Source organism: Lynx rufus, unplaced genomic scaffold (genome assembly GCF_022079265.1).
Source record: "Lynx rufus isolate CCGP_SWC_20201006 ecotype Redwood Valley unplaced genomic scaffold, mLynRuf1.p SCAF_14, whole genome shotgun sequence".
NCBI classification, from domain to species: Eukaryota; Metazoa; Chordata; class Mammalia; order Carnivora; family Felidae; genus Lynx; species Lynx rufus.
Window position 1 is genome coordinate 38,617,691 of NW_025814828.1, and position 288,358 is coordinate 38,906,048.

The 288,358-nt window shown below is 44.2% G+C and overlaps 1 protein-coding gene across 1 annotated transcript; it reads right to left on the reverse strand.

Moving 5' to 3' along the window:
• Positions 1-11,796: 11,796 nt before the first annotated feature.
• On the reverse strand, positions 11,797-216,064 carry EFHC2 (EF-hand domain containing 2). Its single transcript, XM_047076103.1, has 15 exons — positions 215,947-216,064; positions 191,723-191,911; positions 139,888-140,038; positions 127,561-127,784; positions 123,872-124,123; positions 120,474-120,587; positions 119,960-120,098; positions 112,303-112,468; positions 103,152-103,294; positions 99,428-99,624; positions 96,164-96,294; positions 44,480-44,677; positions 42,697-42,789; positions 30,000-30,105; positions 11,797-12,925 (listed from the first exon to the last, which is right to left on the reverse strand). Exons 1-15 carry the CDS (start codon positions 215,986-215,988, stop codon positions 12,824-12,826), a joined length of 2,247 nt encoding a protein of 748 aa, XP_046932059.1. The 5' UTR covers positions 215,989-216,064; the 3' UTR covers positions 11,797-12,823.
• Positions 216,065-288,358: the final 72,294 nt, after the last annotated feature.

A 288,358-nucleotide genomic window follows, 5' to 3' on the forward strand; every position in this document is an offset into this window, starting at 1 on the left:
CTTTCAAAAATGAAGGCAAAAAGGGAGATATTTTAAGACTTATTTTTTTAAAAAGCAAAATAATTCATCACCAGTGGACCTGACTACAAGAACTGTTAAAGGAAGTCTTTCTCGCAGAAGAAAAATGATACCAGATGGAAATAATCATCTACCCAAAGGAATGAAAAGCACAGGAAATGGCAACTGTGAGTATAAATCTATGGTTTCTTTCTTGTTAGTTAAATCTCTTTAAAAGATAATTGACTGTTAAAAATAGCAATATAGTGTGGAGTTTATAACATTTGTAAAAGTAAAGTATATAACAGCACAGGGCTTAATTGGGGTGAAATAAAAGTATATATACATACATATATATATAAATTATATATATATATAAATTATATATATATATAAATTATATATATATATATATATATATATATATATATATATATATATATATATTTGTTGTTGTTTTTAAGATTCTTGGGATACCTGGATAGCTCAGTCAGTTAAGTATCCAACTTGGGCTCAGGTCATGATCTCATGGTTCGTGAGTTTGAGCCCTGCTGACCGCACAGAGCCTGGAGCCCACTTCGAGTTCTGTATTTCCCTCTCTCTCTCTGCCCCTCCCCCACTCACACTGTCTCTCAAAAATAAATAAGCATTAAAAAAAAAAGATTCTCATACTATCCGATATGATACGATATGTATTATACTGTTACTGGAAGGTACATTGTGCCAAGTGAAAAATATATACTATAAACACTGAAACAACCAATTAAATAACAAACTGAAGAGTTATAGTGAAGAGGTCCAGAATAAGCCACCGTGGCATAAAAAATTCATTGGAACTGAGGGCATTTGAGTTCCTGAAATCCCTTATTTGCCTAAAAACAAAACCTTCCAAAGAAGTCAATTGTCATAAATCCCCTTCCAGGGAACAACTCTAATCTTCTCTTTCTGGAACGAAGTTAGCACCACACCCAAACAGACATTGTAACCAAACTATCATATCTCCTATCTATTCTCCTAAGGGCCTATTTATCTTTCCAAAAAGTCATTTGTTTTTCTACAAGGGCTCTTTCTCCCTGCCCCCCGCTTCTAAGAAAGTCATTTGTTCTCTCCGAAGTGTCCTTGTGTCCCTCCCCGTCCACTATTAAATGGTAAATAAGCCCCAAATTCTAACCACCAACTTGGGTCACGTTTCTTTGTGTGAGTCTATCATTAAATCTGTTTTTTCTCTTACTAATCTGTCTTTCCCATTTTTATTTGAAGGCCTCCAAGTCTTAAACACAAGAGAGGAAAAGAAAAGTTTTTCCTCCCTGACAATGAGATAAAATGGAATCAAACATTTTTGATTAATCCAAAATAAGGGGGGGGAGGGAACAAAAACATAGACAAATAGCAAGACAATACGTTTAAATTTGACCTTATCAATAACTACATTAAATGCAAGGAATCTAAATACATCAATTAAAAGGCAGTAACTGCCAAATTGGATAAAAAAAAACAAGACCCAACTGGGGCGCCTGGGTGGCTCAGTCAGTTAAGCTTTTTAGTCTTGGTTTCAGCTCAGGTCATGATCTCGGGTTTCATGAGTTCGAGTTTCATGAGTTTCATGGGTGAACTTCAAAAACATGCTAAGTGAAAGAACTTCAAAAACATTATGCTAAGTGAAAGAAGTCAGACTCAAAGGGTCACATATTGTATGATCGCATTTATATGAAATATTTAGAATAGGTAAAGTGAGACAGAAAGCAGATTGGTAGTTCCCAGGGGCCGGAATCAGAAGTGACTGCTTTATGGGTATGGTGTTTCCTCTGGGGGTGAGGAAATGTTTGGGAACCAAACGGAAGTGGTGGTTGTACAATATGGCGAATGTACTGTCACGGAGTTTTACATTTTAAGATGGTTAATTTCCTGTTATGTGAATTTAATCTTAAAAGACATTAATTGTCATTTAGGGGCACCTGGGTGGCTCAGTCAGTTAAGCCTCCGAGTCTTGATTTCAGCTCAGGTCGTGATCTTACGGTTTGTGGGATTGAGCCCCACATCGGGCTCTGTGCTGACATCGCGGAGCTTGCTTGGGATTCTCTCTCTCCCTCTCTCTCTCTCTCTGCTCCTTCCCCGCTCATGCTCTTTCTCACTCAAAAATAAATAAATATTTTTTAAAAAAATTAATTGTCATTTACTATATCGACAAAATTTTGAAAGAAAAATCATATACTCATCTCAATAGATGTAGTGAAAGCATGTGACCAAATCCAATATCCATTCCTGATAAAATCTCTCAGCAAAGTCGAAATAGAAGGGAGCTTCCTATACCCGATGAAGGGTGTCTACCGAAACCCTACAGCTAACATCATACTTAATGGTGAAAGGCTGTATTCTTTCCCCTTAAATTCAGTAACACTTCCTGTTCAACACTGTACCAGTCTGTAGAATAAGATAAGAAAAGGGAAATAAAAGAATCCAGATTTCAAATGAAGAGGTAAAACTTTATTCATAGACTAAGACCTGTGTGAAAAATCTAATTATCTGTGTGCATGTCTATGTAAAAAAATCTGATGATACCTATACAAAAAGCCACAAGACAGATACATGTGTTTATTAAGTTTGACAGATACAAGGATCGATGTACAAAAAACAGTTATATTTCTATCTTTTAGCAACCGATGATCAGAAAATAAAATTTAAAAAAAATTACCATTTACATTAGCATTAACAAACATGAAATATAGGGAGAAATCTGTCAAATCCGTGTAATACCCATACACCAAAACTATAAAATGTTGCTGAGATAAACTGAAGCCTTAAATAAATGGGATGATATACTGTGTTCATGGGTCAGAAGTCTCAATATATTAAGATGCCAAATTGATCTGTAGGTTCAGTACAAGCCCAGTCAAAAACCTAGCAGGATTTTAGGATTGACAAGCTTATTCTAAAATTCATATGGAAATGCAAAAGATCTAGAATACCCAAAACTACCATGCAAGAAGGACTTATTAGAAAGCTACAGGGGCGCCTGGGTGGGTCAGCCGGTTAAGCGTCCGACTTCGGCTCAGGTCATGATCTCACGGTCTGTGAGTTCGAGCCCCGCGTCAGGCTCTGTGCTGACAGCTCGGAGCCTGGAGCCTGTTTCAGATTCTGTGTCTCCCTCTCTCTCTGCCCCTCCCCTGTTCACGCTCTGTCTCTCTCTGTCTCAAAAATAAATAAACGTTGGGGCGCCTGGGTGGCGCAGTTGGTTAAGCGTCCGACTTCAGCCAGGTCACGATCTCGCGGTCCGGGAGTTCGAGCCCCGCGTGGGGCTCTGGGCTGATGGCTCAGAGCCTGGAGCCTGCTTCCGATTCTGTGTCTCCCTCTCTCTCTGCCCCTCCCCCGTTCATGCTCTGTCTCTCTCTGTCCCAAAAATAAATAAACGTTGAAAAAAAATAAATAAATAAATAAATAAATGTTAAAAAAAATTAAAAAAAAAAAAAAAGAAAGCTACAGTGATCGGGGCACCCACGTGGTTCAGTTGGCTGAGCATCCAACTTTGGCTCTGGTCATGATCTCACGGTGCATGAGTTCGAGCCCCATGTCAGGCTCTGTGCTGACAGCTCGGGGCCTGGAGCCTGTTTCAGATTCTGTGTCTCCCTGTCTGTCTCTGCCCCTCCCCTGCTCAAGCTCTCTCTCTCTCTCTCTCTCTCTCTCTCTCTCTCTCAAGAATAAAGAAACATTAAAAAAAGAATCTTTAAAAAAATAAAAATAAAACTCCTAGAAGGCAACAGGAAAATACCTTTATGACCTTGGTTTAAGCAAACATTTGTTAGATATAACACCAGCAGAAGAATCCATAAAAGAATAAATTGATAAAACAGACTTAATCAGAATTTAAAATTTTGTCCAAAGACCTTGTTAAGAGAATGAAAGACCATCACATTTTGGAAGAAAATATTTGGAAATCATATATCTGGTAAAGGACTTGTATCTGGAACAGATAAAGAACTCTCAAACCTTGGGGCGCCTGGGTGGCTCAGTCAGTTAAGTATCTGATTCTCAATTTCAGCTCAGGTTATGATTTCATGGTTTGTGGGTTCCAGCCCCACATTGGGCTCTGTGCTCACAGTGTGGAGCCTGCTTGGGATGCTCTCTCTGACTCTCCCCTGCTTGTTCTCTCTGTCTCTCAAAATAAATAAACTTAAAAAAAAAAAGAACTCTTGAACCTCAAAAATAAGAAAATAAACAACTATAATGAGAAACTCCTACACATCTATTAGAAGGGCTAAAATTGCAAAGACTGACCACACCAAGTATTGGCAAAAATGTGGAGGAACAAGGACTTTATGCAATATTGGAAGAGCAGGAAAATGGCATAGTAACTTTGGAAAACAGCTTGGCAATGAAGGAAAGCAGAATTTGTCACCCGCAATTATGCCTCTTTGGCACACTGATTATTTTAAGCTGCTTATTTTTTATTTTTATTTTTTTGTTGAGAGAGAGAGAGAGAGAATGAGAGAGCTGGGGAGGGGCAGAGAGAGAGGGAGAGAAAAGAATCCGAAGCAGACTTTGTGCTGTCAGCGTGGAGCCTGACGTGAGGCTCGATCCCACAAACCATGAGATCATGACCTGAGCCGAAACCAAGAGCTGGACGCTTAACCAACTGAGCCACCCAGATGCCCCTTAAGCTGTTTATCTTTAAGAAACAGCAGACACAGGGGAAACCCTGAAAACTGAGTAGAAGTGACGCTTCTGTATGAAACATTTACATGTACAAGGGAAATGTCCATTTGTAAGGGTGCCCTCCTCTCTGTACCAGGGAGAATGACTCCAAATGTCTAGAAACTCCTACCAACGTGGAAGGCAACGACTTAAATCTGCAGAAACCTTACCCTTGTTTACTATGCTTTTCCTGGTAACCTCCCCAAACTGCTCCCCCCCCCCCACCCCACCAATATCATTTGTCTTTACCTAGAGATGGATATTTAAGGTAGGGGCTTGGGTCATTTCAGAGGGTAACTCAGTTGTCCTGGGTCTCTCCCATGTCTACAGGAGGTACACAGACGTTACTGAATTTGCGTTTGTCCTATTAATCTGTCTTTTTATGGGGCTGTGGGGAACGGGGGAGTCTTAGCCAAGAATCTAGAAGGGTAGAGGGAAAATTACTTTTCCTGTCCACAGCGATTATTCAAAAAGTTAAACATCAACCATAGGATCCAGCCACTCCACTCCTAGACATTTACCTAAGGGAAATGAAGGCATATGTTCATAAGGAGACTTGTACACGAATGTTCATAGCAGCTTTACTTGAGAATGGACTAAAATATGACATATCCATACAATGGAATACTACCTGGCAATAAAACATAATAAAATATCGGTACATGCAACAACATGGATGAATCTCAAAATAATTATGCTGAGTGAAAGAAACGAGGCCAAAAAAAGTACGCGTTGTAGAATTCCACTTACGTCAAATTCGAGAGAATGCTAACTTTTTGATGGTGACAGAAAGGAGCTCGGTGGTTGCCTTGGGTATGGGGGATGGTGAAGATGGGCAAATTATGCCCCTGTGATATTAAGAATTATTTTGAGCTGATAATTTTGAGAAACAGCAGACACAGGGGAAGCTCTGAAAACAGTGTAGGAGTCACCCTTTTGTAAGGAACGTTTATATTCATAAGGGAAATCTCCATTTGGGAGGATGCCTCCCTCTCCGTACGAGAAAGAGGATCATTCCACGTCCAGAAACTTATCAATGGGGAAGGTGCTGATTTAAAGCCACATTAAACCACCTTGCTCTGGTTTATGGTGCTTTTTCCTGGTCACCGCTCCCTCCCACACACACATCCTTCCTATATCTTTAGCTAAAGATGGTACTTGAGGTCGTGATTTAGGTCACCTTGGAGAATCACTCAGTTTTCCTGGGTATCTCTCATGTATACCCAAGGCACTCATACGAGTCAACCTCCGTTTTTCTCTTGTTAACCTTGTGTTACGGCGGGGGGGGGGGGGGAGGTCTCTACCAAGAACTCAGAAGGGTAGAGGGAAAAGTACTTTCCCTCCCCTACAACGGGGAAGTGTGGAAGGGAGGGATCGCCAAGGACCTTGAGGAAATTTGGGGAAAATACATGATCTTGACTGGGGTGATATTTCACAGGTGTGCGCACACGTCAACTTATCGAACTGTGCACTTTAGCACGTGCAGGTCATTGCACGTCAGGGAACGCTGTGCTATGAAAATTGCAGTTAGTCACGTGCCAGGCGCTACGGTTCTCAGACATCATGCTCCCTCTGGGCAATTTTGTCTGAGCGCACATTTACCGTCCATACTCTGATAACTCTCAAGTACGCATCTCCAGCCCAGACCATTCTGCTGAGATTCAGACCAGCTAATCCAGTTTGCCTTATCAACCTCTCCACTTATCCCATTTCCCAGACCCTCTAATTTAGCATGCCCGAGGCAGAGCTGTCGATATTCCCCCCCTCAAATTGGATTTTTCTCTGGTGTGTCCTGGCACAATGAGCGACAACACCGTGTACCCCGCCATCACAATGACCCAGTCCTGATTCGGATTTCCTCTTCTCCTTCATCCCCGACGTCGTTAACGTGTCACGACTCCATCCACTGTTCACCAACCTCACCACCTCACTGACATTACATTAAGCCAAACCATCAATCGCTTCTCTGGCAAAAGCCTCCCAGTCAGCTTCCTGGCTGCCAAAGTCACTCTTGTAGTACACACACACACACACACACACACACACACAGCAGGCAAAGATTTTTACTTATAATTTTTTTTAATATTTTTGAGAGAGAGACAGAGAGAGCGTGAACAGGGAGGGGCAGAGAGAGGGAGACACAGAATGTGAAGCAGGCTCCAGGCTCTGAGCCGTCAGCCCAGAGCCCGATGCGGGGCTCGAACTCACGGACCGCGAGATCGTGACCTGAGCCAAAGTCGGACGCTCAACCGACTGAGCCACTCCGGTGCCCCAGCAGTCAGAGATTTTTAAATACAGACATGATTTTTTCATTCTCCTGATTAAAATCTGTCAGTAACTGGGGCGCCTGGGTGGCTCAGTCGGTTAAGCGTCCGACTTAGGCTCAGGTCACGATCTCACAGTCGGTGAGTTCGAGCCCTGCGTCCGGCTCTGGGCTGACGGCTCAGAGCCTGGAGCCTGTTTCCGATTCTGTGTCTCCCTCTCTCTCTGTCCCTCCCCCGTTCATGCTGTCTCAAAAATAAATAAATGTTAAAAAAAAAAAATCTGTCAGTAACGTCTGGGGCACCTGGGTGGCTCAGTCTGCTAAACGCCTGACCCTTGATCTCAGCTCAGGTCATGAACTTGAGGTTCCTAAGATCAAGCCCTGGCTCTGTGCTGACAACATGGAGCCTGCCTGGGATTCTCTCTCTCCCTCTTCTCTCTGTCCCTCCCCACTCATGCTCTCTCTCTCTCTCTCTCTCAAAATAAATAAACTTAAAAAAAAAACGTTAAAAAAATCTTTCAGTAGCTTCTCATGTCCTTAAGATGAAGTTCAAACTCTTTATAACATGCATTACAAATGTAAGGCGGTCCCTACTCTTGTCCTGATGTCCCCCCTCTGCAATTGTCATTTCTTGCCACTTCCCTTGTCACTCTCCGTGCTCCGGTCACAGTTAAAAAAACGGGGATATCTGCAGCAGCCTGAAATGGCTTTTCAGCTCCTGTTCTGTATTCAATGAGTGGCTTCACAGCAATAATGAAGAGCGGTGGTAGCCGGGGGCGGGGGGGGAGCCCCCCAAAAGCAGGCAAAAGTAATTTTACCAAGTTCCTATTTCAGTCAGATGCTCTCGTAGAGACAGAGTGCAAAAAGGAACCAAAGATGATTTTGGTGGCACTTTTCTAAAGGAGACGGCATTTTGTGTTTTTTCACCAAGCTCTCCGCCCCTCTGGATTTTTAATATTATAGCGGGGTCCCTGCAAGCATTTCCTCTATTGTTAGCTTTACACAGACGCAAAGCGGTGCTCAGGAAGCCGGGAGATGAATGAGTCGGTTGGATGTATTTCAACCATTCACCACTTGGAGTTAAATGTGCATATTCTGTTCAGAATAGACAATGGGGCGGGGCTGCCCCCTTTTTCCTGTCTGACTTGCATAACATCAGGCCTCACTGCTTAAACTAATGAGTATTTAGAAGTAAAGGCTCCCACTGATTCCAGCCAGTCATTAATTCTCCGCTTGGTGAGCCACCACGGAGTTTTTCACTGGCCACATTTTTCAGCCGTGACCAGTCGCTTTTGGGCAGCGGCGCTGACCCCGGAGTTCCTGTGCCCCGCACCAGACCCGTAACGGGCTCGGAAGTCCCCTTGGAAAAAAAATCTCACTGGGCACCAGGAACAAATGCAAAGATGGCACATTCTAGTCTCGGAACGCTTAGTTGTGAGGAACTGTAATTGACCTTGAATGGAGACTTGTAGTTTATAGAACCTGGTAGAAACAGGTGAGTGGGGGGTCAGGGGTGGGGGGAGACTTCCAATTTCTCTTCATTATACAGTCAGCGCTAGCTTATTTGCTAAATGGCTTCATTGATCCGGCCGCCGTGGGTTTTCTGCTTTTACACGTTAACGTTCTCTTGGGAACTGAAAAGCGCTGGGTGGGTCTCTGAAGATGCTCGGTCAACTTGAAAACTCTCGTTCTTGAAAAGGGTTTAACCTGCCTTCGACTTGAAGCAATTCAGACTTTGCCCAAACAAGTATTAGGACGGAGACTCCTCGCTTGACTAATAGGTTTTATAGCCTTTGGAAGGGGTCTGTCTGAAAGGTCCCTCACAGACCCATTCTGAAGGATATCCAAAATTCAGGAAATACTTCTAAAGTTTTTTTAATGTTTATTCATTTTTGAGAGAGAGAGACAGAGCGTGGGGGGGGGGGGGTAGGGGTGGCAGAGAGAGAGGGAGACACAGAATCTGAAACAGGCTCCAGGCTCTGAGCTGTCAGCACAGGGCCCGACGCGGGGCTCGAACTCACAGACCGTGAGATCGTGACCTGAGCTGAAGTCGGACGCTTAACGGACTGAGCCATCCAGGTGCCCCCAGGAAATGATATTCTTAACTAAAAAGAATATACATATAATTGAGAACAGGACGATTCATTATTCAATGGACTCTGCGTTATTAAACATCATAAGTAGTTGGTGGAAAACCCACTATTTCATCAAGCTGTTACTGAAGACTCCAACTGCCGAACTTCTAGCAAAATCATGCATGAGGCAGAAGGGGTCAGGGAAATGAAGAACGAGTGGCAAAGACAATAAAACAGTGCTCACTCAAATCAAAATAAATAAATCCCAGTTGGAAAGGCAAAAAAAAAAAAATTTTTTTTTTGAGAAATCTCATTTTGTTCATCAGTAACTCCCTGCTATTTGAAAGAAAGGGCAGGGGCGCCTGGGTGGCTCAGTCAGTTAAGCGTCAGACCCCAGCATCAGGCTGGGGTCGCGATCTCATGGTTTGTGAGTTTGAGCCCCGCATCAGGCTCTGTGCTGTCAGCTCAGACCTGGCTTCGGATCCTCTGTCTCCCTCGCTCTCCGCCCCTCCCACATCCACACAAGCTTTCTCTCTCTCTCTCTCTCAAAAATAAACATTAAAAAAATATATCAGAAAAGAAGGGCAATTTAAATATCCTGAACTCAGGACTGAGGCCTCCACAAAGCCTGGAGGCTCTAAAACCCCCCCAAAACAAACTTCAAATAGCACCGCATAAAAAAACAAAGGGCAAGAATGGTTGGTTCGTCATTAATTAAATCGGAGGCAATCCATAGCGTAAAGCAGGCAACATGCTGAAACTATCCTCATACTTGAAAGTTACAGTGTTCTCTATCTTCTCTCTACGGCTCTACAATTTTAACTCTAATTTAGTAAGCACCGGGTCTACAATTTTAACTCTAATTCAGTAAGCACCAAAGTCAATCAGGAGACGTACCCACATCTATACTTCATAACGATGACTCGGCAAACCATTTCATGTCAAGTTCAACAGCTTTCAATCAGTTTCTTCTGAAAAGACATGATGTGATCTGGGCTTTCAAACGACTCTATCACTCATTCCCACGGTTGCAGGAATACGAGGGAACAGTTCGCTCCTAGTACAAAAGGTTTGTCTGTATTAACCTTCAACGCACCCACACATCCACAGGCGGCCCTTGCGTTTTCCACCAAAAGGAGTAAATGTTGGCAGCTAAAAATAGAAGTATATGCAAAGGTTGTGAGACTTCTTTAGAAATTGGTACCCTGGAACAATGACAATAGTTAGGATTTGTCTTTGTGAGAGGAAAGAGAAGAAGCAGCTAAAAATCCGAGTGTCCCACAAAGACCGTGGGGCTTGGAAAGCTTCTTCCTCCGGAATAATGGTAAGAGCTGGGAGAGCTCTTTTTCAGAGAAAAGCGAAGGGGCAGAAATTCCAGCCAGTCTTCCTCACCTCCCCCAAAGATTCAGGTCACAGGGTTCATTTGTGCTGAAAACCAGAGTTATCTGAAGCCCCAAACTTAAGCAGAATGCATCAGCATTTGGGGACCACCTGGGACTGAGGTGGGGGGGCCCCCCCCACCCCCCGACGGGAGATTTCCAGATGGATTGTAAGACAATTCATTGATATTTACATAACGAGAATAAATGTTTTCCCTAAGATAGCATTTCCCTTCAGTGCCTTGAGACCACCAGCAAAAGAGGGAGGTACAGAAATTCTATTACATTAATAGGCTTTGTTTTTATGGCTTTGGCATTTATTAACTAGTGGGAGCTGTTTATTGGGTCATAAACTTTACTAATGGGGATATTATCTCTAAATTATAAATCTCCTTCAGTATATGGCTTAGTTATAAAAAGAATAATTATTTAAAGTGTCTGTATGGCTGCAATGTATCATGTTTATCGGCATGATTCCTATAATGGCCATTTAATTGCTAACTGTGGGCTTGAACTGCAAATACCCAGGGCAAGTGACACACATGGATGCAAGGGAACAAGTGCTTGTCATCCTACAAAGTCAGCAACGTGTCACCGGTTTACTGCTTTTCCCCTCCTGTTCCCACTTCTCAAGTGAACTGCATCACAAGCCTGTACAAGGGCGAAATTATCTACATATTTAAAATCTTGCAGGAAAAGACAACTGACTGAAGAGTTGAACAGGTAAGTGACAAATGTGTCAGCCTGGAAAGTTCCAGGAAAGTGTCATGCTTCTAAAAGCTTGCTCTCTGGGGAAGGAAAAATCTTAAAGTGACTGTCGGTTGCCTTGAAAAAAAAAAAAACTGGAATAAAAATCAAGGAGTCAAAATTAGATTTTATGGGTAAGTGCTCCTAGTATAGACATTGAGTATTCTAGTTTATTGGAAAGTCCTATGGGGTCTAACAATGGCACAGGTAGAATGACCCTAGGTTTATATATAGCAATAGTTGATTAACTTCAATTTAAAAAAAAGAAAAGAAAGAGCCATTGTTGTCGACCAAATGGGTATATCTGCGTGCCAAGAAGCCAGCTTATTTCTAGGCAAGACGCCGCAACAGTCCCTGAAAGGTAGATGTTGAAGCCCCTTTTCCATAGGCTTCCACGGTCTCTGAGGACACAGGCAACTCACTTATGCTATACACCCAACACCAAAGAATGGAGTGAACTGGGGCAAACTTCTCATGAGGAATTCCCAGAGGTCCATGGTTATGAGGGTTTTTTTAATGTTTTATTTATTTGAGAGAGTGCATGCAGGGGAAGGGCAGAGAGAGAGAGAGAGAGAGAGAGAGAGAGAGAGAATCCCAAGCAGGCTTCATGCTGTCAGTGCAGAGCCCAACGTGGGGCTCGAACCCATGAACTGTGAGATCCCGACCTGACCCGAGATCAAGAGTCAGACACCTAACTGACCGAGCCACCTGGGCGCCCATGGTGATGAGTTTTAATCAAATATCTGCTACATGACAGAAGTTCAGCTGAGACTCATAACGTTTGGGCCTGGATGAAAAATCAAAATAGAACCAGAGAAAAGCAGGAAGGAAACATGTTATCAGAATATTTAAATCTCTGGGGTGGGTGGTATGGGTGTGTGGAGAATGAACCAAAAAAGATCTCTCAAAACCCTCCGCATTCACATCCCTAAATACTTTAAACAGAATACATTTTTGGTCATACTTCTTCCTAAGTTAACAGCTAACTTTAGATATAAAAAGGGCATTAAAATATAAACACCACATATGTTTTGATTTCTCTCCCAAATTTTTACGTGTGTTGCGTTGTGATGCGTTGTGTGTGTGTGTGTGTGTGTGTGTGTGTGTGTGTGTGTATTGTGGGGCGAGGGCAGGAGTCCTTCTCGTAGCTTTGCTGATTTCAGAAAATCAATACATTCACTCTAGAGAGGTTTAAGGATTATTTTGGTAAGGTGGGTTGCTACAAAGCTTAATTATAGAAGTAATAAACACGTGTCAAAAAGATTTCAAAAAATGTTTACCAGAATCACAACGTATTGCTCAGATATAATTTGATTTTATATTGTCATCTATAGCTGTCAAAAATAATTTTCTTTTTGTGTCGTAGCGAATCAAATTATGTCGGATAGAAAACTGCCGTAAGATTCTTTGGTATTAATAAATCATACATGTAGCAAAAATGTTTGACGTTTCCTTAAACGGCATTTTTAATCATGCTGGCACATCAGCCGTGCAATATGATGTTCTGAAGTGCGAAAACGACAAAAGGAAATCAATTGTGATCTATGGATTTCAATTCAGTATGAACCTTGTTTTTTTTTTTTTTTTTTTTTAATGAAATTGTATCTGGTGAAATAAACTTAGTCAAACGAGAGCAGGAGATCAAAGGGAGCTGACCAAAAATTGGCATACGGTTACTCTTCCACCAGGCCAAATACATCCTTTAAAAGTCTAAAATAGTCAACGTATTTCACAGGAATAGGTGATGGCATCCCGAGCCAGACATCTTCACATCTCTAGAAAAAAACCAAAGATGGACAGAATTATAACCATGTTTCAAAGCGCAGGTTTGTATATGCAACACCCAATTGTTTCTTACGGTTTATATAAGCTCTTGATAAACAGCGCTTTTTTTTTTTTTTTTTTAACATTTACTTTATGTATTTTGAGAGAGAGAGACAGAAGGAAAGAAAGCGTTGGGGGAGGGGCAGGGAGAGAAGGAGGAGAGAATCCTTAGCAGGCTCCGCGCTGCCAGCGCAGAGCCGGACGTGGGGCTCGAACCCACAAGGAGTGAGACCGTGACCTGAGCTGAAACAGAGTCGGATGCGTCACTGACTGAGCCACCCGGGGCGCCCCTGATAAATAGCTTATTTTCAAATGAGACATTTCTGTCCACTTTCGAATCATGAGGACTCGGTGGTAGACTGAATGCTTATGCTCACTCCATCCCTTTCTGTGTTAGAATTATACACCCGTGCTTTTTGCCATGTGGCTTTGCAGACCCTCCTATACATGGAGTCTATTTTCCTGTCCCTTTGATATGGGCTTGGCCACACAGCTGGCTTCGGCCTGCATTATGTTAGCAGGTGCACCACAAACAGGGTCTCTAACGAGCCCGTGCGGTTTGACTCAGCCTTCCGTGCGTGTACCATTGCCATGAGAAGAACACGGCCCAAGCTGCTGCTGGTCCCCAAATGACACAGGTGGGGTCCGCCCACCTGACCCACACAGGTGCACGGACAAGAAAACAAAATGCCTGTTGTTGAGAACCACTGAAATTTGGGGGGGGGCCTGTTATGCACCATCATTGCAGTGATAACTCCCCCATGCTTTATGAAGAGCTCAATCACTGGGGCGCCCGGGTGGCCCAGTCGGTTAAGCGTCGGACTTTGGCTCAGGTCACGATCTCGTGGTTTGTGGGTTCGAGCCCTGCGTCGGGCTCTGTGCTGACAGCTCGGAGCCTGCTTCGATTCTGTGTCTCCCTCTCTCTGTCTGCCCCTCTCCCTGCTCATGCTCCTTCTCTCTCAAAAATACATAATGAACGTGAAAAAAAGTTAAAAAAGAGAACTCAATTATTAAAATCTGAACTAGCTACACTGACCTGTTGGTTACGGTTTCTTTAACAACGAAAAGAGCCATGAATCATTCACAGTATGCTCTTGGGGAGAAGCTACTTTATATATACTTTATATGGATGGATAAATATATATATATACACATATGCTTTATATACAACAGATACGGCATGTGTATATTTGCGTATATGTGTTTTCTTTATTTGAGAGAGAGAGAGAGAGAGAGACAGACAGCAGGGGAGGGGCACCTAGGCGCCCCTGTATATAGGTTTTCTAATTTCAGAAAATAAATACCTTTACTCTAGAGAGGTTTACGAATATTTTGATGAGCTGGGTGGCAACAAAACTTAATTATCTAAGTAGTAAACATGTGTCAGATTTCAAAAAATCTTGTATACATAAATCTATGCACACAGATATGCACACATACACTTTATTTATGTTACAATGGTTGATATTAATATCAACGGGGGGGGGGTGAGGAAGTCCATATCCTGTGGCTGTCTACATTTCTACTGTCAAGGTTAATTGTTTTATATAAGAGGTGCTGTATCTTTCCAGTGTTACATCAGTATCCAGAGTCGTAAGGCGTCAGAAGCACGGGTAAGGGCCCAATAACTCTGTGATGGAATCGTGGAGGCAAACCTGTACTGTTTCAGCCAGGCCTTATAGGATGAAGACCAGTTCGGCAGGGGGGCTGAAATGAGGAAGGGTTTTCTGGGCATATGGAACAGCATAAGCAAAGGCCTGCAGACCTAAAGATCGATTTTCAAGAAAGAATGAACAACCCAGTTGTGGTTTGGGATACATAGTACCAAGGGCGAGAGAGGTGGGTGGGAGGAAAATATGGGGCCAAAACTTTGGGTTCTCTGTGCTAGTTGATACTTCCTGCCATGGTTAGGCCAAGTCGCCGGTGGGTCTCCATCAGAGAAATCTGATCAGCAATTAGTCAGATTCACTCATTGGGTGAAATGAAGGAGGAAAATCACTTTGGAGGTTACTGCAATGATCCCGGAGATAGAGATAGAGAGAGAGAGAGAGAGAGAGAGAGAGGGAGATGAGAGAGATGAGAGATGAGAGAGAGATGAGAGAGAGATGAGAGAGAGATGAGAGAGAGAGAGAGATGAGAGAGAGAGATGAGAGAGAGAGAGAGACGGTTCTGCCACAACCAGGGGAGCTGAGGATGGGATAAATGAGAGCTACGAACGAAAAGGTTTTACAGCAGTAGAACACAGGATGCCTGGAAAGTGATCGATTCGGAGCGGGGATGAAAGAAAGGGTAGTGTTAAGGGGTGAACTGTGTCCTCTGAAAAAAGACATGTTGAAATCTTAACCCGCAGTACCTTCACTAGGTGACCTTATTTGGAAATAGGGTCACTGCAGATGTAAACAGGTAAGAGGAGGTCATGCTGGAGTAGGGTGGGTCCCTACTCCGACAGGACTGGTGTCCTTATAAACGAAGGGTACAGGTAAACAAATACAGGTAAGGAGAGTTCTAAGACACCAATTACGGGATGCAGAGTCCACCGGAATCCAGTATGACCTCATTTTTAACTCTTAATTACATCAGCAAAGACCCGTTTCCAAATAAGTTCATATTCTGAGATTCTGGGTAGATATGAACTTGGGGGGCTGGGGGGTGGATGTGGGGGCACTCAACACTCAACCCTGGGTGATGTTATAAGCAAAATAAGGAAAGCAGGGAGAGAAGTTGTAAACTTTTAATTGTTTTTTTTAATGTTTGTTTATTTTTGAGAGAGACAGAGCGTGAGTGGGGGAGGGGCAGGGAGAGAGAGGGAGACACAGAATCCGAAGCAGGTTCCAGGCTCCGAGCTCTCAGCACAGAGCCCCACGCGGGCCTCAAACTCACGAACCACGAGATCATGACGTGAGCCGAAGTCGGACGCTTAACCGACGGAGCCATGCAGGCGCCCCATAAACATCTTTTTTTTTTTTTTAAGTGGGGAAGTAAGGATCAGAGGGGGAAAACAAAGTTCAATTTGGGACATTTTTGAACATTTGAGGTGCCCGTTAGGACATTAAGGTTAAGATTCTGGTAAACAGCGTTCTACGGAGCATGGACCTAGAGTCCAGAACCGTGCAAAGACGTGGAGGTGACTGAAATAGGGGTGATACGTAAAACTGTGGTGATTAATAACGCTAACAGAGAATCAGAATCAGAACACCCAGCACTGGCATCTCTGAGGCATTTATACATTTACTGGATATTTACTATGTGACAGGTACTCTTGTAAGTGTTTTACATGTATTAAGTTATTTAACCATCACAGAAACCCTTAAGAGGCAGGTGTTATTTGGATGCCTATTTACAGAAAGGGAAACTGAGGGACAGAAGGGTTAAGCAGCTTGTCCAGAAAACGGCCCGTTAAGAGGAGGAGCCTGGCCTGTAACCCCAGCAGGCAGGCTCCAGAGCTCTGCTTAGCTGCTGAGCTGCCCTCCGAAGCCCACGAGAGGAGTGGGCCTATATCTACAAGCAGCTGGCTCTCAGCCTGCCTGGCTACATCTGATCCTAACGTTTTCAACAAGAGGAGTTGAGTCGAAAACAATGGGATTCTTTTTCTTTTTAAGTTTATTTGTTTGTTTATTTACAGACAGAGACAGCGTGAGTGGGGGAGCGGTAGGGAGAGAGGGGGAGAGGGGGAGAGAGAGAGAGAGAGAGAGAGAGAGAGAATCCCAAGCAGGCTCCGCGCTGTCCGTGCGGAGCCCAATGTGGGGCTGGAACCCACAAAGCCATGAGCTCGCGGCCTGAGCCGAAAACCAAGAGTTGGACGCTTAACCGACTGAGCCACCCAGTTGCCCCAACAATGTGATTCTGGAAGGGACGTTCCTGTTCTTTCTCAAGAATGCCTCCTGTCAGACACTGGAGGTTGAGCCTAAACCACCAACTGGCTGTGTGAAGAAGGAAATGGCCATTCGGATGGATGATGGCTAAACTAAGCCCTAGGGCGTATTTTGTACAATCCGTGCCACGTGGAACCTGGTGAAATGTCCTTCCTACACCAAAAAGCAGTAAATCATTGTGTGTGTATGTGATATGCAGATATATATATACACATACAAACTGATATATTTTAGTCAATAGTCATTCAACTGTTCAATATGTCCTCAGACATCTCATTAAAACAAGAATTTGGAGATGAGAGTTATACTTATTAGCCATAAGCCAGACTTGGGCAAAATGAAGCTCAAGTAAATACCCTGAGGTTTGAAATGAAGGATAATTTAAGATGAAAAGACACAAGAGTCCATTTCTTTACTCCATGGCTATGCTCTCTCTCTAGAATCAAAACCACTTCCCTCCATTTGGTTTCCCTTTGTCACTATTTTCTAGGATCCAAGTGGGAGTGACTTTTTCTGCCCAAATACCTGGCAAGTGCCACAGGCAATATTTGCAGTGGTTGAGGAACCCAGGATCCATTCACTGCCAATATGATATTGTGATCCATAATAAGATAATGTATATTTGGTCTTTGTCCCTGTTTCTAGCACACGGCTCCTAAAACCCTTGAAACTTCCTAAGTGATGAGAGTGATAAGGTGTCTTATGTTAATGAGACATTTTGGAAAAGCACCTAAGGATGGGGGGGGGGGCTGGTTGCTAGGCTAACAGACCTTGGAATTAGAGGGTTGGAACTGTCATTTCTATTCTCCCCCTGACCTCCAGGGACAGAGCTGGAGGTCGAGTTCAATCACCAATGGCCAATGATTTAATAATCAATCACACCTTTGTAATGAGCCTCTGTAAGAACCCAAGAGGATGGGGATCGGAGAGCTTCTGGGTTGGTGAGCACGTGGAGATTTGAGGAGGGTGGCCAGAGGGGGCGTGGAAGCTCCCTGCCTGTCCCCCCTACCTGGCCCTATGCATCTCTGCCCCCTGGCTGTTTGGGGTTATATCCTTTTTTTTTTTTTTTTTTTAAATTTTTTTTTTTTCTTCAATGTTTTTATTTATTTTTGGGACAGAGAGAGACAGAGCATGAACGGGGGAGGTGCAGAGAGAGAGGGAGACACAGAATCGGAAACAGGCTCCAGGCTCCGAGCCATCAGCCCCGAGCCTGACGCGGGGCTCGAACTCACGGACCGCGAGATCGTGACCTGGCTGAAGTCGGACGCTTAACCGACTGCGCCACCCAGGCGCCCCTATCCTTTTTTTTTTTTAATGTTTATTTATTTTTGAGAGGGGGAGGGAGAGAGAGAGAGAGAAAGCAAGTGCGAGGGGCAGAGAAGAGAGGAAGACAGAGAATCCTAAGCAGGTCCCATGCCATTAAGTGCAGAGCCTGACGCGGGGCTCAAACCCACAAACCGTGAGATCATGACCTGAGCTGAAATCGAGAGTCGGAGGTTAACCAACTGACCCACCCAGGCCGCCCCTATATCCTTTTATAAGAAATGAGTGATCAAGTAAGTAAAATGTTTCTCTGAGTTCTGTGAGCTGCTCTAGCAAATTAATCGAACCCAAGGAGGGGGTTGTGGGAACCTCCCGTCTATAGCCAGTTGACCAGAAGCACAGGTGATACACCCACTGGGATCTGATGCTTTCTCCAAGTAAATCACGACAGAATGGAGTCGAATTGTAGGACCCCCAGCTGATGTCAAGAGTTGCTCGGTGTAGGGCAAAACCCCCACACATTGGAATTGGTGCCAGAATTGTAGCCCACCCCCAATCCTAGGGAGATTTTCACAGGTACTAGTTTAAATGGACCGACAGAAATTAAATCGAGATCCAGAGGAGGGTGGGAAGCGGGACCTAAGACTGAAGAAACTCAGGGGGAGGAGAGGCATCAATAGAGTAGAGGGAAAAGGAATCTTCTTCATAGTTTTGCCTGTAATTGGGGTCCATCTAAAGGAGTCCCCTGGGCCATCTCTTCGCAAAATAAAGAGGTCTTGGGAGACACGAGAAACCCCACACTCCCGCCACCTAACTGCTCTAATAAATCCACAAATGTTCTACGTTACATAATACGACAATCTGGGCAGTGAGTAAAAATATTCTTCATGTTCACTGACCTTTTATTCACGCTATACTACAAGATGAGAAGAAAACTCCAGATTATCGTATTCCCAGCAGTGCACGTAAGTTTTTAAGTGGAAATACGAGCATGGGAAGTCTCCAGCAGGAGAGCTCATCCACAGCAGCCGACGCTTCCCATTCCAGATCTGAAATATCCGTACGTAGCAGGGTCTGCCAGCACCCTTCCGGATCCCCTCACCCCTTCCACTTTGGCACGTCCCTGCCTGACTTCCGACCACCAGCACCTGCGTTCTTTTGCGCGAAAACTTTTCTTTTGGCCTCGGAGGCCCACTTTAGCCGCCCCTGTGACATGCCACAAGGGCCTGTGAATTCGTTCTTTTCCCCCCACTTCAGAAGTAGCCTTCATCCATGACTGATGGGAGCTGATGGATGAATACCGCAACTCCCTTGCACTTTGGGGAGTGGGGGCAAACACTAAGGAACATCTAGGCCACGGGATCCCTCAGTTTCCCAGAGGCATTAAGTTCCAGTCACCAAAATGTGTCACTAGTTTGAGAAATGCCCTGCCCTTCATTCCCCACCCCCTTGATAGTGTCCCTTTTGCTTCCTGCCCCTGCCCCCCAAATCTATCTACACTCAAATCCTTGTCTCCAAGTCGGGTTCTAGAGGAAGTCACACAAAGACGCTCTGCACTTTGGTATTTACCAAAATTAATAGTGTCTATGAAAGTCACAGCACAGCTTGGAACCGAGCAACTTCCTGACAAACTTCCAGATAATCCCAGAGACTGCGCCCAAATCTCGAAACAGAATTCAGTTCCACCTGGAGCATAAACAGTATTTGCTGGAAGAAGGAACAGCCATGATATGCAGAGCGAAACTCAACAATGACGCAAAATCGTGACGCTGAAATTTTAGGCTGGGAACCGCCTCCAAGTTTGCTTGCAAGTTGGCTTGCAAGTCAGACAAGTTGGCAATAAATTACTTGTTCATCAATGGCGAAAAAAAGGAGCTGCCGATCTGTAAAAATCATACGCCCTTGAAGCAAAGATGGCACTGGCTAGAAACCCAGTAAGCGGCAGCTGCCCAGTGAGAATAGCAGAGCTGTGTGTGAGCTCCTGGGCTCTGGATTTATTTGCTTTGACATTTTTAAAAGGAAATTTAATTGGATTATGTCTCCTTCTAGTTTAAAATTTTCTACTGTAGTACCGGCCACCAGATGCATGAGGGGAAAAGATCGGGAGCCAATTAAATTCCACGCTTCACTGAAACAAGGTTATTTTTATTCCTCCCAAATGTAAGGCTGATGGAGTCATGTTAGTGATTTCACTCTGTTATTCCCCTCCGCTTACTCAAAAAAAAAAAAGACGTTTCTGTGGGAAATAGCTATGAATTCGTAGACCAGTCCAGTAGCACGTATGGGATTGAAATGGTGCTTTTCCTAAATTTACTGCCTTCTAATAGGTTGACATGACCTCAGAACTAATTGAGTTAAGTTGAGAAAATTGCAAAGACAATTAAAGTTCAGTAAATCAAACTGAAATCTGGGGAGGAAATTTTGCAAATACTTGGTGAGATGGTCCAGAGCATTCTGATAACACAGGGAAAAGCTCACCTAGAAAACCTGGAGGTTTGCTTCTATTCCCGCCCGTTTCTGTGTTCGCCACCATGCCAATATTTCCCAATTGCTTCCACTGCCCTACACAAATCTTTGCAAGAATGGCCATCTGAGTGTAGCTAAAACATAGGTGTGGCCTTTAAACAAGAGACCTTTCCTTAAAACCGCATTGCAGGGTAAAAAGAGTTTTCGAGAAGACTTGAAAGCTCTTGCCTGCAGAGCTGTAGGCTTCTGCAGGCAATTCAAGTAGACATCACCCAACGCTTCAAACCAAAGCGGATTCTGGCAGGATCCTTCCCCACCAGGTTACCGTTTTGCGTTAGGCGATCGGCATGTGTCCGTCAGCTACTTTTAAACTCCAGTGAGCATGACTAATAGTCTTTCATTTCAACTGTTAAATTCAACCTCAGATTCTAGAAATAACTGCTTATTTAAAAGGTTGGCACCAGGCCCCTAACTTCAGTTAGTTTAGTCTTTACCTTTCGGGATGCCTTTGAGTCTCAGCTTCCCATCTATAAATTGGGAGTGATACTTAGTTTCGCTCAAGAGCGGGACAATAAAACGTCACAGGATACCCCACCCTCCAAACACCCGAAGAAGATTCTCAACAACCAGGGTGTCCAAAGATGTATCCCAAGGTGCCCCCGACTGGTCCCCACTCCCCACCGCCAAGGCTAGAAGATCATCCTGTTGCGGCAAGCGAGGGCTTTAGGGTCGATTGCTAATGCTTCGGCAGTTACAGTGCTCGTAAAATGAAGCCACATACAATGTTTCTCACAAATGTCAAAAGATAAGACGCCAGTCACACGGGGCAAAAGTTATAAAGCTTATATGAGGACCGATGTAGCACAACAGAACGGAAATGGGGTCTCCAGGCCTTGACCACGCCAGGGCAACGTGCTGAGACCGCAGACAGTCACATAATGGAGCGAGCGTTAAGTTACAGCCTCATGGGCTCACCGTGGGCTGCCGTGGGAGCCAGGCAGAGGCCTCGCCAAGGAACTCCTGAGAATGCAGGCCACAGGCCACCGTCACGGTCACGGGGAGTAACACCCATCCACGTAGGAAGGTCTCTCACCAAAGGGCAGCGGGACTGATCACAGCTAGCCTAGCCCCAGACCACAGTCCTCTTTGTCAATTTTGCTTGTTTGTTATCGGACCCCAGCCCTATGGGCGGAGACCAGCTAACTGACCATCACATGCAGGGGAGCCCCACCCGAGTCTGGGGGACCAGTCCTGCCATCCAGCAGACCAAGCCCCAGGAGCTGCTGTCTGGACCTAGCCTTATCCCCTGGCTGGGAGGATGGTTCGCCTGAGCCCAAGTCTGTATTCTGGCAACGGACTGTGCAGGCTCCTTCTCTCTTTGCCCCCAGAAGATCCATTTTCTGCCCTTTTCACCCAGCTCACTGCCCTGGGAGGCCAACCTCTGTGGACTGCATCACACCCCGAGCTTCCTCGTTCTGTGGCTGCTGGTGGGTGGGTCCAGCCAATGGGCAGCACCAAGAGATCAGGGTATTGATTCCACTTCCCCTCCCCCCACCTTCTGCCGGCTCCTCCCCTGGGCTCCAAGAATCAGACCGAGGGAAAGTAAAGGTTTCCCTCCGTTGCTGGTCCCTGAGTGCTCCGCTGCCCTGACTGGGTCCTGTAACCCTATCCGCTCCTCTGTCCATAGTCCCTTTGCTAAATCCGTGTCCGTGACTCCTCTGAGTGTGCGGTGTCTGGTCCCTGCTGGAACCTCACCGGTGTGGGGACGTAGCCAGCTCTGGCCCCCCGGGAGGGGCTCAAGGCTTGTCAGTTCAAGCCTGCCGACTGCCGGCTTCCCCCTGATGGCTGGACAGTGCTCACTTCAGGACGCCCCATCACTGTGCTCTCTGCTTTGGAGAGAGGCCCCGCCTCTCCCATCCCCTGTCCCAGACCACCCTCCTACTCAGCCCCCCGCTGGCTGAAGCCACTGGTCCTGTTCCCCTTTTCTGGCCCCTCCCCCACACGGCAGTTTAATCAGGGTAGACTGGGAAGGTGCCCCAAACCCGTACGTACCCTGACCATCCATCCCGTCCATCAACATGGACACAGACAGGATTTTGGTTGTGGAATCAGTAGTACTGAGGCCTGCTCGGCTTTCGTCAGCCAGGAAGTCCCTTTGCGTTTCTCGGTAAGGCCCCCCCAGTTAAGGGAAGGGATCGTGTCGCGGATAACATTCAGCACAGGAGTAAAGATATGCAGGTTCCCCCGGTGGGGGAAAGGGAGAGAGGGGGACGGGGGGGGGTGGAGAGAGAGAGAATCCCAAGCGGGCTCCACACTCAGCATGGAGCCCGATGTGGGGCTCGAACCCATGACCCTGAGATCATGACCTGAGCCGATATCAAGAGGTGCACACTCAACCAACCGTGTCACCCAGGCGCCGCCCCCACAACCTGGTGGATCTTGTCCTGAAGTCCCGCCCGGGACTTCCCGGCTATGGCAGATCCCCCAAATATGCTGGCTGTCCTCAAAGCTCTAAGGGAGAGGCCTTCTCTGCCCAACTGGGTCCCCACAGATCTACACAACTGATCTGACTCCTCCTGGCTTCTTCCAGCGTTAACTGCTCTCCTGTTAATTCCCCGCCACGGGTAAAAGATGAGGCAATGACAGGGAAGCAGGGCCGGGGAGGGGGCTGTGCCACACTGCCAGGCCCCCAGTTGATACCAAGAACGGTCACCAAAGGCTTCAAGGACAATAAAAGCAAACATAAACAAGTGGGATGACATCAAACTAAAAAAACTTTTACACGGCAGAGGAAACCAACAACAAAACGAAAAGGCAATCTACTGAATGGGAGCACACATTTGCAAATGATGCGTCTGATAAGGGGTTAATATCCAAAATATAGAAAGCACTCACAAAACCCAATATCAAAAGCCGGGCAGAGGAGGGGCACCTGGGTAGCTCAATCGACTGAGTCACCAACTCTCGATTTCGGCTCAGGTCACGATCTCACGGTTTTGTGGGTTCCGGCCCCGTGTTGGGCTCTGCGAGGAGCCTGCTTCAGATTCTCCCTCTCTTCCTGCCTCTCCCCCACTCGAACTTTCTCTGTCTCTCTCAAAAATAAACTTTAAAAGGGGCGCCTGGGTGGCTCCGTCGGTTGGGCATCCGACTTCAGCTCAGGTCAGGATCTCGCAGTTTGTGGGTTCGAGCCCCGTGTCGGGCCCTGTGCTGACAGCTCAGAGCCCGGAGCCTGCTTCCGATTCTGTGTTTCCCTCTCTCTCTGCCCCTCCCTTGCTCTCTCTCTCTCTCTCTCTCTCTGTATTTCAAAAAATAAAATAAAATGTTAAAAAAATTTTTTTAAAAAGACAGGTGGGGTAGGGTGCCTGGGTGGCTCAGTCTTAGGTTAAGTGTCTGACTCTTGATTTCGGCTCAGGTCACGATCCCAGGGTTGTGAGATCAAGCCCCACGTTGGGCTCTGCCTGTAAGTGCAGAGCCTGATGGGAGATTCTCTCTCTCTCTCCCACTGCCCCTCTCCCCTGCTCACACACTCTCTCTCTAAAATGAATAAATCAATTAAACAGGTAAGAAATAACAGCACTGGCAAGAACATGGAGGAAATACACTGCGGGGAAGAATGCAAACTGGTGCAGCCGCCCTGGAAAACAGTGTGGAGGTTCCTCAAAAAATTAAAAATAGAACTACCTTATGATCCAGCAATTCCACTTCTAGGTATTTGTTGGAAGAAAATGAAAACCCTAATTTGAAAAGACATATGCACCCCTATGTTTCATTGCAGCAGTATTTAAAATCGCCAAGGCGTGGAAACAGACAAGGCATCCATCGATGAATGAACACATAAAGAAACTGTGGTCTGTACGTACAATATGATTCAGCCATCAAAAAAAGAGAAGGAAACCTTGCCATTTGTGACAACACAGATGGACCTCGAGGGCACTACGCTAAGTGAAATAAGTCAGAGAAAGAGGAATACCGTCATGACTCCACTCATATGTGGAATCTAAAGACTAACCAAACGAACAAAACAGAAACAGACTCATAGCTACAGAGAACAAACTGATGGTTGCCGAAGCGGGTAGGAAATGGGGGACGGATGAAGTAGGTGAAGGGAATTAAGAGGTGCAATCTTCCAGTTATAAAGTAACTACGGCAGGGACGTAATGTACAGCAGAGGGCATACAGTCAATAACACCGGATGGTGACAGAGAGATGGTAACTAGGTGACCATTTTGCAATGTGTATGAGTGTCGAATCACTATATTATATGCCTGAAACGAATACAATATTGTATGTCAATTATTTTTAATAAAAACAAAAAACAAGAGCTTCAAGAATAGCTCGTCGCCAAGCTTTGAGGTACCATCCAGGACCTCCTTGAGGAAGGACTTGGTGGCCCAGCTGCTGAGAGTCCCCTGCAGGGATGGCCTCAGCTTAAGCGCTATCTTGGCTGCAAGGAGTCACGTTATCCAAGGTCATACCCCTTCCTAAAGCAACCCACAGGGATAAAGGATAAAGGCCAAGCCACTGTGGCCCAACTCGGGACAGCTCGGAAAGGCCATTCCAGTTCCAGAGCTCCCCGTGGGTTGCCTCAACTGATCCGTCTGCCCGCTCCTGTATCCTTCCTCTCCCTTTCGTACGTATCGAGCCCAAGAACACTCCTAAATAAACACCCTGCGCATTCAACTCCACCTGCTTCTTGGAGAACCCAACCTGTGACAGGCTCTGACCTGAGCATCTCAGGGCATTACTGGATATTAACATGTCAGCACACTTACAGGGTTCAGGAGATCCTGGACTTCTCACTACTGATGGTGCTGTATCAACCCTGCAATATTATGCTCAACCCATTCGCGCTAAATATTTTCACATGAGATTATAGACTCACTGGTAACATTCCCAAGCTATCTTATATCCTCTTTACGCAACAATAACAAGCTTAGGAATACCAGAGCACTGTGGGCTCTGGGATCTAGTTACGTTCTCATGATGAAGTCAAACTGGTACCATTTCATACCTAGGTTCTTTTCTTTTTAAAACTGGTGAAAAAGGAATGGCCCCTCGCAAATGCCTCCCACAAACAGAACCCGCTCCCAGGCTTGGTCAGCAGAGTTGGTAAGAGACCCAAAGAGTAAAGTCTCACGGCACATAAGTAACAACTGGACGAGCCCACTGCTGGAGCACAGGCCCTTTTTCTGATGCCACCTTCCTGTTGTGGTTCTCCTACCTTTAAGGGTGGAATCACTGACCATAGCCTTAGAAGCTGAGTGCTCAAGGCCCGGCCCCTTCACCTGAGAAAGTTAAGACCTCTCCACTTTGTTTTCTTTTTTAATGTTTATTTATTTTTGAGAGAGACAGAGAGAGACCGAGAATGAGCAGGGGAGGGGCAGAAAGAGCAGGAGACACAGAATCCGAAATAGGCTCCAGGCTCTGAGCCATCAGCACAGAGCCCGACGCGGGGCTTGAACTCACGAACCGTGAGATCATGACCTGAGCCGAAGTCGGACGCTCAACCGACTGAGCCACCCAGGCGCCCCAAGACCTCTCCATTTTATAAACAATAATAATAGCTAACATTTAAGCCCTTACTATGGGACAGGTGTGGCGACATGGGCCTCATGTGTACCACCCTCAACCCTCACAACCACGCCTATGGAAGGGCTATTGTCATCTTCATTTCTGAGGGGAGGAAACCTAAAAGGTTCAGTAACTTGCACAAAGTCAGTAACTTAGCACAAAGAGCTAAGGATGTGAACTCGGGTTCATGTGGTTTCAGACCCTCTGCTCCACACTTCTGATGCACCTGACGTCCACAGCTCAGTAACTGTCCCAGCAACAGAGTGGGTAAGGGATGAAATGGGGGAGGGGTGGCTAAGGGGAGAGCGAATCTTTGGCCTTCCCGCCTGGTGGCTTCTCTTCCAGTGTGGGCGGTGATCCTTTTCTGGGCCCTTAAATCAACTTAACGGGTCACAAACTGCACTCAAAAGAGAGAAAGAGGGAGGGTGGGGGGAGAGAGGCAAGAAAAGGAAACCAGGGAAGAAGGAAAAGAGAAAGAAAGTAACACATTGCGCGACACGTAGTTAGAATAGTACTGATTCGTGAAACTTTTGTTCCACTGTATATGCGCATGCTGGGTTGCTATGAAAAAAGTCTTTCTTAATTGTCGTACCCAAAGATCATTAGCCCGGTCATCAGGAAAATAAAAATTAAAGTGATAAGCTACCATGATGTCAGAGGCAAACACGCAAAAATGACCTGAACGCCTATCAACAGAAAAATGGATGAATAAATTATTCTGTATCCATACTACAGCTATTAAAGAATGGCTCAGGTCTATACATATTAAACTAGCGTGACTGCCCATGATGAACCGTTACGTAAGAAAAACACACCACAGATAAATGCATGTGGTAGAATTATATATTAAAAACATTTTTTAAGTTTATTTATTTTGAGAGAGAGCGAGAGAGACACAGAGAGAGAGAGAGAACGCACAAGGAGGGAGGGGCAGAGAGAAGGAGAGACAGAATCCCAAGCAGGGTCTACGCCATCAGCGCACAGCCCGATGTGGGGCTCGAACTCCCGAACCGTGAGATCATGACCTGAGCCGAGATCAAGAATTGGACGCTCAACTGACTGCACCACCCAGGCACCCCTAGAATTATATTTTTGTGCAATCAGTGACGAAGCCCCCAACGTACAGGTGAACGTTTGGGTGGTGGAGTGGGTGCAACAGAAAAGGAGACAGGTAGGAAGTAAGGAAAAGAACGACAAAGGCAGTCGCCAACTAGCACGAAAAAGCACGCGCGTCATTCAGGATGCCACAGGAAACAGAGGACATGGGCAAATCGCGGAAGTTGCGGGGAATTTAAAATAAAGTGACCGTTTACCAAGTTGCAGGCAGCGGTCAGGAAAGGCCACAGGGGATCCTCCAGCCCCTCGAGGAGTGTAGCAAGGGGCGGAGGGGGGCCGTTACCACCGCCTGGGGCCAAAGGGGTGGTAATGGTTACTGGAGGGTTCCTGAGGGTGGGCACTCGAGTCTGGAGTGGTGGGCAGCTATGGAGGACGTGGTTAGTCCACGGGAACTGGCAGGGAGGGACAGGATTTCTCTCTCCTTCCACCCTCCATTCTCTTGCTGGTGCATGCCACCGGCCAACCCAAGGGAGGTGGGGGGCAGAGGGCTAGCGGACCCGTTGATGCAACCCATAAAGGTCAGCTGCCTGGGACTCAGAGCAGGGGAGGGGGGCCGGGGAAAAGTCCTAATGGGACAAATGGATGCTATCCAACCAGCCCAGGATACTATAACATGGAGCGGAAAGGTAGAACGTAAATGCCATCTCTCATTTTTAAGTACCTGCATGGATAAGAATGAAAAGGTTACCAAAGGATAGTACTGATCTGTTTTTGTGATGGCATCTTGGGTTTTAGTTAATTAAATGCAATATGTTCGATCATGAGGATATTAAAAAAGATTTTTTTTTCTTTCTATGCTTCATAGTGAAACGGGCGTGAGTTACAATTCTCACTTTACCACACACTTGCTGCTTTTCTAACTTCCCGATCTCTAAAATGGGGATCACAAGAGTATCCACCTGCTAGGGTTCCGAGGAGGATTAAATGAGTCAGTAGATCTTTCCAGTCTTAGTGTTCGGCACATAGGATGTGCTTTACGTGTTTGCAGTTGTCATGGTGACAACGGGACATCAAGAGCCTCCTAATGGGTCTACCTGTTCCCAAGTCCCCTCTCCAAACTGCCCACCATCCAGCCCAGAGCAAAGCTCCCTCTACAGGGAACATGTGATCATGTCGCTCTCTTCCTTGACCCCGTCCCCGGCCTCCAGAGCTTGCAGGACAATATTCAAACCTCAGCCTTGCGGGTATCTCGAGCCTCCTCCTCCTCCACTCCTCCCTTCATGCCTTCATGCCAGGATGTGTCCCCTTCCCCCTTGCTAACTCGTACTATTCAGCATTCAAATTTCAAGCGTCACCTCCCCTGAGAAGACTTGCTGCCCACCCCACCCCCCGCCCCAATGCCACTCTGATTTAAGCATTTTTTTTAAACTTTATTTATTTTGAGGGAAGGGGGGAGAGAGAGAGAGAGAGAGAGAGCGCGTGCCCACGTGTGCACACGAGCAGGGGATGGGCAGAGAGGGGGAGACAGAAAGAATCCCAAGCGGGTTCTGTGCTATCGGTGCACAGCCCAACACGGGGCTTGAACTCACGAACCGTGAGATCATGACCTGAGCCGAGATCAAGAGTCGAATGCTTAACCAACTGAGCCACCCAGGCACCCCCACCCCCACCCCAGTATAATTTCTTGGAGGCTTCCTCCTCAACCCATTCCATCCCATGCAGGCTGTATCATGCCATACTCCAAAGCACGAGTGAGTGTATTGATGCCCCCATGGGCAGTGCCCCCCCCCCCGCAAAAGGCAGCAATAATGACCTTCACTCTGGACCCCAGCGCTGAGCATAGAACCTGCTGAGAGTGGATTACCGACTCACGATTTGTCTGAGAATTAGATTTATAAGCGAATGGGTTAAGTCCCCCAAAGCCGCTCGGCTAAGCAAGTGGCAGAGACAGAATTCAACACTAGCTCTGTGCGACTCCAAAGGCCACCACTCTCTCCCAACCATCTGGAAGTTCTAAGGCTGCCTGACTGCTCCAGAATAGCAGCATGCCTGAGGGAACTCTCCAGGGGCAGTAGACCAGTTCAGGCCAGAATGAGCTGGTTAGCAGCGACAGGCAGGAATAAATGCCTCCTTTCTGGGAGCAACCACATGACATTTGCTTTATCAAGGGACGTTCCCAAGAAAATCAATTTCTGGAGCATGTTAAAAATATAAACAAACCTCCATCCACCCCCCACCCCCCCCACTCCTTGAAGACAACTGGTCCAAAGAGATCTTAGGGAATTCAGACAATGCCACAATGTTGAGAGCACCATCAGATCACATGAACTTTGCTTTCCCTAACCAAGCATTTTCCTGCTGAATTTTTATGGTAAATTTGGCTGCACTGTGACATGCGCGTCCCCATACTATCCTCTGTCACCCAAGGCCAACCTGTATGCACAGCCACAGATACACTGGGGATTCTTGAAACACGCACCATCGGAGATTTGCTCTTGTGGCTCACGATGATGTTGGCAGAATCCCTTGATAACAGTGTTTACATCTATTTATAACTGTAACCTATTATCCTATTTTCCATATAATGGGATGCGACTGGAGTTAACAAAAATTCAGCTGCACAAGAGAAGTCATGCTCTTATAGAGCAGATGTTCACTCAGCACGGAAAGCGATTTGCCTTTACCGCAAACACCCAGGAAGACGGAAGCGCTTTTTCCAAAAGCGCGGCTGTTAATGTTTCATGTTGAAAACTAGTTTTTCAGATAAAGGATATTAAAAATGCAAGGTTGATTTTACCTCTTTAGTAAACGATATCGCTTGCAATTCGGGCATCGGATTCATTCTCCAGTTCAGGGCAGAGAAAAATAACTCGTAATTTATTTGTTCTTCACTGTCTTGAAACCTGAAAATATAATCATGGAATATAATTTGACTCAATCTGCAGAATTCAGGACCGAAATGTCACCTTAAATGCTACCATGAAAACATAATGTCAGGTACGTTTCAATATCTGCTATTTTTCCTGTTTCTTACTCGTTTATTTTCTGATTCTAACTCTTGAGAATGTGAACTCTTTGTGAGCAAAGATCCCATACAGCTACTTTACCAACGTGTCCCCAACACCTAGATTAATGCTGGCACTTAGTAGGTGCTCAATAAATAGTTGTTGCAGTTGCCACAGAAAGAAATGAGCTTATTCAGTAACCGAGACCGTTTTGTTCAGAGTATTTGAAGGTCCCCTTTAATTTCATATCGTTGATCCAATAGGTCAGTAAAATAAAATCTCCTTGTATTTTTAGACTGCATGCCTTTTAAATTTTAAAGGGGAGCCTAGATTCATTTTGTCTACTAAGATATTTTTAGGGAAGATAAAAGGTATCTTTATCATTTATTATCGAGCCATTAGAAAGGGTTTATTTAGATCCACATGTACTGTCCCGGAAATATGTTCATGATGTATTGTTGAGCAGAAAGGCGGTTATGAAACAGTATTTAGAGTTATGATCTTACTTGAGGTTTATATTTATATAAAAAGGCATAGAAAAAGTCTAGCAACAACACACTGAAATATTAAAAACAGCTATTTCTGGGAAGAGAGACTGAGTTTTGCTGTTTTCTTCAGACTTTTCTGTATCATCTGAATTGTTTTAAATTCATAAGAAAAAACATTAAGTAAGCCCATTTTCACTTAAAAGAAAACATTGGCATAAATGTAACCTTTAACCATAATAGACTTTTGGCTATTAAGACCTAGGAATTTCAACACAATTGCTAGAATGACCTAAATACAAGCAAAGTACTTCTCAGTGTAATACCTCAATACCACCTACTCTGAATTTGACCACATTCTGCCAATCTTGTTTTCTTTTACAGAGAGAGAGAGACAGAGACAGAGACAGAGACAGAGACGGAGAGAGGGAGAGAGAGAACCTCAAGCAGGCTTAGAGTCAGCACAGAGCCCGACGTGGGACTTGATCACATGACCCTGGGATCAGGACCTGAGCCAAAATCAAGAGTCGGACGCTTAACCAACTGAGCCACCCAGGTGCCCCACTTTCTGCCCATTTTTAAGGCTCAAAAACATACACTGGTCACGTCCGACCATTGTTTGAAGGAAAAGACAAAGGTATTATTTCAAGCACCTTCAGGACCTCCAACTCAACATACCCCTCCCACCAGCAAGTGAGGTGCACAAGACTCTGTTGCAAGAATGAACAGGGGATAATTAATTATAAGAAAGCCGGGTTGGGGCGCCTGGGTGGCTCAGTGGGTTGAGCATCCGACTTCAGCTTAGGTCACGATCTCACGGTTCATGAGTTTGAGCCCCGCATCAGGCTCTGTGCTGACAGCTCGGAGCCTGGAGCCTGCTTCGGATTCTGTGTCTCCCTCTCTCTCTGTCCCTCTCCCCCTCACTCTCTGTCTCTTTCTGTCAAAAATAAATAAACGTTAAAAAAAAATTAAAAAAAATAAAAGAAAGCTGGGTGATGATAAATGCAGGAAAATAGCATACTCATAACCAAAGGACTTTTTTTCCCCCCTTATTTTCAGGATTAAAGAAAATAATGGCTCGTAGTTATAAACTAATAAAAATTAGCAGTAATAAGTTAAATGTTACAAGATGAAGTCACACAGGCTCATCAATCTAAACAAAGTAGAATCAACAGCGATCAGAAGAGGGGAAAGGGAATTTGGTTATTTTTTTGTGTACATTTTCTTTGGCCAAGGGTTCTGGGATGCAACTCCAATATGCCGCCCCCTACCACTGTTTATCGTCTGGGTTTTGGCTCACTTGTCATCTTGAACTCCTTGAAAGGACATGCTCTGTTTATGGAAATATTTGTAGCCAAAATGCTGGACCATGATGTCTTTTATTTGTGTGTGTTTTGGGAGAGGAACTGAAGCTCAATCAATTAAAGATGTTTTGTAGGAAACTTGCATTTAGCATGGAGCCTTGAAGAAAAGTATTCCCTAATACTCCGAGTAGGAGCTGAGGTCAGAGAATGAGATCATGTAGAGCCTTTAACTTTCCTACTGAAGGGAACTAAGAGCCACAGGAGCAGACTGTACAGAGAGCTATTATGGGACCCAAGTTGTATTTTCTAAAGATTGCTCTGACTGATACATTGAGAAGAGAATGCAGGGGCAGGGCCAAAGTGGTGAGGGCAGTTAGCAGTCTTTTTCCGTAACCCAGAGGAGGCATAAATGGCGGCGGTGGCGGTGGAGATCAGTGAGGAGTGGTCAATTCTTAATACTTTGAGTGTAGGATTCCAGAAGGATTGTATACAGTGACAGGGAGAGACACAGACAGAGACAGAGAGAATGAATGGACTCAGGACAACTCTAAGGGTTTTGCTTGACCAATTGGAATAATATAGCTGTCCTGAGACTGGAAGGATTGCCGGGGCTACAGGTTGGCAGAAAACAACCGGGAGTTCTGTTTGCATATGTTATATTTTGATGGGAAGTGAGCAGTTGGATCTATGAGCTTGAAATTCAGGGAAGAGGTTCGAGGTGAAGACAAAAATGTGGCAGCCATTAGCATACAGATGGTGTTAAAAGCCACCAGATTGTGGGGGGTGCCTGGGTGGCTCAGCTGGTTAAGTGTCTGACCTTGGCTCAGATCATGATCTTACAGTTCCTGATTTCGAGCCCCGCGTCGGGCTCTGTGCTGACAGCTCAGAGCCTGGAGCCTGCTTCGGATTCTGTGTCTCCCTCTCTCTCTGCCCCTCCCCTGCTCCTGCTCTGTCTCCCTCTCTCTCAAAAAAATGAATAAACATTAAAAAAAAAATTTTTTTTTTAAAGCCACCAGATTGAGCGATTGGATGACATCACCAATGAACTAAGTTTCTCTGTTTCTAGAGTACAGAATGTAATTGTCGGTAAATTACCGTTACGTCAATTACAGGAGACACTTATTTAATCCTAGAGGTTTCAGAAGTGTGACATCCCAGTAATTTGGGAACCAGTCAAAAGATTACCAAACAAATGTAGGACCACATCAGACTTCACCCGCACATACAATCCACTAACGAGTCCTGAGGGTTCTACCACCATAGCAGATCATAAATCCTTTCCTCCACCTCCTCTCCCATTCACTAACTCCAAGCCACCATCAACTCCTACCTGGGTTATAACCATAGCTTTGTAGCTTGGTCTTACTGCTTCGACTCTGACCATGCTGCAGACACATCCTCCATCAGAATGAGCTTTTTAAAACACAGACCAGATCAATAGCTTTCTTCCTTGAACGCTCCAGTGGCTTTCCAATCCACTTGGGACAGAAGCTGAACTCCCCATCAGGGATTATAACACTGTATGTAATCCGCCCATTGCTGACCTCCCTGATCTCACCTGAAAACTCCATCTCTGTTCAAAACATTGCAGGTGCACTAGCCTTCTTCCTGTTCTCTGAGCATGCTGAGATTTCTTCCAGAAATGCGAGGCATTTGCCCCTCTGGTCCCTTTGTCTGAAAGTCTCAATTCAAATGTTGCTTCTTCAGAAAGGCCTTCCTGAAGTTCCTCTTACCTGAGTCCCTCTACCGGAATCTGCATTTGCCCTGAATGATGGCAATGGAAACTTCTAGAAAGATTTCCGAAATCACCACTGGAATTCCTATTATCATACTTTGTTACCAAGAAGTCTTCTCTTTACTCATCCCTACCTGTTACCCCTAGGTGCCCAGCCTTCTTCCCTGCCCGACATACGATATGTCAGACTCAACACATCTAACCACTTACCCATTTCAAAGGCTATTTGGAAAGGATATTTGTGAATCAAATGATATTCAGGAAGGATCAAAAGCTGGAAATGGAAGAGTACACAGTTTAGAAATGATGTATGAATGTTTTCTGAGGAAAAACGTTTGAGAGATTTAGTCTTTTCAAAGACCCAGAGCCAGGCTCCAGAGAAGAGTTGAGCTAATGTGGTATAACACTCCAAGTTTTTCTTTTCAGTTCTTAGAGGATCTCAATGGATATGGAACTCTCAGCAAAAGGAGCAAGGGACAAGAGAACAAAGCATCTTTCAATGAAAGTGGATAAAATGAGCCAATGCTTCTTGGAAGAATTCTTTGCTGTTGGAAGTGGACAGAGTTGTAGTTAATCCTGATGGATTGGTCACAAATATTTATCTCCCTTTCTCACCAAAAGCCCACCAAAACGACAATAAAGGAATAGGTGGTAACCCACAATGTTCATGACAGCTGGAAAAAAAGACAACGGTGGGCAGGAATCTTCAAAATCTTTTGCAAGATGGAAAGCAGACCAAGGACTGGTAACCAGCTTGGCAGAGCTGAGGAAGGGAAGCTAAACTGTAAATGTCTGGAGGCAGGGGGCCACTTAGAGATTAGCCAATGTGGCCCACAGAACTCCTGAGGTGCTCAGCGAAAGCAGGCTCCAGATGCCATCAGAGGCGGGAACATGGTGTGAGACTGAAAACAAGGGCTGTTTCAAAGCCTGAACAAAGCCAGGGCAGCCAATCCCGAGTATCTTTTTCTATACAGTTCTCTTTCAGAGCAATTCAACTTAAGAAGCTTCAGTCTGGGGGAGCTGAAGCATAATCGAGGGCAGAGGAGAGCATTACACACTGAACTTGGGCCTCTCGGCCCCCTTCCTTCCCCTTTCCCATTTCTAGAATACCTGTAGCCATGCTTTGGTGACCCTTTCCCCCATTCCACCCTCCCTCCTATTCCAGCAGGAGATAGAATTCCTTTCCTGATTCTCTGAATGGTCTCAGAAAGATCTCCAGATTCCAGCTTCTGGGGTTCACCTAACGAAAATGAGGGGTAGGAGATGGATTTGTGCAGTGAAACCCACCAATCAACAAGATCCTCCCCCCCAAAAGCTTCAAGCATTAAGGACAGAAGCCAAAACAGCAACAGTAAAAAAAAAAAAAAAAAAAAAAAAAAGGAATCAGAAAAACAAAGACAATTAGGTTGCAGAGGCAAAGAGGGAAGATAAGAGGATACAGTATACCCGTGAAAAAAGGACAGAAAACTAAAAAAGGGAACATTCAGACAAACTGTGCTCCTGGAATAAAAAATCTGATAGTAGTAAATACACACAGTAGAAGAGGCGGAATATCGTGTCAAGAAAATCATGATGACAAAGAGAAAATCCGGGAAAGGAGAGATCCAAATCCAGGACATCCAAAATCTTTTTTTTTTTTTTTAATGTTTATCTTTATTTTTGAGATGGAGAGAGACAGAGCATGAGCAGGGCAGAGGCAGAGAGAGAGGGAGACACAGAATCAGAAGCAGGCTCCAGGCTCCGAGCTGTCAGCACAGAGCTCGACACGGGGCTCGAACTCGTCAACTGCAAGATCATGACCTGAGCCGAAGTCGGACACTCAACTGACTGAGCCACCCAGGTGCCCCTAGGACATCCAAAATCTTTTTTTTTTTAATTTTTTTTTCAATGTTTTTATTTATTTTTGGGACAGAGAGAGACAGAGCATGAACGGGGGAGGGGCAGAGAGAGAGGGAGACACAGAATCGGAAACAGGCTCCAGGCTCTGAGCCATCAGCCCAGAGCCCGACGCGGGGCTCGAACTCACGGACCGCGAGATCGTGACCTGGCTGAAGTCGGACGCTTAACCGACTGCGCCACCCAGGCGCCCCTAGGACATCCAAAATCTTAATGACAGGAGTTCTCAAAAGAGAAAAATGAAAATGAAAGAGAGGAAATTACTAAAAATTGATGGAAAGTTTCCCAGAACCAAAGGACAGGGTCTCCAGACCAGAAGGGCCCATATTAAGCACAGGGAATCTGTATACAGCCACACACACATACACACAAGGCCCCAAAGAGAAGATCCTAAGAGCATCCAGAAAGACCAATAGTGGGAATTAATATTATGTTAAATCCTCAAGCACCCTAACAGGAAGTTAGCAGTGGTATCTAAAAATGAGAAACACAGAAACAGTAGTATGTGCGTGTTATTTAAATGTCGATGGAATATTACCCAGCCATCAAAAAGAATGTAATCTCGTCTTTCGCAATGGCGTGGATGGAGCTAGAGAGTATTTTGCTAAGTCAAATAAGTCAATCAGAGAAAGACAAATACCAGATGCTTTTACTCCTATATGGAATTGAAGAAACAAAACAGATGAACATACGGTAAGATGGGGGAGAAGAGAGAGAAACAAACCACAAGAGACTCTTAACGATAGACAACAAACTGAGGGGTGATGGAGGGAGGTGGGTGGGGGATGGGCTAGGTGGGTGATAGGTATCGAGGAGGTCACTGGTTGCGATGAGCACTGGGGGTGGTACGTGAGTGACGAGTCGCGGAATTCTACTTTTGAAACCCATATCCCACAGTATGTCACCTAACAAAAATTTTAAATAAACAAACAGACAAACGTCTATAGAAATGGCTAGAACAACTGAAAGAGGCTGCTTCCTGTGCATGGATGGGTCTGGGAGGTGGGGAAGGGTGTGGCTGGAAGCTGCTGCTATTGGAATAAGCTTTTTAGAATTATTTGAGTTTTGTGTTTGTTTTTGTTTTACCATGAGAATGTACCAGTGTGATGTAAGTACAAAATGTACAAAGAGAGAGAGAGAGAGAGAATATGGATATATAAGAGAGCTCGGGTTCTAAAAATAGTCCAAATAGGAGGCAGAGGAGCCAAGAGGAAGCAGTTCAGAGACGGAGGAAGGCTTGACTCTTCGGGTACTGGGAACAAGTCAGTCATTGCCTGCATTTACCTCTGAATACCGTCTCCCCTGTCACCCATAAATGGCGCCCTCCCTGTCATCCTTTGCCAGATCCTATCCATCCTTTCAAAACATTTTGGAAAGACCTGTGAATCGTATAGAAAATACGTCTCCTGGGGCGCCTGGGTGGCGCAGTCGGTTAAGCGTCCGACTTCAGCCAGGTCACGATCTCGCGGTCCGTGAGTTCGAGCCCCGCGTCGGGCTCTGGGCTGACGGCTCAGAGCCTGGAGCCTGTCTCCGATTCTGTGTCTCCCTCTCTCTCTGCCCCTCCCCCGTTCATGCTCTGTCTCTCTCTGTCCCAAAAATAAATAAACGTTGAAAAAAAAAAATTTAAAAAAAAAAAAAAAAGAAAATACGTCTCCTTACTTCGGGGTCATGCTGTGCCCCCGATCAAAAATGTCAGCCTCCTGATTGCCCACCAGGACCCCCTACTTTGCTCCTCGCCGAATGACTTTTGGCTCTTGCTAAGACTCTGATCCGTGGTCAAAGGACGAAGATTGGCCACTCTGGAGGCAAGTCTCTCAAAAAGGCCGTGAAGGCAATTCCAAAGAAGAACTTTCTATGGCAACATTGTTGGAACCCGTGCACGGTCTTCCAGGGTGACTGCCCTAAAGGGCAACACTAATTCTGGCTTTTAAGTGTTTCTCCGCTTGTTAAAAAGTCAGCCTCCTTACTTTAAAGTCCCAGCTCACAGTGCTAAAGTGTTTTCCTAAAGCCTCCATAAATTCCTCTTTCCCTTTGATACTTGGGCAAGCCACCATTTCCTTCCCTACACAAACTCAGGGACATGTTTGTGGAGGAAGAGGGAGGGAAGGCAATTTTCCCTCGTTCCTCCTTAGATAATCATGACCCCCCCTCCCTCCCAAGCATTCTCCTCAATGCCTAGCTAGGTGGGAGTTCTTAGAAATGTGTCATTTGACGGGTGCTTTGGGTCCCCCCCTCCCTAAAAGGATGAATGGCTTGAAAACTACAGAAGCCATCTATCTCCTTGCCACAACGAATAAAGCTCCATCTGTGGAGGTAAAAGGCAGAGCAGCAGCTGTGTTTTGCTGAAAAGGAACATGGCTTCCCCCTCTGCTGCAAAGGCCATCTTGCAACACAGGTGAATGGGCTGGGCTGCATGACTAGAGCTGCAAGGGAGGGAGGGCAGTGAAGACACATTTTTGATTCACTTGGTTGTGTTTGGTTTCAGTTCATTACCCGGCAAACCCAGGGGTGCCCACCTGAGCACCTTCTGCGATTTTTTTATTTAATTTATTTACTTGAGGCAGGGGAGGGGCAGAGAGAGAGGGAGGGGGAGAGAATCCCAAGCAGGCTCCGCGCTGTCAGTGTGGAGCCCTACGTGGGGCTCGATCTCACGAACTGTGAGATCATGTCAGACACTTAACCAGCTGAGCCACCCAGGTGCCCCTTGAACACCTTCTGAGATACTTAGTGATTGGACACTTGAGAAAAACGTAGAGCTCTGGGCCACTGCGTCCGTGGGTCATTAAAAACTCAGAGTTGGCATGGTGGCATGGCCCCAGGTTGTCAGTGAGTAGTTCTGGGAATCTCTGGACGGCCAGGTCTCTAAATTAATTTCCAGTTATTCCAAGTGGCGATTCATAAGGCCACCATTAGGGAAGGAGGCCACCTCTTTACTTCCCAGTCCCACACGGAGCACAGAACGGAATGACCTCAGAATACTTCTCCACTTCTGAACGGTTTGAGAACCAGAATTTCTTGCTTATGAACAACTGAAGGAGCATCAAAAACCCAAGTGAGGGCTAAGAGAAGTCGGGTCCATTTACAAGGCTCACATCCCAAAGGTTTAGGGTATCTTAGGGAGTCGTCGTCCTAATTCCATCGGAGACTCAACTCGGTCTGCACCGCGCTCTCTCAGCGAGAGAGCCTCTTGGTGCCTCAGTTCCTGCACTTAACAAAATGAGGAATCGTGCCTATCATCAACGGTCACGTGCCTTTTGACAGGCTCAGGGGTTTATGGAATATTCTAGGGCCCTTGGCACTGTGTCAATACAGAGCGTCAGTCCCATCATTCACGTATCACCCATTGCTACTACTACACAGAACACGTAAGCCCGATGCTCTATGCGTTGGTGAGATGAACCCGTCTGGTAACTAAGGTGACTTCATGCCACGGACTGGTGGGGCCTCAGGTGACCGGATGTGAACACGATTTTGAAGTCCCGATCCCAGCTTGAGCTGGGCTAATTCAGGAAAAGCCCTAACTGAATCACAAGAAAGAAAGAAAAAAGAAAAATGAAAGAGCAGCAGAGGGAACTCTCGATACTAAAACAACGGGGTTAGGAAAAATACGCGAGTAACCATCACTGGGGTGAGAGACAATCAGTCAAATCTGCAACCATGTTGTTTTCCGGCGCCTGAACTGAGCGCACACAGCCGCAGGTAAAACCGCCCTCGGACGGAGCGCGCATTGAACCAGAACAACACGCTCCAGGCCTGCCTCCCACAGGACGTGGCAGACGTCAGAGGGGCTCTGGCGTGGCATGCCACAGGAGGGCTGTGCAGAGAGAGAGTCTGGTCAAGGCTCTGGAAAGCCCTGTGCAGTCTGTGGGGAACAATAAGAATGCAGAATAGAAATGTAAGCTGCAGGCTGATGGGTCCGTTAGGAATTAGGGCCGTCTTTGAAAGGAATCTGCGGAGATGATGCAAAACCCCAAGCATGCGACCCAGATCGTGGCGGGGCATATGGGAGGGAGAGGGGACTGGGAATGAGACATTTTCTAATCTGACTGGTCTGAAGTTTCCCCCGAGTGAAGAGAAGGGTCACCGCACAATCAGAGGCAGAGCTGGACTGAACACAGTCCGCTTAGCAACCCGGAGGGATGACCTCCACAAAGCCGAGCTGGGCTCGGAGGCAGATGTGTGCCGTGCCCGGGACATCTTCGAAGGAAGTGGGGGAACGGTCTTTCTGCCTTTAATGTCAAATCATAAAGGCAGAGACAAAACAGGCTGCAGAGGATGATGATTCGGTGGCCTCCGTGTTAGAGAAGGAACGTCTAGGTCCTCCAGAGGCCAGGCTCCCACATCACCGGACTTTCCAGGACAACTCATCCCCGGGGCCATAAGAGATAATCTAATAAATATCCGCAGCTTCCTGACGGGAAGACAGCTTCATGTGCGAAACGCCTTCAGATCCAACTGTTTGAAAACAAGGCTTCCTCTGTGTAGAGGGACACAAGTTTCCTCCAGTTCACTTCGAAGTCAGAGTGTGTGGTCTGTGGTCCCTGACTTCAACTTCTCGCCTAGTCCCCGATCAATACTCGGTACCAGGTGCTGCGCTGGGTACTTCGTGTATGTTATCTCAAGTCACCCTCAGAACTGCCAGGAAGTGGGTATTATCTCATTGTATTTTTGGTTTTGTTTTATTTTTTTAGTCTAGAGAGAGAGCAAGCACACAAGCAGGGGAGAAGGGGGGAGGGAGAGAGAGAGAATCCCAAGCAGGCTCCACACTGAGCGGAGGGGCTCGATCCCACGGCCCTGGGATCATGGCCTGAGCCCATATCAAGAGCCAGATGCTTAACCAACTTAGTCGCCCGGGCGCCCCGGTATTATCTCATTTTAGAGGTGAGGAATCTGAGGTTCAGGCAGGTCAAAAATCTTGCACAAGATCACATAGCTAGCAAATGCATTCAAAGACTACAAGAGACCAGGCAGGGTGAAACTGTTAAGATCTGACGAACCCGCTGGTTGTTCATAGGTGGCAAATCAAACAGGCTGAAAGCAGGTCTCTGTATCCGAACGGACCGAACGTCAAGTCGCAAATCTTCATTACAAGGTAAGAGACAAAAAGAGAAACACGGTGTTGTGAGAATCTTCTGGAAGAGTCAGTCACAGCCAGCCAAGTGAATCTAAGATGGCTTCGTGGGTGGGGTGTTACCCGAAGTGAGTCTTAGAGAAAGAGCAGGATTTCAACAGGTGAAGAAAACTGGAAGCTATTTTCTACTTAAGAAACAGCAAGAGAAAAGGCAAACTAACTAACTAACTAACTAACTAACTAACTAACTAACTAACAGTGGGAAGCAGGAGGTAGACATGTGAAATGCTAAGTAGCCCATGTGGTCTTGGGAATGTGATGACGGAAGAAAGCAGACTCCTAGGCCTATCTCATCTCAGGTCCTTTCCATCAGGATGACCTGCCTTCTCCCTCACACTGATGCTAGCAAATAAAAGCACCCTGGGGCTGATATTCCAGAAAAAAAAAACCCAGGTCAATGTAACACACAGGTACATCCAACTGGATTGGCCCTATTCAGTCCCCTTCTGATGCTTCAGACCCTAGTTCTTCCACGTGGGATTTAGTTTTATCTGTTCCTTTTGTCTCAGATGAGGACTCCCCACTCCAGCCCCCGCCTGAAAACAATGCTCCCACTGACAACCCTAAGCCTCCCAATGCAGAAGGGGGAGAAGGAGTGAAAAGCCAGCGATTTCGGTCTTTCCTTGAAAAGGAAAGAGGGGTTACGGAGAGTTCGTGAGTAGAAAAGCAGTGCTATGACATTTTGGCTCTTAGAAGGTATTAAGCTGCCGCGTGTGAAGACAGATTTAAACATTCAGAGACTGGTGGAAGAAAGACCAATGTGGAGGCGCTGTAATAGCCAGGAAGAAACGTGGGTCAGAACAAGAGTGAAGACGGTAGGAATGGAGAGGAAAGAGCGGCTGCAAGGAGTAGGCAGGATGTAGAACCGTCAAGCTCTTCTTCTAGATTATGGGACTTTGGGCAAACCACCTCATCTCCCTAAACTTCAGCATCCTCATGTAAGGTAGGAAGAGAATAGTTCTGACTCATGAAGCTGTGCTCACAAAGCAAATGAAGTAATGTCTTCAGAGCAAGGACAACGATGGCTAGAACACAGTCCAAAATGTCAGAATTACCGAGATGAGCAAGTCGGAGGAGGGGCTGGGATAATGCCAGAGTCTGCGTAGCTGGGAGGGCGGGTGCCAGGAAGTCAAAAGTAGACGTTGAGCAGGAGAGTGAGGTGTTTCAGAAAGCAGTTCATGGTGCTTTCCTTTTGCAACGTCATAATCGCCACGGTTTACATCTGGGGCTCTAGTAGGGCAGAGCCCTATGCTAGTAACACTAGGCCCTCTTACCACATGTCTTTAGCCAGTAGGAACTACTGCTTTGAAAAATCTGCCCCGAATTTGAGATCTAATACCCTCAAAACCAATGAAGTAGGACGTTTTCATTTTGTCCCGGGAACCTGTGTGTATCTGTATGTGTGTCTTAAATATTATTTTATTTTTGTAAATGCTTTTTATTTATTTTGAGAGAGAGAGAGAGACAGAGAGAGAGACAGAGTACTAGCAGGAGAGGGACAGAGAGAGAGAGACAGACACACACACACACACACACACACACACACACACACACACACAGAATCTGAAGAAGGCTCCAGGCTCCGAGCTGTCAGCACAGAGCTCAGAGCCCGACGCGGGGCTCGAACCCGCGAACCGCGAGGTCGTGACCTGAGCCAAAGTCCGCGCTCAGCCGACCGGGCCACCCAGGCGCCCCTACGTGTGTCTGTCTTAATGTTAAAAAGATAGACTAGCAATTCAGAACAGGCTGTCCAACGTTCAAAACCATGACCAACTTTTCCTTTCGTAACACTTAAATGGAAATGCGTCGTCAATAACATAACCGGAACGGTCAAGGGGCAATCAAGGATAATGAAAGGTAAATGTACAACCAGGAGGAGCCCCCCGCCCCACAAAAGTGTGCAGGACAAACCCCACGGAGGGAGGAGCTCTCGCTTACCCGGACAGTATGGATCCCAGGAGGTCATCAGTCAGAGGTAACCTGAAGGATTTGCACAGCCTTCTGATGTCTTTGGTGGGTAGCACTTTTTTCCTGCATTAAAACAGAGTAGGCAGGTGTTTATAGATTTTGTCTCTCTTGAGTAAACAGTTACATGCTATAGGAAAGAAAACACAGATGCCTCCCAAGAATCTGCACACGGAAATGAGTATCAGCGGTGGTAGGGGGATTCACAGTAAGGAAAAACAGTCCTATGGCATTTCACCAACTTTTTCCAGTTCATAAGCCATCAGATTCTGTCCTTACAAAGGCCTGCCCATCACGATTCAGACTCTTGGTTGGTGACAGCACAGCGTATTAGGGCTGCGGCCACGAGTGTTGCTCTAAGTAATTGGTCTGCCTTCTTGACCACTGGTCAAAAGATGGCTCTGATATTTGAAAACATCTCTTAATTTGACAGGCATCTAGAGCCTCCAACACAAGTATTCAATGACTTGAGGGTGTCTTTCTAGTCTTTTCTTGGACCCAAACCTTGCAATTTGGAAGCCCCAGCTGGGGCCTTAACATTCACCTCAGTTTTGTCAGAGGGTTTCTCCAGAGCAGCCCAAGAGTCATTTTCCTCAGCCCGCTGTGGGGGGGGGGGGGGCACAGAAGTGCTCGTCCAGTGTTCTCACTCGGCCAATATTCTTCTAGGCACCAAGCAAAATGAGAACCAATAGGAAGGAAAGCGGGCGGCTTTATTCACAGAGAGGTTATAAAATGATGAGAGAGCGTTTATGTCTAGAACGGAAGCTTGTCAGATCTGGAAGAGGTCTGGAATGCCCAGGAGGCATTCCTTTAGTGAAGGAGGGTCACACTTCTCACCCCGGGGGAGGGGTCCCACCAGGGTGGAAGGCAGGGCCAGGGTCATGCAAAGCTCAGGCCACACATCCTCCAGAAGGCTCGGCAAAGTGTGAAGGTTCAAGGAAAAATATCATCTTTACAAAAACTCAACGAGGCTGTATTATTCTGGATTAGGAAAAAATACTCGTGTTCATCACTAAGATGAACCATTGGACCTTTAAAGATATTTAGGGTACACAGCAGGCCACTTGGATGTAAACTTCAGGTCTGGGGATGGCGGAAGGGGTCGCGGGAGCAAAGAAACGGCAGTGGTGGGGCCTAACAAAATTAGAGGCTAGGGTTAAAACTAAGATTTTCTAACTCCACGTGAGTATTTCCCCCCATGATATCAGGTCTGTGGGTAAGATGGGGCTCTACTTTATAAAAATGACTCGATAAAGCTCAATATAAACATGGCAAATGTATTAGAGATAGACTACGCTGAACTTCATTATTTTCAAGAAGAAATCATTTCAAAGCAACTCTGTAGAACGTTTCCTTGTAAATTCCCTGTTCTCTGTATTATAAAGGTCATTTGTAAGTCCCAGTCATCACTAAAATAATGTAAGAAAAAGACCTCTCTGAATGAAACCTTCTAACATTTGGCTTTACTACGTTTCGGCTGAAAGCTTCCAGAAACCAATTAAAAGGAAATGCAAAGAGGCATCCTGTTTTTTTGAAGATACACGGGCCTTCCGTATTCCATCAGCAAACAGAGGTCACCATCACTATGAAATATGTGTATCAGATGCTCACCAAAAATGATTTACAGGACCTCTGCTATATAGTGGGAGTATAATGGAACATCTCAAAGTTCTTTTTGCCCTTTGGGATAAAACGTGAATCTGCTCACTACTCGGGCCTACAGAAATTTATTAAAATCGAGAAAAGAAAGACTTACTTTTCTCGATCTTCATAGACACAAGTAGCAATGAGTCTTTCAAAATTCTCAAAAGTATTTTTCTTGAGTTGTTCGTGGGCCTGCGCCATTAGGATGTTCATATCGGGACACGTGTCCTCGGGCACCCCGTAGTGACGTGCAAGGGTTATAAATTCATGTTCTAGGAGTCTCCCAACGGTTAGAGTCATCATTATGTCTCTGTAAAGAAAATGAGAAAACGCTCATGAAGTTGCATCTAAGAACAATATTTTGCTTTCTCTCAAGAATATCCAAACTCCACCGTATAAAATTTTTATCAACCGCACAGAGGACAGGTGACTATTTTTCTTTAATTTAATTTCCATTTCAATTCTGAGCAGCAGGAAGGCACCAGTGCTGGGATGGACGCACTACAGCTTCTAAATGAAATGGCATTTTCCCCAAACTCAAACTCCTACCAGAGAAGTGCCTGCAACCAGAAAGTGAATCTCTCAAAGTCCTTGGTTAAAGAATAAAGAATAAAAAATAAAAAACAAACAAAAAACACCTGCCACTAGATACAGGATTTTGTTCAATGCCTATTAACCTTACTTTACACAAAATAGTAACAGACTTGGGGTTCTGGTTTCCCAGGCATAAAATGTATAAATCAGTACATTAGAAAGGTCTTTTCGAGTTGGAGAAAGCAATTATAAACATCTCCGCAGAAAAACTCAGACCGACACGCCCTGCCAGTGAGAAAAAAGCGAGAGGAAAAGAGTAAAAAATGAAGAACGATGTAAAGGTACAGCTGTCTTAGGCTTTTGAAGACAATGGCATTGAGATTTTGTGGCAGAGCTAAAAAACAACAACGACAACAACAAATGACAGCAACAACAACATATTAACGATGAGGACTCAGAGCCTAACAAACTGGCAGGGTTGTCCTCAGTATATTCTCTATATCACAGCTATAAACCACGCAGCACGTGTAAGAAAGAAGTACATCAAAATAGTTAAAATGCCAACCGTTACAGTGGTTACATGAATAAGCTTCCATTATCTAGAAAATCTACTTACCGCGAATAATTCAGTTCCCAAGAATCCCAAATAAGCAAGGGAATACAAGATTGTATTTGCTCTGCGGCTCACAGACTGGTCTTTCAGAATAACGGCTTTTAGTTCTCTTACGCATTTCTTGGCATTCTCAAGATCATCGAAGATCTCTGGGCCTCTCCTAGTCTCTCAACACCACAGACTGGGAGGGCCGCTTGAACGAACTGAGTAATAATATAACCCTTGCCATCCATCGAGTACTAGCTATGGGCCAGGTCCTGCGTTGCCAGAAACTTCTGGCATGGATCATTTCATCTGGCTCAGAAGATAGGGGCTATTACTATCCCCATTTTACAGAGGAGAACACTGAGGCACCGAATACGTCCCATGTCACGCAAGCCAGAATGAGAACAGTTGCAGTCTGGCTCCAAAGCCCACGCCCTTGCATGTTGTTCTATCCCTCTTCTGTTGGGACACAGAAGACAGAATGACTGGATGGAGTTGGGGCTCAGCCAGGGAAAGTTTCCTAAAGGCTGTGGGTATTAAGCTGACCGTTTACAGACCTCTACTCCCTTTACCGTCCATGACCTCTGCTTCGAGGGCTATCACTTGATCAGCATAAATAAGTCAGAGAAAGTGATTTCAGAAACCCGGAGTCACCAACCGTCTCTGACAAAGGGCTAAGTGACCATGGAGAAATCTCTCCGAGGAAAGCCCACAGCTCATTTAGAACACCGGTCACGGAATACTCAGTCATGACACGGGCGGAAAATGGAATGCTATGCAGCCATAAAAAGCAGGTTGTTGGGGTGCCTGGGTGGCTCAGTCGGTTAAGTGTCCGACTCTTGATTTCCCTCAGGTCATCATCTCACGGTTCATGAGTTCGAGCCCTGCCATCGGGCTGCACGCCGATAGCGCGGAGCCTGCTTCGGATTCTTTCTCCCGCTCTCTCTGCCCCTCCCCCACTTGCTCTGTCTCCCTCTCTCAAAAATAAACTTGAAAAAAATTTTTTACAGTAGGTTGCTGATTGGCATCTGCTTGTACGAAAGATGTCCATGCTGCATTGATAAATGCACGATCCCAGTGAAAGTGAAGATTCCAGTACCTATAGATTCGCAGGGGAAACAGGCGATGGGGATCAAGGAGTGCACTTGTCGTGACGAACACGGAGTATCGCATCGAAGTGCCAAATCGCTGAACCTGACATGACACTGTATGTTAACTGGAATTTCAATTAAAACTTTAAAAAATGAAGGGTACAGGCCAAAGCATCTATAATGTTGTCCCTGATCGCTGAGATTTCTTTATATACATTACATATATGTATCTATATATATGTATTTATACATATAATCTATATCTTTATATATATAACTTATGTATATATATATATATAACATACCTTTATATATAATTTCTGCTTTCTCTGAACTTTTGTAAGTATCAAATATTGCTTTCATCATCATAAAAAAAAAAAAAACCCAAAAAAACAAAAAACACCTGAAAGGTTTTTTTTTCCTTTTGGAGGCGGAAACAGCGTGAAGGAGGACAAGTGGCAAACTCCCCAGGACGAGGGAAAAGAACGGGTGCGGCGGTAACCAGAAACTTGCCGCGCACCTTTAACTAAACTTGTTCTAGCACCACCAGGTCATAAAAGTTTATTTTCCTTTTCGTTGGATAAACTGCAGTTGTCCTGGCCTCAACGCGGTTAAAATTTATATCTGCTGGACTTCCGCGTGCTCGGGTTTTAAACAGCTTGGTACCCCGCCGCTCCCCGTGCCTTTAGGTGAGGGTTTCAGACGAGCTGCCCCAGACTTGAAACCGCCCCCAGGCATGGGGGGACACAGCGGGGTCCCCGGAGTGGAGGCCGGTGTGGCCGGTGTGCCCGTGGGGCAGGTCCCAGGACTGCTGCCCCTTTGCCCCCATTTGCCATGTGCCCCTTTTCTTTTGGGCTCCCCCCCAACCCGGTCAAACTTGACTTGGCTCCACCAAGAACGAAGGATCTTCTCAAGAGTGGCACCCTCCGTCTTTGTATCGTGGTAAAGCACACGGAACAGAAAACGTACCAGGGGTGCGCATCCCCAACGTTGGGCTGCCGCCGCTTCTGTCTGTCCCCAGACCTTTTCATCACCTTGAAGAAGCACTCCCTCTGCTCCCCCCTTCCTTCCTCCCCGCCCTCTTCTGCACCGGGGCAGCCACAAATCTCTTTTCCACCTCTGTAGATTTGCCGATGCTGGATATTTCATATGAGTGGAATCCCAGAGTCTCGTCCTTTGTGTCTGGCTTTTCCTGCCCAGCGTGATGTTTTCATGTTCACACCTTTTTAGGCCTGAGTAATAGTCCATTGTGTGAACTACCACGTTTTGTTTATCCATTCACGCATCGACAGACATCTGGGTCGTTTCCACCTTTGGGCTACTGTGAATAGTGCTGCTGTGAACATTGGTGTGCCAGTTTTTGTTTGAATGCCTGTCTTGAATTTGGGGGGGGTACAAATGCAGGAGTAAAACCGCTGGGTCGCTTAGGAATTCTATATTTAACCGACTGAGGGAGAGGACCAAACTGTTTTCTGCATATTCTATTTTTTGCTGGCAGGAGCCATGAAAACAGAGGTCCGACTCCCATGAAACACAGCCCTTCCTCACTTAAACCTTCCGAGTGAACCTGAAATGTGATTTGAGAGCAAAGTCTGAACTTGGTGCTTCCTGCACCTTCATTTAAGGGAAATAAAAGTGCATTCTCAAAAGAAGCTTTCGTTGTTTTCATCTGGTGTTCTGTGATGACCATTGCTAATCTTAAAAACTCAAAAACGGCGGGGCATGTGGGGGGCTCAGTTGGTTAAGCGTTCAACTTCAGCTCAGGTCATGACCTCACGGTTCATGAGTTCGAGCCCCAGGTCCAGCTGGCTGCTTTCAGCTCGGAGCCTGGAGCCTGCTTCAGATACTGTGTCTTTGTCTCTCTGCCCATCCCCTGCTCCCATTCCTGTTCTCTCTCTCTCTCTATCCCTGAAACATAAACATTAAAAAAAAAAACACTCAAAATGTCAACCACCTTTGCCTTTACTCAACATTGTACTGTGTTCCTGGCGTTAATATCGTATACGGATCATCTCAGTATTAGTTAATCTTATAAGGGATGCTGCCATGATTCTCTCTCAGTTTTTGTAATTAAAGTCATAAGAGTCAAAAAAAATGATGCCAAACTGCTCTAGGGCACTGAAGTAACTATGCGCAATCCTGAAACATGAAATGCTAAGCAGTTTTACAAGACATAATTCCATGAAAGGCGCCCACTCAAGCAACAATGAATCAAAACTCCACTTTAAAGCTCTGAATCTCAGGGCATTTTCTTACACGTTGAATCGGTGAAGCGTAAGCAATAATTTCCAGGCCAACTAAAAAAATCAGTTTCAACATAAACAAGGGCTCAGGAGTCCAAGCTTTGGGCCCGAAGGCCTAGAAGAAAAGCAGGTTGAGCCTAAATTAAACACAGCAGCAATTCTGATGACAATTGGTTGGCACTCTTGATCATTTCCTTCAATTTGATATTCAACAAATAAAATGTTCCACTTTCTCTAATCAGAAGCCAGGCACACCTGCTCACATCCTACACTCCCTCAGGCCTTCTCTTCTACTTGTGGGCCTAAGCTGCCCACGTGGAGCAGAAAACCCTGCCTTCCCATCACTGACACCCCAGTCTGCCATACTGTTGAACTTGTGTGTTTCCAGACAGTGAGTGCAGGGCGGTAGAGACAGCTGGTAGAGTATATGTCAGAGGAAGGAGAGACGGAAAGATGCATCAAAGTGGGGCCAGTACAAACGTGTGACCAAAAAGGATTTTGCTGCCGGCTTAACCATAGCAACCATAGCTCAAGACCATTCATGAAACTCTTCAATGTCACTGGAGGACAAGGTCATTACACGTGGCTACGTCGTCTGGGCACCGCCTACCTCCCGGGAGTACATTTACAGACTCCTGGTATAAATGGTGTCCCCTGGAGTTGTACGACATGGTAGTCTTGCCAGAAGCCAAAGAACTCCAGAGAAAAGGGAAACACAAGGTCAACTCCAGAGTAAGAATATCATCCACCCCGGCCTGGGTCACAAGCCTCCCTGCAATCGGGAGACGGGTGTGGTTTAGTGGGAAAAATATGAGCTTTTGGATTACACAGACCTGGATTAAAATTCCAGCCCCGCCAATTCACTGACAACTGGGAACTTTGGTAAGTTACTTCTCCGAAGCTCTGTTCCTTATCTGGGAAGCCGGGACGAGCCCGTTTGCTTTGTTGGTCATGTCATGCCTCTGTTCAAAACCCCCTGAGGGCTTGCCATCCCTCCTGAGGTAGAACCCAAAAGGCTCATGATGTGATATCTGACGTGATGTCCCCCTTTGCATCTCTTGGGCCTTGTCCCCTCTTTCCTCTGCACCTGCCATACTACACTCCTTGCTTTTCCTCAAACGAGGCAGTTACATACCAGCTTTAGAATCTCTGCACTGGCTGCTACCCTTACCCTAGAATGCTCCTCCCCAAGACAGTTACACAGTTTGGTCCTTCACCTCCCGTAGGGCATCTTCTGGAGTATCATCTTTGTGAGGCCTTCTCTGACCATTCTTTTTAAAAGTGTGACCCCTCTGGGGCACCTGGGTGGCTGAGTCAGTTAAGCATCCCACTCTTGATCTCAGCTCAGGTCACGATCTTGTGGTTTTGTGAGATCGAGCCCTTGTGTTGGGCTCTGGGCTAACAGCATGGAACCTGCTTGGGATTCTGTCTCCCCCTCTCTCTGCCCCTCCCTCTCTCCTTGTTACTTTCTCTCTCTCTCTGTCAAAATAAATAAGTAAACTTAAAAAAAAAGTGTAACCCCTACTCTAAAAGACTGGCATTCCCTGACTCCTCCTCTGATTTCTTCTCCTCAGTGGCATTCATCATACACCAGCCTGGTAGATCATTTGCTTTCTTATTCTGTATATCGTCTTTAGCCCCCCACTGGAACGTGAGTTCCACAAAGGACAGGGCTATTTGTCTATTTTGTTCACTGCTGAATCCCCAACACTTTAAGTAGATCCTGGCACACAGTAAGTAAGCACTGTATAATAAATAGTTGGCTGAATAAATGAAAACTGAGGGTTACATTAGCAAGGTATAAAAAGCATTTAGCATAGTGCCGGGAACTATAAATGCTCAATAAATGCTAACGGTTTGTATTACTCTCATCATCCCACAATAGAGATCTCTTCATGTTGTATCAAACTGAAAGAGGGGTGCCTGGATGGCATAGTTGGTCAAGTGCCCGACTCTTGATCTCAGCTCAGGTCTTGATCTCAGGGTCACGAGTTCAAGCCCCATGCCAGGCTGAAGCCTACTTACAAATTTGTTTTAAATAATGAAAAAAAAATGATTAAACTGAAAGAGTTACTTCTCATAAGCAAGCTTATCTTGGAAAAATGTGAAACGTTTCCGACGATCGAAATCACATAATTTACCTGCGGAATGTAAAAGGAACATGGCACATTTGTTTTAAGTAGTCATATTCAGGATTAAGTCTGAAGTGGTGAAGTAATAAACTCCAGGTGCACCTTTCTTTATATAACAGATATATCTGAGAAGCTGCACAAATGCTTAATCCTCAGAAATCAAATTAGGTGCCCCTTTCCATTCTCTGTTGCATATACGTCTGCTTTATCCTCCTTTTGGTCATTTTTCATTGGCAGTGGCACCTAATACCTCAAGCTTTAAATTCCCACGGGGCGCCTGGGTGGCGCAGTCGGTTAAGCGTCCGACTTCAGCCAGGTCACGATCTCGTGGTCCGTGAGTTCGAGCCCCGCGTCAGGCTCTGGGCTGATGGCTCAGAGCCTGGAGCCTGTTTCCGATTCTGTGTCTCCCTCTCTCTCTGCCCCTCCCCCGTTCATGCTCTGTCTCTCTCTGTCCCAAAAATAAAATAAACGTTGAAAAAAAAAATTTTAAATTCCCCTGATTCGTGTGAGGTTCTTCATGACAAGCAAGCACGCTAGACTCGGAAATAAGTCCTCTGGAAGCTAAAGAATCTCTTGACAGTGTCATAATTACTGCCAAATAGATCTGTGCTATAAACTGATTTTTTTGAAATGTTTTCTCCAAGAGAAGGACATCTGCACTGAAAATCACTGACCCTGTTTTCTTATTCCAAATGTAAGCAGGCTTCTAGTTTTCTCTCCATTGCGGCTCTAATCTTCGTTTCACATCACATACTATGGCTTTTCCTGTTTTGACAGGTAGTGGAATGTACATGGTAATTTTGATTTATTTAGTTTGAAATCCAGGATGTCTTGGTGCACTCGACTCTGGGGCTGCTTAAGTGTAGCAAAAAAAAAAAAAAAAAACCCAAAACACACACACACACACACACACACACACACACGAGATATTCTCATGTAGTTAAGAGCAATTGCTGTATATTATTAACACTATTCCTCAGAGAGGTACGATTTTAGAAACCCTTTAAAACCACTCCTCTATAATTCTTCTACGATTTGGTACAATTCCATTTAATTAACATTCAAGGGGGCTAGGACAACAGTGTTTTTGCTTTCTTGTTTTTTAAATTATGTCAAGATTTTTTGGTAGCAGCAAATGAAAGTGTAGATGATGGCGTTTCACTTGCAATGGTGGGCAGGGAAGGAAGGAATATTCATTTCATTTACAAGCATACTTGTATGAGCACACTCATTTTCTAGCACCTTCCTTTTGGGTAACACCCATCCTGTGTTCGAGGTTTGTGTCCAAGCAAACTTTGCTTGTTTGGCTTTTTGTTTTTAACTCTCCCTGGCTGCCAGACGGTTTAGAGGCCATGCTGGGCCCTGTGACAGTCAGGGGACCTTACGTGGAGGGACACCCCATAAAAGCCCACAGGTATATACTGAACAAACCATCGGCTAAACAAGACTAGGTCTGTGCCCTCCAGGTGTTTACAATCAATTTAGCAAGTCAAGTCTTACTAATATCAAAACGCATCAAGTAAGATATAATCAGTCCTAATTCTTCCTCAACACACACTCTAAAATATAGACTTACTGGCTTCACTCCATTATAAAAGGAACACGTTTCTAAATATAGAGAATTTGGTTAATAATAAAAGCAAGGAAAAAGAAGCCATACACATTCCCACTGCCCAAATATAACCAAGTAATTAAATATTTTAGTATCCTTCTTTGTAGTCTTTTTCTATGCATGGGTATTTAACAGTCTTTTCTTTTTCTTAATAGCTGCGAACGTTATTTTACGGCCTTTTTTTTTTTTTTTCATTTAACTAATACGGGTCATGTTACCACATATTCTTCTGGAACCAAAATGCTAAACCATGCTTCTATCACGGGGTATTTTGTGCGCTTTTCTCAAACTTTTACGCAAGTGATGTCCTGATGAACATCTTCAGGCATAAGCTATTTAAAATTATTTCCTTTGACTACAGAGAAAGGAAGAGACGGGCAGACTTAACAGTGTAGGGTGGAAAATGGGCCCAAGAGCAATACTGAAAGAAAGAAAGGAGCAGTGATCTTGTTTTGTGTTTGTTGGGTTTTTTTTGCTTGCTTACTCACAAAATAACTTTGAAAACCTATGTACTCTCCTCACACATTTCTGAGTCAACATCTAAAATGCTGTTTTTTTAAAAAAATTTAAATAAAATTAAATAATTTCCTCTGGATAGCGTCTCAGAAGGGCAATCAGGTGGGCAAAAGAAAAGGACTTTTTTGGGGCGCCTGGGTGGCTCAGTCGGTTAAGCGTCCGACTTCAGCTCAGGTCATGATCTCGCGGTCCGTGAGTTCGAGCCCCGCGTCGGGCTCTGGGCTGATGGCTCAGAGCCTGGAGCCTGCTTCCGATTCTGTGTCTCCTCTCTCTCTGCCCCTCCCCCGTTCATGCTCTGTCTCTCTCTGTCTCAAAAATAAATAAACGTTAAAAATTTAAAAAAAAAAAAAAAGGACTTTTTTTTTTTTTTTTAAGTAGCCTCCGTGCCCAACACAGAGCAGCCCTGACTTGAGCTCGTGACTGTGAGATGAGATCAAGAGTTCAGGGGCACCTGGGTGGCTCAGTCGGTTGAACGTCTGACTCTCGGTTTCGGCTGAGGTCATGATCTCGCAGTCTGTGGGTTCGAGCCCCGCAACAGGGGTCTGGGCTGGCGGCATGGAGCCCGGTTGGGATTGTCTCCCCCCCCCCCCCTCTCTCTCTCTGCCCCTCCCCTGCTTGCTCTCTCTCTCAAAAATAAATAAATCAGCATTAAAAAAATAAAAGTTGGTGAATAGATATTGTCATTTTTAAAAATGTCTCCTAATTCCATAGGTAAAAACAAGTTCTCATTTTAATCAATAATGATTTGATTGCTAATAAAGTTGAACACCTCTTATTTGCTAGGAAACTGTATTTCTTCTATTGCGTGCTGTCTGAATATGTCCTTACTATGGATTCATTCATTCATTTGACAAACACTAATTGAGCACGTACTTACTCCATGTCGGACAACATCAATTGATGGAGAGCAGGAGAGGAATGGACTAGATTTGATCCCCAGCCCTCAGTGACTGCACCCTTGAGTTCATCACAGACCAGAAGGAAAACCGGGTCAGCAAAGTTAAAAAAAAAAAAAGGGGGGGGGCGCAATAAATCTATGTCCAGAAGCTCAGAGAGAGTACCCCTCATCCAGTCTGGCATGTATATACGTGGAGGGGGAAATCCAGGAAGGCTTCATAGCAGAGGTGGTAACGGAGCAGGCCCTGAAGAGGAAAGACAACTTGCCAGTCACGGAAGTAGGCTGGAGGAAGGGGAGGCTGGAAGAATGGGAGAAGGAACCGTATCCTGAAACATCCGAGGAGAACAAGAGGGTGGTACATCTAAGGAGCTGTACGAAGTATTAACAGAGCTCACATTTACCAAGTGCTTAGTGCTAGTGTTCAGATATGTCCTGCTGAATTGTGTTGTCAGACTGGGTAAGGTGGGAAAGTATATATTCATGTTTACGCACAAAGGTGTTCATCAAGCCAACTGCTTCATAAGCAGGAACTCCTCTCTCCCACAGCAGCCCTGGAGGCAGGAGTTTTGATTATCCCCATTTTACAGACGAGGAACTGAGGCCCAGAGAGGGTCAGCAAAATGCCCAAGGGCACACAGCTAGTTAAAGTGGTGAAGCCAAGACCTGAACCCAGATGGCCAAGATTCTTCGGAGAGCTAGGACATACGGAAGCGAAACAAGAAGTTAAGAGAGGGGGCAGGTGGGGTCCAATCATGAGAGGCACACGAGGGGCCATGTTAGGGCCTCTGGGTTTTCTTCTGCAGGTGAAGGGAGTCTCCTGAGCGTTGAGCAAGAGGGAGGTACAAGAACAGATGTCAGAGCACTCAGAAAGCAACAGGAGGGCAGATACACCAGCGAGGGCTGCTGGGGCAGAGGGAACGCGGCAAGAGGGTAGAACCAAGGATGGGCCCCAGGTCTCTTGTTGAGTGTCTGGGAGACAAGGCCATCACAGAAGCTAGCTTTGGACAGCATGGGGCGGGGGACACCGTTTCCACCGAGATGGGAAAGGAAGAGTGCCGAGTTGTGCGTGCAGGGGCATGGGAAGGGTTTGTATCTCAAAAGAGGGACCTCTACGTTCTCTGTTAACCCGGGGACGAGGTTTTCTACTGTGAGTGGGAGGAAAGTGGTGAAGTTAAGAGCTTAAGAGTGAGAAAGCCTGACACGTCCATTGGGCGGAATGGAAAAGGGCATAACTAGGTCGTGACCTATCCTTAACGGCTCGTTGTACAGCTTGTCACCTGTGCCTTCGCTTTCTTGGTCCCTGTTGGTCCTTCCCCTTCGGCTTCGTGGACATGATCCTGTCTCTCCTAACTTAAAAGAGTAGCAACACTGAACCTTCGACTATTTGCCTAAGTGGCATCCATCAGCCTGGCAGAACAGTCTCCCACGCCAGTCTTGAGGCAACAAGGAGCCACAGCAGTGGCATTTGAGAGCGGTCTGGCCCTCCTTGGACAAAGTTCCCCTCCTGGGGTTCCTGGACAACTAAGTGGGAGGAGGGAGAGGAGAGGTCCCGGGAGGAATATAAACGGGAAAGAGGGAGGTGATCATATGCCCACCTTGGGCAGGTGGGACGTGTCATAATGGCTCCAAAGGCGATCAGGGAGTTTACAGCGATGGACAAGACTTCTCCTAGGACATTCCCCCCCCCCCCACCCTGGTCATCTTGTTTTGGGTTTTCAGTTGTTCATGTCTTGGTGCCATTAGCTTCTGCTGCTACTTGCCTTTTGCAATAAAGGCTATATTAGCTCTGCTCTTCAGTTCTGCAAATTTTTTTTTTGCTAAAAAGGAACACCAGGCAATATAGTTCTCTGGATTTTTTTTTTTCAATAATCGGTTTTAACATGATTAAAGGAACCCATCACGGTACAAATTCAAGAAGCTATACAATGAATTTCCACACTGCTCCAATCTCTGGGCCCACTCCCCAAAATTCCTTTCCCCCCTGCAGCTTTAATGATGATTTAATATACATACACACTGTGAAATGACTATTAGATTCTACTATCCTATCTTGATGAAGTCGAAATTGCTCTGAAATTAAAATCTACCTAAGTCTCAAAGTTAAGGATAAAATATATGATTTTCCTTTCGAGAGAGAACGTGAGGAATTCAGCCATTAGTTTCCCCCTCACTCATGCAGAGGAGTTTGGCTATTTTGTCTGGTATAAAAGGGATGTCATCATCCCTTTAAATTAAAATTTTTTTTCTAAGGTTATGTATGTTGAGAGAGAGAGAGAGGGAGGGGCAGAGAGGGAGAGGGAATCCCAATCAGGCTCCGTGCTGCAGGGCTCGAACTCACGAACCGGCAGATCATGACCTGAGCTGAGACCAAGAGTCGGACGCTTAACTGACCGAGCCACCCGGGCGCCCAATCCTTTAAAATTTTTGTAACAACATCATTCACAACATCGTTCAACCTCTTGAAATAATGTTTTACCTTGAAAGTGAGATGTATAATTGTGTGTGTTTGTGTGTATGTAACTTGTTTTCTAATTTTTTTTTTAAGTTTATTTATTTGAGAGAGAGAGAGAGAGAGAGAGAGAGAGAAAGGGGGGAGAGAATCTCAAGCAGTCTCTGCAGGTCAGTGCAGAGCCCAATGTGGGGCTCGAACTCACGAATTGTGAGATCATGACCTCAGCCAAAATCAAAAGCTGGGCACTTAACCAACTGAGCCACCCAGGTGCCCCCCCCACCCCGTTCCAACTTTTAAAGATCAGATGTCCTGTTTGAGTTCTGTGTTTTGATTTTGTCTTGATGTTCTAGAGTGATTTACTAAAGTAACATATTACTTGGAGTAACTTATCAAAGAAACAATACTTTGCTTTCTTGAAGATTTGAAAACATTTCCATGGTCTCCATGTACATCAAGCAACTTGTGCTCAATTTGTTTACTCTCAAAGCACTGAAGATTTATTCCAGGGTCTGTTCATTGTGTTACCTGAGGCCTGTATCTTTTTGGTTTTGAGGTCATTGGTTCTGCTGTTTGGATTTGCTTTGATGTCCCTTAGGAGATTCTTTCCTTATATATGACCTTTAAATTTTTGTCAAGGTGTATCCAGTGATCTCTTTTCATGTATTTTGCTTGAAACAGGATGAATTCTATTTACAGACACTTTTTTTTTTTTAGCTTAGAAAAGGATTTTTCTTAAACACTTATCTTCATGACTTTAGTTCCCTTTGCTTCGTGCCCTCTCTCCCTCCAATCCTGATCTCTTTTTCCATCTTTTTAATCCCTTTCTTACCTTGCACTGTTTGTGGGTGCTTCTAAAGACAATTCTCTGGTAGTTTACTATGGGGTTTTCTGCAATGTCCAGTCTCCTAGGAGTGCCTCCCGTTTAATTTTAATTCAGAAAAAAGATGGGTGGGGGCACCTGGGTGGGTCAGTCGGTTAGGCGTCCGGCTCTTGATCTCGGCTCAGGTCACGATCTCACGGTTCGTGAGTTCCAGTCCCACGTCAGGCTCTGTGCTGACAGTGCGGAGCCTGCTTGGGATTCTCTCCCCGTCTCTTTCTCCCCTCCCCCAGCTCATGAGCCCACGCACTCACTCGCTCTCTCTCTCAAAAATAAGGCTTAAAAAAATGTGTTTTGTACATTTTAATGCAACTCTTGCCCCATTTTGGTGTGTTTGCTTCCCAAAATGGCCTGTTCTTTTTTTTTTTTTTTTAACGTTTATTTATTTTTGAGACAGAGAGAGACAGAGCATGAATGGGGGAGGGTCAGAGAGAGGGAGACACAGAATCTGAAACAGGCTCCGGGCTCTGAGCTGTCGGCACAGAGCCCGATGCGGGGCTCGAACTCACGGACCGCGAGATCGTGACCTGAGCCGAAGTCGGCCGCTTAACCGACGGAGCCACCCAGGCGCCCCTAAAATGGCCTGTTCTCGCTGAGACCATCATACGTCTGGTTGTGACTATAACTATCTCTTAAAACAATGAAACAAAACCCAATTTCCTACAATAAAGCACTTTTGGAATCTGCATGGCTTCTCCTCCACTGCACAGCTCGGCTCCCCTCCGTTGAGGCAACCTTACAAACAGGTCTCTAGAGCGGTCTGGGTATTGCTGTGTGGTCGTGCTTCACCACGTTCTGTAGGCTCTGGCACGGACGGGGCGTGGGCAGATCTGGGGGCTGGAAGGAGTGAAGGAGAGGAGGGACCCAATCATGTCCGCCCTCCATAAATGGTGCCCAAGCGAACATAAAATGGAGGGAGGAGGGAGGGAAGGGGGGAGGGGAGATGGGGAGAGGCAGATAAGCTTCTGATGTGGAGACCAAGAAGCCAAATTTGGGTGGGGGGTTGGTCGGGGAAGAAGAGGCTAGGTGGCAGAATAAACGCTGGGAGTCTCGTGCCCATACCCCAACCACTGACAGAGGGACTCTAAAAACAGGCTCACCATGCTTGGTGTCCCCAGAGCTGTCCAGGTCACAGCTCTTACAGCGGCCCTTCTGTAGGACCACTCACTCACAGAGGAGCCTTGGGGAAGACTCTCTGGCTTATGCCCATTTGACAGACTGTCATTAAGGCAACTGGATCTCTTAGGCCAGGAAATAAATCCGACAAGAAAGAGTAAAACGATTTTCTTCCTGACCAGGATGGGAAGTTGGAAGATTTCTCACAGATTTCGGGGGCCTGTTTTTGGATTCGTTTCGGTCTTCTATGAAGAACTCTGAGCTTGGGAGAGGCGGCCCCGGCATGGCAAGGAAGTCACTTATCCGAATCAGAAGTCATGGACACAACCTACGCGACTGGTCTACCTACACTATGACAGTGGCTAGCACTTGTTTTTTTTTTTAATTTTAATGCTTTTATTTATTTCTGAGAGAGAGAAAGAGACAGAGCGCCAGGAGGGGAGGGGCAGAGACACAGGGAGACACAGAATCCAGAATCCGAAGCAGGCTCCAGGCTCTGAGCTGTCAGCACAGAGCCCGATGCGGGGCTTGAACCCACGAACCGTGAGATCGTGACCTGAGCCGAAGTCGGATGCTTAACTGACTGAGCCACTCAGGCGCCCCTAGAACTTTTAAACTGCAAAGTGTCAGTGGGAAATCATTTTTTTAAAGTTTATTTATTATTTATTTTCGGAGAGACACAGAGGCAGCATGAGCAGAAGAAGGGGGGGGGGGGGGAGAGAGGGAGACGGAGAATCCCAAGCAGGCTCCGCGCTGACAGGGCAGAGCCCGATGCGGGGCTCAAACTCATGAGCCCCAAGATCACGACCTGAGCCAAAATGAAGAGTCGGATGCTTAACCGACTGAGCCACCTAGGCGCCCCGGGAAATCATTTTTAATCTAGGTAATATAATGAGGACGTGTTCGTGGATTCTTGTTTTCAACACCCTTTGCTTCAATCGTGTAACGAGTCCTAGCGTGTAAATATACGTGATGTAAACATACATCAGGCCTAAATATAGCAGCCTTAAAAGTAATGCAAGAAATCCATATGCTGGTAAAGCGTGCGTGGCTCTAAATAAAAAGTAAAACAGATATGCTAATCTATTAGGAGTCGGACACTTCTGCTTATAAAAAAAAAAACAAAAGGACAACTGAGCAGGCCATCAGTTAAGATCCAACAAAACAGGGAAGCTGGTTGTCAGTCACGATCCCAACTACCCTGCTGCTTCAGGGGCCGTGGTCCCCTCTGGGCAGGAGGGAGCTGTCACTGTCAGGGTCTGCTGTGCCCTGGGCTGGTGTGCAGTGGGTACATCCTGAGCCAGGAGGAAGACAGGCCTCCGTGTCCCAGGGGGTGCCCACAGCGGTTCCCACCCCCTCTGCGGGATGCTGGATCACTACAATTCCTCACCCCCTCGTCCCATGTGAATTCCTGCACCTCGTCCCATGTGAATCTGTGGTTCCACCTTCCAGAGGGGCATGCCTTCCACACCCAGGACTTTGGGTTGCAAAATTTACTTGAATGATAAATGGCCAGGCAGGGCATATGGCATATGGGGACCCAAGTGTCATTCCCTTCCTGCTCTGTAGTATTCTCTCAATCTATAGCACAATTTTTACATCGTGATTCTCCACCCCCCCCCCCCCCCGCCAGGGGGACTAGAATTGAGCATTTCGTTACCGCTCTCATTTTTTCAACCAAAATTTGGACTCTAACTGAAGAAGAGAGCTTGGGTGGCACTAACATCGTCATTTGTTACCAACTAGATGGCCCCATAGCTGCCTTGCTTTTATTCATAGAACCTTCATTTAGAAAAGAGACCATTAGAACATTGAATTTTGGATGAAACAGGCGTTTCACTGTTAATGATTTACCCACTCCCACAAGAATATAATCATGGAAAAAGAAATAAAAGAAACGCAGTATAAATATATATGTATATATAAAACCTCAGAAACAGAGTTGGTCCTATCTGTTTTGGCACAACACTAGATGGTTTATTTATTCTAAAATGCCAAGAATTTTTTCTAGCATCCCATAAAACGCGAGGCTATAAGAATGGACATGCTTCCAAAATAGAAAGAGAAAAGCCTGAGAGTTATTAAGATTTTTAAATAGTGGAGCTGAGTTAATTTTAGAGAGTCCATATGGCATGGCAGAGAGTTTGTGTGTGGCAAAATGGTAGACAAGGCAGCAATTAAAACTCAAAGTCCTGGCTGAGCTTCTGAAAAAGGAGAGTGAATGTACCAGCTATGAAGGCAAAGAGGCAGCCGACAGCCAGAGGGGAAGGCGGGGTACAGGCTAATAGGGCGGCGCACAGGGGAGGTGGGAAATCAAATACTATTAACAGGTTAAGAGCCCAGATTTTACTGCTCATTTGGGCACAAGAGACAAGACCTCTGGCCAAGGAGGAGAACAATTTGGAACTCCTACACACAAGACCTATGCACAAAGCTAGACCCGCAAAGTGCTTCGATTGAAGTTGAAGGCTGAAGGGGCGCCTGGGTGGCGCAGTCGGTTAAGCGTCCGACTTCAGCCAGGTCACGATCTCGCGGTCCGTGAGTTCGAGCCCCGCGTCGGGCTCTGGGCTGATGGCTCGGAGCCTGGAGCCTGTTTCCGATTCTGTGTCTCCCTCTCTCTCTGCCCCTCCCTCGTTCATGCTCTGTCTCTCTCTGTCCCAAAAATAAATAAAAAACGTTGAAAAAAAAAAATTGAAGTTGAAGGCTGAAGAAACTCGACCCGTTGGCCAAAAGAGATCACAATGGACCTTTTCTCAGCTGCGTCTCCAAGCACCAAAAAAACAAAAGTTATCTTCCAGAACTCAAAGCCAATATTCCGCCAAATAAAAATTTGAAGTATAAATCTATTTTACCCACTTACTGTGGAAAGCTCCAAGGCAATAAATTGACATCGAAATTAAGATGAAATTAAGTCCAACTATATAGGCCAGCCCAGGGAGGCAAAATCAAAACTCTGAAAGTTCTAGTACTGGATGCTGAGATGAGTGGGTGAAAGTTTGAGGAACAGCAGGATCTGCATAAGCTCAGAGCGTCTCTCTCAAGGTATTTGCTCACTATATAAGGAAAGATAAGTAACTTTACAACAGAGAAATCTGGGGCGCCTGGGTGGCCAGTCTCAGTCGGTTGAGCATCCAACTTCGGCTCAGGTCACAATCTCGTGGTTTGTGAGTGCGAGCCCTGCGTCGGGCTCTGTGCTGATGGCTCAGAGCCTGGAGCCTGCTTCAGAATCTGTATCTCCCTCTCTCTATGCCCCTCCCCTGCTCACGCTATGTCGTTCTTTCTCTCAAAAATAAACATCAAAAAAAGTTTAAAAAAGACAGTTTTTAGGTCTGCTTTGTCTCTCTCTCTCAAAAAAAAAAAAAAACAAAAAACAATGGAGAAATTTGACTCTTAGAATTTCCATCTCTTTGCTTCCTTTATCCATCAGTCCTTACATATTGCCTGTTTTCGCCATTAGATAGTTAAAATATCATTTTAAATTCACAGTGTGAAAATTGCACATTACTGCCATACCTGAGTCTGGTTCTGATTCTTGCTCTGTCTCTTCAAACTGTGGTGTTTTTGTTGTTGTTGTTGTTGTTGTTGTTTTGCCTTTTAGGATGCCTGGTAATTTTCTGTTCAAAGCTGGACATGGTGGACTGTGTAAAAGGCACTCTGGTAAATAAGCCTTTAGCGAATGGTAAAGTGTGGGCAAAAGCGAGCGTTCTCTACCGCTGTGATTAGGTCTCAGCCTTTTAGTGTGCCCGTGTCCCTTGGCTGTGAACTTCACAAGCACCTTTCATTTTCTCCCCTTTTCTCCCTTTACGTGGGGCAGGATGGCCGAAGGGGGCTAGATTTGGGTATTTTCCTTCCCCGTGTGGAACACTCAGAGGGGCTGGAGTTGAGTCATTCCCTTGCCCCAGGTCAGTTAGGCTCTAATGAAACCCCAATAGGTTAGGCTCTGGTAAAAAATAGTTTCCCCTGAGGGAAGACCTTGTTAAGAAGAACAGAACATTCTAGCAGATTTAAAAATGGTTACTTTTCTGGGACACCTGGGTGGCTTAGTGGGTTGAGCACCTGACTTCGGCTTGGGTCATGATCTCACAATTCATGAGTTCCAGCTCCACATTGGGCTTGCTGCTGTGAGTGCAGGGCCCGCTAAGGATCCTCTGCCCCTCCCCCACTTGCACTCTCTTAAAAATAAATATTTTTTATTTTAAGTTTATTTTGAGAGAGAGAGAGCGCGAACGCGCAGCTGGGGAAGAGGCAGAGAAAGAGAGAATCCCAAGTAGGTTCCGCACCACCAATGCAGAGCCCGATGCGAGGTTCAAACTCACCAACTGTGAGATCATGACCTGAGCAGAAATAGGATGCTTAACTGATTGAGCCACCCAGGAGCCCCCCCCCCGCCCGAAATAAACATTTAAAAAGTAATAAAATACAAAATAATAGTGGTTACTTTTCCTCTCTTCCTGATACAAGCCAGAGGGGATTTTTCTTTGATATTCACTGTGAGAACCTGGTTGATATCCTGGAGCTAAAACTCACAAACGTTTGGGGCCCCGTTGATCACCAGCTTCCCTTGAAGTTTTCATCTCAGATTTGTCCACACTGAGCCTCCAGAGATTTGTCAATTGTAGATCGTATTTTTCAACCCTGCTACTAGTTACCCTGGACCTGTCTACTCTGGTAAGCCGTAATCCTCTCTATTTGCCTGTTTGTCTGTCTTTCCAATTTGGGGGGATGTGGTTTGCCCTGACACCTCTCTCTGGCGGATCTAAGAAGCGTTGCTGATTTTTCAGTGTGTTCAGCTTTTTACTTCCCAAATTGTTACTTATTTATTTACAAGTTTATTTATCTTGAGAGAGAGAGCAGGGAAGGGGCAGAGAGAGAGAGGGAGAGAGAAAATCCCAAGCAAGCCCCACGCTGTCAGCACAGAGCCCGACACAGGGCTCGAACTCACGAACCGTGAGATCATGACCTAAGCTGAGACCAAGAGTTGGATGCTTAACTGACTGAGCCACCCAGGCGCCCCCCCCCCCAAATTGTTTTTTTGAAAGTGGTTGTTTCACTTTCTGTTTTTACCAAGAGTCTTTGAGAGTTCCAGTTCCTCCACATGCTTACCACACTTGCTATGTTTAATTTACCACGTGCTTACCACACTTGCTTGCCTGTTTAATTTCAGCCATTCTAACAGATGTGTATTAGGATCTTCTCGTAGTTTTGATTTGAATTTTCCTAATGATTACTGACGTTAAACTTATTTTCATGAGCTTCGTTGCCATCCGTATATCTTCTTTGATAAGCTGTTCAAGGCTTTTCCCCATTTTTTGAGGTTGTTTATTTGTTTCTGGGTTTTGAGAGTTCTTTATATATTCTGGATACAAGTCTCTTATGAGATATATGATTACCACATATTTTCTCTTTGTCTCTGGCTTGTGATTCTATTCCTTTAAAGATGTCTTTTTTTTTAATGTTTATTTACTTTTGAGAGAGCAGAGAGAGAGAGAGAGAGAGAGAGAAACCACAACTGGGAGAGGGACAGAGAGAAGGGAGGAGACACAGGCTCCAGGCTCTGAGCTGTCAGTGCACAATCTGATGCAGGGCTGGAACCCACGAACCATGAGATCATGACCTGAGCCAAAGTCAGATGCTTAACCGACTGAGCCACCCAGGTGCCTGTAAAGGTGTCTTTTAAAGAGCAAAAGTTTTGGGGCACCTGGGTGGCTCAGTCGGTTGAGAGTCTGACTCTTGATTGCGGCTCAGGTCATGATCCCAGGGTAGTAGGATCAAGCCCTGTGTCAGGCTATGCATTGAGAGTGGAGCCGGCTTGAGATTCTCATTCTCTCTCTCTCTCTCTCTCTCTCTCTCCCCCTCTCCCCCTCTCCCCCCCCTCTCCCTCTCCCTCTGCCCCTCTCCTTCACTTGCTCTTTGTCAAAAAAAAAGAAGTTTTAAATTCTGATTAAGGCAAATGTATCGATTTTTGCTTTTATGGATCATGCTTTTGGTATTATATCTAAGAAACCTTTACCTAATCCAAGGTCACAAAGATTGTCTGTGTTTTCTTCCAGAAGCCTTATTGCTTTAGGTTTTACATTCAGGTCTGTAATCCACTTTGAGTCAATTTTTTGTTTGTGATATGAGGTATAGACTGAAGTTGTATTTGTTTATTTGCATGTAGATATGTAATTTTTCAGCACCATTTGTTGAAAAAAAACTATCCTTTTTCCACCGAATTGCCTTTGAACTGTTGTTGAAAGTCAGTTGTCGATATATAAATGGGCCCATTTCTGGACCTTATTCTGATTCTTATTCATCTGTCCTGTCGCTGATACCACACTTTCTTTTTTTTATTATTATGTTTTATTTGCTTTTCATAGCAAAGCCGTTTTGGTATCTTCCATCGTTCTACTAAGACATTTGAATATTGGTTCCTATACTTGAGTCCTGTTATACTTAAAAGTTGCCCCTTTCATAATGGGTCAAATGGAAGTGTTAGCCAGTCTTCACAAGAATCTTGATTTTATGACACACACACAGTACATTTTAGGTTCACGTTAAATAACCTTGTCATTCAAAGTTAATTTTTTCATTTTTTCGAAGATAATGGACTTTATTTTTTTAGAGCAGTTTTAGGATTACAGAAAATTTGAGGGCAAAGAAAAAAGTTCCCATAAAGCCCCTTCCACACACAATTTCTATTATTAACATCTTGCACTAGTATGGGACGTTTGTTACAACTGATAAACCAATATTGATGCATTATTTTTAACTAAAGTCCACAGTTTACATTAGGGGTCACCCACACTTTCTTGACTGTATCTTCATAATAAGTCTTGAAATAAGGCAGTGTGAGTCTTCCAACTTCTCTATTCTTTTTCAAAGTTATTTTGGTTATACTAGGTCTATTTCCTTTGGAATGTTGGAATCAGCCTGTCAAATTCTACAAAAATCCTATTGGGATTTTGATATTTCATTGAATCTGTAGATAAATTGTGGGCAGTATTGAACCTTCCATTCTTTATCCATTCTTCTGTTGGTGGACACTTGGGCTGCTTCCAGAGTTTGGCTATTATGAACAATGCTATCAACTTCTTTTTTATTATGTTAGTTAACTGTGGCCACTGTAATAAATTACCACAAAATAAGTGGCTTAAAACCAGAGAAATTTATTCTTTCACAGTTCTGGAGCCCAGAAGTCTCAAATCAGTATCACCAGGCTGAAATCAAGATGTCCGCAGGGTCGTGCTACCTCTGGAGGTTCTGTGGGGGAATGGGACCCTTGCTTCTCCCAGTGGCTGATGGCATTCCTTGGCTTGTGGCCACATTTCTCCAATCTCTGCCTCTGCCTTCACATCACCTCCTACTGTGTGTGTGTGTGTGTGTGTGTGTGTGTGTGTGTGTGTGTGTGAGAGAGAGAGAGAGAGAAATCTCTTTCTTGCTCTTTCTTATAAGGGTAAATGTGATGGCAGGGCCCATCTGGCTAATCTAGGGTTCAAGATCCATGAATTAATCACATCTGCAGAGACTCTTTTTCCAAATGAAGTAACGTTTACAAGTTCTAGAGGTTAGGACCTGATATGTTTGGGGGTCATTCCTCAGTCTTCTTATCACTTACAAACAGCTATTTTGCTATTATAAACAGCTGCAAGGAAACATCCTTGTACAGTTCTCAGACTGTGCTAGTTTCCCTAGAATAAGAACCTAAAAGTAGAATTGTTGGGCTATAGACTCTATCTTCAACTTCACTAAAGATTGTTAAATTATTCCTCAAATACATATTATTCCAATATGTATTTTTATACTTTGCCTTTTACTCTCTTGGGATTATTAAGTCTTACTGCTTTGTTCTTGATACCTTTTGGATGTGAGTTGGTTATGTGCATTGCAGACATATTCTCTATCTGGGTTTCTTTTAGCACTTTCTGTATGGTGTCTTTTGGAAGTTAAAAAAAATTATTTTTTAACGTGTATTTATTCTTGAGAGAGCAAGAGACAGCACACGAGTCGGGGAGTGGCAGAGAGAGAGGGAGACACAGAATCTGAAGCAGGCTCCAGGCCCGGAGCTGTCAGCACAGAGCCCGACGCGGGGCTTGAACCCAGAAATCATGAGATCATGACCTGAGTCGAATTCGGACACTTAACCGACTGAGCCACCCAGGCGCCCCTGAAATGACATTTCTAATTGTTGTTGCTGGTGTATATGAATGTTACTTCTGTATCTGATCACTTTTTGTCTTTTGAGCCTATAAATTCTCTTGGAATTTATTTTGGGCCATATCATATAAATTGCAAATAATGACAGACTGGCCACTTCCTTTTTAATCTGTATGTTTTTTTCCTTCTTTATTATATTGGCTGGGAGCTGCAATGCAGTATGTGAGATAGGTAGTAATAGCAGATATCCTTATCTTTTTTCTGGATTTTTTTTTAAATATTTTTGAGAGAGAGAGAGAGAGAGAGAGAGAGAGCGCGAGTGGGCGAGGGACACAGAGAGAGGAAGACACAGAATCTGAAGCAGGCTCCAGGTTCTAAGCTGCCAGTATAGAGCCCAGTATGGGGCTTCAACCCACGGACTGCAAGATCATGACCTGAGAAATTTGGGAAACACTGCCTTAATCAAGTGATCAAGGCCAAGATTACCAGTAGTAAGACATTTCATCATGAGCCCCTTGATATGATGCACTAAGAAAGGCACATCATTTCTACAGTATTCTCACCAAAAATGCATAATCTTAGTCTAACCATGAGAAAACATTAAACAACTCCAAATCAGGGGACGTTCTACTGATTAATACTCTTCAAAAATATCAAGTTCATAAAAAGGAAAAGATGAAGAACTGTTCTAGATTACAGAAGACTAAGAAAAAACAACAACTAATGCAATGTGGGATCCCAGATAGAACCCTGGACAGAAGAAGGACATTAGTGTAAAAAAATGGTGAAATTTAAAAAATATTTAGCTTATAGTATTGTCCCGGTGTTAATCTCCTGGTTTTGATAATTGCACTATGGTTAGATGCTAAGATTAGGAGAAGCTGGGTAAGGAGTATATGGGAATTCTCTGTAATGTTTTGGAAACTTTTCTGTAAGTTCGCAGTTAGTTCAAAACAGGAGGGTTCAGAACAAAATGAAATGAAAAAACAAAAAGAAACTCTGAAGGGCCAACCCAAGTAGCAAAGGAACAGTGCAGTGTGGAAAGGAAGTCCAGTTTGAGACAAGCTTAGAAAACATAAAAGGAGGGGCGCCTGGGAGGCTCAGTCGGTTAAGCATCTGACTCTTGGTTTAGGCTCAGGTCACGATCTCATGGTTTCATGGGTTTGAGCCCCGCATCAGGCTCTGCACTAACCATGCAGAGCCTGCTTGGGATTCTCTCTCTCTCCCTCTCTCTGCCCCTCTCCCACTCGTGATGTCTCTCTCAAAAATGAATAAATAATTTAAAAAACTAAAGAAAAAAATAAAACATAGAAGGCAATAATCCACCACGAAAGTCAGCAGATTAAACAGCTAAGCACCCCATGAATGTGGGACAACAGAACAAAAATCAGTAATGGACTATGGAATTACTGTGTCTAGAATTATTAAAGAGGGAAAACATACAGAAACCATAAGAAAAGAACAAGATGCCACGGAAAATAACAAATATTCAACACACACACACACAAAATTAAACAAGCACTTAAGGAACTGTAAAGTACAGTCATTGAATCAACGAATTGGATGATGGATTTAAGGAAAATTCCAAGAATGTAGCACAGAATGAAAAATATGTAAAAGGAATGAATGAGAAGCTAAAAGACATGGAGAAGAGAGAGAAGTGTGACAAGTAGTTAAGAGACAGAGAACAGACTGAGAGTTTGGGAAGGAAAGCAGGATGGACAAGAGAAGATATTGGAAGAGACAACTGCTCACAGTAAGCCTCAAGTTGAACAGTTACGAATAGTCCCAAGATACACTGCAATGAAATTGCAGAACACCAAAAACAAAGAAAGGCCACAGAAGGAAATGAGAGCCTTACCAATAACCACAATGGAGGACAGAAGACAAGGGAAAACCTTCAAAGTTCAAGGGAAGAAAATCATAAATCGAGAATTTTTAACCCAGTGAAACTTCAAAAGTAAGAGAAAAATTAAGTTTTTTTCAGAAAATAACATTTAGCCCCAGAGTTACAAACCAAGTCTCAATAAATATCAAAGAATTCGTGTCATGCAAACCATATTCTGTAACTAAATGTAATAAAAAGAGAAATCCATAACTATAAAGCTAACCTCATACATATTTGAAAATTTAAAAACAAATGATTAGTTGGTCAATATTAGGAAATATTTATATATTAAGGACAATGAGCACTAACTACACTAAAGCCAAGGTAGTACTGAGAAGGCAAATTACATCCTTAAGTGTATTTCTTAGAAAATAAAGCCTAAGGGGTGCCTGGGTGGCTCAGTCAGTTAAGCGTCGGACTTCAGCTCAGGTCATGATCTCGCAGTTCGTGGGTTCAAGCCCCGCACTGGGCTCTGTGCTGAGAGCTCAGAGCCTGGAGCCTGCTTCAGATTCTGTGTCTCCCTCGCTCTCTGTCCCTCGCCCACTCACGCTCTATCTCTTTCTCTCTCAAAAATAAACATTTAAAAATTTTTTTAAAAAATAAATAAAATACATCACATCTATATTCTATTATTTGGCTCTTTAAACAAAATAAAAGAAAGAAAATAAAGCCTGATAGGGGTGCCTGGGTGGTTTAGTTGGCTAAGCGTCCAACTCTTGGTTTCGGCTCAGGTCATGATCTCAGGGTTCATGAGATTGAGCCCCACCCTGGGCTCTGTGCTGATGGCCCAGAGCCTGCTTGGGATTCTCTCTCTCTCCCTCTCTCTCATTCCCTACCTGGCTCGTGCTCTGTCTCTATCATATAAATAAATAAACTTAAAAACAAATCTACCCACAGTAAAAAGGGCTATATGGTTTCATAGGCAACTTCTACAAAACCTTCAGAGAACTGATAATACCCACCTTTAACAAACTGCTCTAAAAAAGAGTGATTGCTCTCTCACTTTATTAAACTGTTATAAAACACTCCTATATTAAATGGACAAAGACAATATGAGAAAGAAAAAGTAATAGGCCTATTTTCTTTATGAAAAAAGATGTGAAAATCCTACATAAAATGTCTACATCTACCAAAACCCTAGGACAAGTAGAATACTTAGTGGTGAAGTATTAGAAAGAACTCTTTTAAAATCCATGGAACACCTGGGTGGCTCAGTCAGTTAAGCATCCAACTTTGGCTCAGGTCATGATCTCACAGTTCATGAGTTCGAGCCCTGCATCGGGCTCTGTGCTGACAGCTCAGAGCCTGGAGCCTGCTTCAGATTCTGTGTCTCCCTCTCTCTCTCTGACCCACCCCAGCTTGAGCTCTCTCTGTCACAAAACAAATAAAAAACAATTTAAAAATATATATATTTTTTAATCCAGAAAAAAGGGGCGCCTGGGTGGCACAGTTGGTTAAGCATGTGACTTCGGCTCAGGTCATGATCTTGCAGTCCGTGGGTTGAAGCCCCATATTGGGCTCTATACTGGCAGCTTAGAACCTGGAGCCTGCTTCAGATTCTGTGTCTTCCTCTCTCTGTGTCCCTCGCCCACTCGCGCGCTCTCTCTCTCTCTCTCTCTCTCAAAAATATTTAAAAAAAAATCCAGAAAAAAGATAAGGATATCTGCTATTACTACCTATCTCACATACTGCATTGCAGCTCCCAGCCAATATAATAAAGAAGGAAAAAAACATACAGATTAAAAAGGAAGTGGCCAGTCTGTCATTATTTGCAATTTATATGATATGGCCCAAAATAAATTCCAAGAGAATTTATAGGCTCAAAAGACAAAAAGTGATCAGATACAGAAGTAACATTCATATACACCAGCAACAACAATTAGAAATGTCATTTCAGGGGCGCCTGGGTGGCTCAGTCGGTTAAGTGTCCGAATTCGACTCAGGTCATGATCTCATGATTTCTGGGTTCAAGCCCCGCGTCGGGCTCTGTGCTGACAGCTCCGGGCCTGGAGCCTGCTTCAGATTCTGTGTCTCCCTCTCTCTCTGCCACTCCCCGACTCGTGTGCTGTCTCTTGCTCTCTCAAGAATAAATACACGTTAAAAAATAATTTTTTTTAACTTCCAAAAGACACCATACAGAAAGTGCTAAAAGAAACCCAGATAGAGAATATGTCTGCAATGCACATAACCAACTCACATCCAAAAGGTATCAAGAACAAAGCAGTAAGACTTAATAATCCCAAGAGAGTAAAAGGCAAAGTATAAAAATACATATTGGAATAATATGTATTTGAGGAATAATTTAACAATCTTTAGTGAAGTTGAAGATAGAGTCTATAGCCCAACAATTCTACTTTTAGGTTCTTATTCTAGGGAAACTAGCACAGTCTGAGAACTGTACAAGGATGTTTCCTTGCAGCTGTTTATAATAGCAAAATAGCTGTTTGTAAGTGATAAGAAGACTGAGGAATGACCCCCAAACATATCAGGTCCTAACCTCTAGAACTTGTAAACGTTACTTCATTTGGAAAAAGAGTCTCTGCAGATGTGATTAATTCATGGATCTTGAACCCTAGATTAGCCAGATGGGCCCTGCCATCACATTTACCCTTATAAGAAAGAGCAAGAAAGAGATTTCTCTCTCTCTCTCTCTCACACACACACACACACACACACACACACACACACACACACACACACACAGTAGGAGGTGATGTGAAGGCAGAGGCAGAGATTGGAGAAATGTGGCCACAAGCCAAGGAATGCCATCAGCCACTGGGAGAAGCAAGGGTCCCATTCCCCCACAGAACCTCCAGAGGTAGCACGACCCTGCGGACATCTTGATTTCAGCCTGGTGATACTGATTTGAGACTTCTGGGCTCCAGAACTGTGAAAGAATAAATTTCTCTGGTTTTAAGCCACTTATTTTGTGGTAATTTATTACAGTGGCCACAGTTAACTAACATAATAAAAAAGAAGTTGATAGCATTGTTCATAATAGCCAAACTCTGGAAGCAGCCCAAGTGTCCACCAACAGAAGAATGGATAAAGAATGGAAGGTTCAATACTGCCCACAATTTATCTACAGATTCAATGAAATATCAAAATCCCAATAGGATTTTTGTAGAATTTGACAGGCTGATTCCAACATTCCAAAGGAAATAGACCTAGTATAACCAAAATAACTTTGAAAAAGAATAGAGAAGTTGGAAGACTCACACTGCCTTATTTCAAGACTTATTATGAAGATACAGTCAAGAAAGTGTGGGTGACCCCTAATGTAAACTGTGGACTTTAGTTAAAAATAATGCATCAATATTGGTTTATCAGTTGTAACAAACGTCCCATACTAGTGCAAGATGTTAATAATAGAAATTGTGTGTGGAAGGGGCTTTATGGGAACTTTTTTCTTTGCCCTCAAATTTTCTGTAATCCTAAAACTGCTCTAAAAAAATAAAGTCCATTATCTTCGAAAAAATGAAAAAATTAACTTTGAATGACAAGGTTATTTAACGTGAACCTAAAATGTACTGTGTGTGTGTCATAAAATCAAGATTCTTGTGAAGACTGGCTAACACTTCCATTTGACCCATTATGAAAGGGGCAACTTTTAAGTATAACAGGACTCAAGTATAGGAACCAATATTCAAATGTCTTAGTAGAACGATGGAAGATACCAAAACGGCTTTGCTATGAAAAGCAAATAAAACATAATAATAAAAAAAAGAAAGTGTGGTATCAGCGACAGGACAGATGAATAAGAATCAGAATAAGGTCCAGAAATGGGCCCATTTATATATCGACAACTGACTTTCAACAACAGTTCAAAGGCAATTCGGTGGAAAAAGGATAGTTTTTTTTCAACAAATGGTGCTGAAAAATTACATATCTACATGCAAATAAACAAATACAACTTCAGTCTATACCTCATATCACAAACAAAAAATTGACTCAAAGTGGATTACAGACCTGAATGTAAAACCTAAAGCAATAAGGCTTCTGGAAGAAAACACAGACAATCTTTGTGACCTTGGATTAGGTAAAGGTTTCTTAGATATAATACCAAAAGCATGATCCATAAAAGCAAAAATCGATACATTTGCCTTAATCAGAATTTAAAACTTCTTTTTTTTTGACAAAGAGCAAGTGAAGGAGAGGGGCAGAGGGAGAGGGAGAGGGGGGGAGAGGGGGAGAGGGGGAGAGAGAGAGAGAGAGAGAGAGAGAGAATGAGAATCTCAAGCCGGCTCCACTCTCAATGCATAGCCTGACACAGGGCTTGATCCTACTACCCTGGGATCATGACCTGAGCCGCAATCAAGAGTCAGACTCTCAACCGACTGAGCCACCCAGGTGCCCCAAAACTTTTGCTCTTTAAAAGACACCTTTACAGGCACCTGGGTGGCTCAGTCGGTTAAGCATCTGACTTTGGCTCAGGTCATGATCTCATGGTTCGTGGGTTCCAGCCCTGCATCAGATTGTGCACTGACAGCTCAGAGCCTGGAGCCTGTGTCTCCTCCCTTCTCTCTGTCCCTCTCCCAGTTGTGGTTTCTCTCTCTCTCTCTCTCTCTCTCTGCTCTCTCAAAAGTAAATAAACATTAAAAAAAAAGACATCTTTAAAGGAATAGAATCACAAGCCAGAGACAAAGAGAAAATATGTGGTAATCATATATCTCATAAGAGACTTGTATCCAGAATATATAAAGAACTCTCAAAACCCAGAAACAAATAAACAACCTCAAAAAATGGGGAAAAGCCTTGAACAGCTTATCAAAGAAGATATACGGATGGCAACGAAGCTCATGAAAATAAGTTTAACGTCAGTAATCATTAGGAAAATTCAAATCAAAACTACGAGAAGATCCTAATACACATCTGTTAGAATGGCTGAAATTAAACAGGCAAGCAAGTGTGGTAAGCACGTGGTAAATTAAACATAGCAAGTGTGGTAAGCATGTGGAGGAACTGGAACTCTCAAAGACTCTTGGTAAAAACAGAAAGTGAAACAACCACTTTCAAAAAAACAATTTGGGGGGGGGGCGCCTGGGTGGCTCAGTCAGTTAAGCATCCAACTCTTGGTCTCAGCTTAGGTCATGATCTCACGGTTCGTGAGTTCGAGCCCTGTGTCGGGCTCTGTGCTGACAGCGTGGGGCTTGCTTGGGATTTTCTCTCTCCCTCTCTCTCTCTGCCCCTTCCCTGCTCTCTCTCTCAAGATAAATAAACTTGTAAATAAATAAGTAACAATTTGGGAAGTAAAAAGCTGAACACACTGAAAAATCAGCAACGCTTCTTAGATCCGCCAGAGAGAGGTGTCAGGGCAAACCACATCCCCCCAAATTGGAAAGACAGACAAACAGGCAAATAGAGAGGATTACGGCTTACCAGAGTAGACAGGTCCAGGGTAACTAGTAGCAGGGTTGAAAAATACGATCTACAATTGACAAATCTCTGGAGGCTCAGTGTGGACAAATCTGAGATGAAAACTTCAAGGGAAGCTGGTGATCAACGGGGCCCCAAACGTTTGTGAGTTTTAGCTCCAGGATATCAACCAGGTTCTCACAGTGAATATCAAAGAAAAATCCCCTCTGGCTTGTATCAGGAAGAGAGGAAAAGTAACCACTATTATTTTGTATTTTATTACTTTTTAAATGTTTATTTCGGGCGGGGGGGGGGCTCCTGGGTGGCTCAATCAGTTAAGCATCCTATTTCTGCTCAGGTCATGATCTCACAGTTGGTGAGTTTGAACCTCGCATCGGGCTCTGCATTGGTGGTGCGGAACCTACTTGGGATTCTCTCTTTCTCTGCCTCTTCCCCAGCTGCGCGTTCGCGCTCTCTCTCTCTCAAAATAAACTTAAAATAAAAAATATTTATTTTTAAGAGAGTGCAAGTGGGGGAGGGGCAGAGGATCCTTAGCGGGCCCTGCACTCACAGCAGCAAGCCCAATGTGGAGCTGGAACTCATGAATTGTGAGATCATGACCCAAGCCGAAGTCAGGTGCTCAACCCACTAAGCCACCCAGGTGTCCCAGAAAAGTAACCATTTTTAAATCTGCTAGAATGTTCTGTTCTTCTTAACAAGGTCTTCCCTCAGGGGAAACTATTTTTTACCAGAGCCTAACCTATTGGGGTTTCATTAGAGCCTAACTGACCTGGGGCAAGGGAATGACTCAACTCCAGCCCCTCTGAGTGTTCCACACGGGGAAGGAAAATACCCAAATCTAGCCCCCTTCGGCCATCCTGCCCCACGTAAAGGGAGAAAAGGGGAGAAAATGAAAGGTGCTTGTGAAGTTCACAGCCAAGGGACACGGGCACACTAAAAGGCTGAGACCTAATCACAGCGGTAGAGAACGCTCGCTTTTGCCCACACTTTACCATTCGCTAAAGGCTTATTTACCAGAGTGCCTTTTACACAGTCCACCATGTCCAGCTTTGAACAGAAAATTACCAGGCATCCTAAAAGGCAAAACAACAACAACAACAACAACAACAAAAACACCACAGTTTGAAGAGACAGAGCAAGAATCAGAACCAGACTCAGGTATGGCAGTAATGTGCAATTTTCACACTGTGAATTTAAAATGATATTTTAACTATCTAATGGCGAAAACAGGCAATATGTAAGGACTGATGGATAAAGGAAGCAAAGAGATGGAAATTCTAGGAGTCAAGAAGAAATGTCAGAGATAAAAAAAACAGGGCAACAGAAATGAGCAATGCCTTTGATGGCCTGACTAGTACACAGCTGAGGAAAGAACCTCTGCTCTTGAGGGCATGTCAACAGAAACATCTAAAACTGAAAAGCAAAGAGAAGAAAGACTGAAAATAAGAGGCACAGAATATCCATGAACTTTGCAACAACTACAAAAGGTACAATGGGCATACTAGAAGGAAAGGAAAGAAAGGAACAGCAGAAATATATAAAGCAATCGTGATTGAGAATTTCCCCCAAATTAACGTCAGAGACCAAATCACAGATCCAGGAAGTACAGAGAACGTTTGGCAGGATACAACCCCCCCAAAACTACAGGTAGGCATATCGTATTCAAACAGTAGAAAACTCTGAAACCATGCAAATAAGGAGAGAGTGATGTGAAATATTTAAAACATTGAGAGAGAAGACCCTATAAACCCCAAATTCTGAGTCCTGCTAAACTACCCTTTCAAAAGGGAAGGAGAAATAAAGACTTTCTGAGACAAACATGGAGGGAGTCTGTTGCCAGTAGACGTGCCTTGCAAGAAATGTTGAAAGGAGTTTGCCAGAAAGAAGGAAGTTGGTTTATTTCAGAAACTTGGATCTACATAAAGGAAGAAAGAGCATTAGAGAAGGAAGAAGTGAAGGTAAATATTTTGATTCTGCTTATTCTTAAGTGATCTAACAGCCTCTTCAAAATAATAGCAACAATATATTTGATTACGCATATATGTAATACGCATGTGCTTCTGTATAAAAGAAATCAATGACAGTGATGACACAAAGGACGGCAGGGAAGAATTAGGAATATTCTGTTAGTATGAGGTTCCTGCACTGTCCGTGAAACAAAGTGGGTTTGGATTAACTGCGAATGCATATTGTGAACTTTGGGGCAACCGCTAAAAAATATACCATTCAGAAGAGGACCAAAACAATCCGGTATCTAGGGGAAAATCTAACACAAGATGTAGAAAAAGTCGAAGAAAAAACCCCAACAAAACCAACTTAACGGCTTCACACAAAGTTAAATATGGCTACCATATATGATCCTGTTCCATTCCTAGGAATTTACTCAGGAGAAGGCAGATTTCTTCCTTCTCCTTCTCCTCTTGTTTTATTTATTGGTTTGTTTGTTTCAGTGAGGAGGCAGGGGTGATCTTTATTGTGGTGGTGGTCACACAACTCTAGGGATTTGACACAATCATAGAGCTGTACGTACACCAAAATGTGTAAATCCTTGGGGGCGCCTGGGTGGCTCAGTCGGATGAGCGTCCGACTTCGGCCCAGGTCACGATCTCACGGTCCGTGAGTTCGAGCCCCGTGTCGGGCTCTGTGCTGACGGCTCGGAGCCCGGAGCCTGCTTCCGATTCTGTGTCTCCCTCTCTCTCTGCCCCTCCCCCGTTCATGCTCTGTCTCTCTCTGTCTCAAAAATAAATAAATGTTAAAAAAAAAAATGTGCAAATCCTTTTGTATGTACATTTAAAAAGAAATTAGAATTTAAAAAATCAAGTGTGGGGTGCCTAGGTGGCTCAGTCAGTTAAGAATTTGACTCTTGACTTTGGCTCAGGTCACGATCTCGTGGTTCCGGAGACCAAGCCCCATGCTGGGCTCTGTGCTGACAGCATGGAGCCTACTTGGGATTCTCTCCCCCCACCCCCCTCTCTCTCTCTGCCCCTCCCCTGTTTGCTTGCTCTCTCTCTCTCAAAATAAACAAACATTTATAAATAAATAATCAATCAATCAATCAATCAATCAAGTGCGGTCTTGGAAAATGAGACCACGATCTCTCCTTTGGATGGAAAACACATCTAAATTCACAAAAGCCTCCACCTCCCCTGGCTCAGTTCAGGTGAAAGGAAGAGAGTTCGCTATTCTTCCAGGTGGTGGTGTAAGTGCAAAGAATCTTTTTTTTTTGGGGGGGGGGGGGGGAGGGCATATTCTACATTCTAATGAGACGTGGAGATTTTTTTCCTAAGAGTGACATCAAAGATGGGGCACAACATTTCTCTACCTCTGCAACCGAAGAACTGGAAAGCCCGGATTCTGAGGCACTACAGGCTGTCAAACGGTCTCTCCAACACTTAAATACTTAGTCTGAGGACAGCATAGTTTTCGTATTCTAATTCCTTGCTCCAGTTAATACTGCTGGTTCACAAGTGATCTTAAAACTTAACAGCTTAAAACACCCTTGTTGTTATGTTCACGGATCTCGTGGGCCAGGAATTCAGACAGGGCACGAAGAACGTATGGGGCTTCAACCTGGAAGATTCTGTAACCGGGGGGGCTGGACTTACGAGAAGGGCGTTGCTCACCAGTCCGATGCATGGCAAGAGCCATGACCTGAGGTCTCAGTTTGGGCTGCCCATGAAATAACCGCCTGTACACGGCTTCTCCATGTAGCCTGGGCTTCACAGCATGGCGGCCTCAAGGCGGTAGAACTTCATACGTGGTGAGCTGGGGCTCCAAAAGCCAAGGGTCACAGCGGACGATGCAGCAGCCCCGTCACCATCTTCTCTGACCTGGCCTCAGAAGTCACACAGCATCAATTCTGTCACCCTCTATGAGTTACAAGTAAATCACAAGGCCACTTAAGATTCAAGGGGAAATGGCCCCACCTTCTCAGGGGAAGGAGTGCCAAGTTCACACTGCAGATAAATATGTTGGATGGGAGATACTGTTGAAGCCATCTTTGGAAAATACAATCTGCTGTATGCACACAGTATACAGATTCCATCAGTTAATACGGTAACTGGTAATCGGCATTTCTTGCTCACTGGGATGTTAATTTATTGAAAATACTTCAATTCTCAAGAAGTGGGAATGTATTACGTGAGGAAATTATTTTTTTAATGTTTGTTTATTTTTGAGAGAGAGAGAGAGAGAGAGCAAGCAGGGGAGGGGCAGAGAGAGAGGGGGACAGAGGATCTGAAGCAGGCTCTGCGCTGACAGCAGAGAGCCCTATGTGGGGCTCAAACTCACGAACCGTGAGATCATGACCTGAGCCAAAGTCAGAGGCTCAACCGACTGAGCCACCCAGGTGCCCCTGAGGAAATTATTGAAAATTATAAGATAGAAAAAAAAAATTTTAAACTCAGCATTTCAGCCTCTTTGGCAAAAGAGGATTTATAATTTTAATAGTCAAAACCGTGCCGCAGAATAAGAAAAAAATGGGTAAGACACGATCATTAATTTAAAAAAAAAATTTTTTAATGTTTATTTATTTTTGAGAGAGAGAGAGACAGAGCATGAGTGGGGGAGGGGCAGAGAGAGAGGGAGCCACAGAATCCGAAGCAGGCTCCAGGCTCCCAGCTGTCGGCACAGAGCCTGACTCGGGGTTCGAACTCACAAACCGTAAGATCATGACCTGAGCTGAAGTCAGACGCTTAACCGACTAAGCCAGCCAGGTGCCCAAGACACTGTCATTAATTTAATGCAAATTTAAAAATCATAAAAACTCTTTCATTTTAAAATCATAATTTAAAGCTCTGAAGTTATTATCTATTTTAATATGAAGTATTCTGGCTCATAAGAATTTCAAATGGACATTTTAAAAATTTAAGTAAACCTCACGTATGCCTCATGCCATGCACAGAATTTAATTTGCGAAAAATCCTAAACCTAAAAAGGAAAGCTAAAATAATGAAGCTATTACAGGAAAATATAGGAGAATATCTTGGTGGCTTTGAAGGAGCCAAAGAGATCTTAAACATATTACAGAAAGCAATAACCATTAAAGAACAGAGTGGCAATTTGCACTTCATCAAAACTGAAAAAGCAAATAGTGCTCATCGAAGGACGTCACTGGGAAAGTGAATAGGCAAGCCAGAAACCGGGAGCAAAGTATTTGCAAGATAGGTATCTGGTAAGTGATTAGAATCCAGGAAATACAAGAAACTCCTACAGTTCAATGATACGCCACCAAACGACCGTAAAAACTCGCAAAAAAAAAAAAATGGAAAAGACACTTCACAAAAAAAGATCTACATATTAGCCAGAAGGCATGTTCAACAACGTGGGTCATCAGGAAAATACACAATTAAACTACAGTGAGACACTACTACATATCTACCAGATGGCTTAGATGAAAAAGCTTAACAATATCAAACGGTGCCAAGGTTGAGAAGCGACCAGACTCCTCATACATTGTTAAGGGGAATGTAAACTGGTACAACTACTTTAATAAAAGGCGTGGCCATTTCTTAAAAACCTAAACATACACCTGTGACCTAGCAATTCCATTCCTAGGTATGTAACCAAGAGACATAAAAATGTATGTCAAGGAAAATAACTAAGAAAGTTCAGCACACGTTTATTTATATTAGCCAAAAACTAGATATAACCCAGATATCTATCAGCAGGGGAAATAATAAACAGGTGATGGTATATTCATACAACGGAATACTACTTGGCAGTGTAACGGAATGAATATACCCAACAATATGGATGAATCTCAAAAATCATACCAAATGAGAGAGGCCACCAAAGAATACATACAGTATATTTATATGGAGTTCTAGAACCGGGGTGGGGTGGGGGGAAACGATCTACTGTGGGGAAAAAATTAGAACTGTGCTTGCTTTCTGAATGGAGGATACGGGAAAGGATTGACGGGGATGGGGCATGAGGCAACTTTCTGGGGTAATGATAATATTCTATGCCTTAACAGAGGCTTGGGTTGCACAGGTGTGTGCATTTGTCAAAACTCAGTAAACGATCATAGGGATCCCGTAAGAAGAGAGAGAAAGGGGGCAGAAAGTTTATTTGAAGAAATAAGAACTGAAAACTTCTCTAATCTGGGGAAGGAAACAGACATCCAGATCCAGATCCAGGAGGCACAGAGGTTCCCCAACAAAATCAAGCTGAGGAGGTCCACGTTAAAACGGCAAAAAGTAGGGGCGCCTGGGTGGCTCAGTCGGTTAAGCGTCCGACTTCAACTCAGGTCATGATCTCTCACGGTTTGTGAGTTCGAGCCCCGTGTCGGGCTCTGTGCTGACAGCTCGGAGCCTGGAGCCTGCTTTGGATTCTGTGTCTCATTCACTCTCTGCCCCTCCCCCGCTTGTGCTCTATCTCTCAAAAATAAATAAATGTAAAAAAAAAAATTTTTAATGGCAAAAAGTATTGATAAAGAAAAAAATGTTAAAAGCAGTAAAAGAAGGCAGTTACATACAGGGGAAATCCCATAAGGCTATCAACAGTTTTAGCAGAAACTTTGCAGGCCAGAAGGGAATGGCATGATATATTCAAAGTGCTGGAAGGGGGGGTGGCTGGCTGGGTCAGTGGTAGAGCATGCAACTCTTGATCTCAGGGTCATGAGTTCAAGCCCCAAGTTGGGGATAGGGTTTACATTAAAAAAAAAAAAAAAGTGCTGGAAAGGAAAAATCTGTACCCAAGACCACTCTATCCAGTAAGGCCATCATACAGAATAGAAGGAGAGATAAAGTTTTTCAGACAAACAAAAACTAAAGGAGTTCATGACCACTAAACCAGCCCTACAAGAAACATTAAGGGAGATTCTCTGAGTGGAAAGGAAAGACCGACCCTAAGTGAGAGTATGAAAGGCAGGAAACACAAACGCAGTAAAAATAAGTATATCTGTAAAAATCAGGGATTCATAAAATAAAAGGATATAAAATATGACACCATATACCTAAAACGTGGGAGGAGAGGAGTAAAGGACAGGTTCAAATTTAAGCGACCATCTCTATTTAATATAGACTGCTATACGCAAAAGGTATTACATACAAACATAACAGTCACCACAAATTAAAAACCAGTCATGGATGAGAATAAAGAATAAAGAGAAAGGAATCCAAGTATATCACTAAAGAAAGCCAACAAACCATGAAAGAAAGCAAGAAAGGATGAGAGAAAAACTACAAAAACAACCAAAAAACAATAACGAAAAGGCAATAAGTAAATTTATTATGTAAATACGTGCATTTATTATGTAAAGGATTTACATTACTTTGAATGTAAAAGGACTAAATTCTCCAATCAAAAGCAGGGTGACAGATAAAACCCAAGATAAAAAACAAGACAGATAAAAAACAAGATTCACATAGGAACTAAAAAAAAAAAAAAAAATTAGAACAGATCAATGAAACCAGGAACTGGTTCTTTGAAAAAATAAATACAATTGATAAATCTCTAGCCACACTTAAAAAAAAGGGGGGAGAGATAGAGAAAGAATGTCAACAAAATCACAAAAGAGAGGAGAAATAACAACCAACATCACAGAAATATAAATAATTGTAAGAGAATGTTATGAAAAGTTACATGCCAACAAATTGGACAACCTGAAACAGGAAGAAATAGAAAATTTGAACAGACTGATTACCAGCAAGGAAATCGAATCAGTGATCAAAGAATTGCCAACAGGCCAAAGTCTAAGACCAGATGGCTTCACAGGTGAATTCTACCAAACATTTAAAGAAGGGGTAATACCTATTCTTCTCAAACTCTTCCGAAAAACAGAAAAGGAAGGAAAACTTCCAAACTCATTCTATGAGGCCCGCATTACCCAGACACCAAAACCAGATAAAGACACCACAAAAAATGAATACAGGCCAATATCTCTGATGAACACAGATGCAAAAATCTCCAACAAAATACTAGCACACCAAAATCCAACAATACATTAAAAAAATCATTCACCATGATCAAGTGGGGTTTATTCCTGGGTTGCCAGGGTGGTTCAATATTCGCCAATCAATCAACATGATACATCACACCAATAAAAGAAAGGATAAAAGCTGTGTGATCGTTTCAATAGATGTAGAAAAAGCACTCGACAAAGTACAACATCCATTCATGATACAGCCCTCAACAAAGTAGGTTTAGGGGGAACATACCAACATAACAAAGGGGGCTTATATGAAAAACCCAGAGCGAACATCATACTCAATGGGGAAAATCTAAGAGCTTCCCCCATAAGGTCAGGAATCAGACAAGGACGTTCGCTCTCGCCACTTTTATTCAATCTCGTACTGGAATACCTAGCCACAGCAGTTAGACAACAAAAAGAAATAAAAGGCATCCAAACTTCTAAGAAGTAAAACTTTCATTATTTGCAGACGACACGATGGCATATATAGAAAACCCTAAAGACTCTACCAAAAACCTACTAGAACGGATGAAAAAATTCAATAAATTCAGAGGATACAGAATCAATGTACAGAAATCTGTTGAATTTCTTTTTTTTTTTTTTTTTTTTAATTTTTTTTTTCAACGTTTATTTATTTTTGGGACAGAGAGAGACAGAGCATGAACGGGGGAGGGGCAGAGAGAGAGGGAGACACAGAATCGGAAACAGGCTCCAGGCTCTGAGCCATCAGCCCAGAGCCCGACGCGGGGCTCGAACTCACGGACCGCGAGATCGTGACCTGGCTGAAGTCGGACGCTTAACCGACTGCGCCACCCAGGAGCCCCTGTTGAATTTCTATATAACAAAAATGAAGCAGCAGAAAGAGAAATTAACAATCCCATTTACAATTGCACCAAAAATAATAAAGTACCCAGGAATAAACTTAACCAAGAGGCACAAGGCCTGTATTTTGAAAACACTGATGAATGAAATTAAAGATGACACATAGAAATGAAAAGACATTCCACGCTCATGGATTGGTAGAACAAATATTGTTAAAATGTCTATCCTACCCAAAGCAATCTACACATTTAATGCAATCCCTATTAAAATACCAACAGCATTTTTCAAAGAACTGGAAGAAACAGTCCTAAAGTTTATATGGAACCACAAAAGACCCCAAATGGCCAAAGCAACCTTGAAAAAGAAAAGCAAAGCTGGAGACATCACAATTCCAGACTTGAAGTTATACTGCAAAGCTGTATTAATCAAAACAGTATGGTACTGGCACAAAAATAGACACACAAATCAATGGAAGAGAACATAAAACCCAGAAATAAACCCACAATTATATGGTCAATTAATCTATGAAAAAGGAAGAAAGAATATGAAACAGGAAAAAGACAGTCTCTTCAACAAACGGTGCTGGGAAAACTGGTCAGCACAAGGATGAAACCGGCCCACTTTCTTACATCATACACAAAATTAAACCAAAATGAATTAAAGACCTAATTGTGAGACCTGAAACCATAAAAGTCCTAGAAGAGAGAACAGGCAGTAATCTGACAGTGGCTGTAGCAACATTTTTCTAGATAGGTCTCCTGAGGCAAGGGAGATAAAAGCAATAATAAACTATTGAGGCTACATCAAAATAAAAAGCTCCTGCACAGTGAAGGAAACAATCGACAGACCTAAAAGGCAACTATTGAATGGGAGAAGATATTTGCAAATGACCTATCTGATAAAGAGTTAGTATCCAAAATATATAAAGACCTTACGCAAATCAATACCTAGAAACCAAATAATCCAGTTTAAAAAAATGGGAAGAAATGAACAGACATTTCTCCAAAGAAGACATCCAGATGGCCAACAGACACATGAAAAGATGCTCAACATCACTCATCATCAGGGAAATGCAAATCAAAGCTACACTGAGATACCACCTCACGCCGGTCAGAGTGGCTAAAATGAACAAATCAGGAAACTACGCATGCTAGAGAGGATGTGGAGAAACGGGAACCCTCTTGCACTGTTGGTGGGAATGCAAACTGGTGCAGCCACTGTGGAAAACTGAATGGAGGCTCTTCACAAAGAAAGAGAACTACCCTATGACCCTGTACTCACACCACTGGGTATTTACCCCTGAAATACAAAAACACTAATTCAAGGGAATATGTGTGCCCCTGTGTTTATTGTAGCCCCTATGTTTATTGTATTTACCTGCAACAGCCAAATTATGGAAGCAGCTCAAAGGCCCATAGGTAGGTGAACTGATAAAGAAGATGTGGTACAGAAATACAAGGGAATATTATTCGTCTGTAAAAAAAAGACTGAAATCTGGCCATTTGCAGCAACGTGGATGGAGCTAGAGAGTATAATACTAAGCAAAATAAGGCAGCCAAAGACCAATACCGTATGATCTCACTCGTATGTGGCATTTAAGAAACAAAACAAATGAGAAAAGGAGAGACAGAGAGAGAAGCAAACCAAGAAAGAAGACTCTTAACTATACAGAACAAACGGATGGTTGGTGACCAGAGGGGAGGTGAGTGGAGGGATGGGTAAAATAGGTGATGGGGATTACGGAGGGCACTTGTGATGAGCACCGGGTGCCATATGGAAGTGTTGAATCGCTACATTGTACGCCTGAAACTAATAGAACACTGTATGTTAACTCTACTGGAATTAAAATAAAAACTTAATTTTAAAAAAGCAAAAAAAAAAAAACCCTCAGTAAACGTACACTTAAGGTTTGTGCGTTTCATTGAACGTGAATTTTATAGAAAAAGAAAAAAACTGTAAATAAATGTTAAGCATGCTGAAATATCTAGAGGGAAGGTAACTGATGTCTATGATTGTCTTTGAAACGCACCAAAACTGAGATGTTAACGGATGGATAGAGGGATGTAGAAACAGAAATGTGTAATAAAGCAAATATAGTAAAAAGTGATACACTTAAATAGTAGGTATGTGAATGGTCACTCTTCTGTACCCCTTTCCCTTCAAATTTTCTGAGTGTTTTAACATTTCCCTAAAATGTTGGGGGGACGGGGCGCCTGGGTGGCTTCGTCGGTTGAGCGTCCGACTTTGGCTCAGGTCACGATCTCACGGTCCATGAGTTCGAGCCCCACGTTGGGCTCTGTGTGGAGGGCTCGGAGCCTGGGGCCTGCTTCAGATTCTGTGTCTCCCTCTCTCTCTGCCCCTACCCCACTCATGCTCTGTCTCTCTCTGTCAAAAATAAACATTAAAAAAATTTTTAATAAAAAAAATTTAAAAAAAATAAAATGTTGGGGAGAAGTGAATGGGTAAGACCTCATCGCTAACTTGATAAGCATTTGAAAATTATAAAAACTACTCCATCCCAAAATTTAATTTTAAAGCTCTAGAGTTTTATTAACATTAATATGAAATATTCTGGCCTGCAATATAAGAATTTTAAGCAAAAGCATATTAAATTTATCCTACTCTAATCAATAATCAGAGCAGAGCATCAAGTGGAAGAATCTCACACCCTGTTCTAGGATTCTGAGCCTCTTGACTTTTGCTCAGTACATCCTGCCAGCATTTGTCATTCGTTCTTTCTGGAAACTGAAGCAAGAAATCAAAAACGTTCAGTGCTTTTTGCCCAGGATTTTTGCTTTATTTGTTGGGGTTCTATTTGCTTTTTTAGTTTGTTTTTTTTTTTTTTTAATTGTCATTGTTAAAAAAAAAAAAAAGTACGTGTCAAAGAATGAGGCATGGTCTGTTTCAAGCCGCTTGAAGTGCACCCTGCTGGGATGTCTTCAAAGGCTACACAATCCTTGAAATAGTTACGTAAAAATGTATGTACGCATAACCTTCCGGTATTTTCACAAAAAGGATCACATCACACGGACTTCTGAATTTTGCCTTATCTACACAACCACACAACTTCCATATGGCGGCCGTTAGTGTTCACCAATCTCTGGTTTCTCTCGTTCTTCTGCATACAGGGGCAGGGCCATGTGGCTAGTACGGGTCACTGCACTGAGAATGTAAACGAGATGTAGCTCCTCCCAGCTGCGCATCTGTTGGGCTGGACCCTCCAAAATTCTCTCTCCGGCCCACCGATCAGCGACATTCAAGGCAGGGGCTGTTTTGTTAGCCTCAGTCCCTGTGTGACTGCAATGAACAGTGTTTCCCCCACAACCACAATGGAGACACAGAGTGAGAGGGAAATCAACTTCTGTTGCTTTAATTCCCGGAGATTTTGGGGGGGGGGGGATTAGTTGTTACCGTAGCATTACTTAGCTACTCCTCACCGATACGCTGACTATTTCTTCGGGTATGCATATGTGGTCTATTTCATCCTTTCTTATGGCCAAATAGTACTGTCTTAAACTGATGCAGTAGGATGTATCCAACGATTCCCCTGTTGTTGGGCATTTGATGTTTGCAAATGTCTGCTATTACGAAGCGTGCCGCCATAAATATTACGTGCGGGTGCGCGTGCACACACGAAGATCTCTTACAATCCACCGGTGAGATTTTTTTTTTCTGAATAAACAAATTTCTGAGAGTGTGATTACTAGGTAAAAGTTCTAAACGTTAGACAGATATGCCAACTGTCCTCCCCAAAAAAAGCTGAACAAATTTAAAATTCCCATCACTAGAAAATGAGAGTACCTGTTATCCTATATGCTTATCTGGAGTCAGTTATGTTTTTTTTTTTAAATGTTTTTACTTATTTTTGGGAGAGAGAGAGAGCGAGCGAGCGAGGGAGGGGCAGAGAGGGAGGGAGACACAGAATCCAAAGCAGGTTCTAGGCTCTGAGCTGTCAGCACAGAGCCTGACATGGGGCTCGAATCTGTGAACCATGATCGTGACCTGAGCTGAAGTTGGAGGCTTAACCGACTGAGCCACCCAGGCGCCCCAAGGGGTTTAAAGGCTATTTATGTTTCTTCTGTGAACTGCCTGTTCTAATACTGTGTCCTTAACTCATTTTTGTCTGTTGATTTTATGGGAGATTTTCATAAATCCTTAACGTTAATTCCTGGTTATGTTATTAGTTGTAAATGTCTTCTCTCAGTCTGTCCCTCATCTTTTGAGTTTGCTTATTGCTATAGAGAAACATAACATTTTCCTGTAGTCAATACAGTCAACTTTTCCTTTATGGCTTTTGGAAACTGCCCTACCACAAAATAAAAAGGCATTAAACGTTGCCCAATCAGTGGTCACAAAGCTTTTATTAATAATCCGTTCTTTCTCCATTGGTTTGAAAAATTCTCCATCTCTTACATGCAAACCCATAAAAATGTGTCTATACTGTATTTTACTGGTATCTGGGTTTATTCCTCTACTAGTGGGTCCCAATGTTTTCAAATATCTACAAATGATATAAAGTCTGGTCTCTAGAGTTTCAGATTCTACTTTTTCAACATGTTCTCAATACTCTAATTTCTTTGAGGGACTTCATAATCTATCAGCCAATTTCTCTCCCCCAACCCTGCAAAACAAAACCCCATCTAACAACAGCAACCACCAAAATCCACATTGTAATTCTGACTGCAACTATTTCAAACCTACAGATTAATTTGCGCACATTAGAATTTTGACAGCAGGGGCACCTGCGTACTTCAGTCCGTTACGTGTCCGACTTTAGCTCAGGTCGTGATCTCACGGTTCGAGAGTTCAAGCTCCACATCAGGTTCCGTACTGACAGAGCAGAGTCTGCTTGGGATTCTGCCTCCCTCTATCTCCCTGCCCCTCCCCTGCTTGATCTCGATCTCTATCTCTATCTCAAAATAAATAAAAGGAAAAAAAAAAGAATTTTGACAACTGTTTTCCCATTCAGGGATATAACACAGCTTTGAAAATTGTATTCATTTTAGTCTTCCACATTTCTTGCACAGTTTATTCCCAAGTATTTCATAACTTTTGTTGCTATACTGAATAGTGCCCCCCCCCCTTACATAACATTTCCTAACTGGTTGTTACTGGTACAAAGCCAATCTACTGCCTTTTGTATACTTTCCCTGTGTTTAGTTACTTTCTTGAATCCTCTTATTAGTTTTAACCATTTTTAAATTTAGTCTTCTGGATTTTTAGGTACACAATCATATTTAGGTTGTAATTTAAAAATCAGCCTTCAGTTTGAATTTAAAAATCAGCCTTCGGTTCTATGTTGGGCTATTTATACAGTGATTCCTAAATGCCGATTTCCATTATACCTGGGGTAACAAAATAATGGAATCTTATGGTTGGAAGGGACGTCATAGTGATCTAATCCATGGGTTAGTCAAGTAAGTACCTACTAGGATGCACAAGTAAGATACACGGGAGAAGGTGTTAAGACAATAAGGAATTCCAGAGCCTGGGAAGAAATGCAGAGAACAGGCTACCACTCTCCTCCCAATGGACGGCTTCTTGCCATGAGGAAAAGCAGGGCTCAGTTTCATGTTTTTTCAATAGGCGCTAGGTATGTAAGGTTTTTTTGTTGCAATTCCTAACTTTATAAAACGTTAAACAAAAGCCAAACTAAATACAATTGCCAGCTTCCGATCTAGGAACTTCACTGAAGCTAATCCAATACCCTCATTTAAGGCAACTGAAACTCAGAAACAAACGTGTGTCAGAGATTGCAAAAGTAGCAGACTGTAGGCCAGGGCTTTGTATTCTGTTTAGCTGTTCGGTGGGTCAGAAAAGTATTTACAAAGTGCTGAGACCACGCAAGTGTTTTGCTTGGTCTGGTTACAGACGGAGTTCAGTACCTGACGTCCACGTTTTATGTTCTCTCTCTGGCTCATCTTGGCTTGGATTTGCTATCATGGCAAATTAAAGGGTACCTTTTAATATTTTTTTAAGTTGATTTATTTTGAGACAGAGAGTGAGAGAGAGAGCGTGCACGCACGAGCAGGGAAGGGGCAGAGAAAGAGGGAGAGAATCCCAAACAGGTTCCATGCTGTGAGCACAGAGCCTGATGCGGGGCTCAAACCCATGAACCAGGAGATCATGACCTGAAGCAAAACCAAAAGCCGGATGGCTGAACCGACTGAGCCACTCAGGCGCCCCCGAAAAGGGTACCTTTTACATCACCCTTCCATGTTGGGGGAAATTCCCCTATTGTGTCCCCCGTCACTCAACATGGAAGTCAGAGCTCAATTTCCCAGCCTTTCTTGCAGTTAGAAACAGGCGGGTGAGGGGCGCCTGGGTGGCGCAGTCGGTTAAGCGTCCGACTTCAGCCAGGTCACGATCTCGCAGTCCGTGAGTTCGAGCCCCGCGTCGGGCTCTGGGCTGATGGCTCAGAGCCTGGAGCCTGTTTCCGATTCTGTGTCTCCCTCTCTCTCTGCCCCTCCCCCGTTCATGCTCTGTCTCTCTCTGTCCCAAAAATAAATAAACGTTGAAAAAAAAAATTTAAAAAAAGAAACAGGCGGGTGACCCGGGCTCGGCCAATCAGGGAAGCTTGCATAAGACTTTGACTTGGAAGGGATTAACGGGGGGGGGGGAAACCAGGTAGGTGTAGACCATGTTTGGTTTCAGCCAGTTTTCAGCAGTGGCAAAGGACGCCAGAAGTGGTGGTTAAGGGATGGCTGTGGTAAAACCGAGTTCTTGGCGGTGGTAACAGAGGCCATTTTCCCATCAGACAAGTTCTCGGGGCCCAGTTCTGGGCACTGTTCCTAGAATTTAGTTTCAGGCTTATTTCTCGAGTCCTTCCAACGATACTGTGAACTACTCAGGATCCTTTTAATAAAATTCCTTCCCTGCTTAACTAGCCAGAGAAGATTCTGCTTTTTAAAAAAACTAAGCCCTCACCAATACAAGGAACACCATCAGGCGGGGACAGAATCAAATCAAAGATCTTGGTCTTTTTGATTCCCAGGCCAGTGTCTTTCCTATGATGTCACCTTATTTATACTTAATGCTTTAAGGAAGGTTCAAAACGTGGTTTTCAAAAGATATACGCGGGGGCGCCCATCTCAAAGATACGTTATGAACACTGTCAAAATATCTTATTTGGTTCATGATGAGAGTAGACATTCGAGCACTTTTGGAATTTGTCTTCGTTTCTGCTTTTGTTCATAGAGATTCGTAGACGAGTCGCTTCCTTAAAAGATGTCAGACTTACAATAAAAACACCCATAACAATGTACGCAGAGTTGTTCAAATAAAGATAGAGCGAAACCACATCAAGGGAGAGATAATTGTCTGAGATAAATCAGGATGAGATCATTACAATGTTCTAAGCACCAAATTTATAATTCTTCTTCCTTGAAGTAAAGGACACTAATGGGGCAGATTATAACAATGTTTCCCAACCTTGGTCCACCAACAATGACGTTTATTTTCCACCTTCATGGCCTCCAAGTTTCTCAAGAGTTTCTTCCAACCTCATTTATTAAACAATGTTTTCAATGACCTCATCCTAGATAAATCTACAACCTAATTGAAATACTGAAAATAAGACACAGATTTCTATTACTATGTTTGGTGACACAGAGTGGCAACTGTTGGGACAAAGGGTTTTCGTTTTCTAGTGCCCGTTACATACTACAGCATGCTACAAAAAGAACCTTCTGTACGTCATCAGATTTATTCGTTGCCACAGCTCTGTGTAGTGGGTATCAGCATCCCCATTTTACAGGTGAAAACACTGTTCGGCCACTTGCTCGAGGCCGCCAAGCTGACAAATGGTAGAGTCGAGATTTGGATTCAGGTCAGCAAGTCCAAAGTCACATCTATTTATATTGTACTACCTCTCCCAGGAAGAATTTTAATTTTACAAGAGAGAGAATGTTCTCGAGACTCTCAATCTTAGAGGGGGGTTTATTACATGGATGGTCACAGGAAATCTCCCGACCTTATAATTGACGAGGGGTGGGGGGGTTCTGAGGGAGAACTATGTAACAACTTACTATGTGCATTGAGGCCTCAGACACTGGGTCCCGGAGGTATCCGGGAAAGACAAAAGGGTGAGCCGGGCATGGGCCTTGCCCTCAGGGACCTCTCCCCAGGTGGGGAGAAAAGGTGAGCACACAGAAAACCAAAATATACACTGGCTACATAGGGCAGGTCTCGCTTCCAGTAGGTAGGTCAAGGCTTGGGGAGGGGGCCGGAGAGAGGGACTGACCACACCTTCCCTGGCATGGGGCCCTTGCTGCCGCTCTGAATGCAGGGCCCACGTGGGGAAGCCTCACCCCTGCCACGTTCCCGGTTACGCAGAACACTGGACCTTCCCAGCTCCCTGCTGAAATCTGCCCATCGGGCATCTGAGGCTCTGAGAAGGGCCTCTCTGCACGTTCCTGGGTGACAACAGGCGACCCTCGGAGGCCAATCTGACAGACCCTGAAGAGGCATTAACTAGTGACCCCCACAGGGCAGAAGAGAAATATTCCCTCTCCAAAGTGCCTCCTGTTTTCCCCTGTCCCTGGGCTCCTTCGGGTCATTTTGGAAGCGATGATCTCAAGAAGGCCCACACATTAATCCATTGGTCGGTTATCAATTGTGGCATCTTATGCAGAGGTGGTTTATTAGCCCCGACTCTCAAGGTTTCCCTGAGAGAGGCACAAATCTCTGAGAAGGGAAGTGCCTGGGGCTTGGACCACTGCCCCAGAAGCAGGTGGAGGCTCTGAGTCCCCAGGTATACACGGGGACTGCCAGGTATGTAAGAAGGGGAGAGACTCGGGGCCCACACAAGTGAAGCCTGGAGGCCTATGCCACAATCCTGTCTCTGCCTGCCTACCCTACTCTTGCAATGCGCGTAGTTGAAAGGGGAACACTTTACGAGTGTATCTATAAACCAACATTTTAAGGGTTTCGGAACGGCAGTGCCTAGAAAGGGCCTCAGAGACCATCGTACGGGCAGAAGTGAGGCGCAGGTAGGCGAAGTTGAGTTGCGCAGGTCATCCGGCTAGTGAAGATCAGGCCTGGCTCTCTCTGGACTCCCTTACAGTCAGAGACAGACCGCCCCTCCCCAGTGCAAGGCAAGCAATTATCTATTTGTTCACTGCAGGCTTTCGACTGAACGGTCCCAAGAAATAGGGCCACTCGTTAGATTATTCAACAGACATCTACTGTGCTTGGCAGGAGCCAGCAATGGAGGCCAGGAAGTAAACAACTCAACAGGGGCTACCCGTGGGTAGTAGACGAAATGCATTTGGTACCACGTGTGGCCCACAGTAAGTGCTGGATAAATGGGGGCTTCTACAAAAGTCTTCTTGTGAGGTGAAGTAAGGGGCGGGGGCAGGCAAGGGCCAGACGATGACCAAACTCACACGAAACACCAAAAGGCCGGGATTTGCTCTGGAGACAACGAGGACGCAGGATTTAGAGGAGAGGAATGACATCATCAGATTTCAGGAAGGTTCCTCTGGCAACACTTGGGCGGATGAGAGTAAAGAAAAGGAGACTGAGCTGCACAGTTCACAAGAGAGTCTAAGTGAACGGTGGTAAAGAGCTGAGCCACAACAATGGAGCTGGGGTTGGAGAGAAGTTAGCTTAAGAAGCAGTTTCGGGGGGGCCTGGGGGGGCTCAGTCGGTTGAGTGTCTGACTTCAGCTCGGGTCATGATCTCACCGTTCATGAGCTCGAACCCCGCATCGGGCTCTGCGCGGACAGCTCGGAGCCTGGAGCCTGCTTCGGATTCTGTCTCCCTCTTTCTCTGCCCTCCCCCACTCACTCTCTCTCAAAATAAAAAACATTAAAATTTTTTTTAATTTTTATTTTTTGTAATGTTTACTTATCTTCTAGAGAGAGAGAGAAAGAGAGCGCTAGCGGGGGAGGGGCAGAGAGAGAGAGGGAGACACAGAATCCAAAGCAGGCTCCAGGCTCTGAGCTGTCAGCACAGGGCCCAACGTGGGGCTTGAACTCACGACCCATGAGATCATGACCTGAGATGAAGTCGGATGCTTACCCGACTGAGACACCCAAGCGCCTCCCAAAAAATTTTTTTTAAAAAGAAGTACAGTTTTGGGGCGCCGGGGTGGCTCAGTCGGTTGGGCGTCCGACTTCGGCTCAGGTCATCTTCTCACAGTCTGTGAGTTCGAGCCCCACGTCGGGCTCCGTGCTCACAGCTCAGAGCCTGGAGCCTGCTTCGGATTCTGCGTCTCCCTCTCTCTCTGCCCCTCTCCTGCTCATGCTCTCTCTGTCTCAAAATAAATAAAAACATTAAAAAAAAAAATAAGTATAGTTTCAAGGTGGGTAGGAGAGGTCAAGACAGAAGAGAAGACAGAGAAAAGTCAGGCCCTGGCCCCAGGCCCTGGGCACAAGTGTGGTGGCTATTACCAAGATAGGGTCCCCAGGTACAACTTTAGAGGAGAAGAAAATGAGGTCAACTTAGAAAAAGTTATTTTGGGATGCCTAAGGCACATCCAACGGGGAAATGTCCTGGAGGCATTCGTATTTCCAGATCTACAGCTCAAGAGAAGGGTCTGAGCTTAAGGACTGAGTAGGTAGAAATCAGCCCTGAGGCAGCAGTCAAAGCAGTGAGGGCAGGATGAGATGTGGCCACTCAACGAATTTTCATTCTGGCCCTACTACGTGCCAGACACTGTAAAAAGTGCTGAGGCTCAAGCAGAAAACCAGGAAGGGAGTGTCCCTGCTCTCGGAACACACACCCAGACATACACACGAAAATAAGTGAAAAGAAAAACATGAGCTAGTGAGAGCACCCAGAACTAAAATCTTGTGTGGTGTGACGGAGACTGGCCGTGAGTTCCTTCGCCTTTGCCTGGGAAAGGGTGTAAGGAACAAAAGAGAGAGAGGTGAAGGGGCGTCTGGGGGGCTCAGTCGGCTGAGCGTCCGACTTTGCCTCAGGTCACGATCTCGCGGTTCATGGGTTCGAGCCCCGACGGACGGCGCGGGCAGGGAGGAGCCTGCTTCAGGTTCTGTGTCTCCCGATCTCTCTGCCCCCTCCCTCCTCGCGCGCGCGCTCTCTCTCTCTCTCAAAAATTAAGCTAGGGGCCCACAAGCACAGAAGGCACAGTGCCTGACCCCAAACATGTCGTGTTGACCAGGACGTCCTGCCTCCTGATCTACATGCTCACCTGCAGGCAGTGCCATCAAACTAGAACCCCCCCCCCCCCCCAGGAATGATTCTAGCAGTTCGGCATTCCATTCAGGAGCTAACTAAGACATTCACTGAGCCCAGCGCTAGGTGCCGAGGACAGGGCCGTGAATAGGACCGTGGAGGTGCCTGGCCCTCAGGAACCTTCTCCGTTCTCACAGGAGAAGACACCCAAGCACACACGCGCCCATACAGCTGTCCAAATAGAGTAGCTGCCAAGTTGTACTAAGCGCTGTGAAAACTACGGACGGAAGGGTAAGGATAACAGGGAGTGACAGGCTTTAGGCGGGATAATCAGAAAGAAAGCCCCGCCGAGGAAGTGCCGTTGAAGAGGCGTCTTAGGGGCGCCTGGGTGGCTCAGGAGGTCAAGCATCCGACTGCGGCTCGGGCCATGATCTCACGGTTCCTGAGTTCGAGTCCCGTGTCGGGCCCTGTGCTCACAGCTCAGAGCCTGCTTCGGATCCTCTGTCCCCCCCACCCCTCTCTCTCTGCCCCTTCCTCACTCGCACTCGCTCTCGCTCTCAAAAATGAATAAGCATTAGAAAGAAAAAAAAAAAAAAAAAACCCTCTTAAGAGGAGTCTTGGGAGTTTGCAGTGAAAAGGACCGTGGTGTGGCACAATCTGCGTTCCAAGCAGAGGGAACAGCGCGCGCATAGGTTTGGAGGCGGGAAAGCGCTTGACGCGTCTGAGAAACTGAGCGGCAGCCAGCAAGGCCAGAGGACAGGGCTGGGGAACAAGAAGTGATAACAGTGGAAATACAAACAGAGTCACAGCACTCGGGCCCCGGGCCGGCTGCACGAAGATGTCTGGGTCTTACCGTAAGCACGATGGCAGGGCACTGAAGGGTTCTGCCAGCCGGGCATGACCTGATCTGGTTTTCATCTTAAGGGATTCCCGGCCAGGAGAGGGTCTAAAGACGGGGGCGGGGAGAGGGAGGCGGTGCAGGGGGTGCTGGTTCCTTCTGAGCACCCGAAGCCTCGAGGCTGTCCTCAATCACACAGCCTGGCGGTCCTTTATTCCACCCACGGTTAGGGGTCAGGCCTCCATCTGCAGAGCAACTTTTCAAACTCCTTGGATCTCCTGCCTGGCCCAAGTGCCTCCCCCAAAGTCCCATCAACTCTCTAAAGTGTTTCCAACGGGCTCTGCTAGAGTGTTGGGAGAACGATGCTTTTCCAAAAAGGACACAAAATAACCAAACGAAGCCACTGCCTCATCTCTGATGGAAATGTGTTTCCTCCCCTACTGCTTTCCATTAGTCCACGGCCTAAGCCATTGTCTTTGCTCTTTTCTCTGTCTCCGTTTATTTTCCAAAAGGCCACAAACATGTGTACTACTACGAACAATAACAAAGAGCCATGAGTTCTTATGGATCCCAGAAGGTTGGCGACGCCAAACAACAAAAATATGTCCCGACCGCTTCTCTCAAGAGAACATTTCGGGGACACAAAAGAGCTCTGTCAAAACAACACGGGAGGCTGGGGGGCACTTTGGGCCTGACGGTGGCCTCGGGTCACCAGGTACTGATGCAACAGGCGACTCCAGACACAAAGTTGGAAGACCTCCCTGCCAGCCTCTCCTGGGCTCACATCCTCATTGGTCAGCAAGCGAGTTTCCTAAATAGCTCTCAGCCACTATTGTTTTCAGGAGCCAGAATTCTCAGCCTAAAGAGAAAGTCCTCTTTGTCCTCCCACCCGTGATTTAATTTACATTCTCCTGAACGCTCCATTCACTTCGTTTTCAAGGCTAAGAAGTCTCACAATTGTACTAGATCCTGAATTTGAATTTCCCTGGGTTTCCACCGTTTGGCAATGTGCCCGGGGTCAGCCACTGGACAGTCCCAGAATTCAGCTGTACCTTAGAGAAAACCTTTATTGTCCATGATCTCTTGGTACAGTTCTAACTACTGCCGTGTATTTTCCCCTCGATTTCTATATGTTTAGGTTTTTCAAAACGTATGTATCACCTCTTGCCTGATAATCAGGACAAGTTTCCACTCTCTTTTCCAACTGGATCGCATTCCTGGGGAGCTGGCCCTTCCTTTGTTCCCCAGATTTCGGAGGGGTGCCCTGGGCTGCATTTTCTTCTGCCTCTCTCACTCTGATGCGCTCTCACGGCCACCCCTCAAGCCTTCAACACCACGATTCACGAGACAACAGAACTTTCAATGCTTTTGTCTCTCCCTTCTTGCCTACAAACTTCTTTTACATGCAAATGAATAAATCTTTACTAGCAACGGGCCAAACTTGATCACAAAGGCATGGACCCAAAGAAATGTCAAGCCGTAATAACAACAACAGTAACAATAATAAAAGTACGTAGTAAATTAGTTAGGAAGCACTGGGGAAGAAACTGTTCTTCGCTCTTTGGGGGATCTTGAAGGGAAAACAGATTATTGCTAGCACAATCCTGGCTTACCTGAATGTATTATAATCCACTCTCTTTGTAAGCTTGGGGTCAGCATTTCTAAATACCTGCTTGAGCTCTCTGGATTTTGATTGTTCTTCTTTCAGCTTTTGTAGGACAAGTTCAATGCTGCTCATAGGAAACTGGGGGGGGGGGAGAGAAGAAAGGAAGGTATTTAAATTTTTTTTTTCAACGTTTATTTATTTTTGGGACAGAGAGAGACAGAGCATGAACGGGGGAGGGGCAGAGAGAGAGGGAGACACAGAATCGGAAACAGGCTCCAGGCTCCGAGCCATCAGCCCAGAGCCCGACGCAGGGCTCGAACTCCCGGACCGCGAGATCGTGACCTGGCTGAAGTCGGACGCTTAACCGACTGCGCCACCCAGGCGCCCCGAAAGGAAGGTATTTAAACATGCTTGAGACACATGGGGCCCCGTCTTTCTGATGGCCAGCAAAGAGACTCCATGCTCTGAACTTGAAGGCAGCTGGGCACAGCTTTCCATGGAGACCAACACAGAGAAGACAAGGCTAGAGTTAAACCTCTTCAGTTACAGTTTTAGGACAACGAGTGGCACTGGCTCAGGGGCAGATCAGAGAGAAATGAGCTTAAGGGACAGTAGGCCACAGGAATCAGAAAACAATGTCTCCTCCCACCTCAGCCTTCTCCCCTGAACCCTTGGACGTTGGCCCAATATGTCGGGAGACCCTAATGGAGAGAATGGGGATTCAAAGTTGGGTAAGTAGATCCCCATTTTCTCCAGATCTTAAGAGTGGGTCCCCCAGGACTAATGGCCACCAGAAGATGCACTGGGCAGAGACCGGCTAGGTGTCAGGAGATCCACACACACTGTAATCCTCTGACATTCGCTCACCGGCAGTCCCCAATTCCTGTCTCCTACCCTGTGATGAGGTGTTTGACTCTGCCAAAATACTTCTTATTCAATCCAGTAAAGCGTAAGCTTATAAATAATTACAGCTAAGAGCTAAAAGAGAGAGAGAGACACTAAATACGAAGATTAAAAACACTGATGTTACAATTTAGTATAAAGATCTCTCTTTTCCACCAGGCGATTTGGGACCTACGGCAGCCCCTTACCCTCCCCCACCTTTTTGCACTTCCTCTCATCTACTTCCATGATTGGATCTCATAAGCTCTCTTGAAAAGACTCCTCAGGGGCACCTGGGTGGCGCAGTCGGTTAAGCGTCCGACTTCAGCCAGGTCACGATCTCGCGGTCCGGGAGTTCGAGCCCCGCGTCGGGCTCTGGGCTGATGGCTCGGAGCCTGGAGCCTGTTTCCGATTCTGTGTCTCCCTCTCTCTGCCCCTCCCCCGTTCATGCTCTGTCTCTCTCTGTCCCAAAAATAAATAAACGTTTAAAAAAAAAAAAAAGAAAAGACTCCTCAGATTGATATTAAAGAGTATGTTAATCTCCCTCTGCTTAGAAAGTCCTTGTTAAGCGTAGTTTTCAAATAAGGCAGGTTTCACTTGGGATGCCAATATTAGGTAACGTCCTACACCCTGCTTTTATCTTTCCGGAAGGAGAAGAGCCTTTTAGATCTTACAACTATAGTAAATTCTTGCATCGCGAGTAACTTGTTCTGCGAGGGTTCCGCACGACGAGCAAACATTTCTCATACATTTTACCGGGATAAACAAGCGATGTCTTGCAATTCGAATAGTACGTGATGACAAACGTCACATGACCACAACTGAGCCCACGGTTCTTGAAATTTGCTTTGATATACAAATGGTCTGGATTACAAGCATGGTTCTGGAACCATGTCTAAGGCCTTCCAGCCAGTGAGTGTGGAGTCAGGTTTCCTAGCTGAGCCTACTGGTCTCCAAAAGTCTAACTGCCCTGTTTTCAAGCCTCTCACCTGAATTCAGCGCTTTTGAAGGGCTACTGGTTCACAGTTTTATGATAACCCTAAGTCCTAACACCGCCAATGGAGAAATGGTGTGGCAACCCTGGGGGGGGGGGGGCGGGGCGCAGCCTGGGACTCCCGTCAAGACAGACTGCAGAGGGGGGCGCCTGGGTGGCTCAACTGGTTAAGCGTCCGATTCCTGATCTCGGCTCAGGTCATGGTCTCATGGTCGTGAGATTAAGCCCCGCATCGGGGTCCGTGCCGGCAGTGCAGAGCCTGCTTGGGATTCTCTCTCAATTCCTCTGTCTCTTACAGGCAGACGTTTATTTTTTTATTCGAGAGATAGAGCATGTGCCCGCAAGGGGGATGCCGGGCTCGATCCCACAACCCTGGGATCAGAACCTGAGCCAAAATCAACAGTTGGTTGCCCAACCAGAAGAGCCACCCAGCTGCCCCTGCAGGCAGACTTTGAAAATAAATTGTTTCATCGCTTCTCGGCCTTTTGGCTAAGATCAAGTGTGAAAATAAATTGTTTCTGGGCAGATTTTTCTTTTCTTTTCTTTTCTTTTTTTAAGGTTTGTTCTGAGAGAGAGCGAGCACAAGTGGGGGAGGGGCAGAGAGAGAGGGAATCCCAAGCAGGCTCCGCACTATCAGCACAGGGCCTGATGCGGGGCTCGAACCCAAGAAGCTGCGAGATCATGACCTGACCGGAAACCAAGAGTCGGACACTTAACCTACCGAGCCACCTAGGCGCTCCCAGACGGATTTTTCAATACTGACCAATGACTCCTAAATACACACGTTTGCCCACGAAACCGGTCCACACTTAAAACCGGGATTTTATCAACGTGTTATTTTTCCAGAACAGCACTGCCACACTAGTACATTGTAACAGGACCCATCTGCCATCTTCCTTCAAACGCAAAGACTCTCTGAGCTCACGGTGGCCCATTTGTCCTTGAATTCTCAACCAGGCCTCAGGTGGCTCCTGTTATGGAAAAGCTGCAACCCCAGCAACTATCCAGGTTCCCTCGGGGTTTCTGTTTGTTCAAGCGCTTGGCCTTCCGCACAGGCCGGTGCCGATTAGCTGGGACGGCACAGTGTGTGGCACCAGATTTTCTTCCTTCCCTATAGTTGCTGAAATTTCTTTACGAAAACATTGTCAGCGTCAGCAGAAAACCCAGGAAACCTGATTCAACCCCGGGCTTGCCTCCTGCCTGTGCCTGGCATCCGCGATGCTGGGCAGCGAAGGGCCCAGCGTGTAAACAGAGTAGGCCGGGACCCGTGGCCAAGTCGCACAGATCCATTATTCATGCCCACGTGTGCGAGTGCACAATGTGAAACTGGTGAAGGAGAAACCACGGACTACAGCGTGCGGAGAGGCGAGTCAGGAATGATATGGGCGGGCCCACCTGATCTGAATTCTCCTCCATGTAGCGTAAGGTATACTCGTCAGCGTTGAGCAAATGAAACAAGTAGCCGTTCACGTTCACTCTGGCTCCAACATACAGGTCCTCGGCCTGGATGTATTCTGACAGTTCGCTTTTAAAGACTTCTTGTCCAGGCTTCTTAACGCGAATTCTTTTCAGGAACATCCCACCAGTAAACCCTAGAGAGAAAGCAAAGAGTTTAATGAGTAGCCTTTATTCTTCAACGAACCACACAACGTGCCTTTGGAGGGACTTCGTGCTCAAACACAAGAGCGGACGACTTAGCCTGTGAACTCACAGCTGCCTATTCTTCTCAGACTTGAGGGGAGAATGAGTCAGGGGGTGAACATTCCAGCCTTTTCTTTCCTCTCTCTGCTCCCTTCCCCAAACCAAACGCTTAAATAAACACGGAGCAAGTTGCCTGCTATATAACCAGCAGCATACTGGGAACTGGGGCCTCAGGAAGATACTCAGCTTTAGGGCACGTTTGGATAGTACCACGTAGAACGTTCCTTACCTGAGCTTATTTCCACCTATTTGTCCCAGATGGCGTCTTATATTTATTGCAACGTGCAGCTTAAATAGACGATGCCCTGTTTTTGATGTTTATTTTTGAGAGAGAGAGAGAGAGAGAGAGAGAGACAAAGAGCGAACGCACAAGCACAAACGGGGGAGGGGGAGGGAGAGTCAGAGACAAAGGATCCGAAGCAGGCTCCAGGCTCTGAGCTGTCAGCACAGAGCCCGACGCGGGGCTCGATCTCCCGGACCACGAGATCATGACCTGAGCCGAAGTCGGATGCTCAACCGACTGAGCCACCCAGATGCCCCGAAGATGCCCTGCTTTGGAAAGGAGCTTACTTAACTGTCTGAAGATAACTATGGGAGTCCCAGAACTTTTTTTTTTTTTTTTTTTTACTTTTCCTACAGGCTACATATCTTTGCTTCCTGTAGCAATGCCACACATTTCTTACTTTCCAGAATTCTGCCCATTTCATCTGCTCTCCTCTGGGGGTTATTTGCTTTTTGCCTCTTGCAAAGCAATGAGAAGAACTCAAGATGGGGATCCGGTATCTTCTAACGGATGCTGATTTGAAACCTTCAAGGCATCAGAGTACAGCACGAGGCCAGATGAACTTCGGGGGTCAGCTTCATCCCACTCCTGACACATTCAGAAACTAGAGGTGGTGGAAAGACACAGGCTTTATAGCCAAAGACAGCGCCTGGCTCTGTACCTTGCTGGATAATCTTCAGGAGTTATTGCACGTCTCTGAACCCCTCTGAATTCTCACCAATCAAATGGGAATGAAATTCGCAGGGGGCTATGAAAACGTGCCTTTCAGGTCATCTGTTGTGGGGAACGCAGTTAGCAAAGGCTTCGGCAGCTAGGCTCTGAAAGCCACCCCCGGGGTTTGGACCGAGGTCACGCTTCCCACAGCCTGCTGGGTAAGGCAGGGATACTGACGTAGGCCCATTCCTGCAAGAGGGAGGCCCCTCCGAAGAGCGACTTTGGCTCCAGGACTCCTGGTCAGCCTTGCTAAAACGTGCTCAGAAGCCCCCTGCAACCTAAGACATTCTCTTTCCTTTCCTCCTTCCCTCTGTCCGTCACAGGAGTCAGACAGGCACTGCTGTCCGTCAGCTCTCTGGCCTCTTCGGGCTCCTTCTACAATTTCCCTCGCCAGCATTTCCCCTAATAAATCTCTTGTACGTTCAGTCTCATCTTGAGGTTTGCCCCCTGGAGGAATCAGACTAACACAAAACCTCGTAAAGTTCTTGTAAGGGTAACAGTGGGTACTCAATCGTGGCTGCTACTATAATTAGTAAGCTTATAGCTGATTTCCAGCACCCTGTTTTCTGAGTGCTACAATCTGTGTGGCCAGACTCTTCCCCATTCTAGATGTACAGTTTTGTTGGTTTGTTTTTTTTTATAGGCTCCCCACCCGACACGGGGCTTGAACTTCCCACCCTGAGATCAAGAGTCACATGCTCGGGGCGCCTGGGTGGCGCAGTCAGTTAAGCGTCCGACTTCAGCCAGGTCACGATCTCGCGGTCCTGGAGTTCGAGCCCCGCGTAGGGCTCTGGGCTGATGGCTCAGAGCCTGGAGCCTGTTTCCGATTCTGTGTCTCCCTCTCTCTCTGCCCCTCCCCCGTTCATGCTCTGTCTCTCTCTGTCCCAAAAATAAATAAACGTTGAAAAAAAAAAAATTAAAAAAAAAAAAAAAGAGTCACATGCTCTACCAACTGAGCCAGCCGGGCACCCCCAGGGTTGATCTTTTGACCCTGAAGAGCATGACTCCTATGTGATTTCGTATTTTAAGAGCTGATCCCTTATTCAGATCACTACGCAGCCTTAGCTCTACAAATCGTTCGTTATTCATCGGTGTGCAGAATGGCTCATACGGGCTCATAATGGCCGCCTGTTAAATTTTTAGGGATTTTGCAAGCCAGTTGCTAGTGTTGCTTGCTTGAAATGGACTATGGCTGGGGCATCTACAACCATGGCAGTTGGCAAATGTTTTGACAAACTGGGGCTTTTTAAATTGTTTTCAGAGAGCCGGTTCTCCAGCACACCACTGATGATTCTTCCCAGATGTGCCTTCAGCACAGATACAAGTTTTCAACGTGCTGGGACAAAGAACAGAGCCCTGCAGTTCCATAATCCGGGGAGTCATAATCAGTGGTTCTCCTCAGCCATGTCCACGGTTATCAGCACACTGCAGAGACGCGTTCCGTGCACCCGGGTGCTGGAACCGTGGCCTGAGCCTCAGACGGACAGAGAAGCCAGAGGAAGGGAGGCACTGAAGGTGAAATCTGTTAATCTGGGACTGTCTTAGAGTTACGCAAAAATCTTACACGTGGTACCCAAAGATACAGATTTCCTCGTCTTGCTGCGTTTGGGTGGAACAGACCATGATTCGGAAGCTCCTGGATTCCACAGAGGAACCTCAGAGGCCACAGAGGAAAGGGGGACAGTATCCAGAAGGAAGCATCCAGAGTCCCCCAGCCCGGAGTCAACCAAACTGTTCCTCTTTCATCATTTTATATGTCTGGGTTCCCATTTAAGAGATCTTTGTAAAGTGAAGTTCAGTGGTTTAAAAAAAAAAAAAAAAGGGGGCGCCTGGGTGGCGCAGTCGGTTAAGCGTCCGACTTCAGCCAGGTCACGATCTCGCGGTCTGTGAGTTCGAGCCCCGCGTCAGGCTCTGGGCTGATGGCCCAGAGCCTGGAGCCTGTTTCCGATTCTGTGTCTCCTTCTCTCTCTGCCCCTCCCCCGTTCATGCTCTGTCTCTCTCTGTCCCAAAAATAAATAAACGTTGAAAAAAAAAAAAAATTTAAAAAAAAAAAAAAAAAAAAAAAAGGAAGAAGAAGAAAGCCACGATCTTAGTCATCTGGGCCATAAGATCAGACCAGGCTCTCTAACTTTCAAAATGAAATGGCTGTGGGGCGCCTGGGTGGCTGGGTCGGCTAAGCGTCTGACCCTTGATTTCCGCTCAGGTCATGATCGTAGGGCTCATGGGATTGAGCCCCGCGTCAAGCTCTGTGCTGGCAGGGCAGGGCCTGCTTGGGGTTCTGTCTCTTTCTCTCTCTGCCCCTAACCCCGCTCTTGCGTGCATGCTCTCTCTCCAAATGAAGAAATAAGCATTAAAAAAAAAAAAATGAAGAGACAGCTACTTGTTGTGAGAAAATTGCTAGAAGAGAGCTGTGTCTCCTACCTGAATTCCTCTCTATAGGTTCAAACACTGAAATCGTGTCATCGCTGAGAAAGTACGAAATGACAAACATCCTGTCCCGTTCCACACGTTTGTGTGTGATTAGTTTTGCAAAAAACCGGAGTATATTGCTTATGTTGCCATAGCTAAATGGAAGAGAGATGAGAGTTACAGCCTTATTACATATGTTAAAATAAAAAAAGCTTGCAAAAGGTGTGCTATATATTTTTTTTTAACTGCAGTAAAACTGACTTACAACACGGTATCATTTTTAGGTATACAACATAATGATTCAATGTGGTCACCAAAATAAGTCTACTCACAATCCGTCATCACATATAGTTATATGCTGTGTTTCTTGTGATGAGATCTTTTATTGTTATTAAGTATAATTTATTGTCAAATTGGTTTCCATACAACACCCAGTGTTCATCCCAACAGGTGCCCTCCTCCATGCCCATCACCCACTTTCCCCTCTCCCCCCGACCCCCCATCAACCCTCAGTTTGTTCTCAGTATTTAAGAGTCTCTTGTGATGAGAACTTTTAAGATCTACTCTCTTCACAAGTTTCAAACATGCAATATGGTATTATTAACTATAATCACCATACTGTATATTACATCCCCAGGACTTGTTTTATAATTAGAAGTTTGTACCTGTTGACCTCCTTCACCCATCTCCCCCATCCACAGGATGTGCTACAGTTCGGATAGTGATATAAACTCTCTTAAGTTGAAAAAAGTTCAACCACCTTCTTATTAAAGCTTTCGCTCCAAATGCAGAGCAGTTTTCTCAGTTAGTTAAAATATCCCTTATTCTTTAGACGGCCAGGGGAAGTGCCCCCTGTACTACATTAAATATGATAGACCTGACCCTTTATAACACATATCACCCATACTGTGAGTGCCTATTACGTGTCTTTATAAGCCATCGTCTAATATAATATTTTTTGCATTGTAGGTAGCCAATAAATGTAGAAAGTTGTTAAAAGACCCACATAGATTGAAACTTGCACTTAGAATACAACAGTCCGGTAGATGGAAGAAGGGATCAAATTCTAGAATCAAAAGTTCCCAGGGACGCCTTGGGTGGCTTAGTCAGTTAAGCGTCTGACTCTTGGTTTCGGCTCAGGTCACGATCTCACGGTTCAGGAGTTCAAGCCCTGCATCAGGCTCCACCCTGACAGCACAGAGCCTGCTTGGGATTCTCTCTCTCTCTCTCTCTCTCTCTCTCTCTCTCTCTCTCTGCCTCTCCCCGGCTTGCAAGCACGCTCACTCAAAATAAATAAAACTTAAAAAAAAAAAAAAGTTCCCAAAGTTCACTGCCTGGTCATTGAAGAAATTAAAATTAATTCATGGTCCATCAGGAGAAGCACGGCTGTGGATATCAGCTGGTGAAAGGTGGCCTTTGTAAAATCCTCAACCCTCGGGGAGGAGTTTGGTCATCAAAATCCTTGCCTCAAGGAGGCACAGAGTAAAATAAACCATGAACTTCATCACTTCCCTGTCACAGCTCGAAGCAGGGAGGCCCCCCGCTTTCAGATTCTCCTATGCCGAAAAGTATCCTTTCCCTGCGGTCACAGCGACGAAGACACAACAACAAAAATCGGATTTCCGACTTGCCTTTCTCTGCCCCTTTCTCCCAAGTGTCCAAAGAAACGGCTGAAAAGGCGTGGTACCAAATTCCCAGCTATGTTGGCGTAAGGCCTCACGGGAGATGGAAAGTAGCGGTTTGGGAGGCTAGCCTTAGGGTAGCCCGGGCCAAACAGCCAGGTGCCCACAGCTCTGTCTCCTTCCTTCCTAGTTTCTGTGGCTTCAGACAGACCTCAGATAGCATGGGGGCAGCTATTCCTGGTCAACCATCTTCTCTGGTGCATAAATGGATTTGTGAGTAACAGATTATGGGGGCACCTGGGTGGCTCACAGGCTAAGCATTTGACTCTTGATTTTGGCTCAGGTCATGATCTCACGGTTCTCACGAACCTGCATCGGGCTCTGCACGGACAGTGTGGAGCCTGCTTGGGATTGTCTCTCTCTCTCTGCCCCTCACTTGTACTCTCTTTCTCAAAAATAAATAAACCTTAAAAAAATAGTAAGTAACAGATTATATAACCCCTGTCTCATGAAAGACCTGTTAACTGTTACAGATACCTGAAATACCACCCAAACAACTGAAGGAGGTGTAACGTCAGGCCAAACGAACACTACTGTAAACTTAGCTTCTTAGAACTTCCATACATTTAGAAGTGTGGATGGTTAGCGTGGGTTTTTCACATTGAAAATGCCTTTTGTTCACCTACGTCTTGTGTTCTGGAGAACTCATCAGTCAGGAATATGATTTACTCAAACAAAATCTTTAGAGCCGCGGTTCACAAACTTTGTTGTGTTTAAAGGTCACCCGGGGAAGTTGTTAAATATACAGAATCCAGAGTCCTACCCCCCCCCCCCCCCGCCAGAGATACGGATTCGGTAGTTAGCTTGCATCTCCAGAAACCTGCATTTTTAATAAGCTCCCCGGGAGATTCTGATGAAGCGGTCCCCCAGAGCACACTTTGAAAAACACTGCTAGTATCTTCAGCTATTTCCTTGACTAATAAACTAATTATCAAAACTGTCTAAACTCTCTTTTTATCACAATACTCCTAGCGCTCGAAAAACTAGCATTTTCCCTGCTTCCTATTATACCACCTATATTGCTCGACCTGGCTTTCCGGGCCACGGACAGGCTCAAACACACACCCCTACAGGTATTTGCCGTAACCACCTACACCATACAGTTGACTCTTGAGCGACACGGGTTTGAACTGCACAGGCCCACTTCTACGTGGATCGCTCTTTTGTTTTTATAAATACGGTACTCTACAAGGAATAGCTTGGTCATCCACTTCTCAGTGTATACTCACTCCCTTGGTGATCTCTTCTAATATTAGGTCTTTAAATCCCATGCTGATGACTTCCAAACTTCAGTCTCTAACTCAGACCTGTCTCCCAAACCGCAGACCTGTATATATATCCAATTGCCTACTCAGTATCTCCACTTGATAGCAAAGAGACATCTCAAACTTCACTTGTGCCCATACTGAACTTCTGTTCTTGCCCCACACCTACTCTACCTATAGTCTTTCTCATCTCGGTAGATGGCAACCCTATCCTTCCAGTGGCTCAGGTCAAAACCTTGGGAGTCATCTTTACAAACGCCTCTCTTCTTTCAGACCTCCGGTCCAGATCTGTCAGGGAATCCCATTAATTCAACCTTTCAGAATATTTCTGGAATCTGCTGTCTCGTCACTTCCACGGCACCCACCCAGATCCAAGCCGTCGTAACTTTTCTCTTGGACCGCTGCAGTAGCCTCTGAACTAATCTTTACTCCTACCATCGCCTTTCTACAGTCTACTCTCTACGCTGCAGCTAGAGTGATTTTTTCTATTTTTTATTTTTTTATTTTAGAGAGCACGTGCGAGTCGGGGAGAGGGGCAGGGCTGGGGGAGAGAGGGAATCTCAAGTAGGCTCCAGACTCAGCGTAGAGCCCGACGCAGGGCTCAACGCCATAACCCTGGGATCACGACCTGAGCCGAAATCAAGACTTGGACGCTCAACTGACAGAGCCACCCAGGCGCCCCTGGAGTGATTCTTTTAGTATATAAATGAGATCAAGTCGTTCCCCTGCTCTAACTTCCCAAAGGCTCCCCTTATCACTCGAAGTCAAAAGAATCCTTACAATGGTCTACAATGTCCTATAGGATCTGATCCTCTATTACCTCTCTTAATCGGTCTCCTCTGTTCCTTCACTCATGTGTTCTATCCAGTTAGCCTTGCCCTGGGTCCTTACACCAGCTCTTCCTTCTGCCTAGAACAGATTTCCTCCCCCTCCTTAGTAAGGTCCATCCAGACCGTGCTATTTTTTTTAAGTGTATATTTTTGAGAGAGAGAGAGAGAGCAAGAGCACGAGCAAGTGGGAGAGGCAGGGAGAGGGAGGGAGACAGAGGATCTGAAGCAGGCTCTGTGCTGACAGCAGCGAGCCCGATGCGGGGCTCGAACTCACAGACCGTGAGATAGATCGTACCTGAGCCAAAATCAGGTGCGTAACCGACTGACCCACCCAGGTGCCCCAGACCACGCTTTAAAAAAAAAAAAATGAATCCAGGGGTGTCCCTTAGCCCCACACTACCAGTTTCTCTTTACTCTTTTCATAGCAACTGATTACAGTCTTGACTTTTCCTGTGGTATTTAACACCTTCTACATACTCGCGGAACGAACTTATTTATCATCTGAACTGCGCGCTGTCTGCCTCCCCCAGCCAGAATGTAAGCTGTAGGAGGCTAGGGCTTTGCGTCTGTTTTGTCCACTGATGGATCTCAAGCCCCCTAGATCAGTGCTTCATACCTACTCAAAACCTCACAAACAGTGGGGAGCTATAGTCTTCTGGTTGGAAGAGACGAGAAGATTTCTTTTTATTGACGAGAAAAAAAATTCTTAAGAGAAGGAAAAAGCATGACTGATGGAGACAGCAGGTGGAAAAACATCTGAATCAAGTCAGAGATGAAGATTAAGCCGTGGAGTTTTGGATGCTAGACGGCTATGAATAGCCCAAGTCTGGGATGATAGCTTTCCTGGTGGGAAGTCATTTGTCTCTTCTATCCGTAAAAACTGGAAGGGTGAATGTGTATTCCATTTACTTCCTTGCTCATCCGTTCCTTCTCTTATTGGGCAAAATATTTAATGAGCCCCAAGTCCGCAGCCAGCACTGTTCAGACTCTGAGGGAAGCAGTTAAGCTAGTCCCTGCCCTCAGAGAGCTCTCGATCTAGTGGGGGGGGGGGGACACCACAATTACATAAATAAGTAATTGCCACACACCCTGATAAGTACGGGCTCTGTGGAAAGAAGGTGAACTCCAGGAGTCGGACCTCTCTGGGTTCAAATCCTAGTTCAACTAAACATTAGCTGTGTGAGCTTGGGCAAATTGCATAGCCTCTCTGAGCCTCAGTTTCCTCATGTGAAGAATGGGTACAAGTAATATTATGTACTTCATGAGGTTGTTTTGAGGAATAGATGAGATCAAGTATCGTAAAGCGGTTAGCATACCATAACCACAAATCGCTTATTAGCGGTAGTAATACTATACTATTATTACTTCTAAAGGTATGATCAGCAGGGTACTGTGGGCTCCCAGAGAACAAAGTAACTAATTCCATCAGTGCAGCAAGGAAGAGATTATTCTGGGGACCCCTGGGTGGCTCAGTCGGTTAAGTATCCGACTCCTGATTTCAACTCAGGTCATGATCTCACGGTTTGTGAGGCTGAGCACCCCCCCCCCCGCCCCGATGTCTGGCTCTGTGCTGACCGAGCAGAGCCTGCTTGGGATCCTCTCTCCCCCTCTCTCTCTCTGTCCTCCCCTGGTTGTGCGTGTGTGCGCGCGCTCTCTCTCAAGATAAATAAATAAAAACTTGAAAAAAAAAAAAACCAAGAAAGATATTATTCTGGTTCTCCCAAGTCAGACTAGACAATCTGCCCAGCAGGCTACCACAGTGAAATTTTACCCAGAAAATAAAGTCTCCATTCCATTAAAAACCTCACAGGCCTCAGTCTGGAACTCCCAACGATCTCCTTCAACGATTCATTGGACGGTGGATCACCATTAACCTCATGCAACAATTAGCACCCAGGAAAATTTTTAACAGCAATATGCATATAGTCAACATATGTCACATACAATCGCGCGTCTCAATTCACAGTTTATTAGCATCAAGAAACTGTTGTGCATGCTTTGTGAGATCGTCTTCCTTAGGTTCTCACAGTTTTAAAACCTTGGGTTATTCAAACTCCTGTGTAAGTCTCTCGCTGAATGTGCCAGTTACTATGGAAACAAGGTCACTGTGTGGGAGGAGCCTGAGGGAAGCGTATTCCTGGCACAGAAGGAGCAGTGGACAGAAAGAAACAAAATTAGACACATTTGTGCCTGTACCACCATTGTCCAGCCACAACAGCATGACAAGGACGTGGAATGCTCTCTACAGTCAGTGTTCTGTGGGCAAGTTGATGCGGTGTAGACAGAAAGAGAGACTAAGGCAACTACCCACAGGGAGCTGTTTTCCCCCGGGTTCCAGAAGCAACACCCTAGATCATATTTCATCTTGTTTACTTATAAGAAAAATTCCCTCTCCTTTTACAATTGGACATTCTTCTTGCCCGCCTCCTTCGGGTAGCTGCCCTGAAAAACAGCAGTTAGTGAAAAGTATCCATTGGAAGTCCGGCTCTGGAAATTCACTGCAAACTCTATTATCTAGAAGGGGGGTGGAGTGAGCTGGTGTCCCTCTTAAGTGACGGGATTCAGTGGCTCTCAAAGCCTGGTGCCCATCAGAACCCCCTGGAAGGCTGGTTAAAACACAGTGCCGGGGGGTCCCACCCACCCCCACCACCAGAGTTTCTGCCTTTAGTAGGTCTAAATTCTTGAGGCCCAAGAATTAAGATTTCTAACCAGTGTGGGGGCCACACTTGGAGTAGCATCAATTCCAAAACTTAAAAAACAGAACTCTAGAGTCCTTAAAAGTGAAGAAGTATTTCTTAAAAGGTAAAGGTCATCACGTGATGGCAAAGATAGCCTATTAGACACCCTATACGATTCTCAATATATTTTCGGCATTTTTACCAACACAGCAAAACTACTGTTCCCTCTGTGTCAAAATGTTCTACAATCAGGGGTGCCTGGGTGATTCAGTCAGTTAAGCATCCGATTTTGGCTCAGGTCATGATCTCGTGGTTCGTGGGTTCGAGCCCCGCGTCGGGCTCTGGGCTGACAGCTTGGAGCCTGGAGCCTGCTTCGGATTCTGTGGCTCCCTCTCTCTCTGCCCCTCCCCCACTCGTGCTCACTCTCTTTCTCAAAAATAAACAAACATTAAAAAAAAATTTTTTTTTAATGTTCTACAATCATATCTTATCTCCTTACATTTGATCAAATTCAGAATGCTTTTTCTTCTCCTCCACTGGTCTTACTACACGTTCCCTTTAGTATTTTTCTCCACCCGTTCTCCTGACTCAGTATTTCCCTCACACAGGACTTCAATGTTCAGCCCACATCCTATTCAAACGTCTGCGACATTTTCCCACTTTTTCCCCCAACTTCCCTCACCAGGGCCTGCTCTCCCTGCAGAAGTAAACAGCAGCCATGGGCAGTTCCCACATTCTATACATATTGATGGGAGGGGCAGATTTTTCCTTGTGTATATCAGGAATAATTTTCAAAGTCCAGCTTTTGAAATTATATTCACCCATGGGAGCAATCTACAGTTACGAAATTCAACCAAACCTCTCAAATTAAAACAGCATTAATTGTCAAACAAGACTCTGAAAAATACTGACGGAGTCACTGAAGTTTCTATACCAGGGATTGGCCAAGGACAGCACGTGGGTCGAACGTGGCCAGCCGCCTGGTTCTGTACGGGCTGTGAGCGAAGAAGGCTTTTTACATTTTTAGGTGGTTGAAAACATCCAAAAAAAAAAAAAAAAAACTATTTTGTGATACGTAAAAATTGTATGAAATTCAAATGTCAGTGTCCATTGACAAAGTTTTATTGGAACACAGTCACACATTTGTTACGGGCTATCTGTGGCTGCTTTCGCGTTGTAATGGCAGGGCTGGGTGGTTTTAACAGAGGCCTTACGGACTACAAGGCCAAAGGCCTTGCTATCTGAGTCTTCAAGAAAAATTCTGCTGACCCCAACTCCAAACCATTTCCTAGGGACCATCTTGAGGAGATATATGTATAGAAAGGCAACAAAAATCGGGGATAATATAACTTTAGGGGCTTCCAGATGGCACTCTAAAATAATCACCCGGGGGGCACCTGGGTGGCTCAGTCGGTTAAGCGGCCGACTTCGGCTCAGGTCATGATCTCCCGGTCCGTGAGTTCGAGCCCCGCATCGGGCTCTGTGCTGACAGCTCAGAGCCTGGAGCCTGGTTCAGATTCTGTGTCTCCCTCTCTCTCTGACCCTCCCCCATTCATGCTCTGTCTCTCTCTGTCTCAAAAATAAATAAACATTAAAAAAAAATTTTTTTAATAAATAAATAAAATAAAATAAAATAAAATAAAATAAAATAATCACCCGGGGGCTCACTTCAGCAGCACACATACTAGCGTTAGAACAATCCCGAGGTCAGCATGGTCCCTTGGTCATTAGGATGACCGGCAAATTCAGGAAGTGTTCTGTCTTTTTAAAAAAGTAGAAATAAAAGATAATGAAGTCAAATGACCATTCCTTGGTAAGGATGTGGAAAGGGATCCCCCGTGCCCTGTTAATGGGAATGTGAACTGGGGCAACCGTGATGGAAAAGAGTAGGGAGGGTCCTCAAAAAACTTAAAACCACCACATGAGCCAGTAACTCTACTTCCGGGAATATATCCGGAGGAAACGAGACAGGGTAATAACCTAAGGCGTCTAGCGACAGATGGATGGATACAGAAGATGTGGCATATTATCTGCAATGGAATATTATCCAGCCGTAAAAAAAGGAGGAAATCCTGTCATTTACAGCAACATGGATGGACTTTGAGGGCATTACGCTAAGTGAAATGAGTCGGGCAGAGAAAGACATGATCTCACTTCCACGTGGAATCTCAAAAAACCAAACTCCTAGAAGCAGATCAGGTTGGTGGTTGCCAGACTTGGGGGTGGGTGGGCTGGGGGTTGGGAAAATGGGTGAGGGGGGTCAAAAGGCACAAACCTTCAGCTATATAAGATCAAGAAGTCCTGGGAACGTAATGTACGACAAGCTGACCACAGTTAACAATACCCTATCGTGTATTTAAAAGCTGCTGGGAGAGTAGATCTTAAAAGTTCTTACCACGACAGGAAAACAAAAGTTGTAACTGTGTGAGGTGACCGACGTGAACTGATCTTCTGGCGGTGACCGTTTTTTTTTTCAACATTTATACATATCCAATCTTTATGCTGTACACCTTAAAGTTATAGAATGTTCTAGGTCCATTGTGTCTCAAGAATCCTGGGAAAACTAAATTCGTTGAAAAGCTCTAACAGCATGTTACTGGACTTTGAATTACATGGGGCTAAGCATCATCAGTTCCACCATGAGGCCTACAGTATAAACCCAACACATCTGGGAAAGATCAGACCCAAATCATGGTTCCCTCAAGCACCTGTTCTTCTCCATGAACTTCTTAAAGTTCCTCTGATGAGGCGTGGGCACAAGGCCTATGCAGGTGCGGAGAGAATCCTCTTCGGAACCAAAGCCGTTATAAGGTGGAAATTTCCTTTCTATCTTTGGAGGAGGAGGAGCCTTGCACGAAATCGAGGTAAAGTTCTCTGTAACAAAACAAAGGCAAACGAGACGTCAATGGTTTTTATTTTGGTTTGGGTTGCTTTGGGTTTTTTTTGTTTTGTTTTGTTTTTCGCCCCGATTGTGGCTGTTTTGAAAGGTTTGTTATGTTTTCAAGATGGACTATTTTAAACTCTTTCAAAGAAAACACAGCAAAATCCTCGGAGGGTAGGTTTCAATCATGTTTACAGAAACCAAAGAAGTCACTCAATAATCGCCATTGGTTCAAAACAGAGAAAGGAAAAAGAAACTGCCTATGTCAAGTAAGTAAACATTTCTCTTTTGTCATCACATCCCCATTTCTGACTCTTTTCTGTCCTTCTGTGATTTTCCCAATGATATGAAAATTCAAACTTGGAACGTTCTGCCACCCGCCCATCCCAGATTTTAACCTGGAATTTAGCCCTCTCCTGTCTTCAGTCAACACTCCCTAATCAAACTCCTTTCCAAACAGGCCTGATTCCTCACTGTTTTGCCTTTACCTTCCCCGTGCACCATCCCCTCCTCCTGCGTCCCCTTCTTCAGACCTCTCTCTTTTCCTCTAACTCAACTCCAGGCCATGGCACTTCCCCATCGAGTTACAAAACCAAACCAAAACTTCTCACCAGCCACGGCTCCAGGTTGCAATTGTACTCAGATGTGATGGAGGCAGAAAACCAAGAATAAAGCTGAAAACAAATACACAAAACTTGAAAGAATAGCCACTGCTTACTCGCTCAAAGGGAGCGTTCTGGGCAAATGTCATTGCTTTTCTTTAACTCATCATCTGTGAGGATGGAGCGATGGACAGAGGGCTGGGGACATATTTGTAATTGCCTGGGAGCTGTTAGGCACTCATCTGTGAGGCTGTATAATCTCCAAGTCACTTGTGTTTGCCCCACCACAAAGGGCAAAGAAAATGCCAGAATCTTTCGGAAAACAAACACAACAAAACATTCATGACTCTAAGGAGTCCCGTACAAGCAAAGATTTCCTTTTCCCCTGTTAACGTTTTTTTGTTTGTTTGTTTATTTTTGACAGAGAGAGTGAGCGAGCGTGCGCAGGGGAGGGGCAGGGAGAGAGGGAGACACAGAATTCAAAGCAGGCTCCAGGCTCCCAGCTGTCAGCGCAGAGCCCAATGTGGGGCTCGAACCCACAAACCGGGAGATGATGACCACAGCAGAAGTCGGACATTTAACCGACTCGACTGAGCCATCCAGGCGCCCCTCTGCTGTCAGACTTCCAACAGAAGAGTATAGATTTAAAGCACAACTCTATAATGGAAAATACACATCAATTTGTCATCCAAGGCAACCAAACTCTTCGAATTGAGGGTTTGGTTTTGTTTTTTTTTTACTGATAGATCAAAAGGCTAAGGGTCCGAGGCTATTTCTAACTCCCGATTTGAAAACATTTTCAACTTTCACATTTCCTTAGACTTCCTTATTTCCTTAGCCTTTGTGTGAAATCCCCTCGAGCATAATCCCCAAAAGAGTATTGTTCTGCCCTGACAGAAACCGTTCACAGAAGACATATTGGCAAAGAGAATGCCATCAAAGATTTCTCACTGGCTCAGTGAAAGGGACCAGCCAGGCAGCCAGTACAGAAGTGGCTTGCGAGCCTCTCCTATTGCTATTTTTGTGACAATTAAAATCTTGGTAATAAAGAGGAAAGTTCAAATCTTGGAATTAGGTAGAGCTACGGTCGACCCCTATTATTGTTAACCGGCAAATCAAACACACCACTGACTGGTACCTTCATTTCAGGGAAAGGACCACAGGATGGCAGGGAAAACTCTGTGAGTAGCAGCACATCGGGGCGTGATCAGTTTCTTCTAACAAGGGGACACATACATACATACAACTCTGCGTACAAATCTGAATAGTGTAACCAAAAGAGGACATATGCTGGATCACAAAATAATTAAGAATGCATTCTATACCTCCCCCCCACCCAGAATTACAAGTTTTATAAGTGTTGTTTGCTCTCGACTACATAATTTTTGCAACAGATTTAAGTAACAAAAGAACCAATTTCAAGCTTTCCTCTGCACCCACAGCGCCATCTAGTGTATAGAAGCCGAGGAGTGTTCCCCTCTATCATGCCTGACTTTTTCGTAGCACGTACATCTTTTTCTCTGGGTAATCGTGTACACCCACAAGGCTTCGGACTTGCACCTATGTTTCCTGTCTTTGGTTTTCCATCATCCCAGCATCTTGCATGCTTCAGATATTTAAAAAATGTTCCTTGAATAAATGAAAAATTATACCAGTTTTGTACACAGCATCTTCCCAAATATCTTCTTAAATGGCACTCTGAACTCTGAGACACCTCTGTCGTTTCAATGGCCTGATTCCTCTCATTCCGAGCGACTTGTAAAAGCAAATATACTGCGCGCCTATCCACGATTAACTAGATTCCAACAAAATTACAGAAAGGTGATGTTTTTAAATTTTTTTTTAATGTTTATTTATTTTTGAGAGACACAGAGAGACAGAGCGCGAGCAAGGGTGGGGCAGAGAGAGAGGGAGACCCAGAATCTGAAGCAGGCTCCAGGATCCCAGCTGTCAGCACAGAGTCCGGCATGGGGCTTGAACCCACAAACCACGAGATCGTGACCTGAGCCGAAGTCAGGACACTCAACCAACTGAGCCACCCAGGCGCCCCAGAAAGATGATGTTTTTAAGACGAATGTTAACGATCCTTCACTGTGATTTACTATTTGCCATCTCGATTGGAAACAATGCTGGAAAATGCCTTCAATCACCTCAAAGTTCATCTTTTTTTTTTTAATGTTTATTTATTTTGAGAAAGTGAGAACATGAGCGGGAGAGGGGCAGAGAGAGAGAGAGAGAGAGAGAGAGAGATAATCCCAAGCAGGCTCCACACCATCAGTGCAGATCCTGACACGGGTCTCGATCTCAGAAACCAACCATGAGACGGTGACCTGAGCCAAAATCAAGAGTCAGCCGCTTAACTGACTGAGCCACCCAGGCACCCCTCAAAGTTCATCCCGTATGTTCTAGTAACCCAGATACGGACCCAGATTTTAGGAGGCCTGAAGCTTACATAATTTGGGAGTAAGCGCTTCAATACAAAGAATGCCAAAATTGTTAAGACAAAATTAGGATCGGGGCTTTGGACTGGGGCTCAGGCCATGGAAGAATCCTAAAGCTCAGACTTCATTAACTCCATTAACATCAAAATAAACCCCCCTCTGCTTGTACCCAATACCCAGGTCAAGTGAGTTTGGTGGGATGTTCATTTCGGGGGCAAATAATTAGTGAATCACATTATTCTTGAGCCCTCGCTCGAAAATCCTTCAGGGACCGTCCATTCCTCAACCCTCTGTGCTTCGCGGCGGACGAACAAAGGGGCAAAACTGTTAGATCCGTTAAGGCCACGCGGTGCAACCAGAAGCAAAGTCTACGCCTGACGCTGCAGCTTGGGATAGCTGATTTGCGCCAATGACCATTAAATTCTCATCTTGGATGCCCCACCGCTTCCAGCGCCGAGAGTTCAGAGTTCGTCAAGAGGCCAGAAAGAAACCCACCAAATCAAAGATGCTTTAAAGAACGCTGCTCATCTTTACTGTCAGTACAGCCTAATATGCACTTAAAAGCAATGGAAACAGCTGGTTTGTTGTTGTTGTTGTTTTACTAGTTTGGGCTGTCCCAGCCACTAAGGTTCGATGATAAGCAAGTCCTCCTATAGCAAAGAAACAATAACCCAAGGCAGGAATTCTAGGTGAGAACAGGTTACATTCAAGTCCCCGTGCCTTCAGTGAGAGAAGCTCCTGCTGAAGCCCCTGGAGCCTTTTCTAACCTTTATGCTACAGGAAAGTCCAACAGGCATCCATCTGCCGGTGCCGCATGCATCCACACGAAATCATGAGGCAAGTGACACGCTTACAGCCCGGCAGGTGAGCCAGGGCCAGCGGATGGCCGAGCTGCCTAGTGGGAGAGTCACATTGGAATGTTCCATGCAAGGAGTCTATGGAATCGCTTTCTCCTTAGAGTCCTTGAACGCACAAAAGAACCCTCATTTTTTTTTTTAGGAGTCAAATTGGGTTTTACGCAGGGGCACAAATCTCTCTTGGAATTCTACGGAGCCCTCTGCTTCTACATAAATAGAAAGCTTACCCCTGCACCTTCCTTGGGACTGTGACCAACCCCTTCTCTTTGTCTGTCTGCCATTTTTTTCTCACCGCCCCCCCCCCACCACCCCAAATCTGCTGAGGTGTCATTAGATAGGAGAAGGTACTAAAAAGCACCAAGGTGGCATTTACAAATCCCTCCCTGGCCCCTCTTAGGAGGTCCCAGTGGTGTGGTTAGCGCCTGTCTGCACCTTCCTGGACTGCACTGGCCACAATTGCTGACAAGGGAGGAAGTGCGACCACACTCACTGACCGGACTCTGTTCTAGTTTGAACTTCAAGGATACGAGAACATAATGCGTAAAATGCGGTCTTCTGAATTCAGAGAAGCAGACGAATTATAAACTCGATCGAGATGTCCGATGTGACTGTATCTGAGTAACATCAAGTACGCTAATTTAACCTCACCAAAAAGTCAGAAAAGGCAAAGTAACGATTACCAGAGAATGCGGATTCACGACCCACCCACCCCCGCCCCGCTTGCACCATGGATATAATTTCTAGTCATTACTTACATTAAGTACACTGTTGTGACTCAAGAAATGCTGTGCAATAATAGCGTCTGTTAAATGGGATATTTTAACATATGAGAAATATAAAAAGTCAGCGTGACTATAAAATGCATCATAATTTTGCATTTGCATAATTTTCTGTTTAAATGCACGATGCTCATGTTATATTAGCTTTAAAGGCACAGACTCCTTTTTTTTTTTTTTTTTACATAATGCATAATTGTACAGAGTGACCCAGAGAAGTGAGCAGAAAGAAATTAAGCGCCAGGGATCAACCAAAATGGACCATCGGGCATCCAGAGCTGATCTGTTTGCCGAGGACGGCTAGATTTAGAGGATGCCAGAGAAGTCACTCTGTCTCTGCAAGTTCCCTGCAAACCGGTTAGGAGACTAACAACACGCTATGTCTCACCAGTACCACGTTCATTTTCCCAAATGCAACCTTTGCAGTCTCGAAATCGAGCTGGCGGACAAACATTAACCAAATGTTGGGGCTCTGCGCTGAAGGGATCAGATGAGGTTTGGAAACCTTTGCCACGTCCTTCACATTAAGACCATCTTTCAGTGGGACGGAGGTCAACGTCTTCAGTTAACTCGTCTTTTCTATATATGGTTTTTTTTTTTCTTCTTCAAGTTTTAAGCCTACCCCAAAGACTTACTGATTCTACACAGGCATCGACATTTATTAAAAACCAAATCTGGGGGCGCCTGGGTGGCTCAGTCGGTTGAGCGGTCGACTTCGGCTCGGGTCATAATCTCGCGGTCCGTGAGTTCGAGCCCCACGTCGGGCTCTGTGCTGACAGCTCGGAGCCTGGAGCCTGTTTCGGATTCTGTGTCTCCCTCTCTCTGACCCTCCCCCGTTCATGCTTTGTCTCTCTCTGTCTCAAAAATAAATAAACGTTAAAAAAAAAAAAATTTAAAAACCAAATCCTCCTTCCCAGGGATCTGCGGACCACTAGCAACTCCTCCCCAACAGCCACCACATGCACATGCCTGGCTGCCTCGTGTTCACAGTCCCCAAAACTAATGTGCCCAACTGCGTCCACGAGAGAGCACGACTTTTAGACAGTAACAGAAGAGACTACCGATGTGGCCCCCTAAGGCCCGTGCATTGTGACTAATCTGGCAAGCAAATGCCGTGGAACAAATTCCCTTAACGAACGGAAGAGTGAAATCCAAAGTGTTTTTTGTGCCAACCCTTTGTGTATGCTGTGTGCCTTCTCCCACGACAGGAAGATGCCCAGGAGGCCAGGAATGCTACACAATGGGAACACCAAGACACGCGAGGTGCTCATTCTAGTAACAAAGTGCCTTGTCTCAGACAAGAATACGGGAGGAAGCGCTACCCCCCTGCCCCCCAGCTCCAAACCCCAACCTGGGAGGTCGGCAACCCTCCTCCCCACCATCACTTCCACTCAGGGACAGGTACCTGGAGCAGGGCCCAGGAAGGGGGCAGGGCTGGCTGGCAGGTTTCACAAATGAGGGCTTTGTTGTTCGGGTTTCATGTCAGATCCTCTGCCTGCTTCCACGATTCCCATAACGCCACGGAACACGCAGTAGGTTTCTGCGCTCCTTCCGGCCTAAGAAACTCTTTAACTCCACAGCTCCTAAGTCCTACTACAACAACCTGTACCTGTTAGGTTCTTTTTTTTTTTTTTTTTTTTTTAAGCTTATTTCTTTCTTTTGAGAGAGAGGGAGAGAGAGAATCCCAAGCAGGTTCTGCGCTGTCAGCACGGAGCCTGATGCGGGGCTGGAACTCACAAACCGTGAGATCGTGACCTGAGCTGAAATAAAGAGTCAGACGGTTAACCGACTGAGCCACCCAGGGGCACCCCGCCCCCCAGTAAGTTCTTAATAAACCACTTCTTCTCATTCTGAACTGAACTCATCTGAAGAGAACGGACGTCTAAGGAGAGAGAAAAGCTGGAAACATGGCTGGGCTTCACCAGGAAAGGTAGAACAAACTGGCACGAGAGACGCAGAGAACTCAGATAAGCAGTATACCCGTTGCGGTAAGCAGGAATTCAGTGAAAAGATTCAATTTCCATTTCAGTTGCTCGACCGGAGAACACGGAGCCCAAGCTGCAGTCAGGCAGAGGGCCGGCTGTAAAGGAAAACGGAAGCCTCTGGCATCAGGTAGACAAGTTCAGAGCTCGGCTCACCCTTCACTTACTGCATAGCCTTCGACAAGTCAGCCTCGGCTTCTGCACCTCTAAAATGGGGACAATGAGTCTCGAATCGTTGTTAGGAGTAACACAACAAACGCCTACCGGCGAATGCTCAATGAATACATGGTAGCTATTCTGAGCTTAGCATTTGCAACTCAAAAGCAAAATCCTAAACCACAGAACACAGATTCTAAATTTTTAAACGTTATTTTTTCTTATTTTCTTGATTTTTTTTTACATTTATTTATTCTTGAGAAACAGAGAGAGACAGAGCACCAGCAGGGGAGGGGCAGAGAGAGAGGGAGACACAGAATCCGAAGCAGGCTCCGGGCTCCGAGCCGTCAGCACAGAGCCCGACGCGGGGCGTGAACCCACAAACTGCGAGATCATCACCGGAGCCGAAGCCGGACGCTTAACCGACTGAGCCACCCGGGCGCCCCTTGATTTTTTATTTGAGAAGAGAGAAAGAGACAGCACAAGTCAGGGAGGTGGGCGGAGGGAGAATCTTACGCAGGTTCCACGATCAGCACAGAGCCCAACGCAGGGCTCCATCCCACGACCGTGGGATCATCATCTGAGCCCAAATCAAGAGACGGACGCTCAACTGACTGAACCACCAGGCACCCCGAAGTATTATTTTCTAAGTGACATACGTGTTACTTACCAATTCCATATTTAGTCTTGTAATAAGTCTTCGTAAAGTTATCACAGTCGCAAAGCAGCACTTTTCTTCCCCACACATTGATGGTGGTTCCTATGAACAGGTCACTATCTTTGTAAAACTCCTGGTCTACTTTCCCGAGCTAATAAACACAAAGGAACAAGGCGTTGGCGCCACAGACCCTCTGAAGACTTAGGCAAAAGAAAAAAAAAAATTGTAAAAAAGGAAAAAAAAACAAACCCTCATTTGTATCATTTATAACCAAGACAGCCAGTCAATGTTAACATCTGGAAAGTCTTTTGGTAATGCAGTGCTTGCAAATAGCGACGCAACGTGTATTTATTCACATGTGCGCTTGAGCCTGTTTAGGATTGACAGACAGAGGTGCAACGCACACGTTTATATATTCATTAACCGCGTTCACAATCAATCTCACAAGAGAATCTGTGACGCACCCCGTATCTCAGGTTCCAGGAAGGTCACACCGGAAGCAGCAATGAAACGTGAGGTCCCTCACCTTGTATTTATCCAACAGGTAGCCGTCCGCTGGTCTCCCTGTCAAGCCACGATACATGTTAAGAACTGCTCGATCCGTTATCTGACCTGGCTGATAGACTCCAGGTGGGCCATACTGGAAGAGAAAATCCGAACGAGGTACGGTAGGTGGCTTACTGAGCACAAAAGATGGTCGTGGTGAGGGGCCCAAGCTGGAAATACGCATTGTATGAGAAGGGGACCAAAACACACCGCCCCAAACACGCCTCTTGGGCGTATGGACTATTTTGAGCTGGTTATTCTGAAGAAAACAGCAGATTCGGGAGGAGCTGGGTACAAGGTTCCCTTTTGTTTAACCAACTGAGCCACCCTTTTGTAGAAAGCATTTACATCTATAAAGGAAATCTCCGTTTGTAAGAACGTCTCCCTCTGTGTCCCAGGAAGAGAAGGCAGGCTGAACATCTCTAAAACCTCTGACCAGCGGGGAAGACGACTTAAATCTGCATTAACCAGCGCACTCTTGTTCACTGTGCTTTCCTTGGTGACCCCCTATCACCGGCTTCCCTCCCACCTGGCCACTTGACCCCCCAGTAGCTGGAGATGGTATTTAAGGTGGTGGCTTGGGCCATTTCAGGAAGTTCTTCCGTTTTCCTAAGTCTCTCTCATGACGACGGGAGGTATACATGTTATTCAACATTTGCTGGGTTTTCTCCTGTTAATCTGTCTGCCGTTACCGGGGAGGGGAGGGGTGGTCTCAGCCTAGAAGGGTAGAGGGAAACTTAGTTTTCCTCCCCCAAATACGGTTCTCCTCTGCCCTCATACTCCATCCACCTCTCCCTCTACTTCCACACCCATCCTTCAAGGCCGTGCTAAAGGGCTGTCTTTTCCCCTGACCCTTCCCGTCCTCCTAGCCTGTCCCCAGTCCACACCTCCATAGCACCGAACGCAGGGCTAGACCGCTCCGTGTGGTTTCTCTGAATGCCTCACCGGCAGCCATCTTTTTTCCTCTTCTCGAAACTACGAGAAACACCCTGAGGAAGAAACCATGCCCTGCCCACGTCACTCAGCTTAGCATCCTGCCCAACCCTGAGCTCAGGAAGCACTAGCCAGCCGAGAGGGACCGCGTGGTGAGGTGGCAAGAACCCCAGAGTGCAGGCGGCCTCTACCGGAAACTGTGGCCCGGAGCAAGCCAGGGTACTGCTCCACGCCACGCACCAGACGTGGTCCCAGCGGTCGCGTGAGCTGCAGGAAAGGTCTTAACCGACTTCACTGAATGGAAAGTGACCCGTTTATCACATACAGAGGAGGAATCTGAATCATCCCTGATAGGTGTGACATAAAACACAAGTTCAAATGTGCGAATTTATGACGTGGGGGGGAGGGTGAGTCAGCCAAGCAACATAGAGAAACAGTACCTTTGGAGCATTTTCTCTTTACCACTTACTAGCTACAGGACTTGGAGCCAGGTATTTACCTTCTGGGAACTTTGGTTGTTGCTTGGGTTTTTTTTTTTAAATGTTTATTTTTATTTTTGAGAGAGAGAGAGAGACAGAGAGAGAGAGACAGAGCACCGGGGGGGGGGGGGGGAGGGGGGGGAGGGGCACAGAGAGAGGGAGACACAGGATCCGAAGCAGGCTCCAGGCTCCGAGCTGTCAGCGCAGAGCCCGACGCGGGGCTCGAACTCACGAACCGTGAGATCGTGACCTGAGCCGAAGTCGGACGCTTAACCGACTGAGCCACCCGGGCACCCCCCCACCTCCACCACCCCGAGAACTTCAGTTTTGTCGTCAAACTGCAGTTAATAGTACTGATTCCTTGCTCTCTCAAAGGATGCTTGAGTGTCAAGGGACTGCTTACTGCTTTTTTTCTCTCTCCGCCAGGAGAATGGAAGTTCCATGAAGCAGGACTTAATCCATTTCTTTCTCACTGGAACCCCCAGAGCTGGCACACAGTTGACACTCAATAAATATTTGCTGAATGAATGAATAAAGGAAGCAACGAATGTCAAGACATACCGCAAATGTCCAGTACGTCATTGTTATTTTTTATAATTAGTCTACTGGTCAAAGCCATTCTAAAAACAGGCTTCCCAGGCTACCTGAGCCAAAGTCGGAGGCTTACCCGACTGAGCCACCCAGGTGCCCCCATCCCATTCAGCTTTTACAGTTACTTTCAAAGGGAGGCCTTGTGAACGGCGTTTCAGAGATAGAAAAATACACTCAGAGAGGTTAAGTGACTCGCCAAAGGTCACACAGCTTTTAAGGGGCAGAGCCACAATTCTAACCCAGGTCCTCTGTCTCTCTGTTGTTTCTTCTGCCCCCAAGTTACTTAGCTCTCAAATGGCCATAAACGTGTAGGAATCAGTCCAACAACTCTCTTTTAATAGTAACTAAAATGCAGGGGCGCCTGGGTGGCTTGGTCGGTTAAGCGTCCGACTTCGGCTCAGGTCACGATCTCACGGTCCGTGAGTTCGAGCCCCGCGTCGGGTTCTGTGCAGACAACTCAGAGCCTGGAGCCTGTTTCAGATTCTGTGTGTCCCTCTCTCTCTGCCCCTCCCCGGTTCATGCTCTGTCTCTCTGTCTCAAAAATAAATAAACGTTAAAAAAATTTTTTTTTTTTAAAAAAATAAAATGCAAAAGCTGTCGTTGATGTTAGCCAGTGGCTAGTTGGTGACTGGTGGCTACTTTCCTAAGAATCATTCCTGGGCATATGCTTGTCGTGGGGGGGGGGGGGGGTGTGCACGTGTGCATGTGTGTTTGCACACTCAGAGCTTAGACCAAAACCGTGCAATTCCTCAGTAGGCTACGGAGGCCAGAGGCCAATGCCCCATCCAAGGGCATGAGCAATTCTTCTAACTAGAGAGTCACTTACTTTCCGAAAACTGATTACGAACTCAATGCTGAATATGTACTTCCTCTCCCATTTGACTTCTTTTTCTGTTTACTTGCCTGAATTCAACCCAGAAAATTTCAACTTCAATTTGTTATATGCTCTATATTACTTTCATAGATGTATGTATTTTTTTAAATTTTTATTTATTTATTTTGAGAGAGAGAGAGAGAGAGAGAGAGAGAGAGAGAGATAGAGTGAGTGAGTGAGTGAGTCACAGAATCCGAAGCAGGCTCCGGGCTCTGAGCTGTCAGCACACAGTCCGATACGGGGCTCGAACTCGTGAACCGTGAGATCACAACCCGAGGCAAAACCAAGAGTCAGACACTTAACCGACTGAGCCACCCAGGCGCCCCTCACACATGTATTTTAAAACAGAGAGCACAAAATGCAAGTTTTCCAAACACCCGTACTAACACTTGGTAACTGTGGTCATTGCATAGTCATAACCCACAACATTCCAGACAGTGAATGGTGAGTCTTTTGGCCCGCAAGAAAAACTCAGAAAGTGGTTCCGTGTCTGCGGCTCACCTTGGGTAGCTTTTTCCTCCGGAGGAACAAGGATGTGGCATCCCGGCCTGAGCAGGGTGGCATCACTTCTTTGATTTCGATGGTATCGTCGCACAGAAAGTAATGCAGAATGAGTTCTCGACGGTCCCCGAACATCGAGGCTGAGTCGTCCCACAGGCAGAAAAAACGTAAAACCTTCCTATCATACTCAAGGAACTGTTTCAGGGTGTCATAGGACTCATAGGGACGTAAGGGCTCCATGCGGTCTAGCGTCTGAAAAATGGGGAAAAAAGGTCAGTAAGAGTGGTTTTGCATAATCACTTCTGGGATACACGCAATCAAAGCACATGAAGAGATCTTTCCCATAGACTATTCCGGGATATTTTTAAAAATTTCAAAGGACTTAACGACATACGTGTATATACACCGACAGCTAGTTTTTGCCTTAAAAATACAATCCAGGGGCGCCTGGGTGGCTCAGTCGGTTCAGCGGCCGACTTCAGCTCAGGTCATGATCTTGAGGTCCGTGAGTTCGAGCCCCGCGTCAGGCTCTGTGCTGACAGCTCAGAGCCTGGAGCCTGCTTCGGATTCTGTGTCTCCCTCTCCCTCTGCCCTTCCCCCTACTCACACTCTGTCTCGCTCTCTCTCAAAAATAAGTAAACATAAAAAAAATACAATCAAGTAGTAAGAAGCTTTTAATATTAAACAGTATTTTAATATACTATCGTTTTATACTGTTTTTGAAAACTGGTTTTTCTCAAAGAGTTAAAATTCTTTTTTTTTTTAATGTTTATTTTTGAGAGAGAGTAAGGGAGGAGGAGCAGAGAGGGAGACAGAGAAACCCAAGCAGGCTCCACGCTGTGAGCACAGAGCCCAACATGAAGCTCGAACTCACAGACCATGAGATCATGACCTGAGCCGAAATCAAGGGTCAGACGCCAAGCCGACTGGGCTACCCAGGTGCCCCACAAAGACTTCAAATTTTTAAGAAAACACAAAACTAATGTGTGGTGACAGAAGTTAGAACAGTAATTGCCTCTGGGTAAGGGAATGACCAGAAAGGGGGAGAAGGGAACTTTCTGGGGGCGATGGAAATTATCCGTGTCTTGATTTCTGAGTCACTTACTAAGTCGTATACGTTTTTCAAAACTTTGTTGATCTATACGCCTAAGATTTATATACATCTGAGCCTATGGTAATTATGTCTCAACCCCCAAAAGACACTGGTTAGAACTTTTCACTGAGAATCTGTATCTGTAGATCCTTCTAATGCATCCAAAGATTTTTGTAAAACTCAAGGAAAGAAGCAAGTCATAGTTTTATTTTGCTCCAAAGCTTCAGATATCAAGGCTCTGGAAGGCTATGGAAACAGGAGCAGAGCCAATGGAGAACCGCCGCAGTCTTCTTGGTGTGACTTTTCTAGACTTGTAGGTCCTCAGCCCTGTCTTGGAGCAAAACTTCCCCCATTCTACCTGATGCAGCCAAACAGGACGGTTATAAAGGAAGTGCTCACTGGCAGGAGAGAGGCAGTCCCATATCGGGTTGTGTAATCACATTTGTAATTTCTCAAAACGTGCTCTCCGTCCAGGGCAGTTTATGTGCAGACTTACTGCAGGATTGGGGGAGACGTGATGGCCTTCCAGAGGCTCCTAGCCTTCTTCTTTGCCCTGGATCTTTACCCAAAACCATGGGACCTCTACTTTCATCAACTGAAAAGTGGTTTCTTTGGCGTCATAAGGCCTTTAAGAAACGCATTATTGATTATATACCATCGGGGCTCTTTCCGGCTTAAGTTAAATTGCTTAATTTTAACTTCATATCTGAAGGCAGCCAACAACTGGAGAAGTAAACGCATTAAAGTCAACATAAAAGCCTCTTATTAAACTCCTAATTTTCCACAGATTTCTATATTTATGGAAGAGCTTTCTCCCTGAGGGAATAAATGCTAAAATCATTTTCCCCAACCTAAGGAAATTCTTTAAAACCCTTCTTGGCTGTTCTTGGTATTTATTCTCGATTCCCGGCACAGAAGATTTTTTTTTTCTTCATAAACCTATGGAGCGGCACAGTGCTCTCTGCATTTAATACAACGCATCATCATTCCTAAGCACTATCATATAATACCGACTGTTCGTGAATGAGCGCAGCCATATGCAAAGGGTGGGAACTCATGTGGATCCGGTCCTTTTAGGTTCTCCTCGTTGTAAAGGCTTCATCTAGTTCTAGGCTCTTGCGCCCAGGGTGTTTGGAAAAAAAATAAAAATAAACCCAAACTTTAAATCTGCTTGTATACCAACAAACACAGGTATAATGCCACGGGGACTTCTCCTTAAATATTCCAGGATCAACAATATGCATATCTCAGGAGGGTTGCGTGCCTACAGGAACGTTAAAGAATAATTCTGCCGGGGCTAGGGGGCGGGAACAGATGACTGATCCTACGTGTGGCTTTTAGCAAGAGACTAGAGCAGAACCAAAGGCGAATTTTATTCTAAATTCCACGCTATCTTTCGGCAGGGAAATTGATTACAAATTTGAGAAACAAGAGAAACGAGATTAAACGCATCTACGGGGACAGAAAGGACAAGTGCGGTTATCCGTTCCTGGGTGGGAAGAGTGGCTGACTGGAAAACGTCATGAGGGAACTTGCTGGGAGGAGAGACGTGTTCCGGGTCTTGATTTGGGTGTGGGTTACATGGGTGTAGCATTTGTTAAGACTCATCCCATGGTACACTTCATTTCGGTGTACTTTACTCTGTCTAATCCTACTTCAATTAAAAAAAAAGAAAAAGAAAGAAAGAAAATGACCGTAATCAAATTCTGGGTTAAGAAGCACAAGACTTGAGTTGAAGGTATCTGACCTTCCACCTGACACTTGCCCTTTTGGGTGTTCTGATTCTTCTGTAAAAAAAAAAATAATAATAAATAAAAAATAAAAATAATAATAAATAATGAAGAAGAAGAAGGAGAAGGAAGAGAGGGAGGAGAGGGAGGAGGAGGAGGAGGAGAAGGAAGAAGAAGAAGAAGAAGAAGAAGAAGAAGAAGAAGAAGAAGAAATAATAATAATAATAATAATAATTTAGGCCAAGGGATCATTAAAAAAAAAAAAAGACAACTTTAGAAAGACAATACTATGAACACTGGGTTCTTTCCTCCCCGTACTAACTGCGATCAGACTTTGAAGACAAACATGCTTTTATAATGGGGTACATCAGGGTCATGGCCCTTCCCACTCCTCTAGAACACATCTGATGCCACCATTCGCAGAGCTGGGAGTCCTGAGGAAGAAGGAAAATGGTATGCCCAAGGTTTGGTGCGGTTAGTCAATAGTACAGAAGCAAAAACGTTCCCAGAGGTAGGCAACCAAGATGGGAAAAGAGTGGACCTAACTCTTATACTGTCAGTGACCACAAAGCCAATCATGGGCTCTTGGAAATTGCCCCACGGGGCAGCTCACTGGACTCCTACCACCGGGAAGGGAGACTCTCTGTGGAGAGAAGCGAGGGTGGGGGTGGTGAGAGAAGACTTTCCTGCACTGAGCCCAATACCCAGAGTTCCCTCCAGCCTCAAGGTGAACAGGATAACTCCAGTGACCATGACCCCAAAAGTGCTTTCACATCTGTATCCGGAACGCAGATATCCTCGACTGAGTCCCCTTTACGGATTCTCATTCTGAAGACAAGAACTCACGGATGTTATCAATCTCTTACCTCTCTCCGTATCTTCATGTAAGGATCTTCTGGACACCGTCCTGGGGGATTTAATTTGACTCCTATTTTCTTCAAGAAGTTTTTTGTGAACGTATCAGCATCATAAATCTTGAATGTCCGGCCATAAAAGACAACATCTATGTTGATATTGAAATGATACACAGTATAAAACTGATCTTCATCAGGAGGTGGGAGAGAAATCCGATGACGCCGGATAGAAGTCCCTATGGTGTGGAACAAAGTACAACCGTTTCATCGGATGGCTAACAAGGAAGAGGTCATAGCACGTCTCCATAACGACCCTGAATGCTTTCCCAGAACGGGGAAGTGGGCAAAGGGCTGAGGTCCACAGTCACTTACCAGCCTTGCATGCTATTAGAGTTGCCTAAGTGGTACCAGGGAAGCACTTTAATAAACCATAAAGACTAGGGAAGGCAGACTAGTAAGCTTCAATATGGTAGGTGCCAACACCATGATTCACAGCTTCTACAAGCTTCATGGAATCTTCTTTCCTCTACCAAGCTCTCCTCCCTCCATGTTTGATAGCCTCTGTTCACCTCCTCCCAACCACCCCTACAAAGTGATGGTTATCAGAGGCTTTGTAGTTGTAGACGGTGCTCTGGGCCAAAGGTTCTGGATCACATCCCGTCTTTTACTTCTAACCCTATGATTAGCCCATTCGCTCCTCCTCTTGAGAGTATAGACCCAGGGTACCCAAGTGTGCCCAAAATGGTGGTTCGCCACTGGCGGTAAAAGGGTTCGCTTCCTGAGCCTCGCTTCCAACAGGATGACACAACAATGTCCATGTAACTCCTGCCCACGCAGGGGGTTACATGACAGGAGAGGAAACCCTAAGCTTAGAGAACCTAAATCTTTTATAACAGACAATAAGCATCACAGGGAGATACCACCTGTATTAGACTGGGCGGTAAGCATGTTCTGGAAGGAGACACCACTCTATCTTCCAAGGCTGCGAGCAGACCCGCCCTTTGCTCCAGAGGGAGAGACTACCTTTGTCTTCCAAAGCTGTCTGCCATGTAAACATCCTGGAAGAGAGTCCAGAACAAAGAGCAGGCAACGTCTCTGCTCGTGAGATCCACCAAAACGCGAGATACCGTGGAGAACGGCCTCTCAACATCTGTGACTGACTTTGGCCCGAGAAACTACTCCACGAGCGTAAAGAGAGAAAGAGGTGAGCAGAGCAAGCTGAGGGTCTGACGGTTGAAGTAAAAGCGGCTTGGGTGACCTCTGTAGGGAAGGAAGTATTTTAGTATAAAGATGTCAAGCAAGCTTCTTCGTATTTTCTACAGCACTGAGAACGGCACCTTTTCCCAAAGTCTAGAAGTACTCGGAAATTATTCATTCCTATTCACTATGGAACGTTTCGTGAATATCTTTATGTGCCAGGAACTGTGTCAAGCTCTGTTCCATTATTCTACTAATCATCTTTTCACACTGGTAAGGGGAAATTAACTAAAATGATTTTCATCTTCTTTTCTTTGTAGCAATTTTTAATTACTTGGTACATTAAATTAAAATAATAAAACTATAAAATTAGAACTGCCCTGGAATATCTTGAAATGTACTACATAAAAGATGATATAATTTTACTGCAAAAAAATTATACTTCAATTAGCCTTTAATTCATGCCACTGAAAACAGTATGCAAATTACTTGATCATTCAAGATGAGACAGCGAGAACAAATTGCATACTGAAACATCTGCAAAAGCATGGGCATTTCAGGTATTTTCAGAAGCCATCATATATCGCTTTAAAAATACTTATATTGTGACAGTTTTTAAGACATATAAAATGTATTCAGTGGCCAGGGAGCTTCTTCAGAAATTCCATCTATCTTGCATTTGGACTTCATTATAAAAATTCAAATAAGCAGGTTATGCTGATTTCTGTTCGGTAAGACTTCGAATAGGGACGCTCTATTTCTCTAGGTGGAGAGAACCAGCCCGCCTACAGAGCTTTTAAACAGTAATAATCAGAATCAACATCACGGCCCTAGCATATCCCTTCATATACATTTTCTCATTTAATCTTCACTGGTCCCCCGAGGCTGATAATGCACGAGACAGAAGAATCCAGCGTATGGAGAAGAAAGTCAAGGTTCCGCGCGGCCGAGTGACGTGCCCGAGGGTCACACCCTAACAAATGGCAGAAAAAGATCTCGAAACCCGGGGTTCCGAGCTCTAAGGAGATACCAGCCCTTTCCATGGTTTGCGCTCAACCACATCTCACTGAAAACTAGCCACAGATTACGTAAGTGAAGGAGAGGAGGGAGTGTTCTAGGCAAAACAGGTTGGGGGGGAGCGCCTGGGTGGCTCAATCGGTCAAGCATCCACCTCTTGATGTCAGCTCAGGTCAGGATCTCGCGGTTTGTGAGTTCCAGCCCCGCATCGGGCTCCGCGCTGACCACGTGGAGGGTGCCTGGGATTCTCTCTCTCCGCAACCTCCCCAACTCCCACGTGGGCGCACGAGTGCTCTCGCTCTCTCTCAGAGCACACACATCAACTGAAAACAACAACGAAACGGGATAGAAACTGGGAGAATCGCTGCCGGCCGCCAGAAAAAGGAGGGCGGCAAGATGGAGTCGCTCTTCCAAAAGAACGGCCTCTCTTAGTTCTCCAAAAGCAATTTTCTGAACAGGGCCCACTTGCCTGCTGCACCAACGCCCCCCTCTGGGGGGGGCACCACCCCTGCGTTAGCTGCCCCCACACCCTCCCAGACTCCCACATTTCCTTACCTGTGCTCCCACGTCTCCTCCACAGGGCATGCCCAAGAGGCCAGAGAAGCTCTTTGAGGTAACAAAGAAAAGCCTTGACCATTCGTGGGTTGGAAAGAGAAGGCAGGCCTAACACTCAATAGGAAACTTTTCAATAACAAGAAATCCAAAGCCACGCGGCGCCTGGGTGGCTCAGTCGGTTGAGCCTCCGACTCTTGGCTTCGGCTGAGGTCGTGATCTCATGGTTCCTGTGTTCGAGCCCCCGTGTCGGGCTCTGCACTGACAGTGCGTAGCCTGCTTGGGATTCTCTGCCTCCCTCCCCCTCTGCCCCTCTCCTGCTTGCTCGCTCGCTCGCTCTGCTTCTCTCTCTCTCTCAAGGTAAGTAAATAAATAAATAGTTTTAAAACCCAAAGTCACAATTCCACACTAATTAGAAAACAAGTATGTGGGCCATTTGAAATGGACAGTTGCGCCTGAGAGCTTTCAATAACATATTCGTGGTATCCCTCAACTGTGTCGTTCGGGGATCGAAATTTCTATTTCTTGGTATTCTGTGTGTGTTTATAGTCCTCCATGGTAAATGGCAGAAACCCCACCAGCAAGAATCTGTTCTGGAATGCCAAAGAAATGGGCAGGATGGCATTCCAGAACAAGAAATAGAAATTTCACATGAACCATGAGATCAAAGTATAGAAGTAAAAAATAATGCTCTAAAACTGGAAAAACAAGAACGGAAGGACCACCTCTACCCTTTACATTTTTAAACGTTTGCCTTCTTGACTGCCCCATAAAGACAATTTGGGCAGATGTCCGCGCATTGGGTGCCTGCTTTTAAGCGCCTCCTGATCGTCATATTTTCTCTCTCTCTTCCTTTTTAAAGACCCTGGCTATCTGATGATGCTCTGCAAGCTTTAACTTTCCAACATTTCCCTGTGGTTTAGATCAAAATGATGACATATCCATTTATGTTTAACGCATTTTCATTTCACCCCCTTGGGACTTGCTTTAGATCTTTGGTCATACCACTAAATTTAGTTTTTAGACATTCACCTTCCAGAATTGAGACTACCACCTCTTACCTCTAAATTTTCGGTAGGTTTAGTTCGTTTTAGTAACACCGCACACCTAGGATACATCTGAGTCTAGAGACAGGGATTTCTTAGGTGAATGAATATTCAACCGGAATTGCCACCTGTCGCTGTGTCAACTAAGTCTGTAACCTAAAAATGTTAAGACCCTTCAGTGTGCTCAGACACAACAGAGTATCTTCTCTTATGTTCGCGATTATTCCTCTGCTAAAATGACTGTTCCGTTTTGATTTTTACAAAATGTCCTTCTTTGGCGTTTTGGTGCTATAAGAATCACTTTTTTTTTTTTTTTTTTTTAAATATACAGATAGTCTGATACCTGTCTTGTAGCAAAAGAATACAAAAACTCCAGGGGGTACCCGGGTGGCTCAGTCGGTTAAGCGTCCGACTTCAGCTCAGGTCATGATCTCACAGCTCCTGAGTTCGAGCCCTGCATCAGGCTCTGTGCTGACACCTCAGAGCCTGGAGCCTGCTTCGGATTCTGTGTCTCCCTCTCTCTCTGCCCCTCCCCCGCTCGCACTCTGGTCTCTCTCTCGCTCTCACTCAAAAATAAACATTAAAAAAATTTTTTTTCAAGGAAAGAAAATTCCTTGCCTCTGATCATAACAATACTGGGGCACCTGGGTGGCTCAGTTGGTTAAGCGTCCGACCCTGGATTTTGGCTCAGGTTGTGATCTCACAGTTTGTGGGATCGGGCCCTGCGTCGGGCTCTGTGCTGACAGCGTGGAGCCTGCCTGAGATGCTCCCTCTTTCTCTGCCCCTCCCCTGCTCACTCTCTCTCCCTCAAAATAAACTTTAAAAAAAAATGATCCTATGCATGTCCCCCCTAGCCACCAAATGAGCCCCAAACACTAGCATGACAGGTGCTCTAATGTCCCCTTATATTATTGCCTCCTCTCCTAGTTTTCCTTACACACCCCAGGATCGGCTCCCAAGTACCTTCCCAACTCCATCCCTACCACTTTCCCACCTCTTGATCTCATGCTGTCCCTTTTGGCTAATTTACCTTCATCTTTCATCTTTATCTGGAGAAACCTGTGAGGTACCACTCAAATGTCTTCTCTAGTGGATACTGGCGTTTCCTCTTCTGATCCCTCAAAGTACCATTTCTGATGCCTGCATTCCGTTATGGACATTGTCTACCACTTGGCCTTTCCTCTTATCTCTCCTCCCTCCTCTCCTTTGTTTCTTCAACAGATACTTACTGAGCAGCCCCCATGCACCAAACACCTGTCCTCACAGGTCAATGACTTACCTCCACTCTTAAATTCTGTTCTGTTCCATTCAATGGCAACCCCTTCCCCAAGGTCTACCCTCTGGGGTTGCCAGATTTAGTCGGCACACTGAAAATTAGGATGCCTAATTAAATAGGAATTCTAGATAAACAGTGAATAATTTTAGTACAGGTAGGTCCCAGGCAATAGTTGGGACACACTAAATACTTTATTGCTTATCTGAAATTCAAACTTCATTAAGCATCTTGTATTTTATCTGGCAACCTTACCACCATCCGTCCTCCACTTTACGGGAGGCAGTACTTAGATGGACTATATGCCCAACGTCAATGAATGACATATGAATGTAATATTTTGCGATTACATTTGATTATCCTACAGTATAAAAAAAATGTATAAGAGAAAGTATTATGTTGAAGGGTGAAACAAGTCACTAGTGGAAATCAGTTTTTTTTTCCATGTCTATTCACTTTTGAGAGAAAGAGAGAGCACACAAGAGTTGGGGGGAGGAGTGGGACAGAAAGGAGGGACAGAGGATCCTAAATGGGCTCCACGCTGACAGCAGCGAGCCTGATGTGGGGCTCAAACTCACCAACCCGGAGATCACGACCTGAGCCGAAGCCGGACACTTAACCGACTGAGCCACCCAGGCATCCCAGCAATCAGTGTTCTTAACCAAGGACATGCTAAGGAATGGAAGCCAGTTCTTGACCCGCCCCCCAGTCTACACAATCAGAAATTCTTGGGGAGGGCTAGGAGATTCTGATGAGTGCTCTCAGCTGAGAACAGCTGGCATAGACCTCACCAGAAAATTATGGTACCTTTCTAATCATTAGCCTTTCTTTACCATAGGTTAGTTTGGACTCAGGAGTGGCCGACAAACAATGATTCTCTTAGACAATTGGAAGTCAAACTACTGGGATTAACCTCTTGACATTCTTGGCTTGGTGTAACATTGTTTTAACCACATTCCAACAGAACAGCAACAAACTCTATACATATGACACGTCTAACCAAGAAGAGAGTGATGTCCTGGCAAGAAATAAAAGCAAGCCTTGAGGTGTGACAGTGACGTGACTTATACCACACGTCGACCGACCTCTCTGCCAGCATGGATTCGTGAACGTTACAAATACGTTGTTCTGATTAGAAGCTGTGTGTAACTGAATGCCTAGTTTGGCATCGTGCCTCTCTTGTTTCTGGCTTATTCCAAACTCCCCCCTCCCTAAAAAAAAAAAAAATCACATGACAGGAGAAGCAACTGAAGGGGGAGGCCGGCCAATTCATCCAGGTGTGCTCATTTTTTTTAATTTTATTTACTTATTTTGAGAGAGAGACAGCATGAGTGGAGGAGGGGCAGAGAGAGAAGTAGAGGGAGAGAATCCCAAGCAGGCTCTGAGCTGTCAGCACAGAGCCCAACGTGGGGCTGGAACCTACAAAACTGAGATCATGACCTGAGCTGGAATCAGGAGTTGGACGCTTAACCGCCGAGCCACCCAGGTGCCCCTACGTGCGCTCATTTCAGTGGTCGGCTCCACAAAAGAAGGAAAGTGTTTGACCTCCCTTTTCATTTGGAAAATGTAGATGCCCTATGGAAGTCACAGGAATACCATCAGTGGGCATCACCTAAATAGGACCCCTAGCCCCTTTCCGGGGCCCACAGGTACATGAAAAGCAGTCCCACACTAGTCAAGATACAATTGAAAGAAACGCCACCTGCCCCGTCCCACTGAGATCTGAGCCGCTGACTCACAAAGCTTGTTTGCTCTTTTTCCCCGTTTAACTTTGGAAAGCCCAAAGAAGATGTTTACGTGATTTTTTTCCCAAGGAGCCTCTGTCCAAACGGACCTTCCTGAACTGGAATCATCGTATTAAATATTTCCAGACAGACTGGTTTCTTGCCAAACAGAGCTTGATGATGGGAGTGGCTGGTTCGTGTTTGCTTTCCACGGTGCTTGCTAGAGCCCGCCAGGAATTGCTGTTGACAAACTCAGTCTTGTTATGGATCGCGATGACCGCGTATTCCGTGCGTACCCCCTGAGCTGTGTCTTCCCTCGGAGAAAACGTCCTGATCAGGAAGAGCCAATCAGAAATTCCGAAATTTTCAAGAGACTTTACAAGTCGCCTTTTACTCAGAGTTGTTCCCCACCCCCCCCCAGCCCCGCCCCGGGTCTTTATGAATAACATTGCCCCCGACTTCCCTAATAATGTTCAAATACATCATTATGACTAACATCGGTTTGCCTCTGCAATCTGCTTGTGCGCTTCGATTTGAAATCAAGAGGCTGAGAGAATCGAGAAGTCTTAATAAAAGCCTTTCCAAGACCCTCATAGAGGTTACCTTTCATTTTTCTTCTTGGATAGTTTAATAAAACCAAAGACTCACTAGATGGGGCAGTGAGCTACAGGAATAATAATAAAACAATGCACAGGGGCACCTGGGTGGCTCAGTCGGTTGGGCGTCTGACTTCGGCTCGGGTATGAACTCACGGTTTGTGGGTTCGAGCCCCATGTCGGGCTCTGCTGGTGGTGCGGGGCCTGCTGGGGATTCTCTCTCTCCCCCCCCACTCCCCCCCCTCTCAAAATAAATCAATGACCTTTAAAAAAAAAATAAAAACAATGCACTGATGAAGGTTCAGGATATCCCGTGATCCCCAGTCTATCATTTGTATAAATTTGATGTCACATGGGGAAGGTAATCAAAAACAGGCAAAAAGCTTAGTTAGGGAATGTTGGAGTAAAGCATTCAAGTGACTATAAATATAATAAGTGTTTATAAATATAAATATTAGTATAAAAATATAAGAAAATATTTTTTGACTAAGGCAATACCATCGCTTACAAACACACAGGTAAAACAGATGTTCATAGAATTTAAAAGTTGTGAATTTGCTTTCTGTTCTGAAGTAATTCTTCCAACATTTTCTAATACATTATTGTCAATCTTTAAAAACTGCCTTGTATAGGTTAAAAACGACCCTGAAGAGTCTAAAGACTTCTTGTCCCTTCATAAAGTGTCGTATTTCCAACCATAAAAGTCTGTAGGAGCGCCTGTGTGGCTCAAGTCGGTTAAGCGTCTGACTCCTGATTTCAGCTCAGGCCATCATCTCACAGGTTCATGGGATCGAGCCCCACTCTGGGCTCTGCACTGAAAGCTGGAAGCCTGCTTGGGATTCTCTCTCTCTCTCTCTCTCTCTCTCTCTGCCCCTTTCCTGCTCCCGCTCTCTCTCCCCCTAAATAAATAAAGAAGCAAACATTAAAAGAAGTTTTCTTTGGAAGTCAGAGAATCTTTTTTTAAAACATCAAGGCATTTCCATATTTCCTAAAAGACTTGCCCTTAAGGCACAAATTCTCGAAACCAAAAGACCCCGGGGTGGATAGTGTGTCAGAGCGCAAAGAATAACGAGGACCACTCACATCCTCTCCTCACATTAATCCTTTCTCCCCCCACTAGTAAAACAAAGTGCAGACACTAAATCCAGTCTTCTTCCCTTTTCCACCACCTCAACAGTGCCTCTCTTCCAACATGGGAGAATAAGCCTGATTCTGTTCACGATCTGAGCACCCCCGATTCCCAGTCCACACCTCCAGTCTTGACTTTCTTCCTGAAAATACATCCCAACACGGCGGGCATCACCATACAGATGTCCCAACCACGTTCAAAGGCCTCACGGTCAGAACAAGGATACCCTACTTCTACCCCGAACGTTGTTCCCTGCTCCGTGCTTCTGGGTTTTACTACTGTATCACCATCTTTTCGACCGACCGCAGAGTGAGCTCTGAGGCGACCTGTTAAGATTCAGATGAAGCAAATTCCTTCTGTTTCTTTTTCTTTGAGAGCTGACAATGACCTACTTTAGATGGTCGTTGGGGGATTAAATGAGATAGTGATAAAGGAGGTACTTTACCAAGGACTTGACAAAGCACCTGTCATTAGATATTCCCCTTCCACACTTTCTATATTTAGTTGTTGGTCAATGCCTATCAACTCTGCCAACCAAATGTCTCTCAGGTCTTTCCTGTGTTTTCTGTTTCCTACTGTCATTGTCCAGGTTTAGACACTGAGCACCTGCTAACCTGAACAACTGCAAAACTCTTGGGCTATAGTCACTCCCTTTCCTCTCCAACCTGCTTACCTGCTAGCTCCAGGAGAGCCAGCACAGTGCCCGGCACAGAGTAGGCATTCGACAAACACTTCTTGGCAATGCTGACTGGCCCCAAGTTCATCATCCGGACGCAATGGAGCTATGTGCCAAGAAAACCTCAATCTCATGAACACTGAAGGAAATCCTCTGCATACTGCCCCGTCACGACCTTATACTCAGAGACCCATGGTCCCCAAATTTCTCTGTTTCTCCCCAGCTGGTAAGGAACAAAGCTGGTAGGGAACAAAGTCTCTTCAACACAGGCAGAAATTCGTAAGATGGGTTAACTAAGGGTAAGCAGGGCATGTTATGTGTCAAACACAGAACGGAGGAGATGGAAGGACCCAGAGATAATTCATTTTCTGTAGGTATTAAATATATTTGAGGCACCTGGGCTCTAAATATTCATGACACAACAAATATACAAGAGTCAGTAAATATTCATGAGTACTCAATATTCATGAGGCCTCAATTTGGTCACTCATTCGTTGGTGACACCCATTCTGGCCCCAGGTGTCCTTTCGCCGAGAAACAAACAAACCCCATGACTACAGCTGTGGCCAGGCCCTCTTCTCCCTGGGTCTCTCCCATAGAGCGTGTGCCGTGAGCCCAGGGTCCCTTCTGTCTGTGGTCCTCCTTACTTGAACTTCAACTCTGGTCGTCAAGACTGACGCAGCAAAGACAGCGGGACCACGGCCTACCCCGGGATTCAGGCAGAGTGGTCCTCCCAGCCACCCGTACCTCGTCCTACGTGTGCGAACTGAACTCCTTCCTTTCCCCCTCGCGTCTCACTGTACGTTTCGAATTGTTTCCACGCGTCACGTGAGGATGCATTTTAATCTGGTCCACGAGGCTTTTGCTCCGTGGCCTCTGGGAGAGCCCACACGCACGCTTCTTGGAGGACGGCGCCGCCTCAAGGTAATACCCCCACGTGACACTCTGGTTGCTACGTGGAGAACAGATGGTTGTACCAAAGAATCATGGCTCGGGGCGCCTGGGTGGCGCAGTCGGTTAAGCGTCCGATTTCAGCCAGGTCACGATCTCACGGTCCGTGAGTTCGAGCCCCGCGTCAGGCTCTGGGCTGATGGCTCAGAGCCTGGAGCCTGTTTCCGATTCTGTGTCTCCCTCTCTCTCTGCCCCTCCCCCGTTCATGCTCTGTCTCTCTCTGTCCCAAAAATAAATAAAGGTTGAAAAAAAAAAAATTAAAAAAAAAAAAAAAAAAAAGAATCATGGCTCCTGAGGGGTCAAAGTGGTCTTGGAAGGTCATCTACACCACCACACACACACACACGACCCCCTCCCATACCTCTACTAAGCTATCAGTGAAAAATAACCCCTGACCTGCCCCCTATCTATACCAAGGACCAAATACGTGACACCCCTCTCTACCCCCACACCTGACCCTGACCCCCATGTTCTTCCAGAAACATCCCATACGATCTCTGGCAGCTCTCTGCCAGAAAATTATTATTCTTACTGACCTGAATTCTGACCAACCCCCCCCCCAGGTCATATCCTTGAGGATACAGAAAATTAGGTCGTCCTTCCTCCCCATGGCAGCCCTTCAGATTCCTGAATTCACCAGGCACACCCGAATCTTCCCTTTACAGACAAATATCCCTTTTCACTATTCTGCCTTACACATGACAACTTTTCAGGCCTTTTACCACCGTGGTTGCTGCCCCCTGAAGGCATCCAGATCTCAGCACTGTCCCAGGTGAAGGACTCCTAGCACAAGAAGAAATCAGTCACCTCCCTTGATCTCCACCCTACTCTTAATAATGCAGTTTAGGATTAACTCCTCTGGTGGCCACATCACAGAGTTAATTGGCTGAGATGGAGTATGGATAAAGAGGACTGGTACAGGGGCGCCTGGGTGGCGCAGTCGGTTAAGCGTCCAACTTCAGCCAGGTCACGATCTCGCGGTCCGTGAGTTCGAGCCCCACGTCAGGCTCGGGGCTGATGGCTCGGAGCCTGGAGCCTGTTTCCGATTCTGTGTCTCCCTCTCTCTCTGCACCTCCCCCGTTCATGCTCTGTCTCTCTGTCCCAAAAATAAATTAAAAAAAAAAAAAAACATTGAAAAAAAAAAAAAAGAGGACTGGTACATGGGGGAGGGGAGGGGTGAAGGAACAACGACCCTCTGCGGAAGAGCCATCAGAGTATGTAGTTAACAGGGATGAGGAGGAAGAGAGGGTGGTTAAAGCAAATGGCTGTGAATTCAAGAAAGAAGAGAGAGAGGTGCCTGGGGGGGGTGCGGGGCGCAGTCGGTTAAGCATCTGACTCTTGATTTCAGCTCAGGTCATGATCTCAGGGCTCAGGAGTTCAAGCTCCACATCGGGATCCACGCTGACCATGCCGAGCCTACTCGGGACTCTCTCCACCTCTCTCTCTCTCTCTCTCTCTCTCTCTGCCCCTCCCCTGCTCACAGGTGCTTGCGGGCTCTCAAAATAAATGATGAGATAAGCACTTAAAGGAAAGAGAAAGGAAGAAAGAAGAGAGAATACAAATCTGGAAGCCACAGTGGACGAGTCTCCTCTCTTCTCCTTGAAAGTGTTGTGAAGAAGTAATATGATCATAGTAAAGAGACTGAAGACACAGGAGGGTTTACTCATACTGGAGCAGCATGGGAAAGAAAACTAATATACCATACAAGAGCAAGACAAAGGGCCCATGCTGAGGTGGGGGGTGGGAGGGGGCGGAGTAGAAAGCCAGTAAGTCACCATCAATAACCGCAGGCCAATGGCATGTTCATATTCGCAGTCACCAACAAGTCAGACACCGAAGCAGTATATGGCGCCTTTTAAAAAGCCAGAGACGGGGGTGGGGCACCTGGGTGGCTCAGGCGGTCGAGCGTCCGACTTCGGCTCAGGTCACGATCTCGCGGTTCGTGGGTTCGGGCCCCACGTCGGGCTCTGTGCTGACAGCTCGGAGCCTGGGGCCTGCTTCGGAGTCTCTGTCCCACCCCCCGCCCCCGCCCCGCCCCTCCCCCACTCATGCTCTGTCTCTCTCTGTCTCTCAAAAGTGAATAAAGATTAAAAAATATATATAAAAACCTAGAGAAGGGCAGCATATAAAGGTGGGAGTTCCAAGTCAGAGAACCGTAACTCTGCTTTCAATAGGTACCTTGAGGCAGTCCGCTATTTTTCAACTCTGGTTCATTTACTTGAATTGTGTCATCTTCGAGGTAGAAGAGGATTTTATAGCGTCTTATTCTATACTTTTCTTGACTTTTATCAGGCAATTCATCTTCTAAATAGGCATCGAAAGATAATACCTGTTGGGATCATAATTAGAAGCTAAGAAATGGCAAGAAAATTTTCATCAAAACTGACAGTCAATACGGCTAGTGCTTATACACTTGCTGTTGATGTAAAGCGAACATGGAGAGTTTCACCAAGACATTCCACACATCAGCTCTGCGAACAGATATGCAATCTAGGTTACCATATACAAAGCCTGTATTTTCATCACTGTCTGGTTAGGATAAGGAAACGATACCCAAGCAACAAATCCATCATTCAGCTCTGCTATAAGCTGAAGTACTATCTGTCAGATTTCTCAGTGGGATTCTATATGTAAGTTACAGTAGTCCCCCCCCCCCACCCCCGACCCCCACACCGTATCCATGGCTTCGCTTTCTGCAGTTTCAGTGGCCCGCGGTCAGTTGGGTCCAGAGGTAGATGATCCTCCTTCCGCCCCGTGCTCAGGTCGACGGGAGCCCACCACCGCATCACGATGCCTACATCGCCCACCTCACTTCATCTCATCTCGCGCGTCTTACCATCTCGCATCATCGTAAGTAGGGCGAGTACAGCACGATGAGGTATTTTGAGAGCCTGCGTTCGTGTAACTTATTACAGTATATTGTTAAAATGGTTCCATTATTACTTATTGTTGTTAATCTCTTACGGTGCTTAATTTACAAATTAAACTTTATCATAGGTATGTCACGTGTGTACACGGAAAAAAAAAACCCACTACATATGGTTGAGTGCTAACTGTGGTTTCAGGCATCCACTGGGGGTCTTGGAACACGTACCCTACGGGCAAGGCTGGGGGGACTACTATGCAGGCAAACTAATATTTTTTCTGAATATTCTTTCAATAGGAAGATGTGAAATTCTTACAGCGCACCGGAGATCCCACCTTAAACTTCTCCAGGAACTTCAAAGAGCCTAGCTCAATGCCAACCAGTCTCATCTTACACTGTGTATGTGTTGGTGCGGGGGTCCCCTCCCTAAGGAATGTGGTGAGAAAAGACCTCAAGATAAGGGAAGGCAACCTGGCTATGTGCGTACGTGACATTCCTCACGACTCTGTATGTCTGTACATGACATCCCTCATGACCCTGTAACGTGAGACCCTCCCCCCGCCCCCGCCAATCAGACTGTATGTCTACATGTTACCCATATATGGAGACAAAGAAGTAGAAAACGCATAAAATGCTACACCACGCGGCATTCGGGGCTCAGTCTTTCAGGCACAAACCCTCTGAGCCCATGCCGGCAAGATCAAAATTGCTTCCTGGAAAGAAAAGCCTCAGTGTCACGACTTTCTGTGCGAGCGTCCTGCTACAACGTGGGGAGGGGAGTGCTGGAGAGGGACTCAGGTGGGAGAGGTGGATTCTATAGTACTTACTGTAAAAATCAGAGATCGTCAAAAATGCTCTTGAAAATTCCTTAACCATTCTGGAACACTGGGCCTCTCGGTAAGTATAACACAGCCCATTTTTCTTCCATGATGAAGCAGACAAATGACTGCCTCTTCAGCTGAAGGCCCATTGAAATACCTTCCTTATTAGGCTCAGGTGCCATGTTGTACGAACAATACGTATGTTTAACCCTTGGAATCACTCTCAACGTGGCAACCTGATCACACACGGAGGAAGACGTGGTTACTGAGGACAACTGAGGGGCCAGGAGATTCAGGCTACCATTGCAAGCTTGCCCTGGGACACGTGCTCCTTGAGAGCTCAATTTTAATATTCCCTCCGGTCTCAAGTTAATTGTGTATATGATGTGACAGTGTGGTAATCCAACATGGACAATATGATATGTACGACTGAGTCTGTTAGGTGCAATCTACCCTTCTAAAGGTGGTCAGTTACTCTAATTAGGAATATATGTTCCGGGAGAGTTTAGCAAATTTTTATCAGAAGCCCACACTTCAGAAGTGGCTGACAAAATGTCTCAGTAGCTTATCTTTGACCAACACGAGACACTTTGTTCATTACCGTAAAGGATGTTAGAGAGGAACTGTAGTGAGTTAAGTGATTCTATTCAAAATGAATGGATCCTTTGCAAGTATTGCCGAGGCACTGTCTTTACTGGAACAAGTTCTAGAAATCTAGCGTACCTGGAGATCTCCAACCTTTCAAAATGGCACCTTTGGCTCCATTCCAGAATGGTCCTATGTTCAACTGCTTTCCTGGAAAATTCACCTGGCCTGCCTCCAGTTAGAAGGTTAGCTAAACTCACTTCTAGAATACGGTCATATTTGTGTTGATTGAACATTTCTGGTAAGATGCTGTTGGACGGGTATAGGGTTTCCTTCTGGGGTGATGCAAATGTCTTGGAATTAGAAGTGACGGTTATGCAACACTGTAAATATACTAGATGGCACTAAATTGCACCCTTTAAATGGGCTAATGGTTAGGGCGTGTGGGTGGCTCAGTCAGCTAAGCACCCATCTTCAAATTTTTTTTTTTTTCAACGTTTATTTATTTTTGGGACAGCGAGAGACAGAGCATGAATGGGGGAGGGGCAGAGAGAGAGGGAGACACAGAATCGGAAACAGGCTCCAGGCTCTGAGCCATCAGCCCAGAGCCTGACGCGGGGCTCGAACTCACGGACCGCGAGATCGTGACCTGGCTGAAGTCGGACGCTTAACCAACTGCGCCACCCAGGCGCCCCATAAGCACCCATCTTCAGCTCAGGTCATGATCTCGCGGTTCGTGGGTTCAAGCCCTGCATCAGGCTTCTCTGCTGTCAACACAGAGCCTGCTTCAGATCCTCTGTCCCCCTCTCTCTGTCCCTCCCTTACCCCTGCACGCACACACTCTCCCTCTCAAAAATAAACATTAAGAAATATAAAATAAGTATTTTATAAATATTTATTTTATATATATAATTTTATATTATATAATATATATAATATATATTATATAATATATATTATATATAAGTATATATAAATTTTTATTTATTATTTATTATATAATTTATTATTTGTTATATGAATATAAAATATATAAAATTTATTTATTTTATAAATATATTTATATTTATATAAATATATATTTATTATATTTATATTTTTATATATTATAAATATGTTTATAAAATATATTTATTCTATAAATATAAAATATATAAAATATACTATATAATTTTATACAAATATAAAAAATAAACATTTAGAAAAATAATAAAAATAAGATGGTTAATGGTTAGTTTTATGTTATGTCAATTTTACTTCAAAACAAAGATGTTGGACATTGAGGGGCAGTTAAGATGGGGGAGAATGAGGGGGACGGGGATTTTCCATCTGTGCCCCTGAAACACAGCTGTATTGAGGTCAGACCAGTTGGAATACCCAGGAAACAGATCTGCAGAGGGGCAGAAGGCTCTCTACAGTTGGAGGGAGACAGACTGGCAGGATTGAGCTGTGAGTATGTGACTTGAGGGAGAGAAAACGGTGGAGCTATGGAGGGGAAAGAACCCTTTCTGTGGACAGACATAAGGTAGCGAAAGAGAGAGGGGTTGGGCACTGAGTTAGCACAAGAGGAAAACCTCTCCAGACCACAGACTGGGGAAGAAGTACAGAGAGTGCCAGTTATGTTTTGCAAACAGCCTTTGGAGCTGAAACTCAGAGGCTTTGAAAGTGCAGGACTTTCTCTGGAGAGGAGCTGAGGTGCACACTTCTGGGGAGGAGGGAGCTGGCCCCAGAGTGCATAGTGTGGTGTAGACATCTCTGGGGCACACTGGGAGAGAACATTCCCCTTCCTGGAGTACCCTGGGAAGAGGGTTCATTGCCTCCCCAAGGACAGAAGGCCCTGCAGATGCCAGCCAAAGGCCTTTCATCAGCAGGGCAGAGTGGTTCTAAACCAGAACGGGGTCCCGTATCTCAGGGGTTCTGAAACCCAGCCGAGAGCCAAATGGAAGGCACAGGAGAACTGTGACACGGTGCCTGCTGGCTGCCCTCCCTATTTTGTGACGGCTACCTGAACACCATGGTGTGAGACACCCAGTCCGGGGAGAAGAGACTGGGGTGACGCCATTTTTCCCCACAACACCAACATCGTAGGACTTCAGGAAGCAGCACAGCGCCCCCCAGTGGAGGTGGGACAGGCTTACGCCAAACCCAGCCCTTCCGGGCCTGGTAACTGCTTATTTACTGGGGTGACACTGGCTGACCCAACACTGCCGACCTCTCCTCCAGACCAGCACAGCCACCACCCCCCAAGAACCAACAGACGACTCGTTCTTTTTCTTTCTTCCCTCTTTTTTTTCTTTTGAAACCAGGCTCATAGTTTCTGATTTGGTCTTTGTCAATTCTCATTATATACATATATATATTTTTTTATCCTATTCTGTCTCCATGTTTTCTCTTTCTTCTTTATTTCTCTTTCTCTTTCTCTGGAATTAGCCCTAGAGGTATTTGATTCTCTTTTGTTTTCTTTCCTCCTCTTTCTTTTTTTCTCTTTTTATGGGATCAGGCTCCATACACACATACCTTTTTTTTTTTTTCTTTTTTTCTATTCGAGGGTTACTTCAACAAACAAATCAAAGCACACCTGGTTAAAGGTCCAACCACCACCACTACGAGCAAGGAGGAGGTCTGCAGAGGACCGAACAGTGGGAAAGAGCAGCCAAAAACGCCACGACAGAATGCACACAACATACATCAGAAACACTTCCTGGAGTCCCAGACCGTGGACTGTGCAGGACCTCTTTTTAATACGGTGGTACTCACAGGTGCAGGACACATAATGAGCCTTTACGACACGCAAAAGACGAAAACTTAGCCAAGACAACAAGACGGGAATTCTCCCCAAAAGAAAGGTCAAGAAGAAATCACAGCCAGAGAATTGTTGAAAACAGATACAAACAAGATACCTGAATAAGAATTTGGAGTAACAGTCATAAGACTAATAGCTGGGCCTGAAAAAAGCAAAGAAGACACCAGAGAAACCCTTGCTGCAGAGGTCAAAGACCTAAGAACTAGTCACGATGAATTAAAAAAATACTATAACTTAGAGGCAAAATAAACTAGATACAGTGACAGTGAGGATGGAAGAAGCAGAAGAGGGAATAGGTGAAACAGAAGATAAAATCATGGAAAATAATGAAGCTGGAAAAAAAGAGGGAAAGGAAATTATTAGATCACAAGGGGAGTATTAGAGAACTAAGTGATTCCATGAAACAAAACACTATCTGTATCCGAGGAGTCCCAGAAGAAGAGCGAGAAAAAGGGGCAGAAGGTTTATGTGAACAAATTATAGCTGAGAACGTCCCTAATCTGGGGAAGGAAAACAGGCATCTAAGTCCAAAGGGCACAGGTAACTCCTGTCAAAATCCGCAAAAACAGATCAACATGATGACACATTATAGTGAAACTGGCAAAATACAAAGATAAAGAGAGAATTCTGAAAGGAGTTAGAGACAAAAGGTCCTTAACCTACAAGGGTGGACACATAAAGTTAGTAGCAGACCTGTCCCGTGGAACTTGGCAGGCTAGAAGGGAGTAGCAGGAAATATTCAACGTGCTGAATAGGAAAAATATGCAGCCACGAATCCTTTATCCAGCAAGGCCGTCATTCAGAATAAAAGATTTTCCCAAACAAAAACTAAAGGAGTTAATAATGACCACTAAACCAGCCCCGTAAGAAATTCGAAGGGGTCTTTCTCAGTGGAAAGCAGCAAAGACTACAAAGGACCAGAGAACATCAACACCAACAAGAAATCTACAGAGAACACAATGGCACTAAATTCAAATCTTTCATAATCACTCTGAATGTAAATGGACTAAATGCCCCACTCAGAAGACGTAGGTTATCAGAATGTAAAAAAAAAATAAGATCCATCTATATGTTGCTATAAGAGACTCATTTTAGATCTGAGGACACCTGCAGATTGAAAGTGAGGGGATAGAGAACCATCTATCATGATAATGGACAGCAAAAGAAAGCTGGAGTAGCCATACTTATATCAGACAAACGAGACTTTAACACAAAGACTGTAACAAGAAATGCAAAAGGGCATTATATCATAATTAAGGGGTCTATCCATCAAGAAGAACTACCAATTGTAAACATTTATGCCCTCAACTTAAAACACCCAAATAGATAAATCAATCACAAACATAAGCAAAGTTATTGATAATAATACCATAATTGTAGGAGACTTTAATACTCCACTTAGAGCAATGGACACATCATCTAAGCAGAAAATCAACAAGGAAACAACGGCTCTGAATGACACATTGGACCAGATGGACTTAACAGATATATTCAGAACATTTCATCCTAAAGCAGCAGAATGCACATTCTTCTTGAGTGCACATGGAACATTCTCCAGAATAGACCCCATATTGTATCACAAAACAGCCCTCGACAGGTACAAAAAGACAGAGATCATACCATGCATATTTTCAGATCACAACACTATGAAACTTGAAGTCAACCACAAGAAAAAATTTGGAAAGCCCTCAAATACATGGAGGTTACAGAACATCCTACTAAAGAATGAACGGGTTAACGAGGAAACTAAAGAAGAAATTTTAAAAATACAAGGAAACAAATGAAAATGAAAACACGACAGTCCATACCCTTTGGGATGTAGCAAAGGCAGTCCTAAGAGGAAAATACATTGCAATTCAGGCCTATCTCAAGAAGCAAGAAAGGTCCCAGATACACAACACAAACTTGCACCTAAAGGAGCTAGAAAAGGAACAGCAAATAAAGCCCAAAGCCAGCAGAAGAAGGGAAATAATAAAGGTTGGAACAGGAATAAATGATACAGAATCCAAAAATACAGTAAAACAGATCAGTGAAGGAGCACTTGGGTGGCTCAGTCGATTAGGCATTTGACTTCGGCTCAGGTCATGATCTCACTGTTCGTAGGTATGAGCCCCTTGTCAGGCTCTGTGCTGACAGCTCCGAGCCTGGATCCTGCTTCAGATTCTGTGTCTCCCTCTCTCTCTGCCCCTCCCCAGCTCATGCTCTCTCTCTTTCTCAAAAATAAACAAACTTTGAAAATAATTAAAAACAGCAGAACAGATCAATGAAACTAAGAGCTGGTGTTTTGAAAGAATAAACAAAATTGATAAGCCCCTAGCCAGATTTATCAAAAAGAAAAGAGAAAGGGCCCAAATAGACAAAATCCCGAACAAAAGAAGAGAGATCACAACGAATACCCCAGAAATACAAACAATTATAAGAGAATCCTATGAAAAATGATATGCTAACAAACTGGACAATCTGGAAGAAATGGACAAATCCCTAGACTGTCACACACTACCATCACTCAAATGGGAAGAAATAGAAAATTTGAACAGGCCCATAACCAGGAAAGAAATTGAATCAGTTATCAAAAATCTCCCCAAAAATAAGAGTCCTGGGCCAGATGGCTTCCCAGGGGAAGTCTACCAGACAATTTAATGAAGAGTTAATAACTATTCTTCTCAAACTGTTCCAAAGAATAGAAATGGAAGGAAAGCTTCCAAACTCATTTCTATGAAGCCAGCATTACCTTGAGTCCAAAACCAGATAAAGACTCCAGTATAAAGAAAAATTCCAGGCCAATATCTCCGACGAACATGGATGCAAAAATTCTCAACAAGATACTGGCAAATTGAATTCAACAGTATATTAAAATAATTATTCATCGTGATCAAGTGGGATTCATTCCTGGGCTGCAGGGCTGGTTCAATATTCGCACATCAATCAACGTGATACATCACATTAACAGAAGAAAGGATAGAACCATACGATCCTGTCAATCGGTGCAAAAAAAGCATTTGACAAAATACAGCATCCTTTCTTAATAAAAACCCTCAAGACAGTCGGGATAGAAGGAACATATATTAACATCGTACAAGCCATGTATAAAAGGCCCACAGATACTATCATCCCCAATGGGGAAAAACTGAGGGCTTTCCCATGACGTCAGGAACATGACAGGGATGCCCACTCTCACCACTGTTCAACATAGTACGGCAAGTCCTAGCCTCAGCAATCAGACAACAAAAAGCTGTAATCACCAAGACAGTATGGTATTGGCACAAAAACAGATACATACATCAACAGAATGGGAGAAGCTATTTGCAAATGACATATCAGATAAAGGGTTAGTATCCAAAATCTATGAAGAACTTACCAAACTCAACACCTGAAAAACAAATTATCCGGTGAAGAAATGGGCAGAAGACATGAATAGGCACTTTTCTAAAGAAGACATCCAGATGGCCAACAGACACATGAAAAGATGCTCATCACTCCTCATCAGGGAAATACAAATCAAAACCACACTGAGATACCACCCCACACCTGTCAGAATGGCCAACACGAACAACTCAGGCAACGACAGATGTTGGCGAGGATGCAGAGAACGTGGATCTCTTTTGCATTGTTGGTGGCAACGCAAGCTGGTGCAGCCGCTCTGGAAAACAGTGCGGAGGTTCCTCAAAAAAATTAAAAATAGAACTACCCTATGACCCGGCAATGGCACTACTAGGAATTTATCCAAAAGATACAAAAATGCTGATTCAAAGTGGTACACACACCCCAATGTTTATAGCAGTGCTATCAACTATAGCCAAATTATGGAAAGAGCCTAAATGTCCATCGACTGAAAAATAGGGAAAGAAGTGATGTGTGTGTATATACATATACGTATATGTATATATACGTACATATATATGTACATATGTATACATATGCGTATATATATACGTATATATACATAGAGAGAGAGAGAGGAGGAAAGAGAGAGAGGGAGAGAGGGAGGGAGAGAGATAGAGGGAGGGAGGGAGGGAGGGAGGGAGGGAGAGAGAGAGAGAGAGAGAGAGAGAATACTACTCAGCAATGAAAAGGAATGAAATCTTGCCATTTGCAACAACATGGATGGAAATGGAGAGTATTATGCTAAGTGAAACAAGTCAGAGAGAGAGATCCTATGATTTCACTCATATGTAGGATTTAAGAAACACAACAGATGAACATGAGGGAAGGGAAGGAAAATTAAGATAAAAGCAGAGAGGCAAACCATAAAAGACTCTTAAATACAGAGAACAAACTGAGGGTTGCTGGAGGGCATGGGGGGAATGGGTTAAGTGGGTGATGGGAATCAAGGAGGGCATTTTTGGAGATGAGCACTGGGTATCATATTTAAGAGATGAATCACTGGGTTCTACTCCTGAAGCCAAAACTACACAGGATGTTATCTAACGTGAATTTAAATTAAAAAGAAAGTTAAAAAAAAAAAAGATGTTGGACACTGAATTGAGGTTGACATACTAAAGCGGTAAATTCTAGGCATGCCCGGGTGGCTCTGTCAGTTAAGCATCCGACTTCAGCTCAAGTCATGATCTCCCAGTTCATGGGTTGGAGCCCCGCGTCGGGCTCTGTGCTGACAGCTCAGAGCCTGGAGCCTGTTTCAGATTCTGTGTCTCCCTTTCTCTCTGCCCCTCCCCTGTTCATGTTCTGTCTCTTTCTGTCTCAAAAATAAATAAACGTTAAAAAAATTAAAAAAATTTAAAAAATTAAAAAAAAAGGTGGTGGCTTGGGGCTTTTGGGGGAGTTACTCAGTCTTCCTGGGTCTCTCCCACGTATACATTTTATTAAGCTTCTGTTTGTTTTCCTCCCGTTCGTCTTTTTTATTACGGCGGGATCTCAGCTGAGAATCTAGACCCGTCCTATTTTCCTCCCCTACAAAAGGTAGGGAGCAAGTCAGAGTGGTAGAGACAGAAAGACAGAAAAGGAAGAGAGAAAAATGTCACCTGTAGCAAAGTAGAATACAAGGGAAGAGACACCAGATAGACCAAAAGCGATCTCACAAAGATAAAAGACTTCATCACAAAGGAACCTGAGGTACCAGAGGATCCAAAGAGACACGTAATTATGATACAAGCTTTCATCATAATTGATGACGTCCCACAAAGATTAGATAAATAAGGTCCTAGAGGATGTAAATGGGTAAATGGCTGTAACTGTCTTGAAAATGGGATGTAAATATCATTCGGCAGGGACATGTGATCTTTAGCTCCGCAGCAGGCTTCTGCCAGCCCTACTGTGTTATACAAGGTTACCTGCCCGATCCCCGAGGCAATTTGAACATTTGAGGCTAGCCTACAGGATATAAAATCTGAAATCAATTAGCTTTAAATAATAGAGAGCGTGGGATTTCTTCATTATAAAGGAACATTTTTAATTGGTTAGTATTCCTGAAATTAGCATCGTCTTACAATTATAAAGGCAAAAGAAACTGGAAGCCGTCAGTTTGATGGAAGGTGTGAATGTAGCCTTGTGGGGAAGGAGTTAATCCTATTTTCATGTCAGTTGAGCTATTCACTTTGCATGCGTGTCCCGAAGAGCTGGAGTTTAACATCGATTTGGATTCCTAATTTCCACTTTAAATTGTTTTCAAAATGATTACTGTCTGACACATGAAATAATTGTGTGCAGAAGACTGTCCATCACGGGCTAGGCAATGCAATCCTGAGACAAAAGCGAAAAGCAAAATCTCCCTGAATAAATCTGAGAATTGTTTAAAGATGGTGAGGGTGGTGCGACCGATGCATGAGTCATCAAGTCTGTATTTCTCAGAAACTAAATAGCTAAGTGTCCAAAATTTACAGCCGGATTTTCTAGAGATGCTGTCGGGACAGACGTGAAAGTCCAGTAATATACAATGAGGCTCAACATTCTATAGAGAGATCAGCATCACTAATGTAAGTTTGAAATGTTTAGGTTCTAGGGGCGCCTGGGTGGCGCAGTCGGTTAAGCGTCCAACTTCAGCCAGGTCACGATCTCGCGGTCCGTGAGTTCGAGCCCCGCGTCGGGCTCTGGGCTGATGGCTCAGAGCCTGGAGCCTGTTTCCGATTCTGTGTCTCCCTCTCTCTCTGCCCCTCCCCCGTTCACGCTCTGTCTCTCTCTGTCCCAAAAAAATAAATAAACGTTGAAAAAAAAAAAATTAAAAAAAAATAAATGTTTAGGTTCTAAAGAAGAAAGTATATGTGACCACTAAGGATCAATGCATACAATTACAAGTGGGTAGACAATACAAATTTCTGTACATTTTAATTTTTTTAAATGTTTTTATTTTCTTTTGAGACAGAGAGAGACAGAGCATGAGCAGGGGAGGGGCAGAGAGGGGAAGACACAGAATCTGAAGCGGGCTCCAGGCTCTGAGCTGCCAGCACTGAGTCCGACGCAAGGCTCGAACTCACGGAGAGTGAGATCATGACCTGAGCTGAAGTCGGACGCTCAACCGACTGAGCCACCCAGGCGCCCCCAAATTTCTGTACATTTAACGTGGTGTTGTTGATCCTCCCTGAAAAAGCTGTTAAGTCAGTGATTTCTTTTATGAATACAGAGTCCTAGAATTAAGAAAATAAACCATAGGAGAGTTTCTATCGCATATAGAGGATGGCTCCCCTATTCGTGACAATTGTACAGTTCTAGAAATTTATCACGCGAAGGGGAGCAGAACGTGACATCCCAAAATACTCTTCTTTGGCATAAGAGTTACCTCGAACTGATTCTTTTTAAGAAACAGCTGACCTAGGAGAAGCTCTGAAATCCAAGTAAAAGTGACCGTTTTGGTTTTTGTTTCTAAGGTGTTTTTTTTTTTTTTTTAAATAAAAGTTTGTTTATTTTGAGAGAGACAGAAACAGCGCAAGTAGAGGAGGGGCAGAGAGACGGGGGGGGGGGGGGGGGGGAGACAGAGAATCCCACGCAGGATCTGTGCTATCAGCACAGAGCCCGATGCAGGGCTTGAACCCAGAAAACCGTGAGATCAGGACCTGAGTCGAAACCAAGAGTGAGATGCTGAACCATCTGAGCCACTCAGGTGCCCCTAAGGTTTTTATTTATTTATTTTGAGAGAGAGAGAGGGGAGGGGGGCAGAGAGAGAGGGAGTGAGACAGAATCCCAAGCAGCCTCTGCACCATCAGCCCGGAGCCCGACGCAAGATTCGAACCCACAGACCGTGAGATCATGACCTGAACCTAAATCGAGAGTGGGACACTCACAGAGGAAGCCAGGAAGCCATGGCGCCTCAAAAGTGACCCTTTCGTACGAAGCCATTTACATGTATAAGGGAAATCTCCATTTCCAAGGGTGTCTCCCTCACTGTACCAAGAAGAGGGATGACCAAATACCTCTAGAAACTCTTATCAATGGAGAAGGCAGTGACTTAAATCTGCATAACAACCCTACCCTTGTTTACTAGGCTTTTCCTAGTCCCCCCACCCCCCCATAAGTAGCTCCCCCACTCCCAATAACCTCTTTTGTCTTTAGCTGGAGATAGTATTTTAAGGTGATGGCTTTGGCCATTTGTGGGAGTTCCTCAAGTTTTCTTGGGTCTCTCCCATGTATACAGGAGGTATACAGGTTATTAAACTTCTGCTTGTATTTCTCTTGTTAATCTGTCTTTCATCATAGGGGCATCTTAGCCAAGCACCTACAAGGGTAAAGGGAAAATGATTTTTCCTCCCCTACACAGGCTAATTCACAAAAAATTCTAATAAATTGAAAACACATAAATTATACAAGTTCCAGTCATTAATCACAAAGCAATACAACCAGAAATGTTATTATGTAACTATAAACAAAAATTCTCACTAATAATTATTGTATTGTAATTAAAAGTAAACGTGAAAATACAAAACATGAGTACAGAATTAAAGATGTACAAACCTATAAAATTTTGGTAAAGCGATAATCTTGGGTGAATTACTGGATTTAGATTATTACCTAAGAGAATTTAGAGTTAAAGAGGGCTTACTCGGTTCATTGTTCTAACTCAGCTATCTTCAGGCTTGGCTCTGCTTTAGGAGCCAAGAAAAAAGAAAGTGAGAGAGAGAGAGAGAGAGAGAGAGAGAGAAAGAGAGGAAGAGAAAGAGAGAAAGAAAAGAGAAAGAAAGGGAAAGAGGGAGGGAGGAAGAATGAAAGAATGAAAGAGACAAAGAAAGGAGAAAAAAAATGAAGAAGAAAGGGAAAAGAAAAGGAAGAAAACAAAGCCCAGGCCCAGTGAATCAGAATCATGTGGGGTGTTGGGGGGGGGGGGAGCCCCTGGGTGGCTCAGTCAGGCGTCCGACTTCAGTTCAGGTCATGATCCCCCAGTTCATGAGTTCGAGCCTGACTTCAGGCTCTGCACTGACAGCTCAGAGCCTGGGGCCTGCTTCACATTCTGTTTCCTTCTCTCTCTGTCCCTCCCTCTCCCCAGCTTGTGCTCTTTCTCTCTGTCTCTCAAAAATAAATAAAAACGTTTAAAAAAACTTAAAAGGGGTTCCTGGGTGGCTCAGTCTGTTAAATGTCCTACTTCAGCTCAGGTCATGATCTCCCAGTTCGTGAGTTCCAGCCCTGCCTTGGGCTCTGCGCTGACAGCTCGGGGCCTAAAGCCTGCTTCAGATTCTGTGTCTCCCTCTCGCTCTGTCCCTCCCCCCTCCCCCCTCCCCAAATGCATAAGGATTAAAAAGAAAAAAAATTTTTTTTAAAGAATTATGGGGGCAGGTAATGATGAGAACAAAGGCAAAAGAAAGGTAGATAAAATTAAATTTCTTTACAATCTGCAGCCTGCGGACAAATACAGGCAGAGCAACATTCCTCAAGGAACTCACCATGGCCTTGATGTTAATGCTTTGCTACAGGCAAAAAGCAACCTTAACTTAACAATAGCCAGACCTCCAGGATGCGGTAAGTCTTCTATACTATGAAAACCCTTTGGGAAACTTCCTTTATCTCTGCCCCTCCCCACTTAAAAAAGTATATAATCAATTGTTCCTCCCTGTCCCAGTGCAGATCTTCCGGACTCAGGGTCCTGTCCCCGAGCTTTCATAAAAACACCTTTTTGCACATAAAACGTCTCAAGAAGTCTTTCCTGCCGGCTCACTCGCCACCCACATCACATCAGGTAAGAGGGGCGTTCGTATTTCTTCCTAAAGCTCTCCCAAGTAATTCTGAAATGCAGCCAAGAGTTTTGACTCAGTGAGCAATAAATTGAGCAAAAATTTCTGAAAGTGGGAAAATCTGTTATAAGGAAAACAAGTAGAAAGCAAAAAGGATAAAAGCATAAATAGGAGAATTTGAAAGCAGAAAAACAACTGTAATAAACAAATCCAAGACTTTCTTTAATACACAGGTAAGAGTCTAGCAAAGATAAGAAAGTATGAAGTCAGAAGTGAGTTACCGCAGGACACAGAAATGTAATAAATTGCAAGACATAAATAATCTTAACATAATAAATCATGCAAGCTTTGACGAAAACAAATTTTAAAACCACAGTTAAATAAGTGATTTTTGTAATAACTGTGAATTATCAAACTACAATGAATAAACTAATAACCGAGTAAGCAGTGGAAAAAATTACCCAAGAACTGTCTCTACAAAAGGCTCCGATGGGGATGATTTACTATCGGGTTCTTTCAAACTTTTCACGGACGAGAAAACTGCCACATTATGGAACTCGCTCCGATACCAAAAAAAGATGGAAAGCCACGAAGTGGATTCTAATGCCTGATAGACATAACATTTAAAAGTAAACTATGGAGCCCTAGTCCTCATCCCCCTCCCCCGGAGAATCCCCTGCAGAGCCTTTTAAATTCCTGATGCTCGGGCCACATCCACACCAAGGCACGTATGAAATCAGAACCTTCAGAGTGGACCCAAGCATCACTGATTTTTAAAGCTCCCCGGGGTGACTGGAGTGTGCAAGCCAAGGTTGAGAACCGCCTCAGACAATTTCACGATTTGAGATTTAAAATACAAGCCAACAATTCAATAGCCTGTAACCATCATACGCCCACCTGCACAAAAGGCAGCATTCTCCTCACAGATGCAAAGACGTTGACAAATACGTAATGATCTCATGCTGTTTCCAACCACATACATTTGTATTTATTTATTTTTTTAATGTTTGTTTTTAAGAGAGACAGAGAGAGAGCGTGAGCAGGGGAGGGGCAGAGAGAGAGAGGGAGGCTCGGATCCCAGCTGTTAGCACAGAGCCCGACACGGGGCTCGAACCCACTGTTGTGAGATCATGACCGCAGCCAAAATCAAGACACTTAACGGACTGAGCCACCCAGGCGCCCCATAATTATTGTCTTTATTGTCATTACTGTCAAAGAGACAATACTTTGAAGAAAGAAGACTGCCCTCTGATGAATCCTGCTATCTTTATCCAGCTAGAAATCAGTCAAAATGGGGGCAGGTCCGGGTGCTATTATTATTTCAATTATTACTCTTACTGCTTACAATTTATAACCGACCGAGTCACCCAGGCCCCCCCTTTACCACATACACCTTCAAATCCAAGAGTAATTCCTTAATAAGATTGAAAAGCATCTGCTCTAAAACAACAGCCTAAATATCCAGCACTATAGTTAAGGAAACCATGCATCTACTACAAGCAGGAACAGAACAAAATTGCCCCTCCTGGCAACGTTATTGAATACCGTTTTGAGGAGTTCTGGGCAACGTAAGAAGGTATGAAATAAAAATATTCACAAGAAAGAGACAAAAAAAGTATTACAGGCTGATACAATAATGGCATAAGCAAAAGCTGAGAAACTATAAAGAAAGGATTTCAGTATAACCACAACTGAATCAAAACTATTCTTATGTGCCAGCAATAACCAGCTGAAAATATAGTGGGAGGGAATAGTTATGTTCACAATAGAATAAAAAATAACCAAACACTTAAAAATAGTTGTCATGAAAACTCTGGGACCCAGATGAAACTCTAAAAACACTTGCTAGAAAATACAGGCGAACTTGACTAACAGGTGGGGCATATTCTGGGTAAGCAGACTGAAATAACATAGTTCAGGTTCACTGGTGCTTTGGAAGAATTTGAAAAAAAAAAAATAATTCTACGTCCACCTGATGAAATAAACAAGTCTGCCTATTAAAGAAAATTATAAAAATTAAAGGTAATGTAGGGGAGCTAACCCTCCCAGATTTTATACATTACTATAATACAATGCTTCAATTATCAAAATAGCATACCACCACAGTAGTAAGAAACAGAATGATGTGAAAAACAAAAATGGTCTGGAAATAAACTCTATTACATGTAGAAATTTAAAACGTGAAGAGGCAGTCACATATCAATAGGTGAAAAAAGTCCTAACTTGGAATAGCATCAAGGTACATCCCATCCTGAAACAAATTATAACCCAAAATATATACCAGACGGGTTATCAGCTTAAATATAGCAAATCAACACCCTTTACCCGTCCCCCAAATATACGTGTGCGTGTCAAAGCCTTGAAAGGGAGGATGACCGTTCTAGGCTTAGGAGAAAAAGAAAATTATGAAAGAAAAAAACCAGAACTTGACTATAAAAACACAAGTGATCACTTCAACGGACTAAAATGTAAATAAAAAACATGCTAAGCAAAAAACTCTAATAGGAGTTTAATTTATAAAGATATGTTTTAATTAACTTTTAAAAGACCCTGTAAGAAGAAATGAAAAGAGAGCTTCAAGTTTACCAGAGGGTCACTACATAAAAGAAAAATGTTTCCGCTAAGAAATCGTCAGCTAAGAGCGGATTAAAAATCACAGGCAGCGGTTTTGTTTCTCCTATTAAATGGACCTGGTGGGATTTTTCATCACAGATGGGATTTTAAACTACTACTATGCTTCTAGGACAATGGGGCGCTATGAGGAGCCATGTTTAAATTCCTATACTTCTCAGGAACTCCATTTCTGGGCATGTAGCCCAAAGAAACAAACCAAAATATGGAGAAACATATGTGCAGAGATGTTCTTTGCAGCGGGTTGTTTTGTTTTTTTTTTATATAGAAAAAAAAACTAGCCCGAGGGAACGTAAAAAATTAACAGAAAGGGAAGGGTTCGGTAAATCATGGCACATCTATGTACTCTGTGGAATATTACGAAGGCACTAGTATGAAGTTTTCAAAAATTGTACAGCAGGAAAGAAAATACTTCAGATACGCAGAAACGTTGAGCGGAAAAAAACCACAGAACTGAAAATGGTAACATACCATAATTACGACTATGCTTTTTTAAAGCACGTATACTTAAACATGTTTTAAAAACTATGTTTTTCCGAAAAGAACGGCGGGGGTGGGGGAGGGTGGGGGAGGGGAGACAAACAGCAAGCCATGGTGGTAGTTCCTGCAGAACCCTAGCTGGGCAGCACGGCGGAAGAGTCAACTGGGGACGGGGGACAACTTACACAAGGCGGTGGTGGAAGACCGGCAGCTTGTTGGGGGAGGGGTGAGGAGTACTTCCGGGGGCCAAGGCTAGTGGGGGGGCCTCGTTGGGGGGGTGAGTACTTCCGGGGGCCGAGGCTAGTGGGTGGGGGGGCCTCGTTGGGGGGGTGAGTACTTCCGGGGGCCGAGGCTAGTGGGTGGGGGGAGCCTCGTTGGGGAGGGTACTTCCGGGGGCCGAGGCTAGTGGGTGGGGGGAGCCTCGTTGGGGAGGGTACTTCCGGGGGCCGAGGCTAGTGGGGGGAGCCTCACTGGGGAGGGTCAGTACTTCCGGGGGCCGAGGCTAGTGGGTGGGGGGAGCCTTGTTGGGGGGGGGTGAGTGCTTCCGGTGGCCGAGGCTACTGGATGCGGGGAGCCTCCGCGTCCGCTCCGGTGCTGGGTTCGAACCTAGCCACACCTTTGGCGGCCTGGACCTCTGGGCCCCGGGTCCGGCTCAGACACACCTCTGTGTGGTCCCTGGAGCCCCTTGCGGTCTTTTCGAGGGTTTTGACATCTCGCGCTCCAAACCTAATAGAAGAGCTCTACGACCCCGGAAGCGCTTCTATGCCCACGCCCGGAAGTAGCGAAAACGAAAGTGCGCAGTAATCTCGGAAGCGCGCCACGCGGCCCCGACGCCACGCCGGGGCTTTTGCGAAACCTGCGGTTGTCGCCATTTGCCACGGCGCCTTGGAATCCAAAGCCATCGCGGAACTTGGTCCTCCCTGGACACGGCAAACTGTGACGGGTTGCTGAAAGAATCGGGCAAGGCCCCAAAGAGGCCAGAGCGGCACTCAGGTAGGGCCCCCCCGGTAAATGCAGGGGCCCCTGGGAGCCCGCTGACGTGTCCCGTCTAGCCGGCCACCTCGTAACGACGCCTCACGTTCTGGAGAGGCCAGCGCCCCGCAAGTGCCTGAGAACACAGAAAAAGGACTTGCGGAGCCTTTGAGTTGCGGTTTTTCCCGGAGCGCGTCCTGCCAGGGAAGTTCCTCCCCACCGTGCCGCCATTGCAGGTGTGGGTGCAGCCTTTAAAGACTGATTGCAGGGAGCGTTCGGGGCTCCTTTGGTTGGCGGAATCCCCTTAGCCCCAACCCATCGGCACGCTGTTAAACCCCTTCTGGGAGAAATGGCTTCTCTAGAGGATGCCCGCCGCCTTGGGGGTAGGATCCCTATCCAGAGCTCCTCAGACTCTGAACCTGCAGCCAGAGCTGAGGGACAACACAGGGAGGCCGCGGACTCAAACAAGGTCAAGGTAAAGAGTGCGATGTTGCACGACCCGACCTCTTCTTCCAATTACATGAAGGCTCTCCAGGGCATCCTGGGAAAATTCATACCAAAAGGACAGCCCTCCCGGGGTGCAAAACCGAGCACAAGCGAGCATCCCGAAACCGGGGGAGAAACCGCCAGGGTTGTCACCTTCTCTGCTCCTCGGGAAATGCAAGCGTTGGCCCCAGTGGTTAGAGAGAAGGAGAAGATGCTGATAGAGGTCAACAGTTCGGGTGACAGGAAAGTGATCATCAGTCCTCCGGAGAAACCCAGCAAGAAGCCCCCGGACAACCAGATAGTGGTCGTTTTCGCAAAGGGCTCCCCAGGCCTCCAGTATCTAGACAGATGTAACTCTTATCCAGAATTCCAGCAGTATAAAGAAAGGGATACGGTGGCCGAGCGCCCCTCTCCGCCCAGTCTCTTGTCTATGGATGAGCTGGCCGCAATGGGACTCTCTCAGACGCCAGTCTCCCTGGGTGTCGCCAGAGCCCCGCAGCCTTCATCCTTCGCCGCTAACCCGGTCATGTACCGGCCTCCCGTGTACATGGGTCCTCCTCTCGACTACGCCGGCTACCACGGCAACATCCTCCAGGCTTCCCACTACGCCCCCACGGGCAACAGCAGCAACGTCCCCCAGGCCGTGAAGAACTGGGGAGGCTTCGGCGGTTACGCCCCCACGTCAGAAGTGTGCTCGCCGAACTGGCCCCTAGACTGGAAGCCGTCAGGAGAAGATCCGGCCCTGAATTTCCACTTGGTTCGCTTCCCCAGAAGCTCAGCGGCGAGCCAGGAGAGGATGACCGTCCAGGCGGGGATACCATCACATTCTTGTGCAGGCTATGCAGCTGGTTCCCCGCCAGGGAGCCAGTGGAAGGGAAGCCTGGGTTTCATCGACACCCACTGTCACTTGGACTTGCTCTTCTCCAAGATGTCTTTCCAAGGGTCCTTTAAGAAGTTCACGGAAACGTATAGCCAGTCCTTCCCGAAGGAATTTCAGGGCTGCATCTCTGATTTCTGTGATCCTCGCACACTGAAGGACGGCATGTGGGGAGATCTCCTGAAGGAGGATCTGGTCTGGGGGGCCTTCGGCTGTCACCCCCATTTCGCACGCTACTACAACGAGAGTCAGGAGAGAAACATCCTGCAGGCCTTACGACACCCCAGGGCCGTGGCGCTCGGAGAAGTGGGTCTGGATTACTCGTCCAAGTGCACCACCCCTGTCCAGCAGCAGCAGAAGGTATTTGAGAGGCAGCTGCAGCTGGCCGTGTCCCTGAACAAGCCCCTGGTGATCCACTGCCGGGAGGCTGACCAAGACCTGCTGGCCATCATGAAACGATACGTGCCTCCTGACTACAAGATCCATAGGCACTGCTTCACTGGCAGTTACCTGCTCGTTGAGCCCCTCTTGAAGTACTTCCCTAACATGTCTGTGGGTTTCACAGCCGTCCTGACTTACTCTTCGGCCTGGGAGACCCGGGATGCCCTGATGCATATCCCACTGGACAGAATCGTCGTGGAAACGGATGCTCCCTATTTCCTGCCTCGGGGGATTCCCAAAAGCCTTTGCCAGTATGCCCACCCGGGCCTGGCCCTGTACACGGTTCGAGAGATCGCCAGAATCAAGGGTCAGCCGCTCACCCAAATCTTGGCCACCTTGCGTGAGAACACCAACTACATCTACAATATTTAAGCAAGGAGGGAGTGGTCAGGCGTCTTCCAGAAGAGGGAGACCAGCGGCCTGACAGCACAGACTTGATGTGAACTCTGCCTGCGTCTCGAGGTCAAGACGTGTTCCAGAAGCCCACTAGAACAGAAAAAAAAAAAAACAGACCGTGGCGGACTGTTTTCTTCAAAACCTCTTCGTAAGACTTCTCCCTGTGACTGGTAGGATGGGGTGCAGAATGGCAGGATGGGTAGGGGGAACTACCCTCGATGTGGTTTACCAGGGTTTTTCCTCCCGGCCAAGTTGTGCCAGGACGGACAGTAAGAAAAGAAAGCGTTCCATAGGGTACAAGTTGGCTAAATCCAACTGCCTGTTCTCTGCATCCTGGGGCTTTGGTTGCTGCATAAAGTCACCCTCCTACCGGCCTTTGAAAAACAGAACAAACAAAAAAGGAATGTGGGAGTTTCAAAGGGAGCCCGGTGATTTGTTCTGTGGGTTCCCAAAACGTAGTTGTTGTTACAGGAATTCTCTAACCCGTACGGTTTGTCGTTAAATTCATCACTCAGTGACTGCGACTTGCAGTCTCTTGTTTCTAAAGATAAGCCGACACTAGCATTTCATCTCAAAGGCCATGGATTTAGGTAAAAATTAGCCCATGAATAGGCAGAACGGGCTGGGGGGGGTGACCAGCGGGCTCTCCGTGGAGGCACTTCGAGCCACGACGGGAGCCAGGTCGGTTGAATCTTGGAACAGCGCCGAGATGAGTTTTGCATCTGAACTCCCAAAGCGTGTGTGATTCCAAATCTCTTCACGGAACCAGTATATGAATAGCAACTGCTATTCGGGTTGCTCTGTTAACAAGGCCCAACTGTATACCACTCAGAAATACTGTTTTCCTGGAGGACAGAAACACAGGAGCTTTAGCTTCCCACTTGGCAAACAGCCGTCCTCCCGGAGAAATTTGCAGGAACTCCCATTTTAGGAAAATATTGGAGTTCTGAAACTTAGTTCTGCCAGCCAAAACACACACCTAAATCCAAGAGTCCCATTATCGGATGAGAAGGGCCGTTTTACTTTATTTTTTTAATGTTTGTTTATTTTTGAGTGCGAGCAAGTTGGGGAGGGGCAGAGGGAGAGGGAGAGAGTCCCAAACAGTCCCAAGTCGGCGCAGAGCCCGACGTGGGGCTTCCAGCCCCACATCCCGTGACACCGTGACCTGAGCTGGAATCAAGAGTCGGATGTTTAACAGACGGAGCCACCCAGGCGCCCCAAGGAGTGCCATCCGTTTTAAAGACGGAAAATTTCTCTTGTTCTCAAAAACCGACTTGATGAAAACGGGCCCAGCGTTCGCTAGACTTCTCTGGGTTCCCGTGTGTCCTTTTATCTGGATCCCAGAAAAATCCGCTGGCTCCCCCTCTGGTTCTCGGCTCAGAAGTCTCCTCCACAGGGAAGCCCTCCCTGACCACCAAATACATAATGCTCCCCTCACCTGGGAGGAAAAAACTCCCTGGCTTACTGTTTGGCTGTCATCATACCACTTGGCGCAGGCTGGATTGTGTTGTTAGTCTGCCTGTGCGTTCATTGGTTCTCCTCCCCACTAGGTTTAGAAGCTTGCCATTCGTCACGCCCGATGAACACACACCTTGTACATACACCCTTTGTTAGAACAGTATCTGGAACAGTGCAGGCCCTCAGCAAAGACTTAACGTGGGAGTTACTGTCTCCCTGGATGGGATAAGTGACGTCACTGACACCTGGGAGTTAAGTGACAGTGTTTTGTGCAGGAGGGGGGGGGCGGGGGACAGATCGTAGGGAGAGCACAGAGAAATAAACCACTATCTCTAGCGTGCTCTTTAAAAGGCGAGGCAAAAGAATTGACGGGCGGCGATATTCTGTTTCCATTCTGTTCCACGTCCTCCGGAGTAAGAGACTTAAATAGAGAGGGTCGAACCCTGCCAGGACCTTGAGAGTTCATGTTTCTGTAAATAACCCTGAATGTATCATAGATTTTTCTTTTCCCTCTTTGCTGCGGATCCAGTTTTTGAGAAGAAGGAAGCGGAAGTGTAAGAAAGCTGTTAAGAGCTTTACTTTTCTTTAGGAGGACAAAAGAAGTCCAGTGTCAAAGGTGCAAGTTGATTATCTTTTCAAGACCGAAAAGCCTTCCAACACGAAGCCAGTGTTTTGAGGCAAGGTTTTTTTTGTTCCCCCATTTAATGCACACTGTAAAGAGACACGGCACAGAGTGTGTCCCTCAACCCACAGGAGCCCTGAGCTTTTTATAAAGGGTTGCAGAAAAGAAGGTTCCATGGACACACATCTTGGGGGAAATACTGAGTTATAACAAAGTTCCACACTTTTCCTTTGGGGATCTCACATGTCCTTTGATACGCTGATGTGAGCCACACGTCCCCAAGAGGGTGTTCTCTTTCTCTAGGTTACCTCTAGATCAGTTTGATTCATTCGAGATAACAATTCAGCAAGCTCAAGTTCTTTGGGACCGCAAGCGTGGGAAACACCTCCGTCACACTCTTCGCCATTGCAGTCCCCTTACCACATCGTGTACTTCTCTCTGCTCCTCACACCCGTTTTCGTTTCCCTTTCTAGCTACCTAAGATCCATGGAGAACAAAACACAAAATGTCATTGATCGGTCTTGGCAAAGTGACATTACCAAGTGGGCATTTCAAAAATGGGTGTGAATGAACAATTGTATTTGTAAGTACACGTTGCACAAAAGAGAGAGGAAATACATATACACACAATTAATTTTCCTCTCCAAAAAAGAAGCATCTCCTTTTTATACGGAGAAAATACTTTTCTTATCTGTTCCTCTCCCTCTGCGTTTTTATGGCAAGTGCATAGACTATGCTCTGCAGTGTTTCTAACACGCGGGAGAGCGCCTTGCCATAATTCAGCTTTATTTCTTCAGGAATGGGAGTGGACAGTGTAGTTTTTTTTCTGAGTGCAGTACATCCAAAGTGGTCTAAATTAAAAAAATCACAATCTTCCTTTACTTACTGCATGAATGTAGTAAAGAACACCTCATCTATTCATGCTACTGGGTAAAAATAAGACGAAACCTTGTGATGCAGATGTACAAAATTTTGGAGCACTCTGTAAATAGCTTTCCGGTGATCGATATTCCATTGAGCCTCAAAGAATGATTGGAATTCCTACATTTGCATGGCACTTCAAAATTGGTGTCTCCTCGCACATTCTAGAGGCTTCAGAGAGCCACGGAAGCAACCGGTGATCTAGAAATTCAATTTGCCGTTAGTGGTCCCTGGGCCATCGGTCAGCTCAGAGTCACAGGGCCTCTCGGGCCCATTAACGGGCTCCCTGAACCTTGGCACTTGTCTTACTGCGTGTCAATATCTTGTTTCTGTTCAATTTTAGAAAGGCCCTCCTTCCACCTTTAAAGCTCAGAAGGAACAAACTGCCCACTTGGTCTTGGGAGACGGGGGTGGGGAGGGTCTGTTTTTTCAGTTGGTCTGTATTCGTATCTGACTTCCAAATTAGTACCCGATGATAGAACTTTTGAGACCACTACGGAGCATGAAGCGGGGTAAAATAGTTAGAGACGGTCACTTAAACACGCGGGGTATTCTCCGCTTTTCTCTGATATTATTACCATTCTTATTGGCCAATTGCTTGAGTCAGTTTTGCTCATTAACATCTACCAGGATATTCACTTCACCTCCTAATTGGCCTAAGCTAGACATTTCACTCGCTCCAAATTTGTGATTGAAATACATTATTTGGTGTATCTTCGTTTGCCATCCCGAGCAAACAAGCTAGAAGTTTGTTGATTCGGTTGTTTCTTTTAAAGAATCGGCTCTTAGAGTTTTTATTCGTATCTATTCTGTGTACTGATTTATAAAATCCTGCTTTTTAAGTTTATGAAGTTTTTGCCTTTAGCTCTCAGATGATCTGTTTTATTTTGCTTTTCTTAATGCCTTAAGTTAAATGCTCAGTTTAGTCTTAATTTGGGGGAGGGGAGGGAAAGGACAAGGTATTTGATAGCATAAATTTGCCTGTAATGGTAACTCTGCATTATATCTGTAGGATTTTCTATTTTCATGAAGTTTACTTTCCTACTCTAAAAATTAATACATATTACAAAAACATGAACAGTAAGAAGTACATGGTATTTCTACTACCTAGAATCTACTGTTTTGTTACGGTTTTCCCTTTAAGGTAATTGTGATCAACAGGGCTATGTAAAATTATTTTTATTTTATTTTATTTTATTTTTTCATTTTATTTTATTTTATTTTATTTTTTTATAACCTAGCTAGAAACCTAGAAAACCTAGGTTTTTTTATAAGCTAGCTAAGCATGTTTTTTAAGCAAAGCTAAAGAACAAACAAGTACAGGTCCTAGAGAAAGAGGATATAAAGATAAGCTTTTTTTTCTTCCTTTTGACTGACTTTATTTTACTGTATTATTATTTTTAATTTTTAAAGAATTTTCAGTTGAAGTATTAACTCTAAAAGCTAATGGTCTGCTTAAAGTCGCAAAAATAGAGAAATGTATGTATAGCCCTATATTGTACTGGGATTCGTTTCATTATTGTTTGTTACTATTTTATCTTCCAATAAACATTTAAAATGGTTACATAAAGCTTCGAACTTTATATTTTATAATTATACGGTTTTTTTTCCATTGCTCATCACAAATCCTTTTATTTCATGACTTCCCAATGGTTAAACTGTTTAATTTGTTTTACAGTTGGCTAGAGTGCATCTTCCAGCAACTTCCTCAGGAAAAGTATGGGAATGGCATATTTATGAGAAATTACATACCTGAGAACATCTTTCTGCTACTTTCACTAATGAGTAATACCTCGGCTGGGTCTGGAATTTCTGGGTCATAAACATTTTCCCCTAAAATATAGCTATTCCTTTGTTGTCTTCTGGTATATTAATCTTGCAGAAAATTCTGAGGTCAACTTCTTTGGGGATTTAACTACTTTCTCTGGTCAGGATTCTTGGTAATTTGCCTTATCCTTGAAAGTAACAGAAAACTTGCCCCAATATATCAAATTATTGGTCCCTTTTTTATTTTCTCTGGTACATGGTAAACATTCAGTCCTCAGATTCTGTGTCTTTTTATAGTCGAGAAGGTCGGGTTGGTTTTTGTTATTTCTTACGGTGTGCTTAATTGATTTGGCTGCTTTTAACCTAGCTTCTCATTCTTTAGGAACAATTGTCTGTATCTGTCTGGCCTTTCATTATCGATCTTGGTGCCTTTTTTTTTCTTTCTTTTTAAGATTTTATTTTTAAGTAATCTCTCTGTCCAACGTGGTGCTTGAACTCGAGACCCCTGTTCTTGGTCCTCTTACAGCCGACCCTCTACTCTGCATTTTGGGAGAGTTTCTCAGGTTTCCCTTTTCCATCATTCATCTCATTTTCAACAGGCGCCACTGTTTTCTTCACTACATATAATGCATTTCTGACTTTCCTCACATTTCTTCCTTCCTCCGCGAGCTCCTGTTGCCTTTCTGCCCAGAGTCTCGGTCAGCAGTGTTTTAAATGTATTCCCCTTGCTCTGTTTTCTCCCTCCAGCTTTCACTTCACAGCGTTTGCTTTAACTGCTTACTTTGTTCTGTGACTTCTTTGCACTCCATCGAAAGCACAAAGCAAACTGTTATCAAAAGTGTGCATTTTCCTACAGAAAATATTTTTCTTCCTCTGCCTCTTAAATACTATGTTCTCCATTTATGTTGCAGTCTTTCAGGAACTTCATTGGCTTTCTTTGTTCAGTCTTGAACAAAGAACAGTCTATCCAGGCTGGTGTTTACCCCAAAATACGGTGGGTAGGTTCCCTTTCCCTTCCTTCACCAGCCATTCGAATGTTTTGATTCTTCCTCCCACTGGGAGGCTAGGTGATAGAAATTCACGTACAGCATGTTAAGGGAAGTACGGAGGGAGGTGGGGCCATGGATGGTTCCCTAGGGGGAAAAAATCCTCAAAATTTTCCATACATACAAAAAAATTCCATACAAACATTTTCCAAATTGACCTGACCTCTACTCCAGGCACAGAACTTACGCAGCCAGTCCTTCATGTACCCTGCCTGTCACAACAGAAATGCCCTAATGCGAGGCCTGCTTTTCTTTCAGGGCAGCTATCCTCGGGCCTTCTAGTGACACTCGTAAGCCATCAACAGCCGTGAAAGTAAGCCAAGTGGAAGCCCCCACAGATTGTCCTAACCGCCCTCTCCCCCCCTCCCCCAAACTCAATTCTCGTCACTTTTTTAGGGAGTAAAAATATGATCCCATCTGCACTACAGCTAGGAGAGATTCATCTGCGTTTTCGGCATGAAGATGGACCTTCTCCCTGCCCTCTGACACTAATAACGTTTCTCCAGATTTTAAAATTCTGCAGTCATTTTAATTGGGATTGCGAAGGTGAAGAGGTTCATCTAAATATCAGTGCTCAAGTTAGAATTTCACTCCAAATACCCATTTTTTTCTCACTTTTTTTTTTTGATAAATTTATGTTCCTATGGATACTGTGTCTAAATAGGCATAGCTTATTTTAAGAAAATTCAACTTATACAGATCTGAATCTCATTTGGCTTGTTGAACATAAGAGATGGTCAGTAAAGGTAAGTGGAATGAATGGATGACAAAACCCACAAAATACAGAGAGATGACTTCCAAGTAACTTTTTATTACAAAAATATTATCATAAATCTATTTATAATCTGTGCTCCAATTTTCCACGACCAAACCTACTGTTTAAGATGAAAGAAACACCTATACAGACAGCATAAGCATTCATCAAACTTACGTTTACTTGTCTGCTGCCTCTTAAGACCTGATTTTATGATGCATAAAAAGGGGGGGGAAGATGGAGAATGCTAGAACATTCTTCCTGTAGCTTTATCACCAATTACCCATATAACTGGTGCAAACCACTGAAACTCTTCATTTGCTGGTTAACCTTGCAGCAAAAAAATTAGAAAATCAACACTTGCTAACCACAGGCCAGTGCAGCACTATTTAAAGGACTAAGAAAATTATGTATATATAACAGAGCTTTGGAGAGAAAATGAATGTATAAAAATACTGAATAATATATAAATCGGTGTAGGATGCAAAGCTGGAAGCTTAAGAATACTGTCAAAACCACATCTAAAATAGTCTTTTCACATCCTTATTGAATCTATTGAGCAAGGCGATGAAAAAACACTTGATATTACTTAAGAGGAAAGCCTCAGACCCACTGCTTAAACTCAGACTTCCTGGAAAAATAATTAGAACTAGAAAAAGGGATCACCTCATCCAACAGAAACCACGTTGCTAATCATGGCATTTTGTAAACTGAAGAGCGACAACAGAATACTGAAATATTTGATATAAAAGATAAAGGGAAAATCTTCGGTAAAAAAAAATACATATATATGAAATTTATCAAATACATCAAGTGTGTGTATATATACTGTGTGTGTGTGTGTATATGTATATATACACACACACACATCTACATACATACCTATATATATACATATACATACATACATATATATATATATATATATACATACATATATATATCTCCCCGAGGAAATAATACCAGAACCAAAGCAGACACACTCCTTCATGCCATCATTTGGAGATTGTACTTTAAAAAGGCTGAATTCTACCTGAAAGACTCAGATGCTTTGATAAGAGGACTTTCATGTTCTCTTCCAATCAAAATAATCCATTCTGTATTTCTAATAATTACCCAATAAACCGGACTCCCCAGTACACTGGATCCTCCTGCTGGTTTCAAAGTAGGTTACTTACTTCCCACAAGGGCACTGGCAGCTGAGACCACAAAATGGATACCCAATACGGAAAGGCTCGTTGATCAAAAGCAAAGCGACACCAGACCAACCCAGTTACAAAGCACCTGCCAAATTCAAAGCTGTGTGTGAAGGGTACGACACGCAAGACAATCCCTCCAGGTACAGGGACTGTACCGTCAGGTAAGGGAGATCAGACTATACACAAGTAACTCCAGAACGGCGTATGGTGCCTCCAAATAATTATAATGCCCTGGATAGAGAGCTAAAGATCCCATCATATTTTTAAAAATCCACTCGGCATACATTGCTGAGTGCCTGCTATGGGCCGAGTGCCACGCTAGACTCTTGAGATTCGAAGATAAATGAAAATAGCCAACACTGATCACATAGTTAAAATGGATCAGACAACACGTAAAGGGCTTTTACACCCTACCTCATTCACATCTCCCAACACATCTACAAAGTAGGTGTTATGGTGATTGCTGTTGTATAAAAATCAAGGTTTAGGACATTAAGTGACCGAAGGTCTCAAGGTAAGAGAATGGGGCAGCTGGGATTAGAACGGCAACCGCCTAGCTTCGGAGGCCACCGGTGAACCATGGTCTCCCAAACTGCCCCCAAAACCCCGCCACACTCCAGCTCGGTGGAGGACACAGAGAAGCGTAATCGGGCTATGCTAACAGGAGTCTGAAAACGCTCTAGTAGGAGGGGGATACGCCAAGATATCTGAGAGCGTCAAGAAGAAGGCATTACGAAACAAACAAAAGGCATCACAGTGGAGGTGACATCTGAAATGGGTCTTCAGGGTGGAGAGATGGAGGGTGAGCTGCACACATGGACAAGTGGGGAAGGGCATTCTCTGCAGAGGGAACAGCATGTGCGAAGCGTATGTGGGGCCTTGCGAGTCATTCTGTGTGGCAGAACGCCGAGTGGGAAAGGGAGAGCAGAGAAGATTTAGCAAAAGCACAAAAGCCAAAAGATCGGTGGTCCCTGGGTCACGCAAAGTTAGGTCAAAGGACTGTAAACATTTTAATTTTTTTTTAAGTTTATTTATTTTGAGAGAGCGAGCACACACGCGCGAGCGCGCAGTGAAGGGACAGAGAGGGAGAGAGAATCCCCAGCAGACTCTGTGCTGTCAGGATAGAGCCCGACACAGGGCTCGATCTCATGAACCATGAGATCATGACCTGAGCCAAAACCAAGAGCCAAAACCAACTGACTGAGCCACCCAGGCGCCCCTGGAAACATTTTAGAAAGTTAACTGTTACGGCAGCATGGGCAGTTGAGAAAGAGGATCGGATTGAAGGCAGGGATGTCACTGAAGAGGCTACTCTCCAGGTGACAGACCGGAACTAGGATAGCAGTGGTGGCCTTGGAAAGGGGGCTGATGGCAGGAGGATTTGAGAAGGAGATGGGACCTAGGTCAACAGTGACGGAGTGTAATGGTGGCTCTCTTATTTGCTTGAACATAAACAAAAACATAGAATATAGTGAGTTAACATTTAGACGTAACTCAAATAATAAGCCAAACGTGAACCAGTCACAGCATGGTAGTATGTTCAAAGAAAAGGCCGGGCAAGGGACGCCTGGGTGGCTCGGTCGGTTGAGCGTCCAACTTCGGCTCAGGTCATGATCTCACAGTTTGTGAGTTCGAGCCCCGCGTCGGGCTCTGTGCTGACAGCTCGGAGCCTGGAGGCTGCTTCAGATTCTGTGTCTCCCTCTCTGCCCCTCCCCTGCTTGTACTCTCTCTCTCTCAAAAATAAAATTAACATTAAAAAAAAAAAAAAGGGCTGGGCAACCACTAGCAACGGAAGAGTCTGTCTCTATCATAGAACTTGGAAGAAACTCTAAAGGTGATCTGATTTATGCTCATCTACACTTCCCCCAAATGCCTTCCCTCTTCGTTTTCCATGCTCAAAAGTCTTCTACTTCCTCACCATCAGCTCTATGATTTCCCTCCCTCTCTTCACCCCCTTACTCCAGTCCTTATCCCTTTCCTACATCCCCTAAAGCCTGAGAATTGAACTGAACAACTGAGAAGAATCCTTAGAGGATGGAGGACGGGGAAAGTGGAATGATCAAAATTCTGTTCAACAGCAGGGTGTAGGGAAAAAAAACCAGAAAGCTGGGAACACGCTTTAAGAATACTCTCCCCTGGGGCACCTGGGTGGTTCAGTTGGTTGAGCGTCAGACTTCAGCTCAGGTCATGATCTCACGGTTCATGAGCTCGAGCCCCACATCGGGCTTGCTGCTGTCGGCACAGAACCCGCTTCGGATCCTCTGTTCCCCTCTCTGCCCCTCCCCCACTCATGCTTGCGCGCGCGTTCTCTCTCTTAAAAATAAACATTAAAGGGGCGCCTGGGTGGCGCAGTCGGTTAAGCGTCCGACTTCAGCCAGGTCACGATCTCGCGGTCCGTGAGTTCGAGCCCCGCGTCGGGCTCTGGGCTGATGGCTCAGAGCCTGGAGCCTGTTTCCGATTCTGTGTCTCCCTCTCTCTCTGCCCCTCCCCCGTTCATGCTCTGTCTCTCTCTGTCCCAAAAATAAATAAACGTTGAAAAAAAAAATTAAAAAAAAAAAATAAACATTAAAAAAAAAAGAATATTATCCCCATTATGCATCAGTGAGAACCAAAGTTTCAATTAATAAAGCTGACTATAAAAGTCAACGACCAGAATTGAAAATACAGGGTTTTTTTTTTTTAAGTTTATTTATTTATTTGAGAGTGAGACCGCAAGCAGGGGAGGGGCGGAGACAGAGGGAGAGAGAGAGGACCCCAAGCAGGCTCCACACCGTCACTGCAGAGCCTGACGAGGGGCTCGATCCTATGAACCGTGAGATCGTGACCTGTGCCAAAGTCGGAGGCTTACCCTACTGAGCCACCCAGGTGCCCCCAGTTTTGTTTTTGACACTCAAACACAAACGCAAAAATAAATGATCTGAAATACCAGATGAAATCAAATCAACAAGTACAACCACAGAGAAAGACAGTAACACACGCTCAAAACAGGTTTCCAATTTTAAGCTAAAAAGGAAGAGAACAAGTAGACCGCAAAGGAAGTAAAGGGCGTAGAAGTTTCTAGAACCTAGATGCTGATGGCGTAAAATCTTGGAGTGCAAGTTCAGAATAGTCGGGACGTAAACACAGTTGTCAAAGTCTATTACTGACTGCTATTAGTTCCGAATGATGGAAAAATAAAATAATAATACAGGTTATTATTTAGCACCTTTCCTCCTAAAAGGCCATTAGGTGAGAATCCGCTAAAACAGAGTAGACATGATAAAATCTCTTATTTAAGGGATAGAAGACTCGTTGAAAGTATCCTCATACCCGTAGCATAAATGGAACGGTAGGAAACAAGTGGAAGGAACAACGTACCAACAGCTTAACAGTTATGGTTTAGAAGTCACTTGTCTCACTGGCGGCACGTCCAAACTTACTCTTCCGGAACATGGCAGAATTTGTGCCAAAGAACAATGCCAGAACCCTGCAGCACAGGTGATGGCTGGCACAGACCCGGTTTATGCCTCCCTTCCCCTAGACCACCACCCTCTCTACCCCATGTAAGAAAATAAGCCAAATATTGGCAAAGGAGGAGACTTTATTTTTTTCGTGACTATCTACTAGGAGCGGGGCACTTGCCACGCACTGTCCATCTGATGCCCACAGCAACTCTAAGGGGGGGGGGTCTGTTATTCATCCTGGACAGATATGGGAATTGGGACCAAGGGAAGTCAAAAACATAGCCAAGAAGATGGGGCGCCCGGGTGGCTCAGGCGGTTGGGCAGCCGACTTGGGCTCAGGTCATGATCTCGCGGTCCGTGAGTTCGAGCCCCGCGTCGGGCTCTGTGCTGACAGCTCGGAGCCTGGAGCCTGTTTCAGATTCTGTGTCTCCCTCTCTCTGACCCTCCCCCGTTCATGCTCTGTCTCTCTCTGTCTCAAAAATAAACAAACATTAAAAAAAAAATTAAAAAAAACAAAAAACATAGCCAAGAAGAAACAGGCAATAAGTGATAAATCCACATTCTGAACCCACCTGTCTGACCGGAAAGCTACACCAAAGAGCCTCGCACTGGGGGGTGTTGCAGGGGCACCATGTTCCCGAGGGGTACCTGACCCATACACAGAGTTCATTTCAAACAACACTCCATTTGGGGTGACATACACACCCAGGGTCCAACCCGAGGGGTAAAGGGAAGGGAAAAGACCTGGCGTAACAACAATGCCAACAACGAGGACCGTGATAGTTACACTCTCCTAAGAGAGATCATCGGCAACTGCAAGCCCTAAAACAAAGGAAGATAAAAGTAGAGAGAGGGAAGAAAGTTAAATGGGACCCTCACGATGGAAGAGGAATCAAAACGAATGGGGGAGGGGGGACCTGGGTGATTCAGTCAGTTGAATGTCTGACTCTTGATTTTGGCTCAGGTCATCATCCTACGGTTGTGGGATCGAGCCCTGCATCTGGCTCCGCGCTGAGCAGGGAGCCTGCTTAAGATAAGCTCTCTCTCTCTGCCCTTCTCCTGCTCACACGTTCTCGCTCTAAAATTTTTTTTAAAAAATGGGGCACTTGTGGGGTGCCTGGGTGGCTCACTCGGTTAGGCATCCGACTTCGGCTCAGGTCATGATCTCGCGGTCCGTGAGTTCGAGCCCTGCGTCGGGCTCTGTGCAGACAGCTCAGAGCCTGGAGCCTGCTTCAGATTCTGTGTCTCCCTCTCTCTGACCCTCCCCCGTTCATGCTCTGTCTCTCTCTGTCTCAAAAATAAAAAATAAACAGTAAAAAATTAAAAAAAAAAATGGGGCACTTGCGTGGCTCAATCAGTTAAGCATCTGACTTTTGATTTTGGCTCAAGTCATGATCTCACGGTTAGAGTTCAAGCCCTGCATCAGGCTCTGCGCTGACAACGCAGAGGCTGCTTGGGATTCTGTCTCCCACTCTGTGTGTCCCTCCCTCGCTTGCTCGCTCTCTCTCTCTGAAAATAAATAAACATTAAAATTAATTGAAATTTTTTTTAAAAAATGAAAGTAAACAGAATGAGAATAAAGACAGAAAGTCCTGTAAACGAGAAAAAGAAAGAAAAAAGGTCACAAGAATGGAAGAAGGAGAGATGAAAAGGTTGAGAGAGGCGACAAGAGGAAAGGAAATGGGACATTGGAAAAAAAATGGAGGTAAGCATCTGGCCTCCTTTTGCATAATGTGGCGTTCTGGCTCTCCCTGCCCCCCCTCCCCACTTCTGAGTCCTGGAAACAACCATGCTCCCCCAATTAGTTAAACCTCTGATAAAAGGTTTACGATAATGACATGTGTCCCTGGAGAACTCTCTTTATTAAAAGAACTATTACCACACTAAACAGCACGAGGAATTTCATAGGAAGAATGAGAATTTAAATGGAAGAGAATAATTAAAATAAATAGAAGGATATGGACAATTCTAATGCTTTAAAATGTTTAAAAAAACCTCTGAAGGGGCTTAGGAGAGTAATTTATTTGAAAATAGAAGACTGGCGTGTTTAAAAATAAAGGGCCATCAATCCAGAGAATGAGAAATGATTACACAAACACTCAGAGAGCGCCACAGTAGATTATGCCATGAATTGGCTGCACTTTGTTTACGTATGAAATACTTTCAAACCTGTGCCTCAAATCTTAAGTCACAAACAGTGACTGAGACTCCAAGGAGGACACAACTGAAGGCTCCCATTTATATGAACAGACAAAACTAGGGGCGCCTGGGTGGCTCAGTGGGTTAAGCGTCTGGTCGTTAAGTGGGTTAAGCTCAGGTCGTGATCGTACAGGTTGTGAGTTTAAGTCCCGCATCGGGCTCTTCTACTTCCCTCGCTCTCTCAAAAATAAATAAAAACTTTTTTTTTTAAAGGGGATTTTTCAAAAACAAGAAAAAAAGAAAAGAAAAGAAGAGACAAAACTAATCTATGGTGATGGAAGTCTAAGCAATGGATGAAGGGCTGAATGGAAGGGGGCACGAGGGAACTTCCTAAAGCGGAACCAAAGCTCCGTACGGTGTCGGAGGGGATGGTTACACAGATCCCGGTATTTGTCACAACTCCTGGATCTTAATGCTTAAAATGGGCACGTTTTGTCACATACAAAATTATTCCTCCCTCGGCGAAGTTGATTTTAAGAAATTAAAGTTGACTACCCTGAAGCCTCAAGCCACAAAATCCGAAAGAAATACAGTTATCCCATATCCTGATTGTGGTGGTTGTTACACAGATCTATCCATATGATAAAACTTCAGAGAACTATAAACTAGGAAGAAAATAGGTGCGCATGTAAAAATTGGTGAAATTCATATAAGGTCCACGAGTTTAGTATTTTACCGATGTCAATTCCCTGGTTTTGATAATGTACTATGGTTATAGAAGCTGTTATCATTGGGAAAAGAGAACAGAAGAACTACCTTGTATCATTTTTGTCATTTCTTGTAAGTCAAGAATTATTTCAAAAATAATTTCTTAAAAAAAGAACACAGATTGGGGCGCCTGGGTGGCTCAGTCGGTTAAGTGTCAGACTTCGGCTCAGGTCGTGATCTCGCGGTTTGTGAGTTTGAGCCCCATGTCGGGCTTTGTGCTGGCAGCTCAGAGCCTGGAGCCTGCTTCGGATTCTGCGTCTCCCTCTTCTCTCTGCCCCTCCCATGCTCATGCTCTTCTCTCTCCATAATAAACATTATAAAAGAATTTTTTTTAATAAAATTAAAAAAAACATTATACAGTCAACATGTTCTACTATAACCCACCATCACTGTTACAAAGGGTGAACTCACATAGGGCAGAATTCTGCAAATACAAAATCGAGGAAGGTAAGTTTGTAGATGTTGCCAATAAACCTGCAGCTAGTCTGTATTCAGAGAGAGAAAGTACGTGAATGAACATTACTCAACAGATTTAAAAATTCAGAACAAAATGTACATCAGCCAAAAATGTAAGTCAACAAACCGCACGGCAACTCCTCATTTTGGAGTCATATGAAGTCGTCTGTATGACAAAGACTGTATGTTTAAAAAAAAAAAAAAACAGAAACAAAACCAAAAACTGGTGTGCACAGAGGACCATCCCATGGCACCTTGATGTTGGACTTCGAACCTCCAGAACAGTGAGAAAATACATCGCTGTGGTTTATGCCACTAAGTCTATGGTATTTTGTTATAGCAGTCCTAGCAAACGAATATATTCAACTACGTAGATCATAACATTTACTTCTTGTGAGGATACAGTTCAGTGACTCTGTAAGTTTATAGAGTTGTGTCATCATCCTCACAATGCGGTTTAGGACATTTCAGTCGCCCTCCTCAAAAGCTCCCCCTCCCGCTGCCAGCCCCCTGCAACTACTGATCTGCTTTCTCGGATATATTTGCCTCTTCTAGCACTTCAGATAGATGGAATCATACAACATAAAGTCTTCTGCGTCTGCTTTCTTTCACTTAGTATGTTTTTGAGGATCATCTATGATGCAATAGGTCTCCGTAGTTTCATTTGATAACTGAAGAGTTTCCACTGAAATGGTTACACCACATTTGGTTTACCTGCTCATCGGTTAATGAAGATAGCAGCGATTCCCTGGTTTGGGCTATCATGAGTAATAATGCTATAATCATTCCCGTACAAGGTTTTGTCTGTTTCATTAATTGGTTTTTTTGTTTATTTTCGAGAGAGAGCATGTGCACGAATGGGAGAGAAGGGCAGAGGGGGAGAGCGAGAGAGAAAGAGAGAGAGAATTCCAGGCAGGCTCCACGCTCGGTGCAGAGCCTGATGCAGGGGTTCAGTCCCACAACCCTGGGATCATGACCTGAGCCGAAATCAAAAGTCGGATGCTTGGGGCGCCTGGGTGGCGCAGTCGGTTAAGCGTCCGACTTCAGCCAGGTCACGATCTCGCGGTCCGGGAGTTCGAGCCCCGCGTCGGGCTCTGGGCTGATGGCTCAGAGCCTGAAGCCTGTTTCCGATTCTGTGTCTCCCTCTCTCTCTGCCCCTCCCCCGTTCATGCTCTGTCTCTCTCTGTCCCAAAAATAAATAAACGTTGAAAAAAAAAAAAAAGTCGGATGCTTGACCAACTGGGCCACTCAGGTGCCACTAATTATGTTTTAATTTCTCTTAGAAAGATCTGCAGGAGTGGAATTACTGAGTCACGTGGTAAGTACCGGTTTAAGTATTTAAGAAGCTGCCAAACTTTCTTTCAAAATGGCAGTATCATTTTATGGTCCTACCAGGAACATATGGACGCTCCAGTTTCCCCATATCCTTTCCCAACACTTGCTACTGTTGATCTTTTTAAGCCATAAACATTCCATGAAAAATATGATTTTAACTTCGGGCTAATGAGAATAAGCCCTAGGCCTAGTTACTGATAAAAAGTTTAGGCCTGAGGAGATGGTCTTAAAATTTCATCTAATAAGCAGATTCTTATAAATCATACATTATTATAAATCACAAATTATTAGCATTCTAGATTTTAGAAAAGAGGGGAAAAAGAACTCTCTCCTCTTTAGTGAGAGAAACATTTAGTCCCAATTTGGGTTTCTGTTTGTGTTACATGTCTTTTGAATTTCAAAAGATTAGAGGAGGGGCGCCTGGGTGGCTCAGTCGGTGTAGCATACGATTTTGGCTCAGGTCATGATCTCGCAGTTTGTGAGTTCAAGCCCCGCGTTGGGTTCTGTGCCGACAGCTCAGAGCCTGGAGCCTGCTTCGGATTCTGTGTCTCCCTCTCACTCTGCCCCTCCCCAGCTCATGCTCTCTGTCTCTCAAAAATTAATAAATGTTAAAAAAAAAATAGATCAGAGGAACCCATTTTGTAGGATGAAATTGGTAACTATCACTTTAACATACACTTAAAGAATGGAACTTTGTGTTTTATACTTAATGGTAAAGGCAGAATGCATCGTTGGGAATTTGGGGCATGATACGTTTGATTCCAGGCGAGCCTTTGGAGTGCTTTCCTGAGACTGGCTGAAGATTAATGGAGTCATGATGTAAAGCCTGGGATTTAAATTGCAATGTGTTGTAATCCCATTGTGTTATGATTATCCATATCGATGTCTTTTCTGAAATGATTCTAACAGAATTCAGATAATCTGAAAATTGCATAAACCCACTGAAAAATTTTCATTTGACATTTGGGGTATTGGCTGAAAGGTAGAATATCTGGCACATTTTCCAGTTATTTTTGCAAATGGAATTGTATTTTATTTTTATAGACTCTAATTAGAGGTTTTAACATTCCCAAGTGGCTTTGGGCAAAACTTCCAGCATCTGTGTTCACGTGTTGCTCTTTGCTAATCATATGAGATTCTAATGCGTTCGATCGCTCCTTGAGAGCCCTGTAGGAAAATCCAAACTCTTGGCTGGCGTTGGGCGAGAAGGAAAAGGCAGCCACCCCAGGCCTTGGCGTCCTCCTGTTGAACGTGAACACGTTCGAGAACACCGGCCTCAGACAAGACCGCTTGTGATCCATTATGACGGATCGAGACGAAAATAAAGTCTGCTCCATAATCGTGTCTGAACTCTGAACACAGAACGTGAAAACTGTCCAAACTACAAAATGCCAAACATTCTCCTCTCCTAGATCACAGGAGTCACTATGAATGAAGTGCATGAAGATACACAACCGTAAAAGTACTCTGCCTCCGGACAGAGCCCAATCCAGAGCAAGACCCCACCTCCTTAAGCCCTCCCCCCCAAATCAGCTAACACAAACCCAGATCCTACAGTAAATCTTTTCTAACACCTGCTTGCTTAGACATCCCTCGATAACTCAGGGTATGTGTCTTCTCTCACCGCAGTGAGTAATAAGCCAACTTGTTCAATTAAAAACACAATCTAGGGGCGCCTGGGTGGCTCCGTCCGTCGAGCGTCTGACTTTGGCTCAGGTCACGATCTCACAGCTCGTGGGTTCGAGCCCCGCGTCGGGCTCTGTGCTGACAGCTCGGAGCCTGGAGCCTGCTTCCGATTCTGTGTCTCCCTCTCTCCCTGCCCCTCCCCTGCTTGCTCACATACACACACACACACACACACACACACACACACACACACACACACTCGCTTGGTCTCTCTCTCTCAAAAATAAACATTAAAAAAAAAACCTACAATCAAGAGACAGTATCAAGATGGCGGAATAAGAAGATGCTGAGCTCACCTCTTCCCCCAGACACACCAAAATCCACAACTACACACAGAAGAACGCGGAGAACGAACTGAAGCCTAGCAGAATGGATCATACACAACAAAAGACAAAGACAAAAAAGCACTTCGAGAAAGGTAGGAGGGGCAGTCAGGATCCCGCCGCCCCCCCGCCCCCCCCCCCCAGTGCAGCGACCCATAAGCAGGAGTGTTCTCACAACCATAGAGGCCTGCCGCTAGGGAACAAAGAGTCCAAGCCCCTCATCAGGCTCCATAGCCCAGGGGACCCGAGCTGGGAAGATGAGCCCCCATATCTGGCCTCGAAAACCAGCGGGGCTTCCGTGCAGGAAGGCCCGAATGGCAGGAGTAAACAGAGACCCTGCTCTTAAAGTGAGTCTCAGTGTACAGGGAGTAGTTTGAAAAGTGCCCAGGTGACTTATGAAGATCCACTAAGTGCGGGGTGTGTCCCGGGGTGGGGGGGGGGGGGCAGGGATCTGTTGGAACGTTCCCTGGGAACACAAGCACTGACAAGCACCATTTTTTTTTTTTTAAACTTCCCTTCTATCTAGCAGGCCAGGCACTGGCACGTGCCTTTTTTTTTTTTTTTTTAACCTCTCCATCTACTGTGCTGGCACCACATTCGACCGCAGACTCACCCTATCCGCTCGCCTGCCCTAGCTGGGAGCCCAACCCAAGTGGCTCCCCACCCTGTCACCCTGGTTGGATGTACTCGGCCAACACCAATGTTCCTCCCAGCCTGTTCCCCGTCCCACCACACCCAGCAGGCACAGGTGGCAGGCTGTGGAGCCTCGGGGGGGGGGGGGGGCCTGCCCCACCCACTAGTGCCCTTCAGGGTGGCTGTCCCAGCTGGACCTCATAGCCAGCCCCACGGCGCAGCAAGTCCCCAACAGTCACAACCCAGCCACAGCAAGAGGGTGCACAAAGCACACAGATACACCGCCAAACAGAATCAACAGCAGATTAGAGGATGCAGAAGAAGGGATCAGCAATTTGGAAGGCAGAGTAGTAGAAATCACCTGGTCATGGGCGCCTGGGTGGCTCAGTCGGTTAAGCCTCTAGATTTCGGCTCGGGTCATGATCTCACGTTCGGGAGTCTGAGCCCCGCATCAGGATCTGCGCAGGCAGTGTGGAACCTGCTTGGTATTCTCTCTCTCTCTCCCTCTCTCCACCCCTCTCCAGCTTGCTCTTTCTATCTCAAAGTGAATAAATAAATTTTTAAAAATCACCCGATCAGAACAGCAATTAATTACCTTCAATGAGGACAGTTTAAAAGACCTCTGGGACGACATCAAGTGTGCTAACATTCGCATTATAGGGGTCTCAGAAGGAGAAAAGAGAAAGAAAGGGACGAAAATCCTATCTGAAGAAATAATGGCTGCAAATTTCCCTGACCTGGCAAAGAAAATAGATATCCAAGTCCAGAAAGCACAGAGTCCTAAACAAGATGAACCCAAAGAGATCCACATCAAGACACATTATAATCAATGTGCAAATCAAGTTCAAGTGAGAATCTTTTTTTTTATTATTTTATTTTTTAACATTTATCTATTTTTGACAGAGACAGAGCATGAGCAGGGGAGGGGCAGAGGGAGGGGGAGACACAGAATCCGAAGCAGGCTCCAGGCTCCGAGCTGTAGGCACAGAGCCCGACGCGGGGCCCGAACTCACGGACCATGAGACCATGACCTGAGCCGGAGTCGGATGCCCAACCGACTGAGCCACCCAGGCGTCCCAATAAAGTGAGAATCTTAAAAACACGAGAGGAAACAAGTTACGCACAATGGAACCCCCATAAGACTATCAACTGATTTTTCAGAAGAAACTGTACAGGGAAGAAGGGAGTGGCATGATATATTCAAATTGCTGAGAGGAAAATATTTACAATTAAGAATACTCTACTCAGCAAGGTTATCACTTAGACTTGAAGGAGATGAGGAGTTTTCCTGGACAAGAAAAAGCTAAAGGAATTTATCAACACCAAACCAGTCTCACAAGAAACGTTAAAGGAACTTCTTTAAATAGAAAGTATATGGGGCGCCTGGGTGGCTCAGTCGGTTAAGCTCAGGTCACGATCTCACGGTCCGTGAGTTCGAGCCCCGCATCGGGCTCTGGACTGATGGCTCAGAGCCTGGAGCCTGCTTCTGATTCTGTGTCTCCCCCTCTCTCTGCCCCTCCCCCGTTCATGCGCTGTCTCTATCTCAAAAATAAATAAAAACATTAAATACAAAACATGGTGGGGGGGGACAAAAATACAGGGACTTTGGAAGATGCTTAAACTTATTCACCATCAACTTAAAATAGACGGTTACAGGGGTGTCTGGATGGCTCAGTCGGCTGGGCATCCGACTTCGGCTCAGGTCATGATCTCACCGTTCATGAGTTCGAGCCCCGCACCGGGCTCTGTGCCGACAGCTCAGAGCCTGGAGCCTGCTTCAGATTCTGTCTCCCTCTCTCTCTGCCCCTCCCCCACTCATGCTCTGGCTCCCTCTCTCTCAAAAATAAATAAAAACATTTAAAAATAAATAAATAAAAAATAAAATAGACCGTTATATACATTTTATATAGGAACCTCATGGTAACCACAAACCAAATACCTATAATAGACACGCAAAAAATAAAGAGAAAGGAATTCAAACATAAGAGTAAGGAAAGTCACCAAACCACAAGGGAAGAGAGTAAAAGAAGAAGAAAGTAATGGACGAGAGTCATTTCTCTTTCTCTCTCTAGAGTTTATCTCTCTCTTTCTAGAATAAAAAATTTTTAAAAAGTAAAGGGATGGAAAAAGATATTCCATGCAAATGGAAACATAAAGAAAGCTGGGGTAACAATACTTACATCAGACAAAATACTTTTTTAATTTTATATATTTGAGAGAGAGACAGAGAGTGGGGGGGGAGGAGCAGAGAGAGAGAGAGAGAGAGAGAGAGAGAGAATCCCAAGCAGGCTCTGCACTCTCAGCGCACAGCAGGATGCGAGGCTCAAATTCAGGAACCGTGAGTTCCTGAACTGAGTTGAAACCAAGAGTCGGATGCTTAACCGACTGAGCCACCCAGGCGCGCCCCAAAGTAGACTTTGAAACAATGATTAACAGAAGGCAAAGAAAGTAGAAGGAGACAAAGTTAGTAGAAAAAGGAAATAATAAAGATCAGAGCTGAAAAAAATGAAATAGAGACTAAAAAGAACAACAGAAAAGATCAATGAAACTATGAGCTGATTTGTTGAAAAAATAAACAGAATTGATAAACCTTTAGCCAGACTCATCAAGAAAAAAAGAAAGAGGGGATAAATAAAAGAAATAAAAGAGAAATATACCACAGAAATACAAAAAATCATGAGACTATTACAAACGATTTTATGCCAACAAATGGGACAAGCTAGAAGAAACCGATAAATTCCTAAAACATACAATCTTCTAAGACTAAAACAGGAAGTAATAGAAAATCTGAACAGACCCATCCCTAGTAATGAAATTAAATAACAAACAAAACAAAACAAAAAACCTCCCACAAACAAAAGTCCAGGACCACATAGCCTCACAGGTTAATTCTACCAAACATTTAAAGAAGAATGAATACCTAATATCCTCCTCAAACTATTGCAAAAAAATGAAAGAAGAAACCCTCCCCAACTCATTCCGTGAGACCGACATTCCCCTGACCCCAAAACCAAAGACACCCCAGGAAAAGAAAATTACAGGCCAGAATCCCTGATAAACGTAAATGGAAAACTTTGACAAAACATCAGCAAACCAAATTCAACAATACATAAAAGGATCATACACTAAGTTCAAGTGGGATTTAGTCCAGGGATGTAAGGATGATTCAATATCCACAAATCAATCAACATAATATGCCACATTATAGGCTACATATGCCAAACCCATAGCTAACATCGTAGTCAATGGTAAAATGCTGAAAGCTTTTGCTCTACGATCAGTAGCAGCACAAGCGTGCTCACTCCCCCCTCCTCTCTGCAACACATTTTTGGAAATCCTAGCCGGAGCAATGGGGCAAGAAAAAGAAATAAAGGGCATCCAAGTTGGAAAGGAAGAATAACAACTGCTATTTACAAATCACAGGATGCTTTACACAGAAAACTCTACAGATTTCACCAAAAACAAACTATTAGAATAAATAAGTCCAGTAAAGGTGCAAGATACAAAATCAGTAGACGGAAATCTGTTGCATTCTATGCCCTAATAATGAACTGTCAGAAAGAGAAATGAAGGAAATGATCCCGCTTATAATTGCATCCAAAAAAAAATGCCTGCAATGACATGGGTGGAGCCAGAGAGTACATTGTTAAGAAGTCAGAAAAAGACAACGCATGATTTCACTCATATGTGAAATTTAAGAAATGAAACAAATGAGCAAAGGAGAAAAGAGGGAGAGACAAAGTTTACTCTTAACTATAGGGAACAAACTGATGGTTACCAGCGGGGAGGTGGGTAGGGGATGGATGAAACAGGTGAAGGTGATTAAGAGCACACTCGTTCTGATGAGCACTGAGTAATGTATAGAATTGAGTCACTATATTGTACACCTGAAACGAATATGACACTATGTGTTACTATACTGGAATTGAAATTAAACACTTAATGGAAAAACTGAAAAAAAATACTTAGGAATAAATTTAACTTAGGAGGTAAACTCTGAAAACTAGGACCCTGATGAAAGAAAATCAAGATGCCACAAATAAATGGAAAGACATACCATGGTCATGGATTGGAAGAATTAACATTGTTGAAATGTCCATACCACCCAAAGCAATCTATAGATTCAACACAATCCCTTTCAAAATGCCAATGGCACATTTTTCACAAAACTAGAATAATCCTAAAATACATATGGAACCACACAAGATCCTGAATAGGCAGAGCAGTCTTTAGAAAGAATAACAAAGCTGCATGATTTCAAACTATTCTACAAAGCTGTAGTAACCAAAACACAGTAAGGTACGGGCACAAAAACAGACACATAGATCAGTGGAATAGAGTCCAAAAACAAACCCACGTGACTAAGACCCACACTTATAGTCAATTAATATTCAACAAAGGAGGCAAGAATAGCCAATGGGAAACAGATGATCTCTTCCACAAATGGTGGTGGGAAAGCTGGACAACTACATGCAAAAAAAAAAAAAAAAAAAAGAAAGAAAGAAAGAAAGAAAGAAACTGAACCAGTTTCTTATACCATTTACGAAAATAAACTCAAGGTTGATTAAAGACTTAAATGCAAGACCAGAAACCATAAACTCCTAGAAGAAAACACAGGCAATAAGCTCTTAGACATCAGTCTGGGTTTCCTCAGGCAAAGGCCACAAAAGCAAAAATAAACAAACAGAACCACATAAAAGTAAAAAGCTTTTGCACAGTGAGGGAAACCATCAACAAAACAAAAAGGCACCCTACTGAATGGGAGAAGGTATTTGCAAATAATATAACTGATAACGGGTTAGCATCCAAAGTGTATGAAAGACTCACATAACTCAGTATCAAAAAAACAATCCAACGAAAAAACGGGCAGAGGACATGAACAGACTTCTCCAAAGAAGACAAGTAGATGACCAACAGACAGATGAAAAGAACTTCACATAACCAATCATCAGGGAAACGCAAATCACAACCACAATGAGTTATCACTCTACACCTGTCAGAATGGCTATTATCAAAAAGACCAGAAATAACAAGTGTTGGTGAGCATGTGGAGAAAAGGGAACCCTCATGCACTGTTGGTGGGAATGCGAAATGGTGCCACTATGAAAATCAGTGTGGAGGGGGTCTCAAAAAATTAAAAATTAGAGCTACCATATGATCCAGCAATTCCACTTCTGCGTATTAATCTGAAGAAAACACTAATTTGAGAAGATATACACACCCTTATGTTCACTGCACTGCGGCATTATTTACAACAGTCAAGATATGGAAGCAACATAAGTGTCTACCAATGGATGAATGGATAAAGAAGTGGTGTGTGTGTGTGTGTCTGTGTGTGTGTGTGTGTGTGTGTGTGTGTGTGTGTCTGTGTGTGTGTCTGTGTGTCTGTGTCTCTATGTGTGTGTGTCTATGTGTGTGTGTCTATGTGTGTGTGTCTATGTGTGTGTGTGTCTATGTGTGTGTGTGTCTATGTGTGTCTGTGTGTCTATGTGTGTATATGTGTGTGTATGTGTGTATATATGTATGTATATATACATATATATGTGTATATATGTATGTATATATACATATGTGTATATATGTATGTATATATACACACGTATATGTGTATATATGTGTGTATATGTGTATGCGTGTATATGTGTGTATATGTATATGTGCGTATGTGCGTGTGTATGTGTGTGTGTATACGTGTGTACATATATATACATAATAAATATATAATATATAATATATATCATATATTATATTATGTTAATTATATATAATTGTATTATATTATATATTGTATAATTGTATTAATTATATAATTACATACATAATTACATATATAATATATAATTGTATTATATTACATATGACATATAACATATGTAATATACATAATATATTATATATTATATATCATATATTATATATCTATCATATATAATATATAATATATAGTATATTTATATATTATATATTATATATATGATACACAATATTATATATTATATATTATATTATATATTATATAATATTATATTATATATTTTATATATATAAAATAATTACATATATAATTACATATATATGTATGTTATACATATTTACATATATATATAATTACAAATAAATAAATTAAATAAATTAAATAAATTAAAGTAAATTAAGTAAATTTAAATAAATTAAATTAAAATTAAATTATAAATAAATTAAATTAAATAAATAAATTATATATTATATATTATGTATTATATTATGTATATTATATTATATATTATATTGTATATATTATATGTATAATATACAATTGTATTATATTATATATTATATATAACATATGTAATATACATTATGTATTATATAAAGTATATATTATATATTACATATTATATAAGATATGATATATATTATATATTATGTATTATATACTATATATTATATATTATATATAGTATATAATATATATCATATATAATATATATCATGTAATAATAATATATATAATATATAATAATATATATATTACGTATAATATATATCACATACAATATATATTATATATATTATTTATAATATATAACATACTATATATAATAAATATAATATACAACATTATAAATATATCATATAATATATATATATTATATATTATATATTATATATTATATATTATATATTATATTATGTATTATATAAAATATTAAACATTATATATTATATTACAGATTATATTATATATTATATTATGTGTATTATTATTATATAGTATATATTATATATATTATATTACATATATTTTATATATATATAATTGTATTATATTATATATTGTATATAATATGTAATATACATAATATACTATATTTTATATTTTATATATTATATATTATATATATTATATATTCTATGTAATATATTATATATAATATGTATCATATAAGACTATATATTATGTATTACATATTATATATAATATATATTATATATTATATATAATATTGTATATTCTATATCATATATTATATATATTATATTATGTACAATGTATGTAATAAATTTATTATATATGATATATATTATATATCATATATAATGTGTAATATATTATATATCATATATAATATGTGATATATTATATCTCATGTATAATATATATCATATATATTATATATTGTAAATAACATATATTATATATTACAATATATTATATATAATATATATTATATGTAATATTATATTATATATTATATATAATATATGTAATATGCATAATATATTATATATTATATATAATATTATATATTATATTATATAATATATAATATATATCATATAATTATATATTATAATATATATGATTATATAATTACATAATATATAATTATATAATCATATAATGTATAATTAGATAATTATAATATATTAATATATTAATAATATATAATTGTATTATATATATTATATATATTATATATATAATTATATAGAATGTATATAATATATAATATAAATATATATAATATATATACTATATACATTATATAATATATATAATTATATTAATATATAATATATATAAATATATATATTTATTACCCACACACACATATATATATATATATATATAATGGAATATTTATTATACAACCATAAAAGAGAATGAGATCTTACCATTTGCAACAACATGGATGGACCAAAAGGCATTATGCTAAGTGAAATAAGTCAGAGAAAGGCAAATATTGTAGGGCTTCATTTATATGTGGAATCTAAAAAATAAAACGAATGAACAAACAAGACAAAACAGAAATAGACTCACAGATACAAAGAATAATATGGTGGTTACCAGAGGGGAGGGGGTGGGTAGAGGGATGGGCAAAATACAGAAGGGGATCAAAATACAGAAATACAGTTATAAAATAAATAAGACACCGGGATGTAATCTACAGCATAGTTAAGAATATCGTAACAACTCTGTATGGTGACAGATGGTAGCTAGATTTACCACGGCGATCACTTCCTAATATATATCATTGGTGAATCGCTATGTTGTAAACCCGAAACCAACAAATCATATGTCAACTACACGTCAATAAAAAAGTAAAAATTTTTAAACCTTTAAAAAAAGAATCAAGGCGCTACAGAGATCGGGTTTTAAATATTTATTTTTATATTGTTCAAAGTGTAAAGATTCACACACAGCATACCACAAACCCCATGTCCATGAATGCAAAGCTATTAAAATTCTAATTCTGTGGCCCGTACTTCTGATTACAATGATTATGTTTACGAGAGCTGGAAAAAAATGAAATAATATTTTGAAATGCATGCATCCCCATAGGATCAACCTTTATCCTGCCACTTACTATAATAGAGTCATTTGCAAAATAGCAAACCAATTAGGCTAAGTAGGAGCCACTGCCAAAGGAAAAGAAATGAGGGCATAATTGTAGAGTTGAGACAAATGGCACTTAACACCCAGACAAAAGTCCTAAAAACATTCAGTCATTGGAGTATTTCTAACTAGTCTGACTTTTCATAAAAGTAATGGTAGATCATATACAAGAACAACGGCAACACGTCGTCAACTACTAAATGCTAAACTTCAATTAGTAACGTAGGCACCTGGTGCCATTGGAAAGAACCCCAGGCCAGGAGATCCAGGATGTGGGCTCAGTTCTAAGATGAACAAGCAGAATCTGCCTTGAGTCACAGACGACATGTCACACACTAAGCCTAAAAAGTCTTGAGCATGGACCGCCGGAGGTTAAAGGGCTTTAGAAATGAGTCCGTCAGGGGCGCCTGGGTGGCTCAGTTGGTTGAGGGTCCGACTCTTGATTTCAGCTCAGGTCATGATCTCACAGTTTGTGAGCTGCAGCCCTGCATCGGGCTCTGTGCTGATTGTGTAGAGCCTGCTTGGGAGTCTCTCTGTCTGTCTCTCTCTCTCTCTCTCTCTCTCTCTCTCTCTCTCTGCCCCTTCCCTGCTTGCTCTGTCTCAAAATAAATAAACTTTTTAAAAAATTTTTAAAAAAAAGTAATCAGCCAGCCCAGGCTCTCATTACAGTCAAGGTAACGGAGACTCGGAGGCGAAGTGACGAAGCCACGGTCACACAGGTAGTTAGTTCCAGTGCCTCCAACACACGGCCTCAGAACCCTGGTCCCTGCCTGCTTCTTACAAATGACTCCTCATCTATGGGGAGCAATCATCCACGTTTGCTTCTTCCTCGTGGAGGTGCTGGGATAACGACTGGCACTAAATGGCATGGGTGAATATGTGCTTGCTTGAATTTAAACGAATTCAGTGAAATAGCTAGTCTTTGGGTGGGGGGGGGCGGGGAGGCATGGGCGCCGTATCACACAAAACCGTTTTGGCCATTTGCATAAATCCCGCCAGCGAACGCCAGGGGGCTCTGGCAAGGAGGACTGTGTTTCTCAGTGGCAGCAGGACTGGCGTGTTAGGAAGACCATTCTCGTCCCCAGTCTGGGGCTGCCGTCCCCATACTGCAGGATGTAAAATACACAGCTGGCCCCCAGCTACTTAAGAGCAGCAGCACCTCTGGACCACGGACTGCCCAAGGGCAAGGCGATTTAAAACATCCAAAGGAATGCAAGAATTCCACGAGAAACCAAACATCAGAATGCCGAAATGTTAAAGAAAGATGGAATCGGTATTACAGCATGGCGGTTACTGAGCCAGTCTTTATATAAAATATTGCTATTTTGTTCATCGTGAATGTGGGCGTGAATTCTGCTTCCTCAAGACGGTCCATTAAAATATTATCTCTCTTGATTCCTGAGGTCTGGGGTGCTCTTTGAATTCTGCACCCGGGGCAAGGGCCCCCCTTGCCTCAACAACCCAAAACATCTCCACACATTTGCAGAGGCCTCCCTGGGTTGAGAACATCTGACAAAAGAAGTCCAGAAAGAGGCAGCACGGGCCTGAAACCGCGCCTCCATGGTGCCAGCAGGGCGCTAGGCTCCTTTAATACCTGCTGTGCTCACAAGATGGCTGAAGAATTATGTCCTAGTTCCACACAGGAAAACAAAGGTAGGACACAGAGCAGGAAAAACAGATCCACTGGGCCTCTTTTAATTAGAAAAATAACTTTCCCAGGAGCCCTCCCCAATAAATCTTCATCCCATCCATCACTGGCCAGAAGCGAGTCGCCTGGCCAGCCCTGGCTTCAAGAAGCCTGGGGCAGCTGAACACTCTCCCTCCGTAAGAATGAAGGGGAGAGTGGGGCGCCTGGGTGGCTCAGTCGGTTAACCGGTTAACCGTCCGACTCCAGCTCAGGTCATGATCTCCCCGTTCCCGAGTTTGAGGCCTGCGTCATGCTCTGTGCGGACAGCTCGGAGCCCGCAGCACAGATAAAACCCAGAATGTTGTCTTAGGCTGGGCTCTGCGGAAGCAGGGCCTGAAACAGGGAGTTAGGCCCATGTGATTTATTATGGGCACACTCTTAGGAGACACTTCTGAAGAGTGAGAGGAGCACCCAAGGGAAGGGAAATGAGCCAAGCAAGAGTGTAATCTCGCGTAAAGTTTAGCCTTGGCCTGACGCACAAAGGGGCAGGGGCCTAAATCCACACTACGGACTTGTCCGGCCTCGAAGAGGCTCGCTTTGGTCTTGTTTTTGAGCATCTGTTTGTTTTTTGGGAGCGCGCAGCAGGGCGGGGCAGAGAGAGGGGAGGACAGAGGATCTGAAGCGGGCTCTGCACCGACGGCACAGAGCCCGACGTGGGACTCGAACGAACACAGCTGTTGAGATCATGACCTGAGCCAAAGTCAGATGCTCCACTGACTGATGTCACCGTTCGTGAGTCTGAGCCCCCATCGGGCTCTGTGCTGACAGCGTGGAGCCCGCATGGGGATTCTCTCTCTCTTTCTCTCTACCCCTCCTCAGCTCGCACCGTCCCTGTCTCCCTTGAAAGAAACACACTTAAAAAAAACATTAGATTTCAATACACTTTCCAAAGAACTGCCTTGATTTCTACTTTCTGCGGTTTGAGAATGTAACCCTAGATAAACTGCAATGATTAAAAGCTAGCAGAAAAACTGGCGACGAGCGAAAAATGTCTCATTTTTAAGAAAAATGATTAACAGGTGTTGACTTGTTTTGTTGAACCACGAATGTGGAAAGCGCTTTATAATTTGCTCTGGGTATTAACCAGGAGCCAGTCTGTAGTTCACAATCTCATCAGAGCACGTAAATATTTCATAGTCTTCGTGTCTCATTTAAAGCTCAATGAATATTTAATTGAAGTTGACCAACAAAATAACTGAAAGAATTATGTTGCATTTAGTTAGGCTAAAATGAGCAAGCTCTTCATTTTCTCAAGTAGTCTGAAGCTAAAATTATTCCAACTTCATGAAATATTCTACATAATTTTATAAGTAATTAAAGGGCTGCAAAATAGGTTTGAAAGGCACATATTAAATATTGAGAAAAACATGAAATAAAATGAATTTTCTACTTTCAGTGCAAGAGAACAGTTTAATATATTGCCACCTACAGCATTACTTATTCAGTAGTGGATTAAACTACTGTCAATACCCTCTTTTTGACACAAGAAGTAAAAAAGAGAAATTTTTCTTTGTCCCTCGCAAATGAAATATTCCAGAATGATGATGTGCAAACACCTAGGAGATCGATAATAACAGGGAACCATGCATGATCCGTCCTGGGAAGCTAGCCCAGAAATCGCTTCTGAACTCTGCGTCCTGCACTGGGCCAGGGACGGAAAATAATTTTTTAAAACATTTAAAGAGAGAGAGACAAAGAGAGAAATAATGGTTCATGTTCAAAGCAGAGATGGTTTCCCCGGAAAGAAGCCTCCCCTGCAGTCTGTTAGATCTCCGTTAAGTGTCAGAACTGGGCTTCAAAAAAAAAAAAAAAAAAAATATGTGCTCTAATTGATCAACTCTAACACAGATGACACAGAATATGTCACTTTTTACCAAATTTGAAGACATTTTAATTGGAATCAAAGAACTGCCAACTAATCCATGCTAAGGCTGCTAAAAAAAACCACCCGGTAAACTAAGCATATTAAGGTTTGAATTCTTTATCTAGTCTTGAATTATTTTTTAATTACAGGACCCTAAATAATCTAATAACGGTCCCTTTTTGGAGAACAGAACACGAGGCCATGACACAGGGTTGTGTGATAAACACAACATAGCCATTCTGCTGCCTTATGGGAAATAACTGGTCACCTTGTGTCCCCCCCCCCCCACCGCCACCCCTTGATCCTCGTCCCTTTTAAGATATTCAAACGGATTGCCTCGATCAGTGATCAATACGCCATTATGTGTGTGTGTGTTACGTGCACAAACATACACATTAAAAAGTTCAGATTCTTATCTCATAAGGGCACCTTTTTCCTTCACTTCTAGAATTCTTGCCATGTCCCCCTTTGGTTCTCAGGGAGGGGGAACCATAATTAATATGCAGAAAAGAGAAGACATCTTTCTGTGGCTATTTGATGGCACATTTCAAATCAAACAAAATGACTTAGTTACTGGCAACTCACTAAGCCAAAGTGACACTCTGACCAGACTCTAAGTGGCCACAGAGGGACAGAGAGGAGAGGACAGGAAAGCTGATAAGCATTAGGCAAGGAAGGTGAACATTGTTCACCGGCAACCAGTGTGCCTGGTCAGAAAGAGAAGCAGGGATAACTTTTGTTTGTTTAGAGTACTTTTATCCTTTATTTTAAAGTTTACTTATTTTGAGAGAGGGAAAGAGATGGAAGGAGGGAGAGAATCCCAAGCAGGCAGATGTGCGACTCGAACTCATGGACCGAGAGATCATGACCTGAGCAGAAACCAAGAGCCTGACGCTTAACGACCAGGCCTCCCAGGCGCCCCAAGGGTACTTTTGTTCTTGAATGTGTCCTTTCAAAAGAACTAGCCTTAACATTTACATTAAGGACTCTCATTTTCTCAATACCTATTATTTCGTATGTGTAACCGTTTAAGGTTGCATGGTTCCCAATGTCAGGTGACTCACCTGCTTATCAAAAGCTATCCAGGATGGCACGGTGCTTCCCATTCCTTTAGGAAAGTCACTGTATTTAGGCTTCATCTTTTGCCCAGGAAGCAGTTTTCCACCTATTCCAGGTTTATCTTCACTCACCAGCATCCTCACATTGTTGCAAAAGCCCCAATGTTGAGATTTGTGGAACTTCTCCTTTTCCACCTGTGAACGCAAAGGACAACATAAAATGGCTGACGTTACTCTTTATGTCATCTTGTTTTCTTGTTTTTGTTTTTTTTATTTTTGACCCGGGGGGGAGGAGGAGGGGCAGAGAGAGAGAGAGAGAGAGAGAGAGAGAGAGAAATGGAGGGAGAGAGAGAATCTTAAGTGGGCTCTTTGCCCAGCGTGGAGCCCGACGTGGGGCTCGATCCCACGACTGTGAGATCATGACCTGAGCTGAAATCAAGAGTCGTACGCACAACCGACTGAGCCACCCGGGTGTCCCGTGTCTTAGCTGTTTTTAAAAGGTAAACCACATCTCCCATAGCTTACTTTGCCCATTACAAAATGCATATTCGAGTGGCAAAAACAAATTCTGATCAATCCTTACCCAGAAAGCTGTGTCACATTTTCAGTTCATTTTAGCAAATTCGAAACTTTGAAAAGCAAGAGGAATAAACCCAATGCTCCGTGCTGTTTAAAACAGTTAAAAATAACTGACTGCAAGTGAACATTTAGAACATTAGTTTGCTAATTGGTCTATTCTACTTATTTGCTAAGAATGCGAACAGGGAAGAAAAAAAAAGTGTTCCACTTCAGAGTAAAAATGCAATGGTTTTCCCACAGAAGTTATTTTCACCAACGCAGAAAATAAAAGCGTTTCCTCATTAAAACAAACGTAACTGGAAATTCCTCAGAGCTGCCACTGTTATCCTGATTTTAAAACCTCGCTGTCCTTTTCCCTCACTGCCCTCCTGTCTTTTCTGGCGACCTGGGCGGAGACAGAAAGGCCTGGACGATACTACCAAGGGTTGGCAAACATGGGGGCCAACATCAACTCGCATGCACCTGCTAGTAAGAAAGGAGATAATCCCTCTCGGGAGAGGTCCAGCAATGCCTAGGAATGTGAAAAGTCTATATGCCTAAGAAATAGGCATATAGACTTTTCTATGGCCTAAGAAATCCGTTCCCAAATTTCCTTTGCCCCTGTGCACAAGGAGCTAAATATAAATAATAAATGAATATACATAACAAATGAATGTAAACAGAGGCGCCTGGGTGGCTCAGTTGGTTAAGCGCCTGACTCTTAATATCAGCTCAGAGTGTGACCCCGTGGTTGTGGGATTGAGCCCCATCAGCGTGAAGCCTCCTTGGGATTTTCTCTCTCTCCCTCTCACTCTGCCCCTCCCCAACTCGTGCGTGTGCGCTCTCTCGCTCGCTCTCAAGATATTTTACAAACTAAACAAATGTAAGTATTTGTTGTAGCAGATAGCGTATCATATAACGAACATCCATCCACGGCCCTGAATTTAAAGAAAAATTTCAGATCACAATGAAGCCCTCTCTCACGCCCCTGCCTCTCTGTCCAGAGGTAACCATTATCCCGAATTTGCTGCTTCAGCTTTAACATTTTGCCAGGATTGTACACAGCCAGGGCAACGGCTGTTTGCGAAAGCATGATGCGTTGGTGAACAGAAGAAGATATCTGCAAATCTCCTCCTTGATGAGGGGTTAATGTCCAAAAATGTACGAAGAACTCATACAACTCAAGAGCGCAAAGACAAATGATACAGTGGGGAAAAAATGGGCAGGGGATCTCAACAGGTATTTTTTTTTAACATTTTATTTTTTGAGAAAGCACGAGCACGCACACACAGGCACGAACGAGTGGGGGAAGGACAGAGAGGAGAGGGCTGTCATCACAGAGCCTAAAATGTGGGGCTCGAACTCACTAACCGGGGGATCACGACCTGAGCCGAAGTCAGACACGTGACCGACTGAGCTACCCAGGCGCCCCTGAACAGGTATCATCCTAAAGGAGACACACAGATTGCCAACAGACCCAAGAAGGGATGCTCAACATCACTCATCATCAGGGAAATGCAAACCAGAAACACGAGATATCACCCCACACCTGCTGGAACAGCTATTATCAAAAAGACAAGGGGCGCCTGGGTGGCGCAGTCGGTTAAGCGTCCGACTTCAGCCAGGTCACGATCTCGCGGTCCGGGAGTTCGAGCCCCGCGTCAGGCTCTGGGCTGATGGCTCAGAGCCTGGAGCCTGTTTCCGATTCTGTGTCTCCCTCTCTCTCTCTGCCCCTCCCCCGTTCATGCTCTGTCTCTCTCTGTCCCAAAAATAAATAAACGTTGAAAAAAAAAATTAAAAAAAAAAAAAAAAAAAGACAAGAAATAACAAGTGTTGGTGACAATGTGGAGAAAAGGGACCCTTCCTGCACTGCTGGTGGGAAGGTAAATTGGTGTAGCCACTGTGAAAAACAGTGTGGAGGTTCCTCAAAAAAATTAAACCCAGAACTACCACACAATCAGACAGTTCTTCTGGGTTTTTATCTGAAAAAGGCACAGCTCACCAAGATACATGCACCTCTATGTTCACGGCAGCATTATTGACAATAGCCTCTAAGACATGATAAAAACCAAAGTGTCCACCAATGAATCAATGGATAAAGGAAATGTGATACACACACACACACACACACACACACACACACTTGAAATATTATTCATCTGTAAAAAAAGAATGGAATCTTGCCATTTGTGACAACATATAAGGACCCTGAGGAAACTATGCCAAGTGAAATAGGACAGAAAAAGAAATACCATATAATCTCACTTACATGTAGAATCTTAAAGATTCTTAAAGATTCTTAAAGAGCGAGCGAACATGAGCGGTGGAGGGGGAAAGAGAGGAGACACAGAATCCAAAGCGGGCTCCGGGCTCTGAGCTGTCAATAAGACCCCGATGTGGGACTCGAACCCACGAACCCTGAGATCATGACCTGAGCCGAGGTCGGACACTCAACCAACTGAGCCACCCGGGCGCCACCCCAGGCAAACGTCTTAGTGAATGACGAAGTGAGGACTATACTATCCTCAGATCCAGGGCTCCCTGGTATCTCAACTGCTCGGGTCCCACCCCGCTTATAAGGCCCCTACTGGAAAGCCGGCAGCCAGGCTCAGACTGCCCTTGATGCTTTACATCAAATTAATAGCCGATTCCCCCAACCCCACTTCCTAGTTGCTAAAGGTGGGAAGATCAATTTTATCACATGCTCGGATGGACTGCTAGATAATCAATAAGCTGCCAGGGCCCCTGTAGAAACCACAAAGCTAAGCCAAACTGAGAAGCAGGCTCTAGCGTCACAAGTTGTTCATCCATCTATAATCTTTCCTTCAGGGCTCCAGGACATCAGAGGCTCGCTGTTTCTTTTTAGGCTGCCCGGCAAAGCCCAGATGCTTCACAAGCCCGCGACAAAGGCAGGAAGAATGAGGTGCTTGGAAAGCACCATTCCTGTAGCCATAACAGCTAACGTGCCTAGCATTGCTTTAAGTACTTTATTTCTTCTTTATTTAAGAGACAGACGGACAGCAAGCGAGCAGGGGATGGCAGAGAGAGAGAGAATCTTAAGCAGACTCGACACTCAGCACGGAGCCCAACACGGGGCTCGATCTCATGACCTCGGATCATGACCTGAGCCAAAAATCAAGAGTCGAGACGCTCAACCCACTGAGCCACCCTTGTTTTAAGGCGCGCCCCTGTTTTAAGTACTTTAAAAGCATTAAATCCTTTTAATTCTCAGAGTGAATCTCTGAGTATGCTTTATCGTTACTATTTGATAGATGGGGATCCTCAGACACAGGGAGTTTAGGTCATTTGCCCAAGGTCACTCACTAGTGTAAGGGCTTAACCCAGGATGCACGCTCACTGCCTGAGCCTTTAAACGCTGGGCCTTGCATGTGTCGTGCGTCTTAGAGAAAAGCAAAGGACTTCCCCTTGTTTCCATCATCAAGGCTGAATGAATACCTTTACTTCTGACAAATATAACAAGGCAAATGACCACCATGACCGTAAACAGATGGGATAAGGAGACCGAAAACTTAATAGCTGATATCACCACCTTTTCCTTTTATTTCTGAGAGAGAGAGAGAGACAGAACATGAGCAGGGTTAGGGGAGAGAGAGAGGGAGACACAGAACCCGAAGCAGGCTCCAGGCTCTGTGTGTCAGCACAGAGCCCGATGTGGGGCCGGAACCCACGAACCATGAGATCGTGACCTGAGCCGAAGTGGGAAGCTTAACCGACGAAGCCACCCAGGCGTCCCATATTTAATATAGTTTTTAAATGTTTATTTTTGAGACAGAGAGCGAGACAGGCAGACTGTGAGTGGGGGAGGGGCAGAGAGAGAGGGAGACACAGAATCCGAAGCAGGCTCCAGGCTCCGAGCTGTCGGCACAGAGGCCGATGCGGGGCTCGAACTCACGAACCTTGAGATCATGACCTGAGCCGAAGAAGGACACTTTACCGACTGAGCCACCCGGGCGCCCCAGTACTTAATACTTTGATGTACATTAACAACAACCTACTTTTCTGTGTTTTTGAGGTTAATGGAACGTATGATCTAGAATTACTAAAACTATCATTCTTAGATATTCCTGCTTCATCAGGTTTGAGACTGGTCGGCTTCTGCTCCACGAATAGATGTTTTTTTCTCCCTTCATGTCATATTTATTTTAAGAATTCATTTTCTCTTGTTTTCTGTACTTTTATAGAGAAAAAAAAAGTCACTCAGTAGATGCTGTGAACCTCCCAGAGAAAATAACGACAAAATTGCCTCAGGTATAGTGGGATCTTAGGGCTCAGGAAAATAAGAGCATGAAAGCTACCATTACTTATTAATAAAGCTAAATCACTCAAAGAAACCCCAAATGTAAAAACAAAAAACCCAAGTCAAGGAAACTTCAAACATTTTTTAAGCTAATTTTCCTCTCTTTCCAAACCTAACCTGGAAAATTGTTGTGCTCATGACTCTTAGCCATCAGCTCAGCTCACTATAATAATAAGATTGGTGTTACATATGTAACATTGGCGTGTGTGTGTGTGTGTGTGTGTGTGTGTATTTATTCTGAGAGGGAGAGAGAGCTAGCACAAGCAGGGGAGGGGCAGAGAGAGAGAGAGAGAAAGAAAATCCTAAGCAGGCTCTATGCTGTCACTGCAGAGCCCAACGCGGGGCTCAATCCCACAAACCTGAGCCAAAAATCAAGAGTTGGACGCTCAACAGACTGAGCCACCCAAGCATCCTGGTTTTACATATTTAATAATCTATTTAAATCAGTAGAGTGGAAAATAAAATTTAAGTCAGTAAGATCTAAAGAGATGCACAGCCCCTTCCTCAAAAAACTCTGATTGTTTTTTTCTCTAAATAATTAAACCCCAAGCACCAATCAGTAAAAAGAATTCTAATGACTTCCCCAAAGGTCAGGAAAACCGTCAGCTTATTGTAGTTGATTAGTACATCCATTCCCAAATTGCTTCTCCCTTGCTGGTCTCCTTTTGGAAGCCAGAAAAAGCAAAACACTCCACTTGTTTCCTCAGCCTCCTTTTCAGAAGTCTGTTCTGGGAGTCTGGAAAAGGCTTTTTTTCCACTTGAGCCAAGGGACAAATGCAAGTGACGCTGCTCCTAGCTCACCTTTTCTTGCCTTGAGATGCGTATGTGATGGCTGGAGCTACAGCAGCCCCGTTGAGATCATGAGGAGAAAGGTGGGGAGGATCCCAGAGATGCTGGCTCAAAGTGGAGCCTTTAAATGAATGCCAGCAGCCACCTACCTCCAGACTGCCTGCTTGGTGAAAAAAATAAACCCCTGCTTGCTCTAAGCCTCTATGGGTCAAGTATTCCATTATTCGCAGTAGAAAGCATTACAAACTAATACATTTAGTTTCCGAAAGTTGTGCTTGAATGTTTTTTTTTTTTAAAACAGAATAAGATTATTAAGTGATCCAACCGGTAATTTTCTTTATACATTGACAAAAATAAACCTCTTCTCAAACTTTGAGCACAAAAAATAGAAGGAAAATTTATCACCTTCGCTGACTTAAGGGATCTACTGGGGATTAATTCTAGAATTTATGAAGAGGGGCACCTGGTTCCACTGATGAGACTAGAAGAATAGAAAAGCTAAAAGCAGCTGTGAGTGGTATACACACAGGCAATGTATCTGGAGATGGAAACCAGGAGCTCATGACCTGGCCCAGTACCTTCTTTAAGGATATTATGGAAGAAAGTATACCTCAAGGGTAAAATCAGGGAGTTGTTCATGGATGGAGGTTCACAAGTGTGAGAGCTGGTGTGTGCGTGCATTCTCACGTGCGCGTGTATGTGCGCTGGGGGTAGGGAGGCTGAAGTGAGCTCTTCCTAACTGCCAAGTTCAGCACTCCTGTAGTAACACACCATCTAGAACGGCATCCTAGGCAAGCTGAGGGTCAAAGAAGACGGCACCAAAAAAAAAAAAAAAAAAAAAAATCAAACAACCTGCAACACAGCACAAGAGTCACATCTGACTTCCCACCCCCCTCCCCAACAATCTGACAATAGTATTTAAAAATGGGAAAGGTATAGAGACCTGAACAGAAGCGAGGTTTCTATGCTTCATTCCACGTAAGTCACACATATATACTATGAAATCCAGAACAACCACTAGGGAAACGATGCTAAGAGATACGCTTGGGGTGCTCGGGTGGCTCAGACGGTTAAACATCAGACTCTTCGATTTCGGCTCAGATCATGATCTCACGGTTCCAGAGTTTGAGCCCTGCATCAGGCTCTCTGCTGTCAGCACAGAGCCCGCTTTGGATCCTCTGTCCTCCTCTCTCTCGGTCCTTCTCTCTCTCTCTCTCTCTCTCTCTCTCTCTCTCTCTCTCGCTCTCTCAGACACAAAAATAAACATTAAAAAAATATTTTAAAAAAACGAGATACACTCAACATAGTGACTTGACAATTCTACACATCACGTAACTGTCACCACAGTTAAGCGTGGTCACCATGTCATTACAATATTACTGGCTGAGTTCCCTATGCTGTACTTTTTATCCCTGTGACTTATTTATTTTACAAATGGAAGTTTGTACCTGTCAGTCACTATACTGTATACCAGAAACTAATATAACATTGCATGTCAACTATACTTCCGTAATAAAAAATTTTTGGAAGCTGTATTATATATCCAAAAATACTATAAATAAATCAAGATGGAATCCTAAAAAAAAAAAAAACATATGTTTCAGTATCCCATGGGAAAAGAAGAGAGACAAAGGAAAGAAACAGAAACAATATATCAGACATAAGCATTAACACATCAATAATCAGCTTAAGTGTAAATGATCTAAATACAGTAATCAAAAGAGATTTGCAGGGTGCATTTATAAAGCATCACCAACTACTTGCTATTCACAGGAAACGGATTTCAAATTCAAGGACGTAAGTCAGCTGAAAGTAAAGAATATGAAAAAAAGACACGCCAGGCAAATACCAATTGTAAGACAGCAAAAGCGGCTATATCAATATCTGATACACTAGACTGCAGGGCAAAGAGAATTACTAGAGAGAACAGAGACATTTACAAGGATAAAAGAATCGATCCACCAGAAAGACACAACTTAGATGTGTGTGCACCAAACAACAGCGCCTCAAAATAGGTGAAGCAAAACTGATAAAGTTAAGAGGACAAATAGACAAATCCACAGTCAGAGTTGGGGACCGCAACCAACACATATGACCAACGACAGCAGGATACATACTCTTCTCAAGTGCGCCTGGAACATTCACCAACACAGACCGTATCCCGGACCCTAAGAGCAGCTTTGGCAAATTTAAAAGAGTTAAAATCATAACCGCTGTATTCTCTGCTGATAATGGAATCAAACTAGAAATCGATAACAGAAAGACAACAGGGAAAAAAAATCTCCAAATATTTGAACACTTTCAACAACACTTTTAAATAGTGTATGGGTCAAAGAGGGAATCTCAAAAGAAAGTTTAGAAAACACACGGAACCGAAAGAAAATGAAAATACAACCTATCAAAATATGTGGGATGCAGCTAAAACAGCGTTGAGGAAATTTAGCACTAAATACTGGTGTCAGGAATTAGGAAAGGTCTTGGGCGCCTGGGTGGCTCAATGGGTGAAGCGTCCGACTTCAGGTCAGTTCGTGATCTCATGCTTTGTGGGTTCGAGCCCTGCGTCAAGCTCTGCGCCGATGGCTCGGAGCCTGGAGCCTGCTTGGGATTCTGTGTCTCCCTCTCTCTCTGCCCCTCCCCTGTTCATGCTCTCTGTCTCTCAAAAATAAATAAACATTAAAAAAAAAAAAGAAGAAAGAAAAAGAAATGAAGAAAGGTGTCAAATCAATACCCTATGTTCCTACTTCGAGAAACTAGAAAAAGAACAGTGAAATAAAAGCAAGCACAAAGAAGGAAATAATAAAGATCAGAGCAGAAATCAGTGAAACTGATAAAAATAGGAAAATAGAAAAACATCCATCAAATACAAAATTTGTTCTTCAAAAAATACTTATTAGTGAGGTGCCTGGGTGGCTCAGTCGGTGAAGCATCTGACTCTGGCTCGGGTCATGATCTCACGGTTCGTGGGTTCGGGCCCCGTGTCGGGCTCTGTGCTGACATCTCGGAGTCTGGAGCCTGTCTTCAGATTCTGTGTCTCCCTCTCTCTCTCTGTCCCTCCCATGCGTGCGCACGTGCACTCACTCTCTCTCAAAAATAAATAAAAAAATTTTTAAAACAAAATAATAAAAAAATACATATTAGTAAAACTAATCTCTAGCAAGACTGAAACATTTTTTAAAAAGAGTTAAGATACAAATCACCAATATAAGAAATGAAATAGGGGTTATCTGCACAGATGCCATGGCCATTAAAAAGATAATGAGGGAACACTCTGACCAACTTTACGCACATAAATTCAACAACTTGAAAAAACGGAACCAGGGCACCTGGGTGGCTCGGTCAGTTGAGTGTCTGACTCTTGATTTCAGCTCAGGTCACGGTCCCAGGATTGTGGGATGGAGCCCTGCGTCGGGCTCCGTGGTGAGCAAAGAGCCTGCTTAGGATTCACACACACTCTCTCTCTCTCTCTCTCTCTCTCTCCCCCTCTCTCTCCTCCTCTGCCCCTTTCCCCAGCTTGTGCTCTCTCTAAAAAAAATAAAATAAAATAGGGGCACCTGGGTGGCTCAGTCGGTTGAGCGTCTGACTTTGGCTCAGGTCATGATCTCGACGTCCGTGAGTTCGAGCCCCATGACGGGCTCTGTGCTGACAGCTCGGAGCCCAGATCCTGCTTCGGATTCTGTGTCTCCCTCTCTCTCTGTCCCTCCCCCACTCACACTCTGTCTCTCTCTCTCTCTCACAAATAAACATTAAAAAAAATTGTTTTACTAAAATAAATGGAACCAATTTCTCAAAACCATAAACTACCAAATACAGTCAAGATGAAATAATCTGAATAGTAACCTCTAAAGAGCCTGAATTTACAGGGTACCTGGGTGGCTCAGTCAGCTGAGTGTCCGACTTCAGCTCAGGTCATGATCTCACAGTCCGTGAGTTCGAGCCCCACACTGGGCTCTGTGCTATCAACACGGAGCCCACTTCACTTCCTGTCTGCCTCTCCCTCTGCCCCTCCCCAGCTCCTGCTTTCTGTCTCAAAAATAAATTAAAACATCAAAAAAAAATTAAAACATGCAAATAAAATTTAAAAATAAATTAATAAAGAGCCTGAATTTATAACTAATAGCCAAACACAATAATAAATAACTAAAGCCAAAAAGCAACCCCTATGCCCCGCTGGCTTTACTGGAGAATATTTAAACAAAAATTAGCACCAATTTTGTACACTGTCTTCCTGAAAATAAAGAGGAGGGAAGTCTCCCCAATTCATTTTATGAAGTCAGTATTATCTTGATACCCAAACCGGAGAAACAGTTCAAAAAAAAAAAGAAAACTACAGACCAAAATCTCTCATGAACATAAATGAAAAAAATCTGCCACAAACTAAAAAAAAAAAAAAAAAAAAAAAAGCAAACGGAGCCTGGCACTGTATAAAAGGAATTATACACTATGACCATGGGATATTTGTTATGCAAGGCTGGCTAACATTTGAAAAAAAAAAAAATCAATGTAATCTACCATATCAACAAATAGAAAACTCAAATGTTAATATCAATTAATACAGGTTAAACACATTCAATAAAATCCAACACCCATTCATGATAAAGACCCCCCAAAAGTTAAGAATACAGGGGAATGATTTGATAAAGGGCATCCACAAAAAACCTATAGCTAACATCATACTTCATAGTGAAAGACTAAATGTTCTCCCAAGATCAAGAACAAAGGAAAATGGGTGACGGGTATTGAGGAAGGCACTTGTTGGGATGAGCACTGGGTGTTATATATGTAAGTCACGGATCATGGGAATCTACTCCCGAAGCCAAGAGCACGCTGTCTACACTGTATGTTAGCTAACTTGACAATAAGTTATATAAAAAAATAATAAAGTCAAATTTAAATTAAATTTTTTTTTAAAGAACAAAAAGCAAGAATGTCTGCTCTCATACTCTGATTCAACACATTATTAGAAGTTCTACCCACCATGAAAGGCAAAAAAAAAAAAAAAAATAGTGAAGGGATACTAGATGGGAAAGGAAGAAAAGGAATTGTCCCTATTTGTAGGTGACAAGATTGTTTATGTAAAAAACAATTCACGGAATTTACAAAAAAAGAAAAATTCCTCCAACTAATAATTGAATTCAGCAGGGTCACAGGATGCAAATCAACACACAAAAGTCAATCACACTTCTATATGCTAATGCTGGACATATGAAACAAATTTATTTTTTTAAGTTTATTTATTTATTTTGAGAGAGAGAGAGAGTGCACAGGAGGAAGAGAGAGAGAATCCCAAGCAGGCTCCACACTGTCAGCACAGAGCCCGATGCCAGGCTTGAACTCATGAACTGTTGAGATCACGACCTGAGTCCTAATCAAGAGTTGGTCAAATTAACCAACTGAACCACCCAGGCACCCCATGAAACGGAAATTTAAGACATGATGTCATTTACATTCTCTCCAGAGAAAAATGAAATATGAAGCACATACAGGATCTGTGGGTTGAAAAGTACAAAATGCTGGTGACAAAAATCAAAGACAACCTAAAGAAATGGAGAGACGTAGCAGGCTCATGGATTGGGAGACTCTATGTAGTAAAGATGCCAATTCTCCCCAAAATGATCTAGAAGTTTACTGCAATTCCTATCAAAATCCCAGCAAAGTTATTTGTAGACACAGACAAGTTTATTCTCAAATTCCTACGGAAGGTACGGGCTCTAGACCCAGAAGGTACTCATGAAAGAAAAGCGGAAGGAATCACTATACCTGATATTAAGGTTTACTGTATTACCATAGTGATCAAAACGGTAGGATTGGCAGAAGGATGGGCACATAGACCAACAGAACAGAATAGCGAGCACTCCAAAATGCTCAAACGAGTTTTTACAAAGGGGCAAAGCACAATTCAATAGAGGAAGGATAACCTTTTCAACAAATGGTGGAGTAATTACGTAACCGTGGCCAAAATGAAACGGATCATGACCTAAACATCACACCGTATACAAAAATCAACTGGAAATGGATCACAGCCTTGAACAGAACATGTCAAACTATGAAAATTTTAGGAAAAAACATAGGAGAAAATCTTCAGAATCCAGAGCTGGGCAGAGAGTTCTGAGACTTAACGTCAAAAGCCTGATCCATAAAAAGAAATTGATAAATTGGACCTCATCAAAATTAGAAACTTTTTTGCTATGCAAAGAGTCAGTTAACGGGATGAAAAGACAAGCTACAGACTGGGAGAAAATATGTGCAAACCACATCTTAGATGAAGGGCTAGTATCTAGAATATATAAAGAATTCTCAAAGCTCAACAGTGAAAACACAATCCAATTAGAAACAGGCAAAAGATATAAACAGACATTTCACCAAGGTGGATACACAGATGGAAAATAAGCACATGAAAAGATATTCAACTCATACATAAGCCATCAGAGAAATGCCAATTTAAGCCCACAGTCCGATATCCCTACACTGCCTATCAGCTAAAATAAAAAATAGTGACAACACTAAATGCTGACGAGGATGTAGACAAACCACATCACTCACGTGCTGCTCTTGGGAATGTGAAATGGTACACACACTCAAAATTAGCTTGGTAAGTTTGCTTTTGTTTTTTTTATAAAACTAAACATGTAATTACCGTATGACCCAGCAATTGCACTCTTGGACGTTTCTCTCAGAAAATGAGCACACGTGGGGGCGCCCGGGTGGCTCAGTCGGTTAGGCGTCCAACTTCGACTCAGGTCATGATCTCACGGTTTGTGAGTTCGAACCCCGCGTCGGGCTCTGTGCTGACGGCTCAGAGCCTGGAACCTGCTTCAGATTCTGTGTCTCCCTCGCTTCCCCCCCCCCCCCCCCGCTTGCACTCTGTCTCTTGCATTGTCTCAGCAATAAACATTAAACAAAATTTTTTTTTAAAGAAAGAAATGGAGAAGAGATTAGTGGTCGCCAAGAGTCAGAGATATCAGCATGGGGGGTGGGGGAAGGGAGTTGGCAGTTGATGGGAAGGATGTGGGTGGGGGTGGGTGGGGTTATCAAAGGGCAACAGGACGGATCCCTGTGATGATGGAGCTGGTCTGTATCTTCCCTGGCAGGGTGACCACAGCAACCTACACATGTGATGAAACGTATAGACTAAATGCACAGACGCAAATGAGTATAAGTAAAGCTGGGGAAATCTTTTACCTTCTAATGTTTATTTATTTATTTTGGGGGGGGCGGAGCGGAGAGAAAGAATCCCAAGCAGACTTCGCACTGTTAGCACAGAGCCCAACATGGTCCTTGAACTCATGGACTGTCAGATCATGACCTGAGCCAAAATCAAGAGTCCGGACGCTTAACCCACTGAGCCACCCAGGCGCCCCGAAGCTGGGGAAATCTTAAGATCCGTGGGTTATCGGAACGTTACTGTCTGGTTGTGCTATTATACTATAGTTTTTTGCAAAATGTTACCAATGGGAAACTGAGTAAAGGGTACACGGGATCCCTCTTAGAACTACACGTGAACTATTATTTCTTAGAACTACACGCGTATCTAGAATTTCCTCAGCAAAAATTTCAATTAACAATAAAACCCAGGAGAGGGTCCACTTCCCTTGATGACTAGGAAACATCCCACACAGGTGCCTTTGTATAAAGCATGAAGTATGAACATGAACACAGACGAGCAATAAAGGATTTAAGTCTCCCCAAAATGAGATGGAAATAGTCCCATAAATGATAAAACCACCATTTCCGTTTCAACTGCCAAACTCATGTGATGAACAACAGGTAGTCTAACTTAACTGTAAGCCATGTGAACCGACCTGTTCGCCCCCAAAACTCTAGGAACGGTGACCGTGCCCTCCTTGGGGATGAAGCACAGGGTTAGTTTGGCCTTCAGCTGGCCACGCCGGTCACTTTGTCACAGTAGAGCATTTCCAGGTCGAATTCAGGTATCTGAGGGCCTGGTTAATGAGGGAGGGAGTGAAAACGCCCACCTCCCGCTTCCTTATGCTTCGGGGACGCCCTCCCCTCCAGAGCGGGCTCTGCCCTCTCTACGGCTATAGTCACAGGATAAACTTCTCAGGAAGTGGCCCAAGAAATCCCTTTACATTTGCACTCGTGAGGATCTAGAATCCTGTCGTCGGGTGACTGGCCTCTTAAGGGGCCCTGCCTAAATGAATGCTCAGGGGAAAATGTGCGGCTTCCAGAAAAAGCCAAACTGGATGCCAACGAGGAAGAGAGAAGTGTCCCTCTGCATGGCACAACGGGCCACAGGAGAGGCTTTGAGTCACAACTTGTACCTGACATTTTCATGCTCTCCCGGCCGCTTTGTGGAAGCCCATTTAAGCCACAAAAGCCAAGGACTTTCTTCCCCGCTTATATTTACTGTTGCTAAAATAAGAAATGCTCTGGTCCGCAGCGGAAGACACAAGCAAGAAGCTAATTCCGGAGAGGATTCTCCCAAACTGCGACGATGCCTTCGGGCTTTTAGGCATGGCTGCTACAGGTGGACAGAGGCAATCGACATGCACCTTCTAAGGGTAAGGAAAGGCGACCCGAAGAGCAATCGAGCACAGTCTCTTCGGTCAGCTGAGGAATGTCACAAAAGTTTGTGAGCTCCCCCAAAGCCATTATTTACTGCTTTTTGTCTTTCCCAGGTCCAAAAATAGATGGTGAAAAATCAAGTTCCCAATACCCCTCTGGCAAAGGAGACCGTGTGACTCAAGATGTAAGGGGGAAATCTACTGGGGGTGGGGGGTGGGCAACACTTTGTTTTCGGATATAAGAGTCTTTTTGCCTCCCTCTCCTTCCTACTGGACTTGAACATGGTTATGAGAAGTTGTGATGGCTGGAGCTGAAGCAACCACCTGGCAACCATGAGGCCACAGAGCCGGGAAAGCAAAGCCAACCTTCTAATGATGACAGAACGGAGAGATGAAAAGAGTCTGAGCCCTTCATGACATTCATCAGCCACTGCCCAAACCTAAAACCGCCACACCCCTAGAGTTCTTCCAATGAGAAAAATCGATTTGGCTTAAGCCACTGTGAGTCAGGTATTCTGTCAAGGAGAGAGCCCAAAGGATCTCTCCCAAGTGACACAGCTATAAAGCCCAGAACAGAATACAAAAGCGACCAAAGTTACGTGTTTGATTCCCGAAGAGGCAGAGTGACTCTGATTCCCGAGCCCCAAATGAACAGTTAGGAATAGCGCTGGATATCTCCCATCGGTCTGTCCAGCGATTCCTTGCCACCGATTCCTTTCTTTGGCTATTTATTTTCTAACCATTTTATTGAATTATAGTTTATATACCATAAAGCTCACCCATTTAAAATACACAACTCAATGGAGTTTAACTACAATTACAAAAGTTGTGCAAAGTTAGAAACACTTTCATCATCCCCAAAAGAAACCTCATTCCCATAAGCCCTCACTCCCATTTTATCCCCTCCTCCCCCCCCCCACCCCCCGGCCCACTGGCCTAGGCAACCAACCACTCATCTACTTTCTGCCTCTACAGATTTGCATATTTTGCACCGGTCACATAAATGGGATCATACAACACGCAGTCCTTTGCATACGGTGTGCAGTGTGTTTGTGAGGTTCACTCATGTCGTAGCACGTGTCAGTAGATTGTTTACACATTTATTTTGAGAGCGCGCGAGAGAGGGAGGGGCAGACGGAGAGGGGAAAAAGAGAATCCCAAGCAGGCTCCACGCTGTCAGCACAGAGCCTAACATGAGGCTTGATCTCATGAACCGGGAGATCAAGAACCTGAGCCAAAATGAAGAGTCGGATGCTTAACTTACTGAGCCCCCCAGGAGCCCCATGTATCGTTAGTTTTGTAGCTGAATAATATTCCATTGGATGGATAGGCCACATTTTATTTATCCGTTCATCAGCTGACGGACATCTGGCTTATTTCTACATTTTGACTATTATGAATAATGTTGTTATAAACGTTCACGTTCCCTTTTTTCTTTTTTTGTAGATACAGGTTTTCTTTTCTCTTGGATATATACCTGGGCGTGCTACATCATATAGTAACTCTAGGTCTACTTTTTATGTTTTATTTATATTTCAGAGAGAGAGAGAGAGAGAGAAAACGCATGACAGAGCATGAGCAGGGGAGGGGCAGAGAGAGACGGAGACAGAATCCGAAGTAGGCTCTGAGCTGTCAGTAGAACCCGACACAGGGCTCAAACCCATGAGCAGCGAGATTATGACCTAACCCGAAGTCGGATGCTTAACTGATAGAGCCACCCAGGCACCCCAGTAACTATCCGTTTCAACTTTTGTCAAACCGCAGACTTTTCCATGGCAGCAACACGATTTTATATTCCTACCAGCAACGCGCGAGGATTCCAGTATCTCCACATCTCTGTCACCAGATGTTACGGTCTTTTTTTGTTATACCCGTCCTAGGCGGTATAGAGTAATAATAGCTCACCGGGGCTCTGATTTGCATTTTCCTAATGACTACTGATATTGAGCATCTTTCCATGGGTTCACTGGCTATTTGGAAAGGTTTTCTGAAGCAAGGTCTATTCAGATCCTGTGCTCATTTTTAGATATACGGGCTATAAGTCCCTCATCACATATATACTTTGCAGGTATTTTCTCCCATATTGTAGGCAGCCTTTTTACTTTTTCAGTCGTTTCTTTTGAAGCACAACTTTGGCTATTTATTATAGCAATACTCATGATAGCAAAAGACTGGGGAAAAAATGCAACTACACATCAAAAGGGGACGCGTTGAGTGAACTCTGGTATGTGCACACAACAGAGGACTACGCAGCTGCGAATGGAGTATACACCATTATAATTTGCTGTTTTAAAACAAAAAAAATAAAAAAATGGAAGTTTTGGGTTAAGTCACTTATAGAGAGAAAGGGGGGAGATAGCAAGATTAAAGGAATAGGGATAAAAGCTGTACTTGTCTAAATGCACCTCACTTTGTAAATTTGACTTTGAAACCCTATAAATGTTTTCGTTTTACACCATAATAAAACAAAGTTCTTAAAGTTAAAAAGCAACAGCAAAACAGAACAAACAAACCTAACTGGGTACTGAGCTGGTGACCTAACCATAATGATCAGGAATCATTTCAGTGAAATTAAAACCCACTGGGGCACCTGGGCGGCTCGGTCGGTTAAGCGTCAGACTTCGGCTCAGGTCATGATCTTGTGGTTCGTGAGTTCGAGCCCCACATCGGGCTCTGTGCGGACAACTCAGAGCCTGGAGCCTGCTTCGGATTCCGAGTCTCCCTCTCTCTCTGCCCCTTCCCCGCTCACACTCTGTGTCTCTCTCGGTCTCAAAAATAAACAAACATTAAAAAAAATTTTTTTTTAAACAATAATTTGGGGCACCTGGGTGGCTCAGTCAGTTAGTTAAGCATCCGACTTTGGCTCAGGTCATAATCTCAAGGTTCACGGGTTTGAGCCCCACGTGGGGCTCTATACTGATGGCTCAGAGCCTGGATGGAGCCTGCTTCAGATTTTGTATCTCCTCTCTCTGCTCTTCCCCTACTCGCACTCTGTCTCTCAAAAATAAATGTTAAAAAAAATAATAATAACTTGACCATACATTCCTAATGTGATATATAAAACAAAACAACTACAAAGATATCTGAAACCATTTCAAAACTCAAATTGTTAATAATGTTATTATTGATCAGGAACTATTATATGGATGTATATATCCTTATGGTAGGATAAAGAAAATAATTATGCTAACATCCTTATGAATCAAGATTCTCAATATAAGTAAAAGATAAATACAGAATCAAAGAAGTTAAATAAAAACCTTATAATCCTTCATTTGCATTGGAAATATCAGTTTGGATTCATGTTGTATTTTATCTGTAAAAATGTATGCATATTTTCTAGCCTTGTTTTAAGAGAATGAAAATTCGAGCCACAGGCTGGGAGACAATATTTGCTAAGCACATATCCAACAATGGACTTGTATCCAGAATGTTTAAAGAACTCTCAAAACTCAGGACACCTGGGTGGCTCAGTCAGCTGAGCATCGAACTCTTGATTTCAGCTCAGGTCATGACCTCCAGGTTGGAAGGTTCGAGCCCCACATTGGACTTTGCGTTGACAGCACAGAGCCTGCTTGGGATCCTGTCTCCCTCTCTCTGCCCCGCCTTTACTCAAGCTCTCCCTCTCTCTCTCTCTCAAAATAAACTTTAAATAAATAAGTCTTAGGCTAGGTTTTTATTCCTATCGCTTTGCCATATGGTTTCAGTAACTTATTTAACACTGTCAATGTGTTTTCATGGTGTAAACAGCATTAATTAAAATGAATTTACAACCTTCATTGAAAGTAAATCAGCTGAGCCTACTTTTTAAAAAAGTAAACCCCATCTCAGATTAAAACCGTTATTGAACAGAAATGTATTAGAGGCTGCCTTATGAAATTTTTTAATGTATAAAAAGGAAAGAAACGTAAGTAAGCTAAGCTTGATCGCGTATTTGCTTTTCAAGAAAAACTGGTCATTTTTAGTTTTAAATAGGAAGGAAAACGACTTTTGCTCATCCCATATACCACATATCATACCTCACTAGGGCCCTCTACGGTAGAAACTATAAGAGGATTTTTAGGTCTACTTGGATAAGGGAAACAGGGGAAAGAATCAAGTAGGAAATTTTACAGTAAAGAAAAAGCCCCTAAAGTTTCCTCTACGATGCTCCCCACCTTCCATTACAGTTGGCATCCTTTGCGGGAAAGGGAAAACCACACAGAGCAGGTAAGTGGACTGAAATCAACAAATCCACGGAAACTGACTAGCCTTTACAGAGAAGAGACCATTATTACTGGATCATTTCATCAACAATTCATGGATCATGCTATCATACCATGGGCTGTACAAATCACTTGTACACAGGAGTCCCCCCAGAGCTGAAAAGGTAAAAAGATTCAAATCTGGGATGATCACAATGTCTTTGAACTAGATAAAGGTGATCGTCACAAAACATTTGGTGAAGGCATCAAATGCCACTGAATGGTAGGTACACTTTAAAATTGTTAGTGGTTGGGGCACCTGGGTGGCGCAGTCGGTTAAGCGTCCGACTTCAGCCAGGTCACGATCTCGTGGTCCGGGAGTTCGAGCCCCGTGTCAGGCTCTGGGCTGATGGCTGGGAGCCTGGAGCCTGTTTCCGATTCTGTGTCTCCCTCTCTCTCTGCCCCTCCTCCGTTCATGCTCTGTCTCGCTCTGTCCCAAAAATAAATAAACGTTGAAAAAAAACATTTTAAATTGTTAGTGGTTAATTTTATATGAATTTTACAGCAATTAATAAAAATCTAACTAGGATCTGTTGAGGCTTCCTAAAGGGTAAGAGACTAGATCTGGCCTGGAAGGAAACTGAACATCTGAATTTAAAATAGAGACAACAGGGGCGCCTGGGTGGTTCAGTCAGTTAAGTGTCCAGTTTCAGCTCAGGTCATGATCTCATGGTTCAGGAGTTCGAGCCCCACGTCAGGCTCTGTGCTGACGGCTCGGAGCTTGGAACCTGCTTCGGATTCTGTCTCCCTCTCTTTCTGTCCCTCCCCCACTCACACTCTGTCTCAAAAATAAACAAACATTAAAATAAAAAAAATAAAAAAATAAAAAAAAACAAAAAACAGAGACAAGAGAGGCACCTGAGTGGCTCAGCTGGTTGAGTGCCCGGCTTCCACTCAGGTCATGATCCCACCGTTCATTAGTTTAAGCCCCACATCAGGCTCCCTGCTGTCAGCACAGAGCCCACTTTGGATCTTCTGTCCCCCCTCACTACCCCTCCCCCTGCTTGTGCTCTCTCAAAAATAAGCATTTGAAAAATTAAAATAAAATAGAGGCAAGAACTGTGGAGACCACTCTAATGAGAGAGTATTTCCCACTCTTTAACCACAATAACAAACAGGTTTTAGTGCAACCCAGTTCACACGCACACGTGTTACAGAAGCAAAAGTTCATGAAACAATACTGAACTGTTCCCATGCATCATGCACTACTCATGATTTTTTATTCTTTTCTAGTCCATTTTGTTTTGTTTTGTTTTTAAATGCTGGTCACGATTCATTAAATTGGCCTTATAACGTGACTGGCAAACTCCAATGGGCTTGGCGTCAGGTTGAGGGGTTTGCACCTGATGTAGTTTATTTTAAGGCAATCGAATTGACCACGAAGACCATAACCAGGAAATCTGTAAGCAGAACTTTGGATCGGGAAAACCCTCCACCTTGTGAATAAAGTGATTGTTTTACTATTATCTTTGTCATTGAGCTAAATTTTAATGGATTTATCTAACATCACATGATGAAGTCAATATGTATACTAGGTATTATGCCTAGTGTGCCCTTCAGCTGTTTTTTATGTGGTTAGTAAATTTCCCCAAGGTGATTTCCTTATAGATTAATAAATAGGCGTATATTAGTCTAGGTAAAAATAAACTTCAAGATATTGGCCACACCCTTTCGTAAGAGAGGCAGGGAGATTCTGAATTTGTTTCATTCTACTGCTGTGAATTCCAATAATTTTGTTTTTCTTCTTAAGGAAGCAGTTGCTTCACCACCAATTAGAAATGGACTATTTACAACAAACCCTCCCCAGATGGTAGCAAGATAGCTTCACACAAAAAACACAAAGTGTACTCATTATTCATTAGGGGCACTCAGGATCAGCTATACAAACATCTGTCCAAAATTCCGTGGAAAAGATTTTCAGCTCTGGCTGGAAATGTCCTTTTTAAGACCCTATTATTTTGAACAATATACCTGGAATTCTCTTAGCTCAAACTAAACCCAGCCTGTAAATTGTTGGAAAAATATACCGTGGGTCTGGAATTTAGCTGTGACCTTTCCCTAAGGTTTTCAATTAGTTCACATCCGAACAATTTCAATGTCATCAATGTGTACAAATGCATATATTTTAGAAATACTTCTCGTATTTCAGAGAAAGAAATATAGGATGCACATCACCTAGCTGTGGGCAGCAATCAATTGCTCACGACTGACTACCAGCAGCTAATTAAGGGGAGAAACAAATTCCGTTTTTAATTTCTAAGAAAAGCAGGGAAAGTTAGCTTGTGTTAGAATTTTAAACCCAAACAACCAGTAATTATGCTATCTCCGGGAGGCCAAGGTTTTTCTCTTGACAATTGAATTCAGCACGCAAGACTCTGTAATAGGCAAGAGGTGGGGACTGATTAAAAACAGGGTGGAGGGGGCGGATTTGGCTCTACTGACTTTTTGACCATTCTAGGCACCACACAATGTCTGATCTTTTAAGTACAACTTTTTAAAATAACCACTTTTTGACAACACAATCCGTACCAAGGTTAGTGTAACAATTTTTTTAATGCAGCCATCTGATTTGGACACAGACAAGGACACCCAATATACAAATACTGATTTGTTCAATGACAGCCCGAGGTACCTAGTAAGTATACGGCCATTCCCTAAAACGCGCGCGCGCGCCCGCGCGAGCTCGCACGCACACGCTCCTACTGGTCTGAGGCATCAAGTAAATACTTTTTTTCAAATACACTCGCGCATCTAGAAGCGGACCCACGTGTATTTGGATCCCTATGGCAGAGAAGTAGAGAAACTGTGTTAAAAAGACAAGACAGCAGGCCCTAAATGGAGCCGATCATGCTAAGCCCCAGGTCACGAACTGAAACTTAACTTACAGTTTGGGCTATCCCAGAAAGAGAATCTTAAACCAGCCAATCATGAATCTCCCGATCCGCACTAGTTAGGTTATCTGCCACCCCGTAAAAAGAAAATAACTTAATGGTAACCAATTCAATTTTTGCCTAGTATAATGTTCCCCTTCTGCCTATGAAACGTCTTGGTTTTGCCGGGACAGCTCTTCGGAGCTCTTTTCTGTCTGCTCAACTGGATGCTGTCCATTCATGAATCGCTGAATAAAGCCAGTAAGATCTTACAACTTAACTCAATTGAATTGTATCCTTTAACAAATGGTTCTGGGTCAACTGAATATCCATATGGGAAAAAATACAACCTGACCCCCTACTTCTTTTCTCTCTCTTTCTCTCTCTCTCACACACACACACGGACACATTTTTACTAGTTAGATTAGAAATCTAAATGTCAAAGGTAAGGGGCACCTGGGTGGCTCAGTCGATTAAGTGTCCAACCCTCAGTTTCAGCTCAGGTCACGATCTCCAGGTTTTGAGAGTTCGAGCCCCGTGTCGGGCTCTGCACTGACAGTGCGGAGCCTCCTTGGGATTCTCTCTGTCCCCGACCCTCCTCTGCTCGCGCTGTTTGTGTCTCTCTCAAAAATAAATGGACAAACACAAAACTAAATAAATAAATGTGAAAGGTAAAAACACAATTTCCAATAGATAACACAGAAAAATACCATGAACTTGGCATAAGGAGCAATTTCTTCAAGAGTTAGCAAAAACCACTAATCTAAAGGAAAAATTACTCATCAAACACACCACTAAGTAAGTGAAAACGCCAACCACAGACAAGAGGTTTGCAACACAGATGTCTGACAGAAAGAGTCCTACCCAAAACCTATAGAAGTAAAAAAAAAAAAAGGGGGGGGTGGGGAGGGAGGGGAGAGGCAACCTAGTAGAAAATTAGACAAGACATACACAGACATTACACAAAAGAGAAATGACCAATAAAGGTGTAGATTCATGCTCAAGTTCCTTAGGAATCAGGTTGGGTGCAGACGGATACTAGTTTCGCTACACTCGCCGATCAAAATAAGTACAACGTGAAAGACCAACAATATCGAGTGTTAGAATGTGGAGAGACAGGAACATAAAACGCCAGTGGATATTTAAAACGGCAGACGCACTTTGATAGTGTGTACTAAAGCTGAACGGATAAAAACCGTATGATCTAGCGACTGTACCAACAGACGTGAACAACCTCTTAATAACCCCAAACATACCAAATCTCTTCTCAAGACTAAAAGGAGTATATAAATGTCATACTCACACAATGGAATACTAAAGAGCAATGAAAATGGGCAAATGACCTCCACAGACAGCCGCATAAACAAATCTCACAAACAATACTGAGCTTCAAAAAACTCAAGTCACAAAAGGACACCAGACATTTATGAAAAGCAAACAAAACTTAACTATAGGCACGGGCAGCCAGGATGGTTAACTCTGGACAGTAGGAAAGGGGTAATGACCAGAAAGGGGGATACGTAGGGTTGCCACGTAAAACATAAGATGTTCAGGGGCGCCTGGGTGGCTCAGTCGGTTAAGCATCCGACTCTCCATTTCGGCTCAGGTTATGATCTCGCGGTTCAGGAGTTCGAGCCCCGCATCCGGCTCTGCGCTGACAGTGTAGAGCCTGCTTGGGATTCTCTTGCGCTCTCTCTGCTCCCCTCCTGCTCATGCATGCACCTGCTCGTGTTAAATTTGAATTTGACACAAAAATAATCTTTTAGTAGAAGCAGGTCCCATGCAGTATTGGGGACATATATTTGAATTTGCTAAATCCAGCAACGCCCGGTGAGGGAGAGGCTTTTGGAATACTAGTAATATTTTGTTTCTTGAGGTTCGTTTTGTGATCATCCCATTACTTACAATTTTTATCAAAATTACTCTGACACAGCCTGCTTCTTTACTTCTGGAATTTTTTTTTTCATGCCCTGCCTCTCTGGGGTCTGTCTTACCTGTGTGGCTGGCTTCCTCTCAGCAAAGGGCAATGCTAGGCTGGAAGGCCAGCCCCTACCCCCTCAGCCAAAAAAAAAAAAAAAAATGCACAAACCAGGGCAAGCTGGTCCGGCCAACTGACCCGTGGAGATCAGAATCCGGTGGCCCGAAGCTCCAAAGAAAACTGGGACTTGAAGGACCAACAACTTGGAAACAGACACTTCCGAATCCATAAAGTCAAAAGGGTTTATCTAGCTTTGAAATGAACGCCTCCCAAGTCTAAACAAAGAGAAAAACACCTCCAAGCTTGGATGCTTCCCGCTATAAAGTTTAGGATCAAATTTCACAGGCCGGTGAATAAACCGTTTCCTACTTGTCCCCGGCAGCCTCAGAGCGCCAGGTTTCTTCGCTTTAGTAACAGTAACTGTGTTTCTTTCACACAGGGTATATTCAAGTCAGCGCCTAGGCACCTAGGCTGTGAAGCCAGGCTGCCTGGAAGAAACCCAATTTCACACTGAAACTGGGTAGCTCCGGCCTGTGAGTGAGTGACTCATCGCTCTGTGCCTCGGTTTCTTCAACTGTAAAATGGGAATAAAGATTTGATGCTACGCATCAAATGGCGCGTCGGGTGACTAAAGGACAACACCTGGCACTCCTTAAATGCGTAACGATGATTGTTATCACCGTCACTACCACTGGCTACCTTGGCGGGTCCTGCCAAATAAAGACTCTCCTTATGTATCTAATGTAGTTAAAGCATCCAGATGCCAGTGGAGAGACGGGGAAGGGGACGCAGAGAGTAAGGGTTTCACCAGCCTACAAAGTTTGGTGCGAGTTGTGCCCAATCCACAGGTCGAACAGCAGCGGGAGGGCTGAGTAGGGTCCGGGGAGGTGACCACACCTGGGCCCCAGATTCTGGCCAGGACCTCTGACCTCGGGCGCCCTCACTACTCACATTGCGGTTGAAGCTGTTGCCAGGCAGCAGCGGCAGGGCCATGGCTCTCGGCGTCCGAAGATTAAGGGGCCGAGAAGACGGGGTCCTGTAGGTAGCGGCAGCGTAGTTTAAAACCCCCTTCGTTACCTAGAAACGGGAGGCGGCGTCACGGAAGGAGGAGGAGCTGCAGCAGGCGGGAGCCCTGAGGGAGCGGTAGGGGCGGGGCCGGGCGGAATGGGGCGGGGCCGGGGCGGGGCCGGGCTGGAAGCTTCGCGCGCGCTCCTCCTCCCCCGCCCACCCTCACCCACCCAGCTGAGAGCAGGTCCCAGAGGCTTTGCTCTTCACACGTGCTGTGCGCACAAAGACTGAGACCCGCACCGCCCAACCCCCCCCCCCCCCCGCCCGCTGCTTTCTCGTTTAACCCCTTATTAGAGCTCTGGCTCCTCCGACGCTAACCCCATTGTGTTGCCATTTGCTTATTCAATTTAGTTCAAGCACAAGAAGACTGCAGAAAACAATGGGACATCCGTGTGCTCACGGAAATGCGACACCACTTAATGTTACATTGACATCAGCTTTTGTTTTGCAGTTAAAACGCTCGAGAAGAATCCAAAACCACACCCTCCACCCCCACCCCATGAAAACCCATTCAGGGGTAACCACCATTCTCAGTCCTTCCGTCTTGTCCTTCCCTCATTTTTATACTTGATTTAAATATCTGTAAGGTGCTCGTTCCCCGGTCTAATCAGGGTGCCCAGAGACAGGGGTAGGTGGCACAAAACGCAGCCCCTGTCATTCCGTCGTGCACCCAAGATTGCCCAGGCCAGGGGCCTCTTGGAATCCTCTCCCCTTAAGTACAGCCAGCCCCTCCCTGAGTCCTACTGGTTGGACACGTTGTTATCTCTCAGTCACCACCTCCTTTGGCTCAGTTGAGGCCCCATTATTTCCTGCTTGGTTTTCTTTAAAACAACAACCACCAAAAACACCAACTAACTGATCTTGCCTCTGGAGCCATCCTCTTCATAACTGGTGATGCACCTGTTACTCTTCTGCCACAGTATTCTAGCCTTCCCACAGCCTTCAGAAGGCAGTGAAACTCCTTAGCCCCATCAGAGCCTATGTCCTGGGGGTGCCTAGCAATACCCCTCATCCCTTTCTTTGCCCCCCCTCGTCTACTCTAGCTCTGAGAAGCCACTGGCAGTTTCCAAACCAGGCTCTGCGGTTTCTCCCCTGTGGATTTTGTAAATGTCATTATCTGTGAGAAACACCCTTCCTTCCTCTTTTTCGCCTGGGTAACCCCTTCTTATTTTTCAGGACTTGGTTCAGTGGGGGAAAGAGGCATGGAAGGCTTTGCCATTTCTGGGAAATACTCCTTCACCTTCTCCACTCCCCCTCCCCGCCCGTCTGTATTAGGGTCCCAGTCTCATTGTGGCTTCTGTGGTACTGCGTTGTAATAATACTTGACTCTCTTCAAATGCCAACTTACTCCAGGGCACGAACTCTATGTCCCATCCTTTTCTATTCATAGACAATGTTAACCTTAAAGATAAAAGTTATTTTACCACCAAGAATGAGCTTATTCGGGAAAGGCAGAGAATTGCAATTTGGGACATTCTAGCTATGGCACAACCACAAGAAAGTCCAAAAAAACGAAGAATTGGAATGTTATTTTATGGGGAAGAAGGAGGACGTTGGGAGGGGTTCTTTTGAACAAAAGGTCATTGCAGAGAAGGAAGGGTTGAGGGTGATTAGAGTTTCTCCTTGACTGAGTTGCAGGGATAGTTGATTTCTTACAGGAGATACAATGTACATCTTTTCCAATATATGGAGCCTATAATTGATCATTCTTTCCATTGAAGAGGCCTCTGTTAGAGTCTGTGATTGACAATTCTGCCTGTAATTGACATGGAGTGGTACCAGCCACCTCCTGCAGCCTCCCAACTCCACTTTAGTGAGATTTTCCCCTACTATTTTTCACAACATGCATCATTGTTTTCTTTACAACGTACATTATTGTTTTCTGTGTTTATAAATGTTACACCATAACTTTCTGCTATCTGCTTTTTCCACCTAAAATTTTGGTTTTGAGATTTCTACATGTTAACACATGTAGATATATTTTATTCATTTTAAATGCATTGTATGATTATACCACAAATTACTGATCCATCTGTTGTCATCTGTTGATGTCATCTGTTAATAACAATTAAGTTGCTTTCAATTTTTCACCAGTTATCGACAATGCTGCAATGAACAACCCTCTCCTGTTCCTTTGGAGATTATCTAGGCTAATAACACCTTCAGCTTCACTAGATCTTGCTTGACAATCTCCAGAATTGTTGAACCAGTTAAGAAAGTTCCTTTTCCCCCTCATTCTTTCTACAATGGTTATTAGCCAACTGTATAATTTTAAACATATCTGAGTACACGTTCACTGGTATACTGTTGTTATTTTATTTCTCCCTAATTCCTATGCAGTTGGTCATCTTTTCACATGCTTGTTACCTTCTTCAGTGGCTCATCTATTTATGTCCTTTGCTGATTTCCCTATTTGGTCACCGTAATTTTTAAGATACATATAATCTTAGGCATAGCAAATGTCTTCTCATAGTTCGTGGCTTGTTTTTAATTCCATGTACAGTGTTCTTTGTTGCACATGAATGTGTCATTTTACTTTACTCAAATACATCATTCTTTCCCATTATGGTTTGTACTTTGTGTGAATTCAAAAAATCCTATAGAACCAAATTATTCTACATGTTCTTATAAGTATTTTTGGCTATTTCTTTTTTGTTACTTTTTAAAATGAAACAATTTCAACCTAATAGAAAAAGTGCAACAGTACAAAGAACTCCTGGTTATCCTTCACCTAGATTCCCCCAATTGTTTTGTATTTTACTGTATTTGTTGTATCATTCTCTCTATATAAAAGTTTTTTTCCATTTTAGAGTAGATAGCAAACAGCATGCCCCTTTACTCTTGAATACTTCGGTATATATTTCCTAATAACAAGGACATTCTCTTACATAACTGAAGTATAATAATCAAAATCAGAACATTAGTATTAATAAAATGTCATTTTCTAATCTAAAATACTTTTCATATTGTGTTGATTGTCCCCAAAATGTCCCTGTTAGCAAAAAAAAAAAAAAAAAAAACACCCAATTTTTAAAAATCTGGTTCAGAATCTTGCCTAACATCACACATTAGTTGTCACATCTCTTTCTTGTCTTTAATCTGGAACACTTCTTCCATATTTCTTTGTCTTTCCTGACCTTGATATCGTTGAAGAGAATAGGCCAGAGAGGTAGGATGTTACTCAATTTAGATTTGACCAACGTTTCTTCATGAGTAGGTTTATAGCTGCTTGAATGGTTTTTTTGTTTATGGCTTTTTGACAGGAACACCAAAAGAGAAATGCCGTGTTCTTCTCAGTCATCAAACGAACAGGTACATAATGAGTATTCTAACCATCAGTGGCCAAGTTTCTCCACTGTAAAGTTACTATTCTTCCTTTCCAGTTAAGAAGAATTTTGTGAGGAGATACTTGGAGACTATGTAAATACCAAGTTCTTCATTAAACTACTAGGATCAGTTATGGATTTTGCCCAAATCGTTTATTACCATGATGCTGGCAGATGATGACTTCTTAACTCCATCATTCCTTCTGTGTTATAGTAGCTGGCGATCTATTCCGAGGAAGAACTTTTCCTTCCTCTCCATTTATTTATTTATTTATTCATTCATTTATATCGGAATAGTCTACAGATTCTTATTATATTCTGTCGATTATATACTGTTACTATTTTTTTAAGTTTAGTTTTGAGAGAGAGAGAGAGAGAGCGCAAGTGGGGGAGGAGCAGAGAGTGGAGGGACAGAGGATCCGAAACATGCTCTGAGCTGACAGCAGAGAGCCCGAAATGGGGCTCAAACTCACCAACCGTGAGATCATGACCCGAGCCGAAGTCCAACGCTTAACCAGCTTAACGGACTGAGCCACCCGGGTGGCCCCTATTATTATTTATTTTAATACTACAGCTGTCCTACAGTTGGTCAGTGGGAGTCTCTCTAAGTGGACTCCTCTGTCTTTTTGATTGTCCCCACCATTTTCCAAGCATTTCATTGTGCTCTGTCATTACAAGATATCCGAGATATCCATAAATATAGGTAGATATAGATAGGCACATATAGTTCTATCTCTTTCCATTTCTATCAATAGGTAGATAGATAAAAATAGATATATTAAAACCCATGAGTTTATACTGATACATCCATTTCCAATCAATACAATGCTGGAGTTTCCCCTTTCCACATCTGTAAGGCTCATCTCAGTCAGAAACCTGATTCCAATTACCCTCAAAATATTTATTTATTTGCTCATACTAAAAGACCCCCAAAGCCGTGTCAGAATATCCAACTGATGTCACTGTGAAAAAAACCAAAGCTATTAACTGGAGTTCAACATTGTTTTCAGGGTTTGCTTGTTTGTTTTTTCTTTAGCTTTCATGGATTTATTCAACATACTGTTCCAAAATGACTCAGGTTTCATTTCTCCATCTTCTCTTCCCGGCCTCATTTAGAGTGCTGATGTCACTTATGTTACTCTTTTGACAAATAGTCTGGCTCTTGCCCCACCCTTGTCTATTTCTTTTTTTGTCTTTCTTCTTTTGTAGTTGTTTTTCTTTCCCTTTTTCCTTTGATTAATTTGCCTAGTAGTTTCCATGCTTTTTTTCTTTTAATTTTTTCCAAAGAACCAGGGTTTTATTACTTTGACCCACCATTTTCTATTCCCAATCTCCATTCTTTTTCAGCTTTTACCTTTATTGTTTTCTTCCTGTATTTTCTTTTGTTTTTCTTTCTCTCACATTTTACGTTGACATCATTCATTCATTTCCATTCTTTTATTTTTATTGATGTAACTGTTTAAGGCTATGAATATTCCTCCGATCTCCACTTTAAAGGTATCCATGAGTCTCTGATATTTCGTGTTTTCATTACTTGTTTGTTTGGGGGCTGTTTTGTTTTGTTTTAGATACTCGTAATATTAGATATTCGTAATATTCCCTTTCACCCAAGAGTTGTTTGATAGAAGATTTTTAAAAATTTTTTTTACATTTATTCATTTTTGAGAGACAGAGCACACACAAGCAGGGGAGGGGCAGAGAGAGAGGGAGACCCAGAATCCGAAGCAGGCTCCAGGCTCTGAGCTGTCAGAACAGAGCCCCATGCGGGGCTTGAACTCACGAACCGCGAGATCATGACCTGAGCTGAAGTCGGACGTCTAACTGACTGAGCCACCCAGGCGCCCCAGCATTTTCTCAGTGTGTGTAGTGAGGAACATAAAACTAGGAGCGCCTAGAGATGACTTTGCTTTTGTTCCAGAGAATCTGAATTGCGACTGTATTTTGAAATTCAGTCAGGAGGGATTTCTGGTCCTTGGAAATATACTAAAGAATGAAGCACTCTGATTTGAGGATAATATAATAGCTGAAAATTTTATTTAATGTTTATTTATTTTTGGAGGAGAGAGAGTCAGAGTGTGAGTGGGGGAGGGGCGGAGAGAGAGGGAGACGCAGAATCCGAAGCAGGCTTCAGGCTCCGAGTTGTCAGCACAGAGCCCAACGCAAGGCTCGAACTCAAAAACCACGAGATCACGACCTGAGCTGAAGTCGGACGCCTAACTGACTGAGCCACCTAGGCGCCCCAGTAGAAGATGTTTAAATGTCTACTTGGAAGACCTTTTTTGGGTTTTTGTAATTCTATTTTTATTGCACTGTGATAAAGTGTTGATGGTAATATTTTCACTGTATAGAACATATTGGTGCTTTCTTTGTGACCTAATGTTTGATCACTTTTTGTGGCTATTCCACGTGCGGTCGAGAAGGAAAGTGATACTCTCTGTTATTAGGTCTTAACGTTCAGTATAGATCAATGAGGTCCATTGTACTGATGATGTTCTTTCTCGCTATGTCCTTACTTACATTTCTGCCACTTGATCTATTCTGCGCTCCGAGTGGTGTGTTAAAGTCTCCTCTTTACCAGAGGGTGGGAGGGACGCTGGTCCTTGTCTCGCCGAGTGGAAGAATGAATCTTACGGATGACAACAGAGAGTGAGCAGAGCCATAGAGTTTATTGAGGGAAAGTACAAAGCTCTCAGGAGTAGTGAGAGGGGTGCCGACTGGGTAGCCGCCGGGGGTTTCTGTCCCGGGCTTTGTACTGGGACCTAACGAGAAAGTCTGTGGGACTCCGCGCAAGGTGCCTAGCTTGGGCGGGTCCGGAACACATGTATCTCATCCTCTTCTTCCCCAAACTCCGCTTCCTCAGCCTCCCACCTGTATAACTGCATCCCGCCTGCCTGAGGGTCCCTTATCTCCCCCTGCCTAATGTCACCCTTTCCCTACTCACTCTTAGCAGTGTGTTTCTATCTGTGTCCCCATCTGTACTCGCTGCCTTTTAAAGATGGTTATTTGGTGCATAGGTTTTCATAGCTGTAATGCTTACAATGTGACATTGGCTTTTAGCATTATAAAGTATCCTTTTTTTTTTTTTTTTTGTGAGCTTTAATTATTTCCTTGGTTTGAATGCTACTTTGTCCTGTATCAGGGAGCACAGGCTCCACTCACTTGTTATTTCCACTTGCCCATGCCTTTATTTTTAGCCTTTGTGAATCATTTTGATCTAGATGTGTCTCTTGTACACCACAGATAGTTGGGTCTTGCTCTGTGAGCCATATTGAAAATATCTGTTTTGGGGCGCCTGGGTGGCTCAGTCGGTTGGGCAGCCAACTTCAGCTCAGGTCATGATCTCGCGGTCCGTGGGTTCGAGCCCCGCGTCGGGCTCTATGCTGACACCTCAGGGCCTGGAGCCTGCTTCAGATTCTGTGTCTCCCTCTCTCTGACCCTCCCCTGTTCATGCTCTGTCTCTCCCTGTCTCAAAAATAAATAATATGTTAAAAAAATTTTTTTAAAGAAAATATCTGTTTTAACTAGGTGAGTTAAACCCAGTCACATTTAATGATAAGACATTCTTTCTCTCAACTCCGATATATTATTTTATATTTTATGTTATTGTGTATAAATATGCATGGTAACCATCATGTGTATTCATGTGTATTATGTATATTTGCTGTTTCTTATTCTTCATGATGTGGTTTCTTTGCTATTGTTACCTACATTTCTTTTGGCATTTCGGAAGGCTTGTATCTTTGTTCTAGTGTTTATTTCTGTACTTACAACTTCTTTAAGAGAACTGAACAGCTTCCAGTTTACCGAGTAATACTGGATTTTGTAATCCAAGCCACGGGGTGCCTGGGTGGCTCAGTCGGTTGAGCGTCCAACTCTTGATTTTGGCTCAGGTGATGATTTCATGGTTCATGGGATCGAGCCCCGAGTAAGGCTCTGCGCTGACAGCACAGAGCCTGCTTGGCCTTCTCCCCACTCTTTCCCCCCGTCCCATCCCTGTTCATTCTTGCTCTCTCTCTCAAAAATAAATAAACTTTTTAAAAAAATGTTTATTTATTTTTGAGAGAGACAGAGACAGAGAGCGAGTGGGGTAGGAACAGAGAGAGAGGGAGACACAGAATCCGAAGCAGGCTCCAGGCTCAAGCGGTCAGCACAGAACCTGATGCGGGGCTCAAACTCACAAACCGCGAGATCGTGACCTGAGCCGAAGTCAGACACTTAACCGACTGAGCCACCCAGGCGCCCCAACAGAACAAAATATCTTAAATTATTTGAAAAATGTAATGCCCAGTCGTTTTTTTCACTTAACACATACTTATTAACTCCGACTTAGCAGAACGTCTCTCAAACCCTGGGATAACTCAGTGATTAGCACAAAGTGAACACTTCTGAACACCCCACGCTCGATATTCTCAGTCTTCTGTAACTTGCGACTCTCTTTCCTGCTTTGGTTTCCTCCCATGACACTATCTTCCCATTCTGCCTCCCCTGACACATCCCCCACAAAGGAATATCCGAGACACCTGGGTGGCTCAGTCGCTTAAGCATCCGACTTCAGCTGGGGTCATGATCTTGCGGTTTGTGGGTTCGAGTCCCACGTTGGACTCTGTGCCCCTCCCCCACTCCTGCTCTGTCTCTTTCTTTCTCTCAAAAAGAAATAAACATTAGAACAACAACAACAACAAAAAGGAATATCTGAAATGACATGAACCTCTTTTTTAAATAAATTGAGAGCAAATTAGCTCCAAATTGTAAGACCCCCCCCCCCCCGAAGTAACTGAAGACGCCTTGGGGCATGTCCGGACCAGCGCTGGGAAGCAACTGTTACTGTCGTTCAAAGAAACGGTGTTATACACACCCTGTGGATGAAGAAAGCACAGGGGAGGCCCGCAGAGCTAACATTGCTGAACAAGCTCAAACGGGCCTGTGAACAGGGAAACAGTCGCCCAGTTGGAGAAGTTCTTTTGAGGAATGAGGTCATCCTGCAACCTAGAGCCTTTCGACAAGATGCAAAAGAACCCTTGGCAGCAGGCGGGAATGCCTTTGACAGTATTTCTGCGGGAACTTCCTTTTCTCCTCCACTGAAGCCTTGCCTCTCAAGGTCTCCCTTGTCCTGAGGTCCTCATAAATAGCACTGCCCCATTCTTCTGAGTTCCGGAAAGCAGACGCTCTTCGTTACTTTGTGCTTACTTGGGTTACGTGCACATTTCAAGTCCTCATCCCCAGCATTTTAAAGGAGAATGGGCACCGGGGTGCCCGGGGGGCTCAGCTGGTTAAGCGTCTGACTTTGGGTCAGGTCATGATCTCACGGTTTGTGAGTTCGAGCCCCGCGTTGGGCTCTGTGCTGACAGCTTGGAGCCTGAAGCCTGCTTCCGGTTCTGTGTCTCCCTCTCTCTCTACCCCTCCCCTGCTCATGCTCTGTCTTTCTCTCCCCAAAATAATAAAAACATTTAAAATTTTTTTAATAAAAAAAAAAGGAGAATTAGTACCAATTCTTCAGACTCTTCCAAAAACCAGACAAAGACACCACAAGAAAAGAAACTTACAAATATCCCATTCGAGCAGAGACACAGAAATCCTCAACACAATGCTAGCAAACCAAATCCAGCAATCTATAAAAAGGATTATACACATGATCAAGTGGGATTTATTCCAAGAATGTAATGTTGGCTTAGCATCTGAAAACCGATCAGTGTAATATACCATATTAATAGAATGAAGGACAAAAACCATATGATCATCTCAATAGAGACAGAAAAAAACATTTGACAAAATCTAGCACCCTTTCTTGATTAAAAAAAACCACTCAACAAGCTAGGAAAAGAAGGGAACTTCCTCAAGCTAGCAAAATCCATACATTAAAAAGCACAAATAACATCACAACGGACAGTGAAATATTAGATGCTTTCTCCTTAAGATCAGAAACAAGACAAGGATGGTCACTCTTACCTGAGTGTTCTATTCAACATCATTCTGGAGTTTTAAGCCAAGGCATTTAGGTAAAAATAAAGTAAAGTAGAAGAATGCAAATTAGAAATGAAAAAGTAAAACTACCCCTACTCACAGAAGATGGGATCTTGTATATAGAAAATCCCAGGGAATACACACACATACACAACCATTAAAAACAGCAAACAAGTGTTGTAAGGCTACAGGATACATGATCAATCTACAGCAATCAACTGTATTTTCATACATTAGTAATGAATAATTTCAAAATAAAATTAAGAAAACAAGCCCATATATAATAGCATCGAAAAGAATAAAACACTTAGAAATCAATTTAACAAAATGAGTACGAGATTTGTACACCGAAAACTACAAAATGTCAGTGAAAGAAAGTAAAGAGGGCCTGAATAAATGGAAAGATATATGTTTCTTGGATTAAAAGTCTAGACATTGTTAAGATTCCAGTACTCTCCAAATCGATCAAAAAATTCAATGCAATGCTGTCATAATTACCAATGCTTTGTGTGTGTGTGTGTGTGTGCGCGCGCGCGTGTGTGTGGCAATAGACAAGCTAATCTGAAAATTCATATGAGAATTCCAGGGGCCCAGAAGAGCCAAAAACAACTTGCAAAAGAACAAAGTTGGAGGACTCAGACTTCCCAATTTCAAAATTTACTGCAAAGCTATGATGATCAACTGAGAGTCCAGAAATAAATTCTTACATTTATGGGCAATTGATTTGTGACAAGGGGCCAAGATAATTAAATGGGGGGGGGGAGGAATAACCTTTTCACCAAATAGTGCTGAAATAATTGGATATCCATGTGCACAAGAATGAATTTGTACTCTTGCCACACATCACATGTAAGACCTAAAACTATGAAACTCTTGGAAGAAAACGTAGATGTAAATCTTGTTGAACTTGGTTTAAGCAATGTTTGGGTTTTTGTTTTTTGTTTTTTGTTTGGTTTGTTTTGGTATGACATCTAAAGCACTTTATCACAATTAAAAACTTCTGTGATTCAGACGACATCATCAAGCAAGTAAAAAGACAACTCAAAGCAATTAGAGAAAATATTTGCAAGCCATATAGGAGACTTGTGTCTAGTATATATAAATAATGCTTACAATTCAACAACAACAACAACAAAGATAACCCAATTTTTACATGGGCCAAGGATTTGAATAGACACTTATCCAAAGAAGATGTACAAATGGCCAGTAAATACATGAAAGAATGTTCAGTATCATTCGTCATTAAGGAAATGCACAGAAAACCCACAATGGGATATTACTTCACACCCGCTAGATTGTTTACACTGAAAAAAACGGACAATGACAAGTGTTGGTGAGGAGGTGGAAAATTTGGAACCTGCATACGTTGCTTGGTGGGAATGTAAAATATTGCATCTGCTTTGGAAAACCATTTGGCGGTTTCTCAAAAAGTGAAACACAGAGTCACCATATGACCCAGGAGAATCGAAAACATATGTCCACAAAGAAACTTCTACGTGAATGCTCAGAGTAACAGTCATAATAGTCAAAAAGCAGAAATAACCCAAATCGATGGACACCTCATTTGATGAGTGGATAAGCAAACAATGGCATATGCGTACAATGGAGCATTACTCAGCCATAAAATTGAATGAATATGTGTTAACGTATCAGTTGATGAACCTTTGGAAACATTATAGGAAGTGAAAAACGCCAGACACAAAAGGCTACGTATTGTATGATTTCCTCATATAAACAATATCCAAAAGAGGAAAATCAATAGAGAAAGACAGTTGATTAGTGGTTGCCGAGGGTTGGAGGCATGGGGAGTGAGAAGACTGCTATGAGTTTCTTTCAGGGGTGATGTCAATGTTCTGGAATAAATTGTGATCAATGTACAACTTGTGGATATATTAAAAGCCACTGAATTATACACTTTAAAAAGTAAACTTTATGGGAATGCAAGCTGGTGTAGCCACTCTGGAAAACAGTATGGAGGTTCCTCAAAAAACTAAAAATAGAACTACCCTACAACCCAGCAAAGGCACTACTAGGTATTTACCCAAGGGATACAGGTGTGCTGTTTCCAAGAGACACATGCACCCCCATGTTTATAGCAGCACGATCGACAATGGCCAAAGTATGGAAAGAGCCCAAATGTCCACTAATGGATGAATGGATAAAGAAGATGTGGTATATATATACAATGGAGTACTACTCGGCAATCAAAAGAATGAAATCTTGCCATTTGCAACTACGTGGATGGAACTGGAGGGTATTATGCTGAGTGAAATTAGTCAGAGAAAGACAAAAATCATATGACTTCACTCATATGAGGACTTTAAGAGACAAAACAGATGAACATAAGGGAAGGGAAACAAAAATAACAAAAACAGGGAGGGGACAAAACAGAAGAGACTCCTAAATATGGAGAACAAACGGAGGGTTACGGGAGGGGGTGTGGGAGGCGGGACGGGCTAAATGGGTAAGGGGCACTAAGGAATCTACTCCTGAAATCATTGCTGCACTAGATGCTAACTACTTTGGATGTAAATTTAAAAAAATAAAAGTAAAAAAAAAAGTAAACTTTAGGGGCGCCTGGGTGGCACAGTCGGTTAAGCATCCAACTCTTGATTCCGGCTCAGGTCATGATCACCGTTCATGAGATCCAGCCCCACACCAGGCTCTGTGCTTGGCAGCTCGGAGCCTGCTTGAGATTCTCTCTCTCTCTCTCTCTCTCTCTCTCTCTCTCTCTCTCTCTCTCTGCCCCTCCCCTGCTCTCTCTCTCTCTCTCTCGCTCTTGCGCTCTCTCTGAAAAAGAAACATTAAAAAGCAAACTTTGAAAAAGAAATTAATTAAAAAATAAAACGCAAGCTTTATGGTATGTGAATTTTTTCTCAATAAAGCTGTTAGCAAACATTTTTCACTGATTACAATGAAATAAAATCAAAGATGTGTTTCCTCAGTTGCACTAGCCACATTTCAAGTGCTCAATACCCATATATAGCTAGCAGCTACCATACTGAATAGTACAGATATAAATTTTTTTTAACGTTTTATTTATTTTTGAGACAGAGAGAGGGACAGAGCATGAATGGGGGAGGGGCAGAGAGAGAGGGAGACACAGAATCGGAAGCAGGCTCCAGGCTCTGAGCCATCAGCCCAGAGCCCGACGCGGGGCTCGAACTCACGGACTGCGAGATCGTGACCTGAGCTGAAGTCGGACGCTTAACCGACTGAGCCACCCAGGCACCCCACGGATAGCACAGATATAAAAAACATGTTGGTTATCGTAGAAAATTTTATTGGGCAGTGCTGGTCTAGATCTCATTGCCAGATCCCAGAGATCTAAGAGATAGGTCAAGCACATGCAACGTACTTACAATAATTGAGTTCTTATGTGAACAAACTGTAGGATAAAGTTGATAAAATGGGGGAAATGTGAATATTGACTGGGTATTTGTTTACATGAAGGAATTACTGTTACATATTTTTAGGTATGACAATAATGTTGTGGGTATGTTTTCCAAAGTTACTTCTGTTTTAGAAACAAATACTGAGGGGCGCCTGGGTGGCGCAGTCGGTTAAGCGTCCGACTTCAGCCAGGTCACGATCTCGCGGTCCGTGAGTTCGAGCCCCGCGTCAGGCTCTGGGCTGATGGCTCGGAGCCTGGAGCCTGTTTCCGATTCTGTGTCTCCCTCTCTCTCTGCCCCTCCCCCGTTCATGCTCTGTCTCTCTCTGTCCCCCAAAAAATAAATAAACGTTGAAAAAGAAAAAAAAAAAAAGAAACAAATACTGAAATACTTCTACTACATGAAATATATGAAACGATACGGTGCCTGGGATTGGCTTCAATATAATCCAGGCGTCAGAAGATCAGGGGAAATGGATATAACAAAATTGGCCACGAGTCACTAATGATTACATTTCAAGACTGGGTGTCTGTAAGCTCATTATGCTCTTCTGTCTTTGAGAGTGTTTGAAATTTTTCATAACACACTGCCGCAGGGAAATATAGTGTTGTCATATTTTCTAACTTTTTAAGAAAATTCAGAAATTCCGATTCTAATGTAGTATCTTTGGTGTTTTGTGGCTGGTTCATTTGTTCGATCGTAGGGCACAGAGAACAGTCACATCTGACGCCCAGTTTAGAATAATCAATGGAATTAATGGATTCTGAGGTCCTCCATCATAAAAGCGAATTATCCCAAGCATATAGTCAACATTGTGCATTTTATTTTTAAAATTCTGACCTATTTCAAAAGGTGCAGGGGATAGTAAAACCATCACTCATACACCTGCAGATCTGAATATTTAGCCATATTTGCTCAAAAAAAATGTTATAAATACCATAATGTCCTCTTTGTGACTCTCCTTGATCCTGTTCTTTCTGCCTCTCCAAATAATACTATCCTGAAATTCGTGTCCATCGATCCCAACCATATTTATAAAATTTCACCACAGCTATATAGCGCATAAACAGTAAATGCGTTGCTTTCCTGCTTCCAGATTTTAAATAAGCAGTTCCATTTTTAAAAAATGCATTGCATTTCTATCGACCAACAGCAGACAGCTAGAAAACTAACTTTTTATTTTTTTATTTTTTTTTTTAAGGTTTTTTTTTTTTTTTTCAACGTTTATTTATTTTTGGGACAGAGAGAGACAGAGCATGAACGGGGGAGGGGCAGAGAGAGAGGGAGACACAGAATCGGAAACAGGCTCCAGGCTCCGAGCCATCAGCCCAGAGCCTGACGCGGGGCTCGAACTCCCGGACCGCGAGATCGTGACCTGGCTGAAGTCGGACGCTTAACCGAATGCGCCACCCAGGCGCCCCGAAAACTAACTTTTTAAAGGCCATTTAGAATAACACCAAAAAAAAAATAATAATATGTATCCAGGAATAAATCTAACAAAAGATGGGCAAGACATGTAGGGAGAAAATGGCTGTGATTCCAGTCAAAATCCCAAAACAGCCATAGAGTGAAGGGGGGAAATCAAGTTGCAGAAGACAATATACAGAATAATCCGTTTATATGCATTTCAAACCCATGCAGAAGCAAATAATATCTTGTTCAGTTACAGAAACGTATATGCAATCTACCATGAAAAGCAAGGATACATTGAGTGGAACTATAGAAGGGTTACATTTGAGAAGGAAAGGAACTGGAATTCAAAGGTGATAATACTGTTCTATTTCTTTCTTGTTTTGGTTTGTTTTTTTGAGAGAGAGAGAGTGAGAGTGCAAGTGGGAGTGGGGGGACAGTGGGAGAGGGAGAAAGAGAATTCTAAGCGGCCCCAAGCCCAGTGAGGATCCTGTCACGGGCTCGATCCCACAACCCCGGGATCATGAGCTGAGCCGAAATTAAGAGTCGGACATTCAACCAACTGAGCCACCCAGGCATCTCAATAATGTTCTATTTTCTTAAACAGAGTGGTATGAATGAGTGTTCATTGTATGAAAATGCGTTATACCTTACACATGCTTCATAAATACTCTTTTGTGTTCAATCAGTATTTAATAAGACCAATTTTAAATCATTTTTAATGTTTATTTTTGAGAGAGAGAGAGAGCGAGCGTGAGCAGGGGAGGGGCAGAGAGAGAGGGAGACACAGAATCTGAAGCAGGTTCCAGGCTCCAGCTGTCAGCACAGAGCCTGACGTGGGGCTCGAATCCATGAACCGCGAGATCATGACCTGAGCCGAAGTCGGACGCTCAACCGACTGAGCCACCCAGGTGCCCCCAATTTAAAAAAATAATAATATACATCTATATCACTACCATGGAAATACGTCAACAATGTACATGGTTAAGAGATAATGTTGAAAAGCTTTATGCACCACATTAAATAGAATATGTACCAAAGCGGTAATAGCAGTTATGTAAAATATTACATACAATATGCACAGACTGTTAATAGTGGAAATATGCACCAAAATGTTAGTAGTGGTTATGTATAATAAAGAAAATATGCACCTAATTTTAATAATGGTTCTATATAGTATTAAATAACATGTGCACCAAATTGTGAACGGTGGTTATGTCCCGGGGGAAGTTTAGGAGTCTTTAACTTTTTCTGTTGTATAGGAGATGGATTTTTGATAATTCAGCATCATCAGAAAACATGTTTAATAAGAAAAAAATCACAGATATGCAGGAAATAGTCAAAGTGTACTATGTGAAGAAAAGACTGGATGGATTAAAAGAGAAAAGGGCTGGGGTGCCTGGGTGGCTCATTCAACTGAACACCCGACTCTCGATTTTGGCTCAGGCCATGATCCCAGGGTCATGGGATCGAGCCCCGCATCAGTCTCCACGCTGACCATGGAGTCTGCTTGAGATTCTCTCTCTCCCTCTGTTCCTTCCCCCTGCTTGCACACGTGCTCTCTCTCAAAGAAAGAAAAGAGAAAAGAAAGAAAAGGCCTGAAAGTAGAGGAAAAACAAAAGTTCTAAAAGTAATCCAGACAATAGGTAAAGTGTGGCAGCCGAGAAATTGGAAACAAACGGATAGATTCAAAACACATCATGGAAGGGTTCTAGGGTCTGATGAAACAAGAAAGAGCCCAGATATAGGTTTTTTTTTTTATTTTTTTTTTGAAGTTTATTTATTTATTTTGAGAGTGAGAGAGAGAGAGCAAGCACAAGTGGGGGAGGGGCAGAGAAAGGAAGAGACAGAATCCCAAGCAGGCTCCCCGGAGAGCCTGATGAGGGGCTCGAACTCGCGAACTGCGAGATCATGACCTGAGCCAAGATCAAGAGTCAGGCACTTAACTGACTGTGTCACCCAGGTGCCCCCAGATATAGCTTTTATTATAGGGAGGTGGGGGGTAAAAAGAGGAAAGATGTGCTTTGAGAGGGAGGTTGAAAAGATGAGTTACAAAATGAAGTATTTGAGACACAACAGCAAACTTATCTTATTCTCTTCTTCTACATGGGAATGTAGGCACAGAGAGTGTGAGCGACTTCCCTCACTCAGCTGGTAAGTGGTAGACATAGAATTCAAACCCTGACAACTCACATCCAAAGCCTTTGCACGTAACTACAATGCGACCGTGACTCTCGATATCCATTAGCAAGGCCCAGTGAACGGTGGGCCACATCTATGATATTAGCGTTCAAGGGCATTTAAAGCAGATGTTAGGACTGAGGACAGCATATTGAGGAGTAAATTACACAGAGATGACTGTTGAAAAGGAAAATGAGTTCTCTGATGGGAGATATAAATGATGCAAAGTGGAGAAGTGAAGAATAAATCTTGTACAGCAGCCCCCTTTACGACCACTGCTATGTTATAAAGACAAATGACTTCATGGAAATGACAAGATTTAGAGAAAGAAAGACATGTTCAAATCCCAGCACCTCTACTAGTATTACGAGCTGGGTGATCTTGGGAAAATCACTTAGCCTCTCTGCGCTGTAGTTTTTCACCTGTAAAAAAAGATGGTCATGAGGAGCACGTGAGAAATATATGTAAAGCGCCGAACATTGTAGCCAGCACATAACTGGTGCTGAAAAAGGACCCTTTATTCTTGAATTTTGTATTACAAATGGAATGATCGGAGGCTGAGAGAGTAGTAATTTAGGCATATAAACAACCACTGAAGAAATGTAAAAGACAATCCAAGATCTACTGCTCAAAACTCACCAAGCCCAAAGAGTTTAATAAAAGATACCTCTTCAAGGAGATAAACCTTTAAATAACAGATGTTCTCCTTGCTATACTGTTAACGAACTTATAAAATTTCCAACTCTCTTTCTTTAAAAAAAAATGTTTTTAGGGGCGCCTGGGTGGCTCAGTTGGCTAAGCATCCGACTTTGGCTCAGGTCATGATCTCACGGTCTGTGAGTTCGAGCCCCGCGTCGGACTCTGTGCTGACAGCTCGGAGCCTGGAGCCTGCTTTGGATTCTGTGTCTCCCTCTCTCTGCTCCTTCCCCGCTCACACACTCTTAAATATAAATAAAACATTAAAAACAATTAAAAAACATTTTTTTAACGTTTAATTTATCTTTGAGAGAGACACAGAGTGCAAGTGAAGGAGGGACAGAAAGAGAAGGAGACACAGAATTCGAGGCGGGCTCCAGATCCAAGCTGCCAGCCCAGAGCCCGACACGGGGCTGGAGCTCGTGAACCGCGAGATCATGACCTGAGTCGAAGTTGGATCCTTGACTGACTGAGCCACCCAGGAGTTCCCAGCTCTCTTCCTGTAATGGTGACTAGCAAAACCCAAAGCAGACAAAAAGAGTGCTACGAAAGGAAGAAGGGAAGGAAGAGTTGAGGAAGGGAAGGGAGAAGAGAATAAGAAAAAAACTACGGGTCAATCTCACTTATGAACATAGATGCTAAAATCCTAAGTAAAATACCGGAAAATTGAATTTAGCATCATATTGAACGAAGGATACAACATGACAAGGAATAGGAGAAAATTCCCAGAGTATTTTAAAAGAACCTAGTACCACGAAAAGCTCGTAATAAGGTGATAAACCTGAAACTGTTACAACACTGTATGTTAGCTAACTGGAGTTAAAGTTAAAACTTACTAAAAAAAAAAAAAAAAAGATAAGTTGATAAAGGAACAAAATAAGAAAGCTGTGGGGCTAAGGAAAAATTCTATGTAAATGCCGGGTATTTAAATGTTCAGAAAAAGATCTAGGTTTCCATTTCTGGAAATACGTGACAATAGATATCCTTTAAAACCCCCAACTTCTCAGTCGGTTAAGCGGCCGACTTCGGCTCAGGTCACGATATCACACTTCGTGAGTTCGAGCCCCGCGTCGGGCTCCGTGCTGACAGCTCAGAGCCTGGAGCCTGTTTCAGATTCTGTGTCTCCCTCTCTCTCTGACCCTCCCCCGTTCATGCTCTGTCTCTCTCTGTCTCAAAAATAAATAAACGTTAAAAAAAAAAAAAATTAAAACCCCCAACTAGGGGATGTGTGTAAAGCCTGGATAAAAACACAACAAATTCCTTTTCTCTGTCTTTCGATTGACTGGCACAGACTTCTTTCCAATATATAGCTGGACTCAAAGGCAGTGAGGAACCCCCCGGGGTCCCAAAATGGAGACGATGCTGTGAAGCAGGTTGGATCATTTCTCAACCTTGGTAACCAGGAGACTAGTGGGTAGAGTTCACTTAAAAAAAAAAACAAAAAAACATAGGGCGCCTGGAGGTCTCAGTGAGTTAGGCCCAAACAAGGCTGGAATCTTCCACAGGCTGTTCCTCAGTGACACGGAAGACTCGGAAACAATCCATCCACCAGCAATGGAGATACAAAGCGGCTTGGTTAATCAGAGGTGTGCCCTCTCACAGACCAGGGTTAGAATATCTACTCTCCCCCTGCCCCAACGAGCGTTACAAATGACCCTCTAACTGCCAAACCTAATGGACATTTTCCCTCCTCTACCTTCTGGATTGTCCTGAGGCATTTGACCCTGTTGTCCACTAGTTGTTTCTGGAAAGTCTCCAGCGCCCTTGCTTCAGTAGCGTTGCCCTCTCCTGGTCCTCTTTTCACTCTCCTGGATGTTGGTTTCTCGGTCACCTTCATGCTCCTTGCCCACTCTACTGATTCTTTCTAAGGTGCCACCTTCAGTCCGTAACTCATCACATGTGGCTTTCTTTTCTTTTCTTTCTTTTTTTTTTTTTAATATTAAAAAAACAAACGTTGAGTAGTCTCTACCCCCAGTGTGGGGGTCGAACTCATGACCTCAAGATCAAGAGTCACGTGATCTACTGGCCGAGCCAGCCAGGGGCCTCATCGCATACCGCTTTTGTTTTAATGTTTATTTATTAGAGTCAGAAAAAGAGAGAGAGAGCACGAGCACCTGCTCATGAGCAGGGGTGGGGCGGAGAGAATCCTAAGCAGGCTCCATGCTGTCAGTGCAGAGCCTGACGCGGGGCTCCAATTCATGAACCGTGAGATCATGACCTGAGCCGAAATCGAGAGTCGGATGCTTAACCGACTGAGCCACCCAGGCGCCCCTGTGTACTGCTCTTTGACTGATCTTACCTGACCTCATAGGTTTAATCATAGGCCCTTCCGAAACCGTGTCTTAGCCCAGAACCTTAGAATACTGAATCCCTAGGATACTCATCCATGAGCTGTAGAGTGCTATAACCAAATTCCTGCTGGGCAAGCCCTGTTGGGTGTTCCACAGATGCCTCTCACCCTTAAAGCCCCAAACACATCTCATCAGTCCTTCCCCTGAAGTGTTCTCTATCTTTCGTCTACCGAAGGGCACACAGCCAGAAACCCAAGGATTATCCTAGAAGTCTCCTGTCACCCACCAAACATTGAGCCCTGGTAATTCTGCCTACTAAATATACCGCAAACCCGCCACCCATTTCTCTACCCCTGCTTCCGCTGCGTTCGTTCGAGCCACCTTTTCTATGGATCGTTGCAGAAGTCTCCCAACTGGGTGTTAGCTTCTTAGTCGTGCCAACTCCACATCCATACCCAGGACCGCCTGAATGAATTACCTAGATTGCAAATCTGACCTTGTCGCTTTCTTTTTTCTCTTTTTAGTTTTTATTTATTTACTTATTGAAAGAGAGACAGGGCGCAAGTGAGCGAGGGACAGAGAGAGAGAGAGAATACCACGAGAGGCAGAGAGAGAGAGAGAAGCAGGGCTCCTGCAAAGTGGGGCTTGTGTTTTTAACCCAAAGCAGGGCTCAAGCTCACCCAACGTGGGACTCGAACTCACAAACCATGAGATCATGACCTGAGGCAAAATCAGATGCTTAACAACTGAGCCACCCAGGCGCCCCTTTTTTTTTTTATTTTTAAAATTTATTTTTATTTTAAGGGTCCAACTTTAGCTCAGGTCATGATCTCACGGTTCGTGGGTTTAAGCCCAGAGTTGGGCCCCGTGCTAACAGCTCGGAGCCTGGAGCCTGCTTCGGATTCTGTGTGTCCCTCTCTCTCTGTCCCTCCCCCACTCTCGCTCTGTCTCTCTCCCTCAAAAATAAATATTTAAAAAAAAAGGAAGAAGAATTATTTTTATTTTTTGTTTTAATTTTAACTTCGGAAATTATTTTTAAGATAAAATTGACATATAACATTGTGTATGTTTAAGGCATATGACACGTTGATTTGATACATTTACGTATTATAATACAGTTACGACCATAGCTTTAGCTAATAGCTCTTTCATAGGACATAATTACCATTTCCTTTTTGTGGTGAATGCATTTAAGATGTAGTCTCTTTGAAAGAAAAAAAGAAGAAAGAAAGAAAGAAAGGAAGGAAGGAAGGAGGGAGGGAGAAAGAAAGAAGGAAAGGAAGAAATAAAGGAAGAAGGAAAGAAGGAAAGAAAGAGGGAAAAGAAGGAAAGAAGAAGGAAAGAAAGGAAGGAAGAAAGGAAGGAAAAGAGAAAGAAGGACCTAATCTCTTTGCTAGTCTCTGAAGTATATAATACAGTATCGTTGACTATAATCACGATGCTGTGTATTCGATCTAGAACTTATTCATCCTCTGGTTGCAAGTCTGTACCCTTTCATCAGCATCTCTCCAGTTGCTCTCCCCCACCCCGCCCCCAGTCTCCAGTAACTACCATTCTACTCTCTTTCTATAAGCTCAGCTTTTTTAGATAGTGCATATAGATGATATCATACAATATTTGTGTTTCTCTATCTGGCTTATCTCCATAAGCCTAACGCCCTTGAGGTCCATCCATGTTGTTGCAAATGGCAAGATTTCCTTCTTTCTTATGGCTGAAAACGATTTCATTGTATATATATATATATATATACACACAATTTCATTGTGTGTATATATATATATATGATTTCATTGTATATATACGTGTATATACGTATATACACGTATTACACGTATATATACACGTGTATATACATATATATACGTGTATATACGTATATATATGTGTATATACGTATATACATATATATACGTGTATATACGTATATATATGTGTATATACGTATATACACGTATATATATATGTATATATGTACCACGTCTTCCGTATCTATTCATTCGGTCATGGATGGACACTTCGGTTATTTCCATGTCTTGGCCTTGTGAATAATGCTACCATCCACACGAGAGCGCAGATATATTTTCCATATCTGTTTTCCTATCCTTTGGAAATCTACCCAGAAGTGGGATTGCCGGATCACATGGTAATTGCATGTTTGATTTTTTTGAGGAACCGCCATACCGTTTCCCACCGTGGCTGAATCAATTTATATCCCCACTGTCGCTTTCTTTTTTAAAACCCTTCCACGGGGCCTCGTTTCCTGCCAAGCTGGATAGTGTGGCGTAGCTGGCTTGGAACGGCAAAAAAAAAAAAAAAAAAAAAGTCCTTCCTGAGCTGCTCTTTGGACAGCTGTCTCGTATCTTTCCATACTAACTGGGCCCAGCACATCTTTCACCGGCAATTCCAGTGAGGCAGCACGCCACACAAACCCTGCTACTTATTACCTCTCGATCTTTGTTCATGCTGTGTCCTCTGCCTTTCCTGCCCCTAGCCTCCTGGTCAGTTACTGTCTGCCCTCGTTGTCATGCCCAGGGGCTCTCTCTTCCAGCAGCATACATAGTCTTGTCCACGTATTTTTCTCTCCAACTGAGCTGAAGGCTCCTTAAGGGAAGAGACCCCACCTTACTCAATGGTGTATCTTAGCCTATCGTAGAAACTCGACACACGTTTACCGTCTGAACTGGAACTGAACCGCAGAAAGAAAATTTCTTTAAATCAAGTAATGACCTATTGATTTTATAAAAATGAGAATTGCTCTTTATTAGAAAAGGTTTCCCCCCCCCCACAAGGAATACATCAAAGTACAAAGAAGGAAGCTACAAATCCCCCAGAGTCCCATCGCTTGGAAAGAGCCGGAATCTGCAGATCCCATGAAGGAGACAGAGAATGTAACAATAGCAATACCCTGAAATAATTTCATAAGAATACAGTTGGATTAGATGTGCTGTATCTAATAAAATATAGAAACTTAAATAACACTTTACTTCAACTTGAGGGAAAAAAAAAAAAAAAACGAAACGAACCTGCAGGAATATTCTGGGCCATCCGTGAATTTTTCTGCACCGTGAACAATATTAGCTTTTAAAAGCGATTCAAACTCCCAGGCAAATGATCTGCATTTGGCAGAGTGGTTAACAACTTCAATTACTGTGTAACTTTGGGATTGGTTAAAGCGTTCCCAGGAGGAAAGGAAAGTTTTTACTCAGAAACAAAATGTATTGAGTTAAGCAATGGGGAGTTCAAAAACAATTATTATTAAGAGCCGCGCTGTGTTTTTAACTTTGCAAAATTGGTTTTCATTACTTTCGCTCTTGGTTCAATAAAAAGGCTTTTAAATTGGCTCTTTTTAGAATTTAATAAGCTCCTTAAAAGTGATGCAAATATTTCTTAAATCCTGAAATAAGCTTTCCGCTGCCTTCAGATGCGCCCATGCAAAAAGTCTGATTGCAATCAATAGAATTTAACAGATGCACCTAATTGAAGGATTACTTCGGGGGAACATTACAGAACACAGTGTAGGAGAGCCACTGTCTCTGCTTTGCAGGAACTTACATTCTGGTACAGATGTGCTCATTCATTCTGTCGAGTATTTTTCACAAAAGGTGATGATGTGCCCGTCACTGTGAGATACACAGTGGTTGTGATGTTTATGTCATACCAAGAGTAAATGGAGACTTAAGAGGTGACTTTAGTTAATTTTTTTTAAGTTTATTTGTTTATTTTGGGAGAGAGAGAGAGAACGAGTGGAGGAGGGGCAGAGAGAGAGAGAGAGAGAGAGATGGAGGCGGGACTTGAACCCACGAACCATGAGATCATGACCTGAGCAGAAACCAAGAGTCGGATGCTTAACCGACTGAGACACTCAGGCGCCTCAAGAGGTCACTTTAGACGATATAGTCACATAGCTCAACTATCTCAAGCCAGGAGTAATTAGCACGCTTGAGGGGTGGGAGGGAAAAGGCAAGCCAGAGAAGAACGTAGAGAAAGAGCAGTGAAACTGGAAGGTGGGTAACAGGATGGGGTCCTAAAAAGGCACGAAAGAGAAAATCTCAAGAAACAGGAGAAAGACAAACGGTTAATAACGTGTGTGCCTTCCGTACACACGGCCGAGACCCAGGCAAATGGAGTAAGTCCCCAAAATGGTGGAAGCCACCACCTTAAAATACCACCTTCAGCTAAAACAAGACACATTTTGGGGTGCGGGGGGACCCGGTTATGTGAGGTTACCAGGAAAAACACAGTAAACAAGGGTAGGGTCATTATGCAGATCTAAAAAAATTATTTTTAACGTTTATTTTTAAGAGAGAGAGAGAGAGCGTGAGCTAGCGGAGGAGGGACAGAGACAGAGGGAGACAGAGAATCAAAGCAGGCTCTGCGCTAGCCTCAATGCGGGGCTCGAACTCCCGGACCGTGAGATGATGATCTGAGCAGAAGTTGCGACGTTCATCGGACTGAGTCACCCAGGCGCCCCGATTATGCAGATTTAATTCACTGCCTTCCTGGTACAGAGAGGCAGACACCCTTCCAAGTGGAGAGTTCCCTTATACACGTCAACGCCTCTTATAAGCGGGTCGCTTTGGCTTGGATTTCAGAGCTTCTTCCCGGTCCGCGGTTTCTTAAAAATAAGCAGCCTAAAACAATCCTTATGCCAGAGAGGCACATTTTGGTGTGGCACGTTCTGCTCCCTTACTTGTTCCCTCCGGGATCATATTTGGTCGCTTTCCAAGAGCTAGAACAGTGATTCTCAAGTTCATGTTTTCAAAATACCAAGATTTGGGACGCCTGGGTGGCGCAGTCGGTTAAGCGTCCGACTTCAGCCAGGTCACGATCTCTCGGTCCGTGAGTTCGAGCCCCGCGTCAGGCTCTGGGCTGATGGCTCGGAGCCTGGAGCCTGTTTCAGATTCTGTGTCTCCCTCTCTGTCTGACCCTCCCCCGTTCATGCTCTGTCTCTCTCTGTCCCAAAAATAAATAAACGTTGAAAAAAAAAACAAAAAAAAACCCACAAAAAAACAAAATACCAAGACTTGGGGCACCTGGGTGGCTCAGTCGGTTAAGCGTCCAACTTCGGCGGAGGTCATGATCTCACGGTCCGTGAGTTCGAGCCCCGCGTCGGGCTCTGTGCTGACCGCTCAGAGCCTGGAGCCTGTTTCGGATTCTGTGTCTCCCTCTCTGTCTGACCCTCCCCTGTTCATGCTCTGTCTCTCTCTGTCTCAAAAATAAATAAACGTTAAAATTTTTTTTTCAAAATACCAAGACTTGTAGTTTTTATGATAATAATACAAACTCTCAACCATGATGGTGACGAATAATAATAACCAAGAACAATGTAGCACTTTATACTTTTCACGGAATTTTCAAAACTACGATCTCATGCAATTATACCTCCGAGTGCCACAACTAATGTGAGATCCCACAAACATAAATACGTTTAAATTCAGCGATGAAGCCAATAGATGACTGGCGACTCATTCAAATATTATGTGATAAACTGTTTCTGGGTACCTGCTTTTTGTCACATGCTAAGGTATAATCTGGGAATTGGTGGATGGACACACCTAGTCTTGAACCTTAAAGTTCAGAAGGGAGAGACACAGCCAATCTTTTTTTTTTTTTTTAAGTTTCTTTTTATTTATTTTGAGGGAGAGATAGAAAGCAAGTGGGGAGGGGCAGAGAGAGAGGGAGACAGAACCCCAAGCAGGCTCCCCCCTGTCAGTGCACAGCCCGACGCAGGGCTGGAACTCACGAACTGTGAGATCATGACCTGAGCCGAAGTCCAGAGTCAGATGCCCAACCGACTGAGCCACCCAGGCGCCCCGAGGGATAACCAATCATAAAGTGACATGATGAGTCTGTGGAAGAGGAAGGCATAAAATACAATGTGGAAACTGATAAATAAGGGACTCAGTTAGCTTGGGGGAGTTTAGAAAGCTGAACCGAAGAGGTGACATTTGAACCGAATCTTGAAGGCCCAGTGGGGATTTGCCAGGTGGAAAGGAGAGAAAAGGAAACCTCACTTTTAAGAAAGTCAAGTCAGGTGCCTTGACATCAAAACAGAATATCCCCAAAGGGCTGTGCAAACCTACAGACTTTCTCATTAAGTCAATTACAATATTCAGGTACTTCAAGTCTACGCAGAGCGAGCTGGCTTCTTTGGAAGGCAATTTCGACTTTTAACCATATTTGGTTTTGTAGAACTATGTGTGTGACCAAGAAATATTGAAAAAAGAAATAAGCAGGCTCTGTTTTAACAGGGTATTTGCAGTGCGCCAAAAGAAAAAGAGGCGCTACGAGAGGGTCTGAGAATATCCAGTAAGAATAATTTTCCAATGAGGTCACGAAAACGTCCGCATCGGGTGTCTGAGGGCATGTCAGGGGTCTCCCAAGACTACCACCGGGTTTGATGATTCACTGAGAGGACTCGTAGGACTCAGCGTGTAGTTGTACTCATGGCTGGGGTTTATCACAGGGAAAGGACACAAGACACAGTCAGCAAAGGGAAAACGGTCATGGGGCCAAGTCCAAAGGAGACCAGAGGCAATTTTCCAAGAGTACTCTCCCAATGGAGTCACAAACGAGTCATGACAACATGTGTGAGATGCTCCCAACCAGGAGAGCTCGTTAGAGACTCAGTGCCCAGGGTCTCTATTCGGCGGTGGTCACGTAAGCACCCCTTGCCTGGCACGTACCCAAATTCCAGCCTCTCGGAAAACAAAGCAGGTGTTCAGCATAAACCTTAATGTTTGCACAACCTGGGCACATCGAACCGCTGATCACTTCTGGAAATGGTGGGAACCCTCCTGAAAGTCGAGTTCCCAGACTCCAGCCATGGGCCAGCCTTGAAAGCAGCCCTCTCTAAGGATAAGCAGTTAGACATTCTGTGTTAACTCCTTTCTGTACTGAGGGTAAGATTTTCCCATGAGTATTTTTCCTTTTCTGCATAGGTTATATCATTACTCCAGTCTTTTAAGATCTGAGGCAGGGGCGCCTGGGTGGCTCAGTCAGTTGAGCATCCAACTCTTGATTTCAGCTCAGGTCGTGATCCCAGGGTTGTGGGATCGAGCCCCATGTCGGGCTCTGCACTAAGCATGGAACCTGCTTCTGATTCTCTCCCTCTGTCCCTCTCCCCCACTCGCACGTGCTCTCGCTCTCTCTTTATTTTTTTCAATGCTTATTTATTTTTGAGAGGGATAGAGAAACAGAGTGTGAGTGGGGAAGGGGCAGAGAGAGAGGGAGTCACAGAATCCAAAGCAGGCTCCTGACTCTGAGCTGTCAGACGTGGGGCTGGAACTCGTGAAGTGCGAGATCGTGACCTGAGCTGAAGTCAGATGCTTAACTGACTGAGCCACCCAGCCGCCCTCCTCTCTCTCTCTCTTTAAAATAAAAAAAATTAAAAAAAAGCTTAAAAAAAGAAAGATGTGAGGCAAAGGTCTATTCACATAATCAAATCAACATATATTTCAGCCTTGAGGGTGTGTTCACGGGCGTGTGTGTGCACGTATGTTTAAAACAGTCGTAAGTGACTAAGACAGCCTAAACATTTTAGTTGCAAATGTTTGTCTGGAGGCTTTCCTTTATGGCTAATGCATTTAGAAATCCCTAACCAGATGAGTAATTACAAGAAAGTATTAAGGCCTACCATCAACGTTCTATTCTAGAATCAACCCTCAGCCGTTAAATTCGCTACGCCAGGTCTTAATATTGGTTTGCTACATGCAGGAACTCAGGGAGAGAACAGTAAAACACAGCCCTGAACATTTCTTTTTCACTCCAGTCACATTTGTTTCTTTCAAGTGAACACCTCATCTGTTGTGTGGAACGGTAACTACATTTTTAGTTTGCTTATGGTTCTGATTTTTACTTCTCTTTCTGGGTTTCCCAGGCAGGAAAGTATTTGAAATCAGTGATAATCGCATCTTATCCAAATAAAAGCCCCACTTCCTGAGAATTCTCCCATATTATCTGATGCCCAAATCGTATAGATCAATTACCTTCAATTTCAATGACTTCAAATCTTCACCCTCATAAAACTTATTCTGATTGATCATGTATTTATTCTTTACTTATTCACGGAATAAACATTTATTTAATGTACGTCATATGCCTTCTAGGTGTCAGGTACACAAATAATAAAGAAAACAAACAAGGTCACTTATCCTCAAGGAATTATGAGTCTAGTACAAAGTCAAACAGATTTTAAAAAATACAAATACCTAGAAAACATCAGGTATACGGGCGTGGAAGAGGACAACTTTTTATTCCACCCTTTTAGGTGCTTTTGGCTGGTCTGTTAATTAAATGGACATAAGAGAGATGAATAGGAGAAAAGCAAGTTTAATTTTTTTTACTTTTTAAAAAACATTTTTTTTAACGTTTTATTTTTATTTTTGAGACAGGGAGAGACAGAGCATGAACAGGGGAGGGGCAGAGAGAGAGGGACACACAGAATCCAAAACAGGCTTCAGGCTCTGAGCTGTCAGCACGGAGCCCGACGCGGGGCTCGAACTCACGGACCGCGAGATCATGACCTGAGCCGAAGTCGGCCGCTTAACCGACTGAGCCACCCAGGCGCCCCTACTTTTTTTTTTAAAGTTAGATTACTATTTTAAGTTTATTTATTTGGAGAGAGGCAGAGGCTGTGCAAGTGGGGCAGGGGCAGAGAAAGAGGGAGAGAGAGAATCCCAAGCAGGCTCCACGCTGCCAGCACAGAGCCCGACACGGGGCTCGAACCCACGAAACCGTGAGATCATGACCTGAGCAGAAACCAAGAGTCGGATGCTCAACCCACTGAGCCACTCAGGTGCCCATAAATGCTTATTTTTGAGAGAGAGAGAGAGCCCGAGTGGGGGAGGGACAGAGGATCTGAAGAGGGCTCCATGCTGACAGCAGAGAGCCCGATGCGGGGCTCGAACTCTCGAAGCGTGAGATCAGGACCGGAGCCCAAATTGGACACTTAACCGACAGAGCCGTCCAGGCGCCCCAAGCAAGTTTAATTTTGTACTTATGGGAGCCCCACAAAGACATGAGAGGCTCAAAGACAGTCAGGCAATTGAGACTTCTATGCCATCCTACTCCCTGAGTAGGAGTCTGGGGCTTGAAAGAGGAGGAAGAAACTTCACAGGAAGATGGGATGAGGAAATGTCAGGTAAAAAAAAAAAATGTCAGTCATGCCATGCAGAGACAATGGAACATGGAGACGACTTTGACCACATCGGCCCTGGCGAGCTCCCCACAGCTTACCACACATAGTCCAGACTCTCTGTGGTTATCCCTGGTGACAACGCCCGCCTAGAGGCAGTCGAAGGGGAAGTAAAAAGCTCTTCCCGAGTCTTCTGGGTCTTGATTGTCTTTAGCTGAAACTAATCCACATGTCAAAGTGGCACATTCTGAGGAGGCTCATTCTGAACCATTTCACGGGGTGTGGAATAAGCAGAGGGTGCAGTTGAGTCAGAAAAAGTTTCAGATGCATGAGTTTCATCTTGAAAGATAAACAGGAATTCATCAGAGAGCCCCCAATATTCTGCATATACGATGACCCAAAGAATGAAACCAAATGGCACGCTCAAGGAATTGCCAGTAGCCTGGTAAAACACTTTTGCCAAAGGGTGGGACTCATGGCGGGCGATGGAACCGAAAAGATTGTCAGGGGTGAGACCGTGAAGGGGCTTGGGAACTAGGCTTGTGAATGATGATGTTGTCCTGTGGGTAATGTTTAATCCTTGAAGAATTTCAAGCAAGAGAGATATGATGAGGTATATGTTAAAAAAAAAAAAATCTCTGGGGGCAGACTGAAGGGAGTTGAAGCAGAAGATATTGAGTCCAGTTAGAAGGATGTTGGCCAATCCCAATGGGAGATTAGGAAGGCCTGGCCAAAGGATGAAATGACTTACTCCTAAGTCAAGTTCACGTCTTAAGCCGTACTCAAAACACCGAGATGGCGATGGGTTTGGAAAACATCTGTAAGATGCCATCTCTCAGGGTTGTCTTGAGTGACATGTATACATTGTCTGGCAGAGAGTGGCCTGTCACACTACTGATGCCTCGTGACCCTTCCCTTTCACTTTCCCCTGTGGAACACCTTGAACTCTTGCCTCTTTCTCCTTATTCATGAGTCACATGATGGGTGTGGGTGTGAATGAGAAGAGCTAGACTGAGGTCCATGTGAGGCCAACAGAAACAAAAAGAAAAACAAAAAGAAAAACGAAAAAAACAACACTTATTCGGGCATTGTTATTTCAACTAATTTTTTCCACTGGGCAGAAAAAAAAAAAAAAAGAGTTGTGGAAAAAAAAAAAAGGACAAATGCCAAGGTCCATTTAAAAAGTTGAAAATTCCACCCTATTCTGCTCCCGTCTTCATGAATAACCAGTGTTAAGAATTTATGTATCTCGGGACTCCTGGGGGGCTCAGTCAGTTAAGTGTCCGACTCTTGGTTTTGGCTCAGGTCATGATCTCACAGTTTGGGAGTTTGAGCCCCACGTTGGGCTCTGTGCTGACCGTGTGGAGCCTGCTTGGGATTCTCTCCCTCTGTCTCTGACCGCCCCCCACTCTTGGTGCATGTGTGCTCTCTCTCTCTCTCTCAAAATAAATAAACTTAAAAAAAAAGAATTTATGTACCTCTTTCCAGAATTCTTTCTTCAAATCTTTTTTTAAAGTTTATTTATTTCTTTTGAGACAGAAAGAGAGGACATGTGAGCGCCGGTGGGAGCGGGGCAGAGAGAGAGGGAGACACAGAATCCCAAGCAGGCTCCAGGCTCTGAGCTGTCAGCACGGAGCCCGATGCAGGGCTCGAACCCACGAACCGCGAGATCATGACCTGAGCTGAAGTCGGACGCCCAACTGACTGAGCCTCCCAGGCTCCCCAAGAGTTAGCTTGTTTTCTTTAACCAAGATATAGAATTCCACAGTAGGGCTAAGCTGTACATTTAGCCAGTGTCCTACTGATGGAGTTTAAGATTGTTATTATTATTATTTTATTATTATCATTGCTATTACAGAGTGCTATAATTCTTATCTTTGTGCATTTATCTTTGAATGAGCGTACAAACATTTCTGCATAATAGATTCCTAGAGGTAGAGCCAACAGCATGTACTTCAAACTTTCATAAATAATATTGGGTCTTCCTTCTGCCTAGTGATTCCCAATTGGGTGACGGAGAGCTGCCTCTCACCGTTGCCTGGGAAACTTGTCAAAACTACCTGTTCCCACTCCCCCTGGGCCATGCTTACCCCCATCAGACTGGCGAGTAGGGAAAGCGGGAGAAATGATGTGTATAGTTCTCTGGGTGGTTTTGTGCCGTGCCTTCCTCTCTTGGGGACCATTGCTATGGCTGTTCTAATTAGGAGATTGATGCTGTGACTTAATTCACTTCCCACTGGAGAGAGTTGTTGGCCACAATCCCTGGGAGAGCAAGTGTTCCTTTAATATTTGCAGGCCCCGTATTCTTCAAGAAGTAACTCTTTTTCCCCTAGAGTCAACATCATTTATTGTGACCACCTCGCTGTTGAAAAGAATGGGTCAGTGATGGTCCACAGAACAGGCCTCCGGTCAAGTGTATATTTAACCACTCATGGCGGCCCAATGCCTCACTGGCCTCACCTTAGTCCCTACCACATACTCCTGGCAACTTTCTGGTACCCTCATCAGTAGGAATGTTAATTCTTTTAGAGAAACAATAAAAAAGAAGTAGAAAAAACAGTATGATTGCTCTCAACGAGGTAAGAACCTGGAATCGGACATAAACGGCAAAAAGACTGTTAAATCCCTCAATAACTTTCAGACAGACAATTTCATCTTTTTTTTTTTAATTTTTTTTTTGACGTTTATTTATTTTTGAGACAGAGAGAGACAGAGCATGAATGGGGGAGGGTCAGAGAGAGGGAGACACAGAATCCGAAACAGGCTCCGGGCTCTGAGCCATCAGCACAGAGCCCGACGCGGGGCTCGAACCCACGGACCGCGAGATCATGACCTGAGCCGAAGTCGGCCGCTCAACCGACTGAGCCACCCAGGCCCCTGACAATTTCATCTTTATGTAACTCCTCTTAAAAAGAAACGTTAGGGGAGCCTGGGTGGCTCAGTCGGTTTAGCTTTCGACTTCGGCTCAGGTCATGTTCTCACAGTTCGTGGTTCAAGCCCCGCATCGGGCTCTGTGCTGATGGCTCAGAGCCCGGAGTCTGCTTCCGATTCTGTGTCTCCCTCTCTCTGGCCCTCCTCTGCTCACGCTCTGTCTCACTCTCTCTCTCAAAAATAAATAAACATTAAAAAAAATTAAAAAAAAAAAGAAACTTTAACCTGGGTCGCATCCGACTTCGGCTCAGTTCATTAAGTTGTGGTTCGTGAGTTCGAGCCCCGCGTCAGGCCCTGTGCTGACAGCTCAGAGCCTGGAGCCTGCTTCGCATTCTGTGTCTCCCTCTCTCTCTGCCCCTCTCCTTCTCTCACCCTGTCTCTCTTTCTCTGTCTCAAAAATAAATAAACGTTAAAAAAAATTAAAAAAAAAAAAAGAAAACTTAACTTACAGGGGCAACACACTTTAGTAGAATTCAAAGGCCCAAGATTTAAAAGAAAGGACTGAACTTTAAGAACTGTGATTGTCAGTGAGCCCTCTTGCTCAACTCTAGACCCCAACAGTTAAAACCACATGTAGGCAAGACCACTTAACTCATGCTCTAACTGAAACCCATTGTGTTAATTTCTTATGGCACTTTCCTGAGGCATGGACAAAGATGGTTTGCAAAGACTGGAACTTTCCAACCACCGGACCAGAAAAGGCCTGATAGCATTTGAATGCCTACTAGACCACACCTCAATGTCCCCATTCCTGCCCATGATCATGGGCTGAACACATAGCACCCCTCACCCATCATCATGGGCTCCCTGACCGCTCTCTCGCGTGTACACCCCCCGCCCCCCGGCCTCTGTCTATAAAATTCCGGGCGTCCATCTTGCCGGCGGAGAGGCGGTTGTTAAGATTTGAGTCTGCCCCCTCCCCCGGCTGCCTGCACCCCAAATGAATGCCTCCCATTGTCTTTTCCAAACCTTCATCTCTTGAGTTATTATTGGCTTCTCTTGGGATGAGTTTATCCGACTTTATTCAGCAACAGTGTTGGCAAAACCCAGCTAGGAGCTATGCTTTCCACTTGAGCGGCCCCTTTAGGGACTCCAGGACAAAGCAGGTGGCTGTGGCAGCACCCGTTTCCTGAGCTAGCGGCTGGGAGAGATCAATGACGCGCTTAATTATCTAAGAAGAGAGAAAAATGGAAGGTGGGGGATGTTTTCAAGAAATAGCTCTCAAGCACAGGAAACACGACGGTGCATAGTGTGGAGGATGAGTCCCTTAGACGTAGATTTGAATTACACACGAAGGCAGATTTCCCGCGTTTCTTAACACAAACCTTCACCATCGTTCAAGCGCTTAGAGGCACTTGAATGAGAATTAATAGATTATCCTTTCCTTTCGGAATGCGAATCTATATGAAAACTGTACCAGGTTGTAAGGGCCAAAGGCAGGCTGCCCCAAGATGGGCCGCTTAGCCTAAAGATTATTTTGAGTTAAAAGCAAGCCAAACTCAGCAGATTCAGGAAAAGCTCTTTACCCCCGCACCGCCCCCCCCCCCGCCCCAACTGCCTGCCTGTACCAGGAAGAGAGCTATTAAGAGAGACTCCCCTTTACCTGCGTAATAGGGCAACCTTGTTTCTCCAGGCATCTCCTTTCACCTTGCTAATGGCCTTCCTCCTCTTTGTATCCTCAGACCCCTATCCCTCTTGTTAGCTTATATAAGCTTCATGTTGCCTCACTGTCTTTGGAATTTCCATGTCTGTGTGGATTCTCCATACAAATGGCTATTAAATTTGATTTTCTCCTGTTAATCTGTCTCCTGTTAATTTAATTTTTGTAATGTTTATTATTTTTGAGAGAGAGAAAGAGAGACAGAAACCAAGCAGGGAAGGGGCAGAGAGAGAGGGAGACACAGAATCAGAAACAGGCTCCAGGCTCTGAGCTGTCAGCACAGAGCCCGATGCGGGGCTCGAACTCGCAGAGCGAGAGATCATGGCCTGAGCCGTAGTCGGCCGCCCAACCGACTGAGCCACCCAGGCGGCCCTGGCTCCTGTTAATTTAATTCTAAGTCCAGCTACAAGGACCTGGAAGGGTTCAGGAACTTCTTCCTCCCCAACAAACTCCAACGTATCAGCCTCCCCTACTTCTGACAAAGTGTCTCTCCTTGACCAAACTTGAGTCAGACTCCTCTGAGCTCTCTTCTCAACTAGGCCCTGACCTTGGGCTCTTTCCTTGGTCCGGTGAGATTAGTTTTCATAAGAATCCTCCTGGGTCAGTTTACCAAAAATCCCCACTCTCAATATCAGGTCAAATTCCTCATCCCCCACCCTCAATGTCTTCTACCTCTGGCCTGCCTGAAGGCAGGAATCCTATCCAGTTAGTTTAGCCAGAATATTCCCTACCCCTGATGTTACCTCTTCTGGTAATTTTCCATCCACTAATTCAAAGTTGAGCCTAATGTCTGTCTTCTATTACAACCAGCCCCGCTGCCCCACCCCCCACTGCAGTGGTCCCTCTTATTAAATTTCATTTTATTTTAGAAAGAGTGAGAGAGAGGGTGAGTGGATGAGAGGGGGGAGAGAGAGAGAGAGAGAGAGAGAGAGAGAGAGAGAGAGAATCTTAAGCAGGCTCTACACTCAGCGCAGAGCCCAATGCCAGGTCTCGATCCCACAACCCTGGGATCATGACCTGAGCTAAAATCAAGAGTTGGATGTTCAACCGAGGGGCCCTGCAGTGGTCTCTCTTCTTGGGGGATAGTGTTGCCCACTATCTTTAGCAAGTTATGGGAAGCTACTAGGAAAAACACAGTAAACAAAGGTTGTTATGCAGACTTAGGTCATTGCCTTCTTCATTGTTAAGAGTTTCTAAAGGTTCAGTCATTTCCCTCTTCCTGTGACAGAGAGGGAGACACCCTTGCAAGTGAAGATTTCCCTTAGAGAAGTGTCCTTTTCAGACGGGTAGCTTCTACTCAGTTTTCAGACATCTTCCTATGTCTGCCTGAGGGTTCCTTACTAGAATCAAAAAAGTAAGCAGTAAGGGTTCCTTACTGCTGTAAGGTGATAGCTCCTTGTGGTTTTGATCGGCATTTCCCTCATGAGTGAGGTCGAGCATCTCTTCGTGAGTCTGTGGGCTAAATAAATCTGTCTTAGTCAACTATAACTATAACAGAATACCACGGACTAGGCGGCTTATAAACCACAAATTTATTTCGCACAGTTCTGGAGGCTGGGAAGTCCAAGATCGAGGCACCAGAGTTGGTGTCCTGGGAGAGCCTGCTTTCTGGTTCATTGACAGCTACTTTCTTCCTTTGTCCTCACGCGTCCTCACATAGCAGAAGGTGATGAGGGAGCGTAAGGCAAGCTGACAGGCCGCAACTCCCCCCCCCACCCCCCACCAGGTGGGATCTCTGTGTGACATTCCTCGGGCACTCCTGGCTGCCCAATAACAAAGGAAAGGGGAAAAACCAATGGTTAACTGGTAAAGGTCATAGTCGCGTAGGACACAAGTCTCCATCACCCCTCCATAGTGATGTGGGAAACAAAGGCAGAAGGAAATGGCAGATGGCACTAAATTTCTTTATCACCTGCGGCCCACTGACAGATACTTGAGGCAGGCGGACTAAAACGTTTCTCCAGGAACTCCGACTGTCTTAATGTTACTGCTTTGCTACAGGGAAAAACAACCTTAGCTTGATAATATAGGCCCCCAGTACCCTGTGAGTGAGTGGTCTTTAGCGTATGAAAATCTCACTGGGAATTTCCCCTTGACTTTACCTCCCTCCCAAGTATATAGCCAGTCTCGCCTCATGGTCCCAGGGCAGCTCTTCCTGCCCCCGGGTCCCGTCCCTGTGCTTTAACAAAATCACCTTTTCTGCACCAAAGATGTCTTCAAGAATTCTTTCTTGGCCGTCGGCTCCGGACCCCACGAACCCCACTCTTACCCCCAAAAACCTCATCAAAGGTGTCGGGAACACACATAAAGTTACACCGTAAGATGGCCAGCGGGGCTAACAAGGAAACTCCCGTCCCTGCCCAGAGACCTGCTCTCCTGGGTTCTTCCTGCTCTGCTTGCCACGAATGCAGAAAAAACAAAACCATACATTACCCCTCCCGCTTGCGCTCAGGGCTCAGACCTTTGGAGAGACCGTCTCCTCTGGGCCCCTCGATGTAAATAGACCTCCGATCCACCAAGATCTCTGAGTGCTGCTTGGTTTCTCAGCCAGGGATCCAGCCTGGTCCTGTAACGAAGGGACCCGGGAGCTCCCTGGGATGTCTTTATCGGGGCACTAATCTCAGTCATGAGGATTCCACCTTTATGACCTGATCATCTCCCAATGATCCCACTTCTAAATACCATCACGTATCGCTCAGCAAACATAACAAGTCATAGGACAACACGTAAAATGGGATCCCTGTTGTATAAAATTACACACACAGTATAAAAAGAAACATATCGTTGTCACAGATCAGAGATCTCCTAGGGCCTCAACTACTTCTTGGTTATGTAAACCTGGTGTCGTTTGCAGACCAAAACTTGACTCTGTTCCCTGAGGAGATGACTTAATACTTTCCCTAAATGTCCCGGAAGAATTTTTAAAATCACTAAGATGCCTTGTTTACAACTGTATAATTCAGTCTCAGAGAGTGTTTAACTCGATGGTTGTGTCCTATATGATTAAGAATTGGCATTTTTCTTAGGAAGAAAATCCGCTTTTTAAATGGCACACTTTCACTTCTCATTTAAAATAAAATTTGTCAGGGCGCCCGGGTGGCTCAGTCGGTGGGGCGTCCGACTTTGGCTCAGGTCATGATCACGGGGTCTGTGAGTTCGAGCCCCGCGTCGGGCTCTGTGCTGACGGCTCAGAGCCCAGAGCCTGCTTTGGATTCTGTGTCTCCCTCTCTCTCTGCCCCCCACCCCGCCCCCGCTCATGCTCTGTCTCTCTCTCTCTGTCAAAAATAAACATTAAAAAAATTTTTTAAAAATAAAATTTTTCAAGTTTATTTATTTGCTTTTGAGACAGAGACAGCGTGAGAAAGGAAGGGACAGAGACGAAAGGAGAGAGAGAATCCCAAGCAGGCTCCGTGATGTCAGCGCAGAGTCCAACGTGAGGCTCGAACTCACAAAACCGTGAGATCGTGACCTGAACAGAAACCCAGAGTCGCTTAACTGAGTTCACCCAGGCGCCCCTAACTTCTCATTTTTGACCAGTCATACAATGTTATGCATAAAGAATGCTACATTTAGATTTAAATATTCAAATACTAAAGCCCTCTGAGTTTTTTTAAATAGTCCTAGAAATGTAGGGCCAGTTTGTTTTCTTTGAAAATGTCCTTCTATGTTATGTCTCCAAAGTGGCTCCGATGGCTTCAGGCAGACCTTTCGTCCTGTCATTGAGCCCTATTACTTCTTTGGCTCCTTTCAAGGCAAATTTTTTTGTTACTAAAATAGAAGTGTTGGCCTGACTATTTAACAGTAACAGCAGATCAACCTCTGAGTTTGAGCTTCAGTATAAAGGAGCACTACCTTGCAGGAATTCATTTGAAAGTTTCAGCTCTCAGTAAAATATTCAGTGTGATTTGGGATATCAAATCCCCTACGGGGTTTGTCTATTTCACAGATCAGGCAAAGCTCGAAGCTCGAAGCTCGAATTTAGATTGGAGACTATAATCGTAGATAAGATTTTAATGACACGTGTTAATTGCTAAGAGACCTGCGAGAGCCCTGTAAGAGTGTTCTACGGCGTTCAGAATAAATGGCTGGAACCCAGCATCTAAGGGAATCAAAGTGTCCTCTCTCATACCGCCCCCCCCCCCAGTAACTTTCATAGATTTTGCTTTTGTATGTCACTGTAAGCGGTCACTAGCCTTACGCTTTGGCGAGATGGTGTCTGGATTCCCTGTAGAGCCAGATCGGCATCATTTGAGGCTTGGTGCTGAACACCAAGTTAGCCAGCACCCTGGGCACAGGAGAGGCCCGCGGTCTGGAAGCGTCTACACTTCACATGCCCTCACCCTCACGGAAGTGCACAACAGCCTGACCTCTACCTCCGGCACCTTCATTTCTTAGGCTGAGGGCATGCTTTGACCACCAGGGCCAGCTTTGCCTTGGAATGCCCGGGAATTAACACCTTATCCTGCCCCCCCACCGCCCCCCCCAGCGACCTTCAACAGATGAGGGACAGGAATTGATGATGTATAGATGGACCAGCTTTAAGAGAGTAGACCTTGAAAGTTCTCATCTTGAGGGAAATAATTTCTTTTTTGTAACTATGAAGGTGACAGATGTTAACTAGACTTACCGTGGTGATCATTTTGCAAGGGAGACAAATATTGAATCATTATGTTACGCGCCTAAAACGAATATAATGTTATATATCAGTTATACCTCAGTTAAAAAAAAATGCCCCAGCTTTCTTGCCCCTCCACCCCCACCCCAGGCAGGATAACTCATTTTCCAAAGTTCCCCGGCAGGACTGAGACAGTCACCCACAGTGACAACCTACTCAGTAATAGACCATGTGTTGGCTGCTTTCTGTTCTCTGTCTTCCTTTCCCACTTCCCTACCAGTGTTTCTCGGGATCACGTCCTGAATGAGCCACCTGCTTCCAAATATTTATCTCAGAATTGCTTCTGGGAGATCCCAAATGAACACACACACAATGAAATCAAGTGCAGGGAAGAAAGCAACCAATATTCCCTTGTATCATAAAGGTGGGAGGGGAGGCGGGCACAGGCTTTGGAGTCAGAGAGGGCTGAATTCTAATCCCGGGGTGTCTATATCTGAATTCTGTAACTCTGCCCAACTTATAGACTATCTCAGAGTCTCAGTTTACTCATTTGGGTTTTAAGTTTTATTTATTTTGAGAGAGAGAGAGAGAGAGAGAGAGACCATGCAGAGCCTGACGTAGGGCTTGAACTCATGAACGGTAAGATCATGACCTGAGTTGAAACCAAGAATCGGACGTTCAACCGACTGAGCCACCCAGGCGCCCCCAGAAACGGTCATTTTAAATTGGGGGAACTGCAAGGCCATCAAACAGAAGTGGTAACCTTTTGGGAATGTAGGGAAAGGGCAAGAATATTTCCCATCCCCAAGGGATCCCAGCATACACTGTGATGTCATCTGCGCCCCCACCCCCACCCCCTTACCCGGGGTTTCTATTTTGGGATCTGCCGCCATTGTGAAATCAATTATGTATGTTACTGTTTTGGTGCGCTTCCGGGTGGAGATACCACCATCTCCCCTGAAGGCTCAATCACAGGGCTGCTTTGAATTTGCACCACACTTGTGCTCCTCCGGATGCAGCAGTACACGGTATCTTCTTTTGTTTTGCATTCCAAAAGTTCTCGCTCAGAGAAATTGGTCCTCTTTCTCAAACAGAACTTTCGTAAATTGCACCACGTTCCTGCCGGTTCTGTCCCGCTGGGATTTACAGACCAAATAAATCCCGCCTCCGTGTTAACCCCTTTCAGTATCTGTAGACCGCAGCCATGGCCTGTTCCCTTCCCTCCTTTCCTGCTTTGATCCGTTGGATTCACTTCAAACTGATTGGAAAGTCAGGGTTAGGGGGCTGGGTAAGCGCTCCATAAAGCCCTGCAACACTCCATCGGCACTGTCTTCACACATATTTTACCCATTTCCTCATCCTTCTTTCCTCCCACTTCTTATAATCATTTTTGTGCCTCGTCCCTAGCTTCAAGAGAAAACAAACATTCTAGGTCAAAATGTCAGCCACATCACGGTAAAAAAAAAAAAAAAAAGAAAAAAGAAAAGAAAAAGAAAAAGGAAGAAAGAGAGAAAGAAAGAAAGAAAGAAGGAAATCTTCGATGCTCAGACCTGCAGAGTCTAAGACAAAAACAATTCCAGCCATCTCAGACCTCCTTCCTTGCCTCCATCCCTGGTTGAAGGCGTTTCAATCCTGCTGCGACATGTCCACGCAATCAAATAATACAGTTAATGTGGATTCGGTTATTTCCCTCAGACATCTTAATCTGACGGGCCTGGCAGTTGAGGAGACATCCCTGTAGCTGCACACACGCATACGCACACACATGCACACTCACTCAGGCATGTGTGTGTCATTCCCCCCATTGGCGCTCAGGATCTGGTCTCCACGTGACTGCACCATAGCCAATCTCCCACCAGGCTGTGCCCTAGATTCAGCTTCTGCCTCAATTAAGGAAACATGGGAGACAGAGCAGCACTTATTTTCAAATTAAAAAGCCTCGTGGCTTCCTCCCTTACAGACTGCCCTGAGTGTGCCGCCCTGATCAAAGCCGCTTTGAACACTCTTGTGTCTGGCAGGCAAGGGAAGGAAGGGTGCCTGTAGAAAACGTTCGTGTAAAACGTTAGAGCATCTAGGAACGTGTGAGGGAACCGAAGTCCGTGCGGAGGAAGCTCAGAAGTTTGCCTCCATTTCAGGAGTTCTCGAAGAACATGATTAAAACCAGAAGTTCCGTGGTTCTAATTCATTCTAGTCATTCTGAGTTTTACAGGGTTTTCTCATTTGTTTTTTAACTCGTTCACCATCCATTCCTTTGTTTATTTATTGTTTCTTCTGATCCTTGCCCATTTCAATTCTTCTCTTGTTTTCTTTTTAATTTCCCCCTAAAAATAAAATACAAACAGAGAGGGAGGGAGGCAAAACCATAAGAGACTCTTACATACACAGAACAAAGTGAGGGTCGATGGGGGGTTGGGGGAGAGGGGGAAATGGGTGATGGGCATCCAGGAGGGCACTTGCGATGAGCACTGGGTGTTGTATGTAAGTGATGAATCACAGGAAACTACCCCCTAAACCAAGAGCACACTGTACATAATGTATGTTAGTCAATTTGACAATAAATTATATTTAAAATTTTTTTTAAAAATAAAGATCACCTGAAAATGAGAAAAATAAAAAAATAATAATAATAAAAATAAAAAAATAATAAAATAATAATAAAAATAACAAATTCATTTCCCCCTTGGACTATCTCTCTCAAAAGCCCCTTTAGTTTCATTTTTTATTATCCCCCTATTCCCGTCTTTCAGTCGCATCCCCTGCTTCTCTTTTTTAACTGTTTTTACTTATTTTTGAGAGAGAGAGAAAGCGGGGGAGGGTCAGAGAGAGGGGGACAGAGGATCTGAAGTGGGCTCTGTGCTTACAGCAGAGAGCTGGAGGCAGGGCTCGAACTCACAAACCACGACATCGTGACCTGAGCCGAAGTCCGACACTCAACCGACTGAGCCACCCAGGTGCCCCACTTTATCTTTGAAGAAAAAGAAGGAATCACTGATCACGGACCCATTTATCATTCCTTACCATCTCTCACCCCCCTCTAAAATTCATTTGGAAAAAAAAAGAAAGGGTTTAGAGTGGTAGAATTTATAATAGACCCAGACTGGGCACAACCCAAATATCCATCAACCGTGAATAGATCACCGAATTGTGACCTATCCATACAATGGAATATCACTAGCAATAATGAAGAACCAACTACAGATAAACACAACATCGTGGGTGAATTTCGAAGCAACTGAGCCAAAAAGCCAGACATAACAGAGTATACGCTGTATAATTCCACTTCTACGAAGTTCAGGAATAGGCGAATCGAATCTGTGGTGATAGCCATCCGAACAGCCATTGTGGGGAGACAGGGTGTTGAACAGAAAGCGGGCATGAGAGTACTTTTGGAAGTGATGGAAATATCCTTTATCTTGATAAAGGTGTGTTTTACATTTGTCAAAACTCATCAGACTGTGTGCTTTAGATCTATGCATTTCACAGTCTGTAAGTGATACCTCCACTTGCTTTTTTCTTACGTTTATTTATTTACTTTGAGAGACAGAGAGCGTGCGCACATGTGCAAGTGGGGGAGGCGCAGAGGGAGAGGGAGAGGGACAATCTCAGGCAGGCTTCTCATTAGCTGCATAGAGCTTGACTCGGGGCTCAGTCTCACGAACCGTGAGATCACGACCTGAGCTGAAGTCAGATGCTTAACCGACTGAGTCACCCAGGTGTCCCTATCTCTCCATTTTTAAAAGAAATGTTTGAAAGAACTTTAAAAAGGAGACAACGACTAACTGGGGGACTTCTATTGCCTGGCTAACAATGTGACTATTTCAAATCATTTTTCAGAAGACCAATAACCCCGGGGAAATGCTTCTATGTGAAAAGGGCAGGATTCACAATTTTGCATAAGAATGGCCCCATTTTTCACAGGATGTGTTTTATGCAGCATATGCATGGAACGCGATGGAGTTAAAGACAATTTAAAAGGAGTAACACTCTTCTTCTTTCCATATAAGGGATTCTGCCTTCCCTGATATTTGGTTCTGACAGTTACATAAAGCAGGACCTTAAAGAAAAGGCAATCGTTCTTCCAGAAAACCATAGGCAGCACCGGGCGCCTGGGTGGCCCCGTGGGTTAAGTGTCCGACTCTTGGTTTTGGCTCGGGTCATGATTTCATGGTTCGTGGGTTCAAGCCCCGCATCGGGCTCTGTGCTGACAGCAAGGAGCCTGCGTGGGATTCTCTCTCCTTCTCCCTCTGCCCCTCCCCTGCTTGCTCTGTCTCTCTGGGTCTCTCCCTCAAAAATAAATAAGCATTAAAAAAAATAAATAAACGTTTATCCTTGATTGTCTAGTCTGATTCCTTTTTGAGAAAGGGTGGTGTTCCAGGGGTTGAGATGGAGGGAGGGATGGGCGGGTGGAGTGCAGGGGACTTGGGGGACAGTGAAAATTTTCTGTATGATACTATCATGATGGATACAAGTCATTCTATGTTTGTCCAAACCCATGGGATGTGCAACACCAGGAATGAACTCTAATGTAAACTATGAGCCTTGGGTTATAATGATGTCAGTGTAGGTTCATCCACTGTAAGAAATGTGCCGCTCTGGTGGGGAATGTTGATAATGGAGGTGACTATGCACGTGTGAGGGCAGTTGATGTATGGGAAATCTCTGCACCTTCCTCTCAATTTTGCTGTGAACCTCAAGCAGCTGTAGAAAAATAAAGGCTCTAAAGGGGGCGCCTGGGTGGCTTAGTCGGTTGAGCGTCCGACTTCAGCTCAGGTCATGATCTCGCGGTTCGTGGGTTCGAGCCCCGCGTCGGGCTCTGTGCTGACAGCTCAGAGCCCGGAGCCTGCTTCGGATTCTGTGTCTCCCTCTCTCTCTGACCCTCCCCCGTTCATGCTCTGTCTCTCTCTGTCTCAGAAATAAATAAATGTTAAAAAAAAAACTTTTAAAAAAGCTCTAAAGGAATATAATACTTGTAATTTCTAAGAGAAGTGGGGTATTGGGGGCGCCTGGGTGGCCCAGTTGGTTAAGCGTCCGACTCTTGGTTTCGGCTCGGGTCATGATCTCGCGCTTCGAGGGATCGAGTGCTGCCTCGGGCTGACAGCGCGGAGCCTGCTTGGGATTCTCTCTCTCCTCTCTCTCTGTCTCTGTCCCTCCCCTGCTCGTGCCATTTCCCGCTTCTGAACAGAGCCCAATTCTGTTCAAGCACCCTCCTCATTTTCACAGAACCTAATGGACTCAGGAAACTCTGACCCCTTCCTCAGCTCCAGGAATAGGTCCTGATTACTCCCAGCTATTCAAGGTCATCGTACTGTTTTTGCAAACGATTCCTTCAAGAACCCAGATTTATGGGCAATCGGTGTATGGCATTCCCCAAGCAGCTGTGCCCACATGACCTTAGCCAACCCAATCACACTCTAGGCAAGGACTTAAAAGTCCATGGTTGGGGGAGATGCTTTCTTTCTTTCCTTTTGTTTTTAAAAAATATTTTTAAACATCTTATTTATTTTCGAGAGAGACAGAGACAGAGTGCGAGCAGGGGAGGGGCAGAGAGAGAGAGAGAGAGACACACACACAGAATCCGACACAGGCTCCAGGTTCTGAGCTGTCAACACAGAGCCCAATGCAATGCAGGACTCGAACCTCCGAACCTCAAACCACGAGGTCATGACCTGAGCTTTAACCGACTGAGCCACCCAGGCGCCCCTGGGGGAGATGCTTTCTTATTCTCTCCTGTTGAATGTGTGCATGCTGGCGCTGGCAGCCACTTTGTAACCAGGAAGGAAGTCAGACTGAGGACAAAAAAAAAACACACACATGAAAGAAGTCAGAGCCCAGAGAACTGAGAGAAAGAAAGCCTCTCAAGTCCTGCTCAATGGTGCCTCGAGCTTGCATTACCTTTGGGCATGTCGATAGATGTCCCTATTATTTTTTTAATGTTTACTTATTTATTTTGAGAGAGAATGCGAGCAGGAGGGCGGGCAGAGAGACAGAAAGAGCGTGAGGGAGAGAAATTCCAAGCAGGCTCCGCACTGTCAGCGCAGAGCCCGGTGTGGGGCTTGAACTCACGAACCACGAGACCACGACCCGAGCCGAAATCAAGAGTCTGGACACTTAATCGCTTAACTGACTGAGCCACCCAGGTGCCCCTAGATGTCCCTATTTTTAAACCGGTTTGAGCCTTATTTCTGTTATCTGCTACTGGAAATAATCTGAGACAGATGTTCCCTAGTTGATGCATGTAAATTGGTTTCTAAGCCATGGTTTGCTCATATAGCTCAATAATTATTTTTGCTGCACTCTCTGACAACCAGGTATTTTCAAAACATGTCACGTGCAGTTAATTGTGTTAGTAATTGGTCATAAAACTCCAATAAGACTAACCAAAAACCTAAACTCCTGGGATCTGATAGAACGGTCAGTCATTTATTTATTCATCCAACAAGGAGTTGCTGAGAGCCTCATATGCATCAAGCATTAAACAATAAGAAGACGGCTACACCCTGATTCTGTCCCTTTAAATTACATTTGAGTACAAAGAAAATAGGGCAATCTGCGATTATGCATATATTCATTACAAACCACTGCACAAATATTTGGCTCATAACTATGAGTTAAATGGTATGACATTTCCATGAGAAAATTAATTACTTGAACATGTGCTGTATAAAATATGTCAAATCATTTATTTGGATGTCGTAGATTGCATACTCGTCTTTAACCAAAGCAAGTACACGAGAAATAAACATAAAATGCACACTCTATGTATTGTAAATGTCATGTTATGCCCAAGGGCCTCTTGCAAGCGAACCGTTTTTTTCTGGATGAGGAGAATGGTGTCTGAAAGGTCATAAGATCACAGATCCAAAAAAGGGAGTCACGTTGCAATGACTTCTCCATGCATTTAGGGATTGCACCTATTGGTAACTTGTCTATTTAAAGAGTATGTTTCGTGTAAATAGCCATGTGTGAAAGAACGGGTAGATTAATCATTTCGGATACCAACCTGTCATCTAACATCGTTTAGAATTCTATCTGCCTAGGAGTGAAATATAAAGATTTATGGTGCGATATGAGTACCTGCGTTCTGATGCTTTTTACGATTTCGACAATTTCGAGAGAGAAAGATCTATGTAACGATCTATCAGTTAGAGACTGTAATTGTAATAAATGCCACTCGGCATAAACATATACGACGACAATAATTGATGGAACCAGAAAACTAAGTGGAAAAAGAAAGAAAGAAAGAAAAAGAGACGAGTAAGTTCAGATACACAGACAAACAAAATGAAGGCTGTCTTGTTCACTGAGAGCCAAGAGACGGTTCATACATGGAAAGGAAAGTTCCCAAGGAAGCATACGAGCTTTACTCTGTGTGCTCCAGAGGGAATATGCTTATTCGGCCAAGCATACAGCAGGACCGTCTCCATATTCGTCTAGATCCGGGGTAAGAATGACACTCATCCTATAAACTACACACGTTAGAGCCATTTGATATACTCTTTGATTTTCGGCCAAAAGATTTAGCCTATGAAATAGCCAAGGTCACATAATTAGAATGTCTTAAGCCACACTTCTGATTCAGGAAATGGTATTTGTCCTTCAAGTCACAGAATTTACAAATGGACTAACTTATTTCTCGACCTCTTAGCTCTCTGGCACAAGGATTTTCTGTAGGGCATCGGAGCGCATTCCTCGGCTCTGATTAAGTCTCCTCTTTACGGATGAATGAGTGTTTTCACAATCGCAGTGGCTAAGGAGGAGTTCACCAAGAGTAATGTTCCCAGAGTCTGTGGGTGTTTTTGCTTCAGGAGGCAATTACAAGAGCTTTTCCGTGCTACCTTGGACATAACCAATGATGTGAGCTACTTTTAAAGGAATGTGTGTGGGGTGGAGAGGAGGCGTGCGTAAAGAAATGTTCTCTGGTCAAACCAGTAACCTACACTTCTCTTAAACAATGTTTATTTATTTTGAGAGAGAGAGAGAGCAGGGGAGGGGCAAAGAGAGAGGGAGACAGAGAGAGAATCCTAAGCACGCTCCGTGCTCGGGGGGGAGACCGATGTGAGGCTTGAACCCATGAACCGTGAGATCATGATCTGAGCTGACCAAGAGGCGGATGCTTAACCGATGGACCGCCCCCCCCCAGGCCCCCCAGTAACCTACCCTTTTGATGGTTAATTGTATGTATTAATTTGACTGAGCCACCGGGCGCCCAAACACTTGGTTAAACCTTTTCGGCGTGTCTGTGGCCGTGTCTGGATGAGATTGGTAGACTGAGTAAAGCAGATTGTGCTCCCTCATGTGGCCGGGCCACCTTCAATCCACTGAAGGTCTGAATAGAACAAATGCTGAGTAAGGGAGAATTCTCTCTCTGCCTGTCTTCAAGCTGGGATATCACTCTTCTCCTGTCTTTAAACTTAGGCTCAGATTGGAACTATACTGTCAGCTCTCCTGGTTCTCAGGCCCTGGGACTTGGACCGGAATGATACCACTTCTTAGCCTCCACAATCAGGTAATCCAGTTCCCGATAATAAAATATATATACATCCTATTTTGTTTCTTGGGAGAGCCCAGACTAAGACACCTACCTACTGAACCTGACAGCCAGAGTAGCTCATTTTGTAGTTTACTCATCTCTGTATGAGAAAATACATCACTATTTTCTTGAGTCTTTCTTTAGTTTTAAAATGAACAACTAATGGGGCACCTGGGTGGCTCAGTCGGTTGAGCGTCCGACTGCGGCTCAGGTCATGATCTCACGGTTCGTGAGTTCAAGCCCCGTATTGGGGTCCGTGCTGATGGCTCAGAGCCTGGAGCCTGCTTCGGGTTCTGTGTCTCCCTCTCTCTCTGCCCTTTCCCCGCTCACACTCTGTCTCTGTCCTTCTCTCAAAAATAAATATTTGAAATTAAAAAAAAAATTCCTTGAAGCGAGAGGAATTTTAGATGATGATAAAAGAGCCAGTCTACCAAGAAGACAAAGAAATCCTAAATTTGTATGCATAAACCAACAGAACTGCAAAACATGTGAAGCAAAAATTAATACAGTTGCAGTTGGATACTTCAACACCCCTCTATAAACAACTGAGGAGCGCCTGGGTGGTTCAGTTGGTAAAGCATCTGACTTTGGCCCAGGTCATGATCTCACGGTTTATTAGTTCGAGCCCCGCGTTGGGCTCTGTGCTGACAGCTCGGAGCCTGGAGCCTGCTTCGGATTCTGTGTCTCCCTCTCTGCCCCTCTCCTGCTCATGCTGTGTGTCTCTCTCTCTCTCGCCCCAAAATAAATACACTTAAAAAAAAAACAACTTTATAAACAACTGATAAAAGTTCTAGGCAATCATCAAGGATATATAAGAACTTAAGACACCATCAACCAACAGGATGTAATCAACATTTATCAAACATTCCATCCAATAACAGCAGAATACACATTCTTTTAAATGTTTATTTATTTATTTTGAGAGAGAGAAAGCACACAAGTGGGGAAGGGGCAGCGAGAAAGGGAGAAAGAAAATCCCGAGCAGGCTCTGTACACTCAGTGCAGAGCCTGGCACAAGGCTTGATCTCACGAACCATGAGATCATGACCTGAGCCTAAACCAAGAGTTGGATGATTAACGGACCGAGCCGCTCAGGCACCCTAGAATACACATTCTTTTAAAAGTGTCGATGGCACAAAGATAGCACTGAAAGTGGATAAGGAAGCCCCTGCTCCTCCCAAAGCCAAAGCCAAAGCCAAAGCCAAAGCCAAAGCCAAAGCCAAAAAGAGGCTTTGAAGGCCAAGGAAGCAGTGCTGAAAGGAATTCACAGCCACAAAAAGAAGAAGAGGAATATTCAGACATCACCCAACTCCTAGTGGCCCAAGCCACTATGGCTCTCAAAGCAGCCAATATATCTTTAGTAGAGCGCCCCCAGGAGAAACAGGTTTGACTATTATGCCATCGTCAACTTCCCCCTGACCATTGAGTCAGCCAGGAAGATAGGTGACAGCACACTGTGTTCATTGTGGATGTCAAAAGCAATAAACACCAGATCAAACAGGCTGTGAAGAAATTCTACAACTTGAGGTGGCCAAGGTCAGCATCTTGATCAGGCCCGATAAAGAGAAGGAGACATATGGTTAACCGGCTCCTGACTATGATGCTTTAGATGTTGCCGACAAAAGCGGGATCATCCAAACTTAGCCCAGCTGGCTAATTCTAAATATAAACATCTTACCACACACACACACACACACAAAATAACGCAGTATCTATGGGACATAGGACAAGATGGTTCATATTCTGGGCCATGAAACAAACCTCAACAAAATGAAAAGAATGGAAGTCAGAACATGTTCTCCGATTACAAAAGAATCAAACTAGAAATCAATACCAGAAAGATAACAGAAACTATCCAAGCATTTGAAAACAACTAATCCATGGGTCAAAGAGGAAGTCTCAAAGGAAATAAAAAAGATACATTGAAGTGGATGAAAATAAAAATATAGCACGTGAAAACCAAACCAGCGCTGAGACGAGATTTTGTTCACCATTAAACGCTTACATTAAAAAAAGGAAAAATCTCAAATCGGTCACCGAATCTTAAGAACCCTCATAAAGGAGAGCAAAATTAAGCCCAAAGGAAGCAGAAAACAGAAAATCAATATAGGAAATCAGTGGAATGAGGAGCTGATTCTTGGAAAAGAGCAATAAAAGCGATAAGTCTCAGGATGCCTGGGTGGTTCAGTTGGTTAAGCGTCCGACTTTGGCTCAGGGCGTGATCTCGCCGTTCACGAGTTTGAGCCCCGCGTGGGGCTCCGCGCTGACAGCTCGGAGCCTGGAGCCTGCTTCGGATCCTGTGTCTCCTTGTCTCTCTCTCTCTCTCAAAAATAAATAAACCTTAAAAAAATTGTGTAATTTAAAAACAGTGACAAGTCTCTAGCAAGACTGACGAGGCAAGAGAAGGCACAAACTACTAATATCAGAAATGAAACAGAGGCTATCACGACAGCCACTGCAAATATCAAAAGGATAATAGGGGCGCCTGGGTGGCGCAGTCGGTTGGGCGTCCGACTTCAGCCAGGTCACGATCTCGCGGTCCGCGAGTTCGAGCCCCGCGTCGGGCTCTGGGCTGATGGCTCAGAGCCTGGAGCCTGTTTCCGATTCTGTGTCTCCCTCTCTCTCTGCCCCTCCCCCGTTCATGCTCTGTCTCTCTCTGTCCCAAAAATAAATAAAAACGTGGAAAAAAAACATTTAAAAAAAAAAGGATAATAAGGGAACAGTGTGAACAACTACACATAAATCTGATGAATTAGATGAAACAGAACAATATTTCAAAAGGCACAAAGAACCAAAATTCACCCAGTATGAAATAGATAATTTGAGTAGCCCTATACCTATCATAGAAGTTGGATTTGTAACTTTAACACTCCCAAGAAAGTAATCCTCAGCCTCCCATAAATTCTACCACACATAAATTCTAGGTGCATTCTATCAAATGTTTTTTTTTTTTTTAGTTTACTTTGAGAGAGAGAAGGAGAGAGCAAGTGTGCTTGAGCAGGGAAAGGGCAGAGAGAGAGAGAGAGAGAGAGAGCGAGTGAGAGAATCTCAACCAGGATCACGACCTGAGCTGAGATCAGGAGTCGGCTGCTGAATTCAGCAACTGAGCCACCCAGGCGCCCCTCTATCAAATGTTTTAAAAAGAACACCAAGTTTGTAACATCTTTTCAAAACAAAAATACAAGAGAGAACAGTCCTGAGCTTATTTTATGAGGCAGGTACCAAAATCAGTCAAGAGAGTCCAAAAGAAGAAAGCTGTAGACAAATAACCCTCATGAATATCAGCATAAAGAAAGTACTGAACAGGGTATTATCACATAGAATTGAGCAACATATAAAAAGAAAGACACATCGTGAACAAGGAGGATTCATTCCAGAGATGCAAAGCTGGTTCCGTATTTGAAAATCACTCTGTGTAAGGCATCACTCGAGGAGGATGTCAGCCAAAACGGTGAAGAGAGGCATTTCAAAAATCTGCCCTTCCATAAAAGCAATTACAAACCTGGCAAAATCAACGTTTTCTGAACTCTGGAAAGTGACTAAAAGCTTATAGTGACGAGAAGAGTGCTAACGAAAATAAAACAAACAGGAGCGCCTGGGTGGCTCCGTCGGTTGAGCGTCCGACTTTGGCTCAGGTCATGATCTCGCGGTTTGTGGGTTCGAGCCTCACCTCCGGCTCTGGGCTGACAGCTCAGAGCCTGGAGCCTGCTTCAGGTGTTGTGTCTCCTTCTCTCTCTCTCTGCCCCACCCCCGCTCACACTCTGTCTCTCTCTCTCTCTCTCTCTCTCTCTCTCAAAAATAAATACACATTAAAAAAAATTAAAAGAGAAATGGACTCATACAATATGTGACCTTTGTGTCTGGCTTCTTTCACTTGGCATAATGTTTTCAATTTTGTTCGTGTGTCAACACTTCCTTCTTTTTCATGACTGAATAGTATTCCGTCGTATTGGATATACCAACGTTTGTTTATCCATTCACCGGTTGATGGACACTTGAGCTGCTTCCACTTTTTGGCTGTTACGAACGGTACTGCTATGAACGTTCACGTACAAGTTTTCGCTTCTTTCAGGCATATACCTAGGAATGGGACTGCTGGGTCATGTAGTAACTCTCCCTGCCCCTCCCCCATTTGCACTGTCTCTGTCTCTCCCGAATGAAGAAACTTAAAAAAAACCCATTTCTAAACATAAATGGATACATAAAATGGCTTAACTAATGAGTTCTTTGTTACGTGAATTTTATGTCAATAAAAACAGTGCAAGAAAAAGTTCACACCCGTTCACGATCATGAATGCTCGGAAAATTGGGAGTAGCTTCCTCCATTTGATGAAAGACGCCTTCAAAAATCTGATAGCTGCGAAACACCGATGACAGAAACAAAGTATTTAAATAAATGGAGAATATGTAAAGATTCTCTAATGATTCTCTAAATAGTCTCTAATTAAATAAGTATTTAAATATTTAAATAAAGGGCAGAAATAAAATATTTAAATAAATGGAGAGCCATAGCATACCCATGGGTTGGAAAAGTCAACATAATACGAGTCTTATTTCTCCCCAGATTGATACACAGGTTTTATGCAATTCTTTTTTTTTTTTTTAATTTTTTTTCAACGTTTATTTATTTTTGGGACAGAGAAAGACAGAGCATGAACGGGGGAGGGGCAGAGAGAGAGGGAGACACAGAATCGGAAACAGGCTCCAGGCTCTGAGCCATCAGCCCAGAGCCCGACGCGGGGCTCGAACTCCCGGACCGCGAGATTGTGACCTGGCCGAAGTCGGACGCTTAACCGACTGCGCCACCCAGGCGCCCCAGGTTTTATGCAATTCTTATCGATATCTCAGTAAGACTTTTTGTAGATATAAACACGATTTTCGACAATGTACTTGGAAAGGTAATGGAACTAGAACAGCTAAAAGAAATAGAATCGGGAAATAGAAGATTTGGAGAGGAGCACTCCATCCAGTTATTGTACAGTATAGTGATCATGACAGTGTAATATGGGCCGAGGAATAGACACATAAATCAATGAAATAGAAAAAAGAACCCAGAAATAGAACAGACAAGCAGGACCGGCTGATTTTTTACAAAGATGCAAAAGTAATTCAACGGAGGCACGATAATCTTTGTAACAAATGGTGCTAAAGCAACTGGATATCCATGGAATATCAATCAATCCATAAAATGAACCTCAACCTCGACCTTATCCTTTATGTAGAAATTAACTCAAGGGGGTGCCTGGGTGGCTCAGTAAGTTAAGCGTCTGGCTCTTGGCTTCGGCTCAGGTCACCATCTCACAGTTGTGAGATCGAGCCCTGCTTCGGGCTCCGTGCTGGCAGTGCGGAGCCTGCTTGGGATTCTCTCCTTCCCTCGCTCTCTGCCCCTCCCCCGTTCACATGCTCTGTCTGTCTCTCTCTCTCTCAAAATAAATAAATAAACTTAAATAAAAAAGAAACTAACTGAAAATCGATGGTATAGTTAAATGCAAAAGACAAGACTATAAAACTTTAGAAGAAAACATGGGGGGAAATCTTTGGGTCTAAGGCTAGGCAAACATTAAACCAAAAGCACAGTTTGTAAAAGAATAAATTCAATAATTGGACTTCATCGAAATTTAAAACTTTCTCTCTGACAGACTCTGTTAAAAGAATGGAACAATAAGCTATATACCTAGAGAAAATATTTGTAAAACATGTCTAACAACGGACTCGTATCTACAATTATACACACACACATCATAATTTAATGGTACAAAGCAAACAATTCACTTAGAAAATAGGGAAAAAAAATGAAGTAACATTTCACTAAAGAGGAAGTACAGATGACAAATAAGCACTTGAAAAGACGTTCAACATCACTAGCCATAAGAGAAGCACTGCTATTAGAAAAGCTAAAATAAAAAATTAAACAGGGGCGCCTGGGTGGTTCAGTCGGTTAAGCGTCCGACTTCAACTCAGGCCATGCTCTCACGCTCTGTGGGATCTGTGGGTTCCAGCTCTGCGTCGGGCTCTGTGCTGACAGCTCAGAGCCTCGAGCCTGCTTCAGATTACGTGTCTCCCTCTCTGCTCCTCTCCCGCTCACGCCCTCTCTCTCTCTTTCTCAAAAATAAATAGACATTAAAAAAATTAAAAAAAAATTTTTTTTTTAAATAAACTAACAAAGACAATATCAAATGCTGGCGAGGATGTGGAAAACCCGGATCTCTAAATATTGCTGCTGAGAATGTAAAATGTTGTAGCCGTTCCGGAAAATAGTTTGGCAATTCATTTAAAAAACTAAACCTATACTTGTCATATCATCCATCGAAAGCACTCCTGGGCATTTATCTCAGAGAAATGAGAACTGAATGTCTCCACAAAAATGTGTACACAAATGTTCACAGCAGCTTTATTTGTAACAGTTAAAACTGGAACCAACTAAAATGTCCCTTAATAGATAAATAGTTAAGCAAACTGTGGTACATCAATACCACGGAATACTCCTCAGCAATAAAAAAGCACTATCGATACACACAACAATATGAATGGATCTCAAGGGCATTATGCCAAGGAAAAAGGTCAGTCTCAAAGGTAACACACCATATGAGTCCATTTATATAACAGTCTCAAAGTGATCGAGTTATAGAGATGATGAACAGATCTGTAGGACCAGGAGTTAGGAGTGGAGGGTTGGTGGAAAGTGAGTATGACCATAAAAGACTAGCTAGCAAGATCTACTGAAAACTATAAGACATTGTTGGAAGAAATAGAAGACACACGTCAATGAAAGAAAATTCCCTGCCCAGGGATTGGAAGAATTAACATCATTAAAATTCTATGCTACCCAAAGCAATCTGCAGATCCAATAAAATCCCTACCAAACTTCCAATGGCAATCCTATCATTTTACATGGAAGTCCTAAATCCTAAATCCTAAAATTTATCTGGAACCACAGAAAACCTTGAAGAGTCAAAGAAATCTCAAGAAAGAAGAACAAGCCTGGAGGCATCACACTCCCTGATTTCAAACTACATTACAAAGCTATAGTAATCGAAACAGTATGGTATTAGCATCAAAACAGATACAAGAATCGCCAAAACAGAATAAATGTCCAGAAACAAACCCACGCATATACGGTCAATTAATATACAACAAAGGAGGCAAGAATTGCACAATGGCAAAAAGGCTTGTCTCTCCAATAAGTGGTATTGAGAAAACTGGACATTCACATGCAGAAGAATGAAACGGGATCTCTATCATACACCACACACAAAAATTAAAATACATTAAAGATTTGAATGTAAGACCTGAAGCCGTAAACCTAGAAGAAAACATAGGCAGGAAGCTCCCTGACGCTGGTCGTGGCAATGATTTTTTTATCTGAGCCCCAAAGCAAAGACAACAAAGAAAAATAAAGGGCACTGTATCAAGCTAAAAAGCTTCTGTGCAGCAATGGAAACCATCAACAAAATTAAAAGGCAACCTACTGAATGGAAGAAAGTGTTTGCAAATCACGTAACTGATAAGGGGTTAATATCCAAGACATACGAAGATCTCATACAGCTCAATAGCAAAATACCAAACAATTTGATTTAACAAATGGGAGGAAGATCTGGATAGGTGTGTTTCTAAAGAAGACACACAGATGGCCAACAAATAGATGAAAGATGCTCCGCATCACTCATCATCAAGGAAATGCAAACCAAAATCACAGAGACATCACCTCACACCTGTCAGAATGGCTGTTACCAAAAAGACAAGAAGTAACAAGTGTTGGTGAGGATGTGGAGAGGAGGCAACCTTTTGGCACGCTGTTGATGGGGATGTAAATTGGTGCAGCCATTGTGGAAAACAGTATGGAGGTTCCTCCAAAAATTAAAAATAGAACTACCATAGGATCTGGCAATTCCGTTTCTGGGGATTTATCCGAAGAAAATAAGAACACTATTTCAAAAAGTTACATACACCCAACACATTCATTGCAGAATTACTTACAATAGGCAAGACATGGAAACAACCTAAGTGTCCAATGATTGGTGAATGGATAAAGAAATTGTGGTATTCATATACACAATGGAATATCACCTAGCCATAAAAAAGAATAAAATCTTGCCATTTGCAACCACATGGGTGGACCTTAAAGGCGTTATGCTAAGTGAAACAAGTCAGGCCGAGAAAGACAAATACCGTACGATCTCACTTATAAATGGAATCTCAAATCAAAAGCAAAAAAATCCAAGCTCCTAGATACATGCAACAGATTGGTGGTCGCCAGAAGCAGAGGAAATGGGTGAAGGGGATCAAAAGATACAGACTTCCAGTTATAAAATAAATGTCATGGGGATGTCATGTACAGCATGGCAAAATACAGTAAATAATACTGTATTGCATATTTACAAGTTGCTAAGAGAGTAAATCTTAAAAGTTTCCACCACATGAAAAACAATCTATAACTATATATGGTGACAGATGTTAACTAGACTCATGATGGTGATCATTTTTTTTAATGTTTTTTTTTTTTTAATTTATTTTGAGACAGAGAGAGACAGAGCATGAGCAGGGGAGGGGCAGAGAGAGAGGGAGACACAGAATCCGAAGCAGGCTCCAGGCTCCGAGCTGTCAGCACAGAGCCTGATGCGGGGCTCGAACTCATGAACTGTGAGATTATGACCTGAGCCGAGGTCGGACGCTTAACCAACTGAGCCACCCAGGCGCCCCGGTGATCATTTTTTTTTTAATTTTTTTTTTTGACGTTTATTTATTTTTGAGACAGAGAGAGACAGAGCATGAACGGGGGAGGGTCAGAGAGAGAGGGAGACACAGAATCTGAAACAGGCTCCAGGCTCCGAGCTGTCAGCACAGAGCCCAACGCGGGGCTCGAACTCATGGACCGCGAGATCAGGACCTGAGCCGAAGTCGGCCGCCCAACCGACTGAGCCACCCAGGCGCCCCAGTGATCATTTTTTTTAAAGTAGGCTCCATACCAGTGTAGAGCCTAACATGGGGCTTGAATTCACGACCCTCAGATCAAGACCTGAGCTGAGATCAAGAGTCGGACGCTTAACCAACTGAGCTACCCAGGCGCCTCATTTTAAAATATATACAAATGTCCAGTAATTATGTTGTACCCCTGAAACTAAGATACTGTTGTATGTCAATTATAGATCAATAAAAATCAAAACAAAACGAAGAAACAAAACAAAGACCAGGAGGTTGGAGATCTGGGTAGTGACAGAATAGTTCTGTATCTTTACTGATGGTGGTTACACAGATCAGTACATGTGATAAAATGGTGTAAAAGTATGCACATACACCGTACCAGTGGAAGTTTCCCAATTTTGATGTTATCCTGCGGTTATCTAAGATGTAATTGTTGGGAGAAATTGGGGAAAGGTACAGAGGACTTCTCTGTATCATTTTTGCAACTTCGTGTGACTCTATAATTATTTCAAAAGAAGTTTTTTAGGGGCGCCTGGGTGGCGCAGTCGGTTAAGCGTCCGACTTCAGCCAGGTCACGATCTCGCGGTCCGTGAGTTCGAGCCCCGCGTCAGGCTCTGGGCTGATGGCTCAGAGCCTGGAACCTGTTTCCGATTCTGTGTCTCCCTCTCTCTCTGCCCCTCCCCCGTTCATGCTCTGTCTCTCTCTGTCCCCAAAAAATAAATAAACGTTGAAAAAAGAAGTTTTTTAAAATCATGGAATTGCGTGAAATGAAACGTAATGAAACTAAGCATTGACCACAAGAAGTTAGTACAAGAAAAACAGGATACGCTCAAGGAAAATAGAAAAAAGGAAATAATAAAGCTAAGTGATAGAACAGAAGACGAACAGAGTGGATCAACAACACCAAAAGGGGATTTAATTGGAAAGGTAATACCACGAACGACTTAATATCAATAAATTGATAACTGACACAAAATGGCAAAACTCCTAGAAAATGTAACCAACCTAAACCGACTCAGGGAAAAACAGAAATCTTGGGTAAGTCCTATAAACATTTAACGATAAAATTGTAAAAACTTTATGTAAAAATACCAGGCCCAGCTGGTTTCATAGTCAAGTTCTACCGAGCATCCGAAAACATATCTCTTTCCAATATTATGAAAATTCTTCCAGGGAATAGAAATAGGAAAGAAACTATTCAGCTCTCCAATATTATGAGGCTAGTACAACCTCGACAGCAAACACAGATACAAGTACAGACAACACAATTTCACTCACCCACACAGATTATCAAACCCCCAAACAAAATGTATGCAAAGTACAGAACCAATGCAACAGTACAGATAGACGTCACAACTAAGCTATGCTTAACATAGGAAGGCATAGTTGGTTTAATATGAGAAAATCCATTCTTTTTATTCACCGATTAAGAGAGAAAAAACAATGATCTTAAATGCAGTGAAAGCATCCGATGTAATTCAACACCTATTTGGAATAAAATTGCGTCACAGATCACTTCGTAAAATTATTTAACCCAAACCAACCTAATACTTAAATCTGAAGCATGAGAATTCACCTTTACTTTCTTTCTTTTTTTTTTAATGTTTACTTATTTTTGAGAGAGAGACTTGCAGGGAGCGTGGGGGAGGGGCAGAGAGAGAGGGAGACACAGAATCCGAAGCAGGCTCCGGGCTTCCCAGCTGTCAGCACAGAGCCCGTCGCGGGGCTCGAACTCATCAGCTGTGAGATTATGACCTGAGCCGAAGTCGGACGCTTGACCGACTGAGCCACCCAGGCGCCCCCACCTTTAAAATCAGATCAGGATTCAGCTCAGCTCATGATCTCACGGTTTGGGAGTTCGAGCCCCGCATCGGGATTCTTTCTCTCCTTCTCTCTCTGCTCCTCCCCTTAAGCGTCTGACTGCAGCTGACAGCTCAGAGCCTGGAGCCTGCTTCGGATTCTGTGTCTCCCTCTCTCTCTGTCCCTCCCCCGCTCGTGCTCTGTCTCTCTCTGTCTCTCAAAAATGAATCAAGGTTAAGGAAAAAAAAAAGTAGAAAATTTTCTAAAAAATAAAATAAAATAAAAATAAATAAGTAAATAAAATCAGATCAGGAACAAGTCAAAGACTATTACCGCCTCATTTCAACACCAAACTAGAGAGCCTATCTGTTAAGTAAAAGGAGAAAGAAAATGTATAGCCTTTATAGGTTACAATGTTCGCAAAGGGTGAAAAGTTATCATTATTTGAAAAGTGCTTGATTGCTAACACAGAAAACCCGTGGGGATCGGTTGACAAATAATCCGAGTTACTAGAATAATTGAGCCTGGTTGATTAAAATGGGGAGATCCAAAGTTCATTTCATTTCCATACCACAGCAACAGACAGGAAACACGTTTCAAGATACAGCACTAATAATAGCGGGGGGGGGGGGGGGGGGCGGAGTTACATAGGAAGAAATCTAACAAAGATATACATGACACTTATAGGGAAAGTTACGAAGCTCTACTGAAATCTAAAGCAACTGTTCCTCCCCAAACTGACAGAAATATGGAGACAATAGGTACATTGGGCAGCAGAAGCACCTTACCACGGAAGTAAGCTACCACATTCCTAAACGCTAAATGCTGCGATCCCACCCCACTGCTCTCCCAAGTCTTTCCCTCCAGTTGGATCACAAAACTCTGACAGCCAAGCCTTTGCCCTCCCATTAGATGCTCCTCCTCTGGGGAATTCAGCCGAGCCACGAAGGAAGACTCAGAGATGCTGACCTTAGGGATTCTCCCCCAAATGACGTTCTCAGATCACTCACCAGTAAAGTTCCAAGTCAACAAATTGCATTCATACCGTCTGAGCTTTCAATAAACTTTTAATCCTACACTCTTTTTTTTTTTCTCCTTAGAGAGAGAGCGAGCGTGCACGAGTTGGGGGGCGGGGGCAGAAAGAGAGAGAGAGAGAACGAATCCCAAGCAGGTTCCCCGCTCAGCCCGGAGCCTGACACAGGGCTCAGTCCCGAGACTGTGAGATCATGACCCGAGCTGAGATCAAGAGTTGGTCACCTAAGTAATCAAGCCACCCAGGGGCCCCTTAATCCTAGACTCTTAATCATGAGCAAACAATGTCTAACAAACATCACAGGAAGACCTCTAACCTGAAAGATCAAGTCCAAAGCAAGCAAACCAGTAGACAAAGGGATGAAACCAACATGAAGGAAATATAATCTATGCAAGGAAAAGAAAACTTTAAAAATAATTATCATAAATATATTAAAAGAGATCAAAAAAGAGACCGCATCTGTGAAACAAGAACGTAAATCTGTTATTAAAATCAGTTAAGCATCAGCCTTCGGCTCAGGTCATGATCTCATGGTTCGTGGGTTCGAGCTTCACATCAGGCTCCAGAAAAGAACCTGCTTGGGATTCTCTCTCACTCCTCTCTCTCTCTCTCTCTCTGTTCCTCCCCCGTGTGTGTGTGTGTGTGTGTGCGCGCACGCTCTCTCAAAAATAAATAAGTAAAACTTAAAAAAAAAAGTAAAATAGAAAACAAAAAAGACCTCTTGGAAAGTAAAAACATGGTCAGATGGTAGCAGAAATAAAAAATTCAATAGTCAATTGAAAGACAAAAAAGGAATAATGGTCAGGAAAGAAACGTAAGAAAATGAAAGGACCAGGGGCACCTGGGTGGCTCAGTCAGTTGGGCGCCCAACTTCGGCTCAGGTCATGACCTCACGGTTCGTGGGTTCGAGCCCCGCGTCAGGCTCTGTGCTGATGGCTCAGAGCCTGGAGCCTGCTTCGGATTCTGTGTCTCCCTCTCTCTCTGCTCCTCCCCAGCTCGTGCTCATGCTCTCTCTCTCTCTCTCTCTCAAAAAATAAATAAACATGAAAAAAAAATGAAAGGACCAGAGCAAGAGGTATGACATCTGGAAAATATAAGTTATGGAAAGAAAGAATATTGAAAGCAGAGGTGAGAAAATTATCACTGAGTCCTCTCAGAGGGGCATTTGGGTGGGGGTTGGGGGTGACATCAACCCACCACAAGTAGTTACAGCAAATCTTTCATTTCAGCGCTTCTCAAAGGTCTGTAAGATACAGACCACTTTTTAAAAAATGTATTTGGGGAGGGGAGGGGCAGAGAGAGTGGGAGAGAGAATCCCAAGCAGGTTCCACACTAACAGCATGGAGCCCTATGCAGGGCTCAAACTCGCGAGCCGCGAGATCATGACCTAAGCAGAAACCAAGAGTCCAGCGCTTAACCAACCGAGCCACCCAGGGGCTCCAGATACAGACCATTTCTAACATAAAGACATTTCCATAGAAAACAAAACAAAACAATTTTTTTTAAGTTTATGCATTTATTCTGAGAGAGAAAGAGAGCACGTGCAGGCGAGCATGGGAGGGGCAGAGAGGGAGGGAGAGAGAGAGAACCCCAAGCAGGTTGCTGTCAACAGATGTGGGGCTCAAACCCACAAACTGAGCCGAAATCGAGTCGTATGCTCAACCAACTGAGTCACCCCCGGGGCCCCCAAACAAATAATTTATAATGGACTAGGTGTGTTTGGAATTTGACAAATTGATTTAAAATTTGTATGGTAGGGGCGCCTGGGTGGCGCAGTTGGTTAAGCGTCCGACTTCAGCCAGGTCACGATCTCGCGGTCCATGAGTTCGAGCCCCGCGTGGGGCTCTGGGCTGATGGCTCGGAGCCTGGAGCCTGTTTCCGATTCTGTGTCTCCCTCTCTCTCTGCCCCTCCCCCGTTCATGCTCTGTCTCTCTCTGTCCCAAAAATAAATAAAAGTTGGAAAAAAAAAATTTAATAAAATTTGTATGGTAGAGTCAAAAATAGCTCAGGCATCCCTGATAAAGAATGTCGATGTTGAATGAACCCTGCTCCAAGTCTTAGAAATTTATAGTAATTAAGGCACCATGATATTATTAAAAAAATTTTTTTTAACGTTTATTTATTTTTGAGATAGAGAGAGACAGAGCATGAACAGGGGAGGGGCAGAGAGAGAGGGAGACACAGAATCTGAAACAGGCTCCAGGCTCTGAGCGGTCAGCACAGAGCCTGATGTGGGGCTCGAACTCACGGACTGCGAGATCACGACCTGAGCCGAAGTCGGACGTTTAACCGACTGAGCCACCCAGGCACCCAAGGCACCATGATATTAAATGAGCCAACAGAGCACAATAATGCAACCGACAGCCAGCAACACACCAAAATACACAGAGACACCTGACAGAGGAGGCGTCACAGCAAATGAAGTCATTTATATGAAAAAAAAATGGATCTGTACCTCATACCGTGAAAAACAAATCACGTCCAGGTTCATGCAGACTTTAAATATGAGCAGCAAAACTTTAATATACTTAGAAAACACAAGAGAATACCTAGGGTGACCTGGGTGGCTCAGTCGGTTGGGCTTCCGACTTTGGCTCAGGTCATGATCTCGTGGTTCGTGAGTTCGAGCCCTGCGTCGGGCTCTGTGCTGACATCTTGGAGCCTGGAGCCCACTTCGAATTCTGTGTCTCCCTCTCTCTCTGCCCCTCCCCACCTTGTTCTCTGTCTCTCTCTTTCTCTCAAAAATAAGTAAACATTAATTTTTTTTTTTAAAGGAAGAAAACACAAGGGAGTATCTAATGGTCTGAGGAATCCAGATATCCATCAACAGGAATAGAGTTAAATACATAGTCACATACAATATGATATTTGTGGACACCGTGCTGCACTTCCAAGATTCCCTTCAAGCAAGGACTTGGGCCCGAGCCACTGGGGGTGCTGTGGACAGTCAGCCTTCAGGCGTCAAACCCTCCAGGGACCCTCTCAGCTTCAGAGAACTGCCTGGTTCAAGGTCACCTTCCTTCCTGGGACGGCCACATCCAATGACTGGCCGGCCCAACTTGGGACAACCATGAATGTTCTGAAAAGCCAATCTAGTTTCATTTTATTTGCTCATGATACTGTGAGACAGGAATTTGGTTTGGGATTGCCTGGCCATTTCTGTTCCACAGAGCATCTGCTGGGGTCATTAATCAGGCTGAACTAGAAGGTACAAGAAGGCTTCCTTCATTAACGAGCCTGGCACCCAAATGCTCCTCTGAGTGGACTCTGTCTTACCATTTGGTTAGCTAGGACATCCTCACAACATGGGGCTCTTGCAGTAATCAGCTTTCTTACGTGGTGGCTGGCTTCTAAGAAGGAGTATTCCAGATAGTGAAGGCAGAAGCCAGTGACCTTGTTAGTCACCGAGCATTGGTTTTGCCACATTCTATGACTCAAAATAACTCAGAGGGCCAGCCCAGATCCAAGGAGGGGGAAACAGGCTCCTCTTGTTGATGCGGGCATGATGAGATCACATTGCAAAAGAGCCTGTGGGATGGGAGAGATTTTGGCGGCCATCTTTGGAAACATCATCTATCATAGCCATCATGTACAGTCAAGCAAATTGTACACTATACAACTCCAGGAGTTATCACTTGCCCGGACCTCAAAGCAAACAGCATCCTCTCACAGTTGTGCCGTACACAGCCAGGATAATTGGTCGCCATAGCCCTAGACTCGCACCCATATAATGCTGATCACAAAAAGTCAGTCACAGATAAATATACACGATAAGGCACCATTCGCATGAAGTTTAAAATGCCAAGCTGAAGAATGCATCATTCAGTGCTACGTAAAACGGTAGTAAGCCTGTAGAGACAAACAAGGATATGGCAAACACAAAACCTAGAAAAGAACTGGAGGAAGGAGGATGTGTTTTGTTTTTTTTTTTAATTTTTTTTTAACGTTTATTTATTTTTGAGACAGAGAGAGACAGAGCATGAACGGGGGAGGGGCAGAGAGAGAGGGAGACACAGAATCCGAAGCAGGCTCCAGGCTCTGAGCCATCAGCCCAGAGCCCGACGCGGGGCTCGAACTCATGGACCGTGAGATCGTGACCTGGGCCGAAGTCAGACGCTTAACCGACTGAGCCACCCAGGTGCCCCGAGGATGTGGTTTTTAAGATCAAAGAGGAATATAGGAACTTGAGTGGTCTTGGTGGTAGTCTATTGTTTCAGCTACATCGTAGATATGTGGGTGTTTGTTACCTGTCTTACATGCTTTTGCATGTACCCAAGAATCCATACTCAATTAAGAAAGAAAACAAGTCGATAAAGGCCACAGGTCAGCTTGTAAACAAAGAAGAAAGAAATATCCGGCTTCTCCTTCCAGGATACAAGAGAACATCGAATCCCACACCAAGAGTACTAAATATAATAAAAGTTGAGATGGGAGAGCAAGCATTAAAATTGTGAAAGAGATACATTCTAGTACAGAATGTCGTCTGAAATGGCTGCAGATGTCGTCATATCATACTTCCGTGAAAATAAAAATGGAGGGACGAGCCCACTTTTCAAGGACCGCTCACTGTGTTTGTGTCATGGTTAAATGCAAGAGACCACTCAACACCAGTGCGAGGGAGACCACTTCTGTATTTAGAATCTTTCATTGTAATTGTAACAGCAGTATAGGAAAAGCGGATTTCATTACTTGTTAGATTCCTAAATTTCTGCCCAGCGTTTTCAAGAGTCACTCAGAAGCAAAGATGACATAGATAATGCAATGTTTGTAACATCTCTCTTTTCAGAGGATGGGGATGGTGTTCTAAAGCAGTAAGTTTTCAGAAAACCCGACACACACATCCGGAACCATTTAGGTCATTTGTTGTGACAGTAAGTAAGAAATCGAGTAAGCTATATCTCAACAAAGAAAACTTCTCTGAGCAAGAAGACAAGGATTTTGAAAGACATTGGGTTAGGATGGAATCGAATCTCACGGCTTGATTCTTCACAAAACCCTTAGCTCTGTTTTGGGCAGACTGATCCGTGGATGTAGCGGAGTATATCGTATGCGTTATAGGCAGAGAACTTTCCGCGGATGTATTCAAACACATAGGCAAAGGCAGGAGGATGCTTCTAAAATTTTAAAGCCATCTTGAGTGAACAATGTGTGAAGGAGACAGGTAATGTGGTCTGCCTCCCACTTTTCCCTTCTTCTAGAAACATCTCTCCACATTTAAGACACACTGCTCCTTCTCTCATTCCACCCAAGTGCTCCCATTGGGGCGACCAGCCATACTTGTGACCATGGGACCCCATGACCTCATAGCCCTCATTCCCCTTTTAATTGGAGCTTGGGAAACAGCAGCCGTCCCTCTCAGAGAGCACACCTGATCCAAACCCCCATCATCTCTGACCTGGATCATTGAGATTGGGAACTGGTCTCCCTGCTTCCGCCCTTGCCTCCCTACAGGTGATTCTCAATACGAGACAGAGTCAAATGCAAATCAGGTAATGTCGTTCCTCCTTGCAAAGCGCTCTAGTGGTTGTCCATCTCGTACTCTAAGCCAAAGTCGAAGTCTTTAATCTGACCCGCAAAGCGCTATGTAATCTGCCTTACCTCCCAGGCCTACTACCCTTCCCCTTGCTCACTCCAGCTCAGTCTCAGTGACCTTGGTAATGGTCTTCACACATGCCAACCCACGCCAACCTCATGTTCTTTGAACCTGTCTTGTGGGAAAGCCTGTCTGAAAGAGGACATCTGACACAGAGAAACCAGCACGGTCTACCCTAGTGGGGACATCGCCTCTGTCTCTGCTCCTCCCAGAAGCCGGCTGCAGCTCTGTCTTTTACCAGAGTTTTCTACATGAGACAATATATCCCTCGCTCTGCCTGAGGTGGTTCCGGGCGAGCTCCCGTCATCTGCAACCACGAGAGTTCTAATAGGTGAGCGTTCTTTGCACAGACACACGCAGGGCAAAGTTTCATTTGCAGTCATTTGAAACCTCTGTGCTCACCAACCTTGTGCGAAGCAGGATAGAAAGATAAGGCTGCCTCCCACCTCTTGCTCCATTCCATCGGACCCTTGGTTGATCCGGCCCTGTAGGCACCCCCACCCCAGACACCTGACCTCTAGTCTGTCACATACTTGCCTGTGTTGTCCTGCCTCCTCTTTCTACCACGATGCCACTAATCCCACCCTGCCAGTCAGAAATCGATAACAGAGAATGAGGAACTCAAGGACGTCGTGACACATTGAGAACATCTTTACGACCCGTCGAATCTGGTTAGGAAGTAGCAGGCCAGACGCGCATCATATGCCACTGACTTTGCAAAACAGCCAGCCAGTCAGATGAAAAAGGAGTCAGAGGATTTTAGAGACCTATTCACTCCCAGTTAAAAAGTCTGAGGGGCACCCAGGGGGCTCAGTCAGTTAGCCTTTGACGCTTGCTTTCGGCTCGGGTCGTGCATGATCTCAGGGTTCGTGGGATCTAGCCTCGCATCGGGCTCTGCACTGATAGCGTGGAGCCTGCTTGGGATTCTCTCTCTATCTCTCTCTGTCCTCCCCCCCCCCTCACGCTGTCTCTGTCTCTCTCAAAATAAATAAACTTAAAAAAAAAAGTCTGAGTAAACACACATGATGTTATAACAGACCTATGTTATAACTTCTTAGCCAATAGGACCGCACAATCACATAGCAGGACTGTTAACGAGCCCCATCATTCTTTCAACCCCATCATTCATGTAACAAACATGAACTGAATTCTGCGTCTGAATCAGACATTGCCGGCTGCTGGGCCCTTGAGGGCTCCTCCCAGTCTGGAACAAGGGACAGACACACAAGCAGACGCAGAGAAATAGACTGGTAAAGAAGTACAAGGCCCAGGATATTTTGTGAGCACTATTGGAGAAACAGCAACTTCTCCTGCTTTGAGGAGTCCAGAAAAACTTCTCAGAGGAGATAAGCTTCTGAAATTAATTTTATTTCTTAAAAAATTAAAAAAGAATTTTTTTTACATTTGTTCATTTTTGAACGACAGAGAGAGACAGAGCACAAGCGGGGGAGGGGCAGAGAGAGAGGGAGACACAGAATCGGAAGCAGGCTCCAGGCTCAGCACAGAGCCCAACGCGGGGCTCGAACTCACGGACCGTGAGATTGTGATCTGCGCCGAAGTCAGACGCTTAACTGACTGAGCCACCCAGGCGCCCCTTTTTAAAAAATGTTTTAATGTTTATTTATTTTTGAGAGAGAGTGGCAGCAGGAGAGGAGCAGAGAGAGAGGAAAACAGAGGATCTGAAGCAGGGGTCCATGCAGACAGCACGGAGGCAGGTGTGGGGCTCGAACCGCGAGATCATGACCAGAGCCGAAGTCGGACGCTCAGCTCACTGAGCCACCCAGGCGCCCGTGAAATTAATTTTAAAGGATGAGTGGGAGTTAGCCCAACAAAAGGAGGAGAAAGATATTCTAAGAAGAGACACAGCATGAGCCAAGGCATGCAGACTACAGGCACTTTAGTGCTTCTAGGGTATAAAGGGAAGGCAGGGATGACTGAAGGAGAGGGAAGGACAGAGACAGGGTGTAACAGGCTGTGAACATGGCGATACACCTCCCAGACCGTCTACAAGGAAGGACTGGATGCCCCAGCCATGGGAGTGCATGAACAGACAGCCCTCAGCCCCCTTGGGGGGCCGCCTCAACCACAAAGAACCATCTCACCCCAAATCACACCATTCTGGGAATGACTCGAATGTAATGACTGATTGAGGCAGGGGTACAAAGACCTGATCATCTTGGCCCAACCTGGGCCAACTTTGAAGAGCCATCTAGCTCCAGAGCCCCCTGTAAGGTAGACCAAGGCGGTCTTTGGGCCTTCATTGGAGCTCAACTTCTCCTTCTTCCCACCCCTGCTTCCTTCTTCTCCTTGCCACAGGCATTGATCCCAAGGGCTCTCCCCTAATAAATATCCTACACACTAAAACTCAGCCTCAGTCCGCGTCTGAGGGGAACCCAACTTGTGACATGAGCCATGAGTGTCTGTTAAAAAACTTAGACTTGGGGCACCTGGGTGGCTCAGTCAGTTAAGTGTTCGACTCTTGGTTACGGCTCAGGCCATGATCTCACAGTTCACGGGTTCGAGCCCCATGTCGGGCTCCGTGCTGACAGTGCAGAGCCTGCTTGGGATTCTTTCTCCCCATCTCTCTCTGCCCCTCCCCTGTTCGTGCACCTGCTCTCTCTCTCTCAAAAATAAATAAATCCACACTTAAAACCGTACACTTAAAACTCTACTGGGGTTTTAAATAAATTTCGCTTCAACACCACAGCATTATCACCATTTGAGTTTCCTTTCAAACAAGATGCTTTCAGACACAAGGGACGCCTTTCCCTTACCCCAGTAACCACACCAAAGAGTGGTTGTGTAGGAGAGACGTCTGACTCTACTCTTCAGTTTTCCGTGGAGGTGACCTGAGTGTATCTGAGAAGATAGAGGTATCCCTTCTATAGAACTTCACCCGTGGCTCAGCCACACCCATCCATCTATTCATTCATTCATTCATGCATGCATGCAAGAAACATGTCCCAAACATATGCTAAGCACTGTGCTAACTTGGTCACCTCTTGCCCCGGTGCTAACCATTAAGGTTATTTTAGAATTCTCCATGGCTTCTCACCTTTTGGCTAAGATCAAGTGTGGAATACTCAACTATGGTCATAAAATATTCGACTAAGAGACTCTTTAGTCCTGGGAACACCAGTGGGTATGGTTTGCCTTAGCTGTTATAGGAGTTCGAACTCTCTCAAGGCACCTTTGTTTGTGGTTGGGCTTCCCGTATGATGCTTGCAGTGAAAGATGAGGCCCACCAGAGAGCTATCAGAAGTCTCTGTGCATACAGTGCCTATTGAGAACCCCTAAGTAGACATTCTAGACTCTCTTGTGTGATACATTTATGAATTGCAGGATGCAACACAGAAATGCTTGCTTCCAAAAACAAACTAGAAGGTTTTGCCCCGAAGTGGCATTCAGTTCAACAACATTTATTAAGCTCTTTCCGCTAAGCACCGTGTGAATGCAAAAATAAGAAGACATATTCCGGGCCTTACCGAGCCACTAGGCAGGTGAGACAAGCCCGCGATGACTGGTGTAATCAGTGAAGATACAAAATATAATAAAAGGAAGAAGCAAGAAGAGCATTGGCGGGATCTTGAAATTGGACACCTCTTAGGCATCATCTGTGCGCCGTATCTGTGTTAGGTCACCTAATGCTCATATTAATCCTATGAAGCAGCCTTTTTTTTTTCTTCTTATTTCACCGATAAGAAAAACTGAGGAGTCCAAGGTCCCACAACTAGTAAGTGGGGGGAGGCCCAGTCTGCTAGACTCCAAAGCCCAAGCTCTTCCCTTACAACCTGCCATCCCCCATAGCGCCATAACAGAAGCATGAAAAGAACATTGCTGATGGGGGGTCCAAAGGGAGAGCAAGGACTTCTGGGTTGAAGAATTAGGGGAAAATTTATGGAATGGGTGACGTTTGGGGGAAGGTCATGAAGTATAGGTAGAGTTTTAACAAGCAGAAGATTATAGGGAGGACGGTCTGGGTGGAGGGAACAGCACGATCTAGGGTCCTAAGGTATGGAAAAGGCGCAAGGACCTACAGGGTGTGTTTTATGTCAGTGTCTCCAGGAAGCAGACTGACATAGAGTTAGGCGTTCAGAAAATGCATTAGGGAGTCGCTGAGATCAACCCTTGGGGTGGGGGGAGTAAGGGAAGTGGGATTAGGCAAGGGAGGGTGTTGGGTTACAGTACAGCCACAGAAAATGCCTTAGCCAAGTTCATAAATTGTTCTCAAGCTAGAATGACTTTTCAGAGTTGTCTTACCTTGAGGCAAGGGGAATAGATCCTTCCAGACCCCTTTTGTACCAGTCATCGGATGTAGGCTGCTCCTGGGAAGGGAGTGTGAATCTTGGGTGAGGTGAGCAATCTTCAGAGAAGGATTCATGCGGAAGCTACCATCCATCCACACTCCCAGCACCCAAGGGAGTGAATCCTTTCATCCTGAAGGGGAAATTCTGGGTGAAGTTCACTACGGGATGTGTGCCCTGGGCGGTAAACAGGCTGACCTGGCAAAATAGGAAAGTGCAGGAAGAAGGAAAGGATGAAGTTGGACAGCCAAAAGGGGCTGGACATTAAAGGCCACACTTTGCATTTTGTAAAGAACAAAACGGGTCATTGCATTTTGCACGAGGCCAGGTCATGGCTAGAAGTTGCAGCTATCATAATGCATGGGACGTGGGAGGGTGGGCAGAACCAAGAGGAGAACCAATGGGTTTTTCCACAGTCAAGGGAGAGGGTGAAGAGGGGAGAAGTGGAGGGGGTGGAGGTGTCAGAAGATTTGAAGACACACAGACGTCGCACGTTAAGCGGTTTCTACAAAAGGCCGGTGAGTCTGAAAGAGAGACAATACCTTACTATGGTGCAAGTCTTCCGTGGCGTACTACCCAGATTTTCGACGTAGCGTCCACGTAGGCGGGGGTTTTTGTTGCTTTCCCAGCATCTAGAACGATGCCTGGCAAATAGCAAGTATTTGTCTCGGTCAGTTTTTGCTGTGATCCTGCTGAGTTACAAGAATTCTGAAATCTCAGGGGCGTACAGCGACAGATGTTTATTTACTGCTCACTGTTCCTCTTCTTTTTTTAAAAATCTCTCGTGAGAGATAGAGAGCAAGCACGAGAGAGGGAGACACAATCCCACGTAGGCTCGGCACCACCAGCACAGAGCCCGACGCAGGGCTTGAACTCATAAACCATGAGATCATGACGTAAGCTGAAATCGAGAGTCAGATGCTTGGCCAACCGAGCCACCCAGGCCCCCCTACTGCTCATCGTTCTACAGTCAACTGTAACAACTCTGATCCAAGCTGTGGTTGGGTTCAGGTCTGCTCCATGTGTCTTCCTGTACCAGCGACCAGGTGGAAGAACACGGGGGACATTCTATTCTTTCAGTGGAGGACAGGAGCCCAAGAAGGCTAACGGAACTTGAAATGCCTCTGCAAGCTTCTGCTAGGATCTGGCCCACTGTCCCCTCCACCAACCGCGTTCCACCGGTCTATGCAAGTCATACGAGCAAGCTCCACACCGACGGAAGAGGGAAATATACTCCTCCCCTGAGGAGCTGGGGAAAAAGGAGGGAATATTTGCTGAACGACAATAAAATGCACGGTAGCGTTCGATACATATTTGTCGAACGAGTGTATGGCTAAATCTACACGTACAGACATGGAGAGATCCGTAACACATCCCCATTAAGTGAACAAGGCAAGTGGCAAGGCAATCCATACACTATGATCCAATTTCTAAACACACACACCAAAAATAAACCACATACGGCTCCATGCACATATTTTTTCATAAATGCATACAGAAGGCGCTGGAAGTAGGTACGCTAAACAGTCAACTTCTGGAAAGGGGAGGGAGATCCGGTACGAATGAGAGGGGACATTCGCTGTTACGTGATTTGGAATTTTTTCATGACAATAAAGTATTTGTGCTTCATTTCTGTTAAAAAAAAAAAAAGTATTGTAAAAGGGAAGGAAAAACATAAGCGCATGTCCATCGTGAAGCCCCTCGCACAGTACGGATTGGAAAAATGTCAAATGAGCAATTTGGAGGAAGGAAGTTAATGTCACAGTGAGAGTGACAAATTAATAATGAAATGTGCCCTAACTCTTATAATTGTTCAGTTACTGCTCTGACATTTAAAAAACATTACAACCTTTATGGTAAGTGCCTTTATCTGGCTTCTGAAATGATTGTGAAATTAGTTTGACAGTATCTAGCTCTTAGGTTGCCCCAAAAAAAAGAACATTTACTTAACCCGTGTGGTGTACCTAGTAGATATTCCGCATTTGTTGTACTTAATAAACAAAAATCCTAGGGTGTCTATTAATAGTTCAATATTTGCAATTCACAGAGGAAGATCAAGTCTTCTTAATGAAGAGAAATCTTCTCTAAATGTCATTCTTTATGTGAAGACGCTGCAAGGAACCACATAGTAAAATAAATTGGACATTCAACTTTTCTATCCCTTTCTCTAGGACCTCACACCTTACCGGGGTAGTCATGGGTCCTAACTTTCTGAAAGACTGAATCATTTTGTCGAGTAACATTTTATTTATTTTATTTTATTTTATTTTATTTTATTTTATTTTATTTTTAAATTAATGTTTATTTTTGAGAGAGAGAGAGAGACAGAGTGTGAGTGGGGGAGGAGCAGAGAGAGACAGAGGGAGACACAGAATCCAAAGCAGGGTCCAGGCTCTGAACCATCAGCACAGAGCCCGATGTGGGGCTCGAACCCACGAACCGTGAGATCATGACCTGAGCCGAAATTGGATGCTTAACTGACTGAGCCACTCAGGCGCCCTGACATTTTAGAACATCTTGCCAGGACTGTCATGGCCACCTCTCGGAGCTAACATCGAAGCAACCACACAAAGGATTGGGAAGTTTGGTGGCTGAGGTCTTGGGAAAACGCAGGCAAGTCTATCAGCCCTCAGACCCTCTCACTGGTTGCTGACAGGGTGCGTCCGGGATCTTAGACGAGTGAAATACATTTCAAATTCCACCCCTCCCTCAAGAGAAAACCATAAATCCGTGATTTCAGAATCTGGTGTTTTTAGGTCGTCTTTAAGGTGGTTCGTTACTCGCCGCTAATCACTTCTGTTGGGAATATGATTTTCGAATTTGCACGCTCGGAAATTCAGTGTGTTAAATTATCCGAGGTTGAGCTCAGTAATTGGACTGAGTCATGATAATCAAATTCACAGGAGGTTCACTTACAAACCAGACCCGTGAGTTTATTTATTTACCCGACCCTTCCAAATACCTCCCAGAGTATGGGTGTCACCTGCTATATTACTCCCTTCCCAGAGAAGAAAGGCTAAAGTAAGTCCAAATGATTAGTTGAGAAACACTAGATTCCAGAAAAAGAAAGTATAGGATTTCAATAAAGGTTATTGATTTGCGATACGACGATAACTTCGGTGCCAATGAAAATACGTGCCCGGCTGATTCTACACCTGGGTTGGTCCATCAGTGCAAGGCTCTTCCTTGATGGGACCCGGGGACCCTGAAAAACGATTCTCATCGACCCCTCATGAAGAGTTTAGTTCCCGTGTGAGCCTGTGGCTATTAGGGGTGCCCTCAGTCGCCACTTGGTCTTGATTTTTCCAATCATATTGGTAAAGATGGACGTTTTCAATTGGAAGTATTAAAAAAGCTGAAACTCGAACGGCATTCAGAAAAAAAAAAAAAAAAAAGCTCAGTTATTTACTCATCCTTGAACCAAATACTGTGGCCAAAGGGATAAAATATGCTGATTGTCCAGGCCTCGATTTCTCAGTCGCCCCCAGGGAATCCTACCCCCTAGCCAACAGCGGAGGAAGGGTAGGGTTTCTCCAACGGGAAAGGGGAAAGATTGGATGCTGGGCAGCCAACTTATCATCATCATCATCATATCCACTGCACCACCTCCGTGGTTGAGATTCCTGGCCACGCTCCCCTCCCCAGCTGAGAGTCACTTTCAGTGACTCGGGGAGCATTGACACCAGTCACGAATATAATGATGAATTGTTGATTCTGTCTGGGAGAAAAAGAAGAAACACAAAGCAGAGAGCATTGGAGTGGGCTAAAGACTTAACTTCGTTTCGACCAATAAAATTTTTTTTTAACATTTATTCATTTTTGAGAGACAGAGTGCGAGCAGGGGAGGGGCAGAGAGAGAGGGAGACACAGAATCCCAAACAGGCTCCAGGCTCTGAGCTGTCAGCACAGAGCCCGAGGCGGGGCTCGAACTCATAAGCCGTGAGGTCGTGACCTGAGCCGCGGCCGGATGCTTAACCGACTGAGCCACCCAGGTGCCCCATCGACAATTTTAAGATTTACCTTTCGGTTTGCCATTTAGGCTATTTTATGCTTCACCTAGTTCCCATTATCCAAGAAGTTCAGTCTCCAGAAGATAACACGACAACTTAATGTAACAAATAATAATTATAAAAGTCCCGTGTGCGTCGATTTAAGGATTACAATTTCAAATTTCAAATGATGGGTTCAGCATGATTTATGCCTGGCAAAGAGAGTAGGAATTAGGGAGGGCAGGCAGAATTTCAAGACTCGAGGAGTCTGTAATGGGGGACCGGGGGACTGACTCACAGCAAAGGTAATGAGCTAGTTCCCTCACTATCTGGGGCTAGAATTTAGGGCTACGAGAGAGGGCACTCCGTAACTATGGTTACAAACTCAGTTCCGATCTACGCTTTGCTACTTCCTAGTAATAAAGCCCATCACCAAATGACTGAAATGTAATCAAAACTAACATTTCTTGGGGCGCCTGGGTGGCTCAGTTGGTTGAACATCCAACTCTTTTTTTTTTTTTTTTA

Coding starts and splice junctions, on each gene's coding strand:
- EFHC2 (XM_047076103.1), bottom strand. CDS start 215,988: ATGGCCCTGCCGCTGCTGCCTGGCAACAGCTTCAACCGCAAT. Junction 124,124..127,560: donor ACATGAAGATACGGAGAGAG/GTAAGAGATTGA, acceptor CCCATTTTTCAG/ACGCTAGACCGCATGGAGCC. Junction 12,926..29,999: donor CGATATCGTTTACTAAAGAG/GTAAAATCAACC, acceptor GTTTTTTTCTAG/AGATGTGAAGATGTCTGGCT.